We start from the raw sequence: 282,197 nt of genomic DNA on the forward strand, positions 1-282,197 counted from the left end.
TGCGTGTGTATCTGTGTGTGTGTGTGTGTACACGTGCATGTGCACATGCGCAGCGCCAGGGAGTGAACTCAGCCAGTGCTTTACCACTCAGCCACCTGAGTCCTGCTTTCTTGAGTTTTCCAAATGAGAGGGGTTTTGGGAGGGTTTGTTTGGTACCAGGGATTGAACCCAGAGGTGCTTAACCACAGAGCACTGAGCCACACTGCCAATCCTTTTTGTTTTTTTATTTTGAGACAGGGTCTTGCTAAGCTGCTTAGGGCTTTGAACTCACTATCCTCCTGCTTTGGCCTCCCCAGCCCTGGGATTACATGGCAAGCTGAATGAAGAGTATTTTATTAAACATCAAACGTGGGAGATATTCTTAGCAAACTGTTTGGGAAGATTGATGTCATGTTGTAGATTAGGTTGGCCCATCTTGTGTATAAAGCAGATTTCATCTTTGTCTTCTTAAATTGATTTAGAGTGTGGTTGTCTTTTTTCGAAATTTCTAGCTGGGTGTGGTGGCTCACGCCTATAACCCCAGTGACTCAGGAGGCTGAGGCAGGATGGAGGTTTGAGTCTAGCCTCAGCAATTTAGACTGTCACAAAAAAGGCCGGGGGGAGGGCTGGAGGTGAAGCACAGTGGTAAAGTATCCCTGATTCAATTCTGGTAACCAAAAAAAGTTTCTGCATTAATTTATGTCATTAAAAATGTTTACAATGTGCAAGCGCTTAAAAAGAGTAACGTGAAAATATTGCAACCTAAAAGAATTTTTTTTGGTAGCAGGGACTGGACCAGAGATGCTCAACCACTGAGCCATGTTAGGTTGGGATTTAAGCGGTTGCTTGGGAGGAACAACTAAGGCAGTGGGCAGCACGCCAAAAAGCAACCAATCAAATACGGACTGATAAGCCCCACTGAACCTATCACTCAGCAGGACCCCCCTCCTATTCTGTCCTATAAAGACCCTGGGCAGCCAGGGTCACGTGCGATCTTCTCCGGCTTTCCACCATGACCTGTACCCGGGAGGGCTGGGAATTTTGCCCGAGAGCTAAATTCCAATAAAGTTTGCTTTGGCGCTTTTGTTTGGACCAGCCCTTGCCCTCGAGCTTACAAGCCACATCCCCAGTTCTTTTTATTTTTCATTTTGAGACAGGGTCTTGCTAAATTGCTGAGGCTGGTTTGAACTTGGATCCTCCTGCCTCTGCCTCAGGCATGCGTCACTGTGCCTGGCACAACCTAAAAAAATCCTTCACCTCATTGTGTTTTACTTGAAAACTGTAACAATCTTTGAGGAGAATACATAAAATTTCTGCTTAATTCATCATTTTTTAATGACATAAGACTCATTTCTTCTAGTGCTGGGGATTAAGCTCAGGGCCATGTGCAAGCAAGCACTCTACCAACTGAGCTACATCCCCAGCCTAAGAGTGATCTCTTAAGAGTGAGGAACTGAGACAATGCTGTCCTCAAGTTTCTAGGTACCTATCTCTGATTTTTAGGGGCAGAAGGGTACTCCATAAAAGAATTACTGTCAGTTGAGCATGGTGGCACCTGTCTGTAATCCCAGCGATTGGGGAGGGTGGGGCAGGAGGATTGCAAATTCAAATCCTGTCTCAAAATAAAAAATACAGGCTGGGGATATAGCTCAGTTGGTAGAGTTCTTGCCTCACATGGACAAGGCCCTGGGTTCAATCCCCAGCACGGCAAGAAAAAAATAAATAAATAAAAAATGCAAAAAGTTGTGGGTGTAGTTCAAGAGTAAAGGGTCCCTGGTTTCAATCCCCAGTACTGGGGACGGGGGGAATGGTGGTCCTAACAGAAAGACTCAGGAAAACAGGTCTAGAAGATTCCAGGTAGGAATGGGCATGCTTGCTGACCACTTGACCAGTCAATATGAATGCCTCCCCTGCTACCAAGAGAATCTGGACTACCTGCTTGGAACCCTCTGAAGCAGATTCTAATGGTTTTAGAGTAAATGGAGTATTTCTAGGGAGTAGCAGGTCTCCACTGGCTTCGCGGGGCCACGGTTAACCTTCGCGGGCTTTGGCCTTAACCATCAGGCAGGTAGCAGTTATGTGCCCTGTTCAGGACCTATGAAGCCTGGATATGGGTTGGAGCAGAACTCCAGCGGGTTCCTAGTCACCGTGGTGTCACTGCTCCTGATACAGGTGTAACCTGAGCCCCACTCGGGAGCCAGAAACCAGCTGAGAAGAGGCCTCAGGCGGTGCGGGAAGTGGGGCCTCAGCACAGCTCGCCCCACCGAGCAGGCTGACTTGCACGGAAAGGTTTGGGTAAGTCCCATCTGTGGGCCACCCAGGAAGTCGGTGCCAGGTAGTGCCAAGGGCCGAGTTGCGGGCAGGGAACTCTGAGAGGATGCTCAGCCGGAGCACCCGGTTCCGACCTGCCACTGCGGCCTCGTGAGGCCGGCGCCCGGGGAAGGCCAGCAGCCGGGGGCCCACCCCGCGCCCGCTTCCGCAGCCGTGCGGGCGCGCCGGCCGGGCCGCGGCCGGACAACGGCACTATGCGCGGGAGGGGCGGGGGCTCCGCAGGGCTGCGGGGGTTCACCTCCTCCCCCGCAAAGGGGGCGCACCTTCCGGCGTGGCTTCCCTCTCGGTGCCGGGGGCCCTCCTCCCCCGACGCGGGGGTCGGCCCCGCGGCGCGCAGGGTGCAGGGCCGCCCCTCCGCCGCGGGGCGGCACCGCACCCGGCACCACTCAGACCGCGCCCCCACCACGCCGCACCGAGGCCCGCTGGAAGGGGCGGGCCGGGGGCGGAGCCAGGCCGGCCGGCGGACGTGCGTGCGTGCGATGTCCGAGGCCACGCCCCTCCGGGGGGCGGAGCTCGCGGGGCGGGGCTAGAGCGCCCGGCGCGTGCGTGCGTGCGTGCGAGCGAGCGAGCGAGCGAGCGTGCGTGCGGCATCCCGACGCCCGCAGCGGGCACTGCTGACGCCTCCCCGGGGCCCACAGCCTGCGGCCACCGCCCCCGAAGACTTCGATTCACGACCCGCTAGGACAGCGGCCCTCTGGCGCTCGGCCAGGAGGGCCCGGCGGGGACCCGCCCTGTTCACCATGGCCGGGCCCCTGTGGCCCTTTCCGCAGACCCTGCGACGTCCCTGCAAGGCCTGCCTCCAGATGGGCAAACGGAGGCACCGAGAGGGGCGCGCCCTGCCACGTCCGCCCGAGTGAGGACGTGGCCTGGGAGGCCCAGGCCTGCTGGCAGGATGAGATAGTCCAGGCCGGTAGCAGGCGCACCGGCGCCCGCCTGTAATGCCAGAGCACAGGAGGCCGAGGCAGGAGGATCGCGTATTGGAGGACAGCCTGGGCAACTTAGTGAGACCCTGTCTCAAAATGCGAAATAAAAGGGGCGGGGACTGTAGCTCGGTGGTGGAGGCCTCCTGGGTTCTATCCCCTGTACTGCAGGGGAAAAAGTTCAGTGGTGACTAAGTAACAGGCGCTCAGAGGACTGGCCGGCCGCGTTGAGGCTAAGATTACCTTACGGGATGGACTGAGGGAAACTTGCCAGATTTGATGACTCTTCCAAGGGAACGCCTAGGAAGTATGTCTTAACCAAGAAAATATATGGGTAACTCTGGCCCGTACTGTGAGAATCAAATAAATGGGGTTGTGTGTGTGGGAATTAAGTAAACTAAATCCCAAGGTGTGAGAGGGGGTTATCAGAATCTGGACTCTGTCTCTGTGTCTTCATGAGTCTCACTTCAAAAGAGAAAACAAGGAAGGTCACCTGAAATCCCAGGTTATCCAAGAACAGGAGGATAGAAAGTTCAAGGCCAGCCTGGGCTACTTAGCAAGATCTTGTCTCAAAAAGCTGGGGGTGTAGTTTAGTGGTAAAGGGCCCCTGTGTTCAGTTGCCAGTAACAAATAAAGAGAAAAGAAGGTAAGGAGTCAGAGGTTTTATCCCACGTGTGGAAGCTAGAGAGGATAAAAGGAAGAAAAGGGGGTGGGGAATTTTTACAAAAATCAAAGGGACAGACCAGTAGAGTAGAGGACCAGGAGAGGGTGGAGGGGAGAGAAAAGGAAAGTACTGGGGGAAGCATGTTGACCAATGTGTAGTGTTGATATTGTGTGCATGTATGAATAGGTAACGGAGTCCCACTACTGTGTATCATCGCAATGCTCCAAAAAAATCATGGAAAAGAAAAAGCCAGACGTGGCGGCGCACTCTGTAATCCCAGAGACTGGGGAGGCTGAGGCAGGAGGATCGAAAATTCAGTCAGTCTCAGCACCTTAGCAAGGGCCTAAGCAACTTACCAAGTCCCTGTTTCAAAATAAAAAATTTAAAAAAGGCTGAGGACGTGGCTCAATGGTTGAGTACCCCTAGGTTCCACTCTCGGCACTGGACACACACATGATAAACAGATCTTCTTGAATCTTAGATCTTCTTTAGACAGTATGTCTATCAAGTCTCCTCAGGGCCTGTGAAATGGTTTAGAAAAATGGGTTTGCAGGTCAAGTTACAGGCTAGAAACCCCCAAGTATTGTGGGCAGTTCTGAGGCTGGGGTTGTGAAGTATTGCAGCAGATTCCGGTCGCCCCTGGATGAGGAAAGGTGGCTGAGCCACACCTCTGGAGGAGTCGGGAGTCAGGAGGGGCTCTCCTGCTCTAGGGCGTGGCGACCTGGGGAGGGCTCCTGGCAGGGCAGTGGGAGGCAGTGCAGGACCTTGTTAGGGAGACTGCAGTGTCAGGAGCTCTCAGCCCTGGAAATCAGTCTACAGCCTGGGTCTCTGGACAGAGCAGTAGGAAGCTGGCCATTGGGGAAGCCAAAGCCCAAGCAAAGCATGTCTGGGAACCTATGTCAGATGCTCTCCTGTTGTTTCCCAACCAGATGGTCATCTTAGAAGTAGTTTATTAATAGCAATGGCGGCAGCCCCTGTTCACACAGGGCTTCATGCTTTTGTAAGCCCCGCCCCCCGTGGCTGCCAGGCTGCAGCCTCCCGAGTCTCCAGCACAAAAGGGTTGGGGCATCTATCCCTGGGGGTCGGAAGCTTCAGGCTGCAGCAGTACTGGGATGTGGGGATTTTGCTCTCTAATCTCTTAAGGTATTTGGTAGGGATTTTAGAGAGTCTCACCTGCTGGGTGCTTGTGCAGGGTGCCCAGGTGCTGACACAGTGGGCACACATGCCTGCAGCACACAGCACGGCAAGGAGGAAGGCTTCTGGGTGGTGGAAGTGTTTGACACCTTGGCAGGGATGTGGGTCACATGGTTGTTGCCTTGGTCAAAACCATCAAGTTGTATGTGGTCAGTACATCTCACTGTATACTTGGCCTAAAAAAATGGAAAGCCGAATGCTGTAGGCCCAGCTGCCTGGAGGCAGGCCAAGGCCAGCAGGGTGCCCGGGTACACTAGCACACACTTGCTGTGGTTGTGGCTGGTAAGTTTCCTCTTGCAGACTACATGCCCAGTGGCTTTGATGCCCAGAGCAGCAGGGGCACAGTGCAGGGTTTTGGAGGAGGGGTGTTGAGCAGGGGAGAGAGCTTTCTCCTTCCTCCTGGAGTGTGGCTGCTGGGTCCCCAGGCCAGAGGGGCCAGGGTGGGCCCCCCAGTGAGCCATGGGGAGGCTATCCTGTTGGCTTCATGAAGCTGCTTCCCAAGAAGTGGAAAGGCCTCAGCAGTGCACCAGGAGCCTGAATCATCCAGGTCAGCGGGCACTTCCTGGAGGCGAGGCGGGAGAATGGGCCTCTGCTGCCTGGTGCCTGCTGCGCTCTCCCAGGTGCTGCTGTGCTGACCAGCCCGGGTTAGAAGCCAGCATCACCCTGGAGGGCTGCCTGACCGTCTCTGAGCCTCCCTGAGACTTCATTTGTCAAGCTTGATGCTGCCAGATGCAAGGACTGGACAAGATTCATTTAAAGCACCAAGTTCGTGGAACAGTAGCTGTTGGTACCATGAGACACCAAGGACCTAGGGACTGGATGGGAAGGGGACACTGCCACCCTCTGCAGAGTTTAACACCGCGCTGCCGTCCTTAGCTGCCTTGTAGCACCCTGAGGGCCTGTCCTGAGTGGCCAGCTGGGCCCTCACTCCAGAGGTGGTGGGGTCACTGAGCATGCCCTCTGGGGTTTGGGGTTGGAGGGCTTGGTGGTGCCTCAGCTCCCTGTGCCTGCTGTGATCCACAGGGAGGAGGGAGGGGAGATAGGCTGTGGGAGGAGCTGCTTCCTGCACTGCACTTGGGACAAACATCGCAGTCCTGCTTGGGGGAACCAAGGGAGGAACAGTCTTAAAACAGCCTCGTGCAGACCCTGGTGGGCAGGCACATTGGGTTCTCAGGTGGCGTGACCTAACTCCTCTCTGTCTGTGACAGGTGGCACTGTGTTGGCCCAGCTGGCTCCTGGGTTCAGGTGGTCCCCACATCTCAACTCAGCAGCTGGGGCTCGGGCCCTGCCCCCTGCTGCACCAGGCTCCCTCCTCCCTCCTTGCTGTCTCTCTCCACGTGCTGGAAAGGGAAACCAGGACGTGCTCGGACCACACCCGGCCCCGAACCCAGCCCCACCCTCGCGCTGGACTGTAGCCCACTCTGGGTCCTTTGCCCCCACCCCCAGCCGTTAGGGCCTCTTAACCCAGAGAGGCTCCAGTGTAGGGAGCAGTGATTCTCCTTTGTCCTCGGGGCCTGGGTGGGTGCACAGAGTCCAGAATCTAAGAGCCACCCAGGTTTGGACCTGTGCGACCAGAGTCGAGGACCCTGCTGGTTCTGGGGTGGGACCAGGCTGGGGAGAGCAGGCTGCTTCACCAGTGCTGGGCTCAGGTTTTGTTTTTTTCTTTCTGCCGGGTGGGGTGCTGGGGATTTAACTCAGAGGCAATTTACCCTGAGCTGCAACCCCAGCTCTTTTACTTTTTATTTTGAGACAGGGTCTCACTAAGTTGCTTAGGGCCTTGCTAAATTGCTGAGGCTGGCCCTGAACTTGAAGTACTCTTGTCTTGGCCTCCCAAGCCAGTGAGATCACAGGCCTGGACCACCACGCCTGGCTAGCGTCGGCACTTTTGCTGGCGTGCTCTTGTAAATGCTCACCTGGACAGTGGCACGCTAGAGGGAAGAACGAGGAGTCTAGCCTATGAGCATGTATTATGTGCGCTGTACTCTTTGGCCCTCATCACTCCTTCCGTTCATCCGTGTGCCGGCTTTAGGGACAGGCAGAGGCCGTGGGAGGGGGTGTTTCTGGACCGAGAAAGCATGGTCAGCAAGTTCCAGACCGCCCAACTCCGAGCTCCTGGTTCTCTGGCCAGCCTGTGGTTCTTGTGGGGACACAGTCCTGCTCGGACGGCGCCCAGGCTGCCTGCTCTTAGACCACTTCTGTTCTTCGGGGAGAACATTTACCTTCCTGTATTGCTGTGCTGAGACTACTGTTCTGGGGCTTCTCAGGGACAGGCACGGGCGAGGCTGCGAGCCAGCAGGTGGCATCAGCGGGTGCGCACTTTGTCCTGGAGCCTGGCCTGGACCCCACTTTTATTTCTGCACCTGTTTGGAGGGAATGGGGGCTTCCTGCTCCCTGTGTGGCCATTAGTGCTCAGGGCCAGCAAGCTGGAGCAGACCAGCTGTGTGTTGCGGACTGTGATTCTGGAGGGCTGGTGCCACCCGGCCAGCCTGAGCTTCCCCAGAGGGGCCAGAGCCTGGCCTGGTCGACCAGCGAGCAGTCTCGAGCACTCGGGGCACGAGGAGCGCCCAGGCGCAGAACTCCCTCTGAGCGGAACTAGAAAGCCAGTCAAGCTGGTGCGGTGGCCACGCCTGTGATCCCAGGGGCCCGGGAGGCTGAAGCAGCAGGATCGCAAGTTCAACGCCCGGCCTGAACAGTTTAGCGAGGACCTAAGCAACGGGTGTGTGGGGGGGGTGTCTCTAAATAAAATGTACAACGGTCAGGGGATGTGGCTCGGTGTTGAGTGGTTTCCACCCCCAGCACTCAAAACACACAACCACAAAAGTCCCCCAAACAAACAAATCAAGAGCTTTCAGGGCCAGGGGAACAAATGGGAGAGCCAGTGACCCCGCCCAGGAAATGCAACCAGCCAGGCAGGCAGGGCTGGACTGGTGAGGGGGAACGTGGCTTTCCTTGCTGGTCCTGGACTCAGAGGTGCTGGCCAGCGCCCCCTGGCCTGAGGCCACTTTTGGTCTTCCCGGGGACGCCCCTGAGGCGGCACCTAACTGCAGCGCCTGCTTTCCCCTGTCCACGCCTGCCCGGCCTCTCAGGGTGGGGCAGGTGGGCGGGGCGGCCGGGAGGAAAGAGGGAAGTGAGAAGCAGCAGCCACTGGGGGAAGAGCTGCAGGAGCAGGAGCAGGAGCCAGGCAGGTGACTGGAGGGGGCCCCGGGAGGGAGCTGGCCAGGGTGGACCCTGGCAGGCTGTGTCCGAGCTGCTGATGGAGGAGCCCAGGGCTCCCCCTGGGTGTGGGCGGTGGTGGCAGGCACCCTAGAGATGCCCGAGGCCCCAACCTGAATTCTTTCCCCACGACAGCACTGGGAGGGGTCGGGCCACTGGCAGGCTGGAGGGGCCCAATCGGGCAGGGCAGGGCAGGCCTGGCCTTCTGCAGGAGGCACTTTGGCCAAGTCCCCTGTGAGGGGCTGCTTGGGGTGGGGGTGAGGGTGGAGCCGGGGCAGAAGCCCGTCTGGCTGGGGGATCTGGTGTGGCTCTGATGCAGACGCCTCCTCTCTACCCCTTCACCGAAAGGCACGTGCACTGCATACTAAGGGGCAGACAGGCTGTGGGGCGAGGAGGCCTGTCGGGGTCAAGGAGTCAGGGTCTGAGGAGGGTGAAGATCCCACAGGGACCGAGGCATGGGGACACCGAAGGCTGTCAATCATTTCATCAAAGATGTGCATCAACTGGGCTCTGAGGCCCATGCCTGTAATCCCAGCAGCTCAGGAGGCCAAGGCAGGACGATCTCCAAATAAAGATAAGAAGGGCTGGGGGTGCAGCTCAGTGGTAGCGTGCTTGCTTAGCATGGGAGGGCCCTGGGTTCAACGCTAGTACCTGGGGTGAAAAAAAAGAAAGACATAGAAGAGGCTGTTCTGTCCAGAGGGGTTTCCCATCCCCAGGAGCACCCAAGAAGGGACCTCTGTGCTGTGGTGCCTGGGTGTGTTGGGAGGCCGGCGAGGAGCAGGACTGAGCTCGGTGAGCAGGAAGCTCCTTCCAGGCTGGGTCTGTGATTCTTGAGGGCCCTGCGAAGGAAGTTTGAGGCTTCCCTGGGTGTGGCAGCCTTCCACCTCGCTGCGCCCTGCGGAGACCCGGAGGCCTGGGCCGCTCTTCAGCCCTGCTCCCCAGCCTGCCCTGTGCTGAGCCCCCCACAGGCCTTGAGGGAGGGAGTGGGTGGACGGCTGCAGGCTGCTGGGCACCTGCGGAGGGAGGTCAGTGCTCCCTTGCTCGGTCTTCATGCAGGATTGCCTGCGGCCGCCGAGGCTGGAGCTCTCCTCCTGGGCTGGGGCGAGGGCTGGCAGAACTGTGGAGGAGGCTGAGGCATGGAGCCTGGAAGTCCCCTTGGACAATGGGGCTTGATGGGCGTGAGGTTGAGGAGCTGGGGCTCGGGGAAGAGGGAGAGGCTGGAGGCTGGGCTGGAGCCTTCTGGCAGAGCCTGGAGCAGAGGTGGGAGGCTGGGATGTGACAGGGCAGCGGGAGCTCCAGCCCTGACCTGGGACCACCCAGGCTCTCCCTGGGTCTCTCTGTAGCTGGCCGTCTGGGGCCGAGGTCCTGGAGGTTCACAGAACCCCTCGGGTGATCCCAGTGTGCCAGGGTGACACTGCCCAGACAGAATCCACAGGCAGTGTGAGGTCCCGCCAACGGATGTTCAAAGTATGGGTGCTCAGCCCCACTGCAGACCCGAGGAGCGAGGCGGGCTGTGGAGCTCAGGGAGGCTGCCTGGAGACCAGCTGAACAAGCCGAGGAAGACCTTATCGGCCCCAGGGTCCCGGACCACAGCGACAGGGTCCTGCCCTGCGGGGAGAGGGCGGGCTCATTCCCAATGCAGCCAGGGCCGGCGGCAGCCAAGGAGCGGGGGAGGGTCAGGGGATGGCCCATGACGCAGGGACGCAGCAGGCCCGGGCTCCTGTCTCAACCGCCGCTGGGACTCCTGTTGAAGACTGGCCGGGAGCCCTGCCCCGACGTCCCGGGGAGGCAGAGGCTGAGGGGAGGTGGAGGCCGGAAGCTCGCTCCGCAGGCTGTCCCTCGGCGGGACTCGCAGTGCGGGGCATTTAGCCGGGGGCTGCACACGTGCCCGCAGCGCCCTGCTGCCGGCCCCCTCTGAGATGCTGAGGCCCTCGCCGGACTCCGCCCTCCGCCCTGACTCCCGGTGACTCAGGCCGGGCCTGCGGGCGCAGCATGTGACCTTCCCCGCGCCTCCTGGGCTGAACCCTTACGCTCTGGCGCGGCTGGTCCCGGAGGAGGAAAGTCAGGTTTGGGCACCGCACACCTCCGCCCTGCGCTCGCCTGCTGCCTGCCCAGGCCCCGCGGCTGCCCGGCTCCAGTCAGTGGCTCCCCGCCCGCCTGCAGCCCCAGCCTGGGATGCCCCTTGGCCTCTTCACCCTGATCTCCTGGCCGCGACCCTGCCTGCAGGGCTCCCTGGCCGGCGGTTAGAGGCAGGCAGCCTTCAAGAAAGTGTTTTGTGTTTGGTAGATCCTTCTATCAGGTCAGGGAATTTCCTCTCTGTTCTAGTTTGCTGAAAATTTTGCTGTTTGGTGCTGGGGGTTGAGCCCAGGGTGCTCTACCACTGAGCTCCATCCTACCCTTTTTATTTTTTATTTCTTGTTTTGAAAGCAGGGCCTTGCTAAGTTGTGGAGGCAGACCTTGAATTTACGATCCTCCTGCCTCAACCTTCCATGTTATTGGGATGACAGACATGTGCCATCATGATCAGCTCCAGAAAGGCACGGGCCTGGCATTCCGGGGTGGGCACAGGCCATGGAGGCGAGAGGGCTGCTCGTGCAGGCCGGTCGGGGCTGGGCAGTGGGGCCGCGCAGCTGCTGCTGGAGGAACCGCCGGCAGGCAGGCAGGGGCTGCCCGGGAAGCTGCGCCTGGAGCCTGGGGGAGGCGGAGGGAGGCGCCTCTGGAGGGGCGGCAGGTGGCCCTTTCTGAGCCCGTCTCTTCTTGAGTGAGTTTTCACTCTGTGTATCTTTCAGGGTACTTGTTCATTCCCTGTGAGAAATCAAATACACTGGCATAAAGTTTTTGTGATACTCCGTTTATCATTTTAATATCCATGGAATCTACAGTGATGTTGAGGTAGGTCAGAAGAAAGAAAAAGACAAGTAGAAAAGAGACAAAGGGAAGGACAAGGAGCTACAATTGTTTTTTCTTTCTTTTTTTTTTTTTTTGCAGTGCCAGGGACTGAACCCAGGGCCTTGTGCTTATGAGGCAAGTGCTCTTCCAACTAAGTTACATTCCCAGCCCAAGGTGCAGTTTTGATCCAAAGTTCCACACACGCCTTTCCAGGCCTCTCACTCCCAAGCTCAGTCTCCCCAGGCCTGTCTCTCCCACAATTCTGGGAGATCTGTAAGCCCTAGAATTATCATAAATTCACCACCCTGTTGTGAAAATTCCCCGTGCATTGATGATTAGCTTACAAAATGAATAGGTTAAGTGAAGGGAGATATGGGTTTTTTTTAATGCGGTACTGGTGATTGAACCCAGGGGTCCTCTACCCTGAGCTATATCCCCACCGTCTTCAGACAGGGTCTTGCTAAGTTGCTGAGGCTGGCCTTCAACTTGTGATCCTCCTGCCTCAGCCTCCTAAGCCGCTGGGATTACAGGTGTGCACCACCACACAGGGCTGCTTTTATTTTTATTATTTAATTTCTTCTGATTGTTTTGGGTTTCATTTGCTTGTCTATGGTGGAAGCTGAAGCTTGGCTTGACTTTTATAATAGAAGTTACTGCTCAGAGAGCTGCATCCCAGCCTTGGTCGTCAGGGGTCTGAGTGGAAGGTAGGTGTGGCTGAGAGGTCAGGCAGGGAGGAGACCCAGCCTCCACCAGCCATGCCCGTTGAGTGACCCTGCGTGACCTTGGGCCTTCCACCTGCTTTCTGTGCCTGGGCCATGGAAGCAGGGGCACCCCCTCTCAGGCCTCTGGAGGTGAAGTAGTTGGATACACGGGCTACCTGGCAGGGCCTCCCAGACCCACGTGCAAGGGCTCTCAGGCCCCTTGACGAGGTGCTTCTGTCTTGCAGGTCCAGCGACAGCATGTTCACGCCCATTCCCAAGAGGTAGGCAGCCTGCCCCTCCCCACCCGCTCCCCCAGGCTGCCCATTCCTCCAGATCCAGCCACCGACCTCTCCCTCCCTGCAGCAGCTCTCCGTTCCCCGCGTCCGTGCAGGACCCTGGCCTGCACGTGTGGCGGGTGGAGAAGCTGAAGCCGGTGCCCGTGGCGCGCGAGAGCCAGGGTGTCTTCTTCTCGGGGGACTCCTACCTGGTGCTGCACAATGGTCCGGAAGAGCGCTCCCATCTCCACCTGTGGATCGGTAGGGCCGGGCGCCCGGGCTGGCTCAGGGTGGGGGTTGGCCCGGTCCCGGGGACCTTGCCCTGCCACCTCCCGCCTGCCACAGGCCAGCAGTCTTCCCGGGACGAGCAGGGGGCCTGCGCCGTGCTGGCGGTGCACCTTGATGCCCTGCTGGGGGAGCGGCCGGTGCAGCACCGGGAGGCGCAGGGCAACGAGTCCGACCTCTTCATGAGCTACTTCCCGCGGGGCCTCACCTACCAGGTCAGCGGCTCCTCGAAGCCAGGCCAGTGTCCCGGGCTGGGTCCCAGCTCCCCGCCCGTCTCCTCACGCGTGGGGGGCAGAGCTCTGGTCACTCAGGCGGCCTTCTGGGCTGCAGGAAGGCGGTGTGGAGTCAGCATTTCACAAGACCTCCCTGGGGGCTGCCCCGGCCACCATCAAGAAGCTCTACCAGGTGAAGGGGAAGAAGAACATCCGGGCCACCGAGCGGGCGCTGAGCTGGGACAGCTTCAACACTGGGGACTGCTTCATCCTGGACCTGGGCCAGGTGGGTGGCCCAGCTGAGCACTGCCCAGGGCAAGGAGTGAGGCTTGTACCCCACTCCCGGGTGGACCCTCCACCAGGGGACGCCGTCCCTGTGCCCAGCCCTTGGCGGCTGCAGGGGTTGTCAGAGGCTCAAGGCCTGTGTAGATGGTGGTGTCTGCGCTTTGCCGTGCACCTTGTCCCCTCCAGGGTGGGTGCAGGGAGGGAGTTGCTGCACTGCATCATCGGCAGGAAGTGCAGAAGCAGTTGTTTTTCCGAGTATTTCGGACCTTTGGTTGAATCTGGTCAAACCTGGTTGAACCCACATTAGGAAGGGCCACGTGGACAGAGGGGCCTTGGGTGGAAACCACTCCCTCCCTCTGGGAAGCCGTGGTGGCCTGGTCAGCTGCCTGCTGGGCCACTTGTTCACTCATTCACTTACCCACGTGTGGTGGGTCCATGATGCTCCTCTGGGCCAGTACCTGGGCCCTGGGGAGGCAGCCAAGATGGTGGTCCCTTGCCCTAGCCCATGGCCGCAGTGAGCAGGGCAGCAGCCAGGGGCTGGGGCTCTCAGGGCAGGGATGCCATCCCAGGGAAGAGCCCCTGGATAGACCTTCAGGGGAGGGGTAGGCGAGGAGGCGCGGGGTGAGGGGGAAGGGCAGGTGTGCAGCTGGCTGTTTGGGGCCTGGAGTGCAGAGGGAGCTGCGGGAGCAAAGTGGCGGCTGGCCAAGGAGGTCTTGGGGACGCTGCTTCGGGCTGGAGTCTGGCTGAAGATCCACCTAGCGGTCCTCAGGAAGGGCCAGCGGAGGTGACATGGGGTGGGCACAGGTTAGGCCTGGCGTCCCCTGGTAGCGCAGAGGAGCGGGGATGAGAGAGAGCTCCAGGATGCGTCCCTACTCCTCAGTCACCCATCGGCACAGGTCTGTACTGCACCTAAGTGTGCCAGCTCAGCTCGGCGAGGGCGCGGGGCAGGGAACCAAGAGCACCCAGGCTTCTTCTGGAGGGAAGGACTGGCTCCACCCAGGTGAAGCTGGATAATGGCTACGGCCAGGGCAAGGAGCAGAGGCTGCACTCCTGCAGCGCTGTCCCTGTCTTCTGGGGACAGCCCTCCAGGGAGGACGGGGGCGGGGTCCTGAGCTGGGGCAGCATGCAGCAGCTGGCTGTGACCAGGGCTGCCCACTGCCCTGCAGAGCATCTTTGCCTGGTGTGGTGGAAAGTCCAACATCCTGGAGCGCAACAAGGCCCGGGACCTGGCCCTGGCCATCCGGGACAGCGAGCGGCAGGGCAAGGCCCAAGTGGAGATCGTCACCGACGGGGAGGAGCCCGCTGAAATGATCCAGGTTGGGGGACACTGTCGTTAACGGCTGGTCCAGAGAGTCAGTAATGAGCTGGACACAGGGTGGCGGATGGAGAGCAGCAGGGCCTGGGGCGCAGGCGTCTGTGTGAGGGAGGAACAGGCAGCCCGCTGGCTGGGGGCTGCACCCACTCTTCCCAGTGCCCTTGTGCAGGACACGGCAAGCCCCACCAGAGGTGGTGGCCCTGGGCTTGAGGGCTTGACAGTTTGGGGCAGGAATCCCAGTAAACCTGGCCTGCTGGGCTCTGCAGGTTCTGGGCCCCAGGCCTGCTCTGAGGGAGGGGTGCCCTGAAGAGGACCTGACGGCTGACCAGACCAACGCCCAGGCCGCGGCTCTGTACAAGGTGGGCACTGGCGCGCAGGGGCGGGTGTGGGAAGGCTGGGCCAGGTCCCCGCGAGGTTCTGCTGGGCTTGGAGGGCAGGAGGATGGGGAGTGGGTGGCGGCAGTCCCCGAGGCCCTCCTTGGTGACGTTTCCAGCTAGTTCTGAGCTTGACTCCTGTGGAGTTCTGTGGTGTTCCTAATCGGGACCCCTCTCCTTGGGAAGCGGGTCCATGAGGGAGGGACGGGGTGGGGGCGGAGCAGCAGAGTGGGAGGGGCGAGAGGGAGGCGCGTGGGGAAGTCAGCGCGGCCTGCCCTCCCCCAGGTCTCCGATGCCACTGGGCAGATGAACCTGACCAAAGTGGCTGACGCCAGCCCCTTTGCCCCCGAGCTGCTGATACCTGACGACTGCTTCGTGCTGGACAACGGGCCCTGTGGCAAGATCTACATCTGGAAGGGTAAGCGGGGCGCCTCCACCGCCGCCAGGGCCCTGTGGTGCCCTGACCCAAGCAGGTGCCCGCTGCCAGCCCAGCCTGGTCTCCGGTTAAGCTGTGCTTCGAAGCCGCAGCCAGCCACAGAATCCGAGGGCCTGTCCCCGAGACTCAGCTCACTAGGTCTGCGGGCAGCTACCGCTCCCAGAGGAACCCGTGTGGCCCCAGGGACCACCCTTGGAGACTCGCTTCCTAGGCTGCCCCTAGGCCTTCACGGCCTGGGGACCCTTGTCCTGGGACTCTGCCTCGGGCTGTGACAAGTGAATCCATATAAACTGAATATCACTTTATGCAGTGGGTGGGAACTTGCAGAACTTGTTTCCCAAAAGATGGTGTTGGCTGGAAAGAATGCTGTTGTGCAGAAGCCCGTCTGGCCAGCTCGGGCCTCAGGGGCGCGGGAGCGGTGTGATCCCAGGCCCCAGCTTGCTTTTCCTGCTCGTGCTTCCTTGAGCGTTTTCCACCTTCCTGACCAGAGGGCCAGCTTCCCTAAAGCAGGGACTGTCTGTCTGAGGGTCTCCAGGAAATAGCTGCAGGGCGAACCAGGTGTGGGACTTGCCAGGCTTGGACCTGGTTAGGAAGAAGGTGAGGTCCAGGGAGCAGCTCCAAGGGGCGTGTCCTGTGGCCTCCCAGGCCCAGAGGCCTGGGGCTGCTGGTGGCATGGCTGATCTCCAGGGGTTGAAGGGCTCCTGCTGGGGCTGCCTTCTCCCTCCCTGGAAGGGATGTGCCCCCTGATGCCAAGCACAGGAAGCCCCAAGCAAGGAATTGTCACAGAAAGAGAAGCCAGAGGAGAAACAGGAAGTGTGAGGTGCCTGTGGGTCGCGCGGCTGGGGTGTCCACTGGGAAGGGCGCAGCGAATTCGTTCAGATGTGCTGTAGTTCACAGGGTCCCCACAGTCTGCTGCAGAGCCCACCACCCTGCCCCGCACTGTTTCTTCACAGGCTGGGTTAGGGACAGTCTGCAGAAGTGGGTGGATCTGCATGACCTTTGTCTTGATAAGCAGTTCGGTAGCATGACCGTTAGGCCAGTGTAACTGGCTGGCATTATGTGCGTCTGCTCCCCTCCATAGTAAATTGTCCGTTCTGTTCTACTTAGTTTTATAAAGAAGGCTTGAGCTGGGCATGGTGACCATGCCTGTATTCCAGCAATTTGGGAGCCTGAGACGTGAGAATCACATGTTCAAGGCCAGCCTGGACAACTTGGTGAAACCCTGTCTCAAACTACAAAATATAAAAGATCTGGGGATGTGGCTCAGTGGTAAAGTGCCTCTGGGTTCAATCCCCAGCATTAAATAAACAAATCATTAATTAATTAAAAAGGAAAAGGCTTGTTAGCCATGCAGTCAACAGGCACAACAGGTGAGGGTCCTGCCTCTAGTGATTCCAGGGAGAAAACCCATTCTTCCTGCTATGTCCCCGGGGCCCTGTGAGAGCAGAAGGTGGCTTTGTGGTGCTGGACATGCAGCCCGGGGTCCCACGCATGCAGTCAGGTGCTCCAGAGCGGGTTTGAGGAACAGGCCTGGGCAGAAGTTTTCACCTAGCTTTGAGATGCCAGTTTGGAAAAGCACTGCGGGAGCCCATTTCATGCTTCCAAAGAGCTCTTTGGCATTCCAGTTAAAAACCAAGTACTATTCTGCAGACCCCCGTGAAATTCCTCAAGAAAATGGGATGGGGGCTCGAGAAGATCTCTGCTCTTTTAAAACCCTTCCTGCACTCCAGGGCGGAAGGCCAACGAGGAGGAGCGGCAGGCGGCCCTCCGAGTGGCAGAAGGCTTCATCTCCCGCATGCAGTACGCCGCCGACACTCAGGTGGGAGGTGCCTCCTACCCCAGGTTTCCCTGCCCTTCTTGTCCAGTGTGGCTGGTCTCTGGGTGGCCTGTGCTCCTCAGGGTCACTGTCCTAGGCTGTGACCATCCCGATGGGGCTCAGGTGTAACGGGTGGCCTGTCAAACCACATCAGTCCTTGAAGTGGGGTCTGCTCCGGGCCGACCTGGAGGAGTGTGCCTGGCCTGACTGCACGTGCTCAAGCCTGCTGACCACAGCCTCCTCCCTGGCAGAGACAGGGGCAGCTTCTGAGCCAGCCTTCTCTGCACTGTCCTGCAGGTGGAGATTTTGCCCCAGGGCCGCGAGAGTCCCATCTTCAAGCAATTCTTCAAGGACTGGAAGTAAGGGTGGGCTTCCCCTGGCCCCTGCCTGCCCTTGTCTCCTGCCTACCCAGTGCCGAGGAGCCCTGTGGACATCAATAAAGGAAGCCAGTGCCTGGCCCCGCTCTCCTCTCCCTGCCTCCCTGGGGGTGGGGTGGTTCTCACTGTCCCCCGTCTATGCCATGGAGGCAGGGGGCTGGAGGGCTGTGAACCCCATGGGAGGTGGCACGGACGTGGCGACTTGGGTCCTGCCTGGCCATGGGCCGCATGGGGCGGAGGGAGAAGTGCCATTCTGGGTGAGGCCTGGGCTGTTCTCTTCTGCCTCTCTTGCTCCTGGGCAAGTGGCCCCTCGTCTCCATCCCGCTTTGCAAAGGGGTGTGAGAGCCAAGAAGCAGAGGGTGTTGGAGCAAGTGTGTCCCGGGCTGCCTGGGCCCTGTGGCTGGCAGACTCACCTGAGTCCTGAGGCTATGGTGGCTTTGGGCTGACACAGACCACTTCTTGCTGACTGTGCCACAGAGCGTAGAAACCAGCTGCCCTGCTGACCCCCACATCCTGTCCGCACAGATCGCCAGCCCTCACCTAAGGGCCTGCTTTGAAAGGGGCAAGGCTAGCACTCAACTCGGGGCTCTGGTGATGGTTTGGATTTGTGGAGGCCCCCTGGAGGGCCCAGGCCACTGCCCAAGGAAAACGGGCTGATTTCTGCGTCTCCTTTCAGAGGGCTATCCCCTCCACCAGCCACCAGCAGCCCTGTACCTAACACTCCTGGGTCATGCCACTGCCCAGGTCTTGAGGGCGGTGGCTGTGAGCACTCTGGCTTGGGGAGCCTTGACTAGGCCACCGCTATGTACGGGGGCAGCTGCTTCCCTTCGGTCGGGCCCTAGTATGCAGCCTGGCTACGAATTCATAGTGGGCTGCTGGGTCGGCTCCTGTCAGGGCCGCAGGTGAGGAAGGGAGGACCACTGGCGGGTGCTCCTGCAGAGGTGCCACTCTTCTCCCCATCCAGCCCACCATGCCCGGCACCTCCCTCCCTCTGCTGGTCTAAGGGCCCTGGCTGGAGGGATTCACAGAACAAGGCCTTAGTTTAACCCTAGCAAAGACGACAAGAGGCAGACTGCAGGGTTTGTCACCAGCCACACCTGGGAAAATTCCCTTCTGCACCTGGAAGCTCTTCTGTTGTCCCCACCTGAGATGGGTCCCACCTCCAGTGAGTCAGGCCTGGAGAAGACTCAACTAACACTGGAGCAAAGACAGAGGTGGCGGGGGTCTTGCTGCCCCGACCCCCAGCCTGGATGCCTGGGCCTGCAGCCTGAGGAGAGCAACAGAACCAGGCTGCCATGCAAGTGCACCTGACAAGCACCTGGGCCACCATGTCCACACCTGCAGCCAGTGAGGATGGGCTTTGCAGCTCAGTGCTGGGTGTGGCTGGGCATAGGCAACTGCTCCTTCCTGGGCCATTCCTTCCTGCAGGGCTCTAATGGGGTCCAGGGACAAGGCCCAGGAAGGCCCTGCACAACAGGTCCTGGAAGGACACAGCGGGGACCAGAGCCTCCAACTAAAGCACTGCTTTATTTTAAAGTGCTGGTGTGAGTGACTTCCTCCTTCTTTGCCCAGGCCAGAAAGCCATCCGAGGACGCGAGAACCTCCCAGGAGGAAGCCCTAGCTTGTGGGCATTTGCGATGGGGCGGCCGGGGACACCAGCCCAGAGCCCTTCTCTAGATCACAAACTGGGGAAGGGAGCGGGGCTGGGGAGGAGCAGCCCAGCCATCAGTGCTGCCCCTGCTGGCCCCAGTCGCCATTCTTCCCCGAGGCCCTGAGCAGAGGCAGGCCGACTGCTGCTAGGAGCCAAGTCCAGGCGTTTCCATCGGCAGGGTCCATCCTGTGCGGGGTGTGTGGCATGCCAGACAGGGCTGCTGCACCTCAAGCTCCGCTCACTGCCACTGACCCCTGGAACGCAGCCCTGGAGGCTGCAGCACAGCTGGGCCAGTCGCCCAGAGCACCTGGAGCTGGTGAGGGTACTTGGCTTTCCGCATCAGGCCCAGGAGCTTCCCATCTCACCTGCCATGGCAGGAAGGTGCTTGGCCCAGCCAAGGGGCTCTAAACATGGTCTGCCATGTGACCTCTGAAGCCTGGTGGCCAGGCTAGGGGTCTTCCTGCTGGCTGGTCTCTGGGCTGCTCAGATCAGCCCTGCACCCTCGGAGGAGTGGGGCTGCAGGTCACACACACCTGTGAAGGTGAGATCTGTGGAGGGAGGGGCTTGTGGCCCAGGACACTTCTGTGCCAACAAGGAGGCCTGTCCCTTTGACGCCCGGGCCAGGTAGCTCTCCAGGGTCTTGAGCAGCCGCCGTGGGCTCTTCTTGGCCAACGCTTCCAAATCTGGAGGAGAGAGGATTAGGGAGAAGAAAGCTCAGGGAACTCTGGTCATACCTAGCAGGTCTGGTGAGCACTCCCAATCCCTAGGCTAGGGAGGTCAAGGTGAGTCACCTAGAATGGAGAGCACTAAGAGCCCAGGCCCACATGCTGCCTTGTCCAGCCAATCTCAACTCTTGAGAGTCAAGTCTACCGCTGAACCCTTGGTTCCTGTGTCTGATTCACAAAGTGTGACCTCAGAGGCATATGGCCAGGAAGGAGGGCTGTGGTGGCAGAGAAGAGAGCAGCACGCTCTGGAGGGTGGTTCCCGCATGGGGCAGGAGAGGGAGCTGCAGCTGGAGACAGAAACCAGTGCGTCTCTGGGCCTGGGACAGCATCCAGGGGCCTGGGCTCCCAGGAGAAAGAGACACCTTTGAGGACAAAGCCCGAGTCTGAGATGGTCTTCTGCTGGGTCCTCCAGACATGGGCGAGGCGGAGGAAAGTGGCGGCGTAGAAGCTGTTCACCACGGCAATGACCTTTTGCTGCCGGTTACACTCCCTGTGGGACCAGGAAAGTGGCCTGTGAGCTGCAGATGAAGGCGACATCTGGCACCCTCCCGCCCACCCTCCTGGGTGCCCTAGAGGAGCCAGTCAGACTGGGAGCTCCCCACCCCTCTCCAGGCAGCCCCCACCTGCGTCAGGCTGGGGAGCAGAGATGGCGGGAGGCAGGTGTGCAGGAACTTGGCCCAGGCCCTCCAGGACCAGTGGGGGAGGAATGGAGTTGCAGAGGTGGGGCGGGAAGGGCTGGCTCTGCTGGTCACACTGACCAGCTGGGGACCTACCTGGAGAGACACTCCTCCCTCAGGGCCTGGATGGTGATGCGGGTAACATTCACTGACATCAAACAGAAGGGAAACTGCTGGAATGGAAGGGCGGCAGGTCAGTGGCTCCCCTCTTGCCCTGTTTTGCCCCCAGCCTGGTGGGACCAGAGGCAGTCACAGAGGCAGAGAGGCTGCTCACACTGCTGTCCCATCTCACAGGTGAGAACACCAAGGCTCAGTGGCCTCGGGTGGTTCTGGTAAAGCCTGCGGACCAGGATTCCACTGAGGCTATGTGCTACTCGGCGGCAGAGCATTTGCTAGGCCAGCAAGAGGCCCAGGCTGCGATCCCAGCAATGTGCACACAGGGGAGACTGGAACAAAGGCTGTAGTGCAGCTAGTACTTTCTTAGTTCTGACTATGGTCACGGGGTTGGGCAAGATTATTTCTAGGGGACGATGGCAGAAAGGTATATGAGAATGTTCTGGACTACTTTTACAATTTTTCTGTAAATCTAACATTACTTCAAAATAAAAATTACAATGTGTTCTTTAGACCAGGCCTCTTTAAGACAATGTGACCTGAAAGCTAAGGGTGTATTGGGGTTCCAACACCCCCCTTCATTCCAACACAGTTTCACAGTCCCATATAGTTATTTATTTACGTATTGTACTGGGGATAGGACCTGGGAGGGGCCACTTTACCACTGGGCTATATTCCTGGCCCTTTTTATTCTGAGATTTTGAGACAGAAAAATCTTGCTAAGTTCCAAGGCTGGCCTTGAACTTTAGGTGCTCCTGCCTCAGCCTCCTGAGCTGCTGGGATCATAGGTGTGTGCCACCATGCCCAGCCCACCTATCTATCCTGAATGCACCAGGGCCAAGCTCATCTTCTTTGTACCTCTGCATGTGGTGGCCACAAACCCCTCCCTCAGGCCACGGTCTCCTGGACTCCGGCCCCACGAGCCTCTGCATAAGCCTTGGTCTGCCCCACCTCTCACTCTTCTGCAACTCCCCAAGCCTGCTGTGTCCCTGGCAGGATGGTCCTGCTCAGTGCTCATGCTCCAGCTGTGGTTGTGTGTCACCAGCGAAGGTTCCCATGAACGTGCACTGGCCTGTGGCCCTGGCTGAGTGCCCCTGGGTGTGGAAGGGCCTGCGGCCCACAGTGCTGGGTGCCCCTGGGTGTGGAGGGGAGGCACCTCTGCTGCAGACACTCTCCACGCTCCTCCCACAGCCCAGCTTTGATTCTCATGTTATCAGATGACACTGCCCACTTGCAAATTTTCAAATATTTGAAATTATATGAAAATAAAAACTACTGAAGGGCTGGGGAGATAGCTCAGCTGGTAGAGTGCTTGCCTTGCAAGCACAAGGCCCCGAGTTCGATCCCCACTACCACGAAATAAAAAAAAAAAAACTACTGAAAAGTATCCTTCCCTACTACCACCTGTGTTTGCACCCATTTGCAAGAAAGTTCCTTGAAAAAGTTGTCTAACTTACGGTCTCTGATTTACCCCTCCAATTCCCTCTTGACCCAATCTAAATCAAGGTCTTCTGTGTCTGACCCTCACTGAAAATGCTCACATCGAGATCCCCAAGGGACAAATCCAGCAATGGCTGAGCGGTCATCTGAGTGATCAGCACCATCTGGGCCAGGCGGCTCGGCTGCTCCATATGGCTTCCAGAACCGTACCCTCCCCGGGCTCCTCGCCTTCCTTCCACCACGGTCCCCTCCACCCGGTCTCTGCCCACACTGTGGAGTGGCTCAGACTGTACTCTTCCCCTGACAACCACCCACACTGGAGGTAGAAAAGATCCCCACCAGTGGTTCCCAGAATCCCTTGCAGGGTGTCCTGCACACAGGGTTCTAGCCCCACTCACGAGTTTCTGATGCACGAGGTCTGGGGAGGGCACAGAAGGCTCATTTCTAAGAAGTTCCAGGTGAGGCTGATGCCACTGGCTGAGGATGGCACCTCTCAATCCACTGAAGGAGCCTACAGCCTCTCGCTAATTCCATACTCATGTATCTGGCCACTTACCAACACTGGCACTTTGAAGTCCGATGGACCTTTAAAAACGTGTGGCAAAACAGAACCCCAGCCCTGTTCTCCCTCAGTGGCTTGTGCTAAGCAATTCCCACGGTCTGCCTGTTTTGTCCTAAGCCCTACTCGACCCTCAGGAAGACATACCTGCTCTGTACTCTTAAGCCCACACTGAACTATGCATAACCAGACTCTCCTCTAAAAACTCCCTGGCCCCAGCCACTATCGTCTCCAACATGGACTATGATAAAAGCCCTTCCTGAATGCTACTCTTAACCAAGCAGCTGGTAAGAGCCATTACAAAAATCTAGGTTGGCTCATGCAACACTAGTCTAAACCCTGCTGGGGCTCCTCATTTGACACAAGGTAAAACCTGGAGTCCCTCCTGTGGCTGTGAGGCCCGTGGCGTCTGGTGCTACCCTTGGGGCCCAGCCTGCTGAGCTCCTGTGTCCCTTGCACTCCCACTGGTTTCCCTACCGTTTCCTTTCTGCCTGGAGTGTCCTTCCCCACCTCCTTCGAGGCTGGCTATGTCTTGGCTCCCTCTTGTGAGCGCTGCTGACTGCTCCCCTTCTGCTCACCCACCTGACTTGTGCCTCTCCTTTGCGCTTACCGCCTGACATGCTCTCCCATAGCTGGCACTGAGCCTATGTCTTACCATCTCTGTGGGGGGATCCTGTTGTTTTGCTTCCTGAGGCATCCCAAGCACCATGAGAAATGAGAAATAACTAGCACAGGGGACACTGAGTAAATCTTCATTCAGTGATGAATGCGTTCCAGCTCCTATGAATCTGGGCTGGATGAATGGAAGGAAGCAGGTCAAAGTTGCTTCCTAAAATGGAGGGACTACCACCTTTTACTGCTTAGGAAAACCATCAGCCCTCTTCCCAGAAGGCAGGACTGGACAGAGACCAAGGAGCCTGACAGTGAGTACAGGAGTCAGCTGAAGGCTCTTTCCCTTTAGGGTCAGGAGAAGCCACCAACACTGAGCAAGGGTCTCTGCAGGGAGCAGAGGGTGAAACAGACTCCTGTGTGTGTGTCCAGTGCTTTATGTCCCATTTAATTTTCTCAAGGAGCCACATACAGTTGGTAGGATTTCCATCCCACGGCTGAGGAAATCAAGGCTCTAAGCTGCTGAGAACTTGCTTGAGACCCACAGCGGGCGAGTGGTGGAGCTCAAACTCCAAGACAGGTTAGATGACAGTGTTTGTTTTCACTGCCCGGAGAGCCTTCAGCAACCAGTTCTCAACCTGTGAGGTCCTCTTGGTGCTCAGGTCCTTGCTCCAGAGCCCTCTCCTCTGGCTTCCCACCAAAGCCCACCTGGATATGGTGACGAGACAGGCGGAAAATCTCCTGGGCCATAAGCAAGGTCTTCGCATCCATCACCAGGTACAGCAGGTGCAGGAGGGCAAGGAAGCCTGCCCCTCTCAGGTCTGTGGCTGGATTCGCTCCTGCAATAGCCATGAGAAAATGTGGTGGGACAGTAATTGGGCCCAACAAAGCCCTGCCCCTCAAGCTCCAGGGACTTGCTTGGGGAGCTGCCCTGACTCGGGCCCCTTTCCACGGCGACGGAAGCCCGAGGAACACAGGCCTGCTTCCTGCCATACTCCTGTGACTGGCTCTCTGGGTTACCCCAGCCTGTCTCCCCACGCCCTGGAGGTCACCTCAAACAGCAGTTTCTCTTGCTCACATGACTCTCTGGAGTCATTTCTCCATAATACCAGTGTGAGCCTTTACAGGAAATGACTAAACTTCTGATTCCAGGGCAAGACGAATAATGGACTCCCTCAAGTCCCACGAGGAAGAGCTGCAAACGTCAGAAGTCTCCGACTGGCTAGAACCTTGACTACTGAGAAATGACACTGGTGAACTCCTCAGGTCTCCTTCTGCCTTGTATTCCAACCAAACGCTGGAGAGTGGTGACAGAAGTGCAAGGGGAACATGCCACATTTGAATGCATGCCCCCAATTTTGCGTGTTGGAAACTTAACTCCCAAGTTCATATGTTGGTGGCATTTGGAGGCGGGGCCTCCGTGAAGGACCAGCGGCCTCAGGCAAAGAGGAAGAGACTGAGCCAATGTGCTCCTCTGTCAGGCTGCGTGCTGTCCTCCGCCACGTAATGAGGTAGCAGGACGGCCCCCACCAGGATCTAGCAATGCGGTGCCATGCTCTTGAACTTCCCGGCCAGCATACCCATGAGCCAAATCCACTCCCATTTTTAACGAAGGTGTTTTGTTATAGCAACAGAAAACAGACGTAGATAGCAGAGATAAAGAAAAAAATCCAAGAAAGCCTGTTGTCTCTGGCCAAAGGGCCAGGAGAGGAGCAGCTTAGCAAGAAAGAACACTTTATTTTTATTTATTTATTTATTTTTGATACTAGGGATTGAACCCAGGGGTGCTCAACCCCTGAGACACTTCCCCAACCATTTTTAGTTTTTGAGACAGGGTCTCGCTGAGTTGTTTAGGGCCTCGTTAAATTGCTAAGGCTAGTTTTGAATTTGTAATCCTCCTGCCTCAGCCTCCCAAGCTACTGGGATTACAGGCATGCACAACTGCACCCGGTTAAGACAGAACACTTTAGATAATAACCATCCTATCCAGCTAAACATGACACAGAAACATGTCCCTGTTCCCAATCCTCAGCAAAGCCCCAGTGGGGGCCTGGACTCCCACCCTGACTGGTCTGTAACAAGGCACCCTTACCTGCACCAGGCTAGCATCAGAGAAGGCCAAGCAGGAGCTGGGCCTTCATCCTTCCCAGTGGTAAGGAGCAACCCTATCACCTCTGCGATGTCAGTGGAGGTCACACGGGGACAGCAGTGAAGTGCCCCGTCCCTCCCAGTCAGTGGTGTCCAGAGGCCAAAGGGATACCTGGGCTTCACCCAATGAGTGACAGCCCTTCTTGCCGGACTGGCATGGCAGCAGAGGAGGCCTGCTAGAAGGGGAGGTATAAAGGAGATCCCCAGTCTCTTAACACAGTACTCAAAACGTCCAGGGCTAACAGAAAACCACACTTGACGCCAGGAACCAGGACAATCTCACTTCTCATTCTCAATATAAATGAGAAAGGACACTCAGCGGACACCAACACTGGGATAGCACAGAAGCTGGACTGATCTAGCAAGGATTTTACAGTGGCTGTGGTAGGCCAAATATTGCCCCACTTCCAAAGACGCCCATGCCTCCACCCCAGTACCTCTGAGTGAGCAGCACGGGAAGGAGATTAAGAAGACACTAATCAGCAGGAGGGTGACCACCCTGGGCTCTGGGAGGGCCCAGTGTAGTAAGGGAGGTCCAGGAAGGCAGAGAGGGAGGCTCAAGCACAGGGCCAGGAAGGGGTGCTGTTTCTGGCTCTGAGAAGAAGGAATGCAGGAGCCTCTGGAAGGTGGAAAGATAAGCAAGTGGATCTTTCCTAGAGCCTCCGAAAAGGAGCGCAAGGAGTGCAGCCCACCAGCCTCGATGTGTGTCGGAACTCTGGACTGCAGAGGCAGAGGTCGAGGGACACATGATGTTGTTCCAAGCTACTAAGCTGTGGAGATTTGTCACAGCAACAGCAGAAAACCACCACAGCAGCTATGCCTCTCATGAGCCAGTATGACAGAATATACTTTGGTTTTTCTCCTCAGTGCTGGGGACAGAAGCCAGGGCTTTGGCACGCTAAGCACATCCTCCACCATTGAGCTACACCTCTGGGCCCACCCTGAAAAACAACTGCAAAAATAGAAAGGGTCACTAAAGAAAAGCAAATGAAGAAAGAACCAAATGGAAACTTTAGAAATGAAAAAATAAATCAAATAAACCTAAACACTGGAGATAAAGAGGAGGTCAGAGACTATGAAGGAGGAACAAATAAAATGATCCCGTCTGAACAAGAGGACAGGGGAAAAAGCAGAAACGAGCAGGGCCTGGGGGAGCTATTAGGTTAGACGCAAACACCAAGGCGGGGCCGCGGCTCAGTGGTGCAGCCGCTGCCCAGCACCAGCAAGGCCCTGGCTTCAGGCCCACAGTGCAGCAAGGGTCTCGCCTTGTGTCCTGAGTACCACAAGAGAAGACAAAGTCTGGGGCTGAAGAAAGTATTCAAAGTAATTGTAGCTAGAAATTGGCCACATTTCACAAAGCACATAAACTAACAGATTCAAGCGGCTGAGCTAACCCCAAGCAGGATCAGCCTAAAAAGACCCATATGAGGACACGTCATGGTCAAAATCCTGAAATCTTAAGAAAAGCTGGGCATGGTAGCACATGCCTGTAATCCCAGGCTAAGACAGGAGAATTGCAAGTTCAAGGCCAGTCTGTCTCAGCAACTTAGCGAGACCCTGTCTCAAAATAAAAAAATAAGAACAGAATGGGGACACAGTTGCTGGGTTTAACCCCCAGTATTACAAAAAGACAAAAGACCTCCGAAGCAGGGCAGAACAGCAGCTCCTTACTCATAGGGGGAGGGAACGCGAGTGGCAGGGGACTTCTCGTCAGACAGCCTGAGGCCAGAAGGAAGCAGTGTGCTTCAAGAGCTGAAGGAAAAGACCAGGGGTTTTAAACTGCACCCAGAGTGCTCCTGAGAAGGGACGATCACGGCATTCTCACACCAGGAGGAAGATGGCAGAGAAAGAGTCCTGGACACTGGGAGGGAAGAACAAGACAGGGTGCAAACAGCATGTGCAGGACGCCAAGGCCCTGCAGTCTGTCCTGTGCTGGGAGGGGACCCAGGGCTCCACAGGCTGGGGGGTGCTGCACCACCCACTGCCCCCGCCCTCCCTCCAGGCTTCTGATGTTATATTTGGTGGAGGCAAAAATCACAACACTATCTGATGTGGTCCTCAATACACGGGGGACACTCCCAAGACAACTACACCACAGTTCTGGGGCCTAACCTCCCATCACTACCAACAGATTAAGGGTACATAAAGCTTCCTTTTCTAATTAAAATCATTCGCTATTCCACACAAATATAACTGGATATGACTTTGAAAAAAAGCATCACCCTAAAACAAGTGAAATCATCTTCCTTTGAGTTTAAAAATATGTAATGAGGGGCTGGGGAGATAGCTCAGCTGGTAGAGTGCTCGCCTCGCAAGCATAAGGCCCTGAGTTTGATCCCCAGTACCGCAAAAAAAAAAAAAAAAAAAAAGTAATGAAATTTTCACTTTTCTCATGAAAAAGGAGGAGGACAGATCCCAAGGCTTCAGGTTCCAGCCCTGCCACTCCTGCAGGCTGCAGGTGTCTTCTCGTGGCGAGGCCTCAGCCTCACCGTGCTGTAGCCTCTGGGAGCCCGGCTCTTCCTGTGCTGGCGCAGCTGCCATGCTAGCCCTGGGTCAGGGGAGGGAGGGAGAGTGCACGTCTCCTCTTACCCTGAAAGCCCAGGTCCTCCCAGTGGTCTCCCCGGAGGGCGCAGTCCAGTTTGGAGCCGGTCAGCTTCTTGTAGATGGTCTGGAGCACACGGCCGTGCACTGGGTCTTGGCTGTCCAGGCCACCTGCCCCCAAACACACCACACTCTCTGCCGACTGTCCCTGGGGAGGGCTGGATGCTCGACACCCTCCTCTCAGCATCCAGTCTCACCCGCCATCAGGTGCATGCAAGAGCCCTGGCCTGGCCGGCTGAGGGGCACAGTGCTCTGTCCCAGCACCCATGTGGAGTATGCTCTGTGGCAGTCCCAACACTCACACTGAGCTATGGTCAAGACCAAGTCCCTTTCTTCCCGAAGGCCCTGATGGAGCTTAGGAGGCCCGAAGAGGCAGTGCCGGAGGGCGGCGAGCCCAGTCCTTCGAACAGTTGGTTGTATTCTCTTCTGGGGAGGAAGATGCAGGTATTGGGGAGAGGGCCAGCTTCACCTACCTTAAGGAGCTGACCATCCCCTGGGGTCAGTCAGCCCCCCAGCTAGCACCTGCCTCTGGGCAGTGAAGAGAGGCAGAGGCTGCCAAGAACCTGCCAGGCCTCCCAGACAGGCTCTCCCAGCTTGTCTGCAGGGAGAAGGAGGTGTCCTGAAGCCAGCATTCCCTGCCAGTTCTGTACGTTGGTCCTTCAGAATTTTCCAGAATTAGCTCTTCTACTGACTCTGGGAGGCTCCAGATGCCCCTCTGGGATTCCCCTGTGTGGTCCAAGAGAAAGCCGGCCAGGGCTCCTAGCAGGGCTGCTCTACCCTTCCACACCCATTTCCCTCTCTCAGAGGTGAGTCCCCACTCAACTTCCAGGACACCAGCCAGAAGGGAGGGGGTTCAGTGGAGACTCACTGAGAGAAGCCTCTGAGAGGTGGCTGGAGCCTTGCGTCCATGACCAGTGCTTCCTAAGCTCAGTCGTGCTGGCTCCTTGTGGCCAGGATCACGGCTGCTGGTCTTAGAATATCTTCTCTCTTTTTTTTTGCGGTACTGGGGATTGAACCCAGGGCTTTGTGCTTGTGAGGCAAGTACTCTACCAACTGAGCTATATCCCCAGCCCTCTCTTTTCTTTTGTTTTGAGAAGCTGAGGATGAACCCAGGGCCTCACACATGCAAGGCCAACGCTACCCACTGAGCCGCACTTCGGCCCCTGCCTTGGGATATTCCAATTTGAGTAGCTTCTGCTCTCTGGACTCTGCTGACCAACACAACTCCTGAGCCAGGTTTCATGTTAATGATCTGCAACTGCATTCTTCTCAACTTACTGCTAGTCACAGGTTGAACAAGAAAGCCCAGCTTGACTTTCCCCCAATACTCCCTCCTTTCCTGACCCCACATACTAAGATTCCCAAATAGCTCCTGGATCCTTCAGAGAACTGCCCTGCCCTCTATTGGCCATGACTCATTCAGCTCCTTGGACAACTGCGCCACCTCCCCAGGGTGCTTCCGGGTCCTTGGTTCCCACCTCCCACTGCTAAGAGGGAAGAGCAGGGGACAGCTGCACAGGCCCCTGAATGGTAGGCCACAGCACTTCTCAGGTGAGACAGGCCCTCAGGTGGATGCTTCCACTTGCTTGCCCAGGGCCCTCTTTGGAGGGAGGGAAGCCTGGCTCCTGGAAGCAGGAACTTTGAGGACCTGAACCTCCCGTTACCTTGAAGGAGGAGAGGTCCAGAGTCTGGAGGTGCTGCAGGGCCTCACCAAAGGAGATGAGCTGTCCAGGCTGGTCTGAGCTGTCCCAGCTCTCTGTGGCAAAAGGGAAGAGAGCTGAGGATTTGTAACAGTTGTCGTTCTGCCAGCAAGCCTCTACCTAGGGCTCCTGGTGGTCACCTCTGAGCCAAGCACGGGCTTCCAGCTGAGCACCAGACACCCATGGCTGCGGCTCTCCTTTGAAGGAGCTGGCTTTACCCGCTGGACCAGGCTGTTCAGAGTTGCTAGCTGACCTCCGCACGGAGCAGGATGGGGCTGACCTGCAGGGCTCCCTAATTCCATCCATCCTTGAGGGGGCAAGTCACTGCCAGGAGTAGGTACCCACAGGGGGCGTGCTACTGGTTTGCTCAGGGGCCAATTCGCCACGTAGGCGATAGCTGATGCTATTCCCTGTCACACCTCTCCAGGAGCTTGATGGGACTCAGGCTAAGTCCAGGTGCTACCTCTACCCTGCCATGTCTCTACCTCTCAGAAAGGGACTTGAGGAGATTCGTACCCAGCCTTCAGAGCACTCCAGTAGATGGCTTTGCCCCTGTCTTTGCAGCCCACCTTGAACACTGAACAACCTGACCAGCTGTGCGCAGGGCCCTGGCTGCCTGCCTCCATCCTCCTCACCCTGCAGAGGCTGCCCCTGCCCAAGGCTCCCCCTGCCTTCTCTCAGATTAGCTGGATGTCAGGGAGGGCTGGCAACCCTGCACTCATTTCCCTTTCTCTGGAGGAAGAATGTTGTCATCTTTTGGTTTGGAAAAGAGATTTTATTCTATGTCACACTACTAAAATGAGAACACTCAGGAAAGGTCTCCTAATCCCAGAGCTCCAGAACACCAGCCACCCTCATTTACCTGCATCTGGCTGGATGGTGTCCACAGCTTCCCATTCCTCTTGGGCCCTGAGCACCTCTGCGCTCACAACTGCAACAATGAGAAAAGGAGGAGCGGCTGACCACTACTGCAGACACCAGCCTCGCCTGCCCCCGGCCTGGCCACCCTCCGGGTCCTGCCAGAGTGAGCTTTCAGAAGGCAGTACTGATGTCCTCCAGCGGCTTTCTGAGCCCTCACTCTGCAGCACACACCTAAGCCCCTCAGGGTCCAGATCCTTCCTCCCTCGCTGCCTTGCTCGGGGATCGGCTGGGGTCCTCGGCTCGCTCTGCCTTCCCCATGCTCCAGTCCTTGCAGACGGCTCGCCCTGCAGGCTGTTCCCTCCCTCACGGGGCAGCATCTCTGACCTCACACCTGGATTAGGAGCCACACCCTGAGGCGCTACACCCGATGGTTACCATGGTGGCCTGGCTGTCTAGCCCTGTTCTGTTAGGCACAGGGCAGGGTCCTCCAGACCCAGCAGTGCTGCATGCATGGCAGGGGCTCTGCAGATGTCGGATGAATCAACGCACTTCCGCAAAAGGGAAAGGGGGAGAAAGGGCAGCTATCACACAGCCTTCTCTCCAAAACACAGCTGCCTCTCTAGCCCAAACTGCTGGGCACCTTCTGGCACTGGTGCTCCCAATTCTCCTATGACACCAACTAACAACATGAAGGATGGAGACTGCACCACCCAGTGTGGATGAGGACCTCCCTGGCCACAGGTGTGTACGCAGGCTAGGAAGGCTCCTGCCCCGCAGTTTGCATGTGGTTTGGGTGTGTCTCCAAGTGGAACCTTCCAGTGTTGAAATCCAATCCCACTGTGAGCTGCTAAGAGGGTGGACACAGTGCGACTCTCCTACTCAGAGGTGGGATCTTCAGGAGGCGATTGGGAGTAAATAAGGGTGGAGGCCATGACTGAATACTGGGGGCGTCATGAGAGCCAGCCCAGAGGAGACGTGCATGTGTGGTCCTGCTCTCCCTCCTTGAGATGCCCCACACCAACCTGGGCCTGCCAGCAAGGCCATCACGATGCAGCCTCAACCTTGCAACAGAGCTGTGAGCCAAAAGAGCCACCCACCGTCAGCTATCTCATGATAGTAATGAAAAACAGACTAAGATAGACGTGCTCTTGCAGATTAAATGCCACCAAATGCTAATGGAGAGTGAGGAAGAGACAGGCTGGGAAACAGCAGAGGACAGTGGCTGAAAGCACACCCAAGAGCCAGATGAGGTGAAGGGTGCGACCGCTGCTGCTCAGGGGCTGTGTTTCTTTGGGTGAGCTGCTTAGTCACCTAGCTCCTCTTCTCCAGCTCCATACGAGAGCACGCAGCCCGAAGGCTGTGGTTCAGTAAGCGCGAGCGATTGCGACTGACACAGCCTTGGTCTCAAGGCTGTCTATGCCACCTCCAGCCTGAGGCGGCAGACACTGAGACTGAGGGACTCCAAGGTGGACAACACCAAACAAATACTTGACCTTGGATGGTCAAGAAAATAACACTTGCCTTCAACATGCTGGACCCTCAGGAGATCAAATGAGGGACAAAGTAACTGGCCCAGAAAGGGAGAAGCAGAACAACCACAAGGAACGCGTATGGTCTGAGTCCCACCGACTTGCGGCTTTGATTCTGCACCCTCAGACCCCCGCTCCGAGCACTCAGGGCTACCTGTCCCCTGTGCTCCTCACCCAGGTCTGGGAGGGAGGAGTAGAGACCTCAGCAGCAGCACAGGGGTAAGGGTCTGCTGTCACCACAGGTTAGTCAAAGGAAAGTACTAGCTACTGGCTAGCAATATCAAGGGCTGGGATGCGGCTAAGTGGTAGAGCACCCGCTCGGCATTGGAGCCCAGGGTTCTGTCCCCAGCAATGGAGAAGAATCAAACATGTGGCATTGAAACCAACTAAAGATACCAGACCAGTGCCGACAAACTGGGAACAGACACCCAAGCCATGTAAGGGCTTTTCCCGTCCTCTTAGAGACCCTCCCACTTCCAGAGATGATCCTGACCAACAGAGGACCACAGGCAAAGGACAGAATTTTGGGAAACGGACTCAGCTTACATTAGTATAGCTGCTTTTCCTTTTTAATTCTTTTTTATTCTCCCTCTCTTCCATTTATTCATAAACTAAACACTGCTGACTTGGTCATCCTATTTAATTGAAATTAGCCAAGAGCAATCTGAAAAACTTTTAAAATATGATAGAAATATCTGGCACAAAAAAATCTGAGTAGAAATATTTTGGCATTTAAGTTAAAAGTTATTTACTAATGTTGGGTTGTTGCCATTCAGTATGGATAGTATTCTATTTAGAGAACTTTGTGGATGTCCAAAAATTTTTTCTACATTACAGTATTTATAAAAGCTCCAGAATATTTATAAAAGAGCCAGAATTTAAATGAGATATCTAACTCCAGAGTGGCTGCTTCTGAACTAGTGAGGATCTCTCTCTTCATAATAAATCAGCAAGTGGAATGAACTTTAAATAGAGTACAGATGGAAAACAGATAAAGCAGGAGACTACCCCAAAGCCTTTTCAAGTGCGTGAACTCATTTTCGCACTATCCCTTTGAGGATGAGAGAAGTATTAATATTTCCAACCTAGACAGAGATCACGACTCGCCCAGAGGCACACAGTAAACTACTAGTGTTGATTCTAATTATCCTTAAGGATTACAAGCCCACAAAATTCTGGAGGATAAAGAATAAGAGAAATTCCGCCAAAGAAAGGCAGATCCACAGAAGGTCTGGCTTGGGCCCCACCCCGAGTCCGGGGCCCCGAGAGGTCCTTACCACCTGGCTCCCATCCATTAGCTTCTGCTGTCAGGGCCCGGAGAACGTCACGGTTCTTCAACTCTGAGATCTGTGGGGCAGGTCACCTTCAGAGAGAGGGCAGATTCCATGTGCCCCATACACACCAATATTTCCCACCCACTTGCACAAATATCCTTGAAATGGGAGGCCAGAGACTCTGGTTGGCACTGATGGGTCCATTAAACCATTTTTTGAGGGCTAGTGCTGGGGATTGAACTCCTGTGGCACTGAAGTGAACTTCAAAGTGAACACCTGGAGACTTCCACTGCAATGTGGAAGCAGGGCGACAAAAGGATAAGTGCAAGTGCTCCTCTAACAGCAGACAGGTGGACACTCCCTTGAGTCCTTGGGACTCTTGCGGGCTCTAGCACCCACCGCTTTACGCTCTGCTTCCTACAGCAACTACCCAACTAGACAGAGGTGGTGTGGCCTGTTTGCGACTCCGCAGCATGAGCTCCTGGAGGAGAGCACCTACCAGCCTGTGTCCCCCGTGCCCAGCACCATGCCTGGCCTGCAAAGCAGCAGAGCAAAGGTATGTGCTGGCAGGAGGCGCCGAGTATGATACGTACAGGAATTCCTGCAAAGTCCACGAGGGCACCGCCATCTTCCTCACGTGACGCACAACCCCCAGGAGATGCTCTTTCACCCTGTGAGACAGGCCAGGATCAACCTCCCAGGACATATCAATTCCCCCAGGACCACAGTTTAAATGCTGCACCTTTACCCAGAATCACAAAAGACGTAACTCCAGGGAAATATTATCATGAAAAACCTGTTTAACATGGTGTGAAGAAAAACTGCGGGTTGGGGAAATAATGTGGTGGCACAGCTCTTGCCTATCATGTGCAAGGTCCTGGGTTTGATCCCCAATGCATTAAAAAAAAGAAGAAAAAACCAAAAAAGCTCAATTAATATTTTCTCAAAATCTTCTCTTGATGGTCCTGGGGAAGGAACCAAGGGCCGTGTGCATACTAGGCAAGTGTTCTACAACTAAGCTTCACCCTCAAACTTTTCTATTTTATTTTGAGACCAGGGGGTCTTACTAGTTGCCCAGGCTGGTCTTCAACTTGTGATCCTCCTGCTTCAGCCTCCTGAGTAGCTGGGATTATAAGTGTGCACCACTGCACTTATCTCAAAACTCTTATACCTATTTCTTAACTCTGGCAAAGGTCTCAGGACTCTGAGTAAGAAAGTTCAGTGAAGCAGTTTCCCCTGGCCTTTCTGCTCAGCCAGAACTTCCTCCTACTAGAGTTAAAACCCAAATGAGACAAAGCAAAAAAATGTTTCGTCAACTGTTTGCAATTCATAATCACAGATACTCTGACATAATGTTGCAGCTGTCAGATTATCAAAGGTCAAAAAGTTTGAGGGGTTTGGGGTGTTGTTCAGTGATACAGCTCTTACGTAGCATGTGGAAGGACCTGGGTTTGATTTCCAGCCCAGTGACTGCCCCCAAAACAAAACAAAAGAATTTGCTAAGACTCTGTTGGCTAGAGTGCCCACACAGGGGACAGTCGGTTGTACCTGAGAAAACCACACGTGCACATCTTGGGTCTGCACGTGTATTCTAGTACTTCACCTACCAGACACTCATCCCTGTGCAAAATTACATGTACCTTGACGGTGTCACTCACTGCAGCACTATTTATGATAGCAAGAAGCTGAAGAGACCCCACAAGTCCACAAATGGACTCATTAAAACAACTACAGCACTGGAATCCAGTGAGCTACCACAGGCCTGAAGAAGAATGAGAATGCCTGGTGGGCGCATCTTCATGACCTCTTAAGAAAGGGCAAAGCAGAGAATGCAGATTCTCCCACCACTGCATTTATAAAGACACATAAATCCCTCGAAATGGCTATTTCCAGAGTTACATCCCAGGAGGTAGTAACTTTGCTTCCAGCAGGAAAATCAAGTGGCTGGACACAAGGGGGAGGTAGCTTTCACTATATGTATATCCCTCTGTAATTTTTAGATTCTGAACAATGTGAATGTTGTTTTCTCTAAATTAAAGAAAAAATCAGTAATGAAAAGAAAATAATTAGCAAAGGAATCATTGCTTATGTCAAGACCCTGGAATCCTAAATTATCCTGTTACTCTAATCCTCCTGTTAATTTTTGCCAACTAACACTCCTTATATACAGCTTTGACTTCTTTACATCCAGGAAGCAAGAATGACAGCCCAGATATATCACAGCTGACCAGACTCCCCAAAACTGGCCTGTGTTCAACACATCAAAGCCCACGACAATCCAGGCAACACACTGGCAGCAGCTACTCTCCTGACCTTCAACCATTGATCTGACTGGTTTTTGTGCAGAACATACCCCATCTCCACCTCTTGTATCCCTTCCAGCTGGGTTCTACTTCCTCAAGTGGCCTGCTTCACCAACTGCAACTACAATGGTGCCTCGCTTCTCTTTTGGCCCTTGCACAGAGCACAAGTTTCTCTGTAAAGGTCTACACAGGGCCCTTCTCTTATGTTTCTCTGATGCTCTCCCCACAACACCCTTTTTTTCAGGTAATTCAGGGATTGAACCCAGGGATGTTCTGCCACTGAGCTACATCTCCAGCTCTTTTTATTTTGAGACAGGGTCCCACTAAGTTGCTTAGGGCCTCACTAAGTGAATGAGGCTGACCTTGAATTTACAATCTTCTTGCCTGAACCTCCCCAGCTGCTGGAATTACACACCCTTAACATAGTACAAAGCTCTGAAATATCTAACTCAAATTTTTTCTTGAAATTTGGTTCAAAAAATTTTGTGATTCATGGTGCTAAACAACTCCCTGTAGAAGTCCATATACCCAGGATTCGCCCTGTCCTATTCCCTCTACCAGAGACTAGTAGTGTCCAGAGCTTCCTGTAGGAAGCTCACCTGTCTTCCTATGGTAAGGAAAACCTTCCTAGAATTTCAAAGTAAAACTTGTGTCCTTGTTCTAGCCACTCAATCCCACAAGCTAAGTTTAAGACTATTTCTGGGGTAGGTAAGATGGAGGGAAAGGTGTAGAACACAGGTGTAGACACCAAATCCAAGGAAGATACAGCACAGTGAACCAAGAGTCCTGAGGATAATCAGGTAAGGTGGTGTTTGACAGGGAGGATGAAAGGTATATGACACTGATGAACTATAGACTTCTTGGGGGATTTCTCAGAAAAATTTCCCCCAATCCAAACAAACTTTCAAAAGCCATTTAGAAATCAAATTATCAGGGAGATGAGGCAGGAGTGAACAGAATCTCCTTTTCTGGGGTGGTGGAGATGGAACCCGGGGCCTCATGTGTACTAGTTTAGCATCCTACCACTGATCAACACCCCCAGCCCTGAATCTCCTTTAATACAACAAAAAGCTATGAGATCATTTTCCTATTTATTCCTAAAACTTCACATTCTTTTGATATCGTGTCTCATCATTATTATTAACAACATATCTGTAACCAACATCTTTCCCATACAGGCAAGCTTACCTGTCCGTCTTTAAATTCTTTTTCATTATGGAAAGAGCGAAAATTTTCATTCATGACTCAAAGTCATTTGTTCAAATGAGCTCTGTCCTGGGGCTCAAAGGGGGTTTACCGAGGTCTGAGATCTGACGCTACAGGAGAGCCTCGGGTCCAGCTGTTCTACCTGTCTTCCTCCTGGCACTCGTGCAGACCCGGACTAAGACCACAGTCCCTCCGCGCCATCGCCAGGGTGCGGCTGGTTTCCGTGCGCACCGAAGTCCCAGAGGCCCGCGAAGCCTCAGCTCTGCAGAAAACAGAAAACAAGTCTGGCCTCTCGGTTCGGTCAGGCCTCTATCGAGGTGTGCACTTATTCTGAATCGACGACCGCCGGGCCGAGGGCCGCCCCCGCCACCCGGGCGGCGGTGGGAAGGAAGCGGAGCAGGGGCGCCTCGGCGCGCAGCTCTGGGAACCGGCAGCCAGGCAGCGGCGAGGCGCAGGGCCCAGCTCTGGGCCTCGGGGGCTCGGTCTCCGGGCGCAGGGGAGTCGGGGGCTTCGAGCGCCAGCCTGGCTGCCCGGATGGTGGACGCTCAGAACGCGGCGCGCCCGCCGGGCCCGCCAGGCGGGGCTTCCAACGCTGCCCCCCCGGCGCGCGCCCCGGGGTCGGCCCTCAGGCCGCCCATCGCCAAGGCCCGGGCCGGCCGGGCTGGCCGAGGGCGCCGTGGGCCCCGGCCGCGGGCGGCGAGGAGCGGCGGGGCCTCCTTCGGCCCCCCAAGCCGCCCGGCTCCGGCCTCGGCCAGGGTGCGCGCCTCCCGGCCGTGCGCGGCCCCGCGGCCCGGCCTCACCCCCCTGCGCCGCCCGCTCACCGGGTCCGCACGCCCAGGCGGCGCCCTCTGTCTGCTCCGCGCACGCGCACGCCGCCTCGGCCGCGAGCCGCCCTTCCCGGCAGGCGGCGAGCTCCGCGGATACGGGGGCCGGAAGTCCAATCCGCGCCGGGCGCCCGCTTCGCGTGGGCGTGGCCATAGCTGCCTCCGCCCCCCACCCCGAGGGCCGGGCGGCTGGTCAGAAAACTGCAACTCGGGCCAGACGCGACGCATCTGCTGGCAAGATGTGGCTCGCGCTGGTCCTGCTGCTGCTGCTGCTGCTGCTGCTGCTCCTCGCGGGCATCCGCCGCGCCTACCTGGGGCAGTTCGCCGGGCGTTCCCCGAACCCTTTCTCGCAGGACGTCAGGCGGCCGCCTGCGCCCCTGGTGACCGACCGGGAGGCCAGGAAGAGGATCCTCAAGCAAGGTCAGCGGGACCAGGGGTCCGCGCTGCGCTCGAGGGCCTTGCCAGCTGGACTGGCCTCAGTTTCCCCGTGATAAAGTGCCGGGAAGGCCTCCTTGCACGTGGGGCCCGTCGTAGGTGCGCGGTGATGACTTTGCACTTGCAAGCTCGGCGGTGCCAAGGGCTTGGCATAGCCGGCGCCTTCCTGCCCTGCAGCCTCTGCGGAAGCGGGACTTTCCCCATTGACTTTCTGACCCCAGCTTTCCCGCACAGAAACCTCTCCCCACTGCAAGAGGAAATGGCTTTGCCGGCCAAGGGATTGGATGGGGCAGGCATGGTCCCAGCTCATAGGACCTAGTCTGGATTCTGAACTTGGGAGAGGCTCAACAGGGCTCCTCAGCTCTAAGCCCGTTGCTCCAGCCGATAGGAAACTCAGGTGGGGTTACCTGCAAGGTTAGAGAGAGTATTGCTGGAAAAATAAGCAAAAAACAAAATGAACGACCCCTCGCCTCCGAAGTATCCCATTTGATCTCCAGCGGCCCTCTTGCTTGTAGATTTTTTCCCTTTGTGACCAGTCTCGCTACAGTCAGACGATACTTTTTTTCTTTGTGTGCGTGTGTGGTAGTGGGGTTGAACTCAGGCTACACATGCTGGGTGAGTGCTCTGCAACTGTGCTACATCCCCAGCCCTTCCTACTTTGTGGCCTGGAACTTGTGTTCCTCCTGCCTTGACCTCTTGAGTAGCTGAGATTAGAGGTGTGCACTGCCAAGCCTGGCACTAGGAAGATTTTTAAAGACTAAATGTATATGGAAATCCCATACAGCACCAGTTGTTCCTCTTAAGGTGTTCGCTGTCCTCCCCAGTGCAGGGGGTGGTGCTGTGATTTCTCAGAGTAGCAACCTCTGGGCAGCTCAGTCCTGCCTGAGCCTCTGAATCAGTATCTGGAAGAACCACATGCACCCCAGCTGCTCTGGGGGCACTTGCAGACCATACATCTTCCAAAGAAACCCAGCTTGTGTATGGCTGGTTCCTGAAGCTGCCAGCCTGCCCCCTAGCATTCTCCCCATCCCCACTCCTTTTTCTTTAAATATATTTTTCAGTTGTTAATGGACCTTTATTTTCTTTTTTTATTTACATGCCGCGCTGAGAAGCGAACCCAGTGCCTCACACATGCTAGGCAAGCGCTCTACCACTGAGCCACAACCCTGTTTTCTTTCCTGGCTCTTGCTCCCTCAGAAGGATCTGCACTGAGGTTACCCACCTGTACTGTTGTCCTCTTTCTCTTTTTGATCCTGTAGTTAACTGATGCCTACTTTTCTTCAAAGCTGTACACATCCCCAGGTATGGAGTGGTTGCTGTTAAATTAGTTCAGACCAACACACATCACTGACTGGTCGTGAGCACTCCATCCCAGTTGCAGTCAATGGCTACATGCTAAACCGCTCTGAGGTTTCTTGCACAGTTCAAGCTAGGGGGGCGTCTTTGCCGTTTTCCTGCCCCTGCCTGAGAAGCACACCCTCTTCCTCCTCCCTTCTGTTGCAGTTTTCTCGATGAGTCGTGTACCAGAGAACCTGGATGTGGTGGTGATTGGCAGTGGAATCGGGGGCCTGGCTGCAGCTGCGATTCTGGCTAAAGCTGGCAAGCGGGTCCTGGTCCTGGAGCAGCATACCAAGGCAGGGGGCTGCTGTCATACCTTTGGAAAAAAAGGCCTTGAGTTTGACACAGGTGAGGCTTGTGTGGAAAAGGGTGGGAGCAGCCATTGGGGGTCGCACATTTCGTCTGTCCTGCAGCTGCCATCTTCTTTCTGGGCACCTCTTTCCTTGTCTGACAGCCATACCTGCTGATCTGGTCGTGTCTGCTGTGCCACCTCCCTGCAGGAAGGAGGGCAGCTCTCTGCACCATCTCTTCCACATTACTTTCTTGTTCCCTTCCCAAGGTTCAGTTCCATTATCCCTGTGCCACCTTCTCTTCCCACCCCCCAACAGGGATCCATTACGTTGGAAGCGTGCAGGAGGGCTCCATTGGCCGCTTTATCTTGGACCAGATTACTGAAGGGCAGCTGGATTGGGCTTCCCTGTCCTCACCTTTTGACATAGTGGTACTAGATAGGCCCAGTGGCCGAAAGGAGTTCCCCCTGTACAGCGGGAAGAAAGCATACATTCAAGGCCTCAAGGAGAAGTTTCCCCAGGAAAAAGATGCCATCGACAAGTACATGAAGCTGGTGAAGGTAACTTAGACTTGCTCAGGACCCCAGTTTATTCCCAAGACTGACCTTCCTCATTAGTAGAGGGCTGGGCAGAGGAATGGCTGGAGTGGGCAAGGCTGCAGGCGCAGCCTGCCACTCCTGCTCTGGCCTCTGGAGGGCACTCTGCTCTGCTGACTATGCTGGCTTCCAGGTGATAGCTCTCTGCTCCTTTTTATTTCTTCTGAGATGGGATTTCTGAAAAGGAATCTGACCAGGAAATTAATAAGTAGAGAAGACTTACCTGAGTGTGCAGGAAAGGAAATATTCAGAGTACAGAGTTTTGTTTTTTTCCCAAATTCAGGCTGGGTGCAGTGGTGCACACTTGTAACCCCAGCTGTGGTGTTGGGGGACAGAGGCAGGAGGATCCCCAGTTCAAGATCAGCCTGGGCAACTTAGCAAGTCCTGGCATTAATTCATTTATTTATTTATACTGCATAGAGTCGCCCTACCACTGAGCTACGTCCACAGCCCTTTTTAGATTTTATTTTGAGACAGAGTCTTGCTAAGTTGCCCAGGCTGGCCTCAAACTTGCAATCCTCTCACCTAAGCCTCTAGAGTTGCTGGGATTACAGGCATATGCCTTGCCAAGACCTTGTCTCAAAAAGCCTGGGGGTGTAGCTTAGTGACAGCGCCTCTGGGTTCAATCCCCAGCACCGCAAATAGCAAACACAAAAACAAATACAAACTAAAATCCCCAATTCAGCAGTGCTCACAGGGGTAGGTGTTGCTGGCCCTGGGCTGGCTGGGAGCTGTCAGGAGAGACATTCCGTTGCAGCTGCCCCAGAGCGGGGCCTGTTCCCATGCTTGTCTTCTTTCCCAGGTGGTAGCCGATGGAGTCGTTCATGCCATCTTGCTGAAATTTCTCCCGTTGCGCATGGCTCAGCTTCTCAGCAAGTGCAGGCTGCTGACTTGGTTCTTTCCGTTCCTGCACGCATCCACCCGAAGCCTGGCTGAGGTCCTGCAGCAGCTGGGGGCCTCTCCCGAGCTCCGGGCTGTGCTCAGCTACATCTTCCCCACCTACGGTGCATATTAACTGCAGGCTCTGCTGCCCCTGGACAGGGGCCTGGCCTCTTTGTCTTCCTTCCCGAACCTGCCTGGCCGACAGATGGACCACAATGGCCCTGGCCCTCTGCAGCCTGTGGAGAAGTCTGTGCCACTGTGCAAGTCCCCTTCACTCACTCTCTAGCTGATTTTTCTGTTGGCCAACACCAGGCTCCTGGTCTTGGTGACATGCTAGTTTGCAGGCTCAACCTTCCGACTGGCCCCAAGGTTGTAAGGCACTGGTGGGATGGAGATAGCTCTTCTGTGGCCCTTGCCCCTGGGAGCCTGGGGTCCTACAATGGACTCGGTGGTGTGGAGTTCCCTTCTGAGTGGTCCTGGGTCCCTGCTCACTACCCTCCCTCCCCTCTTCCTGTAGGTGTGACCCCCAGCCACACCACCTTTTCCATGCACGCTCTGCTGGTTGACCACTACCTGCAAGGGGCCTTTTATCCCCGAGGGGGTTCCAGTGAGATCGCCTTTCATACCATCCCTGTGATTCAGCAAGCTGGGGGCGCTGTCCTCACAAAGGCCACCGTGCAGACGGTGTTGTTGGACTCAGCTGGGAAAGCCTGCGGTGAGAGCCATGCTGTGGGCTTCGGGGTCCCCGTGGGCACAAGGTCCAGAGGAACCAACCCCGTGCAGGCTGAAAGGCTAAATCTGCTGCAGAGCAGTGGCGGGCGGCGTAGTGATGAGTCTGGAAATGAAAGGGTTACGTGGTCTCCAGAGAACAGTTCGTAATTACTTACTCCGTAGATAAGAATATGTATCCAGTGATCCGTGACCCCCTCCTTGACTGTGGGGCTGTGTCATTTTTTTCTTGGCAGTACTGGGGATGGAGCCCAGGGCTTTGCACATGCTGTCAAGCACTTGACCCCGAGCTAGGTCCGTAGCCCAGGACTGTGTCTTCTCTATTTCATTTACTTATTTTGAGATGGGATCTCAGTGTGTTGCTCTTTTGGGCTAAACTTGCCATCCTCCCTCCTGCCTCAGCCCCCTGCAGCCAGGACAACTGGTTGTCTGTACGTTTTCAGGGTTTGCTTAGTGATGGGTGGAGTGAGCAACTTGTGCCTTTGGTAGGCTGCTGGAGGCCAGCGGGTGTCAGGATATTGGCTGTTAGTGAGAGTGGCAGAGATGAAGCTGGACACAGAAGGGACCAGATCACAGAAGGCTCAGAGGTCAAGGATTCCTTAGAGTGTTTGGGTGTAGGCCTCTGGCAGCAGCAGAGGGACCTGGGAGCCAGTGTGCTGTGGGGTGGAGGGCACCAGGAAAGACTGTGGCAGAGGTGGGGTGCTTGTGGTCCCCTCCCTGCTGGCCCTCTGCAGGCTGGACCCCAGGTCTGAGGAGACGGGGTGCAGGCCAGGAGACCTGTGGAAGTCTTCCTGGTGCTCAGAGCCTCAGCCGAGCTCCTGTGCTGCAGGTGTTGGTGTGAAGAAGGGACAAGAGCTGGTGAACATCTACTGCCCCACTGTGGTCTCCAGCGCCGGCCTGTTCAACACCTACGAGCACCTGCTGCCAGAGAGTGCCCGCTGTCTTCCAGGTAAGACTGCTGCGTGCGGCTGCCTCTCCCCCTGGACATTCTCAGCCTAGGTGACGCTATCCCTCTGTCTTACCAGATAAAAACTTGGCGTCGCGCCCCAGTGACGGTGGTTAGGGAGGTGGCGGCCCTGACAGGTGGATCGGCCTCCTCCTGCTGCCCAGCTGGGAGCGTCAGGAGCAAAAGCCAGGCTCCTAGTGCTCCTGCGGGCCTCACTGGAAGGGGCAGGAGAGGTGGTCAGCCACAGGGACGTCGGGGCCAGTGAGGTGGGAAGTCACATCGGGACAGTGTGTGACTTGAAGCTCTGGTGTGATGCGGGGAATGGAGGCTGCTGACCAGAGGGGACCAGTCACTCAGGAGGGAAGACAGGTCCGGATGAAGGCCTCCAGCTGGGGCAGCAGGTGGGAAGGACAGCAGCCCCGGATGTGGCTGGGATGGAGTCCATGGCTGTCAGTGGTGCCTGGAGAGCAGTGAGGAGGGAGCTGTCCCCTGGAGGGAATGCCAGGGAGGCTGAGAAGCAGTCGTTTGGTAGAAAAGTGTGGTCCTGGGTTTTCTAGTGGGGCGCAGGTGGGGTGAGGTGGCAGCTGAAACTGTCTCTAAGGTTTAAAATGGCACCTCAGTCAGCTTTGCATCACTGTGATAAAATACCTGGGATAACCAACTCAAAAAAGAAAGCTTGTTTTGCTTCACAGTTTCAGAGGTTTCAGTCTTGGTCACTTGGCTCTGTTGTTTTGGGGCCTGTGGTGGCAGTTTGCCACAGTGGGAGGCCTGTCTACCTCATGGGAACCAAAGAGAGAAAAGGCTGGACATGGTGGTGTACCCCTGTAATCCTAGTGGCTTGGGAGGCTGAGGCAGGAGGATTGGAAGTTCAAGGCCAGCCTCGGCAACTTAGCAAGTTCCTAAGTGACTTAATGAGACCCTGTCTCAAAACAAAAAATAAAAAGGGCTGTGGACGTTGCTCAGTGGTTAAACACCCCTGGGTTCAATCCCCAGTACCAGAAAAACAAAGAGGCCCAATGTTTGCTTCAGAGACACACCAGGGAACTCAGCCTCCCTTTGGGCCCCAACTCCCAAAGGTCAAACCACCTCCCAGCAACACTGCAGACTGGTGACCAAGCTTCAATATATGGCCTTTGGGGAACCCTTACCAAAACCACAGCAGCTGGGCATGGTGGCTCACGCCTGGGTCCCAGCGGCTGTCTAAGTCCTGGCTGGGGACGTGGCTGCGTGGCCCTGCTGCCAAAACCAAACCAAACCCAAAGCCATGGTGGGTGGGGTCACCAGGCCGTGTCCGCAGAGAGGTGTCTCTTGGGGTGACCTGAGTGGGGCATAGCAGAGACTGCCCAGGGCAGGGCAGCGGGCGGCCTGGCTGGATGCGCCAGCCTTGCCCCCTCCTCTCTCAGGAACTCTGCCCTGACAAGCCCACGTCCGCCTGGCCCGCTCCCCTCCAGGCCGCCTGGCCCGCTCCCCTCCAGGCTGCCAGCACCCCAGTCCCACTTTGGGCTTCGCCCCTTGCATACCCTGGCCCTGAGCCGTCCCGGCTCGGGCACCGTGGTCTCCTGGAGCAGCTCAGAAGCTCTCCAGATGAGCCCCATTGCGTGCTCTTCCCACAGTGGCAGTGCTGACGCTTGACCCGAGACCCCAGGAGCTGGGTAGGGCTCCTTCTCCCAGTTCTTGGGGGTGGGGATGTTCTGGTCTGCCTCTCAGAGGGGAGCCGGATATCTGGTGGCCTCTGGGACAGGCAAGGCCAGCTAGACCAGGAGTGGAAGAGAGAAGCCTGGCAGAGGAGCCTTTTTCCACCCACTGAGGCCGGGGACATGGGGTGGTTGAGGGACAGATCTGGCTTCTCATCCTCTTCCTTCCAGCTGGGGAGAGAGGCCATTCTGAGGGGCTTCTGGAGACCAGGGGTTTCTTCCCGCACCTGCCTGTACCCCACCTAGATGTAGGACCTGGGTGAGAGCAGCTGTGGAAGCCCATGTTCTGTCACCCGTGCGCCCCAGAGCTGGGGGTCTGCCGTCATCGTTGATGCTTCCCTGTGCCCCCAGCCCTCAGCATGTGGTCCCTCGTACTGTCCTGCAGAAAGCCTCTTCCCAGCAGACAGGCCTCCCGTGACCGCTGTGTGCCCAGGGCCTGTGCCGCAGGGCCCAGTACATTTCAGGGCATCAGCGGTTCTCATTCCATGGAGGCAGCAGAGTGGCTGGAGGTGGCGGCTGGAGGGGGCGCGGGGGTACAGACGAGATCACGGGCGTTTTCTAAGAGCTGGTCTGGGGTCCTCTGCCGGGGAACTTCGGGTGCTGCTCTCCAGGTGCTGTGCCCTCCGCCGGCCGTGGAGTGCTGAGCTGTGCTAGCTGGTCTCCAGCACATGCACGGCCATGCTGACGACGAGCTCCATAGGAACAATAGCCGTGTAAATGCTAAGAAAAAGCCATGCCAGACCTGTCCACATGGTCTTCACCTTGTCATCTGCTCCTCATGTAGGCATTAAGGGGTGATGGAGCAGGTATCCAGCTGTTCTGCAGGTGCTGCCCGCCAGGGGCAGCCCGGGGCTGGGCATCACCTGTGCAGAGCTGGATCAGGCTCTGTGTGGTGGGCAGGAGACAGACGAGTGGGCAGAATGCCTGGCCCTCCTAGCTGGCCGCGGAGGACCAGGCTGCAGATGTCTGGAGCAGGGTGCGGGTCTGCCCTGCAGCTCCACCAGGCCTGCCTCACTGTCTGGCAGGTGTGAAGCAGCAGCTGCAGATGGTGCGGCCGGGCGTGGCCATGTTCTCTGTCTTCATCGGCCTGAGAGGAACCAAGCAGGACTTGGGTCTGCAGTCCACCAACTACTATGTTTATTTTGACACCGACATGGATGAAGCGTAAGCGTGTACTCTTGGGCACAGGTGTTGGTGGGGCTGCCCGCCCACGGGACCCTGTGTGCAGTGCGGGGGCAGGTGTCGGCTGGCGTCAACCCTCGGGGCCTCCTGCCTGGATGCTGGGGTAAGCAGTGGGGTGGGACCCCGGAAGGGTTCACAGGGCACCACATCTGGCGACGTCCCCACAGGATGCAGCGCTACCTCTCCGCGCCCAGGGAGAAGGCCGTGCAGCTCATCCCCCTGTTCTTCATCACTTCCCCTTCAAGCAAGGACCCCACCTGGCCAGCCCGCTTCCCAGGTGGGGCTCGGTGGTGAAGCTGCCTGGGCCAGCGGTGGGCAGGGCTGCACAGCAGTGACCCCGCTCTGCGTCCCCAGACAGGTCCACTATGATCGTGCTGTTACCCACTGCCTACGAGTGGTTCGAGGAGTGGCAGGAGGAGCCGCAGGGGAAGCGCGGCCAGGACTATGAGGCCTTCAAAAGCTCCTTTGTGGAAGCTGCTGTGTCTGCGGCCCTGCAGCTGTTCCCACAGCTGGAGGGGAAGGTGAGCGGGCACGCAGGTGGGGATGAGACCCTGGTTCTCCAGCTGTTCCCTAGGCTGGAGGGGAAGGTGGGCCGGTGTGCGGGTGGGGACGAGACCCTGGCCCTGCAGCTGTTCCCTAGGCTGGAGGGGAAGGTGGGCAGGTGTGCGAGTGGGGACAGACCCTGGGGTGTCCCTGCCCTGTGCTGGGGTGGGGCCCTCCTCCGGGAGGCAGAGCGGGGTCTTTGGAGCTCCCCTGAACCTTGCCTGCCTGCTGCCTTAGGTGGAGAGCGCCACGGGAGGGTCCCCGCTGACCAATCAGTTCTTCCTGGCTGCCCCCCGAGGGGCCACCTACGGGGCTGACCATGACCTGGGCCGCCTGCATCCTCACATGGTGGCCTCCCTCAGGCCCCAGAGCCCCATCCCCAACCTCTACCTGACAGGTATATTGCCCATTCTTCCAGGATCCGTGACCTTGGGCCTCCCTGGCACCCTAAGTCCTGCAGTGGGACTGACGGAGGGGACTGTGACCTGAGCCCCGTGCCCTCCTGCTCCCCACGTGGGTGGACACTCACAGCCTGTGCTCTTGTCTCCCAGGCCAGGACATCTTCACCTGCGGGCTGATGGGGGCCCTACAGGGCGCCCTGCTGTGCAGCAGTGCCATCCTGCAGCGGAACTTGTACTTGGACCTCAAGGTTCTCCGCTCGAGGGCGCGGGCCCAGAAGAGGAAGTGGCTCCTCCGGCACCCGGCGCCCTAGTGCCTCTACTGCATTAGTTCCCGGCACACAGAAAGCACTGATTGTTCTGATTTCTGGACGGGTCTCCAGTGGGAGCTCTTCCTGGGGGCAGGTGGTGGTCTTCTTACCTTGATAATGTCTTTCCTCCTAACTGGTCGTGCTGCCCATGGCAGCCTTGAGGCTGCATCTCCAGGGTGTATATTCCCACTTCCCTGTTTTGATTCGACACAGTGAGGTGTCCTGGGGATGGGACTCAGGTCTGAACACATTTTTCCTGTGGTGCTGGTGATGGGACTCAGGGCCAGGTAAGCGCTCTGCCCCTGAGCTACACCCCAGGCCACAAAATGCATTCCTGTTTCACATGTGCCTTATATACAGACCATGAGTATTTTATAAACAAAACCTTTGCACTTCGACTTGTCACATGAGGTCACAGTGGTACTCAGAGAGCTTTGTAAAATCCAAGAGTTCTTGATTTCAGTCAGGAATGCTCAGCCAGCAATGAAGGACAGAGAGGGAGATGATTAACAGTCAAAGGTTAAGAAAAATAACCTTTTCACTTACTACCTGAAGTACCAAGGGCCTTGTTTTAGTACATTTTGATACAGAATTAATAAATTCAATGGTTTCATTGCTTTGATATCTAAAATTTATTTTGGTTTCCATTCAGTGACAAAATCACATTGAGATGGCATTTATAGAAGCTCATTAAACATGTACTGAAAAATATCATTAGACCAAATAAGTTTTAAAAAAATAAAATTATATAATTAAGTTACAAAGAACTGAAAATATAAAACAATGCTAAACCATGACAACCTAGTCATTGGGCAAACAAAGAGAAACAATTTCAACAGTTGATCATGTACTTAACCCGCTAGTTTATGAACTAAAGACGCCTATCGGAGCGTGAGGGGCTGGCTCTGCAGGCAGCCTGGAGTGCTGTGCAGCTCACAGCCGGGCCTGTCTCGGAGGGGTTTCTGAGTGGGAATGTTCAGGAAGCCCACATCTGACTTGGGAGCCAGCGGAGGGGAGTCTCGCCAAGTGTGCCACCAGGTGAAGCCTCAACATCTTGCCACTGATCCTACTCCAGCAAGGCAGTGCCTGGGGCGAGCTTCCTGCAAGGGCTTCAGGCTGTGTGTGCATGCCTGTTGCCCACATGCAGGATCACGTGACAGGAACCGGCATGGGAAAGACAGCAAGCATTACCACTGGGAATTCTGGAGGCAGAGCCCTATCACCCAGTGTTTCATTAAAAGCCATCACGGAAAAACATGTCAGTATGCGTAGCTACGCGACAGGTCTTTTCAAACTGTCCACGACTGCAGCCCCTTCCTCCTAACGCAGAGGCGCCTCTTGCAGCTCCACCCCACCCTCTGGCTTGAGATGCCTCAACAGCTTGCCCCCATTCACACAAACTCAGAAAATATGCTGCCAATATCCACCTGCAAAAAGACAGCCATCTTGAAAAGTGAACTTAAACCCCATAGTGTTCCTTGGTACCCTTGTCAGCTCAAACGGTGACACTGTGGACTCCATGGAGATAGCTGCTGCCAACCTTCTTCCTTCTCCAAACCAACCTTTCTTCCTGCTCTCCTCTTCAAAAGTCAACATGTCAAGGTCACTGCCACCAGCAGCCAGAAAGCTGTGCAAGCCCTCATCTGTCACAACCAGGTGTCAAGAAGAAAGAAAACATCTCTGGAAGAAGTAACTGAACTACCCAAGTCCCCAGGAATGTCACTGTGCTAGGCAAAAGCTACAGGGTTGAGGGCAGTCTTCCCAGATCAGAGATTAGGGTGGAATCAAGAAGCAACTGCACAGGGCAGGCAGTCAGACAAGGGAAACTTGGGTTGGGTCTTGATTGGGAGGTTTTGGAAAGGGAGAAAACCTTACGAAGTAACAAAGATGGGAAGCTGGGGGGGCGGGCACGCTAACAATAAAGGCACAGAGGCAGAGGTGGGAGCTTTGGCCTGTATGAGAGGTGGAGAAAGGAAGGTGTCACCACACAGAGTCCTCGATACCAGTCCACAACCTGATTCTCTAAGCCACGAGAAGTCCAGACAGAGCCTCAGACTGGGCCAGAATCCTGGGGAGATTGATGTTTCCAGGACTCTCTCTCTAAGATGGACAGAACCAACTGAGGTGGTTCATGGGGAGTCAGCAGAGGGAAGTTAAATGGGTGGGGGTGTGGACGGGGGAGCAAGGAGAATGGAAAGAACTCAGCTGGAGATTTAAAACCAGGTAACGAGAAAAACATAGGTTTGTGATGTGGAGTTCAGACGAATGGAAGAAAGGGCAGCGGAGAGGCCGTGTGATGGGGAGGAGAGTCAGCTTCAGTGACAACCTGGCCGTGCTCTTCAGCACACAGCATGACTGGTCAAGGGCAAGGACGGGTGGAGAAGACAGGGAGGCTGTCAGAGGCCTGGCTGAGGGTCCTCATCCCCACAGCAAGGACAAGGACAGCATTGGACGTGAAGAAAGGGCATGCCACCATGCCTGCCAGCAGCACTGACCTCGAGAACAGGACTGAGCTCTGAGGATGAGTACAGTGCATCCAGTGGCCCTAACAGGAGGACAGGGACTAATGTGGGTTTGTGAAAGTCACAGAGGATGGGTGGTAGGGAGAAGGATGCTCAGAGGAAGAAACGTGCAGACGGCACAAACCAGCCACGGGGAGAAGGAGGGGAGGGGGTCAGCAGGCAGCACCAGCCAGGGTCTCAGGAACCGAGGAGCCTGAGACTCCCCATGCTGGGCAAGGTGACACAGGACCTGTGCACAAGCAGCAACGTGGAAGGTACTGACTGACCTGCCACAGCATGGAGCCCACCATGCCTCTCTCCTCACACGGTCTTTGTGTGGCCCTGAGAGCTGAGATCTGACTCTCCTCAGGATCTGGACAACAGGGCAAGACTAGAGAAGATTAAAAACCCAAAGAACGCCATTCAGGATACTACCATGCTGCCCCAGGGGAGCCCTGGGTTCCTGACAGGGGAGCGGGGAAAACTTTACCAGCTGCCATTGGCATCTTAACAGAGATAAAAGTAACAAAAGTCAGAGTGGTTTTTTATAAATAGAAACCTATTTTGTCTAATTTGGGCAACAAGAGCAAAACAGGGTTGGTGGGAGACCTATTCCACAAAAGGTCTTTGAAAGAAGCGTAGACGAAACCCTCCTGCATTTCCGTGTGTGAAGCCTGGACTGCCCTTTTCAAAGAGCTCCAACCGAGTGTGACTGGATCAAAGGAATCCTGTTTCAATGATGATTACTACTCACGAAAAATGCTGGAAAGAGGCTTCACCTCCAGAAACCCCAGTCCCGCTTTGTGCTCAGTACGACCAAACACAAGGTGATCCACTGCCTCGAGTAATACGAAATGCCAGAAAACGTGGGGGCTTATGCTGGATGGGTCAGACTCTCAGGCAAAAGCACTTCTTCAGTCTGCTGTTTGGTTTGCTAAAGCCTTTGAAGAGAACCATGTGCCCTGCGCCCTCTGCGAGTCAGCATCTCGCCATCTTCTACATCTTTGTAGGGTTCATCCCTCCCAGAGGAGGCTTAGTAGAAAAGCCCTCCCCGTGCAGGCTTCCTAAGTCTGAGGGCAGAGCCACGGCCAGGGCCGTGGCCTGCAGGCCTGGCCACGTTCCCACAGGCGCCTCCACTCACACTCCGAGGAAAGGATGATGGAACGGGCAGCACAAGGGTCACAAGCACACGCCCCAAGCGTCTCCTAGGCCACGGTGCTTTCTCCTCATTTCTCTTGATTCAGAAACAGATCAGCAGGGAGGACAAGGGCGTGGCAGGCAGAAATCAGAGCTGAAAGAGAGCAACCCAGTCCACTGCTGAAGTTCACAGTCTTCTAGAGGAATGTCACATGGTTAAGATTTATAGGGGGCTGGGCTGGGGCTCAGTGGTAGCGTGCTTGCCTAGCACGCGTGGGGCCCTGGGTTCAATCGTCGGCACCACATAAAAATAAAATAAAGGTATTGTGTCCACCCACAACTAAAAAAAAAAAAAAAAATTAGAAAAAGATTTGTAGGGCTACTGTCATGTATAACTTATTAGAACAAATTAAAAAGAAAGATTTATAGGGGTGGCTTCACTTTGGGGAAAAAATTAAAAATTAACTAAGACAAATGGATCCAGCACCATACAAATAACAATTAATTAAAATAAGAGCACATCAAATGATACGTTTCTTTGGTAATGGGACTGAACCCAGGGGGGCTTACCCACTGAGCTACATCCCTAGTCCTTTTTTTTTATTTTTTTAGTTTTTAGTTTTAGGAGACAGCCATTAAGTTGCTGAAGCTCTTGCTAAGTTGATGAGGCTGTCCTTGGAACTTATGATCCTCCTGTCTTAGCCTCCTGAGTTGCTGGGATTATAGGTATGCAACACTGCACTGGGCTACGTTGATGAATTTTAAGTATTATTTTTATATACATTTTTAGTTTTTGATGGACCTTTATTTTTATTCATTTATTTATATGTGGTGCTGAGAATCGAATCCAGTGCCTCACACATGCTAAGCAGGTGCTTCACCACTGAGCCACAACCCCAGGTCAACACTGGTGAGTTTTAAAGTTGGTCTGAAATAAAACATGAACTAGGACACACTTGAGGAAGGGAATCTGGGAACCTTGGCTTCTGCTTACACTCTTCTGCATTGTTTTGATTTATTCATGTGTATTTTTGTGTTTGCTTCGGTACTAGGGATGGAACTAGGGTGTTCTACCACTGAGCTATATATCCCCAGCCTTTTTTAATTCTATTTTTTATTTTTCAGATAGGGCCTTGCTAAGTTGCTGAGGCTGGCCTCAATTTGGGCTCCTGCTGCCCCTGCCTCTGGTGTTGCTGGGCTGACAGGCATGCACCATGGTGCCCACCATATCTACATTTTTTCCAACCAGAAGAGTTACAATGAAGGAGGAAAAATTCTTATACCAAATATCAGGGAAAGCAGGAGGTCAGAGCTGAGGAAGCTGATCCAAGATGCCTGCTGGCAGAGACATTGTGAGTGGAATGATTTCTCTGTAGCTGGTACAAGGAGTACGAGTAAACTGTGCTCCCTGAAGGAAACACAGGAACACTGCGGAGCGGGGTCACGCCTCCTCCGCCACTGCCTCCATGCTGCTGAGGAGTGGGCAGGAAGGACACCTGCTGGCATCTGGCTAGCCAGCTACCTCTGGAACACTTGATCAGCTCTTAAACTTTGGGATGGAGGACTGCTCTCCCTGGCAGAGGTAGATGGCTGTGCTCAGGAGGGTCAGCGCACAGTGCTGAATGTGGGGCTGTGCCAGGGATCTGAAGGCCTATGTGGTTCTGGGCTCATTTGTTTTCAAGAAGTGTAGTCTAGTAGTCTAGTACTTGCCACCCAAAGTGTGGCTCCAGCAGCATTTGGTGTCCCTAAGAACCTCCCAGAAATGTACACAGTTAGGCTCCACCCCACACTAAGTGAATAGGTTTTGCTTTTTAACCACAATTCCCAAGGTGAGTCGCATGCCTGCTGCAAGTGTGAAGAGCTGCTATAGTGCACCAAGCTTAGGCCTGGACGTCTAGGGAGCTGCTTTGGTCCTCATGTCACCACAATCTTGGAGAGGAAATGTTTCTGCACAGGTTAGCTCTCTTCATCTGTCAAAGAAGCTGTGGCAGAGGACAGAAAGGCTTCTTCCTGCTCTGACTTTGTAGACAGTGCACAGTAATGTGGATGGTCTAGTTTGTGGTCTGGAAAGGTCGGGGGAATGGCAGTAGTATCCCCAGAATCAGCTGCCACTGCCAGTCAAACACAAATCAACTGCTGAGCCCCCTCAGGTGGCATGTCCCTTCCACAGACCTGGCTCCCTGTTCCTTACCTTAAGATTCAAACGCTGGTAGTCACTGGCCTTTGGCCGCCGAGTTACTTTGGATCTTTTTCCCTCCAAAGCAAAAGCAATAATCTGGGGAAAGCAAAGGAAAAGTGATTAACAGATGGCTCTGTAATGACATATTCCAGTCCCTGAAATCAGAGGCAGTCAGTTACCTGGTAGCACATTTGCTAATCACTGCACTATGCAAAGAGAAGCATACCCACAAAGTGGCCTATTTAAACTACAGTGATGTGAGGAGGGGTGGGGTGGTGTATGCTGGGATGGAGACCAGCCCAGGGCCTAGGGCATGCTAGGCAAGTGCTCTGTCAGGCTGGGAGTTCAGTAGTTGGAGAGTGCTTGCCCAGCATATAGCAAGAAACCCTGGGTTGGAGCTCTAGTGCCTCAAAACAAAACAAAAAACTTAAGTTTTAAGAAGGATGAGGCCTAATTACATCAGAATTCTTTAAACTGCTTAGTAGGAAATGACAAGATGGAATAAGATTGCTCTGAGCTCTAGCTTGTAGGACCTGCATGATTAAATCTTGGGTACTCAAAGACCTGTTCAGTCCTGCCCTGAAAGCTCTGGGATAGGTCATTCCTTTATTACTATTATTTCTTAAATTCTGAGACAAGGTCTACGTTGCCAGGATGGCCTGGAATCCTCCTGCCTCAGCCTCCCCTGTAACTGGGATTACAGGCGTGTGCTACCTTAATCAAATCTTTGTTTTCTCTATGAAGTCATTATCAGTAATTATTTCTCATCTACAAATATTCTCTTCCACCCACACTTTGCTTCTTCAACAATCACACTCTTAACTTTACTAACATAACACTCTCATTATGAAGACTCAAATGTAGAATAAGAAATGTATACTTTTACTAGTGGTTTTCTCTCATTCTTTAATGCCATAGACCTGATGGCCATCATGAACTTAATTCTCCAATTTTAACCAGGTTACTGACACTATCTTCTAAATTCTCAGGGTTCAACAGGAAAACACAATCACTTTGTTATTAGAGTGACTGCTGAGGGATATAGGTACCTTTCACGCTGGTGCTAATGAAGAAATAAAAGATGTGTTTATCTGTAATTTTCGGAATTTCTTCTAATTATCAGTGCAAAAGAGTCCTGGGCTCTAGCTATTGATACCAGAGTGTAGCTGAATCTGCTCTTGTATCTACCACAGATGGAAGACAGAATGGGAAAGAAACTAGAAATGATATATTGGCTCAGGCAAGGGAGAGGGAAGAGCTCTGCCTCACTTAGGTCTCCTGCGGCTGTGAAGCATCTAAAGTCAAGGTCATGGGAGGAGGTCCCACTTTAACTTATGTGATAAAATCTTGTCCTAACTTGGCACTGAATGCAGCAGGACTCGGGGGAAACAGGTCACGTGACTTACAAAACAAGAACAAGGAATCCTGCCAAGATCTGAGGAAAAGCTGCAGTTTGTCTTAAAATCCCCAGTGCTCACAGGCAGATAAGCCATGGAGACCTGTGGGTACACCAGCAACTCCCCTCCCAGGCAGCACCGGGCTTACCTTCCGCTTATTGTGGTAGGCAATATAGAGGACAGCCACCAGAATGGCCGCAGTGACCAGGTATGCAAAGAAGTGGCTGCTCTCTGCACTGGAACTTCCAGGATTGTCCTTATAAAGGTCATCCTTCTCACTATTCATGGAATCCAAAAGAGTCCCTTCACGGTTCTCACTGGAGGCAGGGCTGGACATCTTTTTCTCTTCTTCAGCTGGTGAGCCCTCTTCAGGCCCTGTGTCACCTTCTTCAGCCTCCTTGGGCTCTGCATCTTCAGCAGGTTCTGAAGACTCATCTCCCACCTGCTGGGGAGAAGAGAGGTCCGAGTCCACTGTCACTCTCTCCCCAGCTTTAGTTTTGGAAGTTTGCAGAGAGATGTGATCTTTTCCAGGCGGCTGGGTTTTATCAGTCTTGGGGGTCTCCTGGTTACCTGATGAGGGACTGGCGCCTCCATTCGGGGGGCCCTGCCCCTGTTCCGATCCGCTGGCTCCTCCATTCGGGGGGCCCTGCTCCTGTTCCGACCCGTTGGCAGCTCCTTTAGGAAAGCCCTGCCCCTGTTCCGACCCGCTGGCGTCTGCTTTCGGGGGGCCCTGCCCCTGTTCCGACCCGCTGGCGTCTCCTTTCGGGGGGCCCTGCCCCTGTTCCGACCCGCTGGCGTCTGTTTTCGGGGGGCCCTGCCCCTGTTCCGACCCGCTGGCGTCTGCTTTCGGGGGGCCCTGCCCCTGTTCCGACCCGCTGGCGTCTGCTTTCGGGGGGCCCTGCCCCTGTTCCGACCCGCTGGCGTCTGTTTTCGGGGGGCCCTGCCCCTGTTCCGACCCGCTGGCGTCTCCTTTCAGGGGGCCCTGCCCCTGTTCCGACCCGCTGGCGTCTGCTTTCGGGGGGCCCTGCCCCTGTTCCGACCCGCTGGCGTCTGTTTTAGGGGGGCCCTGCCCCTGTTCCGACCCGCTGGCGTCTCCTTTCCGGGGGCCCTGCCCCTGTTCCGACGCGCTGGCCCCGCCGGTGCTGGAAGGCCGGTCGGGAGGGGGCGGCTTCTGCGGCGAGGACGGCCGGCTCTCCGGGGGCCTGCCGGTCTCTCTCTCTGTAGAAGGCTGGCCTGGGGTGGCTCCCTTCTCCTGCACGGGGATCAGCCCATGCGAACTCGCGGCGTCCGACCCCGAGGCGAGCTGCGTGGGGCCTGAAAGAGAAAACCAGTGAGCCTAGCAGGCCGGGCGGGAGGCAGGGGCCCGGGGCCGCGAGACCGGGGCACGGCGAGCGGGGGAGAGGCGAGGCCCGCGGCCCCCGGCCGACATGCAGGTAGGGAGCCTGGGGCGAGGATGGGATGGGCAGGGGTCTCACCCGCCGCGGCGACACTCAGCAGGAGACACGCAACCAGGAACCGCATCCTGCACGGACTGCGCTTCCGTTTTCTACAGCTCTCGCGAGAGCTGCGCGCCGAGCTCCGAACTCGTAGCCCCGCCTCTTCCTGCGCGCACCTCCCTGCGTCGCGCGGCCCCGCCCCTTCCGCGCGGCCCCTTGGCCCCGCCCCACCCTGGTCCCGCTCGGCCCCTCGTGGCTGGCGCTGGCCCGGCCTGGGCTCCGAGTTCTTGTCTCGCCGTTCGGGGCTGCACACGTGCCGTTGCCTGCTCTTCCCTCCGCGGCAGCCGCAGCAGAGCGGCGCCGGCCGTGGTCCGGGGGCTCGAGGCCGCCGGCCGCCGCCACTCGCAGCTGCCTGGGCGACCGAGGCCTCCCAGCGTCTTTGCTGAGAAGCGCATCCTTTCCCGATCGGAAAAGATGTAGAAAAGAGCCTCCCTCCTTCCCTTCTGCCGTAGTGGTTCCTGGCGTTTTGAGTGTTTTCTGCTCTACAAACATTTAATGTTTTTGATTAGGTAACAAAAACATGGCTCAAAATCAAAGCAAAAAGGGCTCAAAAATCAAAGCAGCAGGATTCTCAAAGAAATATACATTAGAAAATTCTGGCTCTCTACTCATCTATCGGTTACCATGTAGTTGTTTTCTTTCTTATTTGGTGTTTTCTCTGACTTTTTTCTAGGCATGTCCATTTCCTCCCCAAGTTGGAGTCATCGAGTAAATAGTTTTGTATTCCTTTGTATACAGGTACCGTGATGTTTAAACATTGTGTGCCTTGAAATCAACACAGTGAACGTTTGGGAACGTTTTATGAACATTTGCCAGGCTAGGTGCTTTGAGACAGTGACTTAAAAAATGATAGGTTTGGGCTAGGGATCTAGCTCAGTGATCAAGCCTTTCCTAGTATTGCAAAAGCACTGATTTGATCCCCAGCACTGCTAAAAATAGCTTTTAGGGGACCTTGATGTCACCCAGTTACTCAGAAGGGTGAGGCAGGAGGATGGCTTGAGCCTAGGAGTTGGGCAAGATAGTGAGACCCTATCTCAATAATAAATTATTAAATAAGAGTGACAGGTTTTAACTTCATGGAGTGTGTGACCTAGTAGGCCACATGAATAAACAAATTTGTGTGCGTGCATTCCAAGACTGCCAGGAAGGAAAGAATGGGAAGTAGGGATCCATTAAGGAGGGGAATCTTGGAGCCCAGGGTTGCAGGTTGTAGATAGGTCCCAGGTGAGGCTGAAGGGAAGACAGGTGTTACAGCACATGCAATGGCCTGTAGGCGGGTGGGAACCTGGGATTTTGTGGAAGTCTGAAGACCAGGCTTGTCAAAGAGCAGCAAGGGGGAACGACAGGGAATGAGGCTGGGCACCCTCAAACATGTACGCGTGTGTGCCCACAGGCAGTGAAGTTCGCGGTTTAGTGGCCTCGCACCTGTTTGGAGTGTTTTACTTCCTCCTCCTAGAGGTAGGGCCTAGTCATCCTGCACAGCTCCTCGTTCTCCACCTCACCGCAGGTCCTCAATGAGGCCCATCCTGAAATCTGCCCTACGCAGCAGCTTCCTGGCAAACATTTCCCTGTAGAAGTTCAGGTAATAGGGGCAGTTCAACAGATCTGCGTCTGATTGGCCAGTCTGCTTGGGCGTAACAGCCATCAGGGTGAGAGTTCACAGCACAGTGGTGTGACCCAGAAGGGCAGCTTAGCCACTGCCCCTGACCCACACCATGCTCGCGCTGCCCAGGCACCTCAGAGCCGCCTCAGTTGGTGTGACTGCCCAGCTCCGAGCTTGTTCCTGCTCTCAGCCCCACTGCCAGAACTGGCTGGGGAGACCCAAGGCCCCCTGCCAGAACTGGCTGGGGAGACCCATGTAGGCAACACGCTGGGCCCCAGGGAGCCCTTCGCCCGCGGTCCTTCAACTTCTCTCTTGCTCCTGGCCCAGGTTGAGCCAAGGGTCCCAATGGCTGGCCTTTTCCTGTGGGCCCTGCTGCCCTCTTCTCTGATCCATGAAGCACACACTGCTTCTAGCACTGTCTTGTCTGCTGCTCCGTCATTCCCGACCTAATTCCTTTTAGGGTCGGGCTGTCCTGGAGATTGGCTGTTGTGGAGACGGGCACAGGCCAGAACGGAGCCACAAGGGCATCTGCCAGTATAAACCCAGTTCCCATGAGAGGGCCTCTTGGTCACTGATGGGCACTTAGGCATCAGACTACCTGCAGGGCAAAGTATGCTGTGAAAGACATGCTGCCCACACCCATGACCCTGCCCCGGGAGCCCCCTCAGCACAGGGCCAGTTCACAGTAGCTCTTCCGAGAGACACCACAGGACAAATTAGCCCACAGCGTGACATGAGGATGACTTTTAAAGGGTATAGGGCTTCTTTTTGGGGTGATTAAAATGTTCTAAAATATTCCACACTGAACATACTAAAAACCATCAAAATTGTCTTTTTTTTTTTTTTTCCCTTGTGACGCTGGGGCTTGAACCCGGGGCCTCTGTGTGCTAGGCAAGTGCTCGGCCCTGAGTCACACCCCAGCCCTGTTTGCTATTTTAAATTGGCAAATTGTAACTTTAGATAAATGAATCAGGTCTCAATAAAGCTGTTCCCCAAAATATTAACCTCAGCGCCAGCTGCCGTGGGAAGCCCGTAAAGGGTGCCCTGCACAGTGAGCCAAGACGGGCCAGAGCAGAGGCAGAGACCTCCAGCTGGCAGGCTGGCCGTGGAGGTGGCCATGGTCCGCACTGCAGCACTGCCTGGCCCAGGTGCATCTGGGACTGCGGGCGGGTTGGTGTTCCCATCCTGCTGGGCCTGCTTCAGGTGGACATGGTGTAGTTTGACTGGGGCTCTGTTCCACAGGAAGGAACGTTCAGAAGGTCTTGCAACTGCAATTTTATTTTCTTTTGTGAAAATAAACAATTGGGAGTTTAAATTTCTCCAAAAACCATAAAAACAAAACGAAATACACACAGAAAAAGCACGTGAGGTGATGGGGAGGGCAGAGGGTCTTCCGACGTTGGCAGATTGTGCTGGCGAAGGCCCAGGTGACAGCAGCTGGGCAGGAGAGACATGGACCTCTTCCCTGGGGAAGTGGCAGGCACCCAGAGTCCCTCTCAGTGCAGGGGTGGGGACGTCTCAGAGGAGCTCTCTCCCCTTGGCTGGGGGGCTGTAGGGTTCTCAGTGCCCAGAGCCCGGGCGGGAGCGGGGTGCTGGTGGAAACAGATCAGGCCAAGGTGTCTTCGAAGGGAGTCCCAGCCTTCCTGGAGGACAGAGGAGAGCCACCCCCAGGGCTGAGCTTGTGAGGAGAACTGGAGCCGGGCATCAGGAGGGGCAGGACGTCCCGATGGAGGCTCTGGGCCAGCCCTCTGGGCAGTGGTGACCATGGGGGGGCACACAGAGGTGAGGAGAGCGTGGGCAGCCAGGAGCAGGAAGGGGCAGCGACGGGGCAGCTCCTGCCCAGCGCACCCACCGCAGCACAGGAGAGCAACGCTACTAACGAGTTCTTTCTTGTGAAGATTTTTTTGTTGTTTTGTTTTGTTTTGTTTTGTTTTTTAAAAAAAGCCTGAAGTTCAGCTACGGTCACATCTACAGACGTAAAGTGCTGTTGGTACCAGTCACTCTACTGAACAGTCCAAGTGGTCAAATATTGACCAATAAAGTTTCCTTTTTTTCCTTCTGAATTGTTTCTCCTTGATGAGTCACAGGGCAGCTTAGTGGGCGGACTTGGTGACCAAGGAAAGAGGCTGGGCCTGTAGCACAGGGAGGGCCTGGTGGACGTGCAGTGTGGCAGGGAAGGATGGGGGAGAGGTCAGCAGAGCTGCAGGCATGGACCCCAGGGGCAGGGGCCGGGACAGGAGGGGCGGCTGGCTGCCCATCTGGCTAGAGGAGCTGGCCGCGGCCTTGGCAGAAAGGAAGGCTGCTGAATGGAGAGCCAGCTGGGCTCGGGTCTCAGGCTTGGTGGTGAGGGAGAGGGGCTGGGCCTGTTCCGAGTGGGTGGCCGCAGGGGCGGCTGGTGAGGCCAAGGCAGCGGACGGGGTGGCAGGGGAGTCCAGCATGCTGCCATGGGAAGAGGCAGGACTGTCACAGGGCTTCTCGGGAGGCAGGTACTGGACACATGGCTTCTTGCTCTTGGAGGCCAGAGCGCCTAGGGGCAAAGGTGAGAGCGTGAGCAGCAGTACCAGGTGGGCAGAGCGGGGCCCTTGGTGTGCCCAGCTCCGTGTCCGTGCCCTGCACCACCGGCGACAGGAAATACTATGCCAAGTACTGCACCGCACCCAGCACCAGATGCCTCTCCTCTGCCCTGCCCGAGCAGGTGGCATGTTGCCACCATACACAGGCAGTCGCCTTGCTGGATGTCGCACGTCACCTAGAGATGACATAAAGCATACGGGAGGGTGGGGGCCGTTTTACACCAGGTGTGCCAGTGTCCGCTTCCTAAGGGACCTGGTGTCTGCAGAGCAGAGGGGGCAGGCGGGTCTCAGAACCGAGTGCCACGGACACTGCAGGACACCTGTACTTTGGAAACAGGATGCTTGTGGTGAGAAACTGCCGCCACAGCCCAGGCCTTCCAGAGCTGACAGGCCCAGCGAGACCTGGAGGGGACAGCTCTCAGGTGCTGCCCTGCCTCCTTCCTCTGACTTCCCGGAGGTCTCGCCACTTGATTTGGCTAAGTCCTCTGGTTATGGCGCCGTTGGAGGTGGTGCATGAATCTTAGAGACCAGGGGAAGGCCCAGCAGGAGGGGCAAGGGGAGCAGAGCCCTGCAGGTGGTGACCGCCGATGCAGGCTGTGCCAGCAGCGGCACCAGGGGGTGTGGCTGAACACCCATCCCAGAGGGGCCCCCTGTGTGCCAGGTGAGATTCTGGGCTGAAAATTACTAAGCGGCTTTTAAACCAGGCCCTTTCTTCTGGGGGTCAGCCAGAGGAATGTGGGGAGCCCTGACCCACTGGGTCCACTGACGGGCAGCATGCAGTCTGTGCCAGGCTGCTTCCGGAGGGTGCTGCCAGGATGATTGCACCATGTCCACCTTTGCCTTCTGCACTGACCCTAGAACCTAGCCCCAAGAAGCCACTCAGCCCAACTGAGACGTGCTGGCGGGACTCTCTGCAGGTCAGCTCCACCTGCAGTTTGCTAAGATCCTCAGCTGGTCACCTGTGAACAAGTGACCGTAGCCCCACCCAAGTGCACCAGAGGCAGCTAGGGGCAGAGGCCACACGGAGCCCTTTGGAAGGGACAGAGAGGAGGCCGAGGACCCACCGTCAGCCTCCTGCACTTGCTGCTGCGTCTGTGCCTGCGACAGCTGCTTTTCTCGCTTCCTCTTCTTTTTCTTACCCTGAAAAATACAGCAGAGGAAGAGCTAAGCCAGGGCAGAACGGGAGTGGCAGCAGCCTGGCAGGGGCCCAGGGCAGGGATGCCCACTGAGGCCGGGAGCCGGCCTGCCTTCCCACTCAGATGCTGCCTCCCCTGACCCGGGCACCATCCTTGGAAGGCCTGGACCCACGCTCCTCCAGGCTGGTTCCCCATCTCTGTCTCTAGAATAGTGGTCCTTGATCTCTCTGAAGGGTCCCACTGACACTGCTCTGAATCCTCTTGTCATAGAGGAAGCAGAAGGGACACACGTATGAACTGTCCAGTGCAGGGAACTTGCAGACCCCCCGAGGCCCACGCACCGGTCTCTGCGACCCTGTCCAGTGCAGGGAGCTTACAGACCTCCCCAAGGCCCAGGCACCGGTCTCCGTGACCTGGACAGGAGCCCGTGGCTCAGGAACCTTTGGATCATAGGCGGAGTCCAGTTCAAAAGGGAAGGGCACCCACCTAAGTTTGTCCTCAGGCTACCTCCTGGGCCTCCTGAGAATTAAAACAGCTTTCTTCTTTTTAGAGATGTGTGACCCTCCCCCTTGTCTAAGAGTCCTCAATATACAAAGTCACATTTTTCTCTCTGCCCCTGTAGATGAGCTCCTGGGCGCTGGGCGTCCCCTGCCTGGGGGCACTCACGTAGTTGTCCCGAGCCGACCAGGTCGGGTAGAGCTGGGAGTGCAGCTGCCGCTCTTTCCGGGCCAGCTCGTAGTACTTGGCCTGTTCTTCTCGAGACAGGTTGTGCCACTGGGGAGAGAGGGCCAGAGGTGTGACCGGGCCGTGCGGGCAGGCGCGGGCGCAGCAGGCGGGCCTCACCTTTCTGCCCAGGATCTGGTTGATGGCTGCGCTCTCCTTCAGAGTGCACTCGGCCACGACCTTGGCCCTCATCTCCTTCATGTACAGCATGAAGGCGTTCAGAGGCTTCTTCACGTGGGGCTTCTTCTCCTCCTCCTTCTTCACGGAGACGGGGGATTTCCTGGGGGACAGGCGGCTGCAGGTCAGCACGTGCGCCGGCCACCCATGCTGCTCCCAGGCGCCCCCCGTGCCTCTTCCTCCTGCAGTTCCCAACCTCAGGACGACCCCACAGCCGAGTTCTCTGCAGAGTCACCCGGTCATCTCCTGACCAAGGGGCAGAGGGCGGGCGAGCCGAGCCACCCCTCCGCCAGGACCAGGAAGGTAGGGGCCTTGGCTCTCAGCTCTGCCACGGCCGCCAAGAGTCCTTGAGCGACCTTTCTGCTCTCCGGGCCTCACAAGCGTGGGCACTGCAGGGCGGGGAAGGGGAGCTGGAAGCTAGCCGGGCCCTCTCTCAGCCTCTAGGGCCTGCCCGCACCCCTGTCCTGTCTGCAAGGAGGGAAACAAAGACGACAAAGGGCCGTCCCAAGGGAGGCGCGGGGCTGGCGGTTGGGGGAGCCAACCGCACTCCCCTCCCAGGCGGCCCTGACTCACGCGCTGGCCGCGGGGCTCAGGCTGGGTGCTGCTGGCTCCTGCTTCACGATGGGGGACACGATGGCCGGGTGGGGGATTCCTGAGGTGGGCAGGCCGGGATGGGCGGGGGCCACCACGTGAGGGGAGAACCGGCTGGAGACCAGGCTGGGCACCGGGAGAAGCGAAGAGGAACAGATTGAGCGAGCCGACCGGCCGGCCCATGGCTGCTGCCCAGGCCCGAGGCACCAGCGGCCTCTGCTGGGCAGAGATGGAGAGTGAAAGGTCGTCTTCTGGAAAACCAGGTCTGGGAGCACATAATGACACTCCTCCGCCCCAACACAAAGGTCACCCAACTCTGGTGCCGGACACAGGTGGACTGAAAAACACTGAAGTTGCTGGGTGTGGTGGCGCAGGCCTGTCAACCCAGACTCAGGAGGCTCAGGCGGGAGGATCAAGAATTCACAGCCAGCCTCAGCAACTTTGGGAGGCCCTAAGCAACTTAGTGAAACACTGTCTCAAAAAAAAAAAAAAAAAAAAAAAGAAAAGGAAAGGACTGGGACGTGGCTGCGTGGTAAAGACCCCTGGGTTCAATCCCTGGTATCGAAAACAAAAACAAAAAGCAGAACTTGCTTGGGGTCAGAGGCCAGGGTGCAGGAAGAGCAGGCTCCTGCAGGGGTTGTACTCCCTCCGCCATTGGAGGACTCATCACCAGGTGGGATGATCAGCGGGACAGAAACTGCCTTTAACGGCCTCTCCTACAACATCTCAAGAAGAATTAAATTCCAGCCCGTGGCCTCGTGTGTGTGCCATACTCTCAATGCTTCTGGGCTGCAATGCTGGGAGGGAGGCAGGGGGAGAGGGCCGGGCTCAGTGAGGGCAGGGAGCATAAACCTGTGGTCTCCATCTTCCTGGTGTTGGGGAGGGGGCTCGGGGCGGGAGCTGACAAGGCACAGATGTCTCCTGCGCGAGGCTGTGAGCTCGAGGCCCAGCCCAGGACTCACCTGGACACGGAGGCGTTCACGGCGAGGGCAGGGTATGGGTGCCGGAAGCCACCAGGAGGAAGGGAGTACACGGGCTGTCCTTGCCTGCAGGGGCCAGGAACAAGGACGTCTGCGCAGATCTTGGTAAAGTTCATGGGGGAGAGGGGCTGGGGGAGGACGGGCGGGAGCGAGGCAGGAAGGCCACAGGTTCCTTACTGTGGGACAAGCCAGCCGAGAGGATGGGGGATCTGTCCGACAGCTCCAGGAGACAGCGGGTAGTAGGGCGACAGCTCAGGTGGGTGAGGGGGCCGGGGGATTCCTGCTTCAGAGAGCTTGGGTTAGACCGTTGCCTCACCCACCCGCAACGTAAAAGGCACCACAGACCCTCCCCAGCTGGAGGGTGCCCCTGCCCCCATGGCTCTCTTCCACCCCTGGGGCCCGGGCCAGCCTGTCAAGGACCCCAGGGAGGTGGGACTAACTCATCTGCTCTCCATCTGCCTGGGCCTGTCTCTGGCAGCAGTCGCTCTGGCCACTGGACAGATACCACCAGCATCTTTAAGAGCATCAGGCACTCCTGACAGAGACCTGGTGTCCGGAGTCATCGGTTAACTGACTTTAGAAAATCTGCCTCATTTCCAGAGAAACAAACTCTGGACTTTATCGTTTGGGTCTGTGGTACTGGGGCTGGAACTCGAGGCCTGGCTTGAGTGAGGTAGCCCACCCTGGCCCCCAAACTCTGTTCCACATTTGCCCTCATTATCTGCAACTCTTGGAGCTATTGTTTCTCCCAAGGTGGCTCCAGACCTGCTGCGTGCTGTGACGGTTCTGCAGGACTGTCGTGGAGACCGTGGCTCCACGGGTGGACAGGCAGGTGCACAATGACTCCTGCCTGCACTACACCTGTACTGGTACCGAGGTCTCTCCCTGAAAGCAGCCAGTCTAGGGCACAGGTTCTGGTTCAGGGAGGCAGAGCCTGCAGCTGGCTGGACTTTGACAGAGCCAACTGGATGTTCACTGTGGGGAGCAGGCCACGAGACTCCTGCAAGCCGGGGATGCCAGCTGAATGCAGGTCTGCCTCATCTGAGGCTGTGATGTCCCCAAAGGAAGAGCCTGTAGGAGCAGTGCCTGCATGCAGACTTCTCACCTGTCTTTGGATCAATCTCCGGAGAGAGGTGTGTGGGAGGGGAGCCGGGGGAGAAGTGGTCGCTGCTGTAGGTGATGAGGGGCGTCAATGGGTGCATGTGATGCGGGTGCTGAACAACAGGGACTTTATTAGACTGAAAGACAGAAAAGAAGGACTAGGACCAGTTGCCTGGGAGATGGGAGTAAGTCCTCTCTTACTTTCTGAGTTGAATGCATGCCCGGTATTTCCCTGTGACCTTCCCTCCTGTCCTCATCACAGCCCTGGAGAGGAGGAAGCCACAGGATCGGACCACCCACCCTGACTCTGAAAGGGGTCCAGCCCTCCTCCCACCTGGTAAGAAGCTGCATCACCCCGACGGGGACAGGAGGAAACATCAGGAAGGTTAGGTGACCCAGACACAGTAAGCCCCTAGCAGAAGTGGGCTCCCCTTGCCCTGGGAGGCTCTGCCAAACCAGACTGCTTTCCCCATGCTAGCTGCCTCCCCAGGACCCGAGCAAGCATGTCAGAGAGAAGGGACAGTTATTGCTCTATTGGCGGGGGGACTGAGCCCAGGTTGCTTTATCACTGAGCTACATGCCCAGTCTTACTTTTTTTTTTTTTTGAGACAGGGTCTCAGTAAGTGGCTGAGGCTGACCTTGAACTTGGAATCCTCAGCCTGGAGTCACTTGGATACAGGCATGTGCCACCACACCCAGCAACATCCATTTTTTTTTTTTTTTTAAAGGTGAACAAGTTGTAAGTGGAGGAGATTTGTTTAATAAAAAAGAAATTTGTAAAAGAGATATCTGGAGGGGCCCTGGGGCTAGAACTCCAGACAGCATTCTGCCTGTTTGAATCTCTCATTCTGTGGATCCCAAGTCTTTACTCCTTTTATAGGATGCCTGTTTGATGCTTGGGTCAACCGTGAGCTGTGTGCTTCATAGGCGCCCCTGCCGACAATCGCCTGGCTGTGTTTTCAGCAGGCCGAGCAGAGGAGCGGCAGAGAACAGTCACCGGGCAGGGGACACAGGACCTGCTGGTGGGACACACTCCACCTGAACTCCTTCCTGTCCCCTCTGGGGCGGGCTCCTGTGATGCTGCACAACAATTTAAAACATTTCCTTCTTACTGTCATCACCTGTTCACTTACTGGTTGTTGATGATGTTGCTATATACAGGAACATGTGATACAAATGAAAGTATAAGACATAATTCTAAGATCACTTTCTAGAAACTCAATGCATCTAAATGACGTATTTGGGTTTCTTGGAAACAACTTGGTCAAATGAATGACTTTTGGTATAATAAATGCAGAATTACCAGAGAAAGTGAGTGATAAAAGTAAAAATTATACAAGACAATTTTTTTTAAGTGCTGGGGATTGAATCCAGGGCCTTGTACAAAGCGCTTTGCCACTGAGCTACATCCCCAGGCCTGTCTTTTATTTTGAGACAGAGACTTGCTAAGTTGCAGAGGATGGCCTTGAACTTGAGATCCTCATACCTTAGCTTCCTTCATGAGTTGCTGGCTTTACAGACAACAGTTAAAAAAAAAATGCACAAACTATGATTTAAAAAATAGACTAGCAGGTGTGTGGTGCACACTTGTAATTCCAGTGATTTGGGAGTCTGCTGCAGGAAAATCACAAGTTTGAAGCCAGACTCAGCAACTTAGTGAAACGCTGTCTGAAAAAAGAAGCTGGGGAGGCGGTTCAGTGATAAAGCACCTCTGGGTTCAACCCCCAGTACAAATCAAAACAACAACAAAAAAACCCTAAATAGGACACACCAAAATATAAATAGTAGTTATGCTGGAGATAGGACTGAATGATTTTGATTTTTAAAAATAATTTAATCTTTATATATTTTCTATTTTTTTATGTGGTGCCCAGGATGGAACCCAGTGCCTCACCCACGCTAGGCAAGTGCTGTACCACTGAGCCACAGCCCCAGTGCATGAGTGATTCTTAGATTATTTCCATCTCTATATTTCCCGATTTTACTATCACATAAACATATGCTTTGATAATGTTGGCCAAATTGTATTGTTATATTGTGTGCATGTGACAATGAATTCCACCATTATGCCAACTGTAATGCACCAATAAAAATATATGGAAGGGGGCTGGAGTGACTTCTGCGTGGTGGAGGGCTTGCCTAGCACGTGTGAGGCACTTGGTTCCACCCTCAGCGCCACATAAAAATAACTATACAAAATAAAAGTATCGTGTCCATCTACAACTAAATATAGATATATGGAAAAACTAAGAAAAGGGAAAAAATTACAAATATGCTTTGAATAGCACACATTTTCTAAGACGGAACTACAAACGACATCAAAAAGCGTTTAGAGAACACAATCACCACTGAACCCACTCATCATTTTGGTATTCCTCCTGCCGTCCAGCAGGTGCTAGGTGATATTTGTCTAGGTCATCTGGAGCCACGGAGAAGCAGTTTGCAGTGTCAGAAGTCCTGCCTGCCATGTGCTGTTGAGCTTGGCCTTGTCTGCAGTACAAACCCCACTGAGCACGGGCAGCCTGCCTGGAGCCCACCTGGAGCCCAGGTGGGCTCGCCCACACGCTGAGCTACCACTGCTGCCCGCCAGGTGGCGCCACGGCCCAAGAAGTGAGCTGGGAGGGGCTGGAGGCAGATAAGCCAGGACTCCTCTAGAGGCTGACCAGGGTGGGGCCCACAGGGACAGGGCGTCCACAGAATAAATGGGCCGGAGCGCACGCTTGCTCACCAGCGACCCAGTCCAGGTGTGTGTGCCCAGAGAGAGCGCCTCAGACCTCACAGCCATCTGGGGCACGGTTCCTTCCTGCAGTCGCGTGGACCAACTGCTTCCAGTTCACCTGTGTCTAGAACTGCCCAAGCCAAAGCTCTTTAAGCCCCTGGCTGCCCAGCATGTGGCCGGCTTCCTGCCCCCCAGGACTCACTGAAGCCAGGGGAAGGCAACTCTGCAGGGTTCCCGGCCACCTGACGTGGTGAGGCCTTCACTGGGCCAGCTTCAGGGGTCAGAGGAAAAGGTTTGCAGCTCAGGCAGTAAGCCTCCAAGGAAGTCACAGGCGTGACAATCGGCTGCCCCGTTGGGGGACACAGGCCATGGGACTGGTGGCTCTACCTGATGAAGACATCTGTCCCCGCACAGCCGATCATCTGCTACCAGTGGAGAGATGTCCTCCTCGGGGCCACGGCGCAACTCTTATCTCCTCCCAAGGGGGCTCTGCCACCGGGCCACACCCCACTTTGTTTTTTATTGCGAAACAGGGTCTCACTAACTTGCCTAGGCTGGCCTTGAACTTGCCAGCCTCCTGCCTCAGGCTCACTGGGATCACGGGCATGGACACCACGGCTGGCCACCAGCTTTCCATCAGTCACCAATGGCACGAATCTGACCTTCTGCAATGTCGATTCTGCTGTGTGCAGGGGCAGATGAGCGGGCAGATGAGCGGGCAGATGTGGATGAGGATTTCAAAGAGGCTAAAGCTCAGCAGTAGAAACTGAGAGGGATCGGTCTAGGTCACCGCTGCCAGCTAAGCCATGGCCTCTGCAGGCCACAAGCACCTCACAAAGCACTTATGGATCCCCAAGGAGAAGACGGTAGCAGACACTCCCGAACCAAGTCGCCACAGCCAAGGGACACAGCAGGACAGGGCCCAACCCGGCCTCTGCTGCTCTTGGCCAGAGTGCACGGCCTGACTGGGAGGAGACCCAGAAAGGCCGGGAGGGGCACTCGGGAAGATGGCTGGCCAGCACCTGTGAAGGCCAAGCAAAGCAGGGGAGGGCAAGGAGCTGGGCTGGAGACCGAGGACTCACACACTGCCGTGCAGGGGCCCAGCCAGACACCAGCCCGGGGCGGGGGGTCTCGGCCACCATCTGACACTCACCGACCTCTCAGTCTACCTGGGGTTAGGTAAGGAGAAAGGTTAGCATTTCTGCCTTGATTCTGCAACTGTACTGTGGCTCTGTGACAAGGGTGTCTCTGTCCTAAGGAAACACAACTCAAGTAGTTAATGATAAAGGGGCCACTGTCTCCAACTGACTTGACAAAACAAATATGTGTAGGGAGGTGGGCAGGGCGGAGGGGCGGGTCCGGGGGTGAAATCTGTGCCCCTGGATAAAAGGAGTATGGGCATTCTCTGCATTATCTTTGTAAATTTATCTGAGAGTTAAAAAAATCATACCAAGAAGTTACTACTGTGTGCTCAGCCTCGGAATCAGCCCTGCACATAATTCAGGGCTGTGCCGTGAGCTTCGGTGACTTCTGGGTCTACACTGCTCTACTGTTGAAAAGGTAGAGAAGTCGTGTGTTTTCAGTACTGGGGATCGAAGCCAGGGGTGCTGTACCATTGAGCTACATCCCTAGCCCTGTACCATTGAGCTACGTCCCCAGCCCGGTACCATTGAGTCCACAGTAGTGGGATCACAAGTGCACACCAGCACACCCAGCTTCGAGGCACAGTCTCAAAGGGGAAATGCCAGGGAACGTCTTACTTGAGAACTGGCATGCTAAGCAGCTCTGGCCGAGGCTGCAGTGGCGGCAGTGAGAAGCCAGTCCCCAGAGAGCTTCTGGCACTGGCTTGGCGACCAGCACTGGGACTCAAAGCTCTGCACTCTGCCTCTGAGATGGTCCGGTGGCGCCCACACACTAAAACAGCGCGGCGATGGCGAGTGCAGACCGCGGCCCCGCCGCCAGTTCCGCCACCTGGGACTTACTGGGATGGGACTCAAACCCTGGGAGTGGAGTCCAGGAGAGTGTGTGTGAGTGAGTGTGTGTGTGTGTGTGTGAGAGAGAGTGAGTGTGAGGGTGTGTGCACGCGTGTGTGTTGCAGTCATGGGGACCAGTCCAAGGCCCTGCTCGTGGAGACAAGCACTCTACCAGGTGGATTTGTGTGTCAGTGAGCGTCCAGAGGCTGCTGATGGCTGCTGAAGGCTTGATCGCACTGTCCTGAAGCCAGGTGGACTCGCAGAGGGCACCTCCAACCCTACACTCAGTCCACACCATCAGCAGTCTCTGGGGTGGGGCCGGATCTTGGGCCTAAGGAGCCCCTGGGCTGGTTCCAAGACCCATGCAAGAGGGCAAGTCCCTGCCTGGTGCAGAAGGACTGTGAGGCACTGCCAGAGGGTCTTGAGCTCTGACCTTGACCCTGCCGAATGCTCTGACGCAGGGCAGAAAGGAGCATGGTTGTTCACACTTGCCAGGACTCATTACTGTTCAGAGAATGTTCCAGAAAGAATTTAAATGCTGAAGGAGACTGATAAGTCAAGATGTAGGGCCACAAGTGAGTGTTCATGAGTTATTATAACCCTTCCTTCCCTTGCCATTGGTATTAGGCCGTCTTACGTCGTGCTCTGACCAAGGGGACATGAACGGGCGGGAGGTGACAGGAAGTGTTGGAGATGTTTCCTTCGCATGTGTCTGACACGTCAGAAGCGGCAGACACCGGCTCTGGAGTGGGAGCCACGAGGAGGGAAGCTGAATCTCACCTGACCCTACAAGACCCATGCCCGCTGACCCTTAGGCCTGGAAACAGAAGTGCTTGTTGCAAGTGCAGGGATGATGTTGGACAAATTATGCTGTTATATGGTGCGCATGTACGACTGTGGAACAACAGATCCCATCATTAGGCACAGCTATAATGCACCAACAAAAAATCAGGGAAAAAAAGAAGCATCTGTGTTTGCAAGTCATGGGATTGTTTGTTACACAGCACTTGTCACAGAAATAGCTGACAATGTATAAAGTCCACAAACATTTCCAAAAATATCTTTTGGAAAATACAGAAAAGAATATTGGATGACAGCACAACCCCAATTTGCAACCTAGAATTAATTAGCTTTAAAATTTTTTGTTCTGTTCTTTTTACTTAGAAAAGTGCTGAGTGCAGTGGTGCCCTCCTGTAGTCCCAGCTACTCATGAGGCTGAGGCACAAGTTCAAGGCCAGCCTCAGTAACTTTGCAAGACTGTCTCAAAAGAAAACATGGAAAGGGCTGGGTGTGTGTGTCTTAAATGGGCTGTTGTGGGGATTCAGAAGCAGAAAAGGGACGTGTGCTGGACACTGGCAGGACTCTGTGACTGGCCACACGGGGGCAAGGCCCTGATTGGCAGTGGACATATGTTCCAGTGTGCGTGGCAGGTGCAAGGCTGAGCAATGGATTCGAGATTTAGCAGAGATGTTCTAAGCAGAGTGCTGAAGGTGTGGCTTGATTTCCTTCCACTTTGTTGTTCAAGAAGGAACCGAAACCTGAAGACTGGGGAAGTCTCAGCCTAACCATATCGCAAAAAACTGAGATAGCGCGTTCCGCAGAGAACACCCAGGGCCCGGCGGGCAAGCACCAGAGACTGTGGGTGTGGCCCGGGGCCCGCCAACCACCTCCACACCTCTCGGCCTTCGGGGCTGCCCAGCTTGGGCCATGGCCACCTGGCTGTGGACACAGGCTGTCCACCAGCTGCGGGGGGAAGGGCCTGAGGTCGGGTGCTCTTCAAGGTATGCTGGGTGCTGGCTCCCCACTCCTCCCTTCACGCAACCTGACAGGCACAGGGTGGGTGACTGAGCCCCACGGTGTGGTCTCTGTTGGGTGGTGTGAGGCCTGGCCAGGCGCAGCGCCCCCGGGAGAGTGGAGGGGGCAGGGGCAGCAGCCTCAGGCAGGGTCTGTCCACGGACAGTGAGCTTAGCCATCCCGTACTGGAGACACCTGTACTGCTCCTGGTTCTCAGAGCTGGCGGTGAGGTGGAAGTGAAGTGGCGAGAGAGCTCCCGCCGCCGAGCTCCCACTGCTGCCCACTGAGGGCTCCTCATGAGCCGCCCTCTGACAGCCCCCCAGGACCCAGACAGCGCTTTCCCCATTGCCCCTGCCCAGCTCAGACCTCTTCTTGACCATTTCCCCCGACTCTAATGAACTCCCATCACCCAGAGTCTTGATTTCTCTAAGCCAGCCAGGGTCCAACCTGCCGCGACTTCAAGAAGCCAGCAAAGCCTACGCCCAGGTGCCGGGGCGCTTCAGGGCCTCCACTCGGCCTCCATCCGCAAAGTGCAATCCCTGGAGTCTCAGCTCTGCCCGGTAGGATCCCCGGGGGGAGTGTAAAAACTAAGATCCAGCCCCGCCCAGACCAATTAAATCATGTCCCTGGGGGATCACAGGCCGCACTCTATGGGCTCATTATCGCTGCCACCTTTGCAATCTGTGCATTTGTTCTGGCGCCTAATTCGGGAGCTCATTACCTCCTGTTCTAGCTGACTGGGCGGGATTTAACAGTGTGCTCCCCTTCCGATTTCTTAACCACTGCAGTGGCAGTGGCAGCCCGCTGGTGGTGGTGGCAGTGCCCCCTGAGAGGGCAAGGGCGGGGAGCGAGACTCCCACTTAGTAGATGAGGAAACCGAGGCACAGAGGGATGCCACAGTGTGCCTGAGGTTGCACAGGAAGGAGGTGGAGCGGGGTTCAAAGGCGCCATCCTCCTGCCGTGCACACGCCCGCGTTGGGAGTGTGGAGCTCTGACTCCAAAACCCCACTTGTGTGCAATGGATCAAAAAAATAAAATAAAATATAAAAAGCCACCCCCCAAAACAAAAAGCTGCTCGCAAAGAATTCCAAACTGACGCTGAGGTGCTTCTCCCCACAGGCTCTCGAGCGCCCGAGGCCCGTTTCCGCTTTGCGGTCTCAGAACGCAGAGTGTGACGTCACTAGGAAACCGTCCCCTCCATTGCGGTGTGGCCTCTATCAACAGTTAAGGCAAGCGAGGGTCTCCTCGGCAGTGGCCACGGGTGTGCAGCTGCAACCCGGGGCAGAACCTTGGAGAGTTCAGGAGTTTCATGTATCTTTCCGTCACTTACCCTGAGATGGTAAGTGGCGAGGAGCCGATTTATCAGAGGCAAAGGATCTAGAAAGAGGATGAAAGCCTGCAGGTCCAGCACTGGTAGGAGTACAACGCAGCGGCGAAAAGCTCAGAGGAGCCACACCCTCACGAGCCGCCCACACTGGTGCGGCAGGGGCAGCGCCAGCCAGGCTGCCTCAGTGGGCAGAAAACACATGCAGCCAGGGAAGCCTGGAGAGCCCTGGAGAGAGCGGGACCTGCCACGGCAGGGGAAGGCTGGACACGGGCATCATGTCCAGCACACCCGTGATCCCAGTGACTCAGGAGCCTGAGAGGAGGATGCAATTTCAAGGCCAGACTGGGCAACTTAGTGAAAACCTATCCTGAAATAAAAAAATAAAAAGGGCTGGGGACGTGGCTTAGCACTCTGGGGTTCAATCTCCAGCAGCCGAATAAATAAATGAAGCTAGAGGAGAGACAACGTGCGGAGAGACCGCAGGTGGACAGAAGGGAGAAGGGCAGGCCCTGACACCTCAGATCTGCTGCAGGGCGCTGGGGGCTGGCACAGGACGGCTGGGCAGGGGGAAATCCAGGGCTGAGGTGTGTCGTCCACCAAGGTCACTCAAGCCACTAGAGGGCACCCGGACCTCAAGCTCACCACCCCAAGAGAGACCCTGGGGCCAGAGCATGCCCAACCTGGCCTACCCCGACCACTTTTCAACGGGCTGCTCTGCTGTGATGAGGCCCCAGGACCTGCCGGGCAGGCCAGGTGGGCATGCCAGGGCTGTCTGGGTTGCTCGTGGGCCCTATGTGGCCCCTGACCTGCCTCGGCAGATGCTGTGACATCTGAGAGTCACCCAGGACGGTGCAGGGACTGCCAGGCTCTGCCACCGCTGGCTGGTCTCCAGAGGACTGGCAGCCCCACAGGCTCAGGTGCTACCATTTCCGTTCTGCGTATCTCCTCTCTCCTCAAGTAGACGCCGAGCTTTCAATGGGTGGGGATTAGCAGTGCGTCTGAAATGTTCTGTGATAGAAGGAAAGTGCCCGGTTTGCTCTGAGGCACCCTGTGGTAGGTGGGCATGGGGGTTCCTTACCTAATGCGCTCTGTTTTTTGGAGGGGAGCTACCAGGGATTGAACTCAGGCACCTGACCACTGAGCCACATCCCCAGTCCTATTTTGTGTTTTATTTAGAGACGGGGTCTCATTGAGTTGATTAGTGCCTTGCTTTTGCTAAGGCTGGCTTTGAACTTGAGATCCTCCTGCCTCAGCCTCCCAAGCCGCTGAGATTACAGGTGTGGACACCACACCCAGCAATGTGCTCTACTTTTATGTATCTTTAAAATTTTACTGAATGAGGTTTCCCAAACATCGCCTGTCCCCATGTCTGCCTCACAGTTAGCACAGGGTGGCATCAAAGGTCTGGTCCCTGGCTGCACCCTCTGAGATTCTGGGATTCAGAATGTGGAGACCGACTGGCTGGCTGTGGGGAGCCTGGTTTCAAGGTTGGAACTGAGCTCAAATGCAGGAATGTGCGGGGCAGCATCTCCTCGCCACCCTGGATCCCAGCCCCTGGCATGTTCTGAGGAGCTGGAACCTGCTCAGACGGGACCCCAGGGCCCCAGGCCCACAGAGGAGCCCCAGCTTCTGTGCACACGTCTTAATGGATCCTTTCCTGCAGCAGCTTCTGTGGAGCCCCTTAACCGCTGCCTCGTGGCTTCGAGGCAGAAGCGGAGGCAATGTTGAGTGAGATGCAACAGGACAGAAAGATCCCCGTGCCCACGAGGTGTGGCTGAGGGATCCAGTGCAGCGGCAAGGATCTGCGGCGGGTGTCCTGAAGAGCCAGGTGAATAGCCAGGCCCGTGATGTGCCAATCGCAGTTCAAGGGCGTGGACAGGACACAACTCATGGTCAGCCCGATTGTTCCCGCACCAGAGGAAGCTCTGTTGGCCCGCCAGCTTCCGGAAGGTGCCAGGGAGGAAGATGAGAGGGCCAGGGTCACTTTGGTGCTTTATGGTGGAAAGAACTTACCAAGTGTGCTGGAGAGGGCGACCTGGTGTCCTTGACTGTGGTGCTGGAGGGGGCCTCAAGGAGGGGCCACTTCATGTGCAGGTACTGCAAGGGGAGGAGCATACACACCAGTGAGAGGGGCCAGCCCAGTACCCGGCGAGGTCCCCGTGGTGCAGGAGGCTGCGCTGACCCCATGCTCTCCAGGCAAGAGGCCGTGTGGACCCCCACGCCCAGGTCCCCTCTGCTTCTGTCCGGGGACAAGCTGGTGCCCTCGAGGAGCAGGGGCCACCGATGCCATACTGCCGGTTAATCCCCATCTCTCGCAGCCTCACCCAATGCTCCCTGAGAAAAGCCTCTTCTGGAGCAGCTGGAGAGCAAGTGATAAGACCCCTGCCTGAACTCACAGCCCATGGGGTTTCCCAGCCCCCAAGCTTGCTGGGCTTCTTACAGTGTTCTCACCCTTCAGAAAGCACCCTGCACTCACTGGCTCCCTGGTACTGCTGCAAAAAACTCAGACCCAGCAGGGAATCCCCTCTGCGAACATGTGCGTGTGTGCGCGCGCGCGCTCGCGCACACACACACACACACACACACTCAGGGATCCCCTATACAGGCACATGTGTGCACGCGTGCGCGCGCACACAGGGGCTCCCTCCACCTGGCCGCGCAGCCTTGGCCTGGGTGGGGCAGAGCCCACCTGGCCCCGAGGGCCCCAGGGCTGCTCCTCTGCCTGCCTATGAGACTCAGCTCGGAGCCGCTCCTTCATCCGAAGGGGAGCTATTGTCCCTGACATCTTGGGTGCAAGGTGCAGGGACAGCGTGGGGCTGAGCACAGCGCCGGCACGGGGATGTTCATGGTGTCACCTTGCACATCCACAGGCCGCCTCCCCGCAGGATTCTCCAGGCCCCCTGGAGACAGAAAGAGGTCAGAATGTCTCTTGCTCAGCTCATTTGATGTTGGAAAAGGACAGGACGTGGCCTTGCGCCTCGGGCACGGTCCAGAAGTGGCTGGAAACCCTGGAGGGCCCTTGGCCCCTCATGGCCCTCAAGCCTTGGCCAGGACAAGCGCTTTGAAGGTGTCCACGGGCAGGCGTAGTCCCAAGGACACATCTGCCAAGCACTGTGAGCGGAACAGGAAATAGGGATGGACATTGAGGCACTGGGCCCTAGAGTCCAGCCCCGTCCCCTGCTGACCATCTTCTTCCTCCTTTCTTCCTGGCCCGCCCTGGTGCTACCCAGAGCCCACGCCTCCTGGACACACTGGCCAATCCCGATGCCTGTGCAAGGTGAAGGCACTGGACGAACGCTGTCTTCGGAACTAAAACTCCCTAGTGGGCAGTGTTAGTGGCCCGTTTAATTTTCAAAGCCTGTTCACCAGCCCCGTCTAGCCTTCCTGCACAGAGCTGGGGCAGGGGTGGACCCGGGCCCACGCTGGGACGGTCGACACCCGCCCCCAACGCTTCCTCCCCCGCTGGGCCTCCCCTGCTTTCTCGCTGCCACCGAGACGGAGGGGATGTGCAGACACCGGCAATCTGTGGGGATGCTCCAGGCAGCCAGAGCTCACACCCACGCGCCAACCCTGTGCCAGAGCGTACTGGGCAAATTCTGGAAGCAACACCCCAACCTCAGGTGCTAGAGAACTCCCCCCTCCCCCGCAGTGAGACACAGGGGAAGGGAGGCCGAAGGTCACAGGCAAGGTCACAGGCGGTGGCTCACAGAAAGCTGCCTTCTAGCTTGGGACTTGACTGGGGCCTGGGGTCTAAGTAACGCTGTCAGCACCCCTGGGTTGGGCTGGAGAGGCCTCTGCTGTGGGCGATGGTGCTACAGTGTGAGCAGCGTCCCAGCCTCTACCTACCAAAGGCTGGTAGCCTCCTGCCCAATGTGATGGCCAAAAATGACTCAGATGTTGCCAAAGGTCCCCTGGGGTGGGGAGGCTGTGCCCTGATTCCGTGTGAGAGCCGTGGGGTTTGCCTGCTTGGCTCTGGGATGTCCAGGTATGCACACATGTGTGAACACACACATAATGGCAAAGGGCTCCAGCAACAGCTGTGATCTTGGGTCACTTGCCAAGTGCTTGGTGTCCCACCCACCTAACACGGGGTCTGGGGCTTCGGGTGGGGAGGAGACCACTGGGCCTCTCCTCCCCTTAGTCCAGACTCTCACGCTGACTCTACCCTGCAGGGTGGGTGATAGTCTGCAGCCCTGCCCACCACTGAAGGGCAGTCCCTGGCAGGTCTGTCCCACCGTGTGTGGGAACAGCGGTGGGAGGAGGCTCTGGGGTGATGGGCAGAGAGGACGTGTCTTGGGAGTGGGCAGTGTGGAGGGCTGTCACCCCCTTGCCCGCCTGTGCCTCCCCAAGGTTTTGCAGTGTGCTGGGGTGGATGGAGGCCGCGTGGCCTCTGCAGTGCAGCTGAGGAAAGGCGCATCACAGGGATGGTGAGCTTCCCAGGACCATGCATCTGGCAACAGGAGCACAAGGCTCCCGGGACCTCAGCCCAGGAACAGGAGGGGAGGCAGTTCTGAGGTCCTAGGTCAGGCTGGTCCAAGGCCAGCGGAGATGAAGCTCCCCCTGGTGGTGATTCTCATGAAGGCCAGCCCCTCTCTCACCCAGGGCCTTTACTCCTGTCCTTGGGGATTAAATGACATGTGGCTGAACTCAGATTCTTGGCACAGTAAGGAAGTGTGTTTCTCTGAGCCCTCTGGTGTCCGTGCAATGGCTCCTGGAGGCTCGGCTCCTAACCGACCTCCCCACAGGGAGGTGAGCGCCCTGCAGGCTGGTCCCTCCCTCCTGGGATTCCCAACTGGATGCAGAGCCTGGGCACCGATGGTCTAGCTGCAGCAGCAGTGGCCACCTCTGGGGTGCTGCCTATGATAAGGACTCTTGACAGTCGACACAGAGGAGCAACCCGACCGAAGGCAGGCAGGGTCTGACGCCGCACAGCCTGCTACCTGGTGTGTGGCGGAGTGCTGGAGGCGCTCACCTCCACGTCCCCAGCTCGGCTGAACAAGTCTCTCCGTGACATCTGTGTCAGTGCTGCTCAGTGTGGTTTGGCCCACTGCTCCCCATCTCCTCACTGTCCTGCATCCCCTTCTGTCCTCGGGCCCCTCCATGGAGAGCCCTCCTTGGACGGAGATCTGGGCCAGGTGGGCTGTTTCCGCTCGACTCAGGCCTGGGGAAGGGACCCTGTGAAGGATGCCTGCCCTAAAGAGCTGAGCCCCTTTCCTGCGGGGAGGGGGAGTCGTCCTCCAAGATCAGCTTCGCCTGGAGACCCAGCGCAGATTAACTGCAGCTGTGCCCTGGAATTTCCCCAGCACACAAATCTTCCTGATGTGAAACAGCTGGGAGGAAATCCCAGCATGCCCTGCACAGAGGTAGCGCTGCCAGCAGGGAGTAGGTTAACCCTCCCGCTCCCAGGCCCAGGGAGAACGCGGCCCCTGCCAGCCATCCCACCCTAGGATTGCTCCGAGGGGCAGAACCCACGCAGCTCTGGGGACGCCACATTCCGTCTGTTCACACATTCTCAGGGAAAGCCCTCCAAGCTTGTGCATGGAGGAAACAAAGCTTCCCTTACAGAATCCACAGCAGGGCTCCAAACGGGGCGGGGCGCTGCTTTGGGAAGCAAGGAAAGCAGGAAAAATGTCCCCAGGTGTGAAAATCTCAGCCCCAGGCCCTGCACTTTCTCCACATCCCAGTCTTGCCCATTTCTGAGCTTCAGTAGCAGAAAATGGGACTTGGCAAGTTTAGGTGATCATTCCTTCTTGCCCCTGTGGTCCCCAGTGGAAGTGACTCCAGAGACCTAAGAAATCAAGGCCCCCTTGAGCAGGGAGGTCCTCCCAGTCCTCCCGGAGAGGAGGCTCAGGCATGGCGCACCACAGCGAGGCTAGGAAATCCGGCCCCACGGGCCGCACTTTCCACGGTGACGTGCCCATGCTCTGCTCTTCAGGAATATCAGAATACAGACAGAACTCAGACAATGTCACCAGACAAACCAACCTGTCAGCAAGTGGGCAAGTGAACTCAACATACGCTTCTCCAAAGAAGAAACACAAATGGCCAAGAAATAGATGAAAAAATGTTCAGCATCTTCAGCCAATCAAAGTGCGTGAGCCCTCCTAGAGAGCACAGCCCAGCGGCTGTCCTCAGGAACACAAGCACTAGGGGGCGCTGGAGAGACGAGGGAAGCAGCACTTCCACTCTGGGTGGGTCGGGGCATCAGCCCAGCACCATGGAAACCAGCAGGTAGGCTCCTCAGAAGACAGGCAGGGAACCCCACTGACCCAGCTGGACCGCTCCTCGGTACTGACCCGAAGACTCACTGTCGTCACACCACAGTGACGCCTGCAGGCCCACGTTCACAGCAGCACAATCACAACAGCCAAACTACGGAACCAGCCTGGTGTCCATCAGCGGATGAATGGACAGAGGCACTGCGGCACACGGACACTGCGGAGTTTCATTCAGCCATGAAGAAAAATGGAATCATGTCACGTGTAGGAAATGGATGGAACTTAAAAACATGTTAGCTGAAGTCAGTCCAACAAAGTCGTATGTTTTCTCTCGTGTAGAGAAAAAAAGAAAAAAGACGTGTGGAGGAATCTCATGAAAACAGAAAGGAGAGCAGTAAAGCAGGAGTGAGGGAAATGGGAGGTACTGGGGAGCAATATTAACCGGATTATATTGTTACATTGTGTGCATGTACTGTTTTAACATATCCCACAATTACGCATAATTATAATGCACCAGTTAAAAATATGGAAAAATGCTCTTTTTCATTTTTTGAGGCAGGGTCTCACTCAGTTGCTAAGGCTGGCCTCTAACTTTTGATCCTCCTGCCTCAGCCTCCTGGGTCACTGGTATTATAGGCATGCACCATCATGCCCCGCCAAAGGCAGTTTTTAACAGAAAGAATTGTATTACAAATGAAAAAATATGAAGAAACAAGCACTTTTCCCTTATTCTCCGTTCTGCTAGTGGGCAGCTGATTAATTCTGAAAGGTTTTCCAAACTCCTACAGGAGTTTTAGCTTTGGAAAACTTCCCCCCACTTAAGGCCCTTCCCTGGTTGGACTGTGGGGTCAGGGATAAAGCCTCAAACTCGCCGGCAGTCCAGTGCAGACCCTGCCAGTCCCAACCTCTGGCTCCAGCACCTCGCGCTGGGTTCTGGGTGCCGCCCACCTGGAGCCGCGACCCCTAGAGGTGGGCTGAGCAGGGGTCCTCACGGCAGGCCCAACACCGCGGAGACCCCGCAGAGGCAGTGCAGGCTCCAGGAAGCCTGAGGGGGCCAGCTGGCCCCAGAGGCCCAGGATCCCTTGCCTTCTGCGGAAACGGCCGGCCCTGCTCGAGGCGGAAAATGCTCCGACGTGGGTCAGTGAGCCCAGCGGTGGGGAGATGGAAGCCTGTCTCCGGCCGAAAAGCACTGGGATCTCAAAAGTGCGTTTCCATATAATCGGCGCATTATAATCATATGTAAGATCTAGGAGGACTGGTTCCCCAACGAGGCCGATCAGACAGAGGCCCAGGAGAGCCAGGCCAGAAAGCAGGCCTCCGCGGTCTCCTCGCCGCGCCCTCTTCTGTGGACGAACTCGATCGATCGACATGGCGCCCCGAGTCCCTCATTTTCCTTTATAAAGAAGCGGCTTTCAGTGTTTGCATGACCGTGCGTGGAATCCCGCTCGCCACCTCCCGATCTCCCCGCCACCTCCGATCGCCCCAAGAGCAGAAGGCGGGGCTCCTCTCAGGCCTCTTGGCCAGTGAGTCCTTGCGAATACACCCATTCACAAGCCACGGAGCTCCATGGAGCTGCTTCTGAAAGCAACAGACAGAACCATTTTCTGCAGTTACGTAGGGTCGCACTTTTGCAGGTTTCAAACCAAAAAACTGGCAGTTTTCTATCCCTTGTCACATTTAGTTAAAAAAAAAAATTTGTTTTTGGTATCAAGAATTGAACCCAGGGGCACTGTACCACCGAGTCGCACACCAGCTCTTTAAAAAAAAAAAAAATTCTTTTTTCTTAGTTTGAGACAGGGCCTCACTAAGTTGCTTAGGGCCTTGCTAAGGTGCTGAGGCCAGCTTTGAACCCGTGATCCTCCTGCCTCTGCCTACCGAGCCGCTGGGATTACAGGCGTGCGCCACTGTGCTCGGCTCAACAATTTTGTTTATTTTGAAGCTCTGCCCCTCTGTGCACTGGCAGCAGAGGGCTCCAAAATTATTTCACCCCTGAGAACTCGGAAAACAGTAAACAACAGGAGCACGCAGGCTGGACAGGCTCGGCTGCCCCAGAGGCCCTAGCCCTGCGCACTCCGCCTCCTGCGCACCACCCCTTTTCTCTGCAGATTACCTCAAACTGTTCTCTTCCCTCCAGTTCCAGAGAACTGGAAACTTTGCCTACCAGAACTCTCTCTCCCCTCTTCTGTGGGGCTTGGTGGGAAGAGAGGCCCTGTCCAGGGGTGTGCAGGTAAAGCCTTAACAACAGGCTCTCTAAACAAAAAGCACAGCCCCAGACCCTGTCTTGTAGCAAAAAAGAAAGGAAACAAAACCCAAAACCAAAGAAAGGAGATCAAGTCTCAGAAGGCGGAGTTCGGCGGGGAGCTAACAATGTGCAGCTGGCTCACTGCACACTGCTGTTGGGACCAGGGTTCCCGGGTCTGCCCCGACCCGCTGGAACTGTGGGTCCATTCACAGGTGGCTGGAGGCCAACACAGGCCTGAGGTCTTGAGGGAGCTGACACTTGACCAGTGCCTCTTACTGGCAGGAGCGGGGGCAAACCGTCTCCAGCACCGGGCTGGGCCAGCCTGGTGGCCCTGACCAGGGGACCCCTGGAGCAGAGCCCTGTGTGTCCACCTGCCCTTGCGTCCTCATTTCTGTGGCCTGGAGCCCCAGGCCCACTTCTCCAGCCTGTGCGTGGGGCCCCACCCCGTGAGCCGTTCCCTATCACTTTCTTCCTTGACTTGCTTCAGGCCAGGATTCACTGGGAGCCCGTGTGGGTGAGTCCCAGCTCTTGGCTGCAGAGCGCCCTACCGACCTCCCCGAGCCCGCATCGTTTTGCTCACGGACGAACATTTGTGGCGCACAGCTCTAGCTGTGAGTGGGCGATGGGGCCAAGGTGTGTGCAGGTTTGAGAAGTCTTACCAAGTTTCACATGGTGCTAGCTTTGGGGCAGGAGAGGGCTTATTCCCATGGCCCCGTCCACACAGGTCACTAACATTCTGATCTTTGCCAAATGGAAAGGTTTGGAGTTTCAATGGGTTATAATACGTAAGGCTGGGGATGGGCTGGGGATGTAGCTCCCAGGCGAGCGCCCTGAGTTCAATCCCTCATACCAAAACCAAAACACAGGCCCAGATGAAGGGCCCCAGTGGTAACCAAAGATGTCTGAAGCAACCCTAGTTCAATTATTTTCATCCCAAAACTGTGCCTTCCGCCTCCTCAACCAGAAGCCTTAAACCCCATGCCTTTAGCTGCTTCCAGCCTCCACGGGCCACCAAACGCCCAGGAACCCAGGCCTCCTGTGCGTGCTGGGCCCTGAGCAGCCTGTCTTGGAGGAGCTCAGCAGAAGGACCTCGAGGGTAGTGCAGGTGAAAAGCCCCAAGGCCCCTCTCCTGGGAGGCACTGCTGCTACTGCCCAGCTCTTCTTCTTCAGTACACCTGTCGCTCGCCCTCAGAACCGCCTACTAACTGGCCCGGGAGCAGGGGCAGCTCTGCAGAGCACCCAGGAATGCCTAGAGAGTACACAGAGGTCACTCTGGCCTGTAAGCCACAGGGGGGCTTCAAACTGTGCACAAGTGATAGGGCTAGGAGGGCACACCGGCACACTTGGGTCCTCTGTCGTTTGTTTAGGGATGCTGGGACCAACCAGGGCCTCATGCATGCTAGGCAGGTGCTCTACCACTGGGCCACATCCTCAGCCCTTGGGACTGGGAGACAGGGTCTCAAAGCTGTCCTGGCTGGTCTCCTAGAGATCCTCCTGCCCAGCCCTCTGACAGCTGGGGTCACGGGTGTGCACCGCAGTGCCTGGCCATTTGCTTCATAGAGCATCTTATGCTACCTGATTCATGTCACCGACCTCTGGATACAGGTAAAGCAGACGCTGTCATCTTCATTTTGAAAATGGGGACACTGAGCCTGCCAGAGTTTCCTGAATTGACCCAAGGTCACCAAAATAGTTGACACTGGTACAAGAAAGCAGGGCTCTGGGCTTTCACAGATGACCGCGGAGGGTACAGGAGGTAGATTTAGCGTTGGCCTGATCCTGGAAGCTTGGAATGGCAGGTGTGGGGTACGGGAGCTGCCGGCCTCTCTGCCCACGGCAGGCGGTGCCTGGGGGTCATGGCATGCTCCCTGCCTTGGCTGTGCAGGACCAGGGTGCCTGGCACGCCAGGCAGCTACCGACAGTGGGTGGAGACCACTCTGCCAGGCTTGGATGGAGGTGGGAGAGGATGACGCTCTGGAGGCAGGCCCCAGAACCTTCCCCTCCTGCTGGCACCAGGAAACCAGCTCCTGTGGGGGCGAGGGCTGCAGAGAATGTGGCTGCCACAGAAACAGGAACCATCCGCAGGGAGCCCACCGGCCAAATGCAGGCCTGGGAACTCCCAAGTGTGTGTGTTTCCCTGGTGCGGGAGGAGCTGGAAGGCATCCCAGGTATTGAGGAGGCAGGAAGCAGGGCCTGAGTGTGATCAATGGGGAACAGGAAGTGCTTATCCGGGGCCAGTAAAACACAGCAGGAGAGCAGCCAGGCAGCCTGGAGCTGCCTCCCGGCCCCGCTCAGCCCTTCCCCCGGGTTCTGCCCGCACAGCGCTGGGGAAGCCACAGCCCTGGGCACCCGGAGACACCCCTCCACGGGTGGGCCGTTCCAGGAGCCGTCCCCACCCTGCAGGTGAGAAGGGACTGAGAACAGGCAGCCCAGCCTCCTCCACACAGGGCCACGGCTCCTGCACGGAGGCCCAAAATGCAGGTTCTGTGCCTCGACCTGGCGTGAGTGCAGGCACGGGGGCACACGGCTGCCAAGGGGTTGGGGACAAGACAGTTCTGCACCCGCCCGGGAGGGAGGCCAAGGAAACATGATAGACAGAAGGGCAGGAAGTGAACCCTATGGGGGCCCTGTAGGTCAGACGCCTGCCGTTAAGTGGTACCAGGGATTGAACTCAGGATGCTCTACCCTGAGCTACACCCCCAGCCTTTGTTATTTTATTTTGAGACAGGGACTCGCTAAGTGGCTGGGGCTGGCCTTGAACTCACGGTCCTCCTGCCTCAGCCTCCCAAGTGGCTGGGATCACTGGCGTGTGCCGCCGCCCTTGGCGTGGCTAGAGACTTCACGTGCATCACTGCGACACGCACACTTCCTCTCCTCAGCAAAGAGCGCTGCTCCCAGCTTCCATCTGCCGAGCACCCAGGAGGTCCCTTACGAGGCCTCAGCCTGCAGGTGTTTGGTGTACACGCGCGTTACAGGAGAACTTTGATTTCTCAGACACTTGCTTACAAAGAGGAGCCACTGGAAAAACGTGTCAATAGCACAAGGTGGTATGAGGCCAAGGCAGCGCCAGTGGAAGGGCTAGGGAGGCAGCTCCAGACTGGCCAGGGACATGGGGTGCAGCTGTCCCTGGGGAAGAGGGCTGTCCAGACCCCGGGTATCACTGCCGACCCCGAGGGGCTCCCTGGCCTCTGCTGGCCCGTGGCCCACCGTGCTCCTCAACTCCTGCTCACAGTGGGGCTCTGCTCTCCTCTCCGTCTCCCTCCGCCTCTCGGGACGGTACCCAGTCTTCCGTGTCCCCAGTGGTGGCACATCCTGCTGACAGGTGCCTGGCCACCACCCCAGGTGCTTCGGGCGTCTCGGACTCTCTGGAAGTGCCCCTGCTCAGCCAGCTCCAGGTGGAAATGTCGCCTCTCGGGGAAGTCAGTGGCTTCTCTTGCGGTGATCCCTCGTTTGGTTGACCAGGCGAAAGCAAGTGACACGGGCAGTGGGTGTCTGGCCAGGGGTGGTCCACCAGCCCCTGAGCGTTCACCACCAACACATTTGTGCTTCCCTTATGGTTTATAAACTGACCACACGCGGCCATCCCTCCCTCCGCATCCCTGGGGCGTCCCCAGGCCCCATACACTGCAGACGGGAAAGTGGCCGGCCGGCAGGGGGTGTGCCGACCTGTCCAGGTTCTCCTCTACGTGTCCTCCATGACCACCGTCTCCACAGCCTCCAGTAAGGTGTCTTAAGAGGAGGTTTAAGGATGGGGAGGTGGGCCTGGGTGCCCGCCAACACAACACTCTTCTACGTGAGGGACTGGGGTGCTGGTGCCTCCTGGTGTCGCGGGACCGGGCCAACCCTCGAACCCGCGCGCCGGGCACCCTAGCTGGCTGGGCTCTGAGCTGGGCCGTGCTGCTCAGCGCCAGCCGGAGCGGAACGCTGGTGCACTCCTTCTGTCTGACAGGGGTGTCACTCTGGGGAGGCAAGCGGGAACGTGCAGAGGTTGCCCGCACCGTCTGCACAGGAGGATGGATGGCTCTCCCCCTGGACGTTTCCACATGCCCTTTCACTCCTCGGCCTCAAGCTGTCTGCGGTTTCCCCGATGAAGGGACCAAGGGACGGCGGAACGCAGAGGTGAGCAAGCTGCCTGCTCTCCTCCAGAGACCACGTCAGCCCCCCCACCAGTGGGGAGAGGGGCCCGGCTGTAGAGGCTGGCCCTGGGCTCCAGAGGAGCTGAGGACTCTGGTTATTTTCTGCTGCCAACATGTAAAACTACAGGGGCAGATGTAAGAAGGGAATGAAGCATTAACGCAAGCCAATCAACGTCACCAACGGCCGTGTGCAGGAGCCCTGGAACCCCGCAGAGACTGCAGCACCATTCCAGAGACTGGACTAGAAGGCGGCGGGGACGGCCGAAGCCCCACACTGCCCCCTGCTGTCCCCAGGTGCCACTGGAGGCACGCTGGGCCACCGCCCACGGGGACAAAGGCCCTGGACAAGGCAGGTGGCCATGTGGGCAGGCAGCAGAGGCCTTCTGGGCTGGGCGCCAAGCCAGCGAGGCAAAGCTGGAGTCTCCACTACCCTTTGCTAGTCGAGTTCAAGATAAGGGAATCACGGGCTCAGGAAGGAGTCGGGGCAGCCTGTCAGGTTGGCTGTAATCTCCACGGGCACTTCTTCCTGCACTGCTGGTGGGAGAATCGACTAGTAAACGCCTTCTTGTGCAATTTCGAGGTCTGGAGCAAGTTTCCGAAGACTCACCACCACTAGGAAAGCATCTAAGTGGTAACGGAGACGGAGTGAAAAGGGTCCGCAGTGGCTGGAGGACATCCAGTGCCCGCGCTGCAGTGACCACACCGGAGCTCACGCAGCAGGGGCACATTTAGACGTGTAAAGGTACCCACAGACACTCGAGTGGAGAAGCAGGATGCCAAAAAATACAGAGCCCACTTTTGCAAAGCAGAGATATGGAGGGAGGGACACTGAGCCAAGCCGCACGTATCTCTGAATGACAAGATGATGACTGTCAAGTTCTACAGACTTATACATGTATGCGTATATATATATGGTGCCAGGGAGTGAACCAGGGGTACTTCACCACTGAGCCACACCCCCAGCCCCTTTTATTTAGAGACAGGGTCTCACTGAGTTGCTTAGGGCCTTGCTAATTTCCCGAGGCTGGCTTTGAACTTGTGATCCTCCTGCCTCAGCCTCCTGGGGATCTGAGATGACAGGCCTGCCCCATGGCACCCATCTAAACTTATACTGCTTTTCAAATGTAAAAATAAATAAAGGCAGCAAGAATACGACATAAAGCCAACCAGAAAGGGAAAAAATCAGCCACGTCTGTACTCGGACCGCCAGTCACTGATTTCTGGCTTCCAAGTGCCATTTTCCTTGGCATCGGTTTTTCCTGAGGACTCTCCCCACCACTCCAATTGGTCCAGAAAAGCTGTCCCTGAGCCATCTGGAAATTCCTGCTGGTCCGGGGCCAGCAGTGCTGTGACTGGCCTAGGCCTTCCCGGGGGGGGCCCTGCCTTTCGACAGCTCTCCGCCTCCTTCCTGGCTGACAGAGGTCCCCTGCGGAAGGCCTGGGGCCTCCTGGACCAGGGGAGGCATGAAGGCAGAGCCGCCTGCCAGCTCTCGGGCCTGGCTGCTGCTGCACGGCCCGCGGGAGCTTCAGCAGTGGATCCTGTCCTCCGTCATGCTGTGACTCTTCCCGGCTGGGGCTCGAGCACCCTCTTATCTCAAAGCTCCCCAGGCGATGCTCACACGGGTCGGAGCTGGGCCCAGGCTCACCCCCGCCCCTAACACCGCAGCTTCTTGGAGAAACCGCCACGGCGCCTCAGTCCTGGGTCCCTTTCACGTGTTTTTCACTTTGGGTGCTGGGGGCCCAGGGCCTCGGGCACGCTAGGCAAGCCTGCATTCTGCTCCGATGTTCTTCGCTGACACCCCCAAGTGCCCCCACCCCCCACCTCACAGGATCCTGTGACACCAGGGCCCCTGCCTACACGCAGCTCCTCTGAGGCTCAAGGTGGAAGTTTCCGGTGCACATGGAAACCAGCACCTCAGAACAGCCCCCACAGAGCTCAGGCAGGAGCCTCCGGAGGTTGGCCTGGAAACGCCTGTGAGGGACAGTCTCCATCACCCCGAGTCCCCGACATTCCCGATGGCCCTAGCTCATCACAGGCCTGGCCTTCGGGCCAGGAGAGGGGCTGCCGTGTCCCCCACCTCTGTGCCCCATCCAGGGCTTGGTCGTTACGGGCTCAGCCACCCACGCTCGGCCAGGAGCGCATGTGCCAAGCACAGGACTCCAGAGGCCACCTCCTGAGTGACCTAGGCAGAGCTGACCAGCTGACCAGGCCCTGCATCTGAGGGCAAGATGCCACCCCCTGCCACTTCGTTTCTGAGGGCCGGTTCCTGCCCACTGGCTCTGAAAGGCCGTCGCTGGGCTGGAAGGAGACTGCGACTTCATGTCCCAGGATCAGTGATGGGTACACAGCTGGGTGGTGGCAACGTGGCCCCTTTCAATGCTTTTTTGTAGCTCAGCTGCCAAATTCTCCACTTGACCCAACTTGACTGTCCGCGGTCAGACATTCTCAGTCACTCAAACACATGCTGGGTCAAACTCAAGCCATGGCTCAAATGGACCTCTGATTTCTTTCTCCTCAATTTCCACGTTCCCTCCGAAGAAGGAGGAGCAGACAAAGAAAATCAGTGCAACTGGCCAAACCCCCCCGAGGGACAGGTGCCACTTTCCCCTCACCAACACCCGTTGTCCCTTCTGCTCCTTCCGTCCCTCCGGCCACGGCAGTCTGCCTTCCCTGCGTGGACGCTAACTCTGCCAAGGCCGTCGCTGACCTCCCTGCGGAACGCGAGGCCATCTTCCGGCCTCCTCCCCTCCAGTCACCCCGGGTGCTCAGCCCTGGAGAGCGGTCCTCCGTCCTCTGCCCTGCAGCTGCTCATCGCGCCCGCTCTGGCCACCCTCTCCCCTCGCTTCCGGCCACCTCTTCTCTGCCCCAGACAGCTCACCCCACACAGACCCACCAGAGCCCAGCACCCTGTGAGCTGGGGTTCTTCTCGAAGCCCAGGGGATGCTGCCCATGGACGACTGAGGCAAGCCAGGACTCAGGCCACCCTGACCACTGCACAAACCCTGGGGACAATTCTGGTTCCTCCCTTCCTGGGCCCTGCATCTGGCAGAGCAGCAGTCCCTTATGCTGACCCTGGCCAGTCTCGCAGGTCATCCTACTGCAGCCTCCTCACCACTGCCCCAGCCTCCGAAGACTTCGAACCTGGATCCTCAGGAGTCCTTGGTGAAATGGCTGGAACCCAGTGCCTTCACCCTAGTCGTGCGCTACCTGCTCCTGCCAAGCCAGCAGCTCTGCACTCGGCTTGTCAGAGCCCAGGGGCCAGAGGGAGCCTCCAGGAATCTGGAAGCCTGTGCTGCTCTCGGCGTTGACACCTACTCCCTCGCCTTGGCGGCTCGGCTGCCTCCTGGCCACAGTTAAAGTGCACCTTCCTGTCCTCACACCTGCTGACACACGCGGGTGCGGATGGAACCAGCCACCATCCAGCGGGTGGACGGCAGCTGCCACAGGCTGATCCTGCAGGCCTGCAGCTCACCTGGCTCACGGTCACAGGCCCGCCCTAAGTGCCTTCTCTTAACATCTGCTTGGGGGGCGGCCTCTGGAGGTGGCCATCAGAGGCCTGGTCTGTGTGATGCACTCTGATAGAGGTCCAGGCCTGTGGCCTCTGTCATCATAGTTAACTTTTACTGTGGGCTCTAGGGGCTTAAATAATTCCACTAATATTATTGGAAATAAATTTTATAGCTTGTGCTTTCAAATACAACATGCACCAGCAAGAATTCCAGAAGTGGCCGATAACCATAATGCTCTGGAGCGCACCTTCAGCTACCGCACGGAAGCGCAAGCCACAAAATCCCAGAGCCCAGCAGAGGCTTGGGGCAGCAGGGCCTCAGAAGAGGGCAGGTCCCATGCAAGCCGACCGGAGGCTGCAGGAAGTGAGTGCTTATCAACTGGGGCAAGATGGAGTCCCGGGGGCCTCGCCGGACTCCACGCTCACGGCCTCTGAGCGAGGGTTGACTCTGCCTCAGCTCTGGAGTCCCACCCAGCACCCGGAGAATGTGGGAAGGCCCAGTGTTCTGCCAACCCTGAGAGTGGCGCTGGGTGGGGGCATCTTGGGGTCCCCCACAGGTGCACAGTGTCTGTGGTCCCAGCCAGCGTGGGACACTGCGGGTCATGTGCCCAGCTCTCCTCTCCTGGCCCAACACCCGCATCACTCCCCAGCCCCCGCTGCGCTTTGTCCATTGTTTAGAAAAATGAATCAAGCCACGACTTGAGGCTTGAATTCAACTTCAGAAATTGTGTGGCTCTAAGGGTCTCCTTCCAAGTTTTTCCCAAAAGATTATTCTCCAAGGAAAAAAGAAAACAAAATGGCTAAATCTCAAACATTTTCCAGTCTCTATTATCCCACGGCTCTCTTTTCCCCTTGAGAAGCAATTTTCAATGGCGAACGGGGCTGCAGTTTGAGGGCATGGCCTAGAGAAGCTGTTTAATTTCTACCACCAAAGACAAACTCGGATTCTTTCAGGCCAGATTTCCCCTCAGGCCAGACCTCTGCTTTATGGGGCCAAACCACTGAAAGAATAAATGAATGCGAAAAATTTGCCTCTCAGCAGCAAGCACTAAGATGTTCTACAGATACAAACTCCCAAGCAACACAGCCAAAGATAATAGAAAGGAAGCCTGGGTCTAGGGTCATGTTGCAGGCTGGCCAATGGGTTCTCTAGGGTCTGGGCATGGTCACGGTTCAGAGGCTGGTTCTGGAAAGTCCACAGAACACTCATCAGTGTGCCGCCCGTGCAGCCGCATCCCACGTACACACTGTGCATCCCCGCTGCAGCCTGTGTGGTCAGGGAAGGGGACCCTGTGGCTCGGGGTGGCTTCAGTCTGACAAGCGAGGCCAGCGCCTGTGTCCCAAGAGATAAATGCTGCAGGAGAGGGCAGTGAAGGCCAGGGGTGAGGCCGTCTTCAGCCTAGAAGGGAGAGTCCCAAAGAGCAGGGCTCTGTTCTAGAACCAATGTATGCGTAAGTGAGCTAGATTCCAAGGAGCGTGAAGGATCGGGCCAGTGTTTTCTTAAAGACAACCATGGAGGAGGCTCTGGTTGATTGGCTTGGGTCTCGGAAGCTGTGATGGTCCCCTGTTAGGCCAGGGGGCACACAGGCGGGCCCACCTGCGTGTCTGCAGGGCCCAGGGCAGAGGACAGCAGCACAGCCACACGCTGGCACGCTTAAGCTATAACTCGAGCTGACGAGCCGCCCACCGTGGGAAAACTCAGTCCTATCACCAGCCCTGTGAGGTCAGGGTTGCTGCTAGTCCCATTTCACACACGAGGAGACCAAGAGCAGAGCGGTTTTGACTGATCCCAGGCCACGCAGCTCGGAGTGGGGCAGCCAGGATCTAAACGTTAGACGCTGAATCTCATGGCCTAACAATACTTAGAGGAAAATCACTTCCTGATCCTGAATCACGGAAAATGAAGAGCTGGAAGGACGCCCCGGAATTCACGGTGGACCCACAACATGGGCTGCTGGCGGGGGCCCAGTGTGGCCTGCTGGGTGTCCCTGCAAGGACAGCAGGTGTCCCCAGGGCTCAGGGGACAGCAGCACCTGAGGGCGACTGTGCAGTGGGCGTGGCCCCTGGGGGACAAGGGGCTTTGCAGTGTGTCTGAGGCTGCTGCCTCGGGTGCTTCTGCACCCCTTGAGCCATGAGGAGCCTCCCTGAGCTGGGGCATCCCCTCCCTGGGCGGCTGGGATGCCCTGGGGCTGGGCCCCACCCCGGTCCTTGGCCAGGCAAGGCCTTACAGGCTAGGAAGGCGGCTTTTCAGAAATTTGTTTTTAAAACTTTTTTGCGAGGTATTTGATTCACAGAGGCAAGTGCACAAATCCCGTGTGCAGCCCGACGAAATTCTAACATGTAGAAGTTACGCAACCAGCACCAGGCCAAGAGGGCAGAACAGAACTGACCCCGCGGCAGACACGGACAAGCACACCCCTCCACGCCTGAGGCAGCCAAGCAGCCTGACCCAACAGGTCTGGGGGCTTCCTCCTGCAGCATCCCCTCTGCCCACCCTGCAGGTTAGGTGCCCAGCCAGGGCTCCCTCACAGGTGAGTGCTGTGGGTGCTCCTGACCCTGCCACCTGCAGCATCTAACTCGGACTCGGCCAAGAGCCGGGCAGTACAGACACAGGTGGGGGTCCAGGATGGGGAGGCTTGAGGGAGGGCTGGCGCGGGCAGCCAGCCCGAGAGGCTCCAGAAGGCAGGGGCCCTGGCCCCAGAGCAACATCGAGGCCAGAAACTGCCCCAACTGGTTACATTCCAGCAAGATTAGCGCAAGGCAGGGCCTGCTCGCGCCCACCCGCCTCCCCTGGGGCCATGGAGCGGATTTGTAGCTATTTCCCTCCTCTGGCCGTCCAGACTCACTGACAACGCTCCGCGGTCTGCACTTTAACCTCCCCTGTGCCAGGAAGCTTCTCAGGGGCTGCTGGTCACACCCGTCCACCCACCCTGGTGAAGGTCCCCAGAAAGGACTCGGGGCTCAGGCAAGGCTGCAGAGGCCAGGCCTGCCAACCACTGCAGTGACCACTGGGGGGCAGGTGCAGGGCGCACAGGCTCCCCACAACCGCCCCTCCTGGCTCTGGCACCCCCTCACACAGGCCTGGGGGGGGGCCAGAGGGGACAGGACCGAGGCCTGGGGTAGAGCAGGAAGGGAGGTCTCCAAGGCCTGGTCTCCTTGCTCCGCCTTTCTCTTGGCAAACTGAGTTCTCAGGGGTCCAGAAGCAGGGGGTGGACCGCTGGGCCTCTCTCCTGTGAAGGGCCCAGCCTGAGGCAGCAGTGGATGTCCACCACACGCACTTCCATCTGCTGGCAAGGCGATGGCAGGTGACCCGGGGAGAAATGGGCAACAGGGTTCCTCAATCCTGAACGTGTGACCAAGGTCTGGCCTTGGACTCTCCTAGTTCACCAGAGCCTCCCACAGAGGACGTCCTCCCCACATGCGGAGAGTCTTGCTGCACGGCCAGCCAGGTCTGGGCGACGGGCTTTGGGGAAGCGTCCAGGTGATGCCCACCTGGCTGCAAGGCATGGCCCCTCAGCAGTGTCCAGCTCAATGCCCCAGGAGAATCACAGGTCACCACCCTGGGGCAGCCAGCTCCGCTGTGCATGGCTACCGTGGAGCCCTTCTTCACAGAAGTCCCTCTGCCAGCGGCCAGCTAGCCCTGATGCTTCTTGAAGCCTGCGTGGACCTGTGCCCCCAGCATGGACCAGGGAGGCTGGTTTTCAGAGCCCATTCTGTTCCCGGCACCGATGCCAGACAGGGAGGGGTGGGGAGCAGAGCTCAGGCAGTCTGAAGAGGCCACTGGGCGGACGGTAGGAGAGGGGCCCCCAGCGGAAACAGAAACCAGAGCTCCTGCCCTGGGGCAGTCAGCATACAAGAAACTTAAGTGCAATTAAAAAGCAACAACCACAATTAATACGGTTTACACAGGCAGAGCTCATTAAGTGTGGGCTGCAGGCTCTAGCGGGCTTTCTGCGCAAACCCTTTCTTTACAACAGCACGCATTAATTACACACCACGCTCCAAGGGGAGCATTTAAATGGCTAAGAAACAACCTCTGAGCCCCCAGATGAAGGGGAGAGCACCCCTGAACTACGACGGACCCCAAAAGGCCTCACCAGGGGAACGTCCGATGGCCTGGCTTCAATTCCCAGCAAAGTTCAGAGTGACCAATCTTAGGGTCTGCGGGCGTAGCTCCGGGGCAGAGAACTTGCTTAGCATGCTCGGACTTCATTCCCAGCACCACCAAAGAAACCCCCCAGCAAAACAAAGTGCCCCTCTGGACAGGTTTTACGATTCAGAAGCCTCCCTCGCCCCCTGACGTCCGCCCACATCTGAGTCACCAGGTCCAGAGCTGCCAGGGCCTTGAGTGCGGCCTGGGGATCGGCCTCACCCCCGAGCAGGACTGCAGGCAGCCTGTGTGCTCCCGCATCAGCCCTGACATGCAGAAGCAGCCGCCTGTGCCCGCTGGCTCCCGCCTCCCACCTGCTCCGGGTGGTGAGCTCCTCATGGGGAGGGGCCCAGAGCTCCCAAAGGCGGAACTGCCCCTAGGCCCCAGCCCCCAGCGCCCACCCAGTTTCCTGCAAGTGCCCCTGACAGCGGGGTCCGCGTGTCCCTTGCTGTTATGCGCGGTCCACGGTCACTCCTGGGCCTCAGCTGCCAAGTGTTAAAAGATGCACACAGTCGGGACCTCGAGCTGGGTTGCAGCCCTCACGCAGAGGGCTGGAGCGGGCCAGCTCTTACAGGGGTGGCAGCAGCAGGAGGGGCTCTCCAGGTGGGGAAGGGCCCAAAGCCACTTTCCTGAGGCCCCCTTCTTGGTCTGGAGAGAAAGCTCCTGCCCAGGTCCTGGCCTCCCCGAGTGCTCACCCTCACGTGCGCAGCCATGGGGACGAGGCAAGGACGCCACTGTGACTGGGATGGAGCAGCCAAAGGCCAGACCTCCCAACCCCCATGACCAGTTCCACTGTCCTCAGAACAGGAGCGGCATCTGGGCAGAGCAGGAGTCCCGCCACACCTGCGGCCACGATGACCACCAACATGTTTCTCCCTCCGATGTAAACGACGTCCGCCACCCAAGGACTGGTCTGGAGGGCTCCCCAGTGCTTCAGGGACACCCCTCGCGTTCTTCAGTGTGACATGGGCCACGGCCTGCTTTCAGCGTCCACCCCTACGGGACGGTCCCCTAGGTCAGGCGCCCGCTTCCTCCAGGGCCCGAGAGCTTTGGTTGGGAGTGGTGCAGGCCGAGGGCCTGCTAATGTCCTCCGGTGCCAAGTGTTTGGGCTTCCCGAGGCTTTATCCACACACGGAGCAGACCTGCACCCTGTCGGTTCCACTCCGTGTGGGCTGGTCTCCCTCAGCCACTCCTCGGCCCCAGGGACCCCCAGAGCTACCCAGGACCCAGCTCGCGTGGCCTCTTCCACCCCATTTCTGCTCACTCTGAGCCTGAGCACCCTGCAGACTACGCTTCTTCTTCGCTTTTCTTAAGTGGCTCCAGAAGGTCTCTGGAAGTCATCTGTCCCCAGATCTCCTCATGCCTGCATGCAAGGCTTTCCTTGAAGGGCACATGGGCCAGAGTGAGCCCCAGCAGGGCCGCTCGCCTTTCCAGCCAGGCTGTGTTTAATATCTTAGCACTGTGTCTTTACGAAAAGGTCGCACCACCAACCCTTGTGTGTGTGTGAGTGTGTGTGAATGTGTGTGTGTGGGAGAGTTTGTGAGTGTGTGTGAATGTGTGAGTGAGTGTGCATGTGTGTGCGTGTGTATGTGAGTGTGCATGTGTGCACGTGAGTGTGCATGTGTGCGTGCATGTGAGTGTGTGTGAATGTGCATGTGTGTGCGTGAGTGTGTATGTGAGTGTGTGAATGTGCATGCACGGGAGAGTTTGTGAGTGTGTGAATGTGTGAGTGTGCGTGTGTGTGCGTGTGTATGTGAGTGTGCATGTGTGTGCATGTGTGTGCGTGTGAGTGTGTATGTGGGTGTGCGTGTGTGAGTGTGCATGTGTGTGTGTGTGTGTGTATGAGGGAAGCCGGGGTGGTGGTGGTGGAGCTTGTGGCTCCATCCCAGCTGCACCAGGCTCTAGCATCTCCACCAGACTCAGGACTTGGTGATCTATGTTGGTGCCTGGTACCTGCCTTGGTGGGGGTATTAACACCAAGAAAATTGGTGGATGCCACTGAGCGTCCCTCCACCCCGAGGGCTGCTGGTGGCCTGTGCAGCTTTGCTGCTCCTGACACATTTCCCCTGCGTTTGCACTCTCTCTGTTCTGGTGCTGGGAATTGAACCCAAGACGTTGTACCGGTGAGTCACACCCCCAGCCCTTTTTATTTTTTATTTTGAGACCGGGTCTTGCTGTGTTGCTGAGGCTGGCCTTGAACTTGTGATCCTCCTGCCTCAGCCTCCCTGGTTGCTGGGTTTACAGGTGTGCACTGCCATGATCAGCTCGCCCCTTCTCTCTCAAGAGAAAATTAAAAGAAATGCACTTATTGAGCTCGCAGTGTCCTGTACAGACATTGGACCCTACACATTGAATGAGCTCACGGCTTCTATAAAATAACACTAATGCCTCATGGAACAGGAGCAGCCGCCTTGCCCCATACCCAGCTCTGCTCTACTTCTTCACGTTCGAAAACCCGATCCTCACAGCACAGGGGGCCACAGAAATACAGAGCTCCTCTCAGATGAGGAAACTGAAGCAGAGCAGCAAACATTTGCTCAAGGCCACCACTGGGAGGCCGTGTTTCCAGAACCAGACCTGGGGGCTTTCCCAGTCTTCTGAAAGGGCCCGGTGGAAGCCCAAGTTCAAACTCCCGGGCTGCGTCCCAGGGAAGACAAAGGAGCCTGTGGGGGGAGGTCCAGGCAGGGTTGGGGTGGGGGAGGTCAAAGCCACACAGGCTCCCAGGGAGGCTCTGCAGATCCCAGGAAGGCAGCTGAGAGGCAGGTGGGGTAGGCCTGTGAGCTGGGCTTTGGCCCTGTCACAAAGCCCCTCCTGCTGGCAGGCCACGCCAAGGGGAAGCAGGCCGCCCCCTGGAGCCAGGGGAGAGGGGCCAACGACACCTGGGGCAACGTCGTGGGTCGCCCCCCCCCCCCCGCCCCGGCCCATCCCAAGCTGGGTGCTGCCAGCCCGCGAGTGAGGCTGAACAGGAGGCAGGCCCAGGCGCCACGGGACAGCCAGGGGCGCTGCTCATCTGCTGGGTTCAGTCAGGAACCCTGGAGAGAACCTCCTCCTGCCTCTAGCCTCTAAGGAGAGAAGTTCAGGAGGGTAGCAGCACATCCAGCAGCAGGCGCTCCAGGCCTCTCCTAGGGGCTCGGGGAGAAGGAGCCTCCGCTCCCTTTCCCCTACTTCCGCCTGTGCTTTCTCCTCCGGGGAATGAGTCAAGCCAGTCAACAAGTATTTATGGAGCGCCCACAGGCCTGCGGGAGGAGACGTGGGCTGCGGGAAGAAGCCCGGACAGCTCTCGCTCAGACAGCTGAAGGAAATGTCAATCCTCGGCCGGGTCTAGGAGGGCGCCCCGGGTGGGTTCACTCTGGACCGACCTCACTGCTGGCCAAGCTGCCTCTTGCCAGACAGGCCAGGGTGGGTGGGTCGCCAAGTCCTTGCACATCTTTGGAAACTGCAAGCACAGTGCTAATGATCCGGGTGGTTGGGGCGGGGGGCGGGTTGGCCGAGAGCCTCTTCCCCCAGCTCCGGGTGGGCCCTGCCACAATCAGAGATGTTGTCAGACCTTCACCGGCTCCTCCTCTGCAAATGTAAATGCAGATGGATGGGACAGGAGAGGCCAGGAACACCGGGGCCAGTGGAAGCAGCCTCCCGGGGCTCCATGCTCTCTCCTTTGGAAACTGGGTTGTATTTACTTGGCTTTAGATTCTGCTACTCAAAGTGTGCCCCACGGACCGGCAGCAACAGCTTTGCTAGGGATGGTGTGAGGAATGCAGGGCTCCCAGCCCGAAGCAGAATCTGCATTCCTGCAAGGAAGTACCGTTCCAGGCAACTGTGTCACAGAGCCCCGAGACTCCCTGAGGCCACGCCTGCCTTCCACACTGCAGGGGCCCTGAGTCCTCCACTCACAGAAAGCAAATATTAGTAAAGCCTCATGTTTGTAAACACGGTAAGACTCCTGATTTAAGAACGGGCCTCCTGGAAGGACCGGGGACCTCAGCATAGGAGCCAGAACTGAGTTCTGCTTTCCTGGGCACGTTGTGCTCACCTACCAGGTCTTGCTTCCAGCACTCACTCTGTTTCAAAAACCTGTATGGTTACAATTAGGACCAGCACATGGGGAAGCCACCGCGAACCCCCCCAGGAACACGGCCATTTTAACAACAAATACCACATTTGGAGGAGCACAGCGAGCCCGGGGGAGCCACTGGAGACGCGGGTTTGAGTGTTCACCAAGGGGTGGCCCCAGCGCCCCCCCACCCCGCTCCATTCCACAGAGCCACAGCCACCCGCAGGCCCATTTTCACATCCTCACAATTCTGGCAAAAACGTAAATTCCACTGCTGAGAAGAATGGAAGTGACTTCTTCTCCGTGAATCCTAAAGCAGTGCGAGTAGAAGTTCCATTTGTTTAAGTTTTGATAAGTAAATATAAATATCCAAATAAATTTAATTTGAAGTTTCTCAAAATACTTATCTGGGGCAGAAAACATGAGAAAACTTGTCTAACTGGAAGAGGTCTCTCACGGGCTTTGGACGGGACCAGGGTCCAGCTCTTGCTCTCTGGCTCCTGTACTTCTTCCCAGTGTTTGAAGTAAAATGTGGAAATCACCTTAGGCTTTAAGAAGAGAAATCTTTGCCTGTAATCCCAGGCCAAGACTGGGAGGCTGAGGCAGGAGAATCACAAGTTCAAAGCCAGCCTCAGCAACGTAGTGAGGCCCTAAGCAACTTAGCAAGACCCTGTCTCAAAAAATAAAAAGGGCTGGGGGCGTGGCTCAGTGGTTGAGGGCGCTGTTCACTGAGTCTCCTCCAATGCAGTCTGCAGAGGGCCTCCGGTGAGCCTGCCCAACCTCACAAAGGCAGATGGGCCTCTTGCAGGATGCAAAGCCAGTGTGGCCAGCGCCGCCTGGGCCCCAAACCTCCCCCAGGTGGAGTGGATCTCACTCTTGGCCTAGAGTCTGCACAGACGGTGGGGAGCCGGGACCAGGGAGACGCGGCCACAGCCCACACCCCTGACAGCGACAAGTGACCTGGAGGGAAGGAAGGCTCTTCCTCGCCCAACTTCTACCTGTATGCTGGCCAACCCTTCCGTGGACCAGCCTGAGTTCCAGATCTGGAAACGCCTGGCGCTACGCGCCTGGACCTCGGGCCTCGGGACGGCCATGCTGCCAGTCCCTGCTCCTGTCTCAGTGAACCCCAGGCAGGATTCGTGGCCGCACTCTGCACGGGGCTCCTGCCTGCTTCTCTCTCCACGGCGAGTCAGGAGTGCCCAGCTGAGCCTGGCACGCTCTATCCAGCAGGGGTGGTCACACTGGCTTCACTCGGTCCCTGCCACTATCTGAGTAGCTGGTGGGGAGGGACGCGGACCTGGGGCATGCCGCCTGGGAATGAACGGGTGCCGCCTGCCGACCTGTGGCACTGAGGGTGTGGGAGGCAGCCAAGTCCACTGCCACTGAACGAGGCAGAGGCAGGCTCCGCTGAGCCGGGAAGGTTTGGGGCCCCGGAGGCTGGAAAACCCCGTCTTGTGTTGGGGCCACCCCCATGTTCTCCCAGAGCAGGCCGGAGTTCCCCGGGTGGCTGTTACATCTGGAGGCCAGAACCAAGCCAACTGGCCAGCTACCACCTCAGGGGGCAGCAATAAATAACCCTGCTGTGGGCAGCCAGCACTGAGCCGTCCTGCCCTCACCCCTGGTCAGGGGGAAGAGCGGCTGCTGTCCACAGGGAGAGCTTCCTGTGCAGGGAGCCGGCCAGTCCCTCAGTGAACAAAGCCATGCTGCACTGCCCAGCGGGGTGCAGCCATCCTCTTAACTGTTCCCATCTGCGATCCCCCTTTGGTATATGGACAACCATGGGTCCCTAGGGCCTGAGCCGGTAGCAGGAGGATCAGCCATAAGGTTCCCGGTTCCTGTCCAGCCTTCCTGCTTGCACTGTGGCCAGCCAGAAGCCTCCTCAGCCAGCCCACCCCCTGAGATGGAAGGGTGCGAGGCCAGGTAGGGGGCTTGCCTTCAGCCTCCACCGCAGGGCTGTGCTCCCAGGCTGCACTGGGCCGTGACCAGCTTCAACCCTGCTGCCCATGGGACCCTGACTTGGACCTGACTTGGAAACGTGGATGGTGCCAATCTCCCCAGATCAGGGGCTTCAGCTGGGCTTCCCGGACTCTGAGGCTCCCTGGTGGGCAGACGGGCTGGGACTTCAGCGAGGAGCCTCGGTACCCACATCTGCCTCGATTGCTGGCTCGGGACTTGGGCCTGCCCCTGGCAGAGTGCCAAGTGCGTCAGTGGGCAGCAGCAATCTCCGCCTTAATGTAATGTCCTTCAGCAGCATCTGACCTGGGCGGTCTCTCCCCTTGCTGGGCTTCGAGGCGCCCCATGCTGCAGGTCCCGGACCTCCGGCTGTCCCCTGCAGTCTCCTCCACCAGTCCCTCCCTTCTCGAGGACGCGCATGCTCAGCCTTCGCTGTCTTTCTGCTCAGTGGTGCCCTGATCTCCTGTCTTTGTGACCCAGACCTGTCCCCGACAGCCGGGCTCCACCGCCCACTGCCTGTGGAAAGCATTCGGAACGCCCTGCCCTGTCTCCTTCCATTCCGCAGCTCCAGAGCCAGCTCCCGAGCCCGCTTCGCTCTTGCCGGTGCACCCCGCATTCAGCCCATCCACAGACCCGGCCACTCCCGCTTCAAGGTGGATGCAGAGCCCGACCGCAGTGCCCAGACTGCACCTGGGCGGCACTGGGCCTTCGCCTATCTCTGGGTGTCCACCCTAACCTGCTTCCTGCCTGTGCTAATCACAGCAGCCAGAGCGTTCTGTGAAATCGAAGGCCAGCTCCGTCACCTCTGCGCAAGACCCCGACGCTGCCCGGCTCAGGCGGGGGCCAGAGTCTGCGCCATGCTGCACGGGCCCCTGGAACGGCCCCGTCCCTCTCTCCATCGCTCCTCTTGCAACACTGCCCCACTGACTGTGCACTCTGCTCCAGCCACACCCTGGGTCCCTGAGGGTACTGGCTCGTCCAGGGGGGCTGTACAGCTTGCTCCTTGGTCTCTACTGGAGCCACATGTGCCCAGGACAGGACAGGTGAGGAAGGCTTCACCCTGACCCTCCCTGGTAAGCTGGCCTTCCCCAGGGCTGGCTTCTGAGCCCTCTGACCCGGCTCCACACCGCAGTGCCGTGTGCATGCTGCGGCCGGGACTGGGAGGGCATTCTCTCTCCAAGCCGGTTGCAGGCCTGTGCTCTCCATCAGGACAGAGACCAGGGGAGCTCGAGGGTCACAAAGGTGTACTGGGCTCCTTTTGGGCTGCCCAGCGCACAGCAAGTGGCTCCACATGTGTCCACTGACTGATGAGCAGAGTGGCTCAGCCCCCTTCCACCTGCGCAGTGTCCTGCCTCTCAGATGGGGTTCCCTGCAGGGCCTGCCTCTGGCCAGCTGCTCCTCCGGGTACCTGCACACAGCAGAGCCACTGGGCACGTCCCTGGCCGGCCCCTTGTCCCCAGACCCAGTACTGGGCTGGACACCAGGCCACTAATACCTCCTCACGAGGAAGGTTCAAAGCAGCCCTTAGTAACTCGGAACGGTGTGGGGCTCTGTCTGAGCCACCCAAATCTCCACACGAGGCACGCCTTCGCGCACTCCTGGGTGACAGCTGGGAACCCCAGGGACCTCTCAGAAAACAGGGACAGCAGGGGATCTCCAGCACTTGGTGGCGCTGGAGACTGGCGGTAGCACCTTGTAGACTTAGGTCTTGGGTTTTTTTCTGTTTTAAGGTGCTGGCGATGAAGCCTGGGGCCTCACACATGCTAGGCAAGCTCTCTAGGGCTGAGCTGCACCCAGACCCAACGGCTCTCTCAAACCCCAGGCCCACAATTATCAATGAACTGCAAAACTGCACGGGGCGGGCCCGGCCTGGCACAGGCTGGGGAGACCCAGAGTCCAACCAGAAGCCAGTGTGCACTGCGATTGTTGACGCTCGCACTGATGCTGGGTCAGCGTGCAGAGTCAGAGCCCCGCTGGGAGATGGCCATCCAAATGGGGAAAGGGAAGAGAAACACGCCCTTGCGCTCCGGAGTCTAAAACACGCAGCGTGCCAGGGGAGGCTGGTCAAACAGTAGGAGGCCGAGGAGCAGACAGAAAGCTGGAGATGCAGAAAGAGGAGGATGGGAGGAGGCAGCACAGCCCCTGGAGGGGAGGAGTCCGGGCAGGGGCACTGCAGGCCCAGGCAAGGGCTCCGGAAGGGGACCTGTGCACTCAGAGGCAGCGCCACTCAAGGGGACCCACACGGCGCTCCTTGGAGCAGAAGCCAGGGCAGTGGCGCCTCTGGGGTCAGGGCGGAGGTGTCTGCACACTGCCGTGACGGCCACAGGGCAGTGAGCAGTGCGGGCTCATCTTTGCTGAGACATCTGCTAAGGGAAGAGTGGATTTGGCCCAGGTGTCCCACTATGCTTGGGCTGGGTCCCTCCTGCCAGCCCAGGGTCCCGGGAAAGCTGTAGGGAAGCTGCCAACCACAGGGTTCCAGCTTCCCCTACCAAGGGCTAAATTAGAGGACCAGAGGACCAGCAGGGTGGCCACACCTGTAATCTCAGCAACTCGGGAGGCTGAGGTAGGAGGACTGCAAGTCCAAGGCCAGCTTCAACAATTTAGTGAGACTCTGTCTCAAAATAAAAAATAAAAAGGGCCGGGGATGAGGCTCAGCAGGAGAGCATCGCTGGGTTTGGTCCCCAGTACTGAATTTTTTTTTTTTTTTTTTAAGAGTCAGAGATGGAAAAGACCTGCCTGCGACACCAAGCCCCTCCCCTCTGGGGCCCGACAAAGGCATGGTTTGACTGAGAGAGCAGCCATAACTGGCTGCTTTAAGACAGTCCCGTAGACTTGGAGATGTTTTGGATTCTGGCAATTCTAACATGGTCCCTTCACATAGGGGGTGGGGAGAGAAAGGGAGAAAGCAAGGAGGGAAGGGAGGAGGGGAGGAAGGGAGAAGGAAGAGAGAAAGGGAGGGAGGGAGGGAGGGAGGAAGGAATCTGAAAGGACGTCAGTGACAAACAGAGCCAGGTTGTTCCGGAACCCCATGGAGTTACCCAGGTCCTAAGGAAGTACAAACAGTCTGAGCTGAAACACCACCACCAGGCAGGAACCAATACATATGAACATACACCTGGAGCCTGAATCACAACAGGAGCCAGGTCTGTGTGAAAACGCACTCAGTCCTCTGAGCCATGGAGCAGAAGGGCCCTTCCTTTGGCTCCATCAATGAGTCAATCAACAAACCCTATCAAGGCACTGAGAAAAAGCCACTCCCAAGGCCAAGCACGACAATGCTGGGTTCCACCTCCTGTTCCCACAGGAGAAAGAAGGAGCCGAAGTGCTGAGCTCCAAAGACCCACTAAGCAAAACACGTGGAAGGGAAGAAGAGCCCAGGGAGGCGACCTTGGGCACACCCTTCCAGTCAAGCTAGAGGTCCCTGCTCCAGCCCCTGCTTTCTGATTTCCTGACTTTGCAGAATCCAGAGCTAGCATAACGAATTACACCCCCCAGCTTCCTTCCTTTCTCCATTTCCTCAAAAACAAAAGCAAAAGACACAGATTGAACATTTCCATGAAGAAAGAACTCAGCAAAAAACAGCACCCTCCACTCCCTGCCAGCAGGTCCAAGGGAACTCTGCTCCCTGCAGGGCACCTTCTCCAGGGGGCAGGGGCTTACTGCGTCTGCCTGGGCAGGCTGGGGTCCAGCTGCACGTCCAGGCAGCCCTGGTGCTGTCCTTTGGTTTGGGCACCACGCCTTCTGGGGAGAGTCTAAGGTGTCTGAGACGCTCGATCCTGGACAGTGCCCAGGCCTCCCCACCTGTGTGCACAAAACGGTCTCCACTGTGCAGGGAGGGAAAGGGGGCTCAGCTGGCAGGGCCGCCCCGAGCTGGCAGGGCCGCCCCGAGCTGGCGGCCCCTGCTCACAGTGCCCAGCTTACACTTCAGCGTAAGGGGACGCAAAATGTCTCAGTGACGATCTTCCACTCTGATTCCACTGTGGTGGCAGCACTGTGGCAGACTGGGTTTCAGAAAGCAGCAGACCAGGAACAGCAGTTTCCTTGCCTTTTAAAGGTGGCCACTGGACAGCGCTGCCCTGGAGGTGCCAGCGTTGGGCAGCGTGGCCACCAAGCTGGCGTGCGGGTGAGAAATGCAGGCTCTGTGCTCGTGGTGTGGGGCAGGCTCTGAAGAAAAGGGCTGAGCCTCAACCGCAGGGAGAGGACCACAGGGAGGCCTGGGGCTGCAGGGGCGGAGCCTCCACCGGGTCCCCAGGGCCAGCTGAGCCCAGCGGTGGAGCCCACCGGGCACGGGGGTCACCACACCTCCAAACCCCGGGCACTCGACCTCATCCCTCCTCCCACCTCCTCCACACGCTAGTTGTAGGTTTCGCATCAGCGTTGGGAGGAGCTCCGCAGCAGAGTGCTCCCCTGGCACGCGAGGCCCTGGGTTCCACCCAGCACCTCAGATACCAAATCAGACCACGCCCCTGGCAGGCTGCGCTCGCCCAGTCCAGCGCACACCCCCAGTCCTGCTGCACACCCTGCCTCAGCTCTCAGCACCCCGCAGTGGAGCGGAAGTCCAGGAGGGCACAGGGCTGGTCCCTCTGGGTGTCCACCACAGCCTGCATCAGGGTCCAGGTACCTGCCCTGGCCACCTGCCTGGGAGCCGTGTTCCCTCCTCACCCTGAGTGCACAGTGGCTCTGGTCTTGGAGGTGACCGAGGCTCTCACTGTGGCCCTTTGGCTGGTGCCACCCCCTCCCCCACCTGCAAGGCCGCCTGCAGCCCACTTCCTCCCAAACCCCTCACAGGACAAAGGGCCATGGACGGGGTCATTTGCAAGCTGGCCATTCCTCCCATCACCCATTCAGGGACAGTCTTGCACAGCTGAGTCTCCAGCCTTCAGATCTGTCCTGGGTTCACAGCAGGGTCCGCACCATCACCTGCTGCTTGAACTGGGCTAGGCAAGAAGGGGCCGCTTCCCCTTGACCCAGAGCATCTCACCTGGACCCACCACCCACCTGGCTTCCTGCCTACCGACGGCAGGGTTGGTCCAGGCTGATGGGTCCAGCCCTGAGTCCTCCGGAACCACAGGAGCCCAGCAGCCCCCAGCCTCCTGCTCCTCCTGCCCTCCCCAGCATCCCGAGGTCCCCTCCCCCACTGTTTACACAGCTGCAAAATGAAGGGATGCTGCGCGGCCCCCAGGCCCCAGGAACTGCCCACAGCTCGGGCAGTGGGAATGCTGCCCCCAATCCAGTCTCCTGCAAGCAGACCACAGGTCCATAAGGGCACTTTGAGGGGACAGAAAAGCACACTGAACCACTTAGGGGAGGGCTGGGAGGAAGGGTCGCACAGGCGGACTCCACAGGGTGAGCGGCCGCCTGCAGACCCCGGTCACCGGGGTCCACGGTTACAACACGGACTTAATTAGATGGAAATTTAAAAAATAAAAACAAACAGAAAACACGTAACCATCTAGGCGTTCTAACAATGATCTTGGAACTTTTAACCAATGGCCTTGAAAGCGTTTTGAACATCTCCAGTCCAAGGAGGCAACCCAAGTGCTGGCTTCCTAGGCCACCCTCCAGGGCAGGTGGGAAACCAAGCCAGACAGGTCTGGAGGGCCCCTCTCCCGATCCAGACCGCCCTGGGTCGTCTGAGACCAGCAGACGAAGACCTGGGTTTGCAGGATGCAGCCTAGTGCAAGCTGGTGCCTGGCCCAGCCGGTGGCTTGCCTTTGGGGGTCCTGGTCACTGCAGATGCACCCTGCAGTTCCTCCTCACCTCCTTGTCCCCTCACGCCACCTCCAAGGAAGCCCTGGGACTGTGTTAGGATCTTCTGCCCTGGCTCAGACTGCGGCCATCGCGGTCCCTGCCCACTCCCACCCCAGCCCTGAGCAGGCCACACTGAGGTCCTATGCACACCCAAGGGTCTCTTCCCACGGTCACAGAATGACAATCTTTCCTTTTTGAGAGTCACTAGCCCTGTCTTATGGCGTGGTCCCAGCACCTGCCTGTCATCTTGAAACATTCACTCAAAAATTCTGGGTCTCTAGGGACACACCGGCAGGCTCACCATCCTCTCCAGAGGCTCCAGCTGCAACCAAGGACAGACCCCCATGGTGGGGTCCAGGCTAGAGGCCTCTGCAGAGACCTGGGAGGACACAGCCTGCTCTGCCCTGAGGCTTCTCGGGCTCAGGGATGACGGGCAGCCCAGGTCTGCAGACAGCACCTGATGGCGTGGGAAAACCTGCTGTGTGGCCAGAGCACCACAGGCCACCCGCTCCTACAAAACCGCCGACCTGCCCTGCGTGGTGGCTGGGCGGCCACCTTTTCTGTTGGTGTCACTGACAAGAAACTGCACGCCCGGCCCCTGCCCGGGAGGGCCTGAAGCTACAGGTGCAGGGCCTCGGTCGCTTCCTGCTGGGCTTCACAGGGTTTGGCTGTGGGTGCAGCGTCAGTGTCCTGTGCAGGAGAGGGACCCAGGTCCACAGTGCAGGCAGCAGGTCGGTCTGAACTTTCCCACAGGGCCCACAGGACCCCCAGAGGGCGACCATAAACCAGCCCTGCTCTGGGAGAAGGAAAAGCCTGCGGGAATGGGGAGGGCAGGCGAATGAGGATCAGAGCAAACTCTTCTCCTCCGACTAACACTGGGGTGATGTGGACCCAGGCCCCAACTAAGCGGAAAAGAAAACACCTCCTTGCTGCTTCTCCCCCCAAGAGCCACCAGTGGTTGGCGGTATGGTGGCAACAAGTGGGTCAAAGGTCAGCCTAGCTGCCGGTTTCCATGGAGACGGGCCTATTCATCCACACACAGGCTCTTCACAGCCCCACACAATTGAGCTATTACTGGGCGCCTGAGAGCGGGCTGGGCTGGCAGCATGAGACAGGGCAGGTTTGATGGGCTGATTCAAGGGTGGTCAGGGAACTGTCCAGAGCAGGATTTGGGAATGCCCTTCATCACAGAGGCACAGCCCACGCCCCGGCCCGTCCCAGGCACCTCCCTTGTGGGCAGCCTCCGCAATCCACGCTGCCAGCCTCTGTTCCGGAGTCTGCCTCCCCAGACAGACACTGTCCTGACCCCTGGACCTCTGCCCTCTAGACCTCGCTCCTGCCCACAGCACAGCTCTGCACTGAGAAAGACATCAACCCACAGACAGGGCGTCGCGTCCACTGCAGGCGCAAATCCAGAGCCGGTGGGTGAGGAACAGGCTCAGGACGGTCTTCTCAGGTGAGGCGTCCCTTGGCACCGCTTGGGAGTTCTATGAAAGAACCGGGCAGGGAGGGGCACTCCTCTGAGAGAGGCATTGCCACCTGCAGTTACCAGAGGTTCCACCCAGACCCCCGCCTTTAGGCCAGAGCGGAACCATGCGGGTGGAAGGAAGTTGCTAAAATGGCCAAGGGCCTTACTGAAAGACTCTTCTCTCTCACAGCAGATGGCAACCCTTGGCAGTGGGGTCACGGACGCGCCCCAGAGCAGGAAGCACCCACACCTTCCAAGGCCAGCGGAGGAACAAGCCTGCTCGGCCTGGCAGGGGACGCGCTCAGTAATGAAGACGTCCTGGATCCGGCAGCGAGGCCGAACCCCGGATGCACCCCGCCAGGGGAAGGGTACTGGACTCCAGGGCTGTCATTCTGGGAGAGAAAAACCTGGAGGGGAGACCGGCCAGTGCTGCCAGGGCTGAGGGGTCAGTGGTGGGGACAGTGCTGGTAACGGGGTGCCCGGGAGACTCTAGGGGGGATGGAAGGTGGACATCACCACCATGGTGGTACTGTCAACACCCAAAAGGTGAACTTCATGATATGTTAAAAGAGAGGGGGGGGGAGGAGAGAGAGCAAGCGCCTCTCTGGACTTAGACCTTTAGAGACTGCAAAAGGAAAGGCCTCTTCAGAACCCTGTTGGGGCTCAGGTGTGGCTCAGGGGACGTGCCTAGCAGGCGTGAGGCCCTGGGTTCGATCCTCAGTACCACAAAATAAGACACAAATCTGTCTTGAACTGGAGCACCCATGGGCCACGGCCATCTGACGGGCCACCGGACATCGAGTTCGCAGTTCTGAGGCCTCGGGGGGAGAGAGAAGAGGAGGCAGGAAGGACATGCAAGGTCGTCACCCAAGGGGTCAACACGCCGCCCAGGGGTCATCTGCACCCAGCAGAATGAGGAGTGACTGCTTCTACCACCGCAGCGGCCCTGCGCCCAGAGCAGCGGCCGCTAGTGTCCCTGCAGCATTCCACGGACAGCCAATAAACCCGAGGGCAGGACTCAGAGCCCACGGAGGCCACGGGGAGGGGAACCTCACCGCAGAGCTGAGGGAGGTCGTCCGCGCAGCATTCCAGAGACAGATTAAAAAGTCACAAAACACACAGAGAAAACCCCAAAGCACCCCAAACTAAAGACAGAACGTGGACAGAGGTAGGAATGAAGGAGGCGTGCACCCCACCCCGGGGCCAGTGCTGCCGGTGGGCCTTGGTCGCTGGCTGCTGAGAGGAACACAAGCAGATCCCCTGGACTCTGAGCAGTGTGGTGACGACAAGTGACAGACATTCCTCGTCACCCAAAGTGCCACCCACGTTGCCGACATCAACTCCTCTGTCTCATTCCACTAACTTCGGGAGGTGGGGGCTGACGAGGGTCCTGCTGTGCAGATGAGGAAACTGAGTCACATGGGAGCTCTCTGACCAGCCTGGGGGAGCTGACCCCGCCCAACCCCTGTGCAGATCTAAACCCTGCGCTCTGGGAAATGGGATGAACCCCCTGAGCCGCAGGCTAACAGAGAGGAGGCCCAGGCCCCTGGAGGTCACCCCCGCCCTGCAGCCTCTCATGGGGGAAGGGGGCGCCTCAGGAAGGCTGCTGCTGCTCCCATGCTGACATCCCCAGAACCCCGGGAACCTTGCCAGGGTCTGGAGGGCGTGGCAGGCTACAGGCCTCCAGGAGAGGTCGGCAGGGAGCAGGTGGCCTGAGAGGTGGAGGCTGACGCCGTCCTGCAGACAAGGGCTTGGGAGCTGGGGTGGGCTGCCCATCACCAAGCCGTTCAGGCAGAGGCCAGACGGCCAATGCTGAGGTCGCCCTGCCACCCGGCCACTGGTTAATCATTCTCAGAGGTCCCCGGAGCCCTGCATGAGCTGGGCGGAGGCTCAGCGCCAGGCAGGAGAAGCCCGCTCAGTGCCAGAAGACAGCGTGGGAAGACAGGACAGGTGTGGGTGGCCGTCAGCACCGCGGCCCTGTGCCCGGGGCACCTGCGGACCTACCAGGTGGCCTGGCTCTCGGGCGCTGGAGCTGGCTGCCCTGGCTGGCTTGGCCATCTCGGCCAAAGCAGGACTCAGCAGACGTCACCGGGGGCTTCCACCGTGCCCCTTCCTGAGTCCGATGGCCTCGTTCCCCCAGATGGGGCACCAGTTCCTAGGGCGCCCAAATTTCATGACTCAATGGGACAGTCCGAGGTTGAACTAAGTCTCGGGAAACTTGGGCCATGTGTCCATTAAAAACGAGCAGCAGATCAGAAGGTGACATCCACCCAGCCCAGACTGTCCCTCCAGCGACACTGTGCACAGGCCAGGCCAGAGGACAGTGGTGACCTGAAGCTGTTACTTTCCATTTCTAAAAGGGCTTGTGATCGTACTGACCCTCTGCAATAAACAGACTGTGGCAGAAGAGAGGGGCAGGCAGGGCCCAGGGGGCAGGCTGCCCAGCAGGACAGGCTCAGCTGGGGAGGAGGCCCGGCCACCAGATGCACCGCCCAGGCAGGAGCTCCATGACCGAGTCTGGGCCCCTAGACGGTGACCACCACCACTGTGAGAGCCACCGGGGAGCAGAGGGAAGCCCTGGGGAGGGGACAGAGGCAGGGCGCGTGGCCAGAGGAGAATGCACCTCTGCTGCAGACCCCAGAAAGTCGGCCAGGGCTGGCTGGCGGCCCATGGGGGAGAGGGCCCTCAGTGAGAGCCACAGACTCCCAGCCTCAAGGAACATGCCTCCCCGGCTTCCAGCAGCACAGGGTGAGGCTGACCTTCCCTCTCCTGTGGCCCAGCCTGGTCTGGACTCTGCCTCCTGCCAGGAGCGAGGAGCCTCGCGCACACCTGGGGCCTGTTCACCTCATCCGCCTCTTGCTGGCAGATGGGGGATATGGGTCGATTTCCAATAGCTCCTCGGTGCCCTTCAGGATAAGACCCTAGTTTCTGAGCGCAGCGACCCTGTGGTCTCACCCCCTACATACAACACCTCCTGGCTTCCTGACAATCCCGGCAGGCAGTGCTCCTGAGGCCAGCCCTGTGCTTGATGGGCCTCCCTCCGGGGCCTCCCTCCTGAGCACCCACTGCTCCCTGTGGAGGGCAGTCCCTGCAGGGTGAGGCGGATCTTCCTACATCTCTGTCCTACAGACACTGCCAGGCTGCTGGGAGCAGCCCTCGAGTGAAAACCAAAGACCCAAAACCACAAAGTCTCTGTTGTTTTTGATCCAAACCCATACCAAGAATTCATCAAGCGACTTCTTAATAAAGACGATTCCAGAGGCCAGAGCGATCGGCCAGAGGATGGGAAGAAGGACATACTCACTCAACAAGGCGCCCACGGCAGGGGTTCCTGCCAGAGCGCGGAGACAGGGCCCGGAGCAAGCCTCTGCTAGAGCCGCCGACTGAAGGCCCGTCCTCTACTCAGGGAAGAGATCACAGAGTACAGGGGACGCGCGTTAGCACCCCTCTTGGTAAAGAGGAAGGCTGGCGTGGCCTGTGGTCCCTGGCCGCACCCTTGCAGTGTTCTGAGGTGCCAGCAGGGCAGAAGCCCGCTGCGGGTCCAGGGCAGCTCTAGAGGCGCTGCAGCGGCAGCTGGGCTGGCTGGCGGAGGAAGCAGAGCAAGGGCCCACCGGGGGAGTGGAAGGCGCAGGGGCGGGCGCGGGGAAGCAGAAAAGCATGCTGGGAGTGGACACTGCCTGAGCCCGGGTCACCTGGGGACCAGGTGCTGCTGCATCAGAGGGACTTCATGCAGGTGCTTCTGCATTGGCCGTTGCAGGGCCTCCCGGAGTGGGTCACCCCACTTGCCACGTACAGACAGACCAGGGCTGGTTTCAGCATCGAGAAGCGGCAGCCGTGGATCTGAACCCGGGCCCAGTCTGTCCACTCTGCTCTAGATGTCAGACCCGTGTCCACGCCACAGGGGGAGGATGTCTTGAGGTTTGTGAGCAGGAGAAAGGGTGCATTTGATTTAAAAGGTGCGGATAACCAGAAAGGGAAGAGCTGAGCCAGGCCGCTGAGCTAACCCAGGGCTCCTGTGCTCTGGGGTGGATCAGCCCCAGAGAATCAGCAGGGCCCGAGGATGAGGGAGAGAGGATCAAGGAACAGGAACCACAGGAGAGGAGCGGAGATGGGCGTGGAAGCTCCTTTCTAGTTCAAGACTCCCACCAAAAAATGCTTTAGGCCCTGAGCTTGGTGCCCAGGGTTAAGTGCTGGCCAGCCACCGCCAAGGGGTGCCTCATCCCTCAAGTGTGAGGTAGGGCTAGATGGCAGTGTGTGCTGCCTGGCGGCCACCCACAGCCACCAGTGGTGGTCACTCTATGCACTGTTCACTGGCATGGCCCTGCTGCTCACCCAGGCACACCACACCCTGCGCAGGCTGCACAGCTGCGGCCTGGCCCCCAGAGACGCTCAGGACCCCACACCTCGAGGGTCCACCAGGAACCTCGACCCTGAGAGCTTGCGGGGAAATAAAAACGGAACCTTCAAAACCCAACACAGCCGGGCTGTGGCTGTGGCTCAGTGGTAGAGCACTCGCCTAGCATGCGTGAGGCCCTGGGTCCGATACCACATTAAAAAATAAAATAAAGGAGGTATATTACAAAAAAGTCTTTAAAACAACAACAACAACAACACAACCAAAGTGGAGTGAATAATGGCACAACTCTGGTGAGGCCACCCCAGGTTCCAAGGCCGCTCTGCATGACCACTCGGTCCACCCCGCCCTGCCCCTGCCGGCTGGCTCTAACCGGGCCCCAGACGGCTCTGATGCCTTCCAGACGCTCATGGTTTCGCTGGCCACATTTCCGTGTCCCTAGACAACAGGAACCCGCACGCTGCTGACTTGCATCCTTGACCTCTCTGGGCTCATCTTCATCGGTGCCCCCCCCCCCCCCCCGAGCTCCCCACCACCACATCCTCCTGGTACGTCCAGCCTGTTCCTCGGAGCCGTGTGACCTGGCGAGGACTCTGTGGCTGATTCACTCAGGCTCAATGTCACTGCTTTGCTTGGGAGAGAGGACCAGGTGACCTGGGGAGGGGCTGGAGCATCATGTGCAGAGGTGCAGTGCTGGCACCCTCCCACGCCTGCCCTGCCCCGCACTCTCCCTCACCTGAATGCCCTGCACCCTCCCTCGCCTGTGCGGGGGCTGGGGCAGCACGGCCAGTGCCCTCGTTGGCTGCGCTCCTGCTGCTGCGCTCCTGCTCGGGGATCTCACGGCTGGCGTTGGCGCCCGGCAGCCCTGCAGGCCTGAGGGGCCGTGGGCTCCTCTAGGACGGCTCTGCCTGCCACAGCAGGACAGGCACTGCAGAGCTTGGAGCCCTGGTGGCAGCCCCACACTTGGCTTGCTCCGCAGGGACAGCGCGGGAAGCCATCTTCCCACATCACGTCATATGGCTCCCGGCTTCGGGGGAAGGCACTGGGATCCACCCCATCAGCCTGGACGTGCCTTGGCCGCCTTCTGCCACATGGAGACCCTGCCCTCGGCGACACCTGTTCACGCAGGTGGAAAGGCCCAGCACAGGGCAGAGGAGCTGAAGAGAGGGAGACGGGGCAGTTCCTCGGCCGCCTGCCCCACTGCGCTTCCCCAGGTCCCCTGGTGTCCACTGCCTCGGTCCTAAGGACCCACCCAGACTCAGCTGGGTTGCAACCTGCCTCCTTTGGCCGCTCACCCTGACCCGCGCAGCCTAGCTGTGCCCAGACAGCGGAGGTGGCTGCTGCTGGAGCCGGGGTGAGTTGGTGGCCTGCGTGGTCGGGCCTGAGGCCCCAGTGTCGCAGTCCACGTAGTCCACGGCCCCGGCAGGCCCTGGGCGGCTCCCGCGGGTGCTCACAGCCGTCAGTCAGGTCATTTACCAACTTGGAGTTTCTGCAAAAACGTTGTCTTTAGTTACTGAACTACTGAAGGAGTGTTGCTTGTGCAACCACATTAACATTTCCCAAAAATAAAGATGCTCACATGACACTCGAGGGAAGGCTGGACCTATCCCCACACTCACGTACCGCTCCCTACCGCTGTTTTTAAGGAAGTGCAGTCTCTGGACACAGTTAGGATGACGCCCTCGGCCACTCCCTCCCACCTCCCCGCAACGTGAAGTCCCAAAGGCGCTGCTTGCCAGGCACCATGTATTATCCATACGTGGGTCAGAGACCCCAAGGTGTGGCTCTCCGACTTTTTGCTTTGAGAAACCACAAATTGACAAACCACAAATTGACACACACCCTCCCACGCTGTCAGCCACCCCACACTCCTGCACCACCCAACACAACTGCCACCCTTTGAGACACCTGCAGGTCTGGGTGGCTCAGGGTGCTCACCGCACACTTCTGTGGGCGTTATTCCACGGGTGGCTCCGTGTCCTCCCAGTTTAAGCTACTTAACAACACAGCGGGTCTATTCCCACTCACACCTCCCCACCCACAGGCCGGCAGGGTCCTAGGACACGCACATCTTCCGCTTTACTGGATGGCCCCACGTGTCCTCCAAGTCCAGGTCCTCGACTGCCCGCACCTTGCCGACTCTGGGCTCTCGGACGCCAGCATTCCCATCCCGTGGCCATTTCATTCCACACTTCTCTGACCCCTTCTTTCCTCGGACAGAGAGCCCAGCACATGTCAGTCTTTCCTGGAATTTCTCACGTGTGACCCCCCCATCACCGGGTCATCACGTGTGACCCCATCACTAGAGGTCAGGGTCAAATGAAAACCAACCAGCGTCCCTGGCCCAGGGCACCAAGTTCTGTGGTACCCACCCCCTGGAGATTCAAAAGCAAAGCTTTAGGGAAGGACACCGTGACCAGTGTGCTCAGCAGACAGGGACCTCGTTTTAATGAGAATTCCTAGTTCTTGGCTTTAACACATGTAGGAAACCACTGGAAGTTAGGAAGTGTAGGGCAAATTTTACAATATTTCCATCAAAAATGTTAAAGTTAATTTTAGCACTTTTAAAAGTAAACGTCTTGAGGGATCCAAGACGGACCAGAAAATGTTAACCTGGAAGGACAAGGCAACCTGCTCTTGAGCACCCTCCTTGGCTGAGGGGCGTGCATGCCTGACCCCAGGAATTCGTGGCCTTACGGAGGAGACAGAAGACGGCCTTTCATACCAGTGGGTTGGTGCCAGCACCCTGGGGCTACAGAAGCAGCTCATGGTGACCAGGGTGCCCAGAGCACCCCAGAGGAGCCAGGCCCCACGGCCCTGGGGTGGCTGTTGAGCAGGGCGGCTGCTCTGCAGGAGCAGGGTCTGTCTGCTTGGTGGCTCCACGGGGGGCGAGAAGAGATGCAGGCCGAGGTGCGGCCAGGCAGGAAGGAGAACGCCACGTGACGGAGGATGGCTGAGGAAGGAGAGCCTGCGTGAGGACCCCCGATTCAGGGCGTCGTGCACCTTCTGTATCGGAGGTGGCTTGCCTCTGAAGACTTGGGGCAGACCCCAGGGTCATTTGGAAGGGGCCGAGCTGGTAGCCCACGCCTATAATCCCAGCGGTTCAGGAGGCTGAGGCGAGTTCAAAGCCAGCCTCAGCAACTTAGCGAGGCCCTAAGCAACTCAGAGAGATCCTGTCTCTAAATAAAATATAAAAAAAGGGCTGGGGATGAGGCCCAGTGGGTAAGTACCCCGGGTTTAATCCCAAATACCAAGAGGGAAAAAAGAGGAGGAAGGGAAACCGTTCCCTGGCCCGGGGGCCTCCGGAGGACCCAGGGAGCCCCGACGGGGCGGTGGGCCCCCGGGAGGCTCTGCTCCATCACCCGCTCCGCTCCTCCAGGTTTGTTGCTCCTTTCTCAGGTGAGCTGGGATCTGCTGGATCAGCCTCTGGTCACGCTGCTCGAAGGACTGGCTTTCTGGTTTGTTCTCTGTGCTAAGCTTTGGAGACCGGAACCCAGGAGGCCCGACATCGTTGCTGGATGGGTGGGTGGATGCACACCAGCGCCCCACGAGGCATGCGGGGGTCTTAGTAATGTCAGTCTGGTTATTTGCACACGTTCGAATTCCAGAAGCCAAACGGAGCATGGGGCTGCCGCGGGTCGGCGTGCTGCACCGAGGGTTCCCTCAGCGTTGTTGGAATCCTCCTCTTGCGGACACAGGGCGCGCAGCGGGGCGGGGCGTCCCTGATGGCGGCGGCTGTGGGGTCTTCATGGGCAACGGGAGTGGGCGAGCTGCACTCTGCAGAGCCGCACAGCTTCCCGCAGACCCAGCCAGTATCCTGCCAGTCAGCCGTGTGCAGGTGGAGGGGTGGAGAGGCTGGGCCACGGTGACCACGCTGCCCGCCTCCATCCACCCTGCGGAACCAGCTCTGCTTCCCAGGAGCCACCCTGCCCAGCGCGGCCCAGCTCCCTCAGGCAGCGGGAGCCGGCCAGCGTGAGCACAAGGAGAGAGACGGCGCTGTCCCCTCGCGCAGACCCACACCTCACTCTCTTCTGAGGCCTCAAAACCCTAATGTGACCACAAAACCCGGCCTCTGGTGTTTCTGTTGAGTATCAGATTCCTTCCGCTGAACTTGGCTGTTCACCGCCTGAACGAATCACATTCGCAGTACAGAGCCATGTACACAGAGCCTGGAAAGCATGGCCCAGCGGGCCCAAAACAAATTCAGCGTGGCCTAGCAACAAGCCTCACCCCCAGCGGGGCTCTGCCAGGGGCTGTGGGCCATTGAGCTCCTCGCTCCTCTGCAAACAATTAAGGACAAAGTCACAATTACAGCTGGGATTTACAGCCAGAGGAGCGACCCATTCATCACTGAGCGCCCACCCCCAGCCATCCCCAGCCAGATAACCAGAGGCAGATGGTCCCACAGCTGCCTGGATGTGGGCATGCCATGCGCGCCTGCTGAGAGCCAGCGGGGCCGTGGACAGGCCAGCCTGCCATGCCGGGGGCCCTGCACCCCGTACCCCGCCCACTGCACTGGCCCCCTCAGGGGGGACCTGTGCCGCCCATGCTTCCTGCAAGCCTGCAAGCCTGGCACAACCCAGTCACAGCAGTGCATCTCCCTGGTGGACTTGGTGGGCGCTGCACCGAGCACCCTGCAGGGACTCTGCGACTAACACTCTTGAAAGGCATCCACATGGTCCACAAGTGGAGAAACCCAGCATCAGAGGGGCAGCCAGCTAAGAGAAGGTTCTGGTGCTCCTGGGCAGCACAGCAGCTGGCCAGTGGCCTCCATGAACAGCAGAGCAAGGGGGAAGGATGCGGGGTGGGGGGCTCCGTGGTGCGAACTACAGGAGGGAGGCTGCACTACTTGCCTCTCCAAGGGCAGCTGTGCTGTGACAGACCAACGGGTGAACCAATCAGCTGCCAAGGACCCGCAGCGGGGACCCGGGCCTTCCAGGCAGGTGCAAGCTGTTACTCAGTGGTCACAGAAGTCCTTTGCGTGTTTGCCTTCAAGCTTATGGATGTTTGGGGACATGACGCACGTGTAGTGAGGTCTTAAACCCAACCCACCACCCGATTAATGTTTGCACATGTAAAAATGCCGGCCACCCCTGCTGGACCAAGTCGTGGCACGCTCTAGAACACATCACCATGGGTTCTGGAAGGCTCGCGCCTGCACCCTGCCACCCATTCCTCCTCTGTCACTGGACAGCGCTGTTTGTCTTTGAACCTGTTTGTGTCTCCTGGACTCAGGTCTTTGACACAGTGTTGGTCACTCTCCGGGTCACACCAGGGCCCTGATTCAAAATGACCAGTAACGAAAACCCCATGACTCCTCTGTCCCACCTGCCAACCTCAGGTTTGCAGCCCTCACCACAGGAGGCTGCTCCTGGCCACAGGACAGCCTCTGTCCTCAGTGGGCGGAGAGCCCCTGTCACTTGTCTCCCAGCAGGAATTGAATCTGGCAGTAACAAGCAGGAGGAGGAGCAGCAGGAGGAGGAGGAGGAGAAACAGGAGGAGGAGCAGGAGGAGGAGGAGGAGCAAGAGGAGAAGCAGGAGGAGGAGAAGGAGCAGGAGGAGGAACAGAAGGAGGAGAAACAAGAGGAGGAGGAGCAGGAGGAGGAGCAGGAGGAGTCCCCCTCCTGACCCTCTGCCTCTGTCCACCTGGCAATGACCCTGAGGCCACTGAGATGCCTGCTGAGAGGAGAAACTGTGTGGGCACAGCCGGGTCACTTCCCAGCAGAGCAGGGGCAGGTGGCATGAGGACAGGGCTGCTCCCGTGCCTGGGGAGTGGGTGGGCAGGAGGTGGCCTCTCAGGCACCACAAGGCCAGTGGTAGCCATGTGGCTGGGAGTGTCCTCCACAAGGCCTGAGACGGGTCTGGCACTGAGAAAAGTACACCGAAATCCACACCAACCCGTGAAGACTTCGCCTGGGTCCTCCTATGTCTTCCCCTTCTCTGGAATTTAAATACGTGGACATCCCGTTGAGATGCCTATGTCTTGTATGCAGATCCCTCAGAAAAAGATCCCTCAGAAAAAGCAGCTTCCTAACTTGCTGACATTCTGGCCTTCTCGCCTGGGACCTCCCAGGCTGCGCCAGAAGCTCCCTGGAGACGGGGCTCCAAGGCCCTATGTGGATCTTCTCGTGAGTGGAAATGAGGTCGCGGTCACAGTGGGCCCCGCCAGCAGCTCTGCTGCCTGGCACCCACTCCGTCAGCCCGGAGGACAGCCTTCAGCCTGCTGCCAGGCCCAGGGAACTGCACCTCAGCAAGTTCCTGTGCCAAGAGCATCAGGAGGCGTGGAGGTTGCAGGTGGCCCCCGGGCACTGTAATCACCAGTGACAAGCAAGTGTCAGCTCCTTTACAAGATTTATAGCAGCAAGGCAGGCCCAAGCCAAGTGTCTGCTCCTCCGTCAATTGCAAAAGAACGCTGGAGCTGATCACTGAAGTATGGTCGGGGCTCCTCCCGGCATCTGCGCACTGTGCTGTTGCTCGAGGTCCAAGGCTGTGGTATGAGGAGCGAATGTGGCTGGGATAGTTTTGGGGACAGGCTGCCTTGTGGCTCCTGAACCTCATTCAGACACTCGTGACCAGAGGGAGCAGTCAACACCACGCGTGGGGACCGGACTTAACCTGGACTGCCTTAAAAACAACACCTCAAAAGACCGCGTTGTCATTTTCACTGGGCCAAGATGTCCCCTGGGAGTTAGTTCCTGGAGTGGATTTCCTCCTAGACTCACAGCATATGCCGCTGGTTGAACTGAGGGAGGGTTCCTTGTGGAACTGCTCTTTGAAAGGAGGTCTGAGCTCTGGGTTTCCAGCTCCAGGACAGTGCCTCCCTTGAGAGATCCCGGGGACAGGCTGGGTGAGACCAAAGTCCTGCTGGGTCAAGAGCCTGCAGAGTCTGCGTCAGACAGACTCTGACGCAGAGTCCTGCCCTGATGTGGGCACGCCATGCGCACCTGCTGAGACGCCATGGACACCAGAGGCGGCGAGAGTGGTGGGACTTCAGGCTCTGGAATGGACTCTTCAGAAAGTTAAATACGATGATCCCAGAGCCTAAGAACTGGAAGTCAATCAGCCGCACACACGCCTGTGTGTACCCTAAGACACAAGCAGAACCTGACCGGGTATGTGGCCTCCATGCAGCCACCGGAACCACCTTGGACGAGAATCTGAATGTGGCATCAGATCATGAGCATGGACACAGGGCCAGAGAGGACAGAGGGCCTGTCTAGTCTGGAGCCGCCATGAAGGACAGACGTCAGGCTACGAAATGGGCTATGGGTTGGTTCCGGGATCAGGGCTCTGGAAAGCATCCCAGCTGCTGAGGGTTCTCATCAGTGACTTGCCCAGGACCCAACAAAGGGATGACACTTGATTCTCACATGATGTCCACTGTTTTAAGGCTGCCTGCAGTGGAGACCACTGGGGTATCAACATCTGAACAGAGGTGATCAAAAGGATCAGAACAAGCTCCTGTCTCCCGCCCCAGCCTCTCTTGGACAGACCCGGGTGCAGACGCGCCAGCAGTCTGTGCACACAGCACATCACCCGCAAGCTCCATCACTATCCAAGTGCGGAACACTGAGCCTGCAGGCCTCCACGTGACCTGCCTGCTGCCCGCAGCTCCAGCCTGCTCAGCAGGGAGGGCACGGCAGCAGTAACCTAGCCTGTGGAGCCGTCTTGTGTGCTTTTCTTTGAAACAAAAACTTGTTAGCTGGGTATGGGGGTGTATGTCTGTGATCCCAGGTGGAGGCTGAGGCAGGAGGACTGCAAGTTTGAGCCGAGCTTCAGCAACTTAGCGAGAGCCTGTCTCAAAGCTGAAATAAAAAGGGCTGTGGGTGCGTCTCGGTAGGAGAGCACCCTGGGCTCAATCCCTGGTACCACACAAACTTCACTGTTTTCCAGATTATAGAAACATACGGACACACACACATTACTTTAAAACAACCTCAACTATCACTCAAATATTTATTTTAGAAAATAAAACTCCACTCCTAATCCCATCTGCCTTCCAGGGAGTGTTCTATGTATGGACTAAAGAGACCCACGTGCTACCCTAAGTCATGCCTTTCACGAGTCTTTTTTTTTTTTTTTCTGTTTGGAAAAAAAAAAAAAAACCCAAATGCGGCATAATTCCTGTCCACTGGATTAAGGAAACGTCGCCAGGGTTGGAATCTCTCTTGGTTGTTGGTGGAGGTGTGACCCTGGAAGCCTTCTCCATGGTGTTCTGGCAGATTCCTTAGGATGCGCAAGGCACACACGCCTGGACTCAGGAAACGGCTATGGGGCGTCTCGGCTGGAGAAAGCCTACTTTGTGGGTGTCCTGGGCGACTGGGGACTTGCGTTCCCCGTGTCACCTTGCCCGGGGTTAGGGGCACCCACTGGAAGGCGGTGCCTTAAGAGCCAGGCCAGCCTGCACGCTGACCCCTCGGGCTGACACACCGGATAAGTGGCGCAGGGCATTTTCTCCGGGGCAGCAGGACCCCTGCACTCACACGTGCGCACAGGGATACACCTAGTGGCCCATGTGCACTTGTAGGCCTTGCGGGAAGCGTGACACCAGAGTCAGGTGTACAGCAGAGCGGAGCCAAGAGGCGGCGGACCTGGCAGAGTTCCCTGCTTCCCGTGGTGTGAGCCTCGTCTGCCCCTCAGGGTGCGCAGGGACACACGGGGACATCCCTGTGGTGCGCGTGGGAGCCAAGGCACAGCTGCAGGCACCTGCCAGGCAGACAAGCGGACATCCTGCCACCGCTCCTCGGCCCTCCCCGCACTGAGGATGGTGGAACTTGCAAGGCTCACGGGATGCTTCGGCATCGTCTCCAAAACTTGTAAAGCATCTTTATAAATTTTCTTGACTTTCTAATGCGTTATTTCATCTGGACTTTGTTTTCTTGCGTGGTACACATTGTCCACTCAGTTTCGAGTAGGGCACTCATAATATGGACCTGCACGGCTACTGCTGCTTGGCCACCTGTCTGCCAAGAATGAAGACTTGGGCTATTTTGACATGCATGGCGGGGGACCTTCAGCTCTGGTCACAAGACACACTCCTCAGAGGTGGGATCTGGCTTCCAAGTGTCAGAAACGCTATTAAACTCACCCAGAACTTAAACCAGGGGACACCCTCTGACCTCTGGTAAGCTGGGTCTTCTGCTGGGTTCCTCTGGGGCCTTGGGGCCTGTATCCCTCCCCTTGAAACCTCTGGTGGCATTAGCCACCGCACCGCGGGGCAGGAACTCCTGTGACCCAGGGCCTGCGCCAGCACAGATATGAGATATGATCCCATTATCTCGCCCAGACCGAGGCACACCCCTACCGTTAGGGACGGGGAATCTACCTTACGCTGTATACGAAAATTAACTCAAACTTCACTGAAGACATAAAATGTAAGAGCTGAAGCCATAAAGCCCTTAGAGGGAGCCCAGACGTGATTCTTCACCACTGAGGATTCTGCAATGGCTTCTCAGACATGATACCTCACACACAAGAAAGAGCAGAAGAATTAGATAACTTGGACTTAATTGAAAGTAAAATCACTAATAAGAAAAGAGACAATGCATACAGTGAGAGCAAGTACTTGTCAGCCACAAGTATGATAAGGATCCAGTTTCCAGAATCTATTAAAAAAACTCTTTACGGCTCAACAATAAAAAGACAACCAAACGATAGAAAGTCAGATGTTCTGAATATATTTCTCTCAAGAAGACACACCAGGGGTGGGGGGTATAGTTCAGTGGGTAGCGTGTTTGCCTCGCAAGCACAAGGCCCTGGGTTCACTCCCCAGCACCGCAAAAGAAAAAAAAAAAAAAAAAAAAAAAAAAAGGCACAGCATGCAAAGGTGTTCAGCCACTGGGGAACTGCCAGCCAGTCTCCAAGGACACACCTTCCCACCCACTGGAACCCACAGGCGTGGAGGGACGGAGGGAGGAGGGAGCCGCGGGGGTGGGGACAGCCCACGTGGAAAGGTGCAAACACCTTGGGGGGCCGTCCAGATGGCAGTCCCGTGGAGGGCTGAACACTGTCCCCACGCGGCCACAACCCACCCCGGCCCCAAGGCAACCCCAGGCCACAGGCCGCCAGTGTGGAGGGCTCAGAGACGGCTGCTGGAGGTGTGGAGACAGCGAGGAACGCAGGCAGGTGCCACGGAATCCTGTCCAGCCCTAAAAAGGAGCCGCACTGACTCACAACAGCGAGAGTCACCCTGAAAGCATGGTGCCCGGTGACGGTGCCCACCACGCAGGCCACGGGCTAGTGAGTCCAGTCCACAGGACCGCATGACCAGCAACCCCAGAGACAGAGATGAGCGTCCGCCAGGGACCCCGGGGAGGTGTGGAGGTGGGGCGGCAGGGAGGGGTGTGGGCTTCACTTCGGGGTGAGGAGAATGTTCCAGAATCATACGCTGGTGCTGGTTGCACAACTCTGTGAATACACAGAAACCACGGAACCGGACACTGTAATAAAAGAACGAGTTTTGTGGAATGTGGGTTATATCTAAATGGAACGAACAGCAAACACACATTTAAGCCAGTAGGAAATGAAGGGAAGATCCTCCCGCATAACCCTCTGGCAGCAAGCTGGAATCTCCCGTTGGACAGACGGACCCGAGCCGCACTTCCCACCCCACCGCCTGCGAGACTCTCTCCTGGGCCTCCAGTCCAGCTGCCGGGCCCTCCCTCCCACAGAGGGGGCTCCCCTGGTTTGGGGACTGTGTTTTGCAGAAGCTTCCAGAGTTGGAAACTGCTGCCCCAGAATCTGAGCTCTTACGAGAGTCCCTGGTGTTGGCTTGGGTGTCGGTTACTTTATCCTTTCTCATCACCACGAGACAAAGTTTCCTCACCATCCGTTTCTGGTTGTTAGAACTCGGGTGAACTTGGATTTTATTTTATTGTCTCTTCCGCATTTTTTTTTTTTTTTTAAAGATGAGTGTATTGCCATTTTGCAGACAGAGAATCTGAAGGACAGAACAGCTCAGATGCACACTGAGTCACCTCCCGGGGCCAGAGCCAGGTTACAACTTCATCCTGGGGACCCCAACTGAGCTTCTCCTCTTGCTCCAGCCTGAACCACCCACGCCAGGCACAGTGCACAGCCCAGTGGGAGGGGTGGTCAGCAGAGGATGGCTGGGCAGAGCCTCAGGCTGCCCACCACCATGTCCCAAGGCCACCTTCAGCTTGGCCAAAGGGGACCTCTGCCTCCCATCCCACCCCACCCCACCCCACAAACCTCCCGTCATCAGTGGGAGGCTGACCACCCTGACCCTCCCAGACCTGAAGCTAGAGGCCACCTGCAGCTCCCTGGGGCTCCTGCTCCATGCTGCCCGCCCCCTTGCTGGACCCCCAAGGCGGCTCTGGGTTTGAGTTCTGCTGGGCCATTGGGCGCTTGCCCAGGGATTTCTAGGCAGCCCCTGGCTCCGCCATCTCGCCTCCTCGCTTCCTCTGCTGCTTTACAGGTTGAATTTCGATCTGGGCCTCCCCACAATGTTGCCTTTCATAGGTGCTCGTAAAACCCCACACAGGAAACTCAGGAGTGCCGAGAAGCCACGTGTCCCTGCCGAGGACTGCGAGTCGGCTTGGTTTGGGGTTCAAGCTCGTCCGCCTCTGGGGGCTCCGGCCCCTCACCAGCCCTCACAGCGATGAAGAGGCCTTTGTCTTTCCTCCTGGGGAAGGTGGTCCCGACTCAGGAGTCCTGCCCGCCACAAGCTCCAGGACCTCCGCAGAGTTCTCTGCACCTGCCACCACCCTGCTCCAGGCTCTGGGCATGGGTACCCAGCCTGCTGCCCGGAGTGACCGCTGCCCTGGCCATAGGAAGCCCTGAAGTCCAACTGTATCACCTCACACCCTGGCCACGGACAGTGCCAGATTCCAGGCCACAGACAGCCCCCGAGCCAGCCTGTGCCCGCCTGGCCAGGTGGGGCTTCTGGGGTTACTGTCCCACCTGGAAGCTGCTCAAACACTCATCCGAGGAAAACATTTCTGTAAAGAGCAGAACCTCTCCTGAATGCTTCTGAGAGAAGTCAGGCAGGTCCCTGGAAGAACGAGCTCACTGTGTGGCCGCATGCTGGGAGCCACAACCGCGGGAAGGCCGAGCGGCCTCCTGCCGACGGCGGCACCTGGTCGCTCTCTGGTGATTTCTGCCTCATTGCAGAACGTGGAAAACCACCCCATTTCCACAGGTAAGTGGCGGCCAGAGCTGCCAGGGCCTCAGTGGGGGCTCTGAGGGCAGACAGTCTCCTTAAACTTGCTGTCTCTTTTTGGTCGAGGCCCCCAGGAGCGGTGTAGGCCTTTGCCTGTTTGTGACGCCCCTCGTCCTGGTGCCACAGTGTATCTGTGCACAGGGGCCTTTGTGCCACAGAGCCTGACCCCCCACCGAGGATGCACTTGTCCGATTTCAGAATAGAGCCACCGAGATGACAGCATCAGAACCAGCCCAGAAGCCCTACGCGGGGTCAATGCCCCGTACTTCACCTGGTCCGTAGCCTTGCTGTACCCATGTTCTCCTCATTAGATGGCTGAACCAGACACCGTCACAGAGAGGTTCGGTAACTTGCTCAAGGTCACAGAGGAGGCCCATGGCTGAGCTGGGAGTCATGCCCAGGTGCCAGCCTCTTGGGCCCCAAGCCGACAGGCCGTACTGCCTCCCACAGTACTGAGTGCTTCTGTATTACAAGCATGAACAATAGCCAGATGTGCCCAAACTTGTAATAAGCACACAGTGGGCCATGGGGACATGCCGGGCCAAGTGGCCATGGTCACAGGAGCACCTGGTGGTGGCATGGGGACACAGCTCCCGTGTGCCTGGTGTTTACAGAACTGGCGCTCACTACAGCTCCTATGCCACACACACTTACAGGAAAGCCCAAGAGCGTGCTGGGCTGTGTCCTCTGAGAGCCACGCTGGCGTGTCCCCAGGACACTGGGCATGGGTACTCGGGCACCTTCCTCATCTTTTAACATTGAGAGTGGGATTTTAAAAAAGTCAATTCTGACGTTGGAGAAACCCCAAAGCATTGGGCCCACAGCAGAGGATCTGGGGTCACCTGATGACATCCCAGGACCCCAGGACTGCAGAATAAGGGGATGGGCGCCCCACCCTCTGCTGCCACCCAACCCCACCCATCACCCTGGTGGGCCTGGAGGGTGGGCAGCCTCAGCTCCCAGGCTGCTGAGTGGGGTGCCGCAAACAGCTCCAGTACTGTTTCACTAGTTTCCAGAAGGAAACAGCCTGAGCAAGGGCACATCCAGCCCTCCCAGCCCCTTGCGGGCACCGAAATCAGACCCTCCTCTGACGGGTCTCACCCCTGCCACCTGGCCAAGGGTGCCCCGGTGCGGGCAGGGCATCCTTGCCTTTTCCTTCACCCATCTCTTCTCCACTGAGGGCCTACTGTGTCCAGAATCAACAAGGATCCGGGCACCCCAGGGGACCGAGGGGAAAGAACCGGAGACGGGAAGAGCAGTGGACAAGAAGGCGGGCGGAGGCCACGTGGGCGAGGCCAGCGCGCAGCCTCCAGGGAGCAGGCGGGGCGGGGTGACCCGGCAGGCGGTCTCCCTCTTCCACAGCCCTGCTCAAGCAGCAGGGGTCTGAGCTGGACATCGCAGTCACCCGAGCCTGGCCGGACCCCCTGGTCCGGGGCCCCCCTGGCAGGGCACCGTCTGCACTCGGGACCCTCTGCGATGCAGCGCTGGGGACCACGCGGACGCAGGTGCAGGGCAGCGCACACCGTGGCCACTACCACGGCGACCACCTGGCTCTCCCTCCTGCCTGCCTGAAAGCTACTCCGGCTCCGGGTCAAAACAGCCTCTGCCTGCCGCAGGGGACTCTGCAGGGTACCCTCGGGCACAGGGGTGCAGTCTGGGAAGAGGAAGCGTCCGAAGAGTGACAGCCGCTCAAAAGCGCCGGCGCCTGCGACCATCAAACACGGCAGAGACTGGCCAGCCGGTGGCGCAGGCCTGCCTTCTCAACGGCTGGGGAGGCTGAGGCAGGAGGATCACAAATTCAAGTTCAGCCTCAGCAACTCAGAGAGGCTCTATCTAAAACTAAAAAAATACGGGCTGGGGATGTGGCTCAGTGGTTAAACACTCCCGGGTTCAGTCTTCACAAAAAAAGGCTAAGATGCAATTTATGAGTTTTACTACAGTTTCTAAAAACTGCTAAACATGCCATTTACTTACATTCAAATGTCTTTAAATGCTCAGAATTTTTAAGAGGCCAACTTGAAAAATAAATTCATACTTTTCCATTTCTAAGAATCTGCTCAATGGAAATGCCACATTTGGTTCAGTCATTCGCATGCACAAGTATGTTCAGAGGGAAATGCAGAAAAAAGCAAAAGGCCCCAGGGGCATGCCGCCTAAGCCAGGGTTCCGTCTAGAGGGCCACAGTCCAGCACAAGACACCAACATTGACCAACAATAGCCATGGAGACGCTGGTCAGACCTGAGCTCACATCCCCGTTGGGAATCCTGCCCACTGTACCCTGAAGGGAGGTGGGGCCACCTGCCACTGCAGAGGCTGGACATCAGGACACTGTCCTCACCTTCCCAGGGCAGCCTCCTCGCCTCCCAGGACAGCCTCCTTGCCTCCCAGGACAGCCTCCTCGCCTCCCAGGACAACCTCCTCGCCTCCACACAACCTCCTCACCTCCCACAGAGCCTCCTCACCTCTCAGGACAATGTCCCCAACTCCCTAGTCCTGTGGCAGCCGTGCCTGGCTGGGCTGCTGGTTCACAGCTATCCAAGCTGTCTGGGGACAGCCCGGTGTCCTTGCACAGACAACAGGTATGCATGTGCAGAAGGTTACGTGAGGGCTGCACAGCCAGAGGCAGCCATCTGCACGCCATGGAGAGGCCTCGGAGAGACCACGTCTGCGACACTGTGTTCCTGGACTCCAGCCTCCAGTACTGTGAGGAGTAGACATCTGTCCTTCAAGCCCCCAGCCTCTGGCGTTGTGCTGCGATGGCCTAAGCAGCCGACCAGTGACCGAGGACGTGTCTCGGCACGGCAGGCAGAATGCGAGCCGGCCCGAGTCTCGCTCCTGGGTGCACACGTCTCCCAGTGGTCGACACCGATCCGAGCGTGACTGCGATCTAGGGCACGTGGTCACGGGTCAAAGCCGTCGACCTTAAGCAAGAGGACTGGCCATGCCTGACCTAATCAGAAGACCCCAAGGCAGAGCTGCCTTGGGGCAGTGTCACTGCTGCTCAAAGGAGGGGTCACGTTGCAAGGAGGCGGGTGACCTCCAGGACCTCAGAGTGGCCACATTTGACGGCCAGCAAGGAAACGTGGCTTTGGCTGTGCAACTATAGGGACCTGAATATAACCATCAATAACGCAGAAGCTGGGAGGCGGGTTCTCCCCAGAGCCACAGGAAGGCCAGTGTTTGACGCCAGCCTGGCAAGGCCTGAGCGGGGAACTTGGGTGCACCCTCTCCAGATTCCGGGCCCCTACCACCGTGAGGTGGTGCCAAGTGCGTGGAGACCTGTTGCTCAGCAACATCCAGTACGTACGTCATCAAATTCCAACAGTAAGTGGAGACAAATCCACAGCGACGTGAGGCTCAAATGACAGAGCAAAGGAAGCAGATGTTCTAGGGTAAGAACTCGGCACACGAGTGTTCCTTCTACTATTTTTATCTTTCTGACTTTTCGCAAGTTTGAAATCATTTCCAAAATAAAAGAAAAAAGAAATCCCTGTTCTGCTGCTCTCAAGCCAGCTGAGACCACTGCTGGCCACTAAGAACCTGGGGTAAGACCACTCTAGTGGGACTCTTCCTCGTGGCGGTGAGAGGTACGGGGGCGTGAGGACCGAGGACTCACTAAGCTCTGAGCGACCTGTGGGCTCTGCCTGCCACCCTGCCTTCACCTGCCGCCTCAGAAAGCCCTAGAAAAGGAGAAAGGGAGAAGCCAGTTGCTGGAGGCCACAGGCTGGGCGTGGGGCCACGTCCACCACTACCGGGTAAGCAGATGCTGTGCTTTCAGGGTGGGACAGGAGGCTGGAGGAGGCCTTGGCCTCTTCCCTGTCTGATCCGAATATTCTGCAGTAAAAACCACCCAGGTATCATTTCAGACAAAGCCACACTTCCTAGTGGCAGAGCCTGAGCCAGCGTGGGAGCAAGCCCGATCCTAGCAGCTGAGACCCCAAAGACCTGGGCCGTTTTCTGCTGCTGCCACCCAAGGACTTACAGGGGAATAGGCTCCAGTCCCCAGGCAGGTCTTCCTGCTCACTCTCCTGTGCCCACCGCTGCTGGGTCTTCTGGACGGGACACCTGGCACTGACCCTGGGCTGGAGGGTACCTGGGAGCATGGTCGTGTGACACGGCGCGACAGGCTGGGCTGGGGCAGTGCACCCTCAGGCCTGCTCCGGGGCTCAGCGTCCTGTCCATCCGCCCAGCAGAACCGTCCCTCTTTCCTCCTCCAAGGTCCACATCAGAGCTGCTTCCCTGGGCAGCCTGGCTCCCTCCCCCACTCCTCAGGAGAGCCCACCTGAACCTCCAGCATGGGGCCTGCCGGGTCCCGAGGTGCCCCTGCCTGTTTGGGGGGCACCATGTTCAAGAGCACTTTCTCCCGCAGTTCATTCACCCTCTCTTCACTCCCTTCCCCTCCTGGGGCCCCTGTGCTGGGGTCCCACAACGAACTTCTGCGTGCCCCCAGGAGTCCCGGGGTATCGTCTGATCCCGTCTGCTCACCCTCTGTTCTCGGCACCCGGGCAGCGGCACGCATGCCGCCTCTTCACCCCCGTACTTCAGTGTGCGCTTCCTTCTTAATTGTTTTATTTTTAGGTGCTGAGAGTCCCTTATTTTGTTCATTATTTTTATGCAGTGCTAAGTCGAAGCCAGTGCCTCACACGTGCCAGGCAAGCGCTCTGCCCCTGAGCCCAGCCCAGCCCTCAGGTGTGTTTCCACGAGACCTTCGCTGCTATTTCTAGGTGAGTTACTTGGTCAGGACGTCACCACGGACTTCATGCTGTCACCCGACCCACAGGCCGCATCCTGGTGGTGCCAGCTGTCTTCACGCTGTCCTCTAGAGCAAGAACAAAACCAAGACCCAGGGTCCAGGAGGCCGCCCCACTCGGACAGCGCGTGGACTGGACGAGCAGCGTCCAGCCTGTCCGTTGCCTGGCTCCCTGTCCGGGGAGCTCTGGGTGAGACTTCTGCCACCTGCTCACGAGCTGCTCTCCTCGCAGGCTCCAACTCCATTGCCCACAGGGACCGAGGACAGGGGAGCCAGTCCTGCCTCCTGCGGGTGACCAGCTGGTGGGTTGGAAGCACCCACCAGGCAGAGGTGCGGCCCAGCCAGCTGAAACAAGATGCTACCTCTACCGGTGCTTCCTGGGGGGTCTGCAGGCACCCACACTGTCATGCATCCTCCACAGGGAGACCCCACCCAGCCTCTGGCTGCGTCTTTAGGGGGATGATGACCTCCCACTGCACGGTACATGTAGCCATTATCAGTGCACGTGCACCGTATTTACAAATATGTAAGGACGCACGTAAAACCTAAGTCAAATGAAGTACTGAGCACAAAGTACCAGTTCCCAATAAGTAGAAGGCTCTGCTGTTTCTTCTGCTACCACTGCAACCATTGGACATGATTTAGGAAATGCCAAGACCCCAGCCTACAGCTTCCACTCCCCTGGTTCAAGCTTCGCCCACAGCGGGGACACAGCTGGAGCAGGGCCACGGGGGTCAGGGTGTTGGCTGCCACACGGTAAAAACCACAGGGAGTTCATCAAGCCTGCCGCCCAAACCACCTCCGCCTCCGCTGGTTCTGAGTCAGCCCAGGTCCCGCCTGTCCAGGAACCAGCCTCCCAAGAGACTTCTGCAGGGGCCTGGATGCTCCTCACCACGTCTCCTAAGTCCCAGACAGATCTCTGGCCACTTCACACCTTGAAAGTCTCCTCTGTCCCTCCAGGATCTCGAATTCGACTGTCCTTTAAACATGGACACCTTTTAAACCAGGACACCATTCCATTAGCAAGCCCCGGGCTAGAGGGAAGCAGCAGCAACTTAGTTCACTCATTCGACATGCACTTATTTAGTGCCTCAGGTATGCAGGCCTATGAAGATAAAGAATGCCGAGGTCTCTACTCTCAGGGGATCAGACAGTCGTACACAAAGATAAAGGCTGAAGGTCAGAGCCACAGAGAGGCTCAAGTAGGCCAGAGTTTGCTCAAGCCCCAGTCCCACCCACCCCTGGAGCCCCAGGCACCCAGGATGAATGGACCCCACTGCTGTCCACTGCCACCCCTCTGGGTTGCTCCTGGGCCCCGGGCTCCTCCACACAATCGGGGGCTCCTGGAGGCAGGCCGAGCAGGCGCATTCTCCCCTCTCAGCTGATTGTGTCCAGGCGGCCAGGGTCTCCGCGGCGCATGAATGCCCCTGAATGGGCCCATTCAGCCTGATGGACAGGGGCTGAAAGCCGCATGCACACAAAAGCCACCGGGCAACCGGGAGGCTCCAGCCCAGGGTTGCCCACGGGAAGGGAAGCCATCCTGTCACAAAGCAGCGTGGCGCGGAGATGGGGCTGCGCTTTCAATGGCCTCCTCAGGGCCACCGAGAGCACACCGCCCTGCACTGTCGCTGACGCAAAGGATGGCGCTCCGCTGAGAAGCCACAGCTGGGGACCAAGGCCCACACCCACCAGGCGCCCAACCAGGCGAGCAGCACCCTTCTCTCCCCATGCCATGCACACACCATCAACGCCCCCTCAGTGGCCTCTGGGGCTCTGTCACCCGTCACCAAGAAAAATGATCTCCAAGGGACACGGCCAGGATTCCAACGGGGACTGGGAGACACCGACCTGTCCTTGTGTCACGCACACTCCAGGAACAAACCCCAGGTGCCGTCTGGGTGTGTGAGTGGGACCGGGGGTCCCGACCCTGACCCTGGGGTGCTCGGGGAGGGCTGCCCACGCCCGGCCACAGTGGCTCCTGGGGAAGGTGACTTGCAGCTTCCACGATGACCTCGCGTCATCACGAGGCCCTCGCGTGTGTCCTGGCCACACAGGATGGTAACACGGAGTGAGATCACCCGCTCCTGGCAGGCTGCTGTGATGGTCTCCTAGGCCTCGGCCCAGAGGCGCCACCCAGGGAGGACCCGTGACTCCGTGGCAGTTTTCCTAAGGGGACACTAACCGTTCAGGCCAGCTTTGTGAGCAGAGCAGGATGACAGGTACCCAGGCACCACCCACCTCTCTCCCTCTTATTTTTCTGATACTGGGGATTGAACCCAGGGGCTTTCAAGCACTGAGCCACATTCCCAGCCCTTTATTATATATATATTTATACATGTGACAGGGTCTCGCCGAGTTGCTGAGGCTGGCCTTGAATTTCCCATCCTCCTCCTGCTTCGGCCTCTCAAGTCACTGGGATCACAGGTGGGCGCCACTGTGCCCAGCCACCGTTGCTTCTGTGGGCATTTAATTCTACTTTCTAAAAAATGCCACAAATTCAACAAAAGTTTAAAAGGACAGAAAAGCACACAATTAACACCGAGAAATCCACATCCCAAGCCCACACAGTAGCATCTGGCCTCGTCGGCCTTGGGTGCAGGGTCTTTTAAGAAAGGAGAGCAGGACACCTGCACTGAGGAGCGGCCACGTGTCCTGCCTCCCGGGAAGCCACTGACGTTGGGGCAAAGGAGGATGCAAGATCGCTCTGTTTCCTTCACATCTCGAAGTCACTGCAGATCCACGAGAAACTGAAGAGGTGCACAGGGAGGCACAGGCACCCCCAGCCTCCCCCAGGCTCAGGAACTGTCCCCCACTAGCACAGCCCAGCCAGGGTCTGGGCTGCTCAGGTCTCCCTGCTGTGAGGCCCTTATGGGGGGCGGCTCTGAGTGACTTTGTGACTTAGAGGTGTAGCTTTCCCCTGTGCTGGGGACTGAACTCGGGCCTTGAGCACGCCTGGCACGTGCTCCACCACGGGGCCACGGCCCAGCCCCTTCCGGATTGTCCTTCCAGGCAGGGACTGGCTAGGATGTGCAGGATGGCCTTGAACTTTCGAGGCCTCGGCCTGCCCACCTCACCCAGCTCCACGAGTAGCCTGTGCCAACACCACAGGAAGGCACCAACCTGCACCATCACACGCACCTGCAGGCCACTCCCTCAGTGTCACCGACCCTCGTCCCCCACTCCAGCCCCTGCTCCCTAACCTCCTCCTCCTCCCCTCACGATGGCCGTCGGTGCAAGAGGGTGGCATGGGGCCCTAGAGATGAGACGTCTCCTTCAGCGGGATGTCCTCGGGCTCCTTGTGCCGCTGGTGGGGTCAGGAGCATGCTCCGGATCACTGCGTCTGCTTCGTGGTGCGCGGTTTGTTCAGCCGCTCCCGTGGACGACCTGGCTGCTGGCGTGTGGCCATTCTGATTACAGGTGCTAGGGACATTCACATGGGTATGCCTTTATGAACATACGAGAAGGCCCTAGGAAAGCCAAGACAGTTTTAAAAACAAGTGGAGGAGCTTCTCTTCCCGGGGCACATGCCTGCATTGCCTGGCGCCAGTCTGGGATTGGCAGGGGCCAATGGGGGACAGGGGCATAGCAGGGAACTGGAGAGCCCCGCTGAGTCGGGGCAACTCAGAGGTGAGAGCAGCTTCTCAAGACCGTGCCTGAGCAACCGGACATCCAAGAGGGTCAGCCTCGATCTCAGCCTCGCCATCATCCATGAAGAACCAACTTGAGGCTGGGGATGTAGCTCAGTGGGCAGGGTGCCTGCCTCGCAAGCACAAGGCCCTGGGTTCGGTCCCAGGATCAACGAAAAGTGTAACACTATAAAACTTTTAGCAAAAAACTTAGGGCACCTGGAAATATCTGAATTCTGTAATTTGCAGGCCCTAGGAAGAGCCTTTCTTTAGCAACCCTCTCTAGTCTGTTTCAGTGTCCTGGTCTGGTAAAATTCCACCTTTGGATGGTCACATCTTCGGCTTAAAGGATCATCCAGACAGTTTCCTCTGTGAGAGATAAGAAGGGCAAGCACGCATCTTGGGACATATCAGAGCATCAAGTCCTCTCTGCTGACAGCCCAAAGGAGGCTTGGAGGACATGAACGGAAGAGGGCAGTGAGCCTGGAGAGTGAAGAACGGTGTGGGGACATTCCGGCAAGTTCCAACAGCTTGACGACACCAAATCAGCTTTTCCAAAACCTGCCCCAGGCCAGGCCCCTCTGGGAGGGCGGCTGGAGGGCGCTCCCGAGCTGCACCCGGCAGCATGTCCGGACGCTCCTACCAGGAACCCAAGCAGACCTCCATCCGTGAGGTCTCCTGGTCAGACACGAATCTGGCTCAAAGCGACAGGAAGGGCAGCACACTGACCACTTGCCAGTACTTCCCTGCAGGGCCTGCAATGTCTCTGGGACCTGTCACCAACTTCCCACCAACGCCAGCAAGTGCCTTAACCCCAGACTTTCTAGAAACACATTTATCATCAGGGCTAATTTGGGAGACGCGACGGGAGTCCTGTGGCCGTGGCGATGGGGTCCCCCAGGTCGCGAGCTTGTCACACAGACGAGGAGCGAGCACCAGCGACGTGACAGGAAGGCGTGTGTGCACCCAGGTGTATGGTCCCAGCGGCTCAGCAGCCGCCACGGCCCGCTTTTCCCGCCCGGACGGGAAGAGCAGAGAAGGTGGGAACTCTCACAGCGCCCTGGTGTGAACCTGTGGTTGGGCATAAAAACCCTGTGGTCACCCTGCCTGGGAGGGACCCTGGGCCTGAGAGCAGGCAGCAGAGCAGAGGCAGGTTCCGCCAACGTGGCCATGCACCAGGCCGCCTGCCCTCCTCTCAGCTGGTGGTCACAAGATCCACCACAGGCCATCAGCCGCTGCTCCACAAGCTGCCCTGACCCCAGGCCAGGGACTACACACCCAGAGCAGTGCCATGCCGCAGCCTGGTTTCCAGGCTGGCCCTCAGGACCTCGCTGATCACAACCAGTGCAGACCCTCCTGACGCCGGTCCCTCAGATATCTCCTCGCCCTGCCCAGGAGTCACACTCCTAAGGAGCACGAAACCTTCAGGGTCATGGAAGACGCCGAGGGGGGCAAGAGCACCTGCCATGCAGTGGACACCCAGATGCCCCAGAACCTGTCGCTCAGCTTTGCTGTGAGACCTCGAGCAGGCCCTTGGCATCTCTGAACACACTTCCTCATTCCAGAAATACCAGGTCAGAGGAGGGAGCCCATGCCTTCCAGGGGTGCTGGCAGGAAGGGACGGGGCAGCTCGTCCTAGCAGGAGGCAGGCCAAGCAGCCCGGCTTCTGACGCAGGCAGGCCAGGGAGAGCGGGGCCGCCCCAGAGGGCACAATCACTGAGAGCCCAGCCCCGCGCCAGGACAGGTGGGCCGCTCAGGCCCAGCACAGTGGCATCCCAGGGGCAGCCCAGGCACTGTGGCCCCGTGTGTACATGTTGCGTGGAGGGGGCAGCCAAGCTGCCCGGTCAGGAGCCCCTCCCACCTGCACGCTGTGAGGGGTAGAGCTCCAGACTCTGCAACAGCCACTATAGACACTGTTGTCCTGCAAGCTGGCCCGTTGTCCCAGCTCCCTCCAAACCATCTGGGCACCAGACCACACGTCTAAGCAGGATCTGCGGTCACCCTCGCCGCAGGCGTCCAGAACCCGGCTCCTGCCTGCCTGCAGGAACCAACTCTGAGAGCAGCCGGTCCAGCCCTGTCCTCTGGGTGCCGCCCGGGCCAACCTGGGTGCCGCCTCGGGCCTTCGCAGCCCGCTGAAGATCCAGGCTCCCCCTTTCTTCCGGACCCATCTCCTCTGAGAGCCATTCCCCAGCAGAATCTGCCCTGGGAGCACTCTGGTGCCTCTGCGCCCAGCTCCCTGAGGCCCAGTCCTGCCCCGGAACGCCACCCGGCGTCCACCGTGACCCATAGCCAACGCCAGCAGGGGCTCAGCGGCCCAGAGGCTGCTCCCCCTCCCGGCCCCTCGCCATCGTCCATTTGCCCAAGTCCCACTGACCGGCATCCCCAGAGGGAAGCCCGAAGCTCCGGAGGGGGGCTGGGCAGCAGAGCTGGTGGGCAGCTCTCTGCCCAGTTGGGGACGCACCTGCAGACTGCAGCAGACTCACAGCCTGCCACGTTCGCACCTCACCCTCAGATGAGCTCGCTGACAGCGGCCTGGAGTCCTGTTCCCTGGGGCCCTCAGAGCGCTGGGCACAGGCAGAGACCGCGACCTGCTGCTTCACCCGCGTCACAGGACAGCCGGCGCCCGTGGCCAGGACGGAGCGCACATGCCTGCTGCCAGGTGGGCCAGCGGGGCTCTGGGCTCCCAGCCACCGGCCCAGAGACTGGCCCAGTGTTGGCCAGAGCAGGCCTCCGGGAGGGGCTGGGGAGGGGGCTGGGCAGAGCAGGGCTGGGGCAGAGGGGCGCTCCTCCCCGGCGGGGCTCCCCGAGGCTGCGCTCACACCACAGCGAGCGGGGCGTTTGGTAGCGAGCTCGCCCACCATCTGCCTGTGCGCGGCCACCTGCCGGCCAGGGTGAGACCTGGAACCCGGAGCCACCAGGAGAGCCAGACGCTGGGCCGCCTCGGGCAGAGACCGCGCCGCGCTGCCTCAGGTTCCCGGGTCACCAGGGGCGCCCCTCACCCCGTCTCCTGGCCGGAAGCTCCGGGGGGACCACCACCAGACCCAGAGCAGGGTTCCCACAGCCTGTGCCCCGAGCAGGGGCACGACTGGCATCTGCCACGTGCTGGCAACACACGGTCCCTGGTCCCGCTGGAGATGGACCCAGCAACCGGCGCCTCACTAACCCTTGGTGGTTCCCAGACGCCCTCCAAGGGAACAGGCGAGTCCCCGAGGGCTCAGGCAGAGCCACCGCTCGCGGTGACCGAGTGAGACAAGCTCATGACGAGCCGTCCTGGGGTGACTTTCTAAGGGCGAAACTGACCCAACACTACAAGTGTGGTTGCGGCAGCAGGTCGCGTCTGCTCACCTCCCGCCCGGGTTCCCAGCACCAGAAGCTCACAGCTCAAGCCCGGAGGGCGGGGACTGGGTCTTCCACGCTGGCCGAGCCGCGCTCAGGAGCCCCTCTGCCCACTTTGGCGGCTCAGGCAGCCTGGCTGGCGTGACGCCATCAGGATCGGATGGCCACCCCTGCCCCCCACAGCGGCGTCCAGTGGGGTGTGTGGAGAGCAAGCGTGGGCACCTAGACATAGCACCCCCGGCCAGCACTGCTGCTGCGGACCCCGCCACGGCCCAGGCTGCGCCAACAGGCCTGGATGTCCACGGCCCCGCTGACGGGCAGGGCCAGCTCCCAGGGCCTCGCTCCCCAGCCAGCTTTCCCTCTCCTCTCCTTGGAAATCCACTACCTCCCTGAGGTCCCTGCACAACCTGCCTCCGCTGACATGCCCTGGCTGCTCTCCCGCGTCCCCTGGCGCCCCGGCCCCTGTGTCCAAGATTCCCAGCATGGTGTGGCCATGGCCGGGCCTGCCCCACGGGACCAGTTTCACACAGAGCCGCGTCTCCCGGTGACACACGGTTCTTGAGGCCAGGGCTGCTCTGGCCTGTCTTCCTCGTGCCCACAGCCTTGGCTCCAGACACGGGCACTCATGAAAGTCACCACCCAGGTGAGCCTGGAAACAGGTGGCTGTGACACTGCCCGCCTGCCCAGGTCAGCGCCCGTGTCTGCTGGGCATGGTGCATCCCACCCTCCTACACAGAATCCCCTCCCTTTGCTGTCCACCTCTTGCTCTCAAGGAAGAATGCTGGACCTGGTCAGCAGGTCCCCGGCTCTCCTACTCACCCACGCCTGCTGCCCAGGCAAGTGGGGTTTGTGCCCAGCGCTGGGCCTTTCCCTGGGGCGATTTTAAGGGCTGTGGGTTAGGTCCTCACATGCCCAACCCCACAAGAAGCTCGTTCCCTCCTGGGCCCGTGCACACGCCGTGCTGGCCACTCCCGTTGGGCAGGTCTGTTCACCACGAGGTCACCTCCCTTGAGTGCACAGGGACCTCCCTCTTCTGTAAGTCTCTCCCCAGCCCCAAAGGAAGCCCAGGCCAATTAGAGCCACAGGGTGCAGGACACCTGAACCGGCCCTCGGGAGCTGCAGAGGCAGGCCGGGTGCCCTGGTCCCCTGGGCAGGGCAACGGAGTCCACAGCTCTTCACAAGCAGGGCCTCAGAAAGCCGGCAAGGAAGAGCCCCGTCCCTGCTGTCCGCTGGCTGCAAACCGCAGCTCCCGAGCCTCGGTGTCCCCACCCGACACTGGGCTGACACGGGTGCTGACCACTGTCCTCCCACTGTCCTGGATGGCGGCAGGGACGCCTGCAGCGTAGGACACACCCCAGGAGGCACCCTGCGTGAAGGCTGTTATCTCCTCAGGCCTTCCGCAGGCCAGCAGTCCCGAGGGTCATGAGAGGTGGTCCAGAGCCAGCCAGGAGTGCACGGCTCCCTGAGGTTTGCAGTGTGGACCGAGAAGACTCGGGGTCAGGGGTTACAAGCAATCCGTGGGCGACGCCAAGTGCATGTGTGGTGAGTCTGGCCCCAGTGAAATGGCCGTGCTCAGGCAAGGCAAGTGGACACCCAGCAGACAGCGGGACCTGGCCAGCACACTGCTGCCCAGAGTCCACCACACACTGCAGATGGGGACTCAGCATGCAGACCCAGCCCAACCTACAGCCCCTGTCCCAAACCTGTCTCCTGGGCCCTCTCCAGGTGGTGCCTCTGGGCCTGGGCAGTGATGCCAAGGGACAGCAAAACCTCAGGGCCCCTGCAGCCACTGGACACTAACTCCAGAGATCTTCTGGAGCCAAAGGCACGTGGAGGAACAGGTCTGAAGGGCGGGCGTCCGCAGCCGCTCTTCACGCAGCATCGACGAGGACTCGAGAGAGGATATGCTGCTTTGTTTCAAAAGAAGGTGAGAAATCTTCTCTTAAGCACGTGTCACGGGAAATGCTTAGCTCGCCAAGTCCCGCCAAGTCCCACCGGCTGAAAGAAGCGAGGCTGACGATACAAGAGGACCTTGTCCCAGTCAGGAACCCTGTGCTGCGGCGGGTGCCGGGGGCTCGGGGACCGGCGGGCACGGCAAGGTCACAGCCCAGCGGCAGGACCCAGCCACGATCCCACGACGGCCCTCAGCTGGAGGAACCCCCCCAGAGTGGCACTGCCACACTTCCTGGCCCTGTGGCAGCTCTGAAGGGAGGTGGACAGAGCCCAGGCCTGCATGTGCTCCCCTGGACAGGTCCCCAAAGTCCGGCTTGGAACAGCAGGAGCTGAAAGTCCCCCAGGGTCCCCCAGGCCCTGGGAGGGGACTGGGTGGAGAGCCGTCCAGCACGCGGGTCGCCTCGTTCCACACCTGCTCCCTGCGAAGCTGGCAGCGAAGGAAGCAAAGGAAGTTGGGCTCCGTGTCCTACACCTGCCACTCCGGCCACTCAGGAGGCTGAGGCTGGAGGATGACCCATTCAAGGCCAACCTGGGCAACTTAGCAAGGCTGTCTAATACAAAGACACTTAAAAAAGGGCTGGGGATGTAGCTCAGTGGTAGCGTGTCCCTGGGTTCAGTTCCCAGTACCAACAAAGAAGAACAAAAGAAAACCCCTTCCACAGCGGCGTGGCAAGCAGGGGGCCGTGAGTGTGGTGAGTGTGCGACATGGGCCACCCTCCCTTCCCAGCAGGGCTCTGACAGGCCCTGCCCGCTGGTGGCTCCGGTGGTGCTCAGGCCAGCCCTCTCCCGATCCCACCTGCCTCCCCACTCTCTCACCCCTGACAGTCACAGGAGACCCCACCCCCGGAATTTCCAAACAGCCCTGACCGTCAAGCCGAGGCCTCCAGACTCCAGCCTCAGCCAGGCCTGGACACGACCATCCACACTGGCAGGCCTTAGTGTCCCCGTCCACGTAGGATGACCCGCCACCTGACCTGCACTGGCAGAAGGTTGTGTTCCTGACCGGAGAGCGACTCCTGGAGGCGTGCCCTGAGGCTGGGGTCCGTCCACGGCCGCCCACATGGCCGACCCCCAGCCCCGCCCTTCTGGAACAGGTGCACAGGAGGGCGCGACTATGAGGACTGTGACCTGGAAGTCGCGTGACTCCATCCTAGGAAGAGGCAGGTGGTACCAGGGCAGTGGTACCAGGGAAGGAGACGGCTAGACACACAAGCCCTGTCCACCCCCAGGGAAGCAAGCCCGCACAGCGGCCAGCACGTGCCGGTGCAGACAAGGCAGGCCGAGGTGAGCGAGGACACACTGTCCTGCCTTCCTCCCGAGGGACCCAGGTTGGCAGGGCCTCCCTCTCACTCGCCACAGCAGGCATCTCGGGCAGCTGCTCACTCCCCGCTGTCCACCCGCAGAGGGGGACGCGTGTGCTCCTCAGCCCTGGCTGCGCAAGGCCCAGAGCAGCGGGGAAGCTGCTCTGGTGACAAGGAAACCAGGTGGGTCACGCCCTGACAGGACAGGCCCAGATGAAAACAGGTTCGTAAGATGGAAGAGCAAAGCCTCTCTTCCCCTTTTGATGTAGCGTGGCTGACTCGGACTTTGGACTTTACTATTATCTAAACACGTGACAAACATCACGTTATGGACTGCATGATCGTGGGCCCCCAAACTCCCAGGCTGTGATCTGCTGTGATGGCGCTCGGAAGTGAACCTCTGAGCAGCCAGCAGGCCGGAAGGGTGAGCCCTCATGAATGGGCTCAGCGTCCTCATGAGAAGAGGCCGGGGCAGGGGTAGCTCAGTGGGAGAGCACTTGCCTAGCCCATGCAAAGGTCCTGGGTCGGAACCCGATACTGGAAAACAAATAAATAAATAAAAACAAAGAAGGCCGGGTGCAGTGGTGTGCATCTGTGATCCCAACAACTCTGGAGGCTAAGTTAGGAGAATCCTAAATTGGAGGCCAGCCTGTGCAATTTGGCGAGACCCTGTTCAAATTTAAATGACAAAGAACCAAGAACACATAAGAGCCAGAGAGCTGGCCACTCCATCCAGCACAGCGTCTGTGGGGGCGAGGGACCCAGCGCTCAGCAACCTGGAGGACAGCCCTCAGCACACCCAACAACCTGTCACCCAAACTCAGACTCCACCCTCCAAACGGAGGCTCCCTGGTGCTCAGCGGGGGGCAGGTTACAGCAGCCCATGGACAGACAGCCCAGGCTCCGGGGCCCGCTGGACTCCTGGAATGTGGATCATGCAATCTGCAGAAAACCACTATTTCAGCAGGAGGGGACGGTGGGCGAGGTCACAGCCCCGGGGGAACCAGGTCTCCAGGGCTCCAAGGCCTCCCAGCAGCAGGTGGAAGGGGTGCAGACTCACCCTGGGGCTCCAGGTGGTGCAGGGGAAGAGCTGTCCGACTGGAAAGGGACGGCCAAGGCTGGCCTCCACCCGGCTGTGGGGGACACCTCTGCACACAGGCCTGTGAGCTCAGGTGCGGGTGCGAATCTTGCCACGGGCTTCAAGATGAATGGGGCTCGAGTGGCACCTCAAACCCAGATCTCCCAGGGCCGCCCACGCGCCGCACCAGGGCTTCCAGGTGGGCTGTCACAGAAGGAGCCAGGGAGGCCGAGGCCCCAGGGCAGCTGCCTCCACGACCCGGGCAATCCAGTCACCCTAGCAACGTTCCCGTGGTGGAGGTGGGGAGGCCCTGGCCCCTCTCCAGCCAGCACAGGCTCCAGCAGGAGGCCCCACCACCCCCCAACCCAGCCCCGGCCAAGACGCAGGGAACGGCCAGCCAGGGAAGAGCGCACGTGGGTAGCCGGGGAGCTGAGGTGGCCGAGCGAGACCACCAGCCTGTGAGGCCCTGTCTCGTCCACGCGTGGGCTCCGGATGGGCCCCTCCTGGCCTTCCCTGCCTCTCTGCTCACTGCCACCTCCACATTGACAGGGCCAGGGAAAGAGGTCACCTGAGCTGCCCACACACCAGGGGGTCAAAGTCGGGAGCAGAAGAAGGGTGGACACTGAGTGGGTGATCTCGGTCACCCAGGCCCCCTGCCGAGGCTCCAGGCCATGAAAGGGGAGCAAAGAGGGGGTGGTGACATCACAGGCACCGTCCTTGGGCCACAGTCAGGGTTTGCTTGAGGCGGTGACAACATGGAGCACACAAACCCCACTGTGGGGCCGGACAGGGACCTGCTGGGCCAGTGACCAGGACATGCAGGAGGCTGGACCTCCAGCAGAGTGTGCGGAAAGCTAGACGCACTCAGGACCAATGGAGGAGCAGTGGTAAAGACTGGAGGGCAGCCAGGGGAGGAGGCTGCCTGTGGGGCTCTGAAGCGCTAGGTCAGCACTCCAAGGTCAGAGCAGAGCACACAGATGACCTCACATAGCACACCAGAGCAGAAAGGCCCTAGAGGCAGGGGAAGGCCACGTCTGAAGTGGACAGCGACCAGCTGAAGAGACGTGCCCACCCTCACCATGCCAGGGGGCCTTGTCACCCCCCTTGAGAAACACACTCACATCAGGCCTTCTATTAGATGTCCAAGTGGCTCAGCAGGAGCCAAAACACAGAAAGAACTGCATGTTCACCAACCGAGGGGTGGGTGAGGATGTGGTATGTCCATGCAAGGGAATAGTATTCAGTCATAAAAAGGAACCAAGCAATAACATGTGGCTCGAGAGCCCTGAGAACACAAGTGGAAGGAGCCAGGAAAGGACCAGGTACCACTGCTCTGTTATGTGGCATATGCAGGAGGTAGGGCGAGAAGCCAGGGGTGGCCACGGGTGGAGACAGGAGAGGAGAGGCTGCCAGGCTCTGCAGGTACACCGTGCTGCTGGACTTCGTGAACTGTAGGCATGCCAATCTCAATCAAGTTGTCATTCAAAAACCGGCTCCCTAGGAGTTTCTGTAACCGTCTCTGCCATTCTCCTGTCTTCCCACGCGGGGAACGTGGATTCGCTTTCCTCTTCACCCATGATCCGAGCTTGCCATCTTAACTGTTGACTGGTGGCACCTCTGATGTATGAAGACCACAGTGCCCACCTACAAGGGCTCCCTGTCTGTCCTGAGGGCCCCGCCGTCAGGGCCCCTCTGCCCGGGAAGCCCCTGCAGCAGCTTCCTTCCCCTTTGAGGACTCTGATTTGTGACCCTAATTTCTCTCCAGAAACAAGGTTCCTGGAGAAAAGGGAGGCAAACCTGCGTATTTAAAATACTGCTGCCACTTATGTGTTCATTAAAACCACTTTTGGGTGCCTACTGTGTGCCTGGTCTGTCCACGTGCAGGGGTGGCACAGGGCGCAGGCCCTTCAGAGGTGACCTCTAGCACAGGCCCAGCGTGAGCAGACACCAGTAGGAGTTCTGAAAGAAGAGTGGGGGACAGGCTGGGCCTGAGCTGGCCTTCCAGACAGGGGCGGGGAGGAAAGGCCTGCATGGAGCTGGCACAGAGCAAGGCCGGCTGCGCTCAGGACGAAGACCTGGAGAGAGGGGAGGGTGACAGACCTCAGGGCCACGTCACCACCACCCTCTCCAGTGCCCACCTCCCCTCTAGGCACGGGCTCCATGAACTCTGCTGCCTATCACACGCGCACTGTTGGTGCACTGAGCTGGACACCAGCCAAGCCTGACGTGCGGTGGGAGGAGCCACGGAGGCTCATGGTAGACACGTGGCTGGACTCGGCGTCTCCAAGGCAATCAGCAGGACGTTCAGAGCAGGCCTAGAGGGAGAACTGCCCAGCTCATGAGATGGCCAGGAGAGTCCATGGGAGCAGCGATGACTGAGAACCTGTCTCCGCAGGTGCCACCAGGCCTGGCGGTGACAGTGTGCTCAGGGCAGCGTGGCCGGGTATGCAGAACGCTGTCCCAAGCAGCCACCGAGCCAACGTGGATGTCTGTGATTTCTGTGCTTGACAAGCTGGCACTGGAGATGTCACAAACCCATGGGGACAAGACTGAAGAGCCCAGAGGCCAAACTGGCTGAACCGCAAAGCTGGGGGATGAGAGAGTCCCATCTTCAAGCCCAGACCATCGCGATGTTTTGGTCCTTCTCTCAACTGAACACATGCAATTGCTGGCAGTGCACTGCTGGTGCCCGTCCACTGCTGTCGGCTCCATGTGATCGTCCAGTGCTGCCGGCTCCATGGTGACCGTCCACTGCTGCCACTCCATCCTGACCGCCCACTGCTGCTGACCTCCTTTGCTGTAAATGTCGTTGGCGCCAATGTTTAAGCTGACTCTTACTGACCTCCAAGAGAGCTGTTTCTCAGGGCCCATTTTTGGTCTGGGTCTCCATATTGGCTACCCCAGAAGCTGGAAGCTCCTGGACAGGGATAGAGCTCACCACTCGGGTCCACTCCTGGACCACGTGAGCAGGAGTACTCGCCACAAGGCCCCCAGCCTGACCACCGTCAGAATCATGCTAGGAATTCTCACAGAGCCCTAGGTCCGTCCTACCTGGATCAGGATATCCAGGGTGAAGCACCTGCCTTTTGAAACCACACCCATCCCTGGGCTGAGGAGATAGCTCAGTCAGTAGAGTGCTTGCCTTGCAAGCACAAGGCCCTGGGTTTGATCCCCAGCATTGCAAAAAAAAAGAAAAGAAAAAAGAAACCACACCCCAATGTCATTCTGACACGTCCTTCCCCTAGATCTGACACCAACTACCTCATTGTGTCTTTGACAAGTGGATAGAGAACTAATTTCAAGAAGTCCATTTTCCAAGATGTCTCCAGGCAGGAAACTCCAAGGGAATTCTCTGAGACCAGTCACCTGACGTCCTCCTCTTGAGCTTTGTTCAGGGGGCACTGGAGGATGGGATCCCCATAATACCTACTACATTCGGCTTCCTGGGCAGGTGGGAGCAGTAGATTTTCAAATCTGCACTCTGGGTGGGCTCCGGGTACCCTGCTCTTTCTGGGGACATTCAGAAGTAAGATGCTTTTGAGCAGAAGCTGCTTCAGCAGAGGAGGAGGATCTGGAGAGAATCCTCTCCCTTTCAATGAGTGTGGTCTCTGCCGTCAGCAGGAGGGTGGTGGAGGAGCCCTTAGATCAGCCGGGCCCTCCAGCTTCTCGTAGAACAACAGCACACCAGGGCAGCCTGGATCCACCCAGGACTTGACTCCAAACCTAGAGCAAAGCTATCTGCTCCCTAACTTTAAAAAATTCCTCGAGGGCTGGGGAGAGAGCTCAGCTGGTAGAGTGCTTGCCTCGCAAGCACAAGGCCCTGAGTTCAATCCCCAGTACCGCCAAAAAAAAAAAAAAAAAAAAATTCCTCGATTTCCTGACTCAATCTTCCTTTTGCTGAATATGTATGACTTTTTCCCTCCAAAACTGACTTAACTTCATGGTTAAAGTTTGCTCCCTTTGTTGAAAATGCTAGTCTTGATTCTGAAATGAAGTCTGTCTATGGGAGATCCAGTCTCTGCCTCAACCCAGGACAGCTCAGCAGACCAAAGTCAGTGAGTGCCTCTGCCCACCCCAAAGGAAAGTGGTAGGAGCCTGCCGCTCACAGGGCTGAGGAAGCTGTTCCCCAGAGGCCCTGGAACCTCAGCCTCCTCTACTCACCCTCTAAGTTGACCTTGTCAAGCCCTCGACCGAGATTGCAAAAAGCGGGATCCAACCACATCAACTTTTAGTAGTAAGGACATATCGCTCATTTATTTTTTCAATTCTGATCTTTCAGTTATCTCAAAAAGAGTTTAACTGAGTATCTCATGCCACAGTAAAACCTAAACATTAACTAGAATATCCTGATAGCCAGCCCCTTGCATTCCAAGCTAATGACTACTGTAATTGTAAATTCCAGTCTGCTTTGGAAGAGCCTGCAGTCCCAGGACCCAGAGCAGAGCAGCCTGGCAGCCAGGAGGGGCGGGGCGTAGGCATCTCCCGCAAGACACCTCGGAGCAGGTGCGGAGCAGACAGAGGAGTCCAGCAAGGGGTCCCCGCCCTGGGCAGGCCAGGGACACAGACCTAGGCACGGAATGGCACGGCATGCTTTGTCTTGTCCCCTGATCACACACACATCAGTTACACCCGCAGGCCCCAAGGCAATCCATTAGCCAGCGGCTGTGCTGCCTGAGGTGGGGGGACAGGGCAGCAGGCTGGCGCGGTCTGGGACCAACCCCGTTTTGCTCGGGAGGGGGCAGAACGTCGCCGGTTGGCTTGGAGGGGAAGCCCATGCCCTGAATGAGGGTCGGTCTGCGGAGCTGGGCTCCGGTCTGGCGGTTGGGGGCTGATCTGCTGGGCAGGGTCAGATGTGGACCCCTGAGAAAGGGGCTGGCAGGAGCGGTCACGACGAAGCCACAGGGTGACGGTGCTTCGGGAAGCGGGGCTGACCGTGGGCAGCTGCATGGACAGCACACGCAGGCCGTTCTCGGTGATCTCTGTCCTGGGTCGGTGGCAGCCCCGGCCTCGGCCACCGGCTTCGCGCTGTTCTCCCGTGGGTCAGGTGAGGCCTGAGTTGGGCGTGCAGTGGGCGGAGCTCGGGCATGGCGGTGCGCCCAGTCCACCTGTGTGCGCCTGCGCGCTCCCCAGCGTCTCAGGTGTGTGCGGATACTGCGCATGTTAAACAAACAGGTGGGCCGGCTGGACACTGCCTACGTCCACCCCACCACCATCAGGGTGATGGACACTTCAGTACCGCCAAGGATTCCGTCACTGTGCCGATGCAGGACACCCGAGGTGAACCCTACCTTCCTAGCAAATTTCCACTGGGCCACACAGTGTGAGTCACAAGCTCTGCGCTGCCCTGCAGCTCCAAGAGGCCCTCAGCTAGCCTGCCTTCAGCCCACCGTCTCCCTCCCCACCGGATCCACCACTCCCCTGCGCCAGGCCCGGCACTCTGGGTGTGGTGATTCTGGATTTCCCACACGAGCAGCTCAAGCAAGGTTCATCCCCCATGCCTGGTCACTGTGCTCAGCTTAGTGTTTTCCAGGGAGCCCTGAGTCCTCGGACATGCAGGACTCCTTCTCTTCCAGGGTGAACAACCTCCCCTCAAAAAAACAACCTCCCCACAGCCCGCCATTACCTCCCAGTTACCTCCTGGCTACGGTGGCAGGAGGGAGCAGACATCTCTTTGAGAAAATTCTTTTGGGTGCGCCCCGGGGGCAGCGGGGGGACCACTGGGCCTGAGGGTAACTCTCTAAATTTTAGTTCTTTGAGGACCTTCCAGGCAGGCTTCCATGGTGGCTGTACCTCCAGGCCTGCCCTTGCTGGGGCTGGTCACCACCCACCAGGCTGTCCCACACTGCAGGAATAGGCTGGACAAAGGTGGGGTGGGGGTTGCAGGTATGGGGCCAGGCGGTGACCCTAACAGTGAACACCTAGCCAACACCTGAACCAAAGACACCAGAAAAGGAGCAAACAAAAAATTAAAATAGAAACACACCCACTGGCATTGCCAAATATCCCAAACCATAAAACCCAGATGCTCATGAGTGCTGATCCTCTGTGGTTGGAAAACGGAGCGCTCCACTCTAATCAGACCCTGTGGTTAACTGAGAGGTGCCACAGAGAAAATAAACCTGTTTCTGGCCTTGGGGAGACACTGTCACCTTGGTCCTGGTGGGGTCCGGGGTCTGTACTGAGAACCCTCCCTCCTCTGCGGTGTCTGGAGCTTGCAACGTGATAGGCAGGGACGAGTACGGTCCCACCCTGTGCTGGAGGCTGTGCCCCTGGGGAAGGGGCCAGGCCCCGCACTCCCACGCCCACCCTGCCACCATCTCGCCCACAGCCTCCCGCCTCTGCCCGGCCCTGCAGGGCTTCTCTCCTTCCCACCTGTGCCCTCCTCCCTACATAGCCTGGAGCCTTACAGACCCCAGAAACCCGGCTGCCCCTCTTCCTGCCTCCCTTGCTCTTCTTCTGTAGCCCAGGGAAGGAGACTCTGCTCCGAGGTCGGGGTCAGAACCTCATGGTTACCAGGCTCCTGGCTGCAGGGCTGCCCTGGCGCTAGGGCAAATGCTCCCCATCCTCTGTGGGCCTCGGCCAGCTCTGCAGCCAGCCCTGCTTCAGCCCCAAAGCCAGACAGACGACCCAGGAGGCAGGTGCTGCCACCTCCACTGTGCCCTGGGGCTACTGGACAACTTACCAGGAACAAGAATTCCCTGCACGGTCTGCCTCACAACCCAGGTAACACGTGTTCATGAAACAGTTGTGCATCACGATGGTGGCAGTTAGTGACACAGATTTATACACAAGAAAAAGCCACACAGAACCGTGTACACACACACACACACACACACACACACACACACACGGCTTGGCCTTAGGAAGCCAAAAAATAAAATAAAATTGTAAATATGAACCGAATGAAGTGATCGTCAAGACTATAACCTAGAATTATCTGTTTGTAGGATTTACCCACCAATGGGGGCCAGCAAGCAGCCGTCACAAAGCACAACCCACAGGACCCAACCTCCTCAGTACCGCCGAGCTCTCTGGTGGCCTAGGCAAGCCGGAGGACCTTTCCCAAGTGTTACCAAACGCACACATTCAATACTCAGCATTTGCAAAGGCAACCAAGACAGAAACACGGCATTGGCCTGCACAGCCTGAAACCTCAGCGGTTCACTGGACCCGGAAAACCCCACAAAGCCATCAGGCCAAGAGGGTCCACTCTGGGGTTCATTTTAAGAGCACTGGCAAAGCTGTCCAGGCCCCAGGGCTGTGCACACCTGAGGAGCCACCAGGGCCTGAAAGGGTCGTCCTGTCCTCACCACCATGGAGCTGGTGGGGTGCCCAGGACCAGAGGGGCGGGACACCGGTCAAGGCCCAGGAAGCCTGCTGAAGTCCCGCTACACAGGCTTAAACATGTAGAACAGTGCTGAACACAAGGGTCCAGGTGCAGCTCCCCTGGCCACTGAGCTTGCCCAGGTGAACAGAGCACCAGGAGGCCTGGCCGGTGCCAGGGTCCTTGCTGAAAAAGAGGAGGCCCTTCCCAGGCCAAAGAGAAAGGCGCCCACGAGAAAGAAGGCACAGACAGTGGAGAAAACTTCGTGAGTTCAGGGCTGGGGAGATAGCTCAGTCGGCAGGGTGCTTGCCTTGCAAGCACAAGGCCCTGGGTTCGATCCCCAGCACTGCGAAAAAAAAAAAAAAGAAAGAAAAGAAAACCTGGTGAGTTCAAATGCCCACTGGGAGAGCAGGTGGCTCACAAGCTCAGAGGCCGAGCAGTGGCCTCATGACCACGCTGGTTTGTAGCAGTGACGCGCCGTCCGCTGCGACGGGAACGTCAGGACGCATTGTGGTCCACAAACACAGTGGGAGGAGAGGCAGCATTTCGACTCATGAAAATAAGATCCCGTCTGTGGGTCGCCCCAGGTAAGAAGCTGGGGGCCGAGGTGGAGCTGGAGGTGCACTCGAGGGCACCCCACCCTGCCTCCCCTCACACCTGGGGAGGCCTGGCCCCGTCCACTCCAGGTGACAAATTCCAAAGTAGCCTCAGCAGCAGCGCCTGACCTCGGCCCTGTGACGCCCAAGAGGCCCAGGTCCTCCTCACTCTGCCTCCAGCCTCTCCCCTGCCAGGAGAGGAAACCAGAGGAGCCAAACTCCTCTCCGGGGGAGGCTGAACACAAACCAGGTCCTCGTGGAGGTGGGAACAGTTGTCAGCTAGTGGACAGGTTCACATCCAACACCAAGAAGCAACCAGCCCGAGCTCTGCGTCTGAGCAACGGAGGGACAGAAGAGGGCTGAAGGGGAGTGGGGTCAGGCGGGAGCTCCGAGGGTGCCTGTTAGGGACTGAGGCTGATCCCCAGAAAGAGAGACGCCGTTCCGCCAAAGACGGGTTCCACCCCGGCAAACCCATCACCGCTGAATGTACTAGAAGCTGAAGCTGCACCGCAACACTCCGACTTCCCACGCATGCGGGCTCAGCCACTCGGCCCGCTCCGGGGGCCTGGCTGTCTCCCTCCCGATCCCGCGGCCGACACGGAGCACAGCACACCCTGCCACTGGCCAGGAAGAGGTCCAACTTGAAAACTGAAAGCACACGCACCAGTTCCAACCACCGCAAAGCTGAAGAGCTCAGGGCGACTCTCCTAAGTGGGGAGCCACCTGCCTGCAGAATTCAACGCCCAGCACCTCAGGAGGCCTACCTTGGGAAGTGTCTTCATACAGAGCGAGGCCCCTAGGGCGAGGTCCCCGCCTGGCTTCCCCAGGGGGATTTGGTGAGATACATGCAGAGGGAAGACCACGGGGAGATGGGAGAGGACGCCATCCCTCCCTCAGACTTCTGACCTCCAGAAGTGTGGGATAACGACCCTCTGTTGTTGAAGTTACCCAATCCGTGGTGGCTGGTTATGGCAGCCCCAGCAGAGTAATCAAAGACCACATTTCAGCATGGTGTCCCTGCAGCCCCAGCTGCCCTACAGGCTGAGCACAGGGGTCCTTGAGCCCAGGAGTCTGAGACCAGCCTGGGCAACAGGGTGAGACCCTGTCTCAAAAAACAAAAGCAAACAGAAAATCCAGTATTCAAACCAGACGCACAGACTCAAAGAACAGGACTTTAATTTGGAGCCCAGTACACTGTCTCCTTACCACAGAGCAACCTGAGATGGACTGGTTTGCCGATGCAGGGCTGGACGATGGAGGGGCTCAGGGAATCTGGAGGAGAGCCCCTGGCAAGTCCACCACCCACCCGTGCTGCCTGATGGGGGCCGTAACCCACCAGGCAGAGATCTCTGTAATCCGTTCATCCCGTCTCCAGGGAGGTGCTGCAGTCTAGAGCAGTGGTTTGCAAACCTGGCTGCGATCAGAAGCCCCTGGGAGCTTTCAGAAGATTCCACCCAGGCCACGCCCCACCCCAGACCAGCTGGATGGCCATCTTGGGGTGGGGGCAGGGCACTAGCGGTTTTAAAAGGCTCCCCAGATGATTCTGATGAGTAGCCAAGGCTGAGAGCTGCTGGACCCTGTGACCTCCCAGGGCCTTTCCTCCTCAGAATTGGCAAGGGTGCACATTGTGTTTATCTTAGTGGTTCTCGAGCATGCTCCGGGGCTGCCTGGCTCCCGGCAGGTTCAGTCTAGGGCGCCCTTTATGGGGAATGATGAGCCATTCTGATAAGTGGGGGTTTAGAGGCCAAAAGGGGCGTTTTCATGCAAACGTTATTCGACAAGCGGTGTCCTCCAAAGCACCTTCGTGCCTGGACTCCAGAGTCAGACAGAAGAGTTCTCCAGGCCACGTCTGAAACATGCCGGCAGCCACCAAGCGAGGCCAGGACAGCAGCACACCTCTGCGCAGGGGCCAAAGGGCAAGGGACACTGCGCAGACCAGCTTGGAGGAGAACCAGGAAGTCTCTGCCAGGGCAAGGGCATGAGAAGCCCGGACCCGGAAGTAGTGACGGAAGTAGGGAGACGCACCGTCAGGGCCCAGAGCATCAAGAATCCCTTGCATCCTCCATCAGGGCGCCTGGTGTGCAGCCAGCGATGGCCTGGGGGCTGTGGTGGAGCCTGAGCCTCCAGCAGGGTCTCCACCTGAGCCCCGCACCACCTTAAAAGGGGCTTTTCAATAAATACACGTTCCAGGGCCCACAACCCCGAGGTTCTGAGCGTGGGGTTAGCCACGTGGAGAGTCAAAACAAAAACCAAAAGCACAGGCCCCAGGGGCTTCTGAGGGCCCGTGACTCCTGGCCTTTGGGGACCTCAGGGTGCGAGTTCTTGGATCGTCATTCCTGAGAGCACAAAGCCAAGGCCTGTGGCCCCACACCTGGCTTGCCCTGCTGGCCAGTATGTAGACCCATGGCCTCTGTCCCCGTGGGACTGTCCAGCTGGCTCCCACCCTGGGCTCCAGCAGACCACGTGAGCCCGTGTTCTGCCTCGAAGGACCCAGCCGGGCCTGGCCACCTTCAGTTCTGGCTCTGCTTTCAAGCCAGGATCCTGGTACCACCCTGGCAAGAGGACACTCGAGCACGGGCCCCCCACAAGCAAGTCACCAGGAACCCTCAGTCCCGCGTGGAAAGGGGCTCCTGGCCATCTGGCACCCCAGGTGGACTACACGTGCAGGCAGAGCCTCCATTCCTCCCAAGCCGCCCATGGCTATCCTAGGAGCAGAGGCAGCCACACCTGGGCAGCTGCCTCTGGCTTCCTTAAAGAGAACTGCAGCCCCACATGGACTCCGTTCCCTCTGGCAAGGGCCGGTGTGCCACATTCTGGAGCTACGTGCCAAGCACTGGAATGACCTTTGATAGACTTGACCCCGAAAACACCCCGAGCTCCTTCAGGCCTCCAAGCTGTAGGAGAACCTGAAATTCACCAGGAAACTGGACAACTGCACAGTTGCCCCAGAGACTCCAGAGTCTACACCAGGAACCCTCAGTCCCGCGTGGAAAGGGGCTCCTGATGAGCCGACGCTGGCACCGTAATGAGGAGGATGTGGGCAGCAGGAAGCAGGCTTTCCTGAGGGCGAGGTGAATGCAAGTCCCTAGCTATGGGGGACGATGGCACATCCCCAAAGCTCTGTAGGCAAAGGGCACCATGACCAGCCGCCAGCTCTCCCAGGGGGCGGTGGGAGCTGGGGAGAGGCTGGGTGCTACGCAGCAGGACAGAGGCACCGAGGCAGAGGGACGCAGGCAGGGCCCACAGGATGGCAGACCAGGCCTTTGTGTGGGTAAACTGAGACCTGCCAGATGCCACACTCTCCCTAGGCATCTCCCGAGGGAGGCTTATCAGGGTCCTTGGCCCAGAGAAGCCTGAAATGACCTTACATTTCTTCAGGGTTTCTCCATCTCTGAAAGGGAAAGAAGTGGCCTGGCCGGAGCAACTGCCCTCACGCCCTGCTCAGAGCTCCCCAAGGGCAGCAGCCAGGACGTGCACTTCTGATCTCCATGGCTCTGGAGAAGCAGCTGGGTCACAGCGTGGGAGAGGCCTGGAGAACAGTCACAGAGGGACAGGCGTCAGCCTAACTGGCCCTGAATCACCCAGAGCGGCCGACAGCTAAGTCCGGGGAGGCTGCAGACTGAGCAGCTCACGGGTCCACGGCAGGTGTCATCCAGCTGCCAACAGGAGGGTCTGTCCTGGGAGCTGCAGTTCAGGCAGACTCAGCCACAGGCGAAGAAGCTCCATCTCCCTCCTTCCAGGAATCCCCTGATGCCACGCAGGCAAGGCTGAGCGCCCCCTTCCCAGGCCAGGGAGGCCCTCCTCCACCACAAGCCCCCTTGTGCTTCAACAGCCTCAGCCAAGGCCAGGATGAACGGTGCCGAGGGAAGATGGTTTGCACCAGAAGGGCAGAGTCAGACTCACCTTCACTAATAGGATTCTTCATCGGGCGTGTGGAGCAGCCTGGGAAGAGTCAGAGGCAGGTGGGTCCCAGCTCGATCCTGCCCTTCAGCAGGACCCTGCCCAGAGAACCAGGCCCCCCAGGTCTGAGACACAGTGCTGTGCTATTCTGCTCAAAACAACATTTTCTTAAAGCAGGATAAAAGATACATTGAGGGCTGGGGTTGTGAATAAGTGGTGGAGCACTTGCCTAGCATGTGTGAGGCACTGGGTTCGATTCTCAGCACTGCCTATAAATAAATAAAATAAAGGTCCATTGACAACTTAAAAAAAAAAAAAAAAAAAAAAAAAGACACATTGCTCCTAGAAACTGCTGGGATTTTTTTCCCAAAAGTTGCTGGGCCGAAACGAAGCCCATTCGCCCACCAGCTCCTTGGCCAGTTCAGGTCTGGCTGCAGTTGCCAGAGCCACACGGCGCCTAGCCCCACCTGCCTTCGGTCCACCGCCAGAGCTCCTGGTGGGCAGTCCCTGAGGCGGAGCTCCCCGGGAGCTGGCTTTCCCTGGCCCCCCTGCTGCGCTGGGTCCCGGCTCTCTCCCCAGAAGGCACTTCCAACACCCGTCCCCTGTCTGCACAGATGATGAGCAATTACACTGATTGCCCCTCACCTCCCACTCACCCAGACCTCCCCTGGCAGGAGGAGGAGCAGGAGCGGAGGCAGAAAGCCCGCTGGGTCTCCCCGTCCAGCTCCCTGGAGCAAGGGAGGCTTCTGCTGTCCACCTAGAGGCCTTCAGAGGGCTGGAGCCCCTACCCGGGTCCTCCTGGAGGACCAGCCACTCCCCAGCAGAGCCTCGGCACGCACGTGCTTGCTGCACAGCCAGGCGGGTCCTGGGACCGCACCTCCACCGCACAGCCCTGTCCCTTAGGCCCACATGCGCCATCTCCACGGCCCACGGGGGTGGCACCACGTGGTAGGGCTGGGCGAGTCTGGGTGCAATGCCCGCCCTTGCCCCGGATAGCTGGATGACCTCAGGTAAGGCTGCTGACCTCTCATGGCCTTGATTTCCTCTTGAGAAAGGCAAGAAAACCTCAGTCGTGCCCTGCATGGTCATTCTGAGAACCAAATGAAGTCACAAATGTGACTCCCCGGGACACAGAGAACACTCAAAGTCGGAGTCACTGCTGAAAGTCGTGTGCAGAGGGAGGAGAGGTCAGGCTCCAGGAGGCCAGGACTCTTCACCTGCCTGGGCCTCGGGTTTCCTCAGGCATAACTAAGTCAACTCGTGTCTGAGTCCCCCTAATAGAGCAGTCCGTGAGTAAGCGTCCCCAGCTTCTGGCCACCTGTGGACACCTGGGGCCTCACACGCTGTGGTGAGGAGCACTGCAGGGTGCTGGGTCTCCGGGCGGGGCGCCCTGGCTGAGAACCCCTCGTGACACACAGGTGTCCCCCTGCCGACGGTGCCACGCTCGGTCTGCCACGCGGGGCCAGTGGGAGCTGCCTGCCTGCTTCCTTTACTGCAGGAGCTCAGGGTGGTCCTGGCAGGGTCACAGACCCCTTTGCTCTCCCCAGGACAGGCCTGAGCACAGTCTTGATGGTTCCTGGGGTGCCTGGGGGCCCAGGGGTGAGAGCGAGGGACTGAGCTTCCCCTCAGAGCCCCTGAAATGTGCTCGTGCCAACCTCACGGGAGCTGGACGCACACCTGGGACTTGGGTTCCTGGCCTTGCGTGGCGGCTGAGCTCCAGGGGTGCCTGCAGGCTTCGATGGCGTTTACAGACAGAGTCCCACGGAGGGCGGGGGCTCCCTCCAGAGCTCCCCACCGCGGGCCGAGGCTGTTCAGGCCCGGCCCAGAGAACAGAACACGGGCGTCTGTGATCTCTTCCTGACCCAGCAGCAGACTGTGGTGGTCACTCCTGAGGCAGGGGGCATCTTGCCAAATGTGGTTCCCTTGGACTTAGTGGGTTCAAACTTCTGGATGTATGGGTCTCCTGGTGCAGCAGGGCTGGCAGCACAGTGAGGAGGCTGGGGTACACAGTGCCCACTTGCTGGCCAAAGGAGAAACAAGCTCAGATGCACACTGAAGCAGAGTTCCAGAGAGGGGCTGGAGGGGAGGAGAGAGGCCCAGGTCCAGAAGGAGCGGTCTGCTTACCCCGGGGTTTAAGGACGAGGCTCCTGAACTCCCTCTCCACCTCATTATGACTTCTTTAACATTTGTTTTTAATTTATCCAAGATCATAATCTCTGCACACCACATATGAGCCAAACTTGAACTTGAAAACCAAGCTGGGCCTTTTGTTCTGCCCACGTTAATGAGCGCACAAAGGGGCGTCTGACTGCTTTCCCCCCAAGTCTGAATGCCCGTTCCCACTGAGGTAACAGAATGCGTGCAGACGGGCCGCGGGCGGTCCCGGAAGTCAGGGTTCTCATCGGGCTGACTCACTGTGAGTTGCTGAGATTAGTTATTTCAAGCACTGTGCCCGTTTTTAAATAAATCAACAGCTCCCCGCTCGCTGGGCACTCTGAGGAAATGACAGGAATTGCAAAGGTCCACAGAATTCTAGTCATTTGCATTTGAAAGTGAAATACTAAGATTAGAGTACAGCAGTACCGCAGACCAACCTGTGGTTCCCAAAGTGGGTTCCACAGGGCACCAGTCCTGTGAAATGTGGTGTGGCAAAGCAAGGATCCACGGTTCACCAGACGCCGGCTGTGGGCCTCGCATGCGCTGGTGCCCAGATAGCCACAGGAACTGTGGGTGGGCCCAGGGGAGACGGTGTGTGTGGGATGATCAGGCCCCACCCTCACCACAGCCAGGTGTGCTCACGCGGAGAGAGCCGAGGACTTCCAGCAGGAGCCCTGTGCAAGGCCCAGGCAGGGGAGCACCAGGTGAGCCTTGGGTCTGGGCGAGGGGACAGGGTGGGATGTTCCAAACACAGGAAAGCTCTGGTCCACAGGCCCCAGGAAGCCTGCAGGATCCACACGGCTGTAAGGCGGACAGCCCTGGAGAAAGGCAGCCAGCTCGCCCTCCCATGCACAGCGAGGATGCCGCTCTGCAGGGCTCATAGAGGCACTATTGTTCTCCCAGCCTATAAGAAACTTCAGAATAAAACAAAAGCCCTTGTTCCTATAACTGGAAAACTATCATGTGTCCTCTCGGAACAGCCAAAATACCTCGGAGTTGCTAATGTAATTCAAGTATTTTCCTTGGCACAGGCCTAGAAAAACATATGGCCTCCTCCACTGCACACAGGCGCCTGGGGTCGCAGCACAGGGATGTCCACGGACACACGCCAGACCGCGGCTTCATCTGTTTCTAAAAGGAGGATGTGTGGCCTCGATTCTGGGATGAGGTGAAAAAACTTCCACAATAAGCAAAATAAAAATGATCAGTCACCCTGAACACTTATGGAGAATCACACACTGCAAGGTATACTGTTCAGAAGTGAACAATAGGCTCCCTTCTCAGCCTAAGAACGTCAGGAGGAAGGCAGCCACTTGATATTTGTTTTATTACATACGGTGCATAAAAAAAGAGGGAAATGTAAAGAAACAATATCAGATATTCACACACATGCAGAAAGGCAGGCTGTACAGAGGCCCCGTGAGGGTGATCGAAAAGCAAATAGGACAGCTGGGCCCTCAGGAATATGGACTGAAGGAAACCAGCCATCCCAAGTCAAATGCAAGGGGCCAGGCTGCAGCTCGGCGATAGAGCGCATGCCCAGCCTGCACGAGGCCCTGGGTTTGATCCCCAGCACCAGAAAACCAAACCAAGACAACACAGAATTGCGCCTGAATTTCATGAGGCCAGTGAGACCCCTAAAGTGCAGGCCGCTACAGCTGTACTGAGCTTAGCTCCAAGCCCTCCGTGCGCCAGGCACCGTCCCTCACACACAGGTACGACGCTCCATCTCCGGCACCAGGAATAGGACCCGGGCCATGTCGACATGGCTCGGCCCTGGAGCTACGTGGACCTCTGCGGTCAGTGCCGGCGTGGGTTCCAACCTGAGCTCCTACCTGGTCGTGGCCAGCTGTACTCAAGTGGCAGCAGGCCTGATTCTGTGAGAATGTGAGGAGCCAGGAGAGGAGGCATGCGGCCAGGATTTGCTGCCCTTGTCTCTATCCGGACATTGTGTAGTCCCCACATGTGTTTTACCTGTGGAGATGTGAACAGGTGGGAGAAACGTACTGTGTGTGTGTGTGTGTGTGTGTGTGTGTGTGTGTGTGTGTGTGTGTGTAGTGCTGGGATTGAACCCAGGGCTCCGTGAGCGCTAGCAAAGCGCTCTACCACTGAGCCACATCCCGAGTGCTATGCACATACGTGACCATATATGTACATGCACATATACACATGCACACAAACATACACATGCATACAAAATAATAGTTTTTAGTTGTGGATGGACACATCTTAATTTTACTTATTATTTTTATGTGGTGCTGAGGACGGAACCCAGTGCCTCACACGTGCCAGGCAAGTGCTCCACACTGAGTCACGACCACAGTCCCTCACAGGTATACTTTTTGTTCATAGAATAAAATGTGAGCCAGGCTTGGTGGCATACACCTGGGGATGTGGCTCATTCGAACACTGGTATCCCCAAAAAAGAATATAAGCAAAAAAGACCTTAATTTCTTATACAAAACAATGATACAGTATCAATTGTTAAAGGGACTGATTAACAACATTACTAATGTAAAGAGTACCTTAAAAAGAATCCATGTCCCTTTGGAACAGTGCTTACTAACTTTTTTTTTTTGCGGTGCTGGGGATCTTACTAACTTTTTAAGTCAGGACAGGTACATATTTCACTTCCAGCCCTACAGAACGGCTTGGCACCCTTGGAACATCACAGAGTGACCCTTAGGGGCGAGGTCACACCTGGGTGTTTACATGGAGATCTGCAAGGAACTTCCCACTGTGAACTCCTTCTAGAGAAGGCTGGCTCCAGGTCTGGGATAGGAAGCAAGACGGGCCTGGAACATCCTGCCACTCCGGGACGGTACCCAAAGGACTCTGAGCCAACCTGAAAAGGCTCCAGCTGGCTAAGAAAGAACAAGGTATCAATAAGGAAAATAACTGCAAATAGACTGAAAGACAATAACTAGGTTTAAATCCAAAAGTTCACGAGGATGCCGATGATGACGACGATGATAAAATCACGAGTCGCCTTCACAGGGTGATAGACACCATCTGGAAACTAGTAAACAGGTACAGAATCAAGCACTGGATTGATGACCTGGATAAAGCAAGAGAGCTGCAGGAGGTCTGTGAATCTTCCATCTCTGCGGCCACATAGGGCCCCCGTCACCACCACCCAACTGGGCACCTCGTAATGCAAATAGCAGCACTAAAGGCCATGCAAATGACTGAGCATGGCTGTGTTCTAATAAAACTAGTTGGTGACCCTTGACCTAACGCGACTGAACAGTGCACGCTGGACACTGTTACTTTTTAAACATATCACAGCTGAAAGATGATGGAGTGAGAGAAACTTCGCCATGCTGAAGTTGCCAATGAAGCCAAGGAGGCGGGTGTCACTCACCAGTGATGTGACCAACAGAGACCTCAGGTGGCTCCCAGGAGGGATGGACAGCTGTGAGACAGTCTCGCAAACAAAAGTGAAGAAGAGGTGGAGAGAGAACACTGAAGCTGGAAAAAGAATCCAAATCTAACAATTTCCAAGAACTGGAGGCAGAGAAACATCCTAAACACATCACGGGGGTTGCATTTAACAAAATGCAGAAGGCGAGAAACTCCACAGGTGTCATCAAGATAAAGATCTAGAAGCCTAATTAGGAAGTTCTTGACACCTACCCAAGAATGCAGAGCAGTGTCAACCCGCTGTCTCATGAGGGGAAACCCTCCAAAGTCATGTGTCGTTCCTTGATAAATCATCTGTGAAGACTAAAAAATCTAAAGCAGGCTTGTTTTTTGTTTTGTTTCTGCAGGGCTGGGGACGGAACCCAGGGCTCACACGTGCCAGGCAAGCCCTAACCACTGAGCTACACCCAGCCCTATTTGCTTGCTTTTTAATGAAGGACACAAAACTCTCTTCATCTTATTTAGTACTCACAATTACGCTGGCAGCTTGGGAGATCTTTATTCCTTTTTTACAGTGTCAACTTTTAAAACTATGACCATCAACTTGTCAACCCCCCCACAGTAATAAGTGTTTTTGGCAAAAACCACCAAGGGTTAGAGTGTTGCCAGTGGTTAGTGCTTGTGTGGAATGCAGGAAACCCTGGGTTCCGTCCCCAGCACTACAAAAAGAAAAGAAAAAAATCATTCAGGGCTAGTAAAGCCAGTGGATGAAAATTTGATGAGAATGGAAGGAATATTTATATAGTCTCAAGTAGCTCCCATAAGATACTTATTAATTACAAAAAAAATTAATAACTTCCGTGGAGAAACCAGCCAGACATGATTTCAACCAAGAGAAGATGAACAGCAACTACACTGGGAAAAATAGGCATAGCTCCTGGTAAGATGCTCCACCAAAATGCACAGCCTGAATCTACGCATGAAGGAGTCACGTTCCTGCTGCAGAACAAGTGGCTTGTGGTCTCTAAAAAGCAGGAGCATGAGGAACAGCCTGAAGAAGTGGTCCAGTCTGAAGGAGACCAGAGCATGGGCGTCTAGCCCGACGCACCCCCTAGCCCCGCACCCTGCCTGCCCCACGCCCAACAGCCCGGTCTTCTTTTTTGGTTGATGGGGATTGAACCCAGACACTCTATGCTGAGCTACCCATCCCAGACCTCCGAGTTAAAAAAAGAAAAGAAGTGTACTGAATGTCCTTCTTTTTAAAACATACACATGCTATGTAGTGGCACAAAATAATATAGCTCCTTGAGAAATTATGCCCCTTAAATAAATTGATATTGGGTCTGCATGTTACTCTGAAATACTCTAAGTTATAGAGAGAAGGATAAAGAAAATACAGTGTATGTTGACATTTTGGGAAATCTGGGAGAACCTGGAATTGGTTGTGTTCTTTGTGTTTTTCCAGTCCTGAAATTAGTCTAAAATTCAAAGTTAAAATATACACATATAATTTATATACTGTCACATGTATCCCATATATAAATTAAGTTTAACTATTTATAGTGTTTTGTTTTGTTTTTGGTACCAGGGTTTAAACCCAGGGGTACTTAACCACTGTACCATTCCCCCAGCCCTTTTTATTTTTATTTTGAGCAGGCATCTTCCTAAGTTGCTTAGGGTCTCACTAAATTGCTGAGGCTGGTCTTGAACTTGCAGTCCTCCTGCCTCAGCCTCCCAAGATGCTGGGATGTACACCACTGTGCCAGGCAGGTGTAACTTATAAAGCATAAGTACACACACTGTCAGGTGGAGAGCAACTTGATTGGGAACTCATGCAAACCCAGGATTTATTAAAGTGACATGTGAGTCTTGCAAAGGGAACCGACAGCCAGGTAAATTCATAACCTGTACCAAAACTAATGCTGATTTATCAATCACTCTGAAGCACTTTCCGGTTCTCCTTGATTACACACTTGAATCATTTCCTATAAAGGTATTTTAAATGGGGCAAGAAAACGTCCACTTATTAAAGCACTGTGTACAACTTTTGCCTACTGGACATTCTGATGGGGCTATAATACCATACCACTATCAATTGTCATGCTAACATTTCTCGTTTCTTTTGATAGCCCAGAGATCCGTTCTATGGCTCTGGTGTTTTATTTTAGCCTTGGTCCAATTCTGCTTTTAAGTCATTCGGTTTAGCCAGAATCTGAACCCAGTGCGCCTCAGAGTACTATGGTCATGCGGACGCTAGGCTGGTCAGGAGCAGGAGGCAGGAAGACATGCATTTGGTTATTCCCGTGTGGCTTCAGAAGCCAGGCAGCCACCTCAAGAGGTCAGAAAGAAAACAGGGAATCCAGAGGGAAATAGATCCACTGAGCTACGGGACACAGGAAAACCAAGAAGGAGTCAGAGGCGAGGACGCCACCTGCAGCTGTGGACAGCCCCACCCGGGCTGCGGCTGCATGCAGGCGCAGTGCATCCTGAGGGGAAGGGGCGGGCAGGCGAGCCCGGAGCCAAGGGGTGAGCCGGAGCTCCTCTCGACTCGACACACACGCTCTCTGCCTTTTGCTGCAAATGGCGTTTTCTCATCACCGGTTTTCTCCGGGAAAAGTGGAACCAGAGGCCCAAGCTCTACCGCCGTGTGGAGAGGTGACTGGGGCCCCGGTCCTCTCGCAGTCTCAGCTTCCTCGAGGATGAAACGGAGGTTAGCACATCAGCGGCACAAGCCTTCCGCGTGGTACCAAGGTGTGACATAGTGCCTTTGGGCTGCGGTCAGCAAGCACACTTAAATATTCACGCTGTCCACATTCAACAGACGAATGGCTTATGATATACAGGTGCTATGTAGGCAAGGCGTGCTGAGGCGCACTGTCCCCACCTCCCGAGAGGGGACGGACGCTCCAGGGAGGGCAGCTGAGCAGCTCAGCCCTGGTCCTGTCTCTGTCTTGCTCTACGACTGCTCTAGGCAGGCTGAGTCTCTGTGCCGAGTCAGTTCCTTCCAGCTGAGGGCTATATTTGCACGCTTGATTTACCAAAGCTTGGTCTGTACTCTAAATTGCAGGGTCCTGACTGAGAATCCCAGAAGGAACACTCAACCCACCCCAGGAGGTGTATTACAAATCCAGCTGATCTTGGCGACCCTGATGTACTCACTGAGAATTCATGGAGGGGAGCTTGGCCCTGATCAGAGGTCACTGTGGCCAGGAGACCTAAGCTTGCACACTGATCTGTGTCTGTTCCTCCTCCTCAGATCCATCAGCTTCTTCAGGTGCCCACCCTACAGTGACACCCCTCGGGTCCTTGCAGGATTGTCTTCTCCCCGAGAGCCAGCACCTTCACTGCCAGGGCTCCAGGAGGGCTCGGCGAACACCCCAAGGCCTCCCCAAGTCCACAGCCATGCTCGGGAGGCCCTGGGGAGCCTCTCACCAGGCTGCTGTTTCCAGGAAAAGACCACCTGGAGGTGATCTGCACACTGGAGGCAGAAGTACTGGATTCCACAATCTCTACTTTCAGATCATTGTAGATACTCAGGCACATGCGCACACAGGGCAGGGACAAGAAGGGAGGCCAGTACCTCCCCTTCAGTTCCCCAAATGAAAAGGGTGCAAATGTCACCCCTGTGGTCAAGTCATGCTGCAATTGTCTTCCACAGGTGACTGATTTGTAGAGAGCTCAAAGAAAGCAATTTCCAGATATTTTATAAGTGAACAAGGACATATTTGCACACCTGGTTTACCGAAGCTTGGTGTGGACTCTAAGCAGCAGTAGCGAGCGGGAGGGTCCCTCCAGCATCCTTCACACCAGGGACGCACGTCTGTTCTTCAGCCCTCACGGAGTTCAGCAAGGAAAACCAGTTTCCAGCTTCCCAACGAGTCAGACTCTGGAAGATGACCAGGTCTTCTCCCATGATGAAGCACCTGGGGCAGTGGGCTAAGGCTCCTCTGCAGTCCAGCCTGCTGCCAGGGCTTGCCCACGGCCCCTCACTCACTCAGACAGCGTGGATCAGGGACGGGAGGTCCCTAAGTACAGCCTGCACCCTCCCTGCACGGCCACTGACGACTCTCAGCAGGCCTGCTGAAGCGGGAGGCAGAGGCCGCTGTCCTTCCTGGAGAGGAGAAGCCGGTGCTCCCAGGCTGTGTGGAGTCCCAGGGCAGAAGGGGCAGCCCGGGACTCGGAAATCGCTTTCCGTGATCAGCAGTGTGACTTTTACCAGACACCTGACTTCACAGTCTGCGTGCACAGCGGCCAGATGGGAAGAAGTGCCTGTCTCCCAGCAGGTCGGACACTGTGGCACACCAAGGTTGCAGCAGCCACTGCCGAGTGCTCGCCATTAGGAGGCCACTTACCTCTGTCACAGCCAGAGAGAAAGAGCAAACGCTCTGCACTCATCTGCCAGCCTTGAAAGGCTTAAGACAGAATCTGAAGGTCAGTCTGATGGGCTAAGGTGATGCCTGCGTGAATTAGCGGGTTTGACCACCTGGGAGGTGGAACATGGTTTCCCATACCTGCTCCCCATTTATAGTTCTTTTGTGAATTTGATGTCCATGTTTCCTCTGTCAGGGTGAACACATGGGGCCTTGTTCTTCCTCTTGAAAAAGGATTTCCAAAAACACTGCAAATGGTGGAGGACAGGAGTGTGGATTCGTTTCCTGTCCTGGGGACTCCAGGCAGCTGGGACTATCATCCCGTCCTGGGGACTCTAGGCAGCTGGGATTATGGTTCAAAAACTCCTAAAAACAGCCATAGTTAGGAAAACATTTTGATGATTTTATTTTCAAACTCTGAAGTGTACTTCTAAATTAAATGTTCATTTCCCAGGAAAATCTGTAGATCATGCACACAATGAAAAAGATCTATGGTTTTGAAGTTTGTTTTAGAATCTTAAAAGTACAACTGAGGTTCCTCAGAGCATCGCTGGATGCTGTAGGAATCGCAGAAAGAAACTAGTGCCGGCCGCCCTGCAGCACGGGGGAGAGCCAGCCCCGCCAACCCTCCTCCCAGATGCCTGGACTTTCAAACTGCATGGACTACACTGCTCCTTGTTTCGGTCAGCTTCTTCACCGCTGTGACCAAAACAGCTGACAAGAACAACGCAGAGCAGGAAAAGTTTGTATGGGGCCCACAGCCGCAGAGGTCTCAGTCCACAGGCAACCGACCCTGCTGCTCTGGGCCTGAGAGGAGGCAGGACATCATGGCGGAAGGCTGCGGGGAGGAAAGCAGCTCAGGACATGGCACCAGGAAGCAGAGAGAGAGAGGGATTCTCACTCACCAGGGTCAAAATATAAACCCCAAAGGCATGCCCTCCCCCTGTGACCCACCTCCTCCTTCCACACCTCACCTGCCTACAAGTCACCCCCAGCCAGCCCACATCAGTGGAGTAATGCACTGATTAGGTGAAGACTCTTCACCCCAATTTCTCCTCTCAATGTCTTGTATTGTCTGACACATGAGCTTCTGGGGAACACTTCCTATCAATCCCATAACATTCCCTAAATGCAATCCAATGATACACACAGAGAACACACTAAACCTCGCAAAGCAGATGAAAAAACGGGGGCAGTTTTCTCCACGCTCATAAGTGACCGGACCTTCCTGGCCCCCAGCGTTTGCCCCCTGCTGCAAACAAGGTGCATTTGGACTCCCGTCTCTCTATCCCCAAAACCAGCCAGCCCCAGGCCGTGCAGGAGAGATCTCCCAGGAGTGTTATGACGCCTCCTTATTTAGCAGAGAGCTGAAAGGTCCCACGTGTCTGCTTCTTAACGAGGCCCAGAGGAAGAGCCCAGAGTCTCCCTCCTGGGAGCAACAGTCCAGCCCCCCAGCACACACACCCCGCGTGTCCGCCCACCCCACCTCTGCACACCTGGCTGCTCTAAGGCGGGGAGGACCCCTGAAGGACAGCATCCTCCACGGGGAAGGAGGACACCCACAGTCCTTGAGGAAACTGTGGGCAGAAAGTGACTGTGAAGAGTGTGCCCTTCCCTCCCCTCCACCTCCACGGGCCTGCGTGGTCCCTCAGCCACCCTGCTCCCCGGCTCCTCCCCCTGCCCTTCTCCAGCTGCCTACACTGTCCAGGTACTGAGGTGCCAACGGTCCTCAGCACCATCCCCAGGAGCCAGGCGTATCCCAAGGGAAGCTCAACAATTCCCCAGATGAGAGTCTCACAAAAGGTGTGGGCTCTGTCCTTGCACCAGGGCATCTGTCAGGCGGGGACCCCTCGAGGTCACTCACAGGGCAGCCAGGCTTGGACACCTGGGTGAACTGTGACCTAGGCCACTTTCTGGTGGCCTACACCTCCTCAGGCAGATGCAGGCGGCCATCCTGTCTCCTTCCACTCGGTCGTCTCCCTCACCCTGCGTCCTCACTGTTCTGGCTCCTTCCGGGTCCTGCCCTCGGGGTCCAGCACTTCCTGCCATGACTTTTTAGGAGTGGTGCTGGGATGGAAGCCAGGACCGTGCACATGCCAGGGATGCCCTCCAACACTGAGCCTCACCTCAACACTGCGCGTGACCTCCAGGGTTCTCCGCTCCTCCCGGGCTCTGCCCCTCGTCTTCCAGGTGGATGGAGCCCAGTGGCCTGCAGACATCCAAAGGCCCTGGTCTCTGCCCTCTCTGCACCAGCTCCCATCTCAAAGCGGGAGTGGGATGGAGTGAGACGCCTCTCACATCAGTATATATTTATATTTAACAAGATTTACTTTGAATTAAGAAATGAGTGAGCTGGGCATGGTGGTCCATGCCTGTAATCCCAGTGGCTCAGGAGACTGAGGCAGGAGGATCACAACTTGAAGGCCAGTCTCAGAAACTTAGCGAGGCCCTAAGCAACTTAGTGAGACCGCGTCTCAAAAAATAAAAAGGGCATGGGATGTAGCTGGATGGCAAAGCTCCAGGGGATTCAACCCCCAGTACCCCTCCCCGAAACTGGGTGGGTTTCAAGGACTAGTTTAAAACCACCTCATACCTGCCTTCCTCCAGCATCCCAGCTCCACACAATTTCCCCTACTTCTTATCCTAAAAATGCTTCTCCAGGCTTGTCTCTGAACATAGACATCATCTCTTGATGCTAATAGTACTTCTTCCTAACTAATTTTATTTATGTATTTATTTGTGTGTGTGTGTGGTACTAGGGATTGAACCCAGGGGCGCTTAACCACTGAGTCACATCCCCAGACAGATTTATGTTTTGAGACAGGGTCTCACTAAGTTGCTTAAGTCTTGCTAAACTGCTGAGGTTGGCTTTGAACTCAGTATCCTCCTGTCTCAGCCTCCTGAGCCACTGGGATTACAGGCGTGCTAACTCCATTTTTACATCCTTTAGGGTCTAATGCATTTGTCTCTCATGGTCCCTTCACCACTGTCCATCATAAGTGCTCAATAAACATCAACTGGAGCAGCCAAGTTGTTACAAATAATATTAAGGATGCAGTTCTGAATTTTCCCAATTTGCAAATAAAAGTTGCCTCTCAACTGAAATATAAATCAGATCTTCCCATTACAGAGGATTTTTCCAGTGGGTTAATCATTTAAATTCTTTTCCTGCCACAATTTTTTTTGGTAACATTACATGTCTCTAGAAAGGCTGGAATATTCTTTGTTAAAGTTAGACGTGTGTGTGTGTGTGTGTGTGTGTACACTTGCAACGACCTGCTCTCTCCCCAAGAAGCCCTAGAAATGCAATCAATAAAGAATGAGAGCAAACTAACTTTCCAAAATCATAAGAAGTCAAGTCAGACATTCCCCGCCAGATTCACCCACCCAAAGAAAGACTGACAGGGTTCAAGTCCCTTCACAGTTGAAATCAAATGTCATCCCAGCAATCCAAGTGCCAAAACTTTTGTAACACAGGGAGGGTCCCCTGGAAGCTTGCTCTCTCTGCAAAGCCCTCTTTAAATGCTGAGTTATATTTAGAAAAAATGGAACAGAAGTTATATTTAGACGAAATGACTTAAAAGAATTTTACCAAAAGCAGCATGTTTATACTAATCCTTCAAAAGAAAGGTTTCCCTCAGCTGTTACATACGACTCCAGAAGCAACCTCTGCGCACGCAGAGTTCTGCCCATCGGGAAGAAGGGGTGCGCCTGGAGCCTGGCCAGACTGCCCACGGGAAACACTGGGGTCCAAGAGGACTTAAAAGTGGACGTAGGTGACCGCATGACCCATGTGATTCTACAATATGTACAGTCAGAACAATGAGAAGTCACAAGCCGTTCAAGTATCACCTATCAAAATGTACAAATGCATTCTACCGTCATGCACAGCTAATTAGAACAAATTTTAAAAATTCTTTTAAAAGTGGGCCCACGCTCAAAGACAATTTTGGGCAGAAACTACAATTGATGGTCTGATGAGGACCTGAGAACCCTGGCTTGAGCTGCGGGCCACGGTGCCTAGACTACACACCACAAAAGCCGCGGGCGCCCTCACCACCCCACCTGGGCCGCTCCCTTCCAAAGGCCTCAGCACCCACCCTGTGGCCCCAGCCCACTCTGTCCCTTCCTGGGTAGCCGGCAGAAAACGTTTTCAACATTTTCTTTTCAGCTGTCTTAAACTTTGAGAGCCAATTTCTAACGTATTGACTACGCTTCCATAAGAAAATTCTGGTCAACAGGGCTGAGGTGGTTTTGGAATCCTGGGGAGATTTCATGGGTGACTGCATGAGTTTGGTGTGACAACTGCCAATAGTGAAAAATGGCCTGTGGCAGTTATTCCCCTCAGCATAGGCCACGGGCTCCAGCCTCCAGGTAAGCACAGGGCTTGGAGGCCTGGCACTCACTCAGGTCAAGGGGACCTCTTCTCCAAAGAGCCTCAGGAAGAGGCCATTTCCCAGCATCTAGGCCAAGCCAGGGCAGAGGCCGGTGCTGCGACACAGGGAGAGCCCGCCCGGCTATGGGGCTGCCAGGCCCCAGCTGTCCCAGAGCCGAGCAAGGCCTAAGGCCCACCGACACCTGCAAACACTGCAACCAATGCCTACTCTTCCTCCTAAGCTGGTGTTTCCAGGAAGTGTTGGGGCAGCAGAAAACCAGAGCCATCAATTCTATACCACATATAAGCCCTAGAGCAGCCCAGCCCGGAGCTATACCATGGAGAGGTAAATCAAAGACCGAAAATGCCACTGGGCACGGTGGCACATAGCTGTCAGCCCTGTGGCTCAGGAACCTGAGGCAGGAGGATGGCAAGTTCAAAGCCAGCCTCCACAGCGTAGTGAGAACCTAAAGCAACGTAGCAAGACCCTGACTCAAAGTAAAATGCAAAAGGGGGCTTTCTACTGTCATGTATAACTAATTAGGATAAATGAAAACAAACAAGCAGAAAAACACGGCCAGCTTCACAGCTTCAGCAACGTATCGAGGGCCTAAGCAATTTAGCAAAACCCTGTCTCAAAAAAAAAAAAAATTAATTAAAAAAAATTAATTAAAAGAAAAAAAAGGGCAGGGTGGGGTGGGCATGTGGCTCAGTGGTTAAGCACACCTGAGTTCAATGCCCAGTACAAAAAAAAAAAACAAAAAACCCAAAAAACAAACAAACAGAAACGATGCCCCAAACAGACCAGATCATATAGTATAGGCACCTCCTCCCCCAGGAGCCAGCTACCTCCCTCCCTCCCTCCCCACCGACATCTAGCAATACTCATTTTCCCAGGCTAGTGACCCAGCAGAGGCCACTGTCTGGTAAACTGATTGTCTATGGTGAAGATCATATTAATGACATTGATATAATCACCAGGAGGAAAATCATCGGGTCCCATAGTCCCATCAAGTGGTCACGTGTCTTATCACTAACTCTCCTTACTGCCCAAGGAAGAGGGTCCAGTTAGACATCAGTGAGCTCAGTAGCTAAGCAGGCAGGAGACACAGAGAGCAGGTATCACAGGGGGCTCCAACAGGTGGTGGTCTGGGCTATCGATGGGGAATGGTTGCAAAGAAGGGCGGGGACAGTCAGAGTGGGAATGTGGACTCCCTAAGAAAGGCTCCCAAGTGCCACACAGGCCTGGCTATCGGAACCCCAGTATCAGCAAGACTCTGCCTTCCTGCATTCTTCTTCAGGAAAGAACACAGAAGACAGAAGGAAAGACAGAAAACCTGCCTTGCTTGGCTCTTGGTGTGGGGAGGCAGAGTAAGATACCCTTGACACAGTCAAGGTCCAAGAGGAACCTGTGAGGCTAGAATCCAACCCCCCAAAGAGAAATGGGCACACAGAGTAATCTCCAGCTTGAGGAGGAGTCAAATTCCAGACACGTCTGCAGGCTCTACCTAGAACCGGCTCTGGGTTGATGCAAAGAAGTCAGTGGCTCCTTTCCCCCTCTCCAGGACCCCTCTCCAGACATTCTAGTGACAAATGGGAAGAATGGGGCTTCGTGGATAACTCTGGCCGCACATGCCAAGTTAGGAAACTCCATTTCCACCTCCATCTGCAGGAACGCGGCCCAAGGAGGGAAAGCTCACCCAACTTTTCTTGAACTAGGAATAGGAAAAAGCAACAGTTGCAGGCCCAAATCCAGACTTCGCTGCGAAAGGGACACAACACGGCTGGGCCAAACCTGCGGAGTCTCCTCCCTCTCAGAGAGATGCTGAGAGGTCTGTGCGCTCCCACGCTCCTCTGCAGGATCAGAGCCTCCCCCAGCGCCCACTCCCGAGGGTCAGCACTCCCCGTCCGGTAAGGGGAAGCTGGGCGGAAGCAAAGCCCACGGGTGGGAAAGCGCAGCGCGCAGCAGGCACACAGTAGGTAGGCGCTCACCCAAGGCCTGCCGCCGGACCCAACACCTGGGCAGCGATCACGGGGGTGGGGTGGCGACACAGGAGATACAAAGGCCTGGCCAGGCCAGGGCCGTACCCCTCACTAGGCGGGCGGGGGGTGGGCAGTTTGGAGCTGAAGAGGGGGAAGGAATCCGCCCTCATTTGCACGTCGTCTGGGGCCCAGGCAATTTGCTTAATCACCGCTCTTAATGCCAGAGCGCAGTACACAATGCGCGCCCATTCACGGGCTTAAAGTGTCGCAGCGCTCGCTTTAAATGAGAAAAGCCAGCAACAAAAGGGGGGAAAAGCCAAGTTCCTCAACTTGGGGAGTGCCTAGGGTCGCCTCAAAATCATCTCCGGGAGTTTAAAATCCTGAGCTCGGGTGTGAGGGTTGGGGTAGAGCGGGGGTCGTGAACAACTCTTCCAAATGCAGGGTGGTTAGCTACGAGCTCAGGGCCGCCCAGAGAATCCGGGGAACTGGGGGCAACGTCGACCCGGCTCCCCCGGGCCGGGCCCTATTGCCAAGTCGTGCTGGCGACTCTGGAAGGAAATGCGACCCCCGCAGCGGGCACAGACCCAAGCTTTCCTTGAAGCAGGCCAAGGGCTGTGGGGGCTAGGGAGATCCCAGAGGCGGGTCCCAAAGCCTCGACCGCAAGGGGAGAATAGCTAAGGAACTTCCCATCCATGCAGGCGCTGGCAGCGCAGCCCAGCGCTCGGCCGCCACCGAGAAGTTCAACTCCGCAAACAAGTTCTGCCCGGGGTCGGCGCAGGAGGCCCCACCCCCACCCCGCGCCGAGCCTGGGGGCACATCCCGCGGTGCCCGCCCGGCACTGCCGGCCCTCGCTCACCGTGCGCGCTCCTCCGGGAGACAGGGGTCCGTTGGAGAGGTACGGGCTGCTCAAGTCCGGGATCATCAGGAAGGGGTAACCAGGGTAGGGGGGCCCCTTAAAGAACGCGCCGTCCTGGGGCCTTCTCACTGCAGACAAAACCGAGTCTGGGTGAGGCCTGGGCCCGGGACGGCCGCGGCAGGGGGCTCCGGGCGGGGACGGGACTCGAGCGCCCCTCACGCGCGCTCCAGGGCGGCTGCTGCCGAGAGGGCGAAGAGCAGGGGCTCAGCCACCGGCGAGGGGACCGAGGGCCGCCTGCTGAGGCGCGGAGCCCCGCGGGCCGGCACTGGGGGCTGGCCCGGTGGACACGTACCTTCGGCGAAATAGTCCCGCGGCTTCTGGAAAGCGTCCCGGGCGGGCTGAGGGCGCCTCTCCGCCTGCGGAGGAGACACAAAGGCGCGGGCGGGTGAGCGGGCGCGGGGCTGGGTCCCCCGGGGCCGGCGTGGGACCTCCTTACCTCCGAGTCCGAGCTGCTGCTCTGGTTCTCCGACTCGTTGACCAGGGACGACTTGACCTCGTCCAGGTCCCGCTGCGCCGAGGCGCTGTCGCTGCTCGGCTCCTGCTCCTCGCCGCCCTCATCCTGGAAGGGGATCAGCTCGTCGCTCGCCCCCAGGTCGTCCCCTCCTCCGGCCGCCCCGGCTCCGGAGCCGCAGCCCCCGCCGCCGCCTAACTGGGGCATGGTGGCCGCGGACCCGGGCCGCCGCTCGCAGCCCTGCGCCCCACCCGCGCGCTCGGCTCTCCGGCGCCGCCGCGGCAAAGTTTGACAGGGCGTGGCCCCGCGGGGAGCGGCGCGGCCGGCCGGGCGGGGAGCTCAGATCGGCCCTCGGGCAGCGCGAGCCCGGGCTCCCCAACTCGCCGCGGCCGCCTGCTCCGCCGGGGCGTCCGGCGCGGGCCAGCGGGGAGGGGCGATCGGGCAGTGGGAGGGACCGCCGGCCGGGCAGGGGCGCCGGAGGGAGGAGCCGCGCTGCAAGCTGACACCCGCGCGCCTCGGGAGCCCGGAGAGCAAGCGCGCGCTCACACTGGCCTTCACACTCGCACCTTCCGGAGGCCGTGCCTCCCCGCAGCGCGCGACGCCGGACCCCGAGCTCGCCCCGATTCCTCCTCGCGCCTCACCCGGAGCCCCGGAGACCCTCTCTGCAGCCTGGCGCAAACCCCGGGAGTCTTGCTCGCACCCCTCCGCATCCCCTAACTTTCTTCCAAACAGCCCCACAGCTCTGCGCCGGCCCGCGCCCCCTCCCACCGCCTTGGCGCGCAGGCGGGCGGCACTGCCCCCTGCGGGAAAACCTCAGTCGCGCAGATGCGCCGACCGCTCGGCGGTCCCTGGGAGCGCCGGGTCTGTCAGCGCTGGAGCACGGCCGCTGCAGAGCAGGGCTTTGGAGAAATCCGGGACACTCCGAAATACGCCGCGCTCCTCTTTCCTCTGGGATCCCATCGCGTCCCTCGCCCCTGCCCAGGTTTTCCACCTGGTCCAGACGTCCAGAGTCACGCCCTGCTGAAATTCCAATGATCTCCCCTTCTCCTTAGTTTGATTAGGACCTAACTCAAAATAATCACTGTCTTGGATCCGAAAGATTTAGATTCCATTCATTTCAGGGTAGCATTTTCAGCCAGTGCTGGAGCCTGTGCGCAGCCTGCGTGCACCCTGGGTTCAGTCCCCACCACCAACGTGTATATTTAATTCCCCTTCAACCAGTTCGGGAAAGGCAGGTGGGGGGAAGTACCATCTCCGTGTAGTCCACGGAGAGAAAAAGTTGTTGACAAAATTTGAAAAGTTGTTGACGGAAGGCCGTAGGGGAATAACTAAAACTATTTTAAACACAACGGCTAGAGTTTCTAGAGGTACCACAGGCGTGGGCAGTCACAGGCACAAGGAAGGTCAAAGCATCAGGAAGACTGGTGAGGTGCATTCTGGTCCTCAACCTGCACAGAGGCCTGCTGTGTGCAGGGGGTCGTGGACCCAGGATGATCTGGAAGCAGCCCTCTTCAACAAAGTGAGCGTGTATGGCAGGCACTATTGCATTTTTGTTTTTAGAAGATTCCATACATTTTTTCCTGCCTAAAAAATCAGAGATGTACACCAAATTATTATCAATGACTATTTCTGGGAAAGGGAAAAGAGGAGGGGGGCAGTATTGTTTCCTACTTTCTACAGATTTTATTGTATATTTACAGAAAACAAGTGGCATGTCTTTCTATTTTTTACACGATTAATGCATGAATATGGTCGAATAAAACCTTTTCAAACAACGGACAGATCATGAGTAGCACCTTGAACGAAAAGTAGACATGCCTCTTCCCCCAGAACAGGAGGCTTCCCATCAGCCACTTTCAGCTGAGCCCCTCCAGTGCACCCTGTGCAAGCCCGGTGTGTGCCCTCCTAGACATGTTCCCAGGCAGTTGTGAACATGTGTAAGCATGGACACTAGGCACAGATGTGCATACACGTGGAGACACTTAGGTTATTGTGTGACATATTTACAAGTGTTTAAAGTCAGAAGGATTTTCATGTCCCCAGCCTTATGAAAACCCTGCAGCTGCTGTGACAAATCACCATCATTTGGTGGCCTAACACAGCCGAAATGTATGCCCTCCTGTCGATGGAGCAGAGAAGTCAAAATCGGTTTCACTGAGCAGCCAAGGCATCCGCAGAGCCATGCTCCCTCTGGAGGTTCCCCGGAGAATCTGTTCCTTCGCTCCTTGGAGCTGCTCACAGTAGCTTGTGGCCACATCCCTCCAGTCTCTGTCACTGCCACACTACCTTCTCTCCCTCTGCCTCCTCATCAGGAAGGACACTTGTCATGGCAGTTAGGGCCACCACACTCATCCTGGGCAATCTGCCTGTGCCGAGATCTTTAATCACAGCCGCAAAGATGGCTTTTCTTATGAATTGATGACGTCCAGGGCTGAGGTCATGCATGGGCCTACCTGTGGGAGTGAGCCCTCACCAGCCTGTCAACCTCAAAGAAATGAGTGCAAACGGAACAAGCACAGAGACACCATTTTCTCATCTACCAGGTTGCCATCAGGAGGAGGCAGTGGTGACAGCATTGGTCCCCCCGCGGGGAAGTAGGCACGAATTCAAGGTGTGTCATTATGTAAGGTTTCTGAAGGGAAGTTTGGCACTACCTACAAAAACTCTGTGAAAGCTGGACTTGTAGGTAGTGGTAGCACTTGCCCAGCACGTGTGAAGCAATGGGTGCAATCTTCAGCACTACGTCAAAATAATGAATAAATAAATAAATAAAATAAAGGTGTTGTGTCCATCTATTAAAAAAAAAAAAAGAAACTTTGAAAACTAGGTATGGTGGCCCACCCTGTCACCCCAGCAACCTGAGGGGGTCAGACCAGAGACTCAAAAGTCCAAGGTTAGTGCGAAGCCTGAAGCAACTTACTGAGACCCTGACTCATCATAAAAAATAAAAAGGGCTGGGGGTATGGCTCAGTGGTAAGGTGCCCTTGAATTACATCCCCAGAAACAAAAATTAAAACCTGTGCCAGTGTAAGCCCTTGATTGAACCATGTACTTCTAGTATTTTATACTAGGGAGATAACTGGGTGTACAAGAAACCTGTAGGAGTGAGCTCATCCCAGTGGAGAGCTGGAAACGATCTCAACATCCCAAACAGGGAATTGAGACGTAAAGTCATGGTACGTTCATGAGTTTGTCAATGTGGAAAGAAGTTCATGATAGTAGGCGAAAGGAGCCAATTAGCCTGGGACCGGGGTGTGCTGGGTGGTAGAGCACAAGGCAGAGCATGTTCAAGGCCCTGAGTTCCAGCACCAGAATGCAAACGAATAAGATTAACAGACTCGTTTCCCCATTCCACTGAAGAATTGATGTCAGACTGAGCCTTCCATCAAGACCTGCTGTAAACTGAATAAAACACCAAAATCAAACAGGACTGAGCTGAGCTGACTTCCAAACATCAGGACAAACCAAGGACTTGAGGAGCCAACATACCAGGAAGGAAGCTCATCTGGGTGAGCTCCTTTCCATCCCTGTTCATCCCATCAGAGTCTTTGGGGACTCTCAGTGCCAGGCACAGAGGCCAAACCAACTCTTTAAGGCAGGCAAACTATGACCTGCTCCTTGTTTTTGTGTGGTCTGTGAGCTAGGAATCTTCTTTATATTCTTGGATGGTTAGAAAAACACAAGGAAAGATGATGTTTTGTGACACATGAAAATTAGATGAAATTCAAATTTCAGTGCTGACAAAGTGATATTAAGACCTGGTCTTACCCAGGAGTTTCTGTGAGTGTGTCCACTCTGCCTGCAGAGCTTGGTTGCTAAAGCAGAGACCTCGCACCGGCTGCTCACTGCTTCTCAACTGCTCAGCCCTACAGGCTGCAGGGAAGCATGCGTGTTTCTCCACTACGACATTTTATTTTGTTTTTCTTACCAGTGTATGCCCAGGATCTGTTAAAGTAAGAAAAAAAAGCACATACCTGTAATCCCAGGAGTCTGAGGCAGGAGAATCCTAAGTACAAGGTCAGCTCAGGCAACTGAGTGGAAGCCTGTCTCAAAGAATCAAAGTTCCTGGGGGTATAGCTCAGTGGTAGAGCACCCCTGGGCTCAATCCTCAGTACCAGAAATCAACAACAGCGAAAAAGTCCTATGTTGTCACAGATGGAATCAGGAAGTGAGACCTGCATTTCATGTAAAGTTGCAGTGGATATGACATCAGAAATAAGAGCAGCAAAGGAAAAAGTAAATACACTGCACATGACCCAAAGTAGCCAGATGCAGGGGCCCGCAGCTCTAGTCCCAGCTACTCCGGAGGCTGAGGCAGGAGGGTCACTTGAGCCAGCGGGTTCAAGGCCAGCCTAAGAAACATAGTGAGATCCTGGCTTAGAAAAACAACACCAAAAAATTTAAAACGTTTGTGCTCCAAGAGATACCGTCAAGAAAAGAAAAAAGTCAAAACTCACAGACTGAAGGAAAATTTTTGCAAATAACTTATGCAGCAGACATATCTAGACTATGAAAACTGACTCAGCCATTGAAAGTCTGATCTAAGAGTGGGCAAAAGATCTGAATGAACATTTCCACAAAGCAAAGCGCAAATAGCAAATGAGCATGTTATAATTGTTCATCATCAGCACCCACCAGGGAAAGACCAAGCAAAGCACAGCGCGGTGACCCTTCATGTGGGACGCGATGGCCGCCAACAGGAGAGGAGGAGCGCAGGCGGCGCGGGCAGGGAGCCTCCTGAGCTGCGGCCGCCTTGCACCCGCTCTGCAGCGCGCAGCCGGGGTCAGCAGAATGAACCTAGAACCACGCACGACCTGGCAACCGGCCTGCCGTACTCGTGCGCGCTCACCCCAGGCGCCGTTCGCAGAGCTGCGGTCCCTGGCACTCGTGCGCTGAAGCTCCAGCCCCTCGGAGACCCGGTTCTCCGCAGGTGGCTGGGGTTAGGTGAGGTCGGAAGGGTGGCGCCCTGGCCCGACAGGACGGAGGTCCAAGGAGAGGAGACACCGCGAGAGCCCAGAGCACGCAGGCAGCCATCTGCCGCTGAGGACAGCCTGGCCGGCACGCTGCCATGGACATCCAATCCAGGAATATTAGTGATGTTAGTGGAGATAACGGGGACATTTCTTAATGCTAAAAGGAAAAGATAGAATGATTCAAAAATTAATCTTTACCTAACAATATAGCTTCAAAACAGACGCAAGGGGGGGGGGGGGATTAGAATGAGAAATGGATAAAATGTTCAAAGCTGGAGGCTGTTTGGATGTTTTGGCGGGACTGGGGATGGAACCCAGGGCCTGACATGCCAGACAAGTGCCCTGCTGAGCTACATCCTCAGCCTTCTTTATTTTTAGTTTGAGATAGAGGCCCACTAAGTCGCCTCAGCCTCTGTAGTCACTGGGATTCGTGGAATGCACTACTGCACCTAGCAAGGCAATACAGCCTTTTTTATTTTGAGACAGGGTCTCTCTAAGTTGCTGAGGCTGTAGCTTGGTGGTAAAGTGCCTTCCTAGCAAAAGCAAGGCCCGTCGCTTCTTGGCCTTTTGGCTAAGATCAAGTGTGAAGCAAGGCCCTGGGCTCAGTCCTTAGCAGGCGCACGAACACACACACATTCATTATCAGCCAGGCTTGGTAGCACATACCTGTCATCCCAGCGACTCTGCCAGGCTATATCTGTGGTGTGTGTTTGGTACATACACATACATTTGGTGCTGGAGATTGAACCCAGGGTCACTTTACCAGAGTGCCCAGTCTTTTTTTTTTTGGGTGCTGGGGATCAAACCCAGGGCCTGTGCTTGCAAGGCAAGCACTCTACCGGCTGAGCTATCTCCCCAGCCCCATGCCCAGTCCTTTTTGAGACAAGGTCTTGCTAAATTGCTCAGGCTGGTCTCAAAGTTGTGATCCTCTTGCTTTAGCCTTGTGCATCCCCATGCCCAGCAAGGCCTTCTCTCTCTCTCTCTCTCTCTCTCTCTCTCTCTCTCTCTCTCCATATATATATATATATATATATATATATATATATATATATATATATATATTTGATGCAGGGGATTGAATCCAGGGTCCCTTAAGCATTAAGCCACATCCCCAGACCCTTTTTATGTTTTATTTTGAGACAGGATCTCGCTAAGTCCTTAGGGTCTTGCTAAGTTGCTGAGGCTGGCCTGGAACTTGTGATCCTCCTGCTTCAGATTTCTAAGTCATAGGGATCACAGGTGTGTGCCACTGTGCCAAACTAAGGCAATATGTTTTCATTTATTATTAATTTATTGATACTGGGGATTGAACTGTGGGGTGCTTAACCACTGAACCATATCCCCACCCCTTTTTATGTTTTAATTTGAGACTGGCTAAGTTGCTGAGACTGGCTTTGAACTTGTGTTCCTCCTGCCTCAGCCTCCCACATAGTAGGGACTACAGATCCGCATCACACACCTGCTCGTCATTGATCAACTCTTCTAAACTTTTCAGGAAACAAATAGCACAATATATTCCGAGTTCTACAGTGTTGATAGCTTAACCCTCTGGATCTCAGAATTCCCACTGTGACCTCAGTTGAAAACAGGGTCACTGCAGATGTGATTAGTTAAGATGAAGTCACTCCAGAGCCTCTCCTGAAGCTTCTAATGCAGTGGTTCTCATAAAAATGTGACAGAGAGACACAGGATCTTGTGCAGATGGAGGCAGATATTAGGCTACTACCACGAGCCGAGGGCCACCAGGATTCCCAGCCATCACCAGAAGCCCAAGCAGAGAGGACTGGTCCGCTCTCACCCAGAGACATAGGTTGTCGATCCTCTGGCCTTTGATTTTGGACGTCTAAGCTCCACAATATCTTTCTCTTGTACTTTTTTTTTTTTTTTTTGGTACTAGGGATTGAATCCAGGGACACTTAGCCACTGAGCCACGTCCCTAGCACTTTTTATATTTTATTTTGAGACAGGGTCTCACTAAGTTGCTGAGGCTGGCCTTGAACTTTCCATCCTCCTACCTCAGCCTCCAGGATGCTGGGATTATAGGCATGCACCAGAGCACCCAGCTGATAATTTCTCTTGTCCTAAGATACACAATTTGTTGTGCTTTGTGACAGTAGTGGTACAATACACACATTTATGTAAACACTTTAGAGAACAGAAATGGTCAGAATAATAACCCACTCATTTGATGAGGTTAATGCAATCTGGGTCTTCTTTTTGGTGCCGGGACTCAAACCTGGGCCTGGAGCATGCTAAGTACTCCATCTATGCCTAAGCTACACCCCCAGACCCGTCAACATTATCTTGTCAAAAGACATTATAAGAAAGCTGCAAGTCAAACTTTCTCATTACCATATGTGCAAATAACAAAAATAAAATATTATCATACTGAATTCAGTTACATTTAAAAAGAAAAATAGGCCATTAATTGGATTTATTCCAGAAAAGCCAAGTTGGTTTGTCATTCAAAAATTCAATCAATAAAATTTGTCACAATTACAGAATCAAGGAGAAAAATCACATGATTATTTCAATAGATTTTTCAAGTATTTAAAAAAATTTCATACTCACTTCCAGTTTTTCAAAAGGGAAGGCATGGTGTAGTAATGAAAGGAGAGCATCTAACTAGAAGTAGAAGCAGTTTCCTTGATTGGATAGACTCAGCTGGAAGCTCCGTGGTGAGTGTGTTGGATGGTGGACAGTGGACATGCCCTGAGGCCAGCAGGAAGGCAGGAGCTGGCTGACCTGGCCTGTGCTCAGATGGTGGCAAGGACTCCAGACTATGCCGAACGCCCGGGAGGGAAGGAATCAGATGAGCACCGTCTTCAGACAACACGGTTATGTACCTAGGCAATCATTAAACACTCATAGAGAAGTTACTAGAATTAACAAGTGGATTTGGCAGTGTTACCAGATAGAAGCTTAGCGGGACACCAATCTACTGTATGTGTATGTATACAGCAGTAAAAAATGAGAAAATGGAATAAATACATGATTTAGATAGCATCAAAATTGCCACATTCAGAGGCGGGAGGGATAGCTTTTATATATATTATATATAATAAAATAATTATAATATGTATATAATTCCTAGAAATAATATAATTATGTATGTATTACATAATCATATTATATATATATATATATAAAATATTCCTAGAAATAAGTTGAACAGAAGATGTGCAAGTGCTTTGCATTGAAAACTGAAAATATCCCTCAGAAATGAGTCTTCAATGGAAAAGGAAGGTGGGATATTTGGTTTCACCAACTAGAAGACCTTTTCCTTGGGGGCTGGGATTTTGGCCAGGGCCTCAGGCAGGCCAGCGCTCAGCCACAGCTCCTGGAAGACCCAACACCCTGAAAGTCTTCATTCTTCCCAAGTCGTGCTCAGATTCAATGCAAAGCTGAGCTATAGCAAAATGTGTGGGGTTATAGACTGACAAGCTGAGTTTATAACAGGTATATTATTCATGGTTTTTATTTTCTGTGCTTTCTGAATCTGACTTCTTGGGGACCTTGCTCACCTGGAGAGTCTGCCCCTCCCTAGGCCAGCTAGCTCCTAGAGAGGCCAGAGACTCAGTGAGGGGGCCTTTCGTATGCAGAACACCCAGTCCAAAGCCACAGCCCCCTACCTCCTGCTTGGGCTGGAAGGCTCCGTGCTGTGCTCGGGGCCAGCTTTCCCTTCCCTAATCACCCCAGGCCGGGGACCAGAGAGCTCTGGACAACTCCTGCACCTGGGGCCCCTTGGGAGTGGGCCCGCCCGCCCAGGTCACAGGTCAGACCTGCTCAGCCGGTTTATCCTGCCTTCTGCACTGCCTTCCCTTGGAGACCTGGAGGCCAGAGCAAGCTCTGCCCAGGCCTCTTCTCAGTCCTCTTCCCTCTTCCCCAGACTGGCTGCTGCTTCTGAGTATGGCCTGCAGACTGACCGGTCCCTTCCTCCTGGGTACTCGGAATCACAGACTGTCTTCAGGGGCAGCTCTCTCTGCTCTGTGGGCCTCGCTCCACCTGAACAAAAAGAAAACTGAAACCTGCATTTTAAAATCAAAGGGTATTCAAAAGGCTGAAGACAGCATAGATGGTGTTTTTTATCTGTTTTTTGTGTTTTTTCCAGTGCTGGGATGAACCTGGGGCAGGGGGCATGCTAGGCAAGCGCTCTGCCTCTGAGCTGCACCCCTTATTTTCAGGTTGAGGTGGAGTCTCACTGAGTTACTCAGGGTCTTGCTAGGCTGCCCAGGCTGGCCCTGAACTTGGTCCTCCTGCCTCAGCCTCCTGAGCAGCTAGAATGACAGGTGTGTGCTGCTGCGCCTGCTGGCTCTTAGTGTTCTAGATCTTCACCTGGGTGAAGGCCACGTGGGCATGCTGGGCGTGGAAGGCCCCCCGCTGCTGCTTTTGGTGCATGTGTGTGACTTCAGAGAGGGTGGGCATTGAGTAAGTGCTCCTGTCCAGCCTGTGCCTCCGGCCCCTCCTCTATGTCCTTGTGTCGGCCTCCGGGAGGCCTCCACTATGCTGCCCACTCTTCTCTGCTGTCCTTTGTGCCGCTGCCCTCCCCAGCAGCAAGTCCCCTGACTTGTCCAGCCAGGCCAAGGCAAGGGCATTGTCCCACGTTACCCCACCTGCCCTGCAGTCATCCTGAAAAGAGTTCCGGTAAGTGCCCCCTTAGTGGGGCAGCCAAGGGGACAGGAGTCCAGAGGGGCTGCGCGGCTCAGAGCCCCAGGCTAAGACGTGGGAGGGTTCCACAGCGGAGGGAATCTGGCTGTGGCTTTCTTCCATGTTGGGTGGAGCCCAGCGCCTTGGGCACGCGCTTTACCCGGGAGCCACACCTGCGGTCTGTTTTACCTTGCTCGTGCCTCGCTGTGTCCCCCGCCTCCTAGCACAGTGCCTGGACAGTCAAAGATGCACAAGTCCTTGCTGACTGAACAGTGGCCTCCATGATCACCTCCGTTCTCCTCTGGCACCTCTGCAGTTTCTCCAGGGCATGGGCTCATGGCGCTGTGGACTGAGTGCCCAGTGTGCCCAGTCCTCAGGGGCAGGACAGCCAGGCAGACCACTGTGGTGAGGCCAGGGTCCGCACCAGCTGCCCTCATCCTGGCCTTGTCTGGCCCATCTGGATCCACTGCAGACCCCAGGTCGATCCCCCTGCCTCCGCTCCAACCCTGGACCCCTCCCCACACCCCTCACCGGGGCCCACTGAGCTCCGTGACTCCTCTTCCCTTGTCTGGTGGTCAAGCCTGGAGCCTTGTGCTTGCTGGGCACGCACTTGCCACCTCACCATGTCCGCAGCCCAAGCTCTCTCTCTCGGCCTGGAAGGAGGGCACTTCCTTCGACTTTCTCTCTCCACCTCTCTTTCTTGTCTTCTCCTCCCTTTCTTCATGCTGGGGACTGAGCCCTGGGCCTCATGCCTGCCAGGCAAGTGCTGTGCCTCTGAGCTGCACCCCAGCCTGGAGGACCAGGAGCGTCACCCCTTTCTGCAGCTGGGAATGTCCTAAAGGACCTGCTGTCCTGATCTGCAAGGTCCCCACAGGCTTGGGTGTTGAAGGCTCAGTCTCCAGCCTGGCATTACTGGGAGGAAGACTTCAAGAGGTGGGTCTGGGGGGTCTTCAGGCACTTGAGGGGGGACATGGGACCTGGTCTCTTCTCTCTCTTTCACGTCTTGGTCATGGGGTGGGAGGATTTTCTCTGCCCCCTACTCCCCGCCATGCTGTGCTGCCTCATCATAGGCCCCAAAGCAATGGGAGCAAACAGTCACGGACTGAATGCTCTAACACTGCAAGTCCAAATAAACCTTTTATCTTCATAAGTTGATTATCTCAGGTATTTGTTACAGCACAGGAGAGCTGACTAACAGATCGTATTAGGAAATCAAGATAAAGTGATAACAATAAAAATGCTTGAAAGGACCCGGGTGGGACTCAATGGTGAAGGGTTTTCCTAGCATGTGCAAGGCCCTGGGCTCCATCCCAAAACCATAAACCCATAAACCATACCAAAACAAACAAACAAAACCCAACCAACCAAACAAAGAACACTGAGAAGACAAAAGCAGCTAAGCATGGGGCGCATGCCTATGATCCCAGCAGCTGGGGAGATTGAGGCAGGAGGATTGTAAGTTCAGAACCAGCTTCAGAAACCTAGCGAGGCCCTGTCTCAAAATAAAAACTCAAACGGGCTGGGTATCTGGCTTAGTGGTTAAGCACCATTGTGTTCAACCCCCCCGGTACCGAAAAAAGAAACACCTGCCCTGCTAAGGACTTCTGTCTTCTGGGTCTCTTGACATCTGGCTTCGTTTGCTTGGAGGAAGGTTTCCCAGGATCACCACGTTCGGGTGAAACAAAGAGAAGGCAGATGGAGGCTTGGCAGGGACTCTGAGCAGGGGCACCTGAGGGAAGACTGGTTCCCCACCTGGTTCTCCAGGTCCATGGGAGGAGCAGGAGTTCCAAGAGGTAGGTGGTGGCACAGCACCTGAACAGGCGGAGGAGGCGCGGTCACAGAAGACCAGAGTGGTGACTATGCACGAGCAGGGCAGAGCACACTGTCACCCCAGACTCGGGAGGCTGAGGCAGGAGGATCAGGAGCTCACAATGAGGCCCTGAGCGACTTAACGAGACCCTGTCTCAAAATAAAATGTAGACAAGTGCTGGGGATGTGGCTCCATGGTGAAGCGCCTGGTGCCAAGAATGAAAAATGAGGACGTGCGGGGGTGCGGCTCAGTGGTAGAGCCCTGCCCAGTGTGTGAGGCCCGGGTTCGACTCCCACCGCCCACCCAGCCAGCTCAGCAGAAGGCTGGGCCCCACCTTCAGGCCACACAGCTGGAGGAGGCCCTGCAGTGGAGGGAGCCACTTCCATGTGGTGGCGTTGCTCTGCCAGGACCCGCTGCCCTTCGGGCTCACCCAGCTCTTCACTGCGTCCAGGTCACCGCTCGGGAAACCAGACGGCCTCACTTTCTTCTTGGAGTTTGAAGGAGGCGGCCACCAGCGCTTTCCTTTCATCCAGTCCTCTGCAGTATCGGAGGTGGACACAGCCACACAGCCACACAGCCACACCCCCCACACACACACAGCCTACACACACACACGCAGCCACACACACACACACGCAGCCACACACACAGCCACACACACACACACACAGCCTACACACACACATGCAGCCACACACCCACACCCACACAGCCACACACACACACACAGCCTACACACACACACACACACAGCCTACACACACACACACACACACACAAACAGCCTACACCCACCCACACCCACACACAGAGCCTACACCCACACACAGCCACACACCCACACACAACCTACACACACATACAGCCTACACACACACACACACACAGCCTACACCCACACACGCAGCCACACACCCACACACAGCCACACACCCACACACAGCCTACACACACACACGCAGCCACACACCCACAGCCACACACACACACACAGCCTACACACACACACACAGCCTACACACACACACACACACAGCCTGCACCCACACACGCAGTCACACATCCACACACAGCCACACACCCACACACAGCCTACACACACATACAGCCTACACACACACACACAAGCCTACACCCACACACGCAGCCACACACCCACACACAGCCACACACCCACACACAGCCTACACACACACACACAAGCCTACACCCACACACGCAGCCACACACCCACACACAGCCACACACCCACACACAGCCTACACACACACACACAGTCTACACTCACACATTCAGCCACACACCCACACACAGCCTCCACACCATACACACAGCCTCCACACACACACACACAGCCTACACACACACACACAGCCACACACAACCTACACACACACACAGCCACACACACACAGCCACACACCCACACACAGCCTACACACACACACACACACAGCCTACACACACACACACAGCCTACACACACACACACAGCCACACACAACCTACACACACACAGCCACACACACACAGCCACACACCCACACACAGCCTACACACACACACACAGCCTACACACACACACACAGCCTCCACACCACACACACAGCCTACACACACATACACACACAGCCTACATATACACACATAGCCACACACACACACACACACACAGCCTACATACACACACACACAGCCTACATACACACAAACACACAGCCTACACACACACTGTAACGAGACAAGGAATAGTAGGAATTGCTATCGTTGTGTGTTGTGTAGTAATCTAAGCTGTATTGGGCATTTGCCTGACTTGTGAACTGAAATCACAAAGGCGCCTGGTGACAAACGTGCTGTGTGGCAGGATGACTCTCCCCGCAGTTCCACTAGCGCTGGATGAGTGTGCTTTCCCCACACCTGGCAGGCACTTGTCGCTGCCTGTATTCTTGCTGATCGCCACTGACTGGAGGGAGGTGGATCTTGGCCTTGATTCGCTTCCCTGATTGCCAGAGACGTACACGTCGTTTCACGCGTTTGTTGACCGCTGTACTTCCTCTTCTGTAAAGCGCCTGTTGGGTTCCTTAGCCCACTTATCGATCGGGTTGTTTGCTGCCTTGGTGTTTTTTCCGAGTTCTTCATGTCACTGGAGATGAGTGCGGTCTGGGTGCCAGTGGTAAGGATCTCCTCCCACTCTGTGGGCCTCTCTTCACGCTATTGTTTCCTTTGCTGAGAAGAAGCTTTTTAGTTTGAATCCATCCTATTTATTGGTTCTCGATGTTACTTCTTGTGCTTCAGAAGTCTTGTTAAGGAAGTCAGGTCCTGGGCTGACATGATGATTTGGGCAAGGAAGGACTATGTTTTTACAGGAGCCTGGGGTGGCACACGCCTGTGATCCCAGCGGCTGGGGAGGCTGAGGCAGGAGGTTGGTGAGTTCAAAGCCAGCTTCAGCAACTTAGGAGGCCCTGAGCAACTTAAGACCTGTCTCAAAATTAGAAGAGAAAGGCCTGGGATGCGGCTCAGTGGTCGGCGCCTGTGGACAGCGGGCAGGACGGCTGGTCTGGGGAGCTCTCAAGCGGCATGAGCACTGTGCTGAAGTCGCAAGTGACTTGTGGCACCATCAGCGGCGTCTGGTCTGTCGAGCCCTCAGCCAGGGCTGGGTGCAGAGCACTTGCTCAGTGTGTGAGGCCCCCGCGTTCAACCCCAGCCCCCCTCAAACCTCAGCGGGGTCAGCAGCTGCAGCTGGTCCCTGACTTCCGTTTACCTGCCTTACCATGGTGCAGAGGGTCCCCCCACAACCACTGGGGTGCTTGCTCTCAGTGGTGTTCAGCACCCTGTGTGAGCTGGTCAGCACTGAGGGCTGAGGAGAGGCTCAGTGGTAGAGCGCACTTGGCACGCGCCAGGCCCTGGGTTTCATCCCGGCACAGCAACAGCAGACACTTGGCACTGCAGTGTGAGGTTGCTGTGTTGCTGACTGCCCCACTGCAGGCTGCCCTGGGGGTCCTGCGTGTGTTCAGGGCCGGCTGGGACAGGCTGTGGCGGTCAGTAGGTTAGAGGTGTGACGTGCGTGTTGCTCTCACGATGGGTACTTGTGTGGGGCTGAGGCTAGGCGAGCCTTCTACCACAGAGCTTCGTCTCCAAAGAGCTGGCCACCCTATGTCATGGTGAAACCTCTGTGTCTGACGTGGGCTTGTGGAGAGTCTTCTCCTTTTCTGTTTATATTCATTTATCTTTTCTTTTCTTTTTTAGTACTGAGGATTGAACCCAGGGTGCTTAACCACTGAGTAACATCCTACCCCTTTTTTTTGTTAATGTTTTTATTTTGTTAATTTGCTTAGGGCCTTGCTAAATTTCTGAGGCTGACTGAACTTATGATCCTCCTGCCTCAGCCTCCTGAGTTGCTGGGATTACAGGTGTGTGCTCCCACACCTAGGTTATATCCACTTATCTTGATCAAACATTTTTATGTCTCTTCAATTACTTTCCAAATCAGAAAAAGCAGTTAATATTTTGAATTGGAAAGGGGGAAAAGGCCATCATTTCCTTCTCAGATAGTCAGGAGGGACTCTGGAGCCAGGATGACTATATCAGAATCCCTGTTCTGGGTGATCCTGGGCAAGTCATTCAACCTCTCTGTGCCTTTGAGTTCTCATGGGTAAAACAGAGTTAAAACCATCCCTCCCTCAGAGGATGGTGGGAACTGAGTTAATATAGATTAAGCACTTACCAATCAATAGCCCTAAGAAAATACTTGTTAAAATGGCTAATTGGGAGGCTGAGGCAGGAGGATCACAAGTTCAAGGCCAGTCTGGACAACTTAGTGAGACCCTGTCTCAAGCTAAAGTTTAAAAGGGCTGGGGATATAGCTTAGTGATAGAGCACCCCCGGGTTCAATCCCCAGAACTGGAATTTAAAAAAAAGGCTGGGGTCGTTGTTAGTGGTAGAGTTTGGGCTGAGCCCTGGGTTCCATTTAAAAAAAATAAAATAAAATTCAGCTCAGCTGCCTGAGGAAGGCAGCAGGAGAGTCGCAGGTCCATGGATGGCTTCTGCTTGGTCAGGACCGCTCCCTTCTCTCCTAACCCTCGCCTGGTCCCCTCTCTCCAAGGCTGACGTTAGAATTTGTGTGGGTTCTCGTTCTTACTCCACACTAATGGCCCCAGACACCGTCCAGGTCCTCTGCAGGTCCTGTGAACCTTCAGCCACTCTCTCCTGTCTGAGCCGTGTCCTGGGACAGGCCACCCACACCCCAGCTGCTCCCCCAGGGTTGCTGAGTCCCTCTCTGTCCCTCCTGGGCCACCATGGGGCCCTAGGACAGCCCAGTCTCCAGCCCTGACCGCAGGCTCTGGTCCTCCAGTGGCCCGGTCCCAGGCCTCCAGCCTGACCAGCTGTGCTGAACCCTCACCACAAACTGGCCCAGGAGGAAGGCCCGTCTCTTAAACCCTTCCTGGGCAGTGAAGCCCGAGGGTTCCTCCCGAGGCCCAGTCCCTGCTTCCTCTCAGCCCTGCTCCACTTCTCTTGGGTCAGAGACAAATCTGAGAGTCCTGGAGGATTGGTCATCACTAGAGGAGGCCCTTGTGGGCTCAGGCTAAGACTGGTTTGTGGTGACCAGGGATGGGACTGTGGGCAGCGGGAGAGCACAGGGACGTGGAGTGGGGAGGGGTATTTCTAATGGAAGAAGAGGCAGGGCAGGGGCTACGTGAGGCAGGGCTGGGACCAGGACAGGAGCAGAGAGAAGAAGGGGTGGGTCCTTCCTCATGGTGCTCGGTGCCTGAGCATCAGGGATGGTCCAGAGGTGGAGTCCACAGCAGCTTCTGTTTGGCAAGTGTCCCCAGACGGTGACCAGCCTCCCTGAGCTCCAGTCTCCTGTCTGTCAAATGGCAGCCTAGCACCTTCCTCCAAGACCTGTCGGAGATCCCAGGAGACGGTGTGGTGGCCCCAGTGCTCAGCAGGTGCCTGGCACGGTAAGTGCTCACAGATGAACGGCACAGGCCGGTTTCCAGGGCTGGGGTTGAACCCAGGCCCACACGTGCTGGGCAAGCGCTACCACTGACCTGTACCCCAGCCCCCAAACGTTCTGATGGGATGGACAAGCTTGTCCTAGGACGTGGGGCCTCAGGTAAGAAACCAGCTGAGCAGAGAAGTCCAGAGGGACAGCAGGTGGAGGTGGAGGTGGGTGTGGCAAAGGTGAAGTTCTCTTCTCCAGCATTAATTCCCAGGACCTTCTCTCCCCAAACTCCTGTTCCTCCAAGGCTGAGGCGAGACCAGAGTCAGCAGCCTCTGTGAGCCTGTCCTACCAGGTGCTCACAGCAGTGCCCTGGACAGAGGCTGTCCCTGTGTGGCTCAGCCTGTCCCCCTCCCCAGGGGGGCCCAGGGCAAGGTCTGGGCTACCACTAAAAGCAAATTCATAGGCATGAAGTACAGTAGAGGCTACCAGGGGCCCAGGGGAGGACCAGGAGGGCTTGAACCCAGGGCCTGCATGTGCTGGCCAAGTGCCCCGCCGCTGGGTCACAATCCTTGTTAGGAGGTATTTTTTAGTAGACACAGTTTCTGTTTGGGGTGAGGAGAAAGTTCTGGAAATGGATAATGATGGTGGTTGCACATCACGAATGTGCTCATTGCTACTGAACTGTGCACTTAGAAATGGCTAAAATTCCCAGGCCTGGTGGCGACACCTGTGACTCAGGATCCTGGACTGGAGGCTGGAGGTTCAAGGTCAGCCTGGGTGACTGATGGAGATCTTGTCTCAGATAAACTAAAAATAGGGCTGGGGACGTAGATCAGGGGAAAAGAGCCCTTGGGTTCAGTCACCAGTACTGGGGAAAAAATGGAAATTTTTAATAGATCCACAGAAAATAAAAAATATATATATAAAAATTGAATTAGTAATCTACTAATTTTAAAGTAAACACTTTTTTTTTTTTTTCTTTTTCTCTTTTCTTTTTTTTTTTAGTGTTGGGGATTGAACCTAGGGTTGCTTAACCACTGAACCACATCCTCGGCCCTTTTTTTCCCCAAGCTTTTCCTGGTTAAAGTTCTTTTTAAAAAATTTTCTAGATTTTTAATTTAGTCGTAAAGACAGTAGAATGTATTTTGGCATGTTACACTTACGTAGGTATACCTTATTCTAATTATGATCCAGTCCTTGTGGTTGTGCGTGATGTGGAGTTACCCTGGTCATGTGTTGAAATACAAGTTCAAAATCAGACTCCTCAGCTTAGTGAGGCCCTGTCCGCAAATAAGAAATAAAAAGGCCGGGGGGATGTGGCTCAGCGGTAGAGCATTCCTGGCTTCAATCCCTAGTACCTTAAAAAAAAAAAAAAAAAAAAAAAATTCGACTCAGTCATAAGCCAAGAATCAAGAATGACCCACTTATATGGACAAACGGACATTTCAGCAGAGGCCATGTGAATGCCTATTCAGCACATGAGGATGATCCACACACTGGTCGACTTGGAGGAGCAAACTGAAAGCACCTTGAGATACCACACCCCGATTCCAAAGGCCGTCATAGTCATTGTAGACATCGGGCCACTACCGAGGGGCTCCGCTCTGAACACGCATCTGGGACCCGGCGCTGGGCGCTGAGCAGGCACCAGGCTCAGCAGACCTGCTCCGGCCAGAGACCCGTCCCTGTCTCTGCGGCCCTAGGTGCTCTAGAGAAGCAGGGGCCAGTCGCGCTCTGGTCTCAGGTGGTCAGCGTCAGGTAGGAGCCAGTGGCCACCATGCTCAAGGTAGGTGGGTGTTTCATTTTCTCAGAGCCCAGTTACCCACGCGGGTGAGCAGAGCTTCCCGGGAGAGGCCGGGAGGGACATGGCGTGCGCTGGTGTGGGGTAACGTGGGCCCTGGAGAGCCGCTGCTCCTGGGGTGAGATGAGGACCTCAAAGGACAGGACCAGGAGGCCAGGAGGAGGGAGCTGGCCACCCCTGGTCTCCAGGCAGGGCGGGGTCGAGGGAGCGCCCTGGGTGGTGCAGCGAAGGCCGTCCTCCAACAGCTGGAGGCTGCCCTGCGCAGCGTGCTCACGCCCCGTTCTGAGTGCCCCTTGCAGGTGCCCTGGGCCTCCACCCTGTCCCTCCGCTGCGGCCGAGGAACGCGGGATCAGAACGTCCAGAGAGTCTGCGCTCAGTCCTCCGGGTCCACAGTGCACTGGGCTGTTGCAGGCCTGGGGTCAGGATGGCTCCTCCTGGAGTTGGGCCTCTTCAATCAGCTCTGGGTTGGAACTGAGTCTGTAGGACTGGGCGCCGCCGGGCTGGGGCGTGGGTGGCCCCTTGCCCAGCCTGTGCCCGCCCTGGGTTCCAACCCAGCACCTCAAGACCCAGCAGGGCAAAGCGGGGGCGTGGCCCGGCGGGGGCGTGGTCCCGGCCGCCTGGGCCCTTTGGTTCAGGTCCAGCAGGCCCTGGCTGGTTAGCCCTCTGTTCAGCCCCTCGTGGGCCGGTTCCACCCGCCATCCCGCCACTCGCTCCACCTGGCCTGCGAGCTGCTCTTCAGTCCTGCTCACAGGTGTCACTGCTCCCCTGACGCTGCAGACAGGTGCTGTCACAGCCTTGGCCGCTGAGGGCCTGACCCACCCCCACCTGAGTCCCTTCTCAGAGGCGGGCAGAGGTCAGGGAGGGAACAGGAGCGGTGCCCACTTCCCTCAGGCCTCACAGCCAGTGAGTGAGAGGTGGCGCCAGATCCAGGCTCTGGTCCCAGACACCAGCGTTTACCCAGCTCCCACGACGGCCTGGGAAATCCGCAAAGTAGTAAAACAGACCCGAGGGACCTTCCAAGGCTGGGCTGGGCGAGGAGTTGCCTTTCCTTTCGTGGGAGTCCACTGCCCCCACGTGGCCTCTTCCTGAACTTCATCCCTGTTTGCTCCCAAACTGTAAAGACCTCGTTCTGGTGGGAAACCCTGCCCTGGCCACCTCAGAGACCAATCCGTGACCTGAGACAGGATGCTTGTCCTCCTGGGCCTCAGCTGCCGTCTTTCAAATCGAGATGATGCCAGGCGAATTTAAATGATGAGATAGAATAATCCATCTAAATTCTTTTCTTTTTTTTTTTTTTTTTTCTTTCTGGTTTTGGGGATTGAACACAGGGACACTTAAGCACTGAGCCACATCCCCAACCCTTGAGACAGGGTCTCCCTAAGTTGCTTAGGGCCTTGCTAAGTTGCTAAAGCTGTCCTTGAACTTGACATCCTCCTGCTTCAGCCTCCGGAGTCACTGGCAGGACAGGCGTGCGCCCCCGCACCCAGCCCACCTGCTTCCCGATTGAACTAAGGGCCTATAAATGTTAGCTCTGGTGCCGTCAATCTCAGACCCTTTCTGTCTGAAGCGGGAGGCACTGTTGTCCCCTTACCTTTGCCGTGATGTGGAAATCGATGGCAGCTGCAGATGATAGGAAGGCTGCCCAGGACCAGGCCACAGAACTTCCAAGCTTCCTGAGCCCTGTTGCGCACACCCTTGACCCAGATGGCCTGGGGGTGGAAGGGCAGGCACTGCCGAGAGGAGAGGGGCCTGGCCCAGGTGCTCAGTGCTCAGACTCAAGACTGTTCAGGAGGGACATCCCTCACCTGGCAGGCCTCGGCTGCTGCTGAAGCTGGGGGCATGGAGGTGTTTCCCCAGCCCCTTCTCCTGGACAGGGCTGGCGCCTCCAGAATCGAGGCTGCTGGGTACCTTCAGAGACATATCTCTGCTCATGACAGCCAGCTGGCACTCATGGGGCAGGAGCAAGGCTCAGAGTCAAGCTGCGCCAACCTCAGGTCTGGGCCTGCTCGGGAATGTGTTCCCAGGTCTGGTGCCTCCCAGGCATGGTCCTGTGTCCCCACAGCAGTCTCTTGACAGCATGGAGCCGCTTCCCAGTGCTGATCCCATCTCACAGAACAAGGAGGGAGCAAGGCCCCTCCCTGCACTCCCCGTGACCACTGAAGCAGGTCTTGCACCACAGACACAAGAGGAGACTCCTCAGGGTCTGCTACCTCTGGTTCCCAGGAATGAGCCAGCTGGTCATCTTGAGACCAGAAGATGCTTCAGGGTCAGGGTGGCAGGGGAATGCAGGGTGAGGTGTCACAGTTCCAGGGTCCCTCCTGGAGGAGGGCATCCTGCCCCAGAAGCCATGGTGGCCATCCTGGAGACGGCATTCCAATGCAGCCTAAAGAGCACCAGATCAACTTCCAGCCCTGTGAAGAAATTTGCACGTGTTCCTCTCCAGTGCTTCTGAGGTCTTGGGTGACTTTTTTTTTTTTTTTTTTTTTCTTTCCTGGTGCTGGGGATTGAACCCAGGGCCTTGTGCTTGCAAGGCAAGCACTCTACCAAATTAGCTCTATCCCCAGCCCTGGTGACTTTTGGAGAATCTGACCCAGAAGTTCCCCCAGGACCACTGTCCTCATGTCTGCAGGACACTTCTGAGCTCTTTGCTCAGAATCTGTTGTAGTACAGGTAAGACCGACCTCTGGAAGGGGCCAGAGGGCTCTAGAACAAAGCTCTTATTTTCTGGAATGGTCTTCACTTGAAGTTCCTGGCATACCAGATAGTACACCAGACAGATTTCACTCTCCGACTTGAGTCAGACCCCCTGCCACAGGACCTGGCTTCCACGGTGGTGGACCTGGGAACATGGATTTCTCTCTGCATCTCCTGTTAAGTGTGCCCATGGCAGCAGCCTGGTGGCCCTGGGGGCTGTGTGGGGCACCTGGCAGCAGCTGCTGGCCAGTCGCTCTCCAGGTGGGCTGTGAGGAGTTGTCAAGCCACATGGATTCAGACAGTTGTCACATGCACAGGACACAAAAGCAAGGAGCAGTAAGCATGGTGTCCTTGTCCTGCAGGATGACATGAGCTGGGGTCCAGACAGCAGATGGTGCAGCAGCAGGTGGCTCTGCTGACAGGAGCCCACTTCTGATTGCAGGCAAGCAGCAGCTCGGACCTGGCTGGAGCTGCAGACCATGGTGCAGAGGCAGGTGAGGCTGCAGAGGGAGAGGAGCTGTCCACAGAGGCAGAGCAGGTGGAGGAGCGCTGGCCTGGCAGCACAAGCCTGGGGGGCAGCTCGGAGGCCTCCTGGTACAGGCCGCTCAATGTCCCTGCTGCAGAGGACACTTGGGTTCCTCCAGGCCTGGGAGGCCTCCTGACATGAGGCTGCTCAGCGTCCCTGCTGCAGAGGACACTTGGGTTCCTCCAGGCCTGGGGGGCCTCCTGACATGAGGCTGCTCAGCGTCCCTGCTGCAGAGGACACTCGGGTTCTTCCAGGTCTGGGAGGTCTCCTGGCACAGGCTGCTCAGCGTCCCTGCTGCAGAGGACACTCGGGTTCCTCCAGGCCTGGGGGCCTGCTGGCACTAGGCTGTGCAGTCTGTCTACAGAGGAGACCTGGAGTCCTCTCAGGACCTGGCAGGCTGGCCGAGCTCCGCTGTGCTGCCACCATGTGGACGTGCCAAGTCGCTGGGTGTTGAGACTGAGCAGGTCCCTAAAGCTCCTCTCTTCTTCTATGAAACGGAGTCACCTAGATCACCTGTACAGGGTTTTTTGTTTTTTTGGCACTGGAGGTTGAGCCCAGAGGCACTTAGCCACTGAGCCACGTCCCCAGCCTTTTATATTCTTTATTAGACAGGGTCTCCCTGCAATGCTCAGGGCCTTAAGTTGCTGAGGCTGGTTTTGTACATGTCCCTCCTCCCCCTCCTCCTCCTATTTTTTTGGTATAAACTTTCTAGAAGTCTGCGATTCGATTTGCTCAGTGCTCTCCGGGGGCTGCAGGACACTGCTGCTCTCCTTCTGGAGCATGGCCTCCCCCTGAGCGCAGTGAGCCCTGCACCCTGGGCAGTCCTGCTCTCCCTGCCCGCAGCCCCTGGGCACTTTAATCCGCTCGCTGTCTCTGTGGCTTTGTCTGTTCTGGACAGGTCACTTCCGTGGAGGTAAGCAGCCTCTGGACTCCTCCGACTGGCTTCTGGCACTCAGCATGTGTTGATGCCTCGGTGCTTCAGTGCCCGGTGGAGCCAGGGCCCTCAGGTGCCAGGCAAGCGCTCTGTCCCTGAGCTCCGCCTGCCTCCCCTTAGGTGCTTTCCAGGGGATCCGGGTAGCTCCATACACTGGTGCTTCCTTCCTTTTCAGGCCAAATGCCGTCCATCGCATGGATACATGGCATTTTTAACTCTGTCCCTGAGGGGCAGGTGGGTGTTCCACTCCCGGCCGCTGTGAGTGGTGCTGCTGTGGACACTGGTGTTGAGCTCTGCGTGAATGCGCCTTCCCAGTCGGCCTGGCTGCACCTAGACAGGACCTGCGGCCCGTGGTAGCCCTGCTCAGGATTCTGAGGCTCTGCCACGCGTCTGCACAGCGGCTGAGTGTGAGTTCTATGTCCGCATGGGGTTTAGGTAATAAAACCACTCCTGATGGAGCCGGGCCCCGAGACTCATGCTTCCCGCCTGTGGGTACTTATGGAGCACCTGCTGTGTGCTGTACCTGTGCAGACGCAGTGGTGGGGACCGATGGCCCTGGCAATGCACGCATCTGGGTCACAGGGTGCTAGGAATCATGGGAAGCAACAGAGCAGGGAAGGGTGGGGAGCCTGGTTCCCAAGGGGACCACCAGGGGAGGCCTCGCTGACAATAGGAAGGAGAGAGGGAACTGGGCCTCCCCAGGAAAGGAGGATCCAGGACGTGTCCCCAAGCTGGGCAGCCTGAGGGGCAGCGAGTGGCTGTCAAGCCAGGTTGGAGTGAAGAAGAGGAAGGAGGGGGTCCACAGGACCCTGGGCGTGGAGGGGTGCAGCCCCAGCAGGGTCTGAGACTCAGGGCCACAGGCCGTCCTCTGGATTCAGACACCCCTCGCTGTCCTGGCGGGAGACACCTGGGCATGCAGAGGCAGGGCTGCCAGCAGGGCCACGGCGGGACCCTGGGGCGGGGGTGGCCTGGGCAGGGCAGTGGTGAGGTGGCAGGTAGGGCCAGCCCCACAAAAGCTGTGGAAGCAGCCACAGGATTAGCTGATGAGAGGATGCGAGGTTCCCTAAAGAGGAGGGGTGCAGAGGGACCCCGAGGCCTGGGCTGGGCACCTGGAAGGAAGGAAAGCTGTGGTGCCCTCTACCCTCTGTGTATTAGTCACCTGTCATCTGTTCTGGGTCAGTCCATCATCTGTCACTCAACTATCATCTATCAATCACCTACGTATCCATCTACCAATTATCATGTACCTAGCATGCTTCATTTATCGATCAAATATCAATGTATCATCTGTCAATCATCTGTCATTATAAATCTATCCTCTATCAATATCTATCATCACTTCTCTGTCATCTATCACCTACCAATCAATCATCTGTCGATAATCTACCAGTCATCTATTGATTATCTGCTTATCCACCTAATTATCTATCATTTACCTGTCATCTATTGTCTGTGGCCTATCATCCATCATCTATCTGTCATCTATGATCTGTCAAACAGTCTATCACTAAACCTGTTCTTCACTCACCTACCTTCCACCTCCCTACCTCCCTACCTACCAACCTTGAGGTGCTGGGTCCAATCCCACTAATGCGGAGCTGGGGACATCTGTTCTCTTCTCACTGTGGACCCAGGTGCCTAGAACTGAGCAGGCACTTAGTAGGTGCTGAAGGGTTTGTGCGGAAGGTGGCCGGTGCCCAGGAAGTGCCCATCAGCGTTCCTTGTTTGATACCTGGGGTCACCTGGCCTGGGCAGGGAGCCTCCCCCCCACGCTGGAACCCTTTGGGGTGTGGACTGCAGATTGGGTAAGTTTGGCTGCGCTGACCTTCATGGGGACGCCTGCAGGACGGCTTGCACGTGTTCAGGAGGCCGGCCGACAGCTGCTGCCCTGCAGGACCCTGCCTGGCTGCCTGTTGGCCTGTGCAGACCCCGCCCTTTCCGCTGGCCTGGGTCTGCCCTGGCGACTGCCTTCTGAGGGCCACCTGGGGTTCACTTGGGGGCTGCACACGCCCGCTGTGCTAGCACGTTCCAGCGCCATCAGCTCCTTGTAGCACGAGGCTCAGGTGCATCTTCAATTGGATCCATTCGTTTGTCAAGACCAACAGCAGGTGCAGGGTTGAAAACCTGGGCTGTGCTTGAAGTCCCGCGTGCCCCCTGGCTCTGGGGGTGGGCTGCCGGAGCCCTTCTGCGGGACTCAGAGGGCAGGGGAGGGTGGCTTCTAACTCGGAGCTGTGATCCTGGAGTTGCGCTGTCCAGGCCTCCCCTAAACTTCACCTGTGACCCACACTGATCCTGAGCCCCATCCCCTGTCCTTGTTGGACAATCTGCACTCTGTATTACTGTTTTATTTTTAGTCCTTGTAGTCATACGTAACGGTGGGGCTCATTTTGGCTCGTCCGTAACTGCACGTAACATGGCTGTCTAAACTCCCACCCCAGTGCCACCCCTTCCTCCCGCTCCCCTTGCCCTTCCTCTGCTGCTCCTCCTGTTTACTTAGGTCAAAGGGGTGCATTGAGTCATGAGTGACATTGGATGCACTGTGGCTTGTTCACATGCCCCTCGTGTCGCTGGTGGGCTTAATTCCCCAGTTCTTCCCCTTTCCTTCCCGCCACCCTCTCCTTTGTTCCCCGTTTCCACTCTACCCCTCTCCCTCCTCTTTACAAGATAAACATTTTTATTCTTTTGTCCTCTGTAGCTTTCGCATGTGGAAGAAAACCTTCAACCGTGACTTCTGAGTCGGGCCTCTTTCCCTTAGCGTGTTCCCCAGTTCCGTCCAGTTACCAGCAAACGTCCTCACTTCATTCTTCATGGCCGAGCAGAACTCCCTCGTGCACGTGCCACATTTTCTTTATCCTTTGTGTATTGATGGCTCCTGGGCTGGTGGCACAACGTGGCTCTTGTGGAATGTGCTGCTCTACACACAGGTTGCGTGGAGAGTCTGTCTCTTAATCCCGGCTGTGAACGGCAGGTCCTTCCACTTCATCAGAGAACGTCACGTCTTCCCTCTTGCTCCTGGGGACAAGCAGGTCAGCAGTCCAGCTGTGCTGGGGCCGTGGAGCACATGGTGACCCAGCCGAAGGAAGTGCCTGGAGACAGCAGGGTGATGTGTGGCTCATTGGAGAAGCTCGTGGGAGATCAGGGCCTCCCCAGGGAGAGGTCAGTGGCCACAGGCTGACAGGGAGCTCCCTCTCCCTCCTGGGGTTGGCCAAGTGTGCTGCCTCCCTCACGGCATTTGTACAGTGGTGGCTGGTGGACAGGGGACAAGTGTCCTTAGGTGTTCCCACTCAGAGAGGGGTCTTTGTTAGTGATATCATCAGCCTTAGTGTGCTAGGTGTGCTTGTCTGATCTGCATCCCAAGGAGCAACAGTCCTGTGGTACATGCAAGGAAGAGGCTCACACAGAGGACACCAGCCTGCCCTCGGTCCCAGTGTGCACAGGGGAAAGCCCACGTCCTTCAGGGTAGCATGTGTCTGGACTTCCTGGCCCAGGCCTGCTCTCACTGTTCCTTTTACATGGCTAGGCATTTTGAGAACAGAAAATGGGGTTTCAGGGACATGGTGTTTTATAGTCCCTCTTTGGTTAGGGACAATACACCAGGAATTCTATTGCTTGTCCTGAAGTTAGGGTCAGGGTAAGGGTTAGGAATTGGTCCATTTTTTTCCTTGGACCTTGAAATCAGCATTAGTTTGTTTATTTGGGATCTTTCAGACTTTTAAAATACAGGCACTCATAGCTATAAACTTTCCTGTTAGAACCACCTGCACAGTGTCTGTAATGGTTAATTTGAATTGTCAACTTGATTGGATTAAGACATGCCAATGATTAAGAAGCCTCTGTGTGTGTCCATGAGGGCGTGTCTAGGAATGATTGGCAGGTGGGATGGTGAACTGAAGTGTAGACTCTCCCTCAGCCTGGGCAGCACTGCCCAATAGGATGGAGGCTTGGTTGGAATAAAAGTTGGAAGAACAAGGAAGCAGATGCGGATGCAAGCTTGGCTCTTCTTGAACAGGTTCTTGATCACTGCTTTGATCATCTGAGGACATCAGACTCTTGCTTTTCACTCTTCCAAAGCAGACTCTGCCAGTGATTCTCCAGGTAGTTTCCAGAAGCCTTGGTCTTGGACTAGGGTATCACTGTTGATCCTTCTTGTTCTGGGGTTTCCGCCTCTTGGGCTGCGCAGCTGCTGGTTCTTCCAGCTCTCCAGCTGCACCTGGGCATTGTGGAGTATCCAGCTTCTGGTCGTGTAAGCCAATCTAATAAATCCCCTTTTTATTATCATACTTCCTGTTTATTCTATTCCTCTGCGAACCGTGACTAATACAGAAATTGATACCAGGAGTTGCTCTGGAGAAACAGAATTGTAAGGATGAATTTCCTTAGTTGGTTTTGTGGGTTTTGAGGTTGGCTGTCTAAATTGGTCAGACCTAAAGTTACTAAAGTCTCGCCTACTGGTACTACAGAGAGCACTGATAATCCATGGTGTGAACTGTTTAAAGAGATCCGTAAAGTCAATGCATTTGATGCTCCCAATTCTCCGCTCATAAAAAGCAAGGCATTTAGTGACTCTGTACATGATACCTCTGAACAGTTATGGAAAACTAAGAAATATGATGATGTTGGTTGGTTGCTTCTGGCTTCATTGGACAAAGAGACAAAGGAGAATGATGAGCTCAGAAATTCAGTTTCTCAGCTGCAGATGCACATAACTGATCTGAAAGCAGCTAAGTGTGTTCTGAAGGAGACTTTTGTCATAGGGCTGAGGTTGCTAAGAACAAAACACAATCCCTCATCCTGCAATTGGCTGGACCAAGACAAAAGTTTAACTCTTAGCCTTGGAAGGTGTCTGCAGTTAAAGTGAGAGCAAGGCTTGGAAAAGAATGGGGTCCTGCAAGTTGGGATGGCGATGTCTGGGAGGAGCCTGAGGGGCTGGGAACATTGAACACCCATATTCTGATGGATTTGTTTTGCCAGAAGTTGTTGAGTCCCCACCCTTAGCCAGATTGAGGCTCCCCTACCTCCACCCTTTGTGGCATTGGCTTCTCACCCTCCCTGGAGTGAACTAATCCTGCTTTGCATATGGAAATAGTAAAAACCTTCTGGAATTCAGTTACTCAGCATGAAGACGTTCATGCTACTCAGGACCCTCCCTCGCCACCCACTTTTGCCTCCAGGTTTATAACTACATCCACATCTAAGCAGGTTCCTAGAGGTGAGGGACAGTGTGGCCCATGAGGAGGAATGCCTCACTCCAAAGGAGCTTCTTGAATTTTCTAATTCGTACAAGTAGAGGTCTGGGGAACAGGTGGGAATGGATTTTAAGGGTGCAGGATAATGGTGGAAGGAACATAAACTTAGATCAGGCTGAACTTAAAGATATTGGCCCATAAAGCAGAGACTCTAGATTTAATGTAATAGCTTGCAGTGTTAAAAAAAAGGTACTAATCGTTTGTTTGACTGGTTGGCTGAAGTATGGGTCCCAAGATGGCCCACTGTAAATGAGCTGGAAAAGCCTGACGTCCCTTGGTTTACTGTGGGTGAGGGAATTCAGAGGCTCAGAGAGATTGGGATGCTGGGGTGCATCTGTCACGTACGACCTTCTCCTCCATACTTGGGGCGTCCAGAAGATGTGAGCTTCACCAAAACCATAAGACACAATTTGTGCAGGGAGCACCAGCATCCTTGAAGAGCTCTGTCGCTGCTCCTCTCTGCAGGCCAGACCTTACTGTGGGAGCTGCAGTCAATCGGAAGACTTAGGTGTGATGGGGACGACCAGATCTCAGGGAGGAAGAGGCCATGTGGCAGCCCTCCATCGCCAAAGACAGGTGGTCGTAGGTACCGTGATGGACACCAAAGGGGAAGAAATGGACACAATGCTCGACTCGTGTAGAACTCTGGCACTGACTAATTAATCATGGTGTTTCTAGAAGCCAAATAGATGGGAAAACCACCAAATTCTTACTTGACTTTATAAGCAGAAAAATTCCAGGGCAAATGTACAAAAGTCTGCCCTTGATTGTAAGAGCAGAGAATCACAGGCCCTCAACCACTTCCAGGATTTGAGTCAATTTACTGATCCAGAAACCCTTGAATGAAGGGGAGGCCAGGTCCCTTTGAGGAGGTACCCTGGTATAGTACCAGAAATCTGTACTGTTCATCTTTCTCCCATCCTTCCCCAAAGGGACCTACAGTCTTTTACCAGTGTAACTGTGCACTGGGGGAAAGGCAATGATCAGAGTTTTTGGGGGTTACTAGACACAGGCTCTGAACTGACACTGATTCTGAGAGACCCTAAACATCACCGTGGCCCTCCAGTAAAAGTAGGGGCTGATGGAGGTCAGGTGATCAATGGAGTTCTGGCCAAGGTCTGACTCACAATGGGTCCAATGGGCCCCTGGACGCATCCTGTGGTGATTCCCCCAGTCCTGGAATGCAGAGTCCGGATAGATATACTTAGCCCTTGGCAAAACTCACACATTGGTTCCCTAACCCATGGAGTGAGGGCTATTATGGTGGGAATGGCCCAATGCAAGCCTCTGGAGTTGCCTATGCTGGGAAAATAGTGAATCAAAAGCAATACCACATTTCTGGAGGGATTGCCAAGATCGGTACCACCATCAAGGACTTAAAGGGGTGGTGATTCCCAAACATCCCCATTTAACTCTCTTATTGGCCTGTGCAGAGGACAGGTGGGTCTTGGAGAATGACAGTTGATCATCCAAAGCTTAATCTGGTGTTGGCTCCGATTGCGGCTGCTGTACCAGATGTGGTTTCTCTGCTCGGACAGATTAATACATCTCCTGGTACCTGGAATGCAGTTGTTGATTTGGCAAATGTTTTTTCTCCATCCCACTGCATAAGGACCACCAGAAACAATTTACTTTCAGCTGGCAAGACCAGCAATTCACCTCCACTGTCCTTCCTCAGGGGTATGTCAGCTCTTCAGCACTGGGTCACAGCTCAGTTCACAGAGATCTTGATCATCTTTCTTTTCCACAAGGTATTATATTGGTCCATTATATCAATGACATTATGTTGATTGGACCAACCAAGCAGGAGGTAGCAACCACTTTGAATTTGCTAGTGGAGCGTTTGCTAGAGTTGCTGCTGGCAAACTCAGTGCCCAGTTTGCCAGCAGCAGGGGATGGGAAATAAATCCCACTAACATTCAGGGGCCTTCAACTTCAGTAAAGTTTCTAGGAGGCCAGTGGTGTGGCGCCTGCCGAGATATTCCTTCTAAGGTGAAGGATAAGCTGTTGCCTCTGGCCCCTCCTACAAATAAGAAAGAAGCACAATGTCTGGGGGGTCTATTTGGGTTTTAGAGGCAGCATGTTCCTCACTTGGGTGTGTTACTTAGGTGCATCTGCCAGTGACTAGAAAAGCTTCCTGTTTTGAGTGGGGTCCAGAACAGAAGGCTCTGCAACAGGTCCCTGCTGCTGTGCAGGCTGCTCTGCCATGGGCCACGTGGCCCGGCAGACCCAATGGTACTCGAACTGTCAGCGGCAGATAGGGACGCTGTCTGGAGTCTTTGGCAGGCCCCATGGGTGAATCACAGAGCAGGCCATGGGATTTTGGAGCAAGGTCCTGCCATCATCTTCGGACAACTACTCCCCCTTTGGGAAACAGCTCCTGACTTGCTACTGGGCCTTAGTAGAAACTGAACCCTTGACCACGGGCCACTGGGTTACTATGTGACCTGAGCTACCCATCATGAACTGGGTGTTATCTGACCCACCAAGCCATAAAGTTGGACGTGTGCAACAGCATTTCATCATCAAGTGGAAGTGGTACATATGCGATCGGGCACGGGCAGGACCTGAAGGCACGAGTAGGTTGCATGAAGAAGTGGCCACATGCCCATGGCTCCTACTCTAGCTGCAGTGCCTTCTGTCCCTCAGCATGAACCTATGGCTTCATGGGGTGTGCATTATGACCAACTAACAGAGGAAGAGAAGACAGGCCTGGTTCACGAAGGGTTCTGCACAATACGCAGGTACCCCCTGGAAGTGGACAGCTGCAGCAGTGCTGCCCCTTTCTGGAACAACCCTGATGGACAGTGGTGAAGGGAAATCTTCACATGGGCAGAACTTCGGGCAGTGCATCTGGGTGTGCATTTTGCCTGGAAGGAAAAATGGCCAGGTGTGGGACTGTACGCTGACTCATGGACTGTAGTGAATGGTCGCCTAGCTGGCGAGAGAACTGGAAAGAACATCATTGGGAAATTGGTGACAAGGACATTTGGGGAAGAGGTATGTGGATAGACCTCTCTGAATGGGCAAAGGATGTGAAGATATTGTGTCTCATGTAAATGTCCACCAAAAGGTGACCTCGGCAGAGGAGGATTGTGATAATCAGGTAGATAGGATGACCTGATCTGTGGGTAGCAGCCAGTCTCTTTCCCCAGTCACCCCGTCATTGCCCAATGGACTCATGAACAAAGTGGTCATGGTGGCAGAGATGGCAGTTATGCACGGGCTCAGCAGCATGGAATTCCACTCACCAAGGTTGACTTGGCTACAGCCACTGATGAGTGCCCAGTTTGCCAGCAGCAGAGACTGACACTAAGCCCCCCATATGGCCTCACTCCCCAGGGAGATCGCCAGCAACCTGGTGGCAGGCTGATCATATTGGACCACTTCCATCATGGAAGGGGCAGCGGTTTGTCCTTACTGGAATATTCTGGGTATGGATTTGCCTTCCCTGCATGTAGTGCTTCAGCCAAAACGACCATCCATGGACTCACAGAACGCCTTATCCATAGTCAGCATGGTATTCCACATCGCACTGCTGCAGACCAAGGAACTCAGTTCTCAGCCAGAGAAGTGAGGCAGGGGACTCACGCTCATGGGATTCACTGGTCTCACCATGTTCCCCACCATCCTGAAGCAGCTGGTTTGACAGAACAATGAACGAACTCCTGAAGATGCAGTCACAGTGCCAGCCAGGTGGCAGGGTTCTTCAGAAGGCCGTCTGTACTGAATCAGCCTCCACTATATAGAACTGTCTCTTCTATTGTTAGAAGTCATGGGTCCAGGAACCAAGGGGCGGAAACAGGAGTGGTACCACTCACCACTACCCTAGTAACCCCCTGGGAAAGTTGTTGCTTCCTGTCCCTGCAACCTTAGCTCCGCAGGCCTAGAAGTCTTGGTTCCAGAAGGAGGAATGTTTCTGTTGGGAGTATAGCAAGGATTTCATTAAATTGGAAGTTAAGACTTCCCCCTGGCCACTTTGGGTCCTCACGTATCTGAGTCAACAGGCTGTGAAGGGAGTTACGGTGCTGGTGGGGGTGGTTGACCCAGATTACCAAGAGGACATTGGACTGTTTCTCTGCAGTGGAGGTAAGGAAGCACACTCCTGGAGTGCAGGAGATCCCTTGGCGTGTCTCTTGGTATTACTCTGCCCTGTTATCAAGGTAAATGGGAAACTACAACAACCCAATCCATGCAAGACAACAAATGTCTCAAACTCTTCAGGAATGAAGGTGTGGGTCACACCTCCAGGTAAAGAGCCAAGATCTGCTGAGGTGCTTGTTGAAGGTACAGGGAATGCAAAATGGGTAGTAGAATAAGGTAGTAATAAATAACAACTATGGCCACATGACCAGTTACAGAAACAAGGATTGTAACTGCCGTGGATATTTCTTCCCTATTCCATTAATAATATGTTTGTGCAAACCCACACATGCATTAAGAGGAAACGTTTGTTACTTTCCTGGTATTCATCATGTAATGTAGAATTGATTAACTTAACATCAGTAATATTTCTGGTTTTTTCTTCTATTCTGGGGAGAGAACCAGTATGTTTTTGGTTGAATGGAGGATAGTTATGTTAGGTGGAATTATGAACTGTTATTGTGTTGATTTGGAGATAAAGTATAATGTAAAGAGTCATGTTTGGATATCAAATTGAGAAGGGGTGGACATGTAATGGCTAATTTGAATTGTCAACTTAATTGGATTAAGAGATGTAGATGGTTAAGAGGCTTCTGGGTGTGTTCTTGAGGGAGTGTCTAGGAATGATTGGCAGGTGGGATAGTGAACTGAAGTGGAGACCCTCCTAAGTGTGGGCAGCACCACCCAATAGGATGGAATAAAAGCTGGGAGAACAGGAAACAGATGCAGATTCAAGATCGACTTTTCTTGAATAGGTTCTTGATCATCTTGAGGATATTGAACTCTCGCTTCTTCACTCTTCCAAAGCGGACTCTGCCAGTGATTCTCCAGGTAGTTTCCAGAAGCCTTGGTCTTGGACTAGGGTATCACTGTTGATCCTTCTTGTTCTGGGGCTTCTGCCTCTTGGGCTGTGCAGCTGCTGGTTCTTCCAGCTCTTCAGCTGCAGATAGGCATTGTGAACTATCCAGCTTATGGTTGTGTAAGCCAATCTAATAAATAACCTTTTTATAATCACACTTCCTGTTGATTCTGTTCCTCTAGAGAACCCTAACTAATACTTTTTTCATTCTTTCTCCTTGGGTCACATTATTTTGGGGTTTGTCTTTTTCCATAACCAACAGTTTTTGCCTTTATAAACTCAGTGCTTCCAAAATTCAGGTGCTGGGAGATCTGTGAGGTGCTAGCCTGCTCCCAGCTGCTTACCTGGCTTGCTCATTAAAGGACCTTTGTTTCTTTTTCAATTTGGCTCCAAAGCATGGTGGTTTGTAATTCTCTCCCACTCCAAAACACTAGCAAATTCAGCAAAATCACAGGTTACAAAATCTACATAAAAAAACCAATAGCTTTCCAGAAGGGGCACAGGGTCTCAAGGATCAGTATTTTGGGGATGAAAGGGCTCTGGAAATAGACAGGTGGCACTCAGTTTTCATCTCCACTACTGGCCATCATGGACACCTGATGAACTACCTCACTCCTGTGTTACTTCATGCCTCATGGTGATGAATTCATGTTTCTCTTAAAATACACTTGTCTTTTTACCTTTCTTTATGTGTAACCCCTACATACAACTGGCTTCCATGAGAATTTATTTCATTCAAAATTATACATGTATATGTGTGTGTGCCTGTGTGTGTGTGTGCGTGTGTGTATATGTGTGTGTGTGTGTGGATCCACTATTTTCATTCCTTGTGATGTTTTCTCCAGAGCTCATATATGGAGATAATCCCCTACAAACATACTTAGATTAATTACTTGCACCTATTTCTACACTAACTGCCTGTTCCCAATTCTGGCTTCAGAGGCACGAACCACACCCAGCTATTTTTACTTTTTAGCGTGAATGTTAGAAAAGTCTTCAGTTACACTTGAGACTCACGTTTTGTTGGTGTTGGACATTGCTGCCTTAGGGTATTGTTTCCCAGTTGAAAGCTTAAGATACCTCCTGTTAAGACCAGAGAGCAGAAAATAAAATTTTAAAGCAATTGTTACCATATCATTTACATTCATGAAGAATACATACACATTAATTAATAAAGCGATATGACCAAGGTTGATATGAAACAAGGTTAAATGCAAATACCTTCCTGGACGGGCTAGATCCTACTACTCAGCGGAAGCCTGAAGGGACTCAACTGAACCAACCTGACTCCATCTTAGGGGTGGGGCCCCCAACCCCCCAAAGAACAGAGCAGCCCACTCCCAGACCAACCATGGTGCAGGAGGAAAGTCCCTATGAGCTCGGAAGTTCCTGTTCTGGGATCATGCCCACCCCGACCTATCCCCAACGAGGTCTGGGTCACCCCGCATACCTTTACCCAATCCCGAGACGCTAAGGCATGAAACCCTCGCCTCCGGTCCCCAACTCCCTGCTTGGGGTTTTTCCTATAAAAAAGGAACCCTTGTAACGGTGGGGGCCGCTCTTCCTCTGCCGGCTGCGCGTGCGTTGGGTGACGGTCCGGACTCGAGTCCGCTAAGAAACGGTCCTTTTGCGCCTGCATCGGACTCTGGCTCCCTGGTGGTCTCTGGGGGACTCGACCTGGGCATTTCAAGCCGCGCCTTAACACAGCCGCCGTCTGAGGCGCTGGTTCAGGCTGAGCACTCGAAAGTAAAAGAACACAGGCGGGGGGCATGAGAAATCCCTACGGCCCCAAGGCAAGGCCAGCCCGGGCACCTGAAGGAGGACCGTCTCAAATAAGTCAATAAAATGAAAGGCCTGGACGTTACTCAGGGAGAGGTCTCCGGGTTAAAGCCCAGCACTGGAGGGAAAAACCAGTCGCCAGAGCCCGTCACTCTGCTCTCATTCCTTCCCTGGTTGGATGCGATCGACTGTCACTCAGAACCGTGCGTCAATGGGCGTCGTCCCAGGGGGCGGGCCCTGACGTCCTGTCCAATCAGCAGCTCGTGCATGGGCGCTGTCCAATCCGGCACGCAGCCCGTGAGGAGGGGGCGGGCTTCCGCCGTCCGGTGCCGCTCTGGCCTCCCGAGTCCGACATCCTTCGGATCCACCTCTAGACTCGCGCTCCTGCGCTCCTGCTGCCCGTGTGGCGCCTCCAGGAGGTGCCGGAACTCCAGAGAGAGCGCTGGGTTCCCGACGCCCGGGATGGTGAGTGAGCGGCGGGCCTCCTGGAACTGGGGGCGGCTGTCCGGACCCCGAGGCCCTGGCCAGGCGGGAACTGCGGACGACCCACCGTGGTCTGCAGTCTGCAGACTGAGTCCTCCTGGGGCAGCTCAGCCGCAGTGCACCTGGCCGTGCTGGTGCAGTGCAGGTCGGCAGGCTGATCATCCTCTCAAATTCAGTGTTATCCTAGATGTTTGGATTCATATTGGCCCTTCTGTTGCTCTTGACAATAGAAAATTTACATACATGTGGATTCAGTTATGGATTTTGTTTGTATTATGAATCCTCAGTCATTATTAACAGTATTACAGTTTCATAATGTACATTAGGTAATGATAGCTCGTTCTTTTGCTCCTACCAATCACAGGGTTTTTTGGCTACTTCGCATATATTTTACTTGGAGATGAATTGTCAGGTGCTTTGTTATTCATATTTTTCACTAAAAAGAAAGCATGCTGAAATTTTGATGGATAATGTTGAAAATTAACTGGGAGGAAAATGATCATTGTTGTAAGGATGAATTATCATCTACACCTGGTGTGTGTATTGAGTCTCATTTGCTTCTGTAAATTTAATTTTCTGGTAACTTCTGCATGTTTCCTTTAAAAGCATGCATGCACATGAAGTACCACATGGATGAGACAGCTCTGTCACACTTATCTGGTGTTTTCTGTGGTTAAACTGAACGTAATGGGACCAAAAATATGGCTGGCCTAGAAACCAGTGCTTCCCACTTTCTTATTTGTCTCTTCTTGAAGGTTCACCTTCTTCCCCACCTAGTGTATTTCATCATTTTGGCCAGTACTGCTGTGTCCTGTCTCATGGTTCACGCCTACAGGCATTTCTATGTGTCTGCTGATGGTACAAGATACATTGTATCGTTGTGGTTAGCATGTTTTTGTAAGGCTCATAGCCAGTGTGTAAATGACAGGTCCTGGGTCTTATTTATGCTCAGGTTCTTCTTTCTCAGGGTTGTCCTGTCTCATGTTGAGTGGCATGTGTCTCCCTTCTCCTGCTTGTCCCTTTGCTCAGTTGCTTCTCCATGAAAACACGGCTATGAGGAGAGAATGGATCCCTGTCATCCCCACCCAGTCCTGTGTCTGGCGTGTTAGGTGCAGCCACAGGACCTGTGCACTGGAGCAGGTAGGAGAGCCAAGGCAGGGGCGAGGAGGCTGAGGTGGCCAGGACTGAGCCCCTGGTGAGGCTGAGCTCACTGAGGTGTAGGGAACCAGATGAAGCTAGACTCCAGGTGAAGTAAGGAGGCAGCACAGCAGTGCACGTGTGAAGCCTGCAAGGCCGTGGTTGACCTTGTGGAACTCTCAGCATGAGTCAAGGAAATAATCATAAGAGTAATAATAGAATGTTACTTGAGATATGAGAAAAGATCATTTTAAAAATAACAAATGGTATACAAGAATAAATATGAGAAAGAGTGGCATTAGTTGATCTTCCAAAAAGAAATAATCAAGATGATAAATGGACCTTTGTGCTAGGGATGTGGCTCAGTGGTAGAGAAATTGCCTGGCTTGTGCAGAACCCAGGTTTAGTTTCCATCACTATGAAAAATGAAAGAAGAGGAAGTTTTGGTTTATTAGAGCATTACAGCTTTTGTCTTGCCGATAATCTAACACAGGGCTTTGCACATGATGAACAAGTACTGTAGCACTTCACTACAATAGCTCCAGAAAATATTATTGCTTTACCATGTCTGTGAGTAAAGAACTTACAGATGCTCCATATTTATGTACAGATATATATGATCATATATACACCATTATGTAATTATGACTTATTTATATGTAATTATTATATGTACAGTTTATTGATTAATATATCATTATATCAAGTTTTCTTTAGGGTATATGCTTAAACTTTGTAATTCTGTAGTATTTTATATACATGTAAATCTATCTGTGTCTGTGTGTGTGTAGATATAGATAAACAGATATCGACACAGATACATAAGTCAGATATCCATGTATCTGTTATAAGTCCAGGTGTTCATACATCGATTGAAAAGACTACATTTTCTCCACTGAAGTTCCTGCTCTCTTGTGAATGAGCAGTTCTGCTTGTTTTAGTTTATTTCTAGGTGTTTAGTCTGTTCCACAGATCTGTTTGCATACTCCTTGCCAATATCTCACTGTGTTGAGAACTGGAACTTCTTAGTAAACCTTATACTCAGATGTGTCAGTCTTTAAGTTTATTCTACCATACTGTTGACCATTCTGCATGCCTTGCTTTTCCATAGAGCCTTTAGAATCAATTTTTTTCTTACTAGGATTTTTTTTTTTTTTTTTTCCCAGTGCTGGTGGTGATTGAACCCAGGGCCTTGTTCTTGCGAGGCAAGCATTCTACCAACTGAGCTGTATTGTCAACACTTACTAGGGTTCTTATTACAATTGTTCAATTCATTCATTATTATTAGAGATAATTGACCATAATTCTGAACCTTAGTATCTGTGATCATAGGTTAAGTTACCATTTATTTATATCTTATTCAGTTATTTTTCCAGAAATCTCAATATTTTGTTATACCTGTAAGTGCAAAAGGACGGGAAGCAGACCTTGACAATTCAGATAAACCTTTATTCCTTCGAGGACTCAGGCGCCAACAGGACCTTTTCTGGATTGGGAGATGGCCCCAGTTATAGAGGGGATTTTAATTTTATAGGGTACAATGATGTAATCATTGGGAGCTGTGTACATGCAGCTTTGACCGTCAGGGGCCAGTTGAACAGGCTGAAACTTTAACTCAGGAGGGAGGTTGTAAAAAGGTTGAAACTCGTGGTTGTCTGGGGAGATAAGAGTCTAGACCCCGAGGGATGCGTATTCAGATCTTGCCCATGGTATTTGCTGTGCTTGCATCTAGGACTAGTTAGCCACAGGGAAGGGCACGGTTTAGGGCCCAGCATTCAGTGTCTGCCCCTGTCCCCCAGGGCCCATGTTCCTCTGCTAGTTTCCCCTCCCACCTCCCGAGCCACGTCTCTCTCCATTTCTCTTCGGGGCTGTGTTGCAGGAATATTTTTCCATAACCCTTCAATACCCATTTGTCAGATTCATGTTTTTGTCTTTTTTTCTTGGTTTTCTAAAAGTGGTATTTTTTTTTTTTTTTTTTTTTTTTTTTCATTTCAAGTCCAAGTGTTCACAGATACACAGAAAAACAATTGGCTTGTATGTTAGTCTCTTATTTTACAGATTCGCTCTAATCTTGTTCCAGGACATTTCCTTCTTGATGTTCTACCTAAACAATTATGCCAACTTGAGAAAAACAGTTTTACCTTTTCTTGCTCAAACTCGGTGCCTTTTTCTCCCTTTTATTTCCTTGGCATTTTCTGTAACTGTTGATATGAGCAGTTCTTAGTTCTTTAACTTGTTTGTGTGATGGGTTATGTTGATGTATGAATTTTGAATTAGTCTCACTTGTGTGAAATGCTGCACATTTGGTTCTCGGGTAAAATTTTGGAAATTCAGTGTACAGCACAAACCTAGTAGTATATCTTGTGCTAGAAGATATTTAAATTTTTAATTTTTTATTTATTTATTTTTTTTGCGGTGCTGGGGATCGAACCCAGGGCCTTATGCTTGCAAGGCAAGCACTCTACCAACTGAACTATATCCCCAGCCCAGATATTTAAATTTTTAAAAAATAAATTAAATTCTTGGGCCATATCAAGAAAGTAAATCTAAAAAGTCTCTCACAGTGACCCAAGCTTTAAAAATGTGGGACATAGAATAAATAATGCCGGCATTGGTTCACTATCACATAAACTCATATCAATGAGTTAACATTCATTTAAAATGATTATGTGGCCGGTTTTCAAGATGGTGGACTAGAGGGTGGCTGCATTTCATGTTGCTCCAGGACTCAGGATTCAAAAGAGGAGATATTGAGAGACTTGGGACCAACTCAAAGCAGCCGGGTGAGTCTCTCCCATTGGGGAGGCGTCCTGGTTGGGGCGGTAGTCCCGGAAGGCAGGGAACTCTGTGAAGTAGAGCTGCCCGGCAGACACCCCTCCCTCCGCTGGAGCAGTGAACTCGGACAACTGGGAGCATCGTAGAGGAGGCCACTCAGCACAGCACTGGGACTTGGAGCAACCACTGGGGCTCTGGGCGGTGGCCCAGAGGAGGGGCTGCGAGGAGAGCTGTTTGGACTCAGAGTGACCACCCCTGAACACCGGGGCCACCCAGAGGAGGAGGAGGAGGAGGAGGAGGAGCAGCATGGCGAGGAGCTTAGACTGGGAGCAACTGCACCAGAGCTACAGGCGGTTGCCAGAGGAGGAGCTGCTCGGTGAGCTGTTTGGACTCAGAGCAACCACTCCTGAACGCCAGGGCCTGCCCGCAGAAGGAAGAGGAGGAGGAGGAGCGTGGCGGGTTGCTTGGACTCGCAGTGACTGCGTTGGAGCTCCAGGCGGCTGCTCAGAGGAGGAGGCGAGTGGTGAGTTGTTTGGACCCAAAGTGACTGCTCCTGAACACCGGGGGGCTGCCTGGAGGAGGAGCATGGTGGGTCGCTTGGTCTCGAGTGGCCGCACCAGAGTTCTGGGCAGCTGCCCAGAGGAGGCATGCAGCGGGTCACGTGGTCTCAGAGTGACTCAGAGTGACCGCTCCTGAACACCTGGGGGGCTACCTGGAGGAGGAGGAGGAACGGGGCGGGTCACTTGGACTCGGAGTGACTGCCCAGGGCTACTGGTGGTTGGTGGGAGGAGGAGGCACGTAGTGAATTGCTTGGACTCCTAGCGACCACACCAGAACACTGGGCGGCTGTCCGGAGGAAGAGGCGTGCGGCGGGTCACTGGGACTCGGAGCGACTGTACGGGTTCCAGGTGGCTGCTCAGAGGAGGGGCCGCATAGCCAGGCGATTAGATGCAGAGCAGGGTCCCAGGACCTAGGAGGCTTCTTGGTGGAAGAGCCGCACAGAGACACACTTAGGGGCGGAGCGAAGATTCCAGGACTGCAGGCAGATTCTCTGAGGAGAGGCAGCCTAAGGAGACTCGTCTTCGAAGGGTGAGGCTCCCAGGCCCAGGAGGTAGGTCCGGCCCCCTGGGAATGTTGCAGAGGAAGGCAGCCCAGCCCAGGCGGTAGCTGTAGATTGAGGGGAACCTCTAGGAGGGGAACTGACCAGCGAGACCTCCCCACCAGGTGAGTCTTCCCTGCCGGGTGAGGTTTTCCCACAAGGACGGTAAAACCAGAGACACAGGCCCAAACAGGCCTTGCCTCAGCCCACAGCCTAGTTCCCCTTTGGATGACCATCGGTCAACAAGTGGAGGCACCTCTGCCCACTAGCAGGGAATGTACCCCACCTAAAGGCCACCACTCCTAGAGAGGCAGCTTCCTTGTGGAGTACCCCACTATCAACTTCCTCCAAGACTTCAGCCTACTGAAGGCTAAGAGGGGATATACTAGAAATCTCCAGGGACATTATAAGTCAATAGAGGAAATCTACAATATCTCAGCGGTCCACTGATACCTGAACAATATGAGAAAACAAGGAAAGAAAATGCTGCAAACAAATCTAGATGTTACATCAATAAAACCCAACAACAGCATGGCAGAAGAAATGACAGAAAAGGAGTTCAGAATGTACATAATTAAAATGATCAGGCAAGCAAACGATGAGATGAAAGAGCAAATGCAGGCATTGAATGATCGCACCAATCGACAGTTAAAAGAGCAACTACAGGAAGCAAAAGATCATTTCAATAAAGAGTTAGAGATATTGAAAAAAAACCAAACAGAAATCCTTGAAATGAAGGAAACAATAAACCAAATTAAGAACTCCATAGAAAGCATATCCAATAGGATAAAACACCTGGAAGACAGAATCTCAGACATTGAAGACAAAATATTTAACTTTGAAAACAAAGTTGCCAAACAGAAGTTGGTAAGAAATCATGAACAGAATCTCCAAGAACTATGGGATATCATGAAAAGGCCAAATTTAAGAATTATTGGGATTGAGGAAGGCACAGAGATACAAACCAAAGGAATGAACAATCTATTCTATGAAATTATATCAGAAAATTTCCCAAATCTGAAGAATGAAATGGAAAATCAAGTTCAAGAGGCTTATAGGACTCCAAATACACAAAATTACAACAGACCCACACCAAGGCACATTATAATGACAATACCTAACATACAAAATAAAGACAGAATTTTAAAGGCTGTGAGAGAAAAGAACCAAATTACATTCAGGGGGAAACCAATACGGATATCAGCAGATTTTTCAATCCAGACCCTAAAAGCTAGAAGGGCCTGGAACAACATTTTTCAAGCCCTGAAAGAAAATGGATGCCAACCAAGAATCTTATACCCAGCAAAACTTACCTTCAAATTTGACGATGAAATAAAATCCTTCCATGATAAACAAAAGCTAAAAGAATTTACAAAAAGAAAGCTAGCATTACAGAACATTCTCAGCAAAATATTCCATGAGGAAGAGATGAAAAACAAAGAAGCAAATCAGCAAAGGGAGGAATTATCCTAAATGAATTGTCAAATAAAGGAGGAACCAAGTCGTGTCAAATAAATAAATAAATAAAATTTTAAAAATGAACCAAATGACTGGGAAACCAAATCATATATCAGTAATAACCCTGAATGTTAATGGCCTGAATTCATCAATCCAAAGACATAGACTGGCAGATTGGATTAAAAAGAAAGATCCAACAATATGTTGCCTACAAGAGACTCACCTCATCGAAAAAGATACTCATAGACTAAAGGTGAAAGGATGGGGAAAAACATACCATGCACATGGACTCAGCAAAAAAGCTGGAGTATCCATCCTCATTTCAGATAATGTGGACTTCAAGCCAAAGTTAGTCAGAAGGGATAAAGAAGGACATTTCATACTGCTTAAGGGAAGAATAAATCAGCAAGATATAACAATCATAAATATCTATGCCCCAAACAGTGGCTCATCCACGTATGTCAAACAAATCCTTCTCAATTTCAGAAACCAAATAGTCCATAACACAATGATACTAGGTGATTTTAACATGCCTCTCTCACCACTGGACAGATCTTCCAGACAAAAACTGAACAAAGAAACCATAGATCTCAATAACACAATAATTTAGACTTAACGGACATTTATAGAATATACCATCCAACCAAGAGCGAATACACTTTCTTCTCAGCAACACATGAATCCTTCTCTAAAATAGACCATATATTATGCCACAAAGCTAATGTTAGCAAATACAAAAGAGACACTACCTTGTATTCTGTCAGATCATAATGGAAAGAAGTTAGAAATAAATGAAAGAGTAAAACACAGAAACTATTCCAACATCTGGAGATTAAACAATATGCTATTATATGATGAATGGATAACAGAAGATATTAGGAAGGAAATTAAAACATTCTTAGAGGTAAATGAGAACAAAGAAACATCATATCAAAATCTCTGGGACACTATGAAAGCAGTACTTAGAGGGACATTTATTTCATGGAGCGCATTTAATAAAAGAAGTAAAACTCAACAAATAAATGACCTAACACTACAGCTCAAAGCCCTAGAAAAAGAAGAACAGAACAGCACCAAAAGTAGTAGAAGACAGGAAATAGTTAAACTCAGAGCTGAAATCAACGAAATTGAAACAAAAGAAACAATACAAAAAATTGACAAAATAAATAGTTGGTTCTTTGAAAAAATAAACAAAATTGATAAACTTTTAGCCACACTAACAAAGAGAAGACGAGAGAAAACCCAAATCACTAAAATTCAGGATGAACAAGGAAATATCACAACAGACACGATTGAAATACAAAACATAATTAGAAGCTATTTTGAAAATCTGTACTCCAACAAAATAGAAAATTTTGAAGACATCAGCAGGTTTCTAGAGGCATATGAATTGCCTAAACTGAACAAGGAGGACATACACAATTTAAATAGACCAATTTCAAGTAATGAGATAGAAGAAGTCATTAAAAGCCTACCAACAAAGAAAAGTCCGGGACCAGATGGGTTCTCAGCTGAGTTCTACAAAACCTTTAAAGAAGAGCTCATTCCAATACTTCTCAAAGTATTCCATGAAATAGAAGAGGAGGGAACCCTCCCAAACTCATTCTATGAAGCCAATATCACACTGATACCTAAACCAGACAGAGACACATCGAAGAAAGAAAATTTCAGACCAATATCCTTAATGAACATCGACGCAAAAATTCTCAACAAAATTTTAGCAAACCACATACAGAAACATATTAAAAAGATAGTGCACCATGATCAAGTGGGTTTCATCCCAGGGATGCAAGGTTGGTTCAACATCAGGAAATCAATAAATGTAATTCACCATATCAATAGACTTAAAGTCAAGAATCACATGATTATTTCAATAGATGCAGAAAAAGCATTTGATAAAATACAGCACCCCTTTATGCTGAAATCACTAGAAAAAATAGGGATAGTGGGAACATTCCTTAACATTGTAAAGGTCATTTATGCTAAGCCCATGGCTAATATCATTCTAAATGGTGAAAAACTGAAAGCATTCCCCCTAAAAACTGGAACAAGGCAGGGATGCCTTCTTTCACCACTTCTATTCAATATCGTCCTTGAAACTCTAGCCAGAGCAATTAGACAGACCACAGAAATTAAAGGGATACGAATAGGAAAAGAAGAACTCAAACTATCCCTATTTGCTGATGATTTGATTATATACTTAGAGGAACCAGGAAATTCCACCAGAAAACTTTTAGAACTCATTAAGTGAGTTCAGTAAAGTAGTGGGATATAAGATCAATGCACATAAATCTAATGCATTTTTATACATAAGTGATGAATCTTTGGAAAGAACAATCAGGAAAACTACCCCATTCACAATAGCCTCGAAAAAAATAAAATACTTGGGAATCAATCTCACAAAAGAGGTGAAAGACCTCTACAATGAGAACTACAGTACACTAAAGAAAGAAATTAAAGAAAACCTTAGAAGATGGAAAGATCTTCCATGTTCTTGGATAGGAAGAATTAATTTTGTCAAAATGGCCATACTACCTAAAGTGCTATACAGATTCAATGCAATTCCAATTAAAATCCCAATGACGTACCTTACAGAAATAGAGCAAGCAATTATGAAATTATTCTGGAAGAATAAGAAACCCAGAATAGCTAAAGCAATCCTTAGCAGGAAGAGTGAAGCAGGGGGTATTGCAATACCAGATCTTCAACTCTACTACAAAGCAATAGTAATAAAAACAGCATGGTATTGGTACCAAAATAGAAAGGTGGATCAATGGTACAGAATAGAGGACACAGACACAAACCCAAATAAATACAATTTTCTCATACTAGACAAAGGGGCCAAAAATATGCAATGGAGAAAAGATAGCCTCTTCAACAAATGGTGCTGGGAGAATTGGAAATGCATATGCAACAGAATGAAACTAAACCCATATCTCTCACCATGCACGAAACTAAACTCAAAATGGATTAAGGACCTCGGAATCAGACCAGAGACCCTGCAAATTATAGAAGAAAAAGTAGGTCCAGATCTTCAACATGTCGGCTTAGGACCAGACTTCCTCAACAGGACTCCCATAGCACAAGAAATAAAAGCAAAAATCAATAACTGGAATAGATTCAAACTAAAAAGCTTTCTCTCAGCAAAGGAAACTATCAGCAATGCGAAGAAAGAGCCTACAGAATGGGAGAAAATCTTTGCTAATCATACTTCAGATAGAGCACTAATCTCCAGAATCTATAAAGAACTCAAAAAACTCTACACCAAGAATGCAAATAATCCAATCGACAAATGGGCTAAGGAAATGAATAGACACTTCACAGAAGAAGATGTACTATCAACAGATATATGAAAAGATGTTCAACATCTTTACTAATAAGAGAAATGCAAATCAAAACTACACTAAGATTCCATCTCAACCCAATTAGAATGGCGATTATCAAGAATACAAGCAACAACAGGTGTTGACGAGGATGTGGGAGAAAGGTACACTCATACATTGCTGGTGGGGCTGCAAATTAGTGCAGCCACTCTGGAAAGCAGTGTGGAGATTCCTTAGAAAACTGGAATGGAACCACCGTTTGACCCAGCTATCCCACTCCTTGACCTATACCTAAAGGACTTAAAATTAGCATACTACAGAGATACAGCCACATCAATGTTCATAGCTGCTCAATTCACAATAGCCAGATTGTGGAACCAACGTAGATGCCCTTCAATTGATGAGTGGATAAAGAAACTGTGGTATATATATACAATGGAATATTACTCAGCCATAAAAAATGATAAAATTATGGCATTTGCAGGCAAATGGATGAAATTGGAGAATATCATGCTAAGTGAGATAAGCCAATCTCAAAAAACCAAAGGTCGAATGATATCGCTAATAAGTGGATGATGACACATAATGGGGGGAGGGAGGGGTTAGTGTTAGGGTTAGAGTTAGGGTTAGGGAGGGGGGCAAGAATGGAGGAAGGAAGGTCTGTATAGAGGGAAAAGAGGGGTGGGAGGGGTGGGGGGAAGGGAAAAAACAACAGAATGAATCAAACAACAATACCCTATGTAAATTTATGGTTACACAAGTGGTACGCCTTTACGCCATGTACAAACAGAGAAACAACATGTATCCCATTTGTTTACAATAAAAAAAAATGATTATGTGAGGAAGGTAGGAAGAAAACAAAGTGGGGACAAATTATTTTAGAGAAAAATTCCAAATAACAAATGTCGGGGGATTATGCCCAGCAGGAAGTCACTGGTGGAACACTGGAGTAACAGCCCTGTGGGTGTCTTCACTGAGGAGTGCCGTACTTGAGGGTGGAAGAAGGAGAACATTGTCCAGCTTAAGGTGAATCCTCTCAGACAGCCATTGATACATTTTTCTCTTAATTCTTTGAAACATATGATTTAGAGTATAAATCACAACACTCTGTTGTGGAATTTATACTGTGAAAATCGTGTGCAATTCTTGCACAAAAGGATAGAAGAAACACAGCCTGAGGTTGTTAGATACTTCAGTTATTAAATTTATACTGTAATAACTATGAAAATTATAATACATTAAGATACATGTTGCAATCCTTAGAGCAGCTAGTGAAATCTAAAGCTATGTCATTTAAATGCTGGTAAGAAATTAAACTGAATAGAACAGGCATTAGTTTAAGAATGTGCTTAGACCCTGCAGTTGTAATGGTGCAAAACAGGAAATAACCCAGATGTTTTTCAGTGCTGAAGTGGACGAGCACTTTGTCATGTACCCACACAATAACCCACTGCTCAGCAGCACATAGGAGCATATTACTGAAGCACACAGGCTGGTTGAATCTCACAAACGTGGTATGCTGAGACAGCTGGACCTAAAATCATGCTTACTGTATGACTTGAGGCACAGTGAACCTATGGTACGAAAATCTTAACAAATTGCCATCTGGAGGAGGAAAATATGGGAAGATCCACAGACACTTTTCTTGGGATATTATGAATATTGTCTGCTTAAACACAGTAAGGTTTTATAATTGCGTTTGTCAAAGCAGCACAGTTAATATTTGTTACATTCAATATCTGTACATCTGAACTCAGCCAAGATTAAATGAAGTGGGGGTTGGCTGGGGGGTGGGTAGGCACATAGGGGAAGAAAAATGGCACATGATCAGCAGATGTTGAATATGGGTGGCAGGTATGTTGTACTGTTCACTTTATGTGTTTTTAAAACACATCATAAACCATTTGTATTAACATAAATATCTGATTTACAGTGTTAGTTCTTAAGACCTTGGTTATATGATCTGTGAATCATGGTACGAGAAGTCGATTATGAGCAAGGCTGATGCTATTCCTTTGTTATACAAATGTGTTTTGTGAAAAGTCATGAAGTTTCACATGAATGCCTTGTGTATGTTTTCATATGTATGTCATATATCAATGTGAATATTAAATATGATTGATTTGCCCTGAACTTAGTATCTTAGAATAACAGCAGTATTTTGGGTTTTAGGAGTAGGACATGTTTGCTCATCTTACGGATTTTAGTATTATGAGGTATTTCTATATGTCCTTTGTCCTTGGGTGGCCACCTGTATCTTTTCATTTTGGCTACAGTTTGGTAAGTGGCCTTGTTTTTATTTTTATTTATATTTCTTTTAGTACCGAGTGCTTTACTATGAGTTGCATCTCCAGTCCTTATATATATACTTTTTCCTTGTGAGACAGGTTTTCACCAAGTTGCTGGGACCAGAGTCTGACTCTCATTCCTCCTACCCCAGCCTCCTCAGTGGCTGGCATTGCAGGCATGCACCACTATTCCCAGCTTAACTTTTCTTTGGATTGAAAATTTTCCCAGTAAAATCCTTCCACACAGTGATGCTCATCATGAGCAGGATACCAACCCCTGTGCCCTGGATGTAGTGTAATCTCAACAAATATGAACTGAGTTGAATGAGGAAAAAACTGGCTCTCAGAGAGGAGTTTGTGCAAAGCGTAGAAATGAGGCCATGCAGGTGCTGTGGTCTGGGTAAGTGTGCGCCAAAGGGGATGCATCAAAGGCTTGGTTCCAGGGGTGCTGGCATTGGGAGGTGGTGAGCTTTCTCAGGTGAGGCCAAGGGGGAGGTGGCTGGGCCATTCAGTGGAGAATTGGACCTGGAGGGGTTGTGGACTCCTGCTGTTTTCTTTGCTCTTTGACCTCCTGGACATGAGGGGATCAGTTCTGCTTCGCTATGACCTTCTGCCATGCTGTGTTCCCTTAGCTCCAGCCCAAAGCTACAGGGACGATCAGGTCTCAGCTGGGAACTGCAGAACTGTGATTCAAATTGTAGTCTCTGCTCTATGTCAGTTGATTGTCACAGGCAGGCATTTTTTATAGTAATAAAAGAATTGACTGACATTTGCTTACATTGGGTAAGCTAAGGTCCAAATCATGAGCAGATGTGTTACATATGCTTGCAACTAGTTCATCAGAAGTGTTTATTTAAGGCAGCAATTTTTAGGCTTAGCTGCATATCACAATTTCATTAAAATCTTTGGGAAGCCAGTGGTGCACACCTGTAATCCCAATGACCTTGGAGTCTCAGACAGGAGGACTTTTAAGTCCAGAGCCAGCCTCAACGACTTAGCAAGACTCTAAGTAACTTAGCAGGACCCTGCCTGCAAATGATACATAAAAAGTGCTGGGGATGTGGTTCAGTGGTTAAGTGCCTTTGGGTGAAATACCCAGTACCATTAGGAAGCACCGATGTCCCAGTTCCATTGCAGGAATTTAGTTCATTTATTCATTGCAAGTTGAGTTTGGGAATGTTAAGAGCACACCAGGTGACTCTACTGTTCCTCCAGGGCTGAGAACCACTCATCTAGGGTTAGAAACGCATTGCCTGTCTGTGTGGATTTGCCCTTTGCAGCGTCTCAGCTTGGGAAGGTCTTGGGAAATAGCTTTCCTCTGTTAAAATCGGGTTATGAACTCAAGACATACTCAGGTGTTGGGTTAAGTAGAGCTGGAGGAAATGTCTTCTCAGCAGATCTATCTTAGATCTATCTCAACCTTAAGAGTTTGTTTCAGGCATAGTGTTTTCAATTAGTCTAAATCAAGAATGATATCCTACAAATGCCAAAAAGGAATAAAAAAATTGCAGATGTATTGAGTGTAGTAAGCACATTTTCAAATTTATCCCATGATAAGAAATTTTAAAAAAATCATTGTGCCTTCATTTCTTTAACAAAGCTCTAAGCTATTTATCCATATTATTTCAGGTTTTCCAAATCAGTTAAGTGTTCTCTTGTGGACACTCCTAGTAGTAAGAACTAGAGTGATATGGATCTGAAAGATATCCTGCACTTGTTGCAAAAGTTTCTCTCATTTCCTTGACGTCCTGAGAATTTGCATGATCACTGTGTCTAGCAAAGGTTTTTGAATTTGGAGTCAGGCCATAGAGATTCTGAGTCCAGCCCAGGCTAGCTTTTTGGTTACTGTGGGATTTGGAAAGTTTTCTTAACTTGAAGTCGGAGAGTTCATCTGAAAAAAAAGGCATAACAAGTGATCTCAAAACAGCTCCAGGTCTTCCTGCTTCCCAGTGTCCATGCCTCTGGCCTTGCTCTTTTTACAGCTGTTCCCACTGAGGATACGCTCCTTCCCAAGCTTTGGATCTAGGGTGGCTCGTGTGCTTTGCCGTGGAATACAGTGAGTGTGGCAGGGTGCCAGTTTTATTCCTAGGCCTAGAATGTCTTGAATGCTTCTGCCTTTCCTTCAAACCCCACAGGCTCCATGACAACAAGCCTGCAACAGAATCATGAAGGATGAGATGTGTGAGGAGGAGGATGAAAGTGGGCCAGGGGCAGCCAACTCTCCCCAGAAGCAGATCCACCAGGTCAGATAGCGGAGCCCGAGACTGATGGAGTCTAGAAGAGCAGCCTCTGTGAACCCGCCCAAGCCTGCCTTCATGGTGATCTAGGTTTCAATCACAAATGGTAAGCTTGGGGTGGCTTGTTGTGCTTGGTAGCTGTTCAAAAAATACCCATTAACAAACAGGATGCCAGGAATAACAGCTTGCTGATTTCAGATGAACTGAGGAGCGGTAGGCGTGCAGTCATACTGAGTTGCTCTTTACTGTCCCGTTAGGGGCTTTTGAGTTACATGGAAATGCAGGCATGGAAGCACGTTGACGGTGCCTAAGCTCACACAGCACTGCACTCCAGAGGGTGGGACAGACAGCCATAGCCTAGGATCAGGGTCAAGGCTCAAATGCAAACTAAGTGTGTCTGTAGTCTGTTCCCTTCACATCTGAACTCCGGTGTTCAAGGAGAGGACGATCCGAGGTCCACGTGGGACTCATTCCTTCTGGGACCACGTCACCCACTCTTGTACAGCAGTTTCTTTGACTGTTTAACTAGATTTTTTGGGGGGTGGGTTTGCTATTGCTGTCTTTTTTACTCTCCCACCATGATACAAAGAGGGTTCTCTAATACACTGTTTCTTTGTGGGCTCAATTTAATCCTGGCCCTATGTGTACCCTTTGGAGGAGAGCATTTGACAGACACCTGTTCCCACGACAGGTGGGTCTCTTGGCTTAATTTAGACCCTTTATTTATTATTCTATTTCAATATACATGACAGTAGAATGCATTTCGACACATCATACATAAATGGAGTATAACTTCTCATTCTCCTGGTTGTACATGATGTAGAATCTCGCTGGCATGTAGTCATATGTGCACATAGGGTGATAATGTCCTACTCATTCTATTATACTTCCTCCCCCACAGACAGCCATTCCCACGGCAGGTGGGTTTCTTGGCATAATTTCGATCTTGTTATCTTTAAGTGGTGATTTCTGATTTCCCTGTACATGGGGTCTCCAGCATGCATGTCACACCTATTGTGTATGCACTCTTCTGCTCACTTGTCAGGCAGGTTTGTGTGAAGATAGCTGTTGTCACTTTCCACTGAGGAGGGGAGCCCATGTCTTAGGATCAGCTCCTTCCTGTGAACTCTAGTTATTTCTGAAGTCTTTCCTGTCCTGGTAGAATAAGCTGGACTCACGTAGAGATGGTGTCTGCCGTAGGAGCAAACATCTGCAGGTTCCTGTGACAGGGCAAACCTTTCTTGTCAATCAGGGAAAGATCATATTTTACATAGTGATCCTTTATGGTAGACTGCCTCTTAGTCTTTGGATTGTTTGGGTGCAGAAGACACAGTTCTGAGTCCCTTGCTGAATAGCCCGTTGGAGGCACGACCCTCACCTACATTAATGCCAGTACTTTCAAGGGGATGCTCAATGCCCTGTTCTTAGCTGCACAGGCGCCTCTTTCCTTCCAGATGGCTCCATGTGCCTGTACTCCCATGAGAGCGTATTTTGAGGCTGTTTAAACGCTTACCTTCTTACCTTTGGCCAGCGATAGCTCTTGTCAGAGAAGTTAGCTTGGCTGTATGGCTTGATGTATTAGCAACAGAGCCTCAGCTTTCAATATCTGTTTTTCCTTGACTGCAGAGTATCCACCTACCCACTGGCCATTGTCCTTGAACTTGCTGTCAGTGAATAGGCCAGTCTGACTCAGTGAGAGGCCACTGCAGCAAATGCCACTTGCTGAAGAGTCTCCAGGTCTCTGAGCTGTCATACTGTATGGGGCCATTACCATCCACTGCAACAGGGTGTCTTGATTTAAGGTGGCCTGGGTCCTCTTGAGGTTGACACTGGGGTGTCTTGATTTAAGGTGGCCTGGGTCCTCTTGAGGTTGACACTGGGGTGTCTTGATTTGAGGTGACCTGGGTGCTCTTGAGGTTGACTTCGGGGTGTCTTGATTTAAAGTGGCCTGGGTCCTCTTGAGGTTGATACTGGGGTGTCTTGATTTAAGGTGGCCTGGGTGCTCTTGAGGTTGACACTGGGGTGTCTTGATTTAAGGTGGCCTGGGTCCTCTTGAGGTTGACACTGGGGTGTCTTGATTTAAGGTGGCCTGGGTCCTCTTGAGGTTGACACTGAGGTGTCTCGATTTAAGGTGGCCTGGGTGCTCTTGAGGTTGACACTGAGGTGTCTTGATTTAAGGTGGCCTGGGTGCTCTTGAGGTTGACACTGCGGTGTCTTGATTTAAGGTGGCCTGGTGCTCTTGAGGTTGACACTTGGATCATCTAACAGGATGGTCTGGGACCTCCTACCCCCAGCACTCAGCTGACACCCATCCTTCTGTTTGAGCAGCAGGACTCGATGAGGAACATGCAGAGAAGTGGGTTGTCCTAGAGCTGGTTTCTCAAGCTCTTGTAGCAAATCACAAGGGGCAGTCAAGCCAGGAAGGCAGGAGGACCCTCCTTTTACTGTGTGGTCAAGCCGTTTTCACAAATGGGCTACTGACCAGTGTCCCCAGTGTCCATATGAGAACTCCAAGGGCTGCCCCTTCTTTCTCCTTCGTATGTAGTCATAATGCTTTTGTGGGTGATGCAGGCCTAGGATGGGGCTGTCATGAGGCTTTGTCCACCTCTCAAGGCCGCTTGGCTTGCTGGTGTACAAATGCTTGATTTCTGTTCCTTTAGGGCTTCATACAGACATTTAGCTATTAGTCTAAAATTAGGGACCCAAATATGGCAGAACCATGACATTCCCAGGAACACACATTTCTGTCTCTGGTCCTGAGTTCTTGATACAGCCTGCTTTAAATCCCACATCGAAATTCATATTCATGCCTACTCTGGAATTCCATGTAGGTCACATTTTTATGAACTGAGGCTTTTTAGATCAGCAGAAGGGCACCTTTCAAATAGGGCAGCTAGGGGAGCATCTCCTGGATCTCCTACTGCCACTTAAGTACAACTCGGACACCAGTGGTGCCTTCGATGTCCACAGAGAGAGGGACCAGATGTTCCCCTGCAGAGATGTGTGGAATCAAGGGTCTCTGTGTGCACCCTGGTGGAGCTTACCAGACGTCCCCATTGGCATGACGTCACTGCATTCTGCTTCCTCTTCCTAGAGCCGTCCCACGGTGGAGCAGCCCACACCATTCAGGAGAGGAGGAAGCTCAGCAGCCTTGGCAGCTGCTGGGAAGAGCCTCAGTCCTCCCTGTACTTACAGGAGCAGCTCCTCCAGGACCACCTGAGGCAAACCCACCTGTCCCCTCTTCCCAGGCTCAGCTGTCAATGAGCTCATCAGTCTCATGGTGGAAGTGGAGTTGCTCAGAGTGCCAGACGCGCCCAAGAAGGCTGGAGCAGGGCACTCTGTTTTCCTCAGGGTGGCAAATTTGATACTGAAAGCTTGGTCCTTGACCCCAGTCCTGATCCAATAAAATAAGAACAAGGTTTTGAGAAAAAGGAGAGTGGAGTTTTGTTGCTTTGCTACCAGAAGAGAAACGCAGGGGACTCCTGTCCCAGAGGCTGTGATTCTAATTGCCAGGTGAACAGAGGCCTTAAAGTGTAGGATCACAGACTGCCCTCCAGCCGTGCCCTCTCAGGAGCCATGATTCCCTTGTAGCCTTGGAGAGCTATTTCTCAGGACTTGTGCCAGCCCTGAAGTCTGGATTTCTTGGCTCCTGTGCTGCATGAGCTGAAGGACATACAACCTGGCCTAAGTCCTGACTTGAGACAGGAAGACGGTTAATCTAATTTCCCATGGTTAGGGAGGCATGGAGGGAGAAGAGGAAGGAAAAAACAAGTCAGCTTAAATCAGCCCCAGTGGTAGAGCAGCAAGGCTTGTGTTCACAGCGTGCAGTGGACCCTGTTGCATTCCTAGGGGACGTGGACAGGACACCTGGCAGGAGGGAGTGGGGGTTAACGAAGAATAGAAAATTCAGAGGGGACAAGAAAGTGTGTGTCGGCTGAGGCTGCGGTGGGTGAGACTCCATGGGCTGTAGGCAGCAGGGAAATTTAAGACAATTTTAGTTAACATATTTTATTCTGGCCACTAAAAGCCAACTGTTCGGTTGATTGTTTTTGATGTTTGGATTGTTATAGTTAAGATGGTACAATCTAAGTCATTGGGAAGGGGGACTCTTTTTTCTTTTTTCTTTGGGAACCAAGAATTGAACCCAGGGGCGCTTAACCACTGAGACATCCCCAGCCCTTTTTAAAAATTTGTTTAGAGACAGCTTCTCATGGAGCTCCTTAGGGCCTCGGTAAATTTCTGATCCTGGATTTGAATTCATGATCCTTCTGCCTCAGTTTCTCAAGCTGCTGGAATTACAGGTGTGTGTGACCAACCTGGTTCGGGAAGGGTGCCTCTCTCATACGCTGCTATAGAGGAACACAGAGGAGGGGCCGTGTGTCCCTTGGCTCTCTCCTGAGATGACCTCCTTGCCCCATCTTCCCCTGCTGCTCTCCATGCTCTGTGCCTCTCTTCCATGTTAATGTCCTGAGTTACGAGAAGCTGGTAAATGTAGTGTTTTCCCTTAGTCTGAGTAGTTATTTCAAAGTATTCAACATGTTAGGTAGTTGTAGTCCCCCCAATTTATAGGAAATGGGTAAGAGGTGTAGGTGATATCCTGGCCCCTTAAGTGGATTCCCAGTTAGGCAGAATACAGCAGGTGTGAGCCCCACACTTGTGGTACATCTGTTGGCCAGTGTCAGATTTCAATGATTGGATAACCAGCTGCTAGGACATTGGTTGGTGTTGTGGAAATCCACTCTTTTTTGTTAGGAGTGGTTGCAGAAAACAGACATCATAGGTCAGGACCTTAATCTGCGTCTAGCCATGTGTTGTTCCCTGTGAGAATCATGAGCCTGGGTGAGGGAGCATCCCCACACTGTGAAAAGGGACACAGGGTGAGTGGACCTCACAGAAGCTTCCTTAGCTCTCGATGTCCTCGCTCACATTCAGGAGTGACCCCTGCAGGGCTGCGGCTTTGCAGGAGAGTGCGCCCAACGTGGGCGTCTGTTCGCTCTAACGAGTCAGTTTCCATTGAGCCGTGGGCACTGCAGGCTGCCGACCCGGCTGGAGTCTGTTGCCTCCTTCATGAAATCTTGTGCCACACGGTTCCAGTTTGCCCTTGTGTCTGGGATTTTTATTTTATGATTTGAGTGTTAGATTGTTAATTATGGTTTGAAATCTGAGCGAATGGGGTGAAATGCTCTGGAGAAGCCCAGGTCATTCTTCCCACCAAGCCATGCTGAGTTTAATGATGAGACTCCAAACACCCTGGGGCCCCAGTAGGTAAACACGGTGGTGGCAGTTCTGGTGCGTCTCCCTGTGTCCTCCTCCTGCACACAGGGACCACGGTCCTGGGACTCTTGTTCCTGGTCCTGACTTTACTGTGTGTTCCTCAAGGGTCATTGTTCTGTGTGGGTACATTACTTCTGAGTGTTCCGTGACATTCCTTCCGTCGCTATTCCATTAGGATCATGTTTCTTTTTTACCGTTTCTTTGCCTGGGTCTCTTGGACACGTCTGCTGTGCTGCTCTCGGGGACTCTGTTGTGCCCAGTTGACTCACTCACTGCTTATGGATCTTGAATTGTTTCAAGGTTCTGTTTTGATGATGTTGACAGTGTCATTTTTATTTGTCCCCAACATTAATGTTTCATGAATATGTTACACACTGAGAAGATAACAGTGGGTTGTGTATTATGCATAAATTCAGATTTACTAGTAAATGTCAGTGAAATGTGCCACCATCTGGGCATCATGCCGGTGTGTTTGTTCCTCATGAACATTTACCCTTACATATTTTGATGTCATTTTCCATTACTTTTATTGATAATCTAAGATATTGAGCATTTTTCTCACATGGTTTTTAATCTAAACAATCTCCATCATTTTATTACATTTAATTAATTTGCATTTATTCTTCCTGTTTTACATATTTTACGGACAGTACATTTTTATTTATATTTCACACGGATAATTTCTTTGGGAGAGGGGTCTCTTTTCACTCCATGCTATATTTTTATGGACTGCTCTACATTTTAATGGAGCTGATTTATCAAAATTTATTCTTTGGACTTGCTTGATTTTCTTAGGTAAATCTCTTCCAGGACAGGAGGAGGTGTTGAGCTCCCAGGGTTAACTCCTGAGATTTCCAAGCCTCAGCTCCAGAGACTGATTCATTCTGCAGCTACATATTATCCATCTGTCTGCCTCCAGAGCTTGTGAGCTCTCCAAACAGGCTTATTCCTCTGCACACAGGTTTTCTTTTTGAAATATGGGTCAAGCAGTCTCCTCATCTGAGTTAGCTACAGAGTTTGTTTTCTTAGTGCTACCTGTTTTTTTTTTTTTTTTTTTTTAATTAATGCTATATAATCCCCCTTTTTATATGTGTTTAATCGTTACGTTCCTTTGGGCATCTTTTGCTGGCCTTGATGAAACACACCGAGATTGAGTGTCAGGAGCCTTGGTCACGCAGGAGCAGCCTCACCTGGCTCCCTCGTTCCAATGCAGCCGGGCCTGGCTTGTGCGGTGCTCTGTGCTGAGGCCAGAGCTGGCTTGCTAGAACAACAGCTGCAACAGGACACATGCACCCTGTGATTCCATGTCCAGAGGGAAGATACAGGAGTGCCCACTAAGAAAGGGGGTGTGCTAGGTTCCCGGTGGGCATGTTTCTTGGGCTTTAAATGTTGCTGAAGGAGTGAACCATGTTTTGTTTCCTTTCCATCTGGGTGCGCCCTCTCCATAAATATGCAAGAGGCAAAAAAAAAAAAAAAACAAAAAACAAAAATGCACATTCGTTGCCCCTAAGAACTTAGTAAGTCCTAGAAGAACGGGATGATTAGAAGACTGAGTGTCTAGAATGCCAGGTAAAGTCTACTGAAGTGCCCTGTTATGTCATTTTTTTTTTTAACCAGGCCATGATATTACAGCACTGATGATGTGCCCTTTTATGTTGATTGACACCTGGTACCAATTATTCTCTTACAGCTGTTGTAACATTTGCTTGGTATAAATGCTGTCTGCCACATTTTCCCCATGAAGTTATTGTTTTCTCTTTGTCTTTAGGCATCTTGGTAGGATTTTTTTAAATTAAATTTCTGTTCTTATTTTTATAGACTGCACTTTGATTCACTGTACACAAATCTACAGGAGCCATCATGTTTGGTACAGAAACCCTCCTTTCTTGGTGGTTTTCCCTTGTGCCTTGCTTGGGGGCGTGCAGCCTCTGCCTTTTCGTCACGGAGACCCTGGCTTTATTCCTGGAGCTCGGGAGGCAGACGCAGCCCTGTGGGCGTCACTGTGTCCTGCCTGCAGCTCACAGACACGCCCCTCGTGGCTCCTTTCAGGGAGGGAAACCGGCATCACATCTTCCCAAGAGTCTGAAGGTTATAAAGTGCACCGCCTCCAAATAGCTTTTGATTATCAGGGAAAAATTAGGCACGTAAAAGACTCAGTCACTTATTTTATTCCCTATCCTTAAATGTGTGAATCTCAATGGTGTCTTTTAAAATGGCATCCATCCCAAATTGACTTATATGATTTCATTTGCATGAAAATTGTCTGTTGCTTCAATATATAACATTGATATTTCTATGTGCGTGTACATGAACATAGATATTTGATCAATTTCATCTTGTTTCTTCTTAACATGTTTCCATTAGTCTTCTCATGTATAATCGCGGTCCTGGCTCTGAAAATTCTTCTGACATTCACACTTTTTCTTGACTTTAATGCTCCCTTTTTTTTCTGAATTACAAATAAAAAAAAACTTGGGTAAAAATCAGACTCTACCATTTACTGAGTGTTCGACAAAATGTCATAAAAGTTGAATATCATTACTGCTATCATATTCTTTTGGTTTTCTCCATTAAGACATGAAAATCTCTTAGAGTTAGAAGTATATATTTGAATGGTCAAAAAGAATTGATGTTTCGGGCTGGGGATATAGCTCAGTTGGTAGAGTGCTTGCCTCACAAGCACAAGGCCCTGGGTTCAATCCCCAGTACCGCAAAAAAAAAAAAAAAAAAAAAAAAAAAAAGGTGTTTCTGGTTGCTGTTTTAATAAAAGTACATAAATCCCTTAAAATACTTGAACTCAAATTCATCGATGATTTCTTTCCTGTAGTGGTCTACCTCATTGCTATTCAAGAGTTCCTCCTGGACCACTGGCACTAGACCACTAGATTGGAATCACTGCTACATGTTCAGAAAACCAGGACTCATCCCAGAACTACTGAACCAGTACCTGCATTTTCTCTGGTTCATGTTTGTACATTTAAAATTTGAGAATCACCCTTCTTAATCACCACAACTTTTTCATCTGAGAAATAAAGTTTATCTTATGATATATAAAATCACAATTAAAATTTATGTTCTTACATTGATGCCTTAATTTTACATTTTAGTTTATGAAATTGGAGTCTACACAGTTTCTTGTGGACTTATGACCCTCTTTCCTCTGAGTTAGATAATAGAGAATACCACTGTGTTACCAAGTCTTTTCTTGAACATTTACAGTCCCTCACCTCCTTGAGAGCAGTTCTAACTCCCATTTCATCTCCAGTCAACCTAACAGCTCCGGGATGATCATATGGTGAATGTGCTATGAAGTTACCCTTTCTTATCACAGGAGCTGTTGACACTCAGGGACGTGGCCATTGATTTCTCTGAAGAGGAGTGGGGATGCCTGGAGCCAGCTCAGAGGAGTCTATACCGAGAAGTGATGTTGGAGACCTGCAGAAACCTGGTCTTCCTGGGTGAGCAGAGCCTCCTTCAGATTCCCATTAATCAGAATTCCTGATTGTATGATTTCCTTCCCTTGCAGACTCTTTTGGGATATTCATGAATGAGTTTCAGATTCTTGCTTTTAAGAAAAAGACTTGGGCAGTTTTTGTTATAGAGAAGAAAACATTAATGTCATTTCTTTTAGTCCTTGATCTCTCCCTTTCTGGAGCTGATATATACCTTCATTTTAGCTTAGTGGTACTTTCAGTAATTCAGTGATACACTGGACCTACACATCAAAGCCCAGTTTCTTTTCTTTGTGGAACTAGAATAGAAGTATCAGTAGTCACAGGGAGAATCCGTGTGATCCCTGTGATCATGTCTCTAAGCTGTATTTGGACACCTTCCTCTGGTGCAAAGGAGACAGCGCTGAGCCATGTACCCTGGTGGGTAGAAATTCATGACACAGAGGACCCCAGCTAAGAGGTCCAGAGGCCAAGGAGGAAGAAGTCAAGTTCAGATGCTGCTGGAGAAGTTACTATGCCACAGGAATGGTCTTCTCGAGCGTAGGTTTGTTTCCATTGCTGTCCTACAGGACACGTTCTGCCTGTGTCTGGCATGCTTTCTGCTTCTTTGGTCTCCTCCTCCTCCTGCAGTGATGTCCCTGTGTTCAGTGAACAGCTCAAACACCCCCTTGCTTGTGAGGTCAGCGTGATCTGACAGCATTTCATTATTTGGGGTGTCTCCCAGAAATCTATGCACATTTCTAAAGATCTCTAGGGGAGGCCATTGTAACCTACTGGTATCATAAAGGACTTTCCCTAATGTCACTTATCTGTTTATTCATTGAAATTCCCTTATTAGAGCTCATTATAAATACTCATGATGGATTTTCTTGGAATTTTTCTGCCATATGATGAATGTCCCATGATTCACAATGGCTGCTCAATTTAGGTATATAGTCACAGGTGAAAACTGCAGTTATATGAAAGGGTTTGTGAAATAATACATCCATGGTCATTCAGAATGTTGTTTAAATTTCCTTTTTCTTTTTTCCTTCTGTGTTTCATTTTTTAGGGTAGATTTCAAGTTATAGTATAGGTTTCCTCCATCACCTTAATGTTTTTATTTTTTTACCTACATTTTATGATTCGATGGCAATTTCCAATGATCGATAAATTAGGACAATGTAAGACAAAATTAAGTTATGACCGATTCTTGTTTCCATTGCCAATAAAGTTATATTTGCTTCTATTCTTTTATTTTTAATTTTTGTTTCTATTGCCTATAAAATTACACTTGAGATAAAATACATTGTATCTCATCAGCTTTTGTTTTAAAGTATGTTTCACATGGTAATTATTGCCACACTGGCTTCTGATGACTTTCATATATAATATTGTTTTATAATTTTGCCTTCACATTGCATCCTTACATTTAGAGTCTCCTGTAGACTGCAAGCAGTTGTACTTTTTTTTTCAAATTTATTTTTATTGTAAACATGTTGTTTCTGTTTGTACATGGAGTAACGGCATACCATTTGCATAATCATACATTTACATGGGGTAATGATGTTTGATTCATTCTGTTATTTTTTTCCTTCCCCCCCACCCCTCCCACCCGTCTTTTCCCTCTATACAGTCCCTCCTTCCTCCATTCTTGCCCCCTCCCACCCCCCATTTTGTGTCATCATCTGCTTATCACTGAGATCATTCACCTTTGGATTTTTGAGATTGGCTTATCTCACTTAGCATGATATTCTCCAATTTCATCCATTTGCCTGCAAATGCCATAATTTTATCATTCTTAATGGCTGAGTAATATTCCATTGTATATATATACCACAGTTTCTTTATCCACTCATCAATTGAAGGGCATCTAGGTTGGTTCCACAGTCTGGCTATTGTGAATTGAGCAGCTATGAACATTGATGTGGCTGTATCTCTGTAGTATGCTGATTTTAAGTCCTTTGGGTATAGGCCAAGGAGTGGGATAGCTGGGTCAAATGGAGGGTCCATTCAAGTTTTCTAAGGAATCTCCACACTGCTTTCCAGAGTGGCTGCACTAATTTGTAGCCCACCAGCAATGTGTGAGTGTACCTTTTTCCCCACATCCTCGCCAACACCTATTGTTGCTTGTATTCTTGATAATCGCCATTCTAATTGGGGTGAGATGGAATCTTGGTATAGTTTTGATTTGCATTTCTCTTATTACTAAAGATGGTGAACATTTTTTTCATATGTTTGTCGATTGCTTGTAGATCTTCTTCTGTGAAGCGTCTGTTCATTCCTTAGCCCATTTGTTGATTGGGTTATTTGTATTCTGGTGTAGAGTTTTTTGAGTTCTTTATATATTCTGGAATTAGTGCTCTATCTGAAGTATGAGGGGCAAAGATATTCTCCCACTCTGTAGGCTCTCTCTTCACATCACTGATAGTTTCCTTTGCTGAGAGAAAGCTAGTTAGTTTGAATCTATCCCAGTTGTTGATTCTTGCTTTTATTTCTTGTGCTATGGGAAGTCCTGTTAAGGAAGTCTGATCCTAAGCCAACAGGTGAGATTGGACCTACTTTTTCTTCTATGAGATGCAGGGTCTCTGGTCTGATTTCAAGGTCCTTGATCCATTGTGAGTTGAGTTTTGTGCAGGGTGAGAGATAGGAGTTTAGTTTCATTCTGTTGCATATGGATTTCCAGTTTTCCCAGCACCATTTGTTGAAGAGGCTATCTTTTCTCCATTGCATATTTTTGGCCCCTTGTCTAGTATGAGAAAATTGTATTTTATTTGGGTTTGTGTCTGTGTCCTCTATTCTGTACCATTGATCTACCTGTCTATTTTGATGCCAGTACCATACCGTTTTTGTTACTATTGCTTTGTAGTATAGCTGAAGTTCTGGTATTGCGATACCCCCTGCTTCATTCTTCCTGCTAAGGATTGTTTTAGCTATTCTGGATTCTTATTCTTCCAGATGAATTTCATGATTGCTTGCTCTATTTCTGTGAGGTACGTCATTGGGATTTTAATTGGAATTGCATTGAATCTGTATAGCACTTTTGGTAGTATGGCCATTTTGACAATATTAATTCTGCCTATCCAAGAACATGGAAGATCTTTCCATCTTCTAAGGTCTTCCTCAATTTCTTTCTTCAATGTTTTGAAGTTTTCATTGTAGAGATCTTTTACCTCTTTGGTTAGATTGATACCCAAGTATTTTATTTTTTTTGAGGCTATTGCAAATGGAGTTGTTTTCCTCATTTCTCTTTCAGCTGTTTCGTCGCTTGTGTATAAAATGCTTTAGATTTATGCATGTTGATTTTATAGCCTGCTATTTTGCTGAATTCATTGATGAGGTCTAGAAGTTTTCTGGAGGAGGTTTTTGGATCCTCTAAATATAGAATCATGTCATCAGCAAATAGTGACAGCTTAAGTTCCTCTTTTCCTATTCGTATCCCTTTAACTTCTTTAGTCTGCCTAATTGCTCTGGCTAGAGTTTTGAGGACAGTGTTGAATAGAGTGTGTGAAAGAGGACATCCCTGTCTTGTTCCCGTTTTTAAAGGGAATGGTTTCAGTTTTTCTCCATTAGAATGAATGTTGGCCATGGGCTTAGCATAAATAGCCTTTACATGTTCAGGTATGTTCCTATTATCCCTATTTTTTCTAGTGTTTTGAGCAATGAAGGGGTGTTGTATTTTGTCAAACGCTTTTTCTGCGTCAGTTGAAATAACCATATGATTCTTATCCTTAAGTCCATTGACGTGATGATTACGTTTATGATTTACGGATGTTAAACCATCCTTGCATTCCAGGGATGAACCCCATTTGATCGTGTTGCACGATTTTCTTAATATGCTTTTGGATGTGGTTGCCAATATTTTGTTAAGGATCTTTGCATCTGTATTCATCAAGGATATGGTCTAAAATTTTCTTTCCTTGATGTGTCTTTTCTGGTTTGGGTATGAGGGTGATATTAGCTTCTAGAATGAGTTTCGGTAGGGTACCCTCCTTTTCTATTTGCTGGAATACTTTGAGAAGTATTGGAAATGAGTTCTTCTTTGAAGGTCTTGTAGAACTTGGCTGAGAATCTGTTCTGGTTCTGGGCTTTTCTTCGATGGTATGTTTTAATGGCTTCTTCTATTTTGTTGGCTTGATATTGATCTGTTTTAAATTGTATATGTCCTCCTGGTTCAGTTTGGGAGTAGCATAGGTCTCTAGAAATTTGTCAATGTTTTCGGTAGATTCTATTTTGTTGGAAACAGATTTTCAAAGTAGCTTCTAATTATGTTACGTATCTCAGTGGTGTCTGTTGTGATATTTCCTTTTTCATCACGAATTTAGTAATTTGAGTCTTCTCTCTCCTTCTCTTTGTTAGTGTGGCTAAGGGTTTTGTCTATTTTGTTTACTTTCTCAAAGAACCAACTTTTTGTTTTGTCTTTTTTTGAATTGTTTTCTTTTGTTTCAGTTTCATTGATTTCAGCTCTGATTTTAATGATTTCCTGTCTTCTACTACTTTTGCTGTTATTCTGTTTCTTCTTTTTCAGGGCTTTGAGCTGTAATGTTAGGTCATTTAGTTGTGACTTTTCATTCTTTTTCTGGAATGCGCTCCATGCAATGAATTTTCCTCTTAGTACCATTTCATAGTGTTCCAGAGATTTTGATATGTTTTATTGTTGTTCTCATTGACCTCTAGGAATTTTTCAATCTCCCTCCCTGATGTTTTTTGTTATCCATGTTGTCATTCAATAGCATATATTAGTCTCCAGGTATTGGAGTAATTTCCTTTTTTTATTTTGTCATTGATTTCTACTCTCAGTCCATTATGATCTGATAGAACACAAGGCAGTATCTGTAGTTTTTTGCATTTCCTAAGGGCTGCTTTGTGGCATAACATATGGTCTATTTTTCAAGAAGATTCCATGTGTTGCTGAGAAGAAAGTGAATCTGCTCGTTGATTGATGGAATATTCTATATATGTCTATTAAGTCTAGGTTATTGATGTGTTATTGAGTTTCTATGGTTTCTTTGTTCAGTTTTGTTTGGAAGATCTATCTAGTGGTGACAGGGTGTGTTAAAGTCACCCAGAATTATTGTGTTGTGGTCTATGTGATTCCTGAAATTGAGAAGGATTTGTTTGATGTACAGTGATGCACCATTGGGGCATAAATATTTACTAAAAGTTATGTCTTCCTGATTTATGGTTCCCTAAGCAGTATGAATGTCCTTCTTTATCCATTCTGACTAACTTTGGTTTGAAGTCCACTTTATCTGATATAAGGATGGAAACCCCTGCTTTTTTACTGAGTCCATGTGTGTGGTAGGTTTTTCCCATCCTTTCACCTTTAGTCTGTGGATGTCTTTTTCTATGAGATGAGTCTCTTGCAGGCAGCATATTGTTTGGGTCTTCCTTTTTAATCCATTCTGCCAGTCTATGTCTTTTGACTGATGAGTTCAGGCCATTAACGTCAGGGTTATTATTGAGATATGATTTGTATTCTCAGTCGTTTGGCTTATTTTTGGTTTTAAGTTGGCTTGGTTTTCTCCTTTGATTGGTTTTTCTCATAAGGTAGTTCCTCCCTTTGCTGACCTCCATTGTTGTTTTTCATTTCCTCCTCATGGAATATTTTGTTGAGAACATTCTAATAGGGCAGGCTTTCTATTTGTAAATTCTTTTACTTTTGTTTATCACGGAAGGATTTTATTTCATCTTCAAATCTGAAGGTTAGTTTTGCTGGGTGTAAGATTCTTGGTTGGCAACCATGTGCTTTCAGAGCTTGAAATACATTGTTCCAGGCCCTTCTAGCTTTTTAGAGTCTGGGTTGAGAAGTCGGCTGCTATCCGTATGGGTCTCCCCATATATGTAATCTGATGCTTTTCTCTCGCGCGGCCTCAAAATCCTATCTTTATTTTGAATGTTAGGCATTTTCATATAATGTGCCTTGGTGTGGACCTGTTGTGATTGCTGTGCATTTGGTGTTCTGTAAGCCTCTTGTATTTGATTTTCCATTTCATTCTTCAGGTTTGGGAAATTTTCTGATATTATTTCATTGAATAGGTTGTTCATTCCTTTGGTTTGTATCTCTGTGCCTCCCTCAATCCCAATAATTCTTAAATTTGGTCTTTCATGATGTCCCATAGTTTCTGGAGATTCTGTTCATGATTTCTTACCATATTCTCTGTTTGGGCAACTTTATTTCAAGATTAAATATTTTGTCTTCATTGTCTGAGGTTCTGTCTTCCAAGTGGTCTAGTCTTTTTTTTTTTTTTTTTTTAAATGTTTTATACAACTTTATTTTTAGAAATCTTGTTAATGTACAGGCATTGGCACATTTTTTAAAACAAACTACATAACAGATCTTTCCTATACTCTAGGAAAGTGGAATGGCAGAAGTCAACAAATGTGATAAACTTAAAGTGCTAAAACAGAAGGCACTTCACAAAATCTGTTCACTGAACAGTTTACATATCCTCATTTACATCCTTCACTTTATAAGTGGCAGTGAATGTCTGTTTGGGTTGAAGGATATACAGAAACAGTTTTATGCAGTAAAAATTACTAGGACAAACCAGCGATTAGCCCTTGGCCACCATTTTTGTTTTATGTCCTGAAGTCTACTTAATCTTCCTGTCATAAGAGGAAAAAACAGGATTCAGAATTGGAAGCAAAGCTGAAATCCAATAATGTAACTACTTGCTGTAGGGGAGGCTGGTAGATATTAAATCATTTTTTCCCCTATAGCAATCCAGAGCCCTTTGTTCTTATGGTTGAAGTTTTGTGAAGTAAAAAAGAAAGTATTAGAGAAGAACACTTCAGAATCAGTGAACTAAAAGGTGTTACATTCATTATTTTAAATACTTAGGTTATTAAGAAGTCTAAAATGTTACACAGAGGTAGATAATCGTCCCAAGTTTCTATAGAATCTAATAATTTAATATATGGACATCAAACAGGTCACAAACTCCTTCATTATCATCTAAATTAAAGTTGTAGTCATCTGCTGGTGTAGGAGAAAGTCGTAAGAGAGGAAACACATCAGAAGACATTAACTCATCAATGATGTCTCCACTAAGGGATCCTGCTGAAGATATTTCTGTAGCTGGTATCTGCTGAAGATTCTGGCTTCTTCGGAGACATGTTGCTCAGGCAGTTCTGAGCTGCTATGTTGGACTTCTGTGGAGTCACTGGAGTTGAGGACTGAGAGGAAGGCTGTGTGAGGTCATCAGGTGGGGGAACGGGAAAAACCACAGGCTTAGATGAACTGGACTCTTTATTTATAAGCAGCACGTGGATAGGTCCTGAATGACTCTTTAAATTGATCTGGTATTTCTTTTGTCCATTCTGACCCATTTCTGGAATAGGTACCTCCAACTGTGTACCAGAAGGTGCCTGAATGGCCAAAGGGTATCACTTCCATTGGATATGTTTTTTGACTTTTTTTCAATCAGATCAATTCCTTCTAAGACATTGGTGATATCATAAATTCTTCTTTTTTGCCTCACAGCTAAAGTATCTGCAGCCGCTTTGAGATCCAGGACGCCGTCCTTGGCCTCCTGCAGTAGCGACACGAACTTGGTGGTGAGCAAGCCCCAGGCTTTTCTCGAGCCTGCTGCTGCCGCCCCCTACGCTCCCGAGCTGCGGCGATGGCTGCGAAGGCTGCGCTTGGGAGGCTGAGGCTGAGCCTGCGGACGCTGGCCCTGGCCCTGCGGCGTCTGCTGGCCGGAGCTCGGAGCTCGCGGGCTCTGCCGCCGCCATCGCGTCCCGGCGCCGGGGGTGGTCGGCCTGGCGCACCACGCTCGCCGCCCCGCCCACGGCCACCTGCCGGGTGGGCTCTGCGGCGCCGCTCCTCCGCCCGCAGAGAGCCGCCCGGAGGGTCGAGGGCTGCTGCAAACAACAGGGTGCGCGGTGCCCACCGGACTCGGGCCGCTGGGCCGCTCCGCCCCCTCCCCGAGCCTGGGGAAGCGTGAATGGAGCCCACGGCCAAGGGGAGGCAAGGGGAGGGGGAGTGGAAATGAGAAGGGCCCAAGGTGGTCTAGTCTGTTGGTGATGCTTTCCATTGAGTTTTTTATTTGGTTTATTGTTTCTTTCATTTCAAGGATTTCCATTTGTTTTTTTTTTTTTTTTTTGAGAATCTCTATCTCTTTGTTGAAATGATCTTTTGCTTCCTGCAGGTGCTCTTTCAGCTTATTGGTATTATCATTCATTTTCTGCATTTGCTCTCTTATCTCATCCTTTGCTTCACGAAATCATCTTAATCATGTATAATGAAGTCCTTTTCTGACATTTCTTCTACCACACTGTCATTGGATTCTATTACTATAGAATCTAGATTGTTTGGATCATTTTCCTTCCCTTGTTTTTTCATGTTGTTCATGTATCTTCCCCTCTATCAGTGCAGATCTGGGGTATTGCAGATTTCTCCCTATAGGCTTATAGTGGCCCTGTAGGTTTCCAAAACCCTTTCTTTAAGGGGAGATCAATATTAGCAGTGCCCAAATCAGACACTATGCAATCCTAGACCAAATAGCCCCTATGAGGACAATAACAAAATTGTTGCAATAAACAGAATGAGTTCAAATATTATCTTCAGTAAAACAAACAGATTTGCAATAATGTCTGCAGTTCTAATGGAGGAGAAAGAGGATGCAGAGGGATGTAGAATGTGTCTGTTAATGGGATAAGAAAAGAATATACAGAAGTTCTAGAAAATAGAAAGGGTGAGAGTGTAATCAAAAGAAATCGGATGTTAGCATGCAAAAAAGGGAGAAAGAGACTCTGAGGGAACAGGTAAACAAAAGGAAAAGAGAGCAAGAAACATAAAGAAATAAAAACTTAAAGTTTTTAAAAAGGAGAAAAAAAGAAAAGCTGCAGTGTAACATTCATATACTAATGAAACCTCCCAGTGTTCAGTAGCCGGATTCATGAGAGGTACCTGACAATGAGCTTCAAGCCTCCAACAGGCGTCTCAGGATGGGATTTGCCCCACCCGAAGATCGGAGCTACGGCTTCCGTGATTATCCAAGATGGCCGCTCTGGCTTCGAAATGTATTGGCAAATGGGGAGCTGCAGCTCAGAGTGTGGCCGTGGTCAGCTGGAGGTCCTGGAGGCGGGATGCGGTTGGTCAGGCAGGGGTCCTGGAGGTCCGGTGTGTTTGGTATGGTTGTGGGATCCTGGAGGCTGGGTGCAGTCGGTCTAGGGTCCCGGTGACAGGATGCAGTCAGTTGATCCGGGGGTCCTGGCGGAAAGGAGCAGTCAGTCGATGTGAGGCAGGGAGTGATTGGTCGGGCTGAGGGATCCTGGTGATGGGGCTCAGTCAGTCGGCCAGGGGTCCTATGGGGCCTGACTGTTGTCTAAAAATGGCAGCAGTCATGTGTAATCAAACCTGCAGGTACTGTAACAGTGAACTTCAGGCAACAGCAGGCAGCTGGCGCTCCACTGGTGGTTGGTGATCAGTTTGCTGACTGTTGTCGGAGGATTGGAGGTGAACCTCATGCGTTGGGTGATGGATAGGTGTAAGGTAGGCGATGGACAGGCGAGAGGCAGGCAAATGGGGGATGATAGGTGCCGACAGTGAGCAATCTGCTCTCACAAAAGGCGTCGATATGCTGTCAGACTGCAGGTGATCACAGCAGACAAATGGGTGAACAGCAGGGGATCGATAAGCAGCAAAAACTGCCTCACCAAGAAACAGATAGCCTCTGCTTGAAACCGGAGTTACGGAGCGACAAGGAACGCGGCCCCCCTCTAGTGCGCCATCTTGGATCCCCCAGTTGTTCTTTTTGTAAGTTTCCTTTGCCTCTTTTAATTCTTTCTCCTTCTTTCTTATTGGGATAACTTGTAGTTCAGTGGTTATTATATTGAAATTATTTGATTCTTCTTTCTCTTCCCTTCATTCTATCAGTACAATTTTGTCATTTACTTTGGCATTTTATAAAATCATTTCAAGCTTACACTAGGTTTTTAACTTGCAACAAATTAACTTCAGTTTCATAACAAAAATTAGTGTATTTATCAATCCATTGAAAATTGTTATTGATGGCAGTTATTTTTATACTGCATGCACATGAAAAGTTATGATGATTTTTATGTTTTTATCTTTCAAATTCTATTGAAAAAGTAAGAGTTTTATGACCTATCATTCCAATAAAATTGAATTCCATATTTGCATGACTTCTCCTTACCAGGAAAAGTTTAAATTTTCACATGATTTGTGTTACTGTGCACATTTATTTTATTTTAATTAATTAATTAATGTTTATTTTTATTTGTTCTCATTAGTTGTACACGACAACAGAATACATTGGTTCATTGTACATGAATGGAGCACAGCTATTCATTCCTCTGGCTGTACATGATGTATCACACCATTTGTGTGATTTTACAAGTACCTAGCATAATGATGTCCATCTCATTCCACCATGTCTCCCACTTTCCTGCCCCTCCACTCCCCTCTCGCCTCTGCCCAATCCAAAGTCCCTCCATTCATCCCCTCCTCCTTCCCCATTATGGATCAGCATCCACATATCAGAGAAAACATTTGGCCTTTGGCTTTTTGGGATTGGCTTATTTCTCTTAGAGTAATATTCTCTAACTCCATCATTTACTGGCAAATGCAGTTATTCCCCTTTAAGGCTGAGTAATACTCCATTGTGTATGTATGTATGTATGTATATATATCATATTTTTTGATCCATTCATCTGTTGAAGGGCATCTAGGTTGGTTCTACAGCTTAGCTTTTGTGAATTCAGCTGCTATAAACATTGATGGGGTGCATCACTGTGGTATGCAGATTTTAAGTCTTTTGGGTGTAGATGGAAGAGTGGGATAGCTGGGTCAAATGGTGGTTCCATTCCAAGTTTTCTGAGGAATCTCTATACTGTTTTCCAAGTGGTTGTATCAGTCTGCAGTCCCACCAGCAACATACGAGTGAACCTTTTCCCCACAGCCTCGACAACATTTATTGTTGCTTGTATTCCTGATCATTGCCCTCCTAACTGGAGCAAGATGATATTTTAGAGTAGTTTTGATTTGCATTTCTCTATTAGAGAATTTGAACCTGTTTTCATATGCTTTTTGATCAGTTGTATTTCTTCTTCTTGGTCTGCTCAGTTCCTTAGCCCATTTATTGATTGGGTTCATTTGTTTATTTGGTGTTAAGTTTTTGGGTTGTTTCCGATCATAAATACTGATTGAGTATTTACAGTGTACTAGGCATAATAGAAATACAGAAAACATTGTCCTTGTTCTTGAGGGGTTTACATTCTAAAAGGGGAACAATAAAACTTTCAAAGTGGCATTTTTGTTTAGTTTCCTGTAAAGTACTGAGGAAATATTCTGTAGGGTGTGCTTTGGGCATAACTCAGTCCCATCACTATTTAAAGAGAAGAAGAGGAAGGATTTTAAAGGCAGATGATGACAGACCATTCAGGATTGGCAGGGTTTTCAGGGAGATAAACATGATCTCATCAAATAAGGAGAGATGTGCTGTAGTAACAAAGGTATGGGAGACAGTTGGTGGGATGCAAGTGAAGGAAGCAGGGTGGGTGTCCTAGACCTTAAGCAAAGCCAGAAAGGTCACACGGCCTCTTCCCATGCATGTGGCCTCCAAATAGGAGTGGTTGGTGGCAATACAGAAGCTAAAAAAAGGAAGGTAATCTTGTGCACCTGACAAATAGAAAAAAGGATCAAAATGAAGGCAGGCCATAGAATATCAAGAAATTCTTAAAATTTGGAAGCACAAAACTTACAGTTAATGCTACCCAATGTCATGATGGGCCAAGAACATTTTGGCTTCCTAAGTTAGAAAATGCCTTATACCAAAATTTTGAATGGAACACAATGCTTTTTTTCTAATCAATTTCATTCTCCCCCAGAAATTAAAAAAAAAAAAAAAATTTTTGGTGGGGAGTGAGGAGGGGGAAATGGAACACAGTTGAGAATGGTAATTATATTAGTAGTATTTTTGTTGTTATAACTTTGCATTTAAACTTGGTAAAAGGCCATTAGCAGCCAAGAGGGAATAAGGGATACATTTCCAAGGATGTACAGTTTACTTTAGAGAAGTTTCAAAACCAAAAGAGTAATTTACTTTAAAAGCTGTAGAGAAAGTAGGTGAAAAGTCCATTTATAAAACTTTTATTCCACTTACATGAACTTAATACAGAGGTTCTAAACAATAGTGCTTGGACTGTTATGAAAATTTCATAAGACATTAAACAAACCTAGCTGTCATCTCAAGCTGTTTCCCTGTTATTTTTTACAGCACATGCATGTATTAAAAAAAAATCACAAAAGCAAAACAAAACAAACAAAAAAAATTTAAAAGTTAAATACATGGGTTCTGTTTTGTTTCCTGCTGTGCTTGATATACATGATGGATATCAAGCAATTCATTTTTACTGCATCTTTACTTTTACATTTGTTCTTAGGTTGCTTAGAACACCTAAATACAAATAAAATGTGTAGCAAAAATAATGAAAGCAAACAGCAGGTAACTACGAATAATGGAATGGGAACCCTTCCTGCCCTCATCCAGGGTAAGCTGGGTCACAAATAATGGAATGGGAACCCTTCCTGCCCTCACCTAGGGTAAGCTGGGTCACGACTTTGCTTCGAGGAGGACCTTCTGCAGCTGTTGTCCAAGCTGCGCACTGAGATCGACTCTTCATGGGAATCGAATCGCACATGTAGGGTCCCCGGGATTTCCCTTTCTACTCCAGCCTGTAAGTGCTCCCAGCCTTGAAGTAGCACAGTAACTACACCTGTGACTGGAACCAACCCCTTTTATTCTCCACCAGGGAGTTTTCTTTGCTTAGACATGGAAGCCACACTGTCCCTAAGAGTACTATGCCAAACATTTATGACTTGTATAAAAATCCCACATCTCCATATTGGCCAGCTCAAGATGAAAACAGAACACTCCCTAAGTGTAACTGGCTCTACTCCCCTTATATTAAACATAAAACCACATGGGAAATAAAGGAATTCAAATAGAAGTAAGATGAAACCTGTCATAAATCATAGACAAAAACTACTTGTGGGACGGCATGGATGACAAACGATCTGCTGTGTAAATTTTAGAATGAGGCAGACAAAAGTTGGAAGGCTGTTTTCTTCTCCTCCTCCTCCTGCTTCGGCTTATCTCCTTAGGTATCTGATGTCCACGCTGTCAAATTGCCTCCCAGTAATTGCATTATTTGCGCTGTCTGTGTTTGATTCTTCTCTTGATGGAGTTCAAGTTCAGCAATGGCTTCATCAAAAGCTGTCTTTGCAGGAGAGCAGGCTTTCTCTGGGAAGTTCAGAATCTCAGAACACAGAGAAGTTAAGGGCCAGACCCAATTCTGATAGGATGTGTTGACTGCATTTCCTTTTTGCTGATTTCAGAAGTTTCTTGGCGTGCTTGTTGTGACTGACCCACATCCCTTTCTTACCAGCAGCAGCAACCCCAACCGCGAAACGGTAACCGACTCCATTCATTTTCAAATGGAAGACTCTGCTCCCGACTTGTGAAGCATTGGGAATCAAGACTTTTTGCAAGAGAGACAGCCCTCACTGCAGATACCTGTTGGCCGGGTCTCAGTTTTCTCTGTTCTCCAGCCACCTGCTGCTTTCTCTCAGCACCTTCTGTCTTTTGCTCAGTGCTTGAGAGGACCCTCCAAGAACCCTGGGGCTCCAACATCCCCGTGGGCAACTGAGACGGCTCCTCTCAGCAGGCGGGTGGTCTCCTTGCCCAGCGGCTGCCTCACGCAGGCTGCCACGTCCTCGTGTGGCTCGCCTGTTGGGCCAGCTTGACCTTCCGCACCGGCTCACATTCTCGCGTGCCGTCTTTCTGTGTCTGAGTGGGTGGCGGCGGAGGGACAGGGCCCAGCCATGCCTGGGAGGGCGGCCGCGGGAGCTGCTGCGTTCTTCCTGCACCCCGATCCTGCTGCCCCACCGGGGGCGCTGCTGAGCGCTCCCCGCTGCGGGCTCTCTCCGCGCCCTACTGAGTTTCCTTTGCCGAGAAGCAGCTCTTTAGTTTGAGTCCATCCCGCTTATTGGGTACTTGATTTTATTTCTTGTGCTTTAGGAGTCTCGCCGAGGAAGTCAGGTCCTGTTTTTCAATGTAAAGGATTCACGTTGGTATGTTTCGAAGGACGGGTCGGGAGTTACGTTTGGACGTATTTATACGTATTTAAAGTCCCTGTTTCCTCACTTTGAAGGTCAGTGTTTCTGGATGCAGTATCTTGGTTGGTGACCGTGTCCTCTGAGCCCTTGGACACTAGTCCCAGTTCCTGCCTGCGTTGCCAGGCGTCTGTGAAGTGGACCGATAATTACGTTCAAGTGCCTTTCTCAGCCGCACATTTTCCTTGTGGCACTGTCAACATTCTCTCTTTGTGAACATTGAAAAATTGAGTAAAATGCCCTTTAAGTCTTTTTTTGTTTTTGTTTTTTCTACTGGGAAACAATCGAGCTTCTTGAATTTTTGAATTCTGTTTAATTGCTGATATTTATAACTTTTCAGACTTTAAAAATTGATACTGGAGATTGTACTCAGTTGCTTTTCCACTGCCCTTTTCCTCAGCCCTATTCATTTTTTATTTTTGACCATGTCTCACTAAGTTGCTGGTTCAGCCTCCGCAGTTGCTAGCATTACATCTGTGCATGCCCGCCCCTGACTGTCTCAGTCACTATTTCTTAAGAAATTCTTCAAGTACACAATATGTACTTGTTTCTAGTAATGATTTTGGTCTAACTTTTATTCAGGTTTCTTTCTGTGCTCTGGTTCAGTTCACTAAACTAATTTGGAATGGATTTTTGGGTAATTCATCACTCGCATCTCCCTTCCTCACATTCAATTCCTAGTGTTTTATTTTGTTCCTTGGATTAAGCCAGTGTCCAAAGGTGTGCTGTACTATTTTTGATTTCTCCCTATAAAAGCCAAACAACGGCAGCTCATAGTCAGTTTGTAAACATAGGGAAGTTGGTAAAGACTTGAAAAAACAGGCAAGCACAGTGCTCCACATTGAAACCCAGGAAACTGGGAGGACCTGCAAAAGGATTTTATGTTTGAGGCGTGTAACAGCAACTGAGCAACACCACGTCTCCAAGTCACAGTTTTAAAGGGCTTATGTTGTAACTCGGTGGTACAGCACCCTGGGCTTAATCCTAAGACTGCACATAAAAACCAAAACTAGAACGACGCTGTGATCCAGAAATCCAGGTTCTGAGTAGGTCTAAATAGGTCTAAATAGGTCTAAATAGAGGAGATCCGGTCAGCATGTTGAAGAGAACTCCACGGGTGTTTCAGTGCAAGCGTGTTGTGCAAGCGTCGTGCACAGTGATCAAATACGGACTCAACCTCTGTGCCCAGTAGGGGTTGGATGAGTGAAAAATATGGTGTTTATGACAATCAATCAACAATAGAAACGAGATAGCATCTTGCTTAAAGTGACATGGGATAAATAGGCAGGACATGGCATTACATGAAGTGAGGTAGACACAGAAAGTGATTTCAGCCTTACGGGACTCATGTGGAACTCAGAAATGCAGAGAATAAAATGGCTATGATCTACCTTGTTTTGTGGAGTTTTATTAGTAAAATCTGCACAATATCATTTTAAAGGACATAAGAAGGCCAAAAATAGTATAGTACCATATGGTGAGTGTAATGTATTACATTCTTTTTTTGTGGGGGTTACCAAGTATTGAACCCAGAAACACTGAACTACTGAGCCACATCCCCAACCCTTTTATTATTTTTTATTTTGATAGAGGGTCTTGTGATGTTACTTATAGCCTCTCTAAGTTGTAAGACTGGCTTTGAACTTGGGATCCTCCTGCCTTAACCTCCTGACTTGTGGAGAATTTCAGGCTTATACCACCACACCTGTTAATGTACTGTATTCTTGATGAACGCTAATAGAATCAATGTAATGTTTTCTAACCACTAAAATGATAATTACATGAAATAATGCTTTTGTTCATAAGCTAGATTTAGTCATTTCACCATGTATTTTATTTCCTAATACCATGAGATACTTGGTAAATACATGAAATTTAATTTGTCAATGAAATGATTCCATACATAACCAAAATTATAAAAATTATAAGGCAAGTCATTTGTCTTGATTGCCATGTGTTGACAACTGACATAGGCTGTGTGTGTGTGTGTGTGTGTTTCCCATTAAAAAGATTTGTTCATATCTCTCCTTGGACACCACAGGCTCTTTTCCCTTGCTGAATATGTGTTATTGTCACCCAAAATCTGTTACATCCATGTCTCTGTCATGGTAGACAGAAAGTGGTTTTCAGACAGTCCCCAAGAAAGCCAGAAATGTTCATATTTCACATTTCCTTCTTCCTATCGAGAGAGAAGGGAGTTGAGTTGGTGGATGTTTCCTAAATGTACAATGACATATTCTGGAGGAGGAAGGCCTTTAGTGGATAAAACTAGCACACTTTCCTTTCCTCTGTTGTATTACTCTCTTAATGACATACTCCTCTGGGATACTGTGAAGTCACAAAGTAATTTTTCTGTCCATTGTTATTTAGCTCATATATTCATGGAATAATGATGACTTTTTGATGTACTACTCTGCTTCCCTGCTGATGTCTTGACTGCTCTAAGTTCATGTTATATTTGCAAAATAAATTGCCAGTCTAATGTGTAAAATAATTGTCATTTCCATTTATTTCAGCCATGACCTCTCATCAGACCCAGGAAATATCAGAGCCTGGACTAGAAGATTTATTTAAAACACTGATACAGAGAAGATATGGAAATTGTGACCTTGACTATTTCCAACAAAAGAAAGTACTGTACAGTATAGGTGAGAGTGAAGGTCAGAAATCGTATTACAAAGGACAAGACAAATTATAAGTGACTGTGCATAATGAAAACTTTACTGTCATCAGACCTCAAGATCGTTTAATAACTCAGAACTGCATTCAATGTATAGCTGAAGGACGAGATTCTAAAAGTGATCATTTTGAAAGTTTCTTTACAAACTGTCCATTATTCTGCAGTGAACAAAGAATTTCTTCCTGTGCCCAAACGTACACTTTTTTTTTTTTGTTTTTTTGGTGCTGGGGATCGAACCCAGGGCCTTGTGCTTACAAGGCAAGCACTCTACAGACCGAGCTATCTCCCCAGCCCCCAAACGTACACTTTCAATGATTGTGGGAATGCCCCTGTGCACTCATTACTGCTTAATCGAAATTCAGATGTAGATTTCTGGGAAGCACGCAGCACATGCAATGAAGCAAGCAACACCTTCCGCTTGGTCTCTGCCCCATGCAGTTACCAGTGCACTTACGTTGGAGGAAAAAAGTATGAATGTCGCAAGACACAGAAGAACTTCAGCTCTGGTTGCAATACGAGAAAACACGAGTGTGCTCATTGTGCACAGAGCCTTTACCATGACGACAGGTGTGGGAAAGTCCCTCCTCAGTGCTCAGAGCTCATTGCCCCTCCAGGTACTCAGAGCCAAGAGAAGCCTTGCACATGTGAGGAATGTGAGCGAGCTTCCCATTCAACTTCAAGTCCTCCTGAACCCAGGGGAGCTCAGCCTGCAAGGGAGCCACGCAAAGTGAAGGAGCGTGTCCGAGCATGGAGTTCTGCACCCCTTTCTAAACATGACGGGTACCACAGTAGTGATCAACATGACAAGTTTAAAGAATGTGGCAAAACTTTGAATCAAGGACCACCCCTGTTAAGCAGCACAAAATTCATACTGCAGAGAAACCCTACAAATGTGAACAATGTGGCAAGTTCTTTAAAAAATTGCTCACACCTTTCTAAACACCTGAGATGGCATAGCAGTGGGGAAACCTACAAATGTAAAGACTGTGAAAAATTTTTCAACCCTTACTCAACATCAAAGGATTCATACAGGAGAGAAGCCCTATACATGTGAAGAATGTGGCAAAACTTTTACTAGTAGGGCACACGTTGCCCAACACCAGATAATTCATACTGGAGAGAAACCCTACCCAAGTGAAGTATATGGCAAAGCTTTTAATAAACGATCATGCCTTACTCAACACCAGAAAATTCATACTGGAGAGAAGCCCTACAAATGTGATAAATGTGGGAAAGCTTTTAGGTATCATTCGTGCCTTACTCAACACCAGAGAAATCATATTGGAAAGAAGTTCTACAAATGTGAAGAATGTGGCAAAGCTTTTAATAAAAAGTCATACCTTACGCAACACCAAAGAATTCGTACTGGAGAGAAGCCCTACAAATGTAAGGAATGCAGCAAAGCTTTCATGTGTAGATCATCCCTTACCAGACACCAGAGAATTCATAGTGGAGAGAAGCCCTACATATGTGAAGTGTGTGGCAAAGCTTTTAATGGAAGAGCACACCTTACTCAACACCAGAGAGTTCATACTGGAGAGAAGCCCTACAAATGTAAGGAATGTAGCAAAACTTTCAGGGAACATTCATCTCTTACCAAACACCAGAGAATTCATACTGGAGAGAAGCCCTACAAATGGGAAGAATATGGGAAAGGTTTTACTCAAAGAGTAGGCCTTACTCAACACCAGAGAATTCATATTGGAGAGAAGCCCTACAAATGTAATAAGTGTGGGAAAGCCTTTAGGTATAATTCAAGCCTTATCAAACACCAGAGAATTCATACTGGAGATATTCAGTGTGAAGAATATGGGAAAGGTTTTGATCAAATTGCATGGCTTACTCAACACCAGAGAAATCATAGTGGGGAGAGGTAGTACAAGTGAAAAAACTATTGCAGTCCTTTTAGCAACTGCTCAAACATTACTAATCACTGGAGAATTCACAGTGCATAGAAACCCACAATGTAAATCCTGTGTCCAAGTCTTTACTCCATTTAAAAACATTCTTTAACATTAGAATCCTGATACCTGTCAGGAATGGGAAAGACATTGTCCTGAAATATGTGCCTTAAATTATAGCAAAATATATATAATGAAGAAAATGCCCTGAGAAATAGAAAATTTAGGAAAGCCCTATCTGTTCCTCATATCTTGATATATGTGAAAGGGAAATGAGGAATTGCGTTTAACTTTTGCTTAATATTTGTTAAACATCCTTAGCTGGTGTGGTAGAAATAAAAAATTCTCAGCCATAACATGTAATAGTGCAGAAAACTTGTCTCTAGAAGGATATAAATTTACTATAAATCAAAGATTTCTCAATATTTTCACTTTTGAGAACTGGAGAAAACAATTCTAACTTAGATCTTTTATCAGAAGTAGAGTCGTTCCTGAGATTTGTTATATATATATATATATATATATATTTTTTTTTTTTTTTTGGAGACTTTACAGTGGTTTTGAAATACTTTATTCAAATTATGTTTGAATTCGATATTCAATAAAAGTAACCTTTGTTCATGTGTTGACAGTGTTAGGTATTGAATCATGGTAGTATGTGACAGGTACCACAGTGTTCCTCGTTACTAAAGGTTTTACGTAATAGATACTAAAAACATACTGAAATATCTCCATTAATCTTTTTAGAAACATCAAGTCACTTGGACAATAGTACTCCCGGCAATCAGATCTTCATTTATTTCCTGTTTGTAATTATGGAGATCTTAAGACAGTTATAGGTATAATATAAGACCATGACAATAAGAACCAGATTTCTCTATCTTGAATTAGTACTTTCAAATTTTCCCTATTGGTGCTGGACATGGTGGCACATGCCTTTAATCCCAGCACCTCAGGCTGATGGAGGAAGATCCCGAGTTCAAAGACACCCTCACTAACTCAGCGAAGCCCTAGGCAACTTAGGGAGACCCTGTCTCAAAATAAAAAAAAAAAACAAAAAGAATTGGGGATGTGGCTCAGTGTCTAAGCACCCTGGATTCATTTCCTGGTACCAGAAAATTTTTTCCTTGAACAAGAGTATTACTTAGGACCCTTCATATTTGGAGGACCAACACAACTTCCCAACACAGGGATTTTGAATATCCCTGAAACAAGGAGCCACCAGCGCATGTTTTGTGGACAGGAGTGCCAATGGAGAGAGACATTCCCAATGGTTGCCTAGGAAACCATGTGGTCAGCTGGCCCATCCTGACTCCTGGCAAGTGGGGTAGAAAACAGACTGAAGAAGCCAAGCAGTTCCTCATGAATCCCCAAGAGTAACCCTGAGGAGACTTGACTGATGTCAAAAAATTTAGAAAAAGGTTTTTGCCCAATATCAAATACCTATTCAGTCTTGGACACCCAACAGGGAAGTATAATCAGAACCAAGTGTCCAATGATGAGGGTGAAAAGAAAGAGTCGTACTAATGGAGCATTTAAACCTCCCACCCAACTTACGCAATTGTGTATCTTTTGTCGTTCACTACCTTTTATTCTCTTATAATTTATCACGACTATTATACATTGGGGATTAAAGAATAGATAGTATATGGCACAGGCTCCCAGAACTTCTCCACCACTGAGTCCTTAGAGAGACCCCAAACTACACCTGTCCCTTTTTAAGTCTTACCAGGCACAAGAGCACATGCTACCACACAGAGGAAAACAAAGTTGTCATTCAGGTGAGCCACTGCAGTATCTAAAAGTCGTGTTCAAAAGCTACATAGAGAATGAATTATATTACCTTACGTTTTTTTCTTGTGTTAGTGCTTTGGGTCAGTGGAACACCCAGAAACATCAGTTTGATTTAAATTGCTTGGGATATGTAGATACTGCAAGGTAATGATAGGTTTTATGCACAAGAGATACAGAAGCAGGGTGTGTATGTGATAGATCGATTTCAGGTTCAGCTACACGGTCATCAGTGATTATTCTCTACCTTTTCTGCTTGTGTCCACTCCAGGTCATCTCACACAGGAGACCGATGAGTCATTTAAGTCTCCTAAGGCAAGTTAAATTGTAATTTGGGAGTAACTGGGGAGTTACTGCAATTTTGAAGAATATTTGTAGTTTTAGATGGATGTAATGCCCTTATTTATATTATTATGTGGTGCTGAGGATCAAACCCAGTGCCTCACGTGTGCTAGGAAAGTGCTCTACCACTGAGCTACACCTGTAGCCGAAGTTTCAGCATTTTGGAATAGTTTTCAATTTACAGGTAGGAATTGTTACTCTTGGGTTCAGAGGGAAGTTTCAATACAATGTATATCTTACATGATCCAGTTAGTAATTCATGTGTCTTTCACTCAGATATTTTGCATAATTATAGGGAAAATGTTGAGAGGGTTTTTCTCATCTTGAATGCACTTCCTGTTAATATCTGTACTCACCCTACTGTGTGATTATACCCTAGAGCCCTGGAACTTATTTTTCCCATAAAACTGTGTTTGTGCACCCATCTTTCACTTTCAGAACATAATCAGAAATGGGATACCTGAATCATAAGTTTATTAATTTATACAAAGATCAGTCAATCTGGATGGCTTCCTTTTTTTCCCCTGGCATGTGTTCCTACTTTGGCACCATGACACCTAATGCTGCGTGCTCTTCAGCAAGTGGTGACAGCAGGCTTGCATTTGCTTTATAATGTGAGGGGTGTGTGTGGTGGGTTCATTTATTTGCCCCACAATAATTGTGTACTATAGCTTGAGCCCCTCACTTTCTAAAACATGCACACACAATATATATAATATATAGATATATTTTATCTCGCTGTAATCTTCCTTGTTTTCATGAAGGATAATCAGAGTTTTCCAAATTAGGCAGGAATTAACTGCTTCAAGATGGTGAGCTTTGAACCATTGTCTATGGGAATCTTATAGTCATTCACCTTGAATAGAGAAGGGAGACTGCTAAGCAGGTGGGACAGGAGGTCAAGTGCAATAGGGTGATTATCTTGTCTCTTTTTACTTAGGGTTACACAGAATTGGTGGGTTTTTTTAAGACCTATGTGTGAAACAGTATGAAATAAAAAGAACTTTCTTTTCTTTTTCATTTCTTTTCTTTTTTTTCTTCTTTCATTTTTTGGTCCTAGAGATTAAACCAGAGCTGCTATAGCCCTGAGCATCATTTCTTCAATTTTTTAAGAAAGGGTCTTGCTAAGTTGCTGAAGCTGGCCTCAGAATTGCACTCAGGGGCTAGGGAGATAGCTCAGTTGGTAGAGTGCTTGCCTCACAAGCACAAGGCCCTGGGTTCAGTCCCCAGTACTGCAAAAAAAAAAGAATTGCACTCATGTCTCAGCCTCTGAGTCCCTAGGATTACAGGCATGTGCCACTGTGCCTTGGAAAAAATACCTGCACAGATCTTAAGTGTTCAGTGAAAGAAGTTTTTTTATTCACTTCAATGATCACAAACCCAATGAGTTTTGAAATATCTTCAATACCCACAACAACTTCCTCTTGTTTCCTGTTGTCAAAATGGAATTTTTAGTAAAAACCATCAACTAAACATTTGAATGTTTCTTTGTGGTGTACTGTGGATTGAACCAAGCAGTGCTTAACCACTGAGGGCTCTAGCTATTTTTATGTTTTTTTTTAGGCATAGTTTTGTTGAGTTGCTCAGGGAACTGCTAAGTTGCTGAGGCTGGCTTTGAACCTGGGCTCCTCCTGCCTCAGCCTCCTGAGCTACTGGGATTCCAGGCATGTGCCACTGTGCCTGCCTTACATGATCTAGAGTTTTGCAGCAGCCTGCCATGGCCGAGTAGGCAGAGCAGAGGACTCTAGTTGTCTGTGCACTTCTGTAGGTTGCTGGCTTGAATGTCACCAAAGGTGCTGCCTTTGGAATGTTCCAGTCTGCTCTGCACTCAGCACTCATTAGGAAACTGAGAACAGAGTGAGTGCTGTCATGTGAGCATCCGCATGACTCGTTCGGCCGCCCAGGTGCTCTGCAAGGAAACTGCTGACAAAGGCTGCTTCGCTGGCTGTCCCCTGCCTTGCTGGGGACGGTCACTTCTCACCAAGCGGAGGAATCGTGGGAAGGGAGCACCTTCCACTGAGACTTCCCTTTTTCTTTTTGTGGATTTGATGCCCTTCGGCTCCCTCTGCCATGCTGGGACTTGCTGTGAAGACGCACGTTACTAATGGCAGTTTCAGACACACCAAGTAGACAGCGTGTCCTCAAGGGCCACCACTTGGCATTGTGTGGCACAGTGGCACCCCTGCATCGTCTGTCCCGGGGCACAAGCCCCTCACTCCTGGGCTCCTGTCCCCACACCTGCTCTCCCTTCATTCATTTTTGATTGGAAACCATGGGGTTAAGGTCGTCATCTGCTGCTCTCGTCACACTCCTTACAGAGAAGGACGGGGCACCTGGCCAGTTCTCTGCAGTGGAACTGACGCAAGCAGCCAGCGCTCCAGGATTCGTTAGCACAGCTCAGACCCTCCTAGGAAGCGTGGGGGCCATGAGGTGCTGAGGATGCAGCTCAGTTGGTAGAGCACTTGCCTCGCATGCACGAGGCTCAGGTTTGATTGCCCAGCAGCCATGAAGATTCAGAAATCACTCAGGCCCTCTGGGGAAACACGCATTCCGCTGCAGTTGTGGATGCCTCTGCCCACCTGGGTCCTCTGGAGAGGAAAGGACGTGTCAGGCTGCAGCAGAGGTTGGCTTGTACTTGGGGCCCCTGAGCCTGTGGGCACCTCTCCAGAGGGCAAGGGACTCCCTGTGTGCTATCTGGGTAAGGAGGGTCCATGACTGAGCATAAAGTGGTGCACAGTGAGGGCTGCTGGGGGATGCAGAGTGAGACTGAGTGATGGTGCAAGTCGGCGTGCGCCAGTGCGAGCCTGCTGCATGGGCTGCGTTGTGCGTGCATCTGACGATGTGCAATAACTAAATGAAGTGGATTTGTGCAATTTGGATGTATTCAGACGATTCGTCTATACACATGCACAGTAGGGACAACAAGTTCTTCATGAAAATAGCTGACAAACCCTTAAATATTAGCACCACTCACAATATCCAGTTTGAAGTACTAAATTGCACTGTTGAGGAATGTTTCTACTATCCCTATCTTTTCTACTGCTTTGAGCATAAAGGGGTGCTGTATTTTATTAAATGCTTTTTCTGCATCTATTGAAATAATCATATGATTCTTAACTTTAAGTCTATTGCTGTGATGAATTACATTTATTGATTTCCAGATGTTGAACCAACTCGCATCCCTGGGATGAACCCCACTTGATCATGGTGCACTGTCTTTTTAATATGTTTTTGTATGTGGTTTGCCAGAATTTTTAGAGGAATTTTTGCATCTATGTTCATCAGGGATATTGGTCTGAAATTTTCTTTCCTTGATGTGTCTGTCTGATTTTGGTATCAGGGTGATACTAACTTCATAGGATGAGTTTGGAAGGGTTCCCTCCTTTTCTGTTTCATGTAATACTTTGAGGAGAATTAGTATTAGTTTTTCTTTGAATGTCTTGGCTAAGAATTCATCCGGTCCCAGGCTTGTGTTCCGTGGTAGGCTTTTGATGGCTTCTTCTATTTCATTTCTTGAAATTGATCTGTTAAAATTTTGTATGCTGTCCTCATTCAGTTTGGGTAGATCCTATGTCTCTAGAAATTTGTCCATGTCTTATAGTTTTTCTATTTTTTTGGAGTATAGATTTTCAAAATAGCTTCTAATTATGTTTTATATTTCAATTTGAGTGTATCTGGGTTAATAGATGTCTGGGTTCTTTGTGTGGCTATAACAAAAGCTGAGACTGGGTAGTTTATAAGAGTAAAAATTAGTTTTCTCAGCTCTGGAGGCTGGAACATCCAAGCTCAAGGTGCTGGCAGGGCTGGTGTCTGTTGCTGCATTCTCCCTGGGGATGTGAACAGTGTCCTCCCGTGGCAGAGGGGCGGGGGGCCACAGGGAAGGGGCTTACACCCTTTTCTAATCCCCTAATGGATAATGGTGCTGACCCAATCATGAGGCTCCACTCCCCAGAGATCAGTGTGTGAGGCCCCTGCATTCAGTCCCCAGCCCCCCTCAAACCTCAGCGGGGTCGGCAGCTGCAGCTGGTCCCTGACTTCCATTTACCTGCCTTACCATGGTGCAGAGGGTCCCCCCACAACCACTGGGGTGCTTGCTCTCAGTGGTGTTCAGCACCCTGCGTGAGCTGGTCAGCACTGAGGGCTGAGGAGAGGCTCAGTGGTAGAGCGCACTTGGCACGCGCCAGGCCCTGGGTTCCATCCCGGCGCAGCAACAGCAGACACTTGGCACTGCAGTGTGAGGTTGCTGTGTTGCTGACTGCCCCGCTGCAGGCTGCCCTGGGGGTTCTGGGTGTGCTCAGGGCCGGCTGGGACAGGCTGTGGCGGTCAGTAGGGTTAGAGGTGTGACGTGCGTGTTGCTCTCACGATGGGTACTTGTGTGGGGCTGAGGGTCGCACCAGGGCCATGCCCAGGGCCGTGCCCAGGCTGGCAAGCCTTCTTCATCAGTGGCCCTTTTATGTTTGTCTTATCTCTGTTTATTTCCTTGTATTTTGTTGCCACTACCTGCCCAGCTGAACCCTGGAAGCCAGTGAGGAGTGACGGGGGATTAAGAAAGACAACAGACGCTTATGGAGAGAGAGCTGGGGCCACGTGGGACACCATCCTCTGAAGGATGAACAATGACCAGAGTTGGCTCAGCATGTTTATTAAATAGATTTTTTTCATCCAGAGGATTTTCTGTGAGAAAGTTTCTCCAAAGCAGGCCTGAAGGTCGAAGCATTGGCAAGAGATTATAATGATCTACTTGCACTCATACTCCTCTATCCCCAGCAGCTGGTGTCTGAACTCAGGGTCGAGACTGATTGTTCTTGCACAGAACCTCCCAGCAGGCATCCAGAGCACTGGGCAATCTTGACTGCACCTTACACAGGAAGTTCCCAGTGCAAGTGCAGCTGCAGCCCTGGGGCCATCAAAGACAGATTGAAGTCACCATCCTCCACAGATTGTGGCACTGGAACCCAGGGGTGCTCTATCACTCAACTACATCCCCAGTCCTTTTTTGTTTTTTATTTTTATTTAGGTGTGGTGGCCACAGTGCTCAGTGTGTGCCTGGCATGTTAAGTGCTCACAAATTAATATCACAGGCTGGTGTTCAGTCCTGGGTTTGAACATATGACTGGGCAAGTGCTTCCACTGAGCTGCACCCAGTACCTCAGAACACTTTTGATGGGTGGATAAGCTTGTCCTAGGAGGTGGGGCCTCAGATAAGAAATTGAGTAACCAGAGAAGTCCAGAGTGACAAGAGGTGGAGGGGGGTGTGGTGAAAAAGTTTTCTCATTCAATATTAGTTTTGCAGGACCTTCTCTGCCCCCAAGCTCCTTTCTCTCTCTCTCTTGGTTGTAGCTCAGGGAAGCACCAAGGAAGAGGTGAGACCAGAATCAGCAGGTTCTGTGATCCTGTGCTTACAGTGCCCTGGATGGAGGCTGTCCCTGTGTGGCTCAGCCTGTCCTGCTTCTCAGGGGGGCCCAGGGCAAGACCTGGGTTACCACTAACGAGCAAATTCATGGGCATAAAGTACAATGGAGGCTACCAGGGGCTCAGGGAGGATGAGGAGGGTGTGAGGTGCTAGGGCTTGATCCTGGGGCCTTCCACTGGGCCACATGCCTGGTCTAGGATTATTTTTTAATGGATACAGTTTCTGCTTGGGGTGATGGCAAAGTTCTGGATAACGATGGTGGTTGCACATCATGAATGTGCTCAGTGCTACTGAACTGCACACTTGGAAATTTTCAGAATTGCCGGGCCTGGTGGTGAAACCTGTGACCCTAGTGACTTGGGAGCCTGAGGCTATGGAATTGCAAGTTCAAGGCCAACTGCAGTCACTGAGTGAGATCTTTCTCAAACTAAGATAAAGATAGAGCTAGGGGGATCCAAGGTGGCAGAGTAGAGGGAGGCTGCCTTCCTCGTTGCTCAGTGACTTAGGATTCAAGCAGAGCAGCCACTGCTGCCCAGTGCCCTTTACCCATTTGTCTGCCGAGATCACCTGCCATCCGCCAGCAAATCGCCTGCCTTTGAGTGCAGATTGGTTGCTGAATGCCACCTATCATCTGCCATTGCCCGTTTGCTTGCCTTGCCTCTTGCCTTCCCATCACCTGCCTTTCATCTACTCATCGCCCACCGCCCAACATCCACCCCCTGATGGTCCACCGTTAACCTACAGCCTCCTGCATACCACCAGCAGATTGCCTGTTGCCTTCTGTTGCCTGGAAATCTATTGTCACAGTACCCATAGGTTTGGTTACACGTGGCTGCTGCCATCTTGGGACAACAGTCAGGGCCTACAGGTTTGCACCATGGCTGCCACCACCTCTGGGCAAAGCCACCTCAGTCTGGGGGCACAGGCCAGGGTCTGGAGATATATTGGGGTACCTGCAGATCAGGTTGCACCTGAGGTCTTTCTTCTGAGTGCGCTAGTGGCTGACGTCTGGCTGCCTCTTTGCAGGGTCACTCCTTCTGGTGGTTTTCCCTTGTGCCTTGCTTGGGGGCGTGCAGCCTCTGCCTTTTCGTCACGGAGACCCTGGCTTTATTCCTGGAGCTCGGGAGGCAGACGCAGCCCTGTGGGCGTCACTGTGTCCTGCCTGCAGCTCACAGACACGCCCCTCGTGGCTCCTTTCAGGGAGGGAAACCGGCATCACATCTTCCCAAGAGTCTGAAGGTTATAAAGTGCACCGCCTCCAAATAGCTTTTGATTATCAGGGAAAAATTAGGCACGTAAAAGACTCAGTCACTTATTTTATTCCCTATCCTTAAATGTGTGAATCTCAATGGTGTCTTTTAAAATGGCATCCATCCCAAATTGACTTATATGATTTCATTTGCATGAAAATTGTCTGTTGCTTCAATATATAACATTGATATTTCTATGTGCGTGTACATGAAACATAGATATTTGATCAATTTCATCTTGTTTCTTCTTAACATGTTTCCATTAGTCTTCTCATGTATAATCGCGGTCCTGGCTCTGAAAATTCTTCTGACATTCACACTTTTTCTTGACTTTAATGCTCCCTTTTTTTTTCTGAATTACAAATAAAAAAAAACTTGGGTAAAAATCAGACTCTACCATTTACTGAGTGTTCGACAAAATGTCATAAAAGTTGAATATCATTACTGCTATCATATTCTTTTGGTTTTCTCCATTAAGACATGAAAATCTCTTAGAGTTAGAAGTATATATTTGAAATGGTCAAAAAGAATTGATGTTTCGGGCTGGGGATATAGCTCAGTTGGTAGAGTGCTTGCCTCACAAGCACAAGGCCCTGGGTTCAATCCCCAGTACCGCAAAAAAAAAAAAAAAAAAAAAAAAAAAAAAGTTGTTTCTAGTTGCTGTTTTAATAAAAGTACATAAATCCCTTAAAATACTTGAACTCAAATTCATCGATGATTTCTTTCCTGTAGTGGTCTACCTCATTGCTATTCAAGAGTTCCTCCTGGACCACTGGCACTAGACCACTAGATTGGAATCACTGCTACATGTTCAGAAAACCAGGACTCATCCCAGAACTACTGAACCAGTACCTGCATTTTCTCTGGTTCATGTTTGTACATTTAAAATTTGAGAATCACCCTTCTTAATCACCACAACTTTTTCATCTGAGAAATAAAGTTTATCTTATGATATATAAAATCACAATTAAAATTTATGTTCTTACATTGATGCCTTAATTTTACATTTTAGTTTATGAAATTGGAGTCTACACAGTTTCTTGTGGACTTATGACCCTCTTTCCTCTGAGTTAGATAATAGAGAATACCACTGTGTTACCAAGTCTTTTCTTGAACATTTACAGTCCCTCACCTCCTTGAGAGCAGTTCTAACTCCCATTTCATCTCCAGTCAACCTAACAGCTCCGGGATGATCATATGGTGAATGTGCTATGAAGTTACCCTTTCTTATCACAGGAGCTGTTGACACTCAGGGACGTGGCCATTGATTTCTCTGAAGAGGAGTGGGGATGCCTGGAGCCAGCTCAGAGGAGTCTATACCGAGAAGTGATGTTGGAGACCTGCAGAAACCTGGTCTTCCTGGGTGAGCAGAGCCTCCTTCAGAATTCCCAATTAATCAGAATTCCTGATTGTATGATTTCCTTCCCTTGCAGACTCTTTTGGGATATTCATGAATGAGTTTCAGATTCTTGCTTTTAAGAAAAAAAGACTTGGGCAGTTTTGTGTTATAGAGAAGAAAAACATTAATGTCATTTCTTTTAGTCCTTGATCTCTCCCTTTCTGAGGCATGCTGATATAGACCTTCATTTATAGGCTTAGTGGTACTTTCAGTAATTCAGTGATACACTGGACCTACACATCAAAAGCCGCAGTTTCTTTGTCTCTTTGGTGGAAACTAGAAATAGAAGTATCAGTAGTTCCACAGGGAGAATCCGTTGTGATTCCCTGTGATCATGTCTCTAAGCTGTATTTGGACACCTTCCTTCTGGTGTCAAAGGAGACAGCAGCTGGGAGCCATGTACCCTGGTGGGTAGAAAATTCATGACACAGAGGGACCCAGCTAGAGGTCCAGAGGCCAAGGAGGAAGAAGTCAAGTTCAGATGCTGCTGGAGAAGTTACTATGCCACAGTGAATGGTCTTCTCGAGCGTAGTTTGTTTCCATTGCTGTCCTACAGGACACGTTCTGCCTGTGTCTGGCATGCTTTCTGCTTCTTTGTCTCCTCCTCCTCCTGCAGTGATGTCCCTGTGTTCAGTGAACAGCATCAAACACCCCCTTGCTTGTGAGGTCAGCGTGATCTGACAGCATTTCATTATTTGGGGTTGCTCCAGAAATCTATGCACATTTCTAAAAGATCTCTAGGGGAGGCCATTGTAACCTACTGGTATCATAAAGGACTTTCCCTAATGTCACTTATCTGTTTATTCATTGAAATTCCCTTATTAGAGCTCATTATAAATACTCATGATGGATTTTCTTGGAATTTTTCTGCCATATGATGAATGTCCCATGATTCACAATGGCTGCTCAATTTAGGTATATAGTCACAGGTGAAAACTGCAGTTATATGAAAGGGTTTGTGAAATAATACATCCATGGTCATTCAGAATGTTGTTTAAATTTCCTTTTTCTTTTTTCCTTCTGTGTTTCATTTTTTAGGGTAGATTTCAAGTTATAGTATAGGTTTCCTCCCATCACTTAATGTTTTTATTTTTTTACCTACATTTTATGATTCGATGGCAATTTCCAATGATCGATAAATTAGGACAATGTAAGACAAAATTAAGTTATGACCGATTCTTGTTTCCATTGCCAATAAAGTTATATTTGCTTCTATTCTTTTATTTTTAATTTTTGTTTCTATTGCCTATAAAATTACACTTGAGATAAAATACATTGTATCTCATCAGCTTTTGTTTTAAAGTATGTTTCACATGGTAATTATTGCCACACTGGCTTCTGATGACTTTCATATATAATATTGTTTTATAATTTTGCCTTCACATTGCATCCTTACATTTAGAGTCTCTGTAGACTGCAAGCAGTTGTACTTTTTTTTTCAAATTTATTTTTATTGTAAACATGTTGTTTCTGTTTGTACATGGAGTAACGGCATACCATTTGCATAATCATACATTTACATGGGGTAATGATGTTTGATTCATTCTGTTATTTTTTTCCTTCCCCCCCACCCCTCCCACCCGTCTTTTCCCTCTATACAGTCCCTCCTTCCTCCATTCTTGCCCCCTCCCACCCCCCATTTTGTGTCATCATCTGCTTATCACTGAGATCATTCACCTTTGGATTTTTGAGATTGGCTTATCTCACTAGCCATGATATTCTCCAATTTCATCCATTTGCCTGCAAATGCCATAATTTTATCATTCTTAATGGCTGAGTAATATTCCATTGTATATATATACCACAGTTTCTTTATCCACTCATCAATGAAGGGCATCTAGGTTGGTTCCACAGTCTGGCTATTGTGAATTGAGCAGCTATAACATTGATGTGGCTGTATCTCTGTAGTATGCTGATTTTAAGTCCTTTGGGTATAGGCCAAGGAGTGGGATAGCTGGGTCAAATGGAGGGTCCATTCCAAGTTTTCTAAGGAATCTCCACACTGCTTTCCAGAGTGGCTGCACTAATTTGTAGCCCCACCAGCAATGTGTGAGTGTACCTTTTTCCCCACATCCTCGCCAACACCTATTGTTGCTTGTATTCTTGATAATCGCCATTCTAATTGGGGTGAGATGGAATCTTGGTATAGTTTTGATTTGCATTTCTCTTATTACTAAAGATGGTGAACATTTTTTCATATGTTTGTCGATTGCTTGTAGATCTTCTTCTGTGAAGCGTCTGTTCATTCCTTAGCCCATTTGTTGATTGGGTTATTTGTATTCTTGGTGTAGAGTTTTTTGAGTTCTTTATATATTCTGGAATTAGTGCTCTATCTGAAGTATGAGGGGCAAAGATATTCTCCCACTCTGTAGGCTCTCTCTTCACATCACTGATAGTTTCCTTTGCTGAGAGAAAGCTAGTTAGTTTGAATCTATCCCAGTTGTTGATTCTTGCTTTTATTTCTTGTGCTATGGGAGTCCTGTTAAGGAAGTCTGATCCTAAGCCAACAAGGTGAAGATTTGGACCTACTTTTTCTTCTATGAGATGCAGGGTCTCTGGTCTGATTTCAAGGTCCTTGATCCATTGTGAGTTGAGTTTTGTGCAGGGTGAGAGATAGGAGTTTAGTTTCATTCTGTTGCATATGGATTTCCAGTTTTCCCAGCACCATTTGTTGAAGAGGCTATCTTTTCTCCATTGCATATTTTTGGCCCCTTTGTCTAGTATGAGAAAATTGTATTTATTTGGGTTTGTGTCTGTGTCCTCTATTCTGTACCATTGATCTACCTGTCTATTTTGATGCCAGTACCATACCGTTTTTGTTACTATTGCTTTGTAGTATAGCTGAAGTTCTGGTATTGCGATACCCCCTGCTTCATTCTTCCTGCTAAGGATTGTTTTAGCTATTCTGGATTCTTATTCTTCCAGATGAATTTCATGATTGCTTGCTCTATTTCTGTGAGGTACGTCATTGGGATTTTAATTGGAATTGCATTGAATCTGTATAGCACTTTTGGTAGTATGGCCATTTTGACAATATTAATTCTGCCTATCCAAGAACATGGAAGATCTTTCCATCTTCTAAGGTCTTCCTCAATTTCTTTCTTCAATGTTTTGAAGTTTTCATTGTAGAGATCTTTTACCTCTTTGGTTAGATTGATACCCAAGTATTTTATTTTTTTTGAGGCTATTGCAAATGGAGTTGTTTTCCTCATTTCTCTTTCAGCTGTTTCGTCGCTTGTGTATAAAAATGCTTTAGATTTATGCATGTTGATTTTATAGCCTGCTATTTTGCTGAATTCATTGATGAGGTCTAGAAGTTTTCTGGAGGAGGTTTTTGGATCCTCTAAATATAGAATCATGTCATCAGCAAATAGTGACAGCTTAAGTTCCTCTTTTCCTATTCGTATCCCTTTAATTTCTTTAGTCTGCCTAATTGCTCTGGCTAGAGTTTTGAGGACAGTGTTGAATAGAAGTGGTGAAAGAGGACATCCCTGTCTTGTTCCCGTTTTTAAAGGGAATGGTTTCAGTTTTTCTCCATTAAGAATGATGTTGGCCATGGGCTTAGCATAAATAGCCTTTACAATGTTCAGGTATGTTCCTATTATCCCTATTTTTTCTAGTGTTTTGAGCATGAAGGGGTGTTGTATTTTGTCAAACGCTTTTTCTGCGTCAGTTGAAATAACCATATGATTCTTATCCTTAAGTCCATTGACGTGATGGATTACGTTTATTGATTTACGGATGTTAACCATCCTTGCATTCCAGGGATGAACCCCATTTGATCGTGTTGCACGATTTTCTTAATATGCTTTTGGATGTGGTTTGCCAATATTTTGTTAAGGATCTTTGCATCTGTATTCATCAAGGATATTGGTCTAAAATTTTCTTTCCTTGATGTGTCTTTTCCTGGTTTGGGTATGAGGGTGATATTAGCTTCATAGAATGAGTTCGGTAGGGTACCCTCCTTTTCTATTTGCTGGAATACTTTGAGAAGTATTGGAATGAGTTCTTCTTTGAAGGTCTTGTAGAACTTGGCTGAGAATCTGTCTGGTTCTGGGCTTTTCTTCGATGGTATGTTTTTAATGGCTTCTTCTATTTTGTTGCTTGATATTGATCTGTTTAAATTGTATATGTCCTCCTGGTTCAGTTTGGGAGTAGCATAGGTCTCTAGAAATTTGTCAATGTTTTCGGTAGATTCTATTTTGTTGGAATACAGATTTTCAAAGTAGCTTCTAATTATGTTACGTATCTCAGTGGTGTCTGTTGTGATATTTCCTTTTTCATCACGAATTTTAGTAATTTGAGTCTTCTCTCTCCTTCTCTTTGTTAGTGTGGCTAAGGGTTTGTCTATTTTGTTTACTTTCTCAAAGAACCAACTTTTTGTTTTGTCTTTTTTTGAATTGTTTCTTTTGTTTCAGTTTCATTGATTTCAGCTCTGATTTTAATGATTTCCTGTCTTCTACTACTTTTGCTGTTATTCTGTTCTTCTTTTTCTAGGGCTTTGAGCTGTAATGTTAGGTCATTTAGTTGTTGACTTTTCATTCTTTTCTGGAATGCGCTCCATGCAATGAATTTTCCTCTTAGTACCACTTTCATAGTGTTCCAGAGATTTTGATATGTTGTATTGTTGTTCTCATTGACCTCTAGGAATTTTTCAATCTCCTCCCTGATGTTTTTTGTTATCCATGTTTCATTCAATAGCATATTATTTAGTCTCCAGGTATTGGAGTAATTTCCTTTTTTTATTTTGTCATTGATTTCTACTCTCAGTCCATTATGATCTGATAGAACACAAGGCAGTATCTGTAGTTTTTTGCATTTCCTAAGGGCTGCTTTGTGGCATAACATATGGTCTATTTTCAAGAAGATTCCATGTGTTGCTGAGAAGAAAGTGAATCTGCTCGTTGATGGATGGAATATTCTATATATGTCTATTAAGTCTAGGTTATTGATTGTGTTATTGAGTTCTATGGTTTCTTTGTTCAGTTTTTGTTTGGAAGATCTATCTAGTGGTGACAGTGGTGTGTTAAAGTCACCCAGAATTATTGTGTTGTGGTCTATGTGATTCCTGAAATTGAGAAGGATTTGTTTGATGTACAGTGATGCACCATTGGGGCATAAATATTTACTAAAGTTATGTCTTCCTGATTTATGGTTCCCTTAAGCAGTATGAAATGTCCTTCTTTATCCATTCTGACTAACTTTGGTTTGAAGTCCACTTTATCTGATATAAGGATGGAAACCCCTGCTTTTTTACTGAGTCCATGTGTGTGGTAGGTTTTTTCCCATCCTTTCACCTTTAGTCTGTGGATGTCTTTTTCTATGAGATGAGTCTCTTGCAGGCAGCATATTGTTGGGTCTTCCTTTTTAATCCATTCTGCCAGTCTATGTCTTTTGACTGATGAGTTCAGGCCATTAACGTCAGGGTTATTATTGAGATATGATTTGTATTCTCAGTCGTTTGGCTTATTTTTGGTTTTTAAGTTGGCTTGGTTTCTCCTTTGATTGGTTTTTCTCTAAGGTAGTTCCTCCCTTTGCTGACCTCCATTGTTGTTTTTCATTTCCTCCTCATGGAATATTTTGTTGAGAACATTCTATAGTGCAGGCTTTCTATTTGTAAATTCTTTTAACTTTTGTTTATCACGGAAGGATTTTATTTCATCTTCAAATCTGAAGGTTAGTTTTGCTGGGTGTAAGATTCTTGGTTGGCAACCATGTGCTTTCAGAGCTTGAAATACATTGTTCCAGGCCCTTCTAGCTTTTAGAGTCTGGGTTGAGAAGTCGGCTGCTATCCGTATTGGTCTCCCCATATATGTAATCTGATGCTTTTCTCTCGCGGCCTTCAAAATCCTATCTTTATTTTGAATGTTAGGCATTTTCATTATAATGTGCCTTGGTGTGGACCTGTTGTGATTCTGTGCATTTGGTGTTCTGTAAGCCTCTTGTATTTGATTTTCCATTTCATTCTTCAGGTTTGGGAAATTTTCTGATATTATTTCATTGAATAGGTTGTTCATTCCTTTGGTTTGTATCTCTGTGCCTCCCTCAATCCCAATAATTCTTAAATTTGGTCTTTTCATGATGTCCCATAGTTCTTGGAGATTCTGTTCATGATTTCTTACCATATTCTCTGTTTGGGCAACTTTATTTTCAAGATTAAATATTTTGTCTTCATTGTCTGAGGTTCTGTCTTCCAAGTGGTCTAGTCTTTTTTTTTTTTTTTTTTAAATGTTTTATACAACTTTATTTTTAGAAATCTTGTTAATGTACAGGCATTGGCACATTTTTAAAACAAACTACATAAACAGATCTTTCCTATACTCTAGGAAAGTGGAATGGCAGAAGTCAACAAAATGTGATAAACTTAAAGTGCTAAAACAGAAGGCACTTCACAAAATCTGTTCACTGAAACAGTTACATATCCTCATTTACATCCTTCACTTTATAAGTGGCAGTGAATGTCTGTTTGGGTTGAAGGATATACAGAAACAGTTTTATGGCAGTAAAAATACTAGACAAACAGCGATTAGCCCTTGGCCACCATTTTTGTTTTTATGTCCTGAAGTCTACTTTAATCTTCCTGTCATAAGAGGAAAAAACAGGATTCAGAATTGGAAGCAAAGCTGAAATCCAATAATGTAACTACTTGCTGTAGGGGAGGCTGGTAGATATTAAATCATTTTTTCCCCTATAGCAATCCAGAGCCCTTTGTTCTTATGGTTGAAGTTTTGTGAAGTAAAAAAGAAAGTATTAGAGAAGAACACTTCAGAATCAGTGAACTAAAAGGTGTTACATTCATTATTTTAAATACTTAGGTTATTAAGAAGTCTAAAATGTTACACAGAGGTAGATAATAGTCCCAAGTTTCTATAGAATCTAATAATTTAATATATGGACATCAAACAGGTCACAAACTCCTTCATTATCATCTAAATTAAAGTTGTAGTCATCTGCTGGTGTAGGAGAAAGTCGTAAGAGAGGAAACACATCAGAAGACATTAACTCATCAATGATGTCTCCACTAAGGGATCCTGCTGAAGATATTTCTGTAGCTGGTATCTGCTGAAGATTCTGGCTTCTTTCGGAGACATGTTGCTCAGGCAGGTTCTGAGCTGCTATGTTGGACTTCTGTGGAGTCACTGGAGTTGAGGACTGAGAGGAAGGCTGTGTGAGGTCATCAGGTGGGGGAACGGGAAAAACCACAGGCTTAGATGAACTGGACTCTTTATTTATAAGCAGCACGTGGATAGGTCCTGAATGACTCTTTAAATTGATCTGGTATTTCTTTTGTCCATTCTGACCCATTTCTGGAATAGGTACCTCCAACTGTGTACCAGAAGGTGCCTGAATGGCCAAAAGGGTATCACTTCCATTGGATACTGTTTTTTGACTTTTTTTCAATCAGATCAATTCCTTCTAAGACATTGGTGATATCATAAATTCTTCTTTTTTGCCTCACAGCTAAAGTATCTGCAGCCGCTTTGAGATCCAGGACGCCGTCCTTGGCCTCCTGCAGTAGCGACACGAACTTGGTGGTGAGCAGCCCCAGGCTTTTCTCGAGCCTGCTGCTGCCGCCCCCTACGCTCCCGAGCTGCGGCGATGGCTGCGAAGGCTGCGCTTGGGGAGGCTGAGGCTGAGCCTGCGGACGCTGGCCCTGGCCCTGCGGCGTCTGCTGGCCGGAGCTCGGAGCTCGCGGGCTCTGCCGCCGCCATCGCGTCCCGGCGCCGGGGTGGTCGGCCTGGCGCACCACGCTCGCCGCCCCGCCCACGGCCACCTGCCGGGTGGGCTCTGCGGCGCCGCTCCTCCGCCCGCAGAGAGCCGCCCGGAGGGTCGAGGGCTGCTGCAAACAACAGGTGCGCGGTGCCCACCGGACTCGGGCCGCTGGGCCGCTCCGCCCCCTCCCCGAGCCTGGGGAAGCGTGAATGGAGCCCACGGCCAAGGGGAGGCAAGGGGAGGGGGAGTGGAAATGAGAAGGGCCCAAGTGGTCTAGTCTGTTGGTGATGCTTTCCATTGAGTTTTTTATTTGGTTTATTGTTTCTTTCATTTCAAGGATTTCCATTTGTTTTTTTTTTTTTTTTTTTTGAGAATCTCTATCTCTTTGTTGAAATGATCTTTTGCTTCCTGCAGGTGCTCTTTCAGCTTATTGGTATTATCATTCATTTTCTGCATTTGCTCTCTTATCTCATCCTTTGCTTCACGAATCATCTTAATCATGTATAATGAAGTCCTTTTCTGACATTTCTTCTACCACACTGTCATTGGATTCTATTACTATAGAATCTAGATTTGTTTGGATCATTTTCTTCCCTTGTTTTTTCATGTTGTTCATGTATCTTCCCCTCTAGCAGTGCAGATCTGGGGTATTGCAGATTTCTCCCTATAGGCTTATAGTGGCCCTGTAGGTTTCCAAAACCCTTTCTTTAAGGGGAGATCAATATTAGCAGTGCCCAAATCAGACACTATGCAATCCTAGACCAAATAGCCCCTATGAGGACAATAACAAAATTGTTGCAATAAACAGAATGAGTTCAAATATTATCTTCAGTAAAACAAACAGATTTGCAATAATGTCTGCAGTTTCTAATGGAGGAGAAAGAGGATGCAGAGGGATGTAGAATGTGTCTGTTAATGGGATAAGAAAAGAATATACAGAAGTTCTAGAAAATAGAAAGGGTGAGAGTGTAATCAAAAGAAATCGGATGTTAGCATGCAAAAAAGGGAGAAAGAGACTCTGAGGGAACAGGTAAACAAAAGGAAAAGAGAGCAAGAAACATAAAGAAATAAAAACTTAAAGTTTTTAAAAAGGAGAAAAAAGAAAAGCTGCAGTGTAACATTCATATACTAATGAAACCTCCCAGTGTTCAGTAGCCGGATTCATGAGAGGTACCTGACAATGAGCTTCAAGCCTCCAACAGGCGTCTCAGGATGGGATTTGCCCCACCCGAAGATCGGAGCTACGGCTTCCGTGATTATCCAAGATGGCCGCTCTGGCTTCGAAATGTATTGGCAAATGGGGAGCTGCAGCTCAGAGTGTGGCCGTGGTCAGCTGGAGGTCCTGGAGGCGGGATGCGGTTGGTCAGGCAGGGGTCCTGGAGGTCCGGTGTGTTTGGTATGGTTGTGGGATCCTGGAGGCTGGGTGCAGTCGGTCTAGGGTCCCGGTGACAGGATGCAGTCAGTTGATCCGGGGGTCCTGGCGGAAAGGAGCAGTCAGTCGATGTGAGGCAGGGAGTGATTGGTCGGGCTGAGGGATCCTGGTGATGGGGCTCAGTCAGTCCGGCCAGGGGTCCTATGGGGCCTGACTGTTGTCTAAAAATGGCAGCAGTCATGTGTAATCAAACCTGCAGGTACTGTAACAGTGAACTTCCAGGCAACAGCAGGCAGCTGGCGCTCCACTGGTGGTTGGTGATCAGTTTGCTGACTGTTGTCGGAGGATTGGGAGGTGAACCTCATGCGTTGGGTGATGGATAGGTGTAAGGTAGGCGATGGACAGGCGAGAGGCAGGCAAATGGGGGATGATAGGTGCCGACAGTGAGCAATCTGCTCTCACAAAAGGCGTCGATATGCTGTCAGACTGCAGGTGATCACAGCAGACAAATGGGTGAACAGCAGGGGATCGATAAGCAGCAAAAACTGCCTCACCAAGAAACAGATAGCCTCGCTTGAAACCGGAGTTACGGAGCGACAAGGAACGCGGCCCCCCTCTAGTGCGCCATCTTGGATCCCCAGTTGTTCTTTTTTGTAAGTTTCCTTTGCCTCTTTTAATTCTTTCTCCTTCTTTCTTATTGGGATAACTTGTAGTTCAGTGGTTATTATATTGAAATTATTTGATTCTTCTTTCTCTTCCCTTCATTCTATCAGTACAATTTTGTCATTTACTTTGGCATTTTATAAAAATCATTTCAAGCTTACACTAGGTTTTTAACTTGCAACAAATTAACTTCAGTTTCATAACAAAAATTAGTGTATTTATCAATCCATTGAAAATTGTTATTGATGGCAGTTATTTTTATACTGCATGCACAATGAAAGTTATGATGATTTTTATGTTTTTATCTTTCAAATTCTATTGAAAAAGTAAGAGTTTTATGACCTATCATTCCAATAAAATTGAATTCCATATTTGCATGACTTCTCCTTACCAGGAAAAGTTTAAATTTTCACATGATTTGTGTTACTGTGCACATTTATTTTATTTTAATTAATTAATTAATGTTTATTTTTATTTGTTCTCATTAGTTGTACACGACAACAGAATACATTGGTTCATTGTACATGAATGGAGCACAGCTATTCATTCCTCTGGCTGTACATGATGTATCACACCATTTGTGTGATTTTACAAGTACCTAGCATAATGATGTCCATCTCATTCCACCATGTCTCCCACTTTCCTGCCCCTCCACTCCCCTCTCGCCTCTGCCCAATCCAAAGTCCCTCCATTCATCCCCTCCTCCTTCCCCATTATGGATCAGCATCCACATATCAGAGAAAACATTTGGCCTTTGGCTTTTTGGGATTGGCTTATTTCTCTTAGAGTAATATTCTCTAACTCCATCATTTACTGGCAAATGCAGTTATTCCCCTTTAAGGCTGAGTAATACTCCATTGTGTATGTATGTATGTATGTATATATATCATATTTTTGATCCATTCATCTGTTGAAGGGCATCTAGGTTGGTTCTACAGCTTAGCTTTTGTGAATTCAGCTGCTATAAACATTGATGGGGTGCATCACTGTGGTATGCAGATTTTAAGTCTTTTGGGTGTAGATGGAAGAGTGGGATAGCTGGGTCAAATGGTGGTTCCATTCCAAGTTTTCTGAGGAATCTCTATACTGTTTTCCAAGTGGTTGTATCAGTCTGCAGTCCCACCAGCAACATACGAGTGAACCTTTTCCCCACAGCCTCGACAACATTTATTGTTGCTTGTATTCCTGATCATTGCCCTCCTAACTGGAGCAAGATGATATTTTAGAGTAGTTTTGATTTGCATTTCTCTATTAGAGAATTTGAACCTGTTTTCATATGCTTTTTGATCAGTTGTATTTCTTCTTCTTGGTCTGCTCAGTTCCTTAGCCCATTTATTGATTGGGTTCATTTGTTTATTTGGTGTTAAGTTTTTGGGTTGTTTCCGATCATAAATACTGATTGAGTATTTACAGTGTATAGGCATAATAGAATACAGAAAAACATTGTCCTTGTTCTTGAGGGTTTACATTCTAAAAGGGGAACATAAAACTTTCAAAGTGGCATTTTGTTTAGTTTCCTGTAAGTACTGAGGAAAATATTCTGTAGGGTGTGCTTGGGCATAACTCAGTCCCATCACTATTTAAAGGAGAAGAAGAGGAAGGATTTTAAAGGCAGATGATGACAGGACCATTCAGGAATTGGCAGGGTTTTCAGGGAGAATAAACATGATCTCATCAAATAAAGGAGAGATGTGCTGTAGTAACAAAGGTTGGGAGACAGTTGGTGGGATGCAAGTGAAGGAAGCAGGTGGGTGTCCTAGACCTTAAGCAAAAGCCAGAAAGGTCACACACGGCCTCTTCCCATGCATTGGCCTCCAAATAGGAGTGGTTGGTGGCAATACAGAAGCTAAAAAAAGGAAGGTAATCTTGTGCACCTGACAAATAGAAAAAAGGATCAAAATGAAGGCAGGCCATAGAATATCAAGAAATTCTTAAAATTTGGAAGCACAAAACTTACAGTTAATGCTACCCAATGTCATGATGGGCCAAGAACATTTTGGCTTCCTAAGTTAGAAAATGCCTTATACCAAAATTTTGAATGGAACACAATGCTTTTTTCTAATCAATTTCATTCTCCCCCAGAAATTAAAAAAAAAAAAAAAAATTTTGGTGGGGAGTGAGGAGGGGAAATGGAACACAGTTGAGAATGGTAATTATATTAGTAGTATTTTTGTTGTTATAACTTTGCATTTAAACTTGGTAAAAGGCCATTAGCAGCCAAGAGGGAATAAGGGATACATTTCCAAGGATGTACAGTTTACTTTAGAGAAGTTTCAAAACCAAAAGAGTAATTTACTTTAAAAGCTGTAGAGAAAGTAGGTGAAAAGTCCATTTATAAAACTTTTATTCCACTTACATGAACTTAATACAGAGGTTCTAAACAATAGTGCTTGGACTGTTATGAAAATTTCATAAGACATTAAACAAACCTAGCTGTCATCTCAAGCTGTTTCCCTGTTATTTTTACAGCACATGCATGTATTAAAAAAAAATCACAAAAGCAAAACAAAACAAACAAAAAAAATTTAAAAAGTTAAATACATGGGTTCTGTTTTGTTTCCTGCTGTGCTTGATATACATGATGGATATCAAGCAATTCATTTTTACTGCATCTTTACTTTTACATTTGTTCTTAGGTTGCTTAGAACACCTAAATACAAATAAAATGTGTAGCAAAAATAATGAAAGCAAACAGCAGGTAACTACGAATAATGGAATGGGAACCCTTCCTGCCCTCATCCAGGGTAAGCTGGGTCACAAATAATGGAATGGGAACCCTTCCTGCCCTCACCTAGGGTAAGCTGGGTCACGACTTTGCTTCGAGGAGGACCTTCTGCAGCTGTTGTCCAAGCTGCGCACTGAGATCGACTCTTCATGGGAATCGAATCGCACATGTAGGGTCCCCGGGATTTCCCTTTCTACTCCAGCCTGTAAGTGCTCCCAGCCTTGAAGTAGCACAGTAACTACACCTGTGACTGGAACCAACCCCTTTTATTCTCCACCAGGGAGTTTTCTTTGCTTAGACATGGAAGCCACACTGTCCCTAAGAGTACTATGCCAAACATTTATGACTTGTATAAAAATCCCACATCTCCATATTGGCCAGCTCAAGATGAAAACAGAACACTCCCTAAGTGTAACTGGCTCTACTCCCCTTATATTAAACATAAAACCACATGGGAAATAAAGGAATTCAAATAGAAGTAAGATGAACCTGTCATAAATCATAGACAAAAACTACTTGTGGGACGGCATGGATGACAAACGATCTGCTGTGTAAATTTTAGAATGAGGCAGACAAAAGTTGGAAGGCTGTTTTCTTCTCCTCCTCCTCCTGCTTCGGCTTATCTCCTTAGGTATCTGATGTCCACGCTGTCAAATTGCCTCCCAGTAATTGCATTATTTGCGCTGTCTGTGTTTGATTCTTCTCTTGATGGAGTTCAAGTTCAGCAATGGCTTCATCAAAAGCTGTCTTTGCAGGAGAGCAGGCTTTCTCTGGGAAGTTCAGAATCTCAGAACACAGAGAAGTTAAGGGCCAGACCCAATTCTGATAGGATGTGTTGACTGCATTTCCTTTTTGCTGATTTCAGAAGTTTCTTGGCGTGCTTGTTGTGACTGACCCACATCCCTTTCTTACCAGCAGCAGCAACCCCAACCGCGAAACGGTAACCGACTCCATTCATTTTCAAATGGAAGACTCTGCTCCCGACTTGTGAAGCATTGGGAATCAAGACTTTTTGCAAGAGAGACAGCCCTCACTGCAGATACCTGTTGGCCGGGTCTCAGTTTTCTCTGTTCTCCAGCCACCTGCTGCTTTCTCTCAGCACCTTCTGTCTTTTGCTCAGTGCTTGAGAGGACCCTCCAAGAACCCTGGGGCTCCAACATCCCCGTGGGCAACTGAGACGGCTCCTCTCAGCAGGCGGGTGGTCTCCTTGCCCAGCGGCTGCCTCACGCAGGCTGCCACGTCCTCGTGTGGCTCGCCTGTTGGGCCAGCTTGACCTTCCGCACCGGCTCACATTCTCGCGTGCCGTCTTTCTGTGTCTGAGTGGGTGGCGGCGGAGGGACAGGGCCCAGCCATGCCTGGGAGGGCGGCCGCGGGAGCTGCTGCGTTCTTCCTGCACCCCGATCCTGCGCCCCACCGGGGGCGCTGCTGAGCGCTCCCCGCTGCGGGCTCTCTCCGCGCCCTACTGAGTTTCCTTTGCGGAGAAGCAGCTCTTTAGTTGAGTCCATCCCGCTTATTGGGTACTTGATTTTATTTCTTGTGCTTTAGGAGTCTCGCCGAGGAAGTCAGGTCCTGTTTTTCAATGTAAAGGATTCACGTTGGTATGTTTCGAAGGACGGGTCGGGAGTTACGTTTGGACGTATTTATACGTATTTAAAGTCCCTGTTTCCTCACTTTGAAGGTCAGTGTTTCTGGATGCAGTATCTTGGTTGGTGACCGTGTCCTCTGAGCCCTTGGACACTAGTCCCAGTTCCTGCCTGCGTTGCCAGGCGTCTGTGAAGTGGACCGATAATTACGTTCAAGTGCCTTTCTCAGCCGCACATTTTCCTTGTGGCACTGTCAACATTCTCCTCTTTGTGAACATTGAAAATTGAGTAAAATGCCCTTTAAGTCTTTTTTTGTTTTGTTTTTCTACTGGGAAACAATCGAGCTTCTTGAATTTTTGAATTCTGTTTAATTGCTGATATTTATAACTTTTCAGACTTTAAAAATTGATACTGGAGATTGTACTCAGTTGCTTTTCCACTGCCCTTTTCCTCAGCCCTATTCATTTTTTATTTTGACCATGTCTCACTAAGTGGCTGGTTCAGCCTCCGCAGTTGCTAGCATTACATCTGTGCATGCCCGCCCCTGACTGTCTCAGTCACTATTTCTTAAGAAAATCTTCAAGTAACAATATGTACTGTTTCTAGTAATGATTTTGGTCTAACTTTTATTCAGGTTTCTTTCTGTGCTCTGGTTCAGTTCACTAAACTAATTTGGAATGGATTTTTGGGTAATTCATCACTCTCCCTTTCCTCACATTCAATTCCTAGTGTTTTATTTTGTTCCTTGGATTAAGCCAAGTGTCCAAAGGTGTGCTGTACTATTTTTGATTTCTCCCTATAAAAGCCAAACAACGGCAGATCAATAGTCAGTTTGTAAACAATAGGGAAGTTGGTAAAGACTTGAAAAACAGGCAAGCACAGTGCTCCACATTGAAACCCCAGGAAACTGGGAGGACCTGCAAAAGGATTTTATGTTTGAGGCGTGTAACAGCAACTGAGCAACACCACGTCTCCAAGTCACAGTTTTAAAGGGCTTATGTTGTAACTCGGTGGTACAGCACCCTGGGCTTAATCCTAAGACTGCACATAAAAACCAAAACTAGAACGACGCTGTGATCCAGAAATCCAGGTTCTGAGTAGGTCTAAATAGGTCTAAATAGGTCTAAATAGAGGAGATCCGGTCAGCATGTTGAAGAGAACTCCACGGGTGTTTCAGTGCAAGCGTGTTGTGCAAGCGTCGTGCACAGTGATCAAATACGGACTCAACCTCTGTGCCCAGTAGGGGTTGGATGAGTGAAAAATATGGTGTTTATGACAATCAATCAACAATAGAAACGAGATAGCATCTTGCTTAAAGTGACATGGGATAAATAGGCAGGACATGGCATTACATGAAGTGAGGTAGACACAGAAAGTGATTCAGCCTTACGGGACTCATGTGGAACTCAGAAATGCAGAGAATAAAATGGCTATGATCTACCTTGTTTTGTGGAGTTTTATTAGTAAAATCTGCACAATATCATTTTAAAGGACATAAGAAGGCCAAAAATAGTATGTACCATATGGTGAGTGTAATGTATTACATTCTTTTTTTGTGGGGGTTACCAAGTATTGAACCCAGAACACTGAACTACTGAGCCACATCCCCAACCCTTTTATTATTTTTTATTTTGATAGAGGGTCTTGTGATGTTACTTATAGCCTCTCTAAGTTGTAAGACTGGCTTTGAACTTGGGATCCTCCTGCCTTAACCTCCTGACTTGTGGAGAATTTCAGGCTTATACCACCACACCTGTTAATGTACTGTATTCTTGATGAACGCTAATAGAATCAATGTAATGTTTTCTAACCACTAAAATGATAATTACATGAAATAATGCTTTGTTCATAAGCTAGATTTAGTCATTTCACCATGTATTTTATTTCCTAATACCATGAGATACTTGGTAATACATGAAATTTAATTTGTCAATGAAATGATTCCATACATAACCAAAATTATAAAAATTATAAGGCAAGTCATTTGTCTTGATTGCCATGTGTTGAACAACTGACATAGGCTGTGTGTGTGTGTGTGTGTGTTTCCCATTAAAAAGATTTGTTTCATATCTCTCCTTGGACACCACAGGCTCTTTTCCCTTGCTGAATATGTGTTATTGTCACCCAAAATCTGTTACATCCATGTCTCTGTCATGGTAGACAGAAAGTGGTTTTCAGACAGTCCCCAAGAAAGCCAGAAATGTTCATATTCACATTTCCTTCTTCCTATCGAGAGAGAAGGGAGTTGAGTTGGTGGATGTTTCCTAAATGTACAATGACATATTCTGGAGGAGGAAGGCCTTTAGTGGATAAAACTAGCACACTTTCCTTTCCTCTGTTGTATTACTCTCTTAATGACATACTCCTCTGGGATACTGTGAAAGTCACAAAGTAATTTTTCTGTCCATTGTTATTTAGCTCATATATTCATGGAATAATGATGACTTTTTGATGTACTACTCTGCTTCCCTGCTGATGTCTTGACTGCTCTAAGTTCATGTTATATTTGCAAAATAAATTGCCAGTCTAATGTGTAAAATAATTGTCATTTCCATTTATTTCAGCCATGACCTCTCATCAGACCCAGGAAATATCAGAGCCTGGACTAGAAGATTTATTTAAAACACTGATACAGAGAAGATATGGAAATTGTGACCTTGACTATTTCCAACAAAAGAAAGTACTGTACAGTATAGGTGAGAGTGAAGGTCAGAAATCGTATTACAAAGGACAAGACAAATTATAAGTGACTGTGCATAATGAAAACTTTACTGTCATCAGACCTCAAGATCGTTTAATAACTCAGAACTGCATTCAATGTATAGCTGAAGGACGAGATTCTAAAAGTGATCATTTTGAAAGTTTCTTTACAAACTGTCCATTATTCTGCAGTGAACAAAGAATTTCTTCCTGTGCCCAAACGTACACTTTTTTTTTTTTGTTTTTTTTGGTGCTGGGGATCGAACCCAGGGCCTTGTGCTTAGAAGGCAAGCACTCTACAGACCGAGCTATCTCCCCAGCCCCCAACGTACACTTTCAATGATTGTGGGAATGCCCCTGTGCACTCATTACTGCTTAATCGAAATTCAGATGTAGATTTCTGGGAAGCACGCAGCACATGCAATGAAGCAAGCAACACCTTCCGCTTGGTCTCTGCCCATGCAGTTACCAGTGCACTTACGTTGGAGGAAAAAAGTATGAATGTCGCAAGACACAGAAGAACTTCAGCTCTGGTTGCAATACGAGAAAACACGAGTGTGCTCATTGTGCACAGAGCCTTTACCATGACGACAGGTGTGGGAAAGTCCCTCCTCAGTGCTCAGAGCTCATTGCCCCTCCAGGTACTCAGAGCCAAGAGAAGCCTTGCACATGTGAGGAATGTGAGCGAGCTTCCCATTCAACTTCAAGTCCTCCTGAACCCAGGGGAGCTCAGCCTGCAAGGGAGCCACGCAAAGTGAAGGAGCGTGTCCGAGCATGGAGTTCTGCACCCCTTTCTAAACATGACGGGTACCACAGTAGTGATCAACATGACAAGTTTAAAGAATGTGGCAAAACTTTGAATCAAGGACCACCCCCTGTTAAGCAGCACAAAATTCATACTGCAGAGAAACCCTACAAATGTGAACAATGTGGCAAGTTCTTTAAAAAATTGCTCACACCTTTCTAAACACCTGAGATGGCATAGCAGTGGGGAAACCTACAAATGTAAAGACTGTGAAAAATTTTTCAACCCTTACTCAACATCAAAGGATTCATACAGGAGAGAAGCCCTATACATGTGAAGAATGTGGCAAAACTTTTACTAGTAGGGCACACGTTGCCCAACACCAGATAATTCATACTGGAGAGAAACCCTACCCAAGTGAAGTATATGGCAAAGCTTTTAATAAACGATCATGCCTTACTCAACACCAGAAAATTCATACTGGAGAGAAGCCCTACAAATGTGATAAATGTGGGAAAGCTTTTAGGTATCATTCGTGCCTTACTCAACACCAGAGAAATCATATTGGAAAGAAGTTCTACAAATGTGAAGAATGTGGCAAAACTTTTAATAAAAAGTCATACCTTACGCAACACCAAAGAATTCGTACTGGAGAGAAGGCCCTACAAATGTAAGGAATGCAGCAAAGCTTTCATGTGTAGATCATCCCTTACCAGACACCAGAGAATTCATAGTGGAGAGAAGCCCTACATATGTGAAGTGTGTGGCAAAGCTTTTAATGGAAGAGCACACCTTACTCAACACCAGAGAGTTCATACTGGAGAGAAGCCCTACAAATGTAAGGAATGTAGCAAAACTTTCAGGGAACATTCATCTCTTACCAAACCACCAGAGAATTCATACTGGAGAGAAGCCCTACAAATGGGAAGAATATGGGAAAGGTTTTACTCAAAGAGTAGGCCTTACTCAACACCAGAGAATTCATATTGGAGAGAAGCCCTACAAATGTAATAAGTGTGGGAAAGCCTTTAGGTATAATTCAAGCCTTATCAAACACCAGAGAATTCATACTGGAGATATTCAGTGTGAAGAATATGGGAAAGGTTTTGATCAAATTGCATGGCTTACTCAACACCAGAGAAATCATAGTGGGGAGAGGTAGTACAAGTGAAAAACTATTGCAGTCCTTTTAGCAACTGCTCAAACATTACTAATCACTGGAGAATTCACAGTGCATAGAAACCCACAATGTAAATCCTGTGTCCAAGTCTTTACTCCATTTAAAACATTCTTTAACATTAGAATCCTGATACCTGTCAGGAATGGGAAAGACATTGTCCTGAAATATGTGCCTTAAATTATAGCAAAATATATATAATGAAGAAAATGCCCTGAGAAATAGAAAATTTAGGAAAGCCCTATCTGTTCCTCATATCTTGATATATGTGAAAGGGAAATGAGGAATTGCGTTTAACTTTTGCTTAATATTTGTTAAACATCCTTAGCTGGTGTGGTAGAAATAAAAAATTCTCAGCCATAACATGTAATAGTGCAGAAAACTTGTCTCTAGAAGGATATAAATTTACTATAAATCAAAGATTTCTCAATATTTTCACTTTTGAGAACTGGAGAAAACAATTCTAACTTAGATCTTTTATCAGAAGTAGAGTCGTTCCTGAGATTTGTTAATATATATATATATATATATATATATTTTTTTTTTTTTTTTTGGAGACTTTACAGTGGTTTTGAAATACTTTATTCAAATTATGTTTGAATTCGATATTCAATAAAAGTAACCTTTGTTCATGTGTTGACAGTGTTAGGTATTGAATCATGGTAGTATGTGACAGGTACCACAGTGTTCCTCGTTACTAAAGGTTTTACGTAATAGATACTAAAAACATACTGAAATATCTCCATTAATCTTTTTAGAAACATCAAGTCACTTGGACAATAGTACTCCCGGCAATCAGATCTTCATTTATTTCCTGTTTGTAATTATGGAGATCTTAAGACAGTTATAGGTATAATATAAGACCATGACAATAAGAACCAGATTTCTCTATCTTGAATTAGTACTTTCAAATTTTCCCTATTGGTGCTGGACATGGTGGCACATGCCTTTAATCCCAGCACCTCAGGCTGATGGAGGAAGATCCCGAGTTCAAAGACACCCTCACTAACTCAGCGAAGCCCTAGGCAACTTAGGGAGACCCTGTCTCAAAATAAAAAAAAAAACAAAAAGAATTGGGGATGTGGCTCAGTGTCTAAGCACCCTGGATTCATTTCCTGGTACCAGAAAATTTTTTCCTTGAACAAGAGTATTACTTAGGACCCTTCATATTTGGAGGACCAACACAACTTCCCAACACAGGGATTTTGAATATCCCTGAAACAAGGAGCCACCAGCGCATGTTTTGTGGACAGGAGTGCCAATGGAGAGAGACATTCCCAATGGTTGCCTAGGAAACCATGTGGTCAGCTGGCCCATCCTGACTCCTGGCAAGTGGGGTAGAAAACAGACTGAAGAAGCCAAGCAGTTCCTCATGAATCCCCAAGAGTAACCCCTGAGGAGACTTGACTGATGTCAAAAAATTTAGAAAAAGGTTTTTGCCCAATATCAAATACCTATTCAGTCTTGGACACCCAACAGGGAAGTATAATCAGAACCAAGTGTCCAATGATGAGGGTGAAAAGAAAGAGTCGTACTAATGGAGCATTTAAACCTCCCACCCAACTTACGCAATTGTGTATCTTTTGTCGTTCACTACCTTTTATTCTCTTATAATTTATCACGACTATTATACATTGGGGATTAAAGAAATAGATAGTATATGGCACAGGCTCCCAGAACTTCTCCACCACTGAGTCCTTAGAGAGACCCCAAACTACACCTGTCCCTTTTTAAGTCTTACCAGGCACAAGAGCACATGCTACCACACAGAGGAAAACAAAGTTGTCATTCAGGTGAGCCACTGCAGTATCTAAAGTCGTGTTCAAAAGCTACATAGAGAATGAATTATATTACCTTACGTTTTTTCTTGTGTTAGTGCTTTGGGTCAGTGGAACACCCAGAAACATCAGTTTGATTTAAATTGCTTGGGATATGTAGATACTGCAAGGGTAATGATAGGTTTTATGCACAAGAGATACAGAAGCAGGGTGTGTATGTGATAGATCGATTTCAGGTTCAGCTACACGGTCATCAGTGATTATTCTCTACCTTTTCTGCTTGTGTCCACTCCAGGTCATCTCACACAGGAGACCGATGAGTCATTTAAGTCTCCTAAGGCAAGTTAAATTGTAATTTGGGAGTAACTGGGGAGTTACTGCAATTTTGAAGAATATTTGTAGTTTTAGATGGATGTAATGCCCTTATTTATATTATTATGTGGTGCTGAGGATCAAACCCAGTGCCTCACGTGTGCTAGGAAAGTGCTCTACCACTGAGCTACACCTGTAGCCGAAGTTTCAGCATTTTTGGAATAGTTTTCAATTTACAGGTAGGAATTGTTACTCTTGGGTTCAGAGGGAAGTTTCAATACAATGTATATCTTACATGATCCAGTTAGTAATTCATGTGTCTTTCACTCAGATATTTTGCATAATTATAGGGAAAATGTTGAGAGGGTTTCTTCTCATCTTGAATGCACTTCCTGTTAATATCTGTACTCACCCTACTGTGTGATTATACCCTAGAGCCCTGGAACTTATTTTTCCCATAAAACTGTGTTTGTGCACCCATCTTTCACTTTCAGAACATAATCAGAAATGGGATACCTGAATCATAAGTTTATTAATTTTATACAAAGATCAGTCAATCTGGATGGCTTCCTCTTTTTTCCCCTGGCATGTGTTCCTACTTTGGCACCATGACACCTAATGCTGCACGCGTGCTCTTCAGCAAGTGGTGACAGCAGGCTTGCATTTGCTTTATAATGTGAGGGGTGTGTGTGGTGGGTTCATTTATTTGCCCCACAATAATTGTGTACTATAGCTTGAGCCCCTCACTTTCTAAAACATGCACACACATACAATATAATATATATATATATATATTTATATCTCGCTGTAATCTTCCTTGTTTTCATGAAGGATAATCAGAGTTTTCCAAATTAGGCAGGAATTAACTGCTTCAAGATGGTGAGCTTTGAACCCATTTGTCTATGGGAATCTTATAGTCATTCACCTTGAATAGAGAAGGGAGACTGCTAAGCAGGTGGGACAGGAGGTCAAGTGCAATAGGGTGATTATCTTGTCTCTTTTTTACTTAGGGTTACACAGAATATTGGTGGTATTTTTTTTAAGACCTATGTGTGAAACAGTATGAAATAAAAAGAACTTTCTTTCTCTTTTTCATTTCTTTTCTTTTTTTTCTTCTTTCATTTTTTGGTCCTAGAGATTAAACCCAGAGCTGCTATAGCCCTGAGCATCATTTCTTCAATTTTTTAAGAAAGGGTCTTGCTAAGTTGCTGAAGCTGGCCTCAGAATTGCACTCAGGGGCTAGGGAGATAGCTCAGTTGGTAGAGTGCTTGCCTCACAAGCACAAGGCCCTGGGTTCAGTCCCCAGTACTGCAAAAAAAAAAGAATTGCACTCATGTCTCAGCCTCTGAGTCCCTAGGATTACAGGCATGTGCCACTGTGCCTTGGAAAAAATACCTGCACAGATCTTAAGTGTTCAGTGAAAGAAGTTTTTTTATTCACTTCAATGATCACAAACCCAATGAGTTTTGAAATATCTTCAATACCCACAACAACTTCCTCTTGTTTCCTGTTGTCAAAATGGAATTTTTAGTAAAAACCATCAACTAAACATTTGAATGTTTCTTTGTGGTGTACTGTGGATTGAACCAAGCAGTGCTTAACCACTGAGGGCTCTAGCTATTTTTATGTTTTTTTTTAGGCATAGTTTTGTTGAGTTGCTCAGGGAACTGCTAAGTTGCTGAGGCTGGCTTTGAACCTGGGCTCCTCCTGCCTCAGCCTCCTGAGCTACTGGGATTCCAGGCATGTGCCACTGTGCCTGCCTTACATGATCTAGAGTTTTGCAGCAGCCTGCCATGGCCGAGTAGGCAGAGCAGAGGACTCTAGTTGTCTGTGCACTTCTGTAGGTTGCTGGCTTGAATGTCACCAAAGGTGCTGCCTTTGGAATGTTCCAGTCTGCTCTGCACTCAGCACTCATTAGGAAACTGAGAACAGAGTGAGTGCTGTCATGTGAGCATCCGCATGACTCGTTCGGCCGCCCAGGTGCTCTGCAAGGAAACTGCTGACAAAGGCTGCTTCGCTGGCTGTCCCCTGCCTTGCTGGGGACGGTCACTTCTCACCAAGCGGAGGAATCGTGGGAAGGGAGCACCTTCCACTGAGACTTCCCTTTTTCTTTTTGTGGATTTGATGCCCTTCGGCTCCCTCTGCCATGCTGGGACTTGCTGTGAAGACGCACGTTACTAATGGCAGTTTCAGACACACCAAGTAGACAGCGTGTCCTCAAGGGCCACCACTTGGCATTGTGTGGCACAGTGGCACCCCTGCATCGTCTGTCCCGGGGCACAAGCCCCTCACTCCTGGGCTCCTGTCCCCACACCTGCTCTCCCTTCATTCATTTTTGATTGGAAACCATGGGGTTAAGGTCGTCATCTGCTGCTCTCGTCACACTCCTTACAGAGAAGGACGGGGCACCTGGCCAGTTCTCTGCAGTGGAACTGACGCAAGCAGCCAGCGCTCCAGGATTCGTTAGCACAGCTCAGACCCTCCTAGGAAGCGTGGGGGCCATGAGGTGCTGAGGATGCAGCTCAGTTGGTAGAGCACTTGCCTCGCATGCACGAGGCTCAGGTTTGATTGCCCAGCAGCCATGAAGATTCAGAAATCACTCAGGCCCTCTGGGGAAACACGCATTCCGCTGCAGTTGTGGATGCCTCTGCCCACCTGGGTCCTCTGGAGAGGAAAGGACGTGTCAGGCTGCAGCAGAGGTTGGCTTGTACTTGGGGCCCCTGAGCCTGTGGGCACCTCTCCAGAGGGCAAGGGACTCCCTGTGTGCTATCTGGGTAAGGAGGGTCCATGACTGAGCATAAAGTGGTGCACAGTGAGGGCTGCTGGGGGATGCAGAGTGAGACTGAGTGATGGTGCAAGTCGGCGTGCGCCAGTGCGAGCCTGCTGCATGGGCTGCGTTGTGCGTGCATCTGACGATGTGCAATAACTAAATGAAGTGGATTTGTGCAATTTGGATGTATTCAGACGATTCGTCTATACACATGCACAGTAGGGACAACAAGTTCTTCATGAAAATAGCTGACAAACCCTTAAATATTAGCACCACTCACAATATCCAGTTTGAAGTACTAAATTGCACTGTTGAGGAATGTTTCTACTATCCCTATCTTTTCTACTGCTTTGAGCATAAAGGGGTGCTGTATTTTATTAAATGCTTTTTCTGCATCTATTGAAATAATCATATGATTCTTAACTTTAAGTCTATTGCTGTGATGAATTACATTTATTGATTTCCAGATGTTGAACCAACTCGCATCCCTGGGATGAACCCCACTTGATCATGGTGCACTGTCTTTTTAATATGTTTTTGTATGTGGTTTGCCAGAATTTTTAGAGGAATTTTTGCATCTATGTTCATCAGGGATATTGGTCTGAAATTTTCTTTCCTTGATGTGTCTGTCTGATTTTGGTATCAGGGTGATACTAACTTCATAGGATGAGTTTGGAAGGGTTCCCTCCTTTTCTGTTTCATGTAATACTTTGAGGAGAATTAGTATTAGTTTTTCTTTGAATGTCTTGGCTAAGAATTCATCCGGTCCCAGGCTTGTGTTCCGTGGTAGGCTTTTGATGGCTTCTTCTATTTCATTTCTTGAAATTGATCTGTTAAAATTTTGTATGCTGTCCTCATTCAGTTTGGGTAGATCCTATGTCTCTAGAAATTTGTCCATGTCTTATAGTTTTTCTATTTTTTTGGAGTATAGATTTTCAAAATAGCTTCTAATTATGTTTTATATTTCAATTTGAGTGTATCTGGGTTAATAGATGTCTGGGTTCTTTTGTGTGGCTATAACAAAAGCTGAGACTGGGTAGTTTATAAGAGTAAAAATTAGTTTTCTCAGCTCTGGAGGCTGGAACATCCAAGCTCAAGGTGCTGGCAGGGCTGGTGTCTGTTGCTGCATTCTCCCTGGGGATGTGAACAGTGTCCTCCCGTGGCAGAGGGGCGGGGGGCCACAGGGAAGGGGCTTACACCCTTTTCTAATCCCCTAATGGATAATGGTGCTGACCCAATCATGAGGCTCCACTCCCCAGAGATCAGTGTGTGAGGCCCCTGCATTCAGTCCCCAGCCCCCCTCAAACCTCAGCGGGGTCGGCAGCTGCAGCTGGTCCCTGACTTCCATTTACCTGCCTTACCATGGTGCAGAGGGTCCCCCCACAACCACTGGGGTGCTTGCTCTCAGTGGTGTTCAGCACCCTGCGTGAGCTGGTCAGCACTGAGGGCTGAGGAGAGGCTCAGTGGTAGAGCGCACTTGGCACGCGCCAGGCCCTGGGTTCCATCCCGGCACAGCAACAGCAGACACTTGGCACTGCAGTGTGAGGTTGCTGTGTTGCTGACTGCCCCACTGCAGGCTGCCCTGGGGGTTCTGGGTGTGCTCAGGGCCGGCTGGGACAGGCTGTGGCGGTCAGTAGGGTTAGAGGTGTGACGTGCATGTTGCTCTCACGATGGGTACTTGTGTGGGGCTGAGGGTCGCACCAGGGCCACGCCCAGGGCCGTGCCCAGGCTGGCAAGCCTTCTTCATCAGTGGCCCTTTTATGTTTGTCTTATCTCTGTTTATTTCCTTGTATTTTGTTGCCACTACCTGCCCAGCTGAACCCTGGAAGCCAGTGAGGAGTGACGGGGGATTAAGAAAGACAACAGACGCTTATGGAGAGAGAGCTGGGGCCACGTGGGACACCATCCTCTGAAGGATGAACAATGACCAGAGTTGGCTCAGCATGTTTATTAAATAGATTTTTTTCATCCAGAGGATTTTCTGTGAGAAAGTTTCTCCAAAGCAGGCCTGAAGGTCGAAGCATTGGCAAGAGATTATAATGATCTACTTGCACTCATACTCCTCTATCCCCAGCAGCTGGTGTCTGAACTCAGAGTCGAGACTGATTGTTCTTGCACAGAACCTCCCAGCAGGCATCACCAGAGCACTGGGCAATCTTGACTGCACCTTACACAGGAAGTTCCCAGTGCAAGTGCAGCTGCAGCCCTGGGGCCATCAAAGACAGATTGAAGTCACCATCCTCCACAGATTGTGGCACTGGAACCCAGGGGTGCTCTATCACTCAACTACATCCCCAGTCCTTTTTTGTTTTTTATTTTTATTTAGGTGTGGTGGCCACAGTGCTCAGTGTGTGCCTGGCATGTTAAGTGCTCACAAATTAATATCACAGGCTGGTGTTCAGTCCTGGGTTTGAACATATGACTGGGCAAGTGCTTCCACTGAGCTGCACCCAGTACCTCAGAACACTTTTGATGGGTGGACAAGCTTGTCCTAGGAGGTGGGGCCTCAGATAAGAAATTGAGTAACCAGAGAAGTCCAGAGTGACAAGAGGTGGAGGGGGGTGTGGTGAAAAAGTTTTCTCATTCAATATTAGTTTTGCAGGACCTTCTCTGCCCCCAAGCTCCTTTCTCTCTCTCTCTTGGTTGTAGCTCAGGGAAGCACCAAGGAAGAGGTGAGACCAGAATCAGCAGGTTCTGTGATCCTGTGCTTACAGTGCCCTGGATGGAGGCTGTCCCTGTGTGGCTCAGCCTGTCCTGCTTCTCAGGGGGGCCCAGGGCAAGACCTGGGTTACCACTAATGAGCAAATTCATGGGCATAAAGTACAATGGAGGCTACCAGGGGCTCAGGGAGGATGAGGAGGGTGTGAGGTGCTAGGGCTTGATCCTGGGGCCTTCCACTGGGCCATATGCCTGGTCTAGGAATTATTTTTTAATGGATACAGTTTCTGCTTGGGGTGATGGCAAAGTTCTGGATAACGATGGTGGTTGCACATCATGAATGTGCTCAGTGCTACTGAACTGCACACTTGGAAATTTTCAGAATTGCCGGGCCTGGTGGTGAAACCTGTGACCCTAGTGACTTGGGAGCCTGAGGCTATGGAATTGCAAGTTCAAGGCCAACTGCAGTCACTGAGTGAGATCTTTTCTCAAACTAAGATAAAGATAGAGCTAGGGGGATCCAAGGTGGCAGAGTAGAGGGAGGCTGCCTTCCTCGTTGCTCAGTGACTTAGGATTCAAGCAGAGCAGCCACTGCTGCCCAGTGCCCTTTACCCATTTGTCTGCCGAGATCACCTGCCATCCGCCAGCAAATCGCCTGCCTTTTGAGTGCAGATTGGTTGCTGAATGCCACCTATCATCTGCCAATTGCCCGTTTGCTTGCCTTGCCTCTTGCCTTCCCATCACCTGCCTTTCATCTACTCATCGCCCACCGCCCAACATCCACCCCCTGATGGTCCACCGTTAACCTACAGCCTCCTGCATACCACCAGCAGATTGCCTGTTGCCTTCTGTTGCCTGGAAATCTATTGTCACAGTACCCATAGGTTTGGTTACACGTGGCTGCTGCCATCTTGGGACAACAGTCAGGGCCTACAGGTTTGCACCATGGCTGCCACCACCTCTGGGCAAAGCCACCTCAGTCTGGGGGCACAGGCCAGGGTCTGGAGATATATTGGGGTACCTGCAGATCAGGTTGCACCTGAGGTCTTTCTTCTGAGTGCGCTAGTGGCTGACGTCTGGCTGCCTCTTTGCAGGGTCACTCCTTTGGCCAAGGAATCCCTGATGGTCTCTGCAAGTTGAAAGGGCATTGAGATGCTGGGACTGCAGCAAGACCGGCCCTGGGGAAGCTGAAGCCCAGGTGCATCAGATGGCAGCTGGGCTTGTGTGAGCGTCTGCTTCTGGCAAGCCTGTGGAAAGTTGGAGACTAGGGGCCCTGAGGGGAGCAGAGGTTGAAGGAACTGGAAAAAACTGGGTTCTCTCCAGTTCTGTGCATCCTGAAGTGTTCAGGGGCAGAAGGGGCCAGCTATAGGGGGTGGGAAGACAGGAAGCGGATGTGAGGGCATCTTGCTACTGGTTCACCCACCTAACTGGTCTGGCACTCTCTGGACTGGAGCTAACATCCAACTTCAGACAACCCCACCTGTTGGCAGAGA

The 282,197-nt window shown here is 52.4% G+C and overlaps 7 protein-coding genes, 1 long non-coding RNA gene and 1 pseudogene across 17 annotated transcripts; 4 read left to right on the top strand and 5 right to left on the bottom strand.

Moving 5' to 3' along the window:
* Window positions 1–11,198: 11,198 nt before the first annotated feature.
* Window positions 11,199–17,345, top strand: CAPG (capping actin protein, gelsolin like). Of its 2 annotated transcripts, none has more exons than XM_079110011.1 (9): window positions 11,199–12,172; window positions 12,255–12,427; window positions 12,512–12,666; window positions 12,782–12,949; window positions 14,115–14,264; window positions 14,530–14,622; window positions 14,923–15,055; window positions 16,804–16,915; window positions 17,165–17,345. In XM_079110011.1, the coding sequence occupies exons 1-9, from the start codon at window positions 12,150–12,152 to the stop codon at window positions 17,250–17,252; spliced, it is 1,095 nt and encodes a 364-aa protein (XP_078966137.1). In that variant the 5' UTR covers window positions 11,199–12,149; the 3' UTR covers window positions 17,253–17,345. The 2 variants fall into 2 exon arrangements, with proteins under 2 accessions (XP_078966137.1, XP_078966138.1); XM_079110012.1 differs by having other exon boundaries at window positions 11,206–12,172; window positions 16,804–16,892; window positions 17,187–17,345.
* Window positions 17,346–18,773: 1,428 nt separating this feature from the next.
* On the bottom strand, window positions 18,774–37,455 carry ELMOD3 (ELMO domain containing 3). Of its 4 annotated transcripts, none has more exons than XM_079110009.1 (12): window positions 36,807–37,455; window positions 36,646–36,665; window positions 33,748–33,825; window positions 33,158–33,227; window positions 30,353–30,421; window positions 29,455–29,546; window positions 28,093–28,213; window positions 27,779–27,901; window positions 23,750–23,880; window positions 20,416–20,492; window positions 20,005–20,132; window positions 18,774–19,600 (listed from the first exon to the last, which is right to left on the bottom strand). In XM_079110009.1, exons 1-12 carry the CDS (start codon window positions 36,862–36,864, stop codon window positions 19,401–19,403), a joined length of 1,167 nt encoding a protein of 388 aa, XP_078966135.1. In that variant the 5' UTR covers window positions 36,865–37,455; the 3' UTR covers window positions 18,774–19,400. The 4 variants fall into 4 exon arrangements, with proteins under 4 accessions (XP_078966135.1, XP_078966134.1, XP_078966133.1 ...); XM_079110008.1 differs by having other exon boundaries at window positions 20,416–20,489; window positions 28,093–28,216; XM_079110007.1 differs by having other exon boundaries at window positions 28,093–28,216; window positions 36,807–37,454.
* A 124-nt stretch (window positions 37,456–37,579) lies between these two features.
* On the top strand, window positions 37,580–47,448 carry RETSAT (retinol saturase). Its single transcript, XM_079110000.1, has 11 exons — window positions 37,580–37,907; window positions 39,426–39,608; window positions 39,869–40,110; window positions 40,949–41,150; window positions 41,546–41,743; window positions 42,587–42,706; window positions 45,423–45,561; window positions 45,747–45,856; window positions 45,934–46,100; window positions 46,360–46,519; window positions 46,674–47,448. Exons 1-11 carry the CDS (start codon window positions 37,727–37,729, stop codon window positions 46,832–46,834), a joined length of 1,863 nt encoding a protein of 620 aa, XP_078966126.1. The 5' UTR covers window positions 37,580–37,726; the 3' UTR covers window positions 46,835–47,448.
* Window positions 47,449–48,360: 912 nt separating this feature from the next.
* Window positions 48,361–56,044, bottom strand: TGOLN2 (trans-golgi network protein 2). Its single transcript, XM_079110006.1, has 4 exons — window positions 55,521–56,044; window positions 54,194–55,359; window positions 52,661–52,744; window positions 48,361–50,623 (listed from the first exon to the last, which is right to left on the bottom strand). Exons 1-4 carry the CDS (start codon window positions 55,564–55,566, stop codon window positions 50,618–50,620), a joined length of 1,302 nt encoding a protein of 433 aa, XP_078966132.1. The 5' UTR covers window positions 55,567–56,044; the 3' UTR covers window positions 48,361–50,617.
* A 2,360-nt stretch (window positions 56,045–58,404) lies between these two features.
* TCF7L1 (transcription factor 7 like 1) lies at window positions 58,405–168,152 on the bottom strand. Of its 5 annotated transcripts, none has more exons than XM_079110002.1 (12): window positions 167,716–168,152; window positions 167,572–167,635; window positions 167,220–167,347; window positions 74,252–74,335; window positions 64,430–64,562; window positions 63,502–63,604; window positions 63,307–63,390; window positions 62,327–62,470; window positions 61,697–61,856; window positions 61,520–61,627; window positions 60,782–60,857; window positions 58,405–59,671 (listed from the first exon to the last, which is right to left on the bottom strand). In XM_079110002.1, the coding sequence occupies exons 1-12, from the start codon at window positions 167,935–167,937 to the stop codon at window positions 59,238–59,240; spliced, it is 1,740 nt and encodes a 579-aa protein (XP_078966128.1). In that variant the 5' UTR covers window positions 167,938–168,152; the 3' UTR covers window positions 58,405–59,237. The 5 variants fall into 5 exon arrangements, with proteins under 5 accessions (XP_078966128.1, XP_078966127.1, XP_078966130.1 ...); XM_079110001.1 differs by having other exon boundaries at window positions 63,502–63,607; XM_079110004.1 differs by lacking the exon at window positions 74,252–74,335.
* A 50,750-nt stretch (window positions 168,153–218,902) lies between these two features.
* LOC306643576 lies at window positions 218,903–221,165 on the top strand. Its single transcript, XR_013758991.1, has 3 exons — window positions 218,903–218,953; window positions 219,048–219,082; window positions 219,129–221,165. It is a non-coding gene; the product is annotated as an uncharacterized lncRNA (long non-coding RNA).
* Window positions 221,166–231,975: 10,810 nt separating this feature from the next.
* On the bottom strand, window positions 231,976–232,972 carry LOC306644412 (transcription factor E2F5-like; the record flags this gene model as incomplete). Its single annotated transcript, XM_079111368.1, is given in 2 exon segments — window positions 231,976–232,701; window positions 232,703–232,972. Coding segments are annotated over 2 exon segments (477 nt in total), but the record flags the coding sequence as incomplete, so codon positions are not given.
* Window positions 232,973–243,185: 10,213 nt separating this feature from the next.
* On the top strand, window positions 243,186–244,769 carry LOC306644413 (uncharacterized protein; the record flags this gene model as incomplete). The annotated part of the gene is made up of 2 exons (XM_079111369.1): window positions 243,186–243,192; window positions 243,361–244,769. The coding sequence occupies 2 exons, from the start codon at window positions 243,186–243,188 to the stop codon at window positions 244,287–244,289; spliced, it is 936 nt and encodes a 311-aa protein (XP_078967495.1). The 3' UTR covers window positions 244,290–244,769.
* A 16,065-nt stretch (window positions 244,770–260,834) lies between these two features.
* On the bottom strand, window positions 260,835–262,220 carry LOC306643755 (transcription factor E2F5-like; annotated as a pseudogene). Its single transcript has one exon. The product of its transcript is annotated as a transcription factor E2F5-like (transcript).
* Between the last annotated feature and the right edge of the window lie 19,977 nt (window positions 262,221–282,197).

Source organism: Sciurus vulgaris (assembly GCF_902686455.1).
Source record: "Sciurus vulgaris genome assembly, chromosome: 14".
Lineage (NCBI taxonomy): Eukaryota > Metazoa > Chordata > Mammalia > Rodentia > Sciuridae > Sciurus > Sciurus vulgaris.

What these genes read in the sequence shown, in the direction of transcription:
- CAPG (XM_079110011.1), top strand. Translation starts at nt 12,150, where the DNA reads ATGTTCACGCCCATTCCCAAGAG. An exon ending in TTCACGCCCATTCCCAAGAG is followed by an intron (nt 12,173 to 12,254) that starts GTAGGCAGCCTG and finishes CCCTCCCTGCAG; the next exon opens with CAGCTCTCCGTTCCCCGCGT. An exon ending in CGCGGGGCCTCACCTACCAG is followed by an intron (nt 12,667 to 12,781) that starts GTCAGCGGCTCC and finishes TCTGGGCTGCAG; the next exon opens with GAAGGCGGTGTGGAGTCAGC.
- ELMOD3 (XM_079110007.1), bottom strand. Translation starts at nt 36,864, where the DNA reads ATGGCGCGGAGGGACTGTGGTCTTAGTCCGGGTCTGCACGAGTGCCAG. An exon ending in GGAGGACCTGGGCTTTCAGG is followed by an intron (nt 23,881 to 27,778) that starts GTAAGAGGAGAC and finishes TGGCTATTGCAG; the next exon opens with GAGCGAATCCAGCCACAGAC. An exon ending in TGTCTCGTCACCATATCCAG is followed by an intron (nt 20,493 to 23,749) that starts GTGGGCTTTGGT and finishes CTTCCATTCCAG; the next exon opens with CAGTTTCCCTTCTGTTTGAT.
- RETSAT (XM_079110000.1), top strand. Translation starts at nt 37,727, where the DNA reads ATGTGGCTCGCGCTGGTCCTGCTGCTGCTGCTGCTGCTGCTGCTGCTC. An exon ending in GAGTGCCCGCTGTCTTCCAG is followed by an intron (nt 42,707 to 45,422) that starts GTAAGACTGCTG and finishes ACTGTCTGGCAG; the next exon opens with GTGTGAAGCAGCAGCTGCAG. An exon ending in CCCCAACCTCTACCTGACAG is followed by an intron (nt 46,520 to 46,673) that starts GTATATTGCCCA and finishes CTTGTCTCCCAG; the next exon opens with GCCAGGACATCTTCACCTGC.
- TGOLN2 (XM_079110006.1), bottom strand. Translation starts at nt 55,566, where the DNA reads ATGCGGTTCCTGGTTGCGTGTCTCCTGCTGAGTGTCGCCGCGGCGG. An exon ending in GCTGAGTGTCGCCGCGGCGG is followed by an intron (nt 55,360 to 55,520) that starts GTGAGACCCCTG and finishes TTTCTCTTTCAG; the next exon opens with GCCCCACGCAGCTCGCCTCG. An exon ending in CCTACCACAATAAGCGGAAG is followed by an intron (nt 52,745 to 54,193) that starts GTAAGCCCGGTG and finishes TGCTTTCCCCAG; the next exon opens with ATTATTGCTTTTGCTTTGGA.
- TCF7L1 (XM_079110001.1), bottom strand. Translation starts at nt 167,937, where the DNA reads ATGCCCCAGTTAGGCGGCGGCGGGGGCTGCGGCTCCGGAGCCGGGGCG. An exon ending in CGCCCTCTCCAGCACACTTG is followed by an intron (nt 64,563 to 74,251) that starts GTAAGTTCTTTC and finishes TCTGTCTTTCAG; the next exon opens with TCTAATAAAGTCCCTGTTGT. An exon ending in CTCGGCTGGCTTGTCCCACA is followed by an intron (nt 63,391 to 63,501) that starts GTAAGGAACCTG and finishes TGGCCCCTGCAG; the next exon opens with GCAAGGACAGCCCGTGTACT.